Source organism: Mesoplodon bidens (genome assembly GCF_964165515.1).
Source record: "Mesoplodon bidens genome assembly, chromosome: 15".
NCBI lineage: Eukaryota > Metazoa > Chordata > Mammalia > Artiodactyla > Ziphiidae > Mesoplodon > Mesoplodon bidens.
Window position 1 is genome coordinate 72,601,802 of NC_138171.1, and position 288,358 is coordinate 72,890,159.

The following is a 288,358-nucleotide window of genomic DNA, read 5'->3' on the forward strand; positions in this document are numbered from 1 at the left end:
GCTTACTTGTATTGGTCCTGGTTTTAGAGGAAATGTTCCCCAATATTCCACCTTTAAGTATCATGTTTGCTATGAATTTTGGGGAAGATTTCCATTATTGGGTTAAGTCTGTTCAATTCCTTTTTATTTAAGTGAGTTTAAAATTTATTTTAAAAGTCATGAATGGATGTTATATTCAGAAAGGCATTGATTAGGACTTATTGTGATGATCCTATGGGATTTTCCTCTTAAACTGTTACTGTAGTGAGTTACAGCTCACTCTGTTTTTAAAAGGTGAAGTCATTCTTTCTGTGCAGTTTGGTCATGATTTACTTGTTGTTAATTCTTTATTAGATTCAATCTGGACTTTGTGTTTAGGGCTTTTGTATCAATTAAGGTTCATGAGGGAGACTCTCCTGTAATTTGCTTTTCTTTTGGATTTTCATGCCTGACTTTGGTTTCAATATTGTGATAATCTCATAAGAAGAATTAGGAATCATTTCCAATTTTTCCATTTTCTGGAAAAGTTTGTATAATGTAGAATTAAATATTCCTTGACAACTTGTACAACTTGTACCTAAAACTATCTGGAAATGGTGTTTTTTCCATAAGTAGATTTTTTTTTTTAGCTACTAATTCTATTTCTTTACTTGTTTCTACTTTAGTCAGTTTTGTTGTTACATTTTTATAGGAAATATCTATTCATCTAAGTTTTCAAATTTATTAACATAAAAATTTAAATAATTGTAATAATCATTTTAATCTTTGTTTTAGCCATAGTTCTGCCACCTTTGTAACTCTTAAAAGGATTATTTAACCTTCTCTCCTTTTCTTGGTAAGTCATCCTCTCATTATATGTTTATTTAAAAATGTCATTGGTTTCTTCTCTTTGCTTAATATTTTCTTTCTTTATACTTTGAGTTTATTTTATGTTTTCTAACTTTGAAAATGAGTGCTTAGCATCTTAATTTTCAGCTTTTTATCTTTTCTTTTCTAAGATAGGCAATTATAGCCAAGGAAATAATTCTCTTGTATTATTAAATTAGATACATCCCACAAACTTTGGAATATAGTATTCCCATTATTAATACTAAGTTTAAATTTTATTTTTCCATATAATTCCTTTTTAGACAATGAATTATTTAGAAGTGTGTTTTTAAATCTCCAAAACATTTTAGTTATCCTTTTTTTTCTTTAGCATATTTCTACTTAACTATGTCATGGCCAGAAGACATGATCTATATAATAAAGATGCTTTGAGACTTACTAAAATTGCTTTAGGGCCTGGTATGTGGTCACTTTTTGTAAATGTTCCACATGTGTTTGAGATAAAAGTTCATTTAATGGGGTTCTATATATGACAATTAGATCCAACTTATTAATTATGTTGTTTGTATGTTTTATATTATATTATAATGTTTTACATAAATTCCTGGTTAGGTAAATGACTTATCATCATTTCTTTATCCTTGATAATGTATTGTTTTAAAGCCTATATCTTGTGATGTTAATATTGTGATACTAGCCTTCTTTGATTGGTATTTACTTGGATGGACTGTTTACATCATTTAACTCTCAGTATCTCTATGTCCTTATATCTGACATATGTCTTTTTAAAAAAAGTTTTATTAGAGTATAGCTAATTTACAATGTTGTGTTAACTTCAGTTGTACAGCAAAGTGAATTTGTTATTCATATACATATATCCACTCTTTTTATATTCTTTTCCCACATAGGCTGTTACAGAATATTGAGTAGAATTTCCTGTGCTATACAGTAAGTACTTATTAGTTATCTATTTTATACATAGTAGTGTGTATATGTCAATCCTAATCTTCCAAATTATCCCACCCCCCACTTACCCACTGGTAACCATAAGTTTGTTTTCTACATCTGTAACTCTACTTCTGTTTTGTAGATAAATTCATTTTAACCCTTTTTTAAGATTCCACATATAAGTGATATCATATATTTGTCTTTCTCTGTCTGACTTACTTCACTTGGTATGATAATATCTAGGTACATCCATGTTGCTGCAAATGGCATTATTTCATTCTTTTTAATGGCTGAGTAATATTCCATTGTATATATGTACCACATATTCTTTATCCATTCCCCTGCTGATGGACATTTAGGTTGCTTCCAAGACATATGTCTTTTGTAAATAACAGATATGTATTTTTTAAATAACATATGTCTTTTGTAAATAACAGATAACATTTAGGTTGCTTCCAAAACATATGTCTTTTGTAAATAACATATGTCTTTTGTAAATCCAATCAGACAACTTTCTCTTTTAATGTGCTAGTTTAGTCCAATATTAATTATGATCACAAGTATGTTTGATTTAATTTTACTATCTTATATTCTACTTTGAATTTAAACAGATTTTTCTAAGCTGACACTTTTCTTTTGCTCTCTTGCCCTTTTTGTGATCAGTAAACTTTGTAATTTTTTCCTTTACTCTGTAAAACTTACACTCTTTTTCTTTTAATGGTTATTATTAAAATACTAACATGCATACTTAAAGTCTAAAGTTAACATTTCCATCCTCCTCTATACAATTCAAGAATCTTAGACTACTTTAACTCCAATCACCCCCACCATTGTACATTTCATTGTTTTCCAGTATTTTATTGTATTTTAATTTTAACTCCATGGTTAGATGTTATTATGAATATTTTCTATAGTTTTTATTTATAGAGACATATATTTGCTGATTTGTTTACTCACCATTCCTTCATGCATTGCAGCCTCTCTTTATGGATTATTTTCCTCTTTCCTAGAGTACACTCCTTTAGTGAATGATTTTAAGAAGTAAATAATCTCAGTTTTGATTTTCTGAAAAGTTTTACCTTCGTTCTTGAATAAAGTTCAGCCAGGTAGAGGACAAGTTAACAATTATTTTTCCCTTAATATTTTGATGATAATATACTGCTGTCTTCTAATTTGTATAGTTGTTGAAATGTCAACTTTCAGTCAAATTGTTTTTTCTATGTAGATAACTTGAAAAAATATGATTTTTTAATATTTAGTTTACTCAGCATATCAGGAAGTGTGGCTATTTCCCAAGTGAGGATGGAGGAGGAAGTACTGGAGGTTTGAAAAGAGAAGAAAATATAAGAAATAGTCATTGGGCAGAGTAAGAGCATGAATGAGTTGGGGAACTGTTGTATGTTCGCTAGCACACCAGAAGCCCATTTAGTTACTAGTGAGCATGGTTGTGTATTTTCTGCTGCCCATATTGGCAATCCAAATGTAGTTAACAGGGAATGAAGAGTTAGAACTAACAAGGGATGGGGTTCTTCTAAGTGTGTATGTTTAAAAAATGATTTTTTTTAAAAAGGGAGAATGAGAGGAATAATGGTCTTGAGGGTTTAAGGTGGTGAAGGAGAAAAGAAAGGACACAAGGTTTAAGGTGGTAAAATACACAAATTCTAGGGCCCACAAGATCTAATGGATTGTTCTCATTGGAGGTACTAGAGCCAGTGAGCTGGAAAGGTAGGAGGTAATGGGTGAAAGTGGGATGCTTAAGACAGTGAGATTGAAAACAAGATGTTTTTCTATCCCTGTGCTAATACAATTTTAAAAATTATGTTAGCTCTTTAATAAGTCTTAGTAACTTTTTAAATCATCTTTATTGGAGTATAATTGCTTTACAATGGTGTGTTAGTTTCTGCTTTATAAAAAAGTGAATCAGTTATACATATCCACATGTTCCCATTTCTCTTCCCTCCTGCTTCTCCCTCCCTCTCACCCTTCCTATCGCACCCCTCTAGGCGATCACAAACCACCTAGCTGATCTCCTTGTGCTACGCGGCCGCTTCCCACTAGCTATCCATTTTATGCTTGGTAGTGTATATATGTCCATGCCACTCTCTCACCTCATCACAGCCTACTGCTCCCCCTCGTCATATTCTCAAGTCCATGCTCTAGTAGTTCTGTGTCTCTATTCCCGTCTTACCCCTAGGTTCTTCATGAACTTTTTTTTTTCTTAGATTCCATATATATGTGTTAGCATACGGTATTTGTTTTTCTCTTTCTGACTTACTTCACTCTGTATGACAGACTCTAGGTCCATCCACCTCACCACAAATAACTCAATTTCATTTATTTTTATGGCTGAGTAATATTCCATTGTGTATATATACCACATCTTCTTTATCCATTCATCTGTTCATGGACACTTAGGTTGCTTCCATGTCCTGGCTATTGTAAATAGAGCTGCAATGAGCATTTTGGTACATTAATCTTTTTGAATTATGGTTTTCTCAGGGTATATGCCCAGGAGTGGCATTGCTGGTCGTATGGTAGTTCTATTTGCAGTTTTTAAAGGAACCTCTATACTGTCCTCCATAGTGGCTATATCAATTTACATTCCCACCAACAGTGCAAAAGTGTTCCCTTTTCTCCACACCCTCTCCAGCATTTATTGTTTGTAGATTTTTTGATTATGGCCATTCTGACTGGTGTGAGATGGTATCTCATTGCAGTTTTGATTTGCATTTCTCTAATGATTAATGATGTGGAGCATTCTTTCATGTGTTTGGTGGCAATCTGTATATCTTATTTGGAGAAATGCCTATTTAGGTCTTCTGCCTACTTTTGGATTGGGTTGTGTGCTTTTTGTTATTGAGCTGCACGAGCTGCTTGTAAATTTTGGAGATTAATCCTTTTTCAGTTGCTTCACTTGCAAATATTTTCTCCCATTCTGAGGGTTGTATTTTTGTCTTGTTTATGGTTTCCTTCACTGTGCAAAAGCTTTTAAATTTAATTAGATCCCATTTGTTTATTTTTGTTTTTATTTCCATTTCTCTAGGAGGTGGGTCAAAAAGGATCTTCCTGTGATTTATGTCATAGGGTGTTCTGCTTATGTTTTCCTTCAAGAGTTTGATAGTGTCTGGCCATATATTTAGGTCTTTAATCCATTTTGAGATTATTTTTGTGTATGGTGTTAGGGAGTGTTCTAATTTCATACTTTTACATGTACCTGTCCATTTTCCCCATCACCACTTATTGAAGAGGCTGTCTTTTCTCCACTGTATATTCTTGCCTCCTTTATCAAAGATAAGGTGACCATATGTGTGTGGGTGTGTCTCTGGACTTTCTATCCTGTTCCATTGATCTATATTTCTGTTTTGGTGCCAGTACCATACTGTCTTGATTACTGTAGCTTTGTAGTATAGTCTGAAGTCAGGGAGCCTGATTCCTCCAGCTCCATTTTTCGTTCTCAAGATTGCTTTGGCTATTCAGGGTCTTTTTTGTTCCCATACAAATTGTGAAATTTTATGTTCTAGTACTGTGAAAAATGCCAGTGGTAGTTTTATAAGGATTACATTGAATCTGTAGATTGCTTTGGGTAGTAGAGTCATTTTCACAATGTTGATTCTTCCAATGCAAGAACATGGTATATCTCTCCATCTATTTGTATCATCTTTAATTACTTTCATCAGTGTCTTATAATTTTCTGCATACAGGTCTTTTGTCTCCGTATGTAGGTTTATTCCTAAATATTTTATTCTTTTTGTTGCTATGGTAAATGGGAGTGTTTTCTTAATTTCACATTCAGATTTTCCATTATCAGTGTATAAGAATGCCAGAGATCTCTGTCCATTAATTTTGTATCCTGCTACTTTAGCAAATTCATTGATTATCTCTAGTTGTTTTCTGGTAGCATCTTTAGGATTCTGTATGTAGAGTATCATGTCATCTGTGAACAGTGACAGTTTTACTTCTTCTTTTCTGATTTGGATTCCTTTTATTTCCTTTTCTTCCCTGATTGCTGTGGCTAGAACTTCCAAAACCATGTTGAATAAGAACGGTGAGAGTGGGCAACCTTGTCTTGTTCCTGACCTTAGTGGAAATGGTTTCAGTTTTTCACCATTGAGGATGATGTTGGTTGTGGGTGTGTCATGTATGGCTTTTACTATGTTGAGGAAAGTTCCCTGTATGCCTACTTTATTACAAGAGACAAGGAAGGACACTACATAATGATGAAGGGATTGATCCAAGAAGAAGATATCAGTTGTAAATATTTATGCACCCAACATAGGAGCACATCAATACATAAGGCAAATACTAACAGCCATAAAAGGGGAAATTGACAGTAACACAATCAGAGTAGTGGACTTTAACACCCCACTTTCACCAATGGACAGATCATCCAAAATGAAAATAAATAAGGAAACACAAGCTTTAAATGATACATTAAACAAGATGGACTTAATTGATATTTATAGGACATTCCATCCAAAAACAACAGAATACACATTTTTCTCAAGTGCTCATGGAACATTCTCCTGGACAGATCATATCTCACATCACAAATCTAGCCTTGGTAAATTTAAGAAAATTGAAATCGTATCAAGTATCTTTTCTGACCACAACGTTATGAGACTAGATATCAATTACAGGAAAAGGTCTGTAATAAATACAAACACATGGAGGCTAAACAATACACCACTTAATAACCAAGTGATCACTGAAGAAAGCAAAGAGGAAATCAAAAAATACCTAGAAACAAATGACAATGGAGATACAATGACCCAAAACCTATGGGATGCAGCTAAAGCAGTTATAAGAGGGAAGTTTATAGCAATACAATCCTACCTTAAGAAACAGGAAACATCTCGAATAAACAACTTAACCTTGCACCTAAAGCAATTAGAGAAAGAAGAACAAAGGAAACCCAAAGTTAGCTGAAGGAAAGAAATCATAGAGGTCAGATCAGAAATAAATGAAAAAAAATGAAGGAAATGATAGCAAAGATCAATAAAACGAAAAGCTGGTTCTTTGAGAAGATAAACAAAATTGATAAACCATTAGCCAGACTCATCAAGAAAAAAAGAGGGAAGACTCAAATCAATAGAATTAGAAATGAAAAAGGAGAAGTAACAACTGACACTGCAGAAATACAAAAGATCATGAGAGATTACTACAAGCAGCTCTATGCCCATAAAATGGACAACCTGATAGAAATGCACAAATGCTTAGAAATGCACAACCTGTCAAGACTGAATCAGGAAGGAATAGAAAATATGAACAGAAAAATCACAAGCACTGAAACTGAAACTGTGATTAAAAATCTTCCAAGAAACAAAAGCCCAGGACCAGATGGCTTCACAGGCGAATTCTATCAAACATTTAGAGAAGAGATAACACCTATCCTTCTCAAACTCTTCCAAAATATAGCAGAGGGAGGAACACTCCCAAACTCATTCTACGAGGCCACCATCACCCTGATACCAAAACCAGACAAAGATGTCACAAAGAAAGAAAACTACAGGCCAACATCACTGATGAACATAGATGCAAAAATCCTCAACAAAATACTAGCAAACAGAATCCAACAGCACATTAAAAGGATCATACACCATGATCAAGTGGGGTTTATTCCAGGAATGCAAGGATTCTTTAATATATGCAAATCAATCAACATGATACACCATATTAACAAATTGAATTTGAAAAACCATATGATCATCTCAGTAGATGCAGAGAAATCTTTCAACAAAAGTCCCAGTAACTTTTATGATGAGTCCCCTTTCTTCTTTTCTCCTCCTCCTCCTTCTTCTTCTTCTTCAAAACTGTCTTGGCTATTCTTGTCTTGTAATCCTCCAAAATGAATTTTAGGATTAGCTTGCCAAGGTCCTTGATAAAACACTGAAATTGTGAGGTAGAAAATATATATATATATATTCATCTTTGCCCATGGTTCCTGGCCCAGAGCTCCTAAAACCCTTGTAAATTCCTAAGTGACAAGAGCATTAGGAGCATCTTTTGTTCTAATAAGATGACTTTGGGTGGACTCCTGAATAGGGCCTTGTCACTAGAAAGATCAAGCCGTAATTAGCCAGTTGGAATTTTCAATCCCACTCTCCATCTTCCAGAGAGAAGAGAGGAGCTGGAAATGGAGTTAATGATTGATCATGACTACTTGGGGTTGCCTCCATAAAATCCCAACAGTAGGGAGTTCTGAGAATTTCCAGGTTGGTGAACACATGCAGTTGGGAGGGTGATGCATCCCAACTCCATGCGGACAGAAAATCATGTGCTCAGGACCCTCCCAGACCTTGCTGTCTGTATCTGTTCATCTGTGTCCTTTATAATATTCTTTAATAAACTGATAAATGTAGATAAGTGTTTCCCTGAGTTTTGTGAGCTGCTCTAGCAAATTAACCAAACCTGAGGAGGTGGTTGTGGGAACGTCATATTTGTAGCCAAATTGGACAGAAGTTGTGGGTAACCTGGGGACCTACTAATTGTGATTGGTATTTGAAGTGAGGTGGGAGCAGTCATGTGGGACTGAGCCCCAACCCTTGGGAGCTGACACTATCTCTGGGTAGATGGTGTCGGAATTGAGTTAAATTTTAGAACACCCAGCTGGTGTTGCAGAGAATTGTTTGGTGTGGGGAAAACCACTTCCACATTTGGTGACCAGAACTGTCAGAAGGGAAGTGTTCTGTGTGAGTAGTAAAGGAGACACACAGGCGAGGGCTGGCTAGTTTTTCTAACTTAGATTTTGTTTGGAATTATCAGTTAATTTGGAAGAGAATTGACTTTTTAAAAAATATTGTCTTCCCATCTAAGGCATTCTCTTTAAATATTATTCTCCAGCCTTTGACTATATTTATTAATTTTTCCCAGTAAGGATTTTCATATGTTCTGTTAGATTTTACTATATAAAACCTTTTAACAGTTTAGGTATTTTCTTGTGTTTTCTGTGTAGGCAATTATATGTGACATGATTTTACTTCTAACTTATATCTCTTTTGCTTTTCTCATCTTATTGTACAGTTCAGAAGTCTAGGTCAGTGTTGAAGTGATGATAGCTGAAATGTTTACTTTTCCCCTGTTAAAGGTAATGTATCTAATATATCTCAATTAAGAATGGTGCTCACTGTAGATTATTGGGTAGATACCCAATTAATAAGGTCTTTGTCTGACACTCAAGTCTAAATGTATGTAGGTTTTCTTTTGGACTCTTCTGTTTCCCCAGGGTGGAACATTTAATCTCCTACTGCAGGCTAGGCCTGACAGTCAGTGATCTCCATTTCAAGACAAGAAGGGCATTTGTAATCTCATCATTAAATGATCTCCGTGTTTCAGTTGGCATGTCACGCCTGCCCTTTGCTGTTCCTGTTCTCCCGTTTGTGAGGCTCTCTGTACAAACCTCCCAGGGAGGTTTGTCTCTTGCTGGGGTCGAGAGGCCCTGCATGTTTGGAGAGGGCATCAGTTTCTTATGTAGGATTTACGAAACTTGCTGTTTTCACTGGGCTTTCAGAAGTGCTTGATGCCTCCATTTTAGGCCCTTCTGGACTTCTGCTCTGTGTCAGACATTCATGTTGCTTCTTGCCTCCTGCAGACTTGCTGCTGGGTGTCAGCTTTCTCTGCTCTGAGTCAGTTACCACTTATCCATCTGCTTTCCTTCTTCCTAAACTTTCTTGACATTTCTCATCTCTTCTGTTGCCTTTGTGGGTTTATTCCTTTATTCCTTTTGGGGGCTTTAGAGGAGAGTAAAGATAAATAATTGATTTGAATTTCTAATGTTTAACTGGAAGTCCTGATTTGTCTTTTTCATCCTTTTCTTTGATAATTTTCATGTCATCTATTCATCACGTCTCTTGTGAAGAGCATATAGCTTGATTAAAGATCTGACTAAAAACCCAAGAACCTTTATTTTTTAACTGGCAAGTTTAACTTACTCATATTTATTGTGAATATTGTTACACTTGAATTTATTTATTTCTGTCATTTTACTTCATATTTTTGTTTTTCATGGTTTTTCTTTACTTTTCTCTTTTTTCCAGTATGTGTTTTATTGAGTTTTCTTTATTCTCTGCTTTTCCTTCTCTATTAGTTTGGAAATTATAGATTCTATTCTTGTGGTTTTAAAGATTACACTTAAATTTAATTTAATTAATTTATTTATTAGTAAATCAGTAAGTAAATTATACTCTTTATTGGAGTATAATTGCTTTACAAGGGTGTGCTAGTTTCTGCTTTATAACAAAGTGAATCAGCTATACATATACATATAACCCCATATCGCCTCCTTCTCGCATACTTGATTTAACCAAATCTAAACATAATCAACCCCTTTACCCTTATGATGATCAATACAAGCCCCTTAGAAAGATTAACTCTTACTATCAACTCTTGATTATCACCCTCTGTGACTTTTCAGGATTCCTTTGTCTTATGTTTAGCTTTACATTTTTCTAAATGCCTCAATTAGTCATTGTTACTATTATTATTGTCACTATTTAACAATCCTTTGCTTACAATTACTTCTTGCATCTCACATTTTCCTTCTGGGTTCAATTAACCTATTACTGAAGATCATGTTTTAGTGGTTTTTCCAGGGCAAATCTTTGAATAATGCATTCTTTTAGACTTTAGATAACTAAAAATGCATCTGCTTCACTTTCATTTTACATCTTGATTGGCTGGTTATAGTGCTTTAAGGCCATAGTTAGCTCTTTCTAAACACTGAAGACATTTTTCACTGTCTCCTGACACCTGCTGTTACTGTGGAGAAGGCTTCTGATAGTTCCTTGTAGTTAAATTTTCCCTTCTAAGAATCTCTGTCTTTTCTGTTTTCCAGATTCATTAAAATACATGTAGGTATGGATTTATTTCTATTTTTATGCTTATAATATTTAAACAATATATCTAGGTATGATTTTTTATTAATTTTTTATGCTTACAAGTTTTTGTGCTTCTTTTTTTTGAATTTTTGAATTTTATTTTACTTATTTTTTTATACAGCAGGTTCTCATTAGTTATCCATTTAATAAATGTTAGTGTATATATGTCAGTCCCAAACTTTTGTGCTTCTTATTCTCAGGATTTATGTTTTTTCATTCAGTTCTGGAAAATTGTCAGCCATTATCTTCTCAGCTAGCACCTCTGTTCTCTCTTTCTGGAGCTCTAGTTTTATATAAGTGAAATCTTCTCATTCTGCTCTGTCTTTCCACACCTCTTATCTTTTTTTTTTTAACTTCTCAAGAATTCTTTATCTTCTCTCTTCTATGATACTAATTCTTTTTTTCCTTTATCAATTTAACTAATCTGTATTTTAACCCATCTGTTGAGATTTAAGTTAAATGTCATTGCTTCTTTCTCCAACTCTTTTACCTATTTTTCCCCCAGAGTTCTCTGTTCTTTCATTATAGTTTCCAGTTCTTCTCTTAGCTCTTTATTAGAAACATACTTATTTTTTAATCTTTCTCAGCTTATTCTGTTATTGCAAATTCTTGGTATGATACATATTCCAGTTTGACATATGTGCTGACTTCCTCTTATGAAAGATTATTTCCTCACATTTTTGAACATGAGTTTATCTTCATCAAGGTTTAAAAGTTATTTGTATGTGTGTTTGTGGGTGTTGTGTGCAGCCTACATAGGAGTTTTCCTTTGCCTCTGCCTAGGGTCCTTGATATTTTTAATTATCCAATCAGCTTGGAGTTCTGACATCACTTGAATAGTACAAACTCTAGGATTTCTCGGGTTTGACATTTTAATTTCTCATGGGAAAACTCTACTTTATTTCACACAAAATTTTGGGAAAAGACAAGCTTCTTTGATCCTTTATTAGGTCCCAAAGCTGTTTTTTTCTAGTTCCCCTTTCACAAAAGTAGAAGCCTTTTCACTATATCCTTTTATGCAGATGGTTCAGAAACACCTTGCCCCCTCTGTGCCCAAAATCATAACTTTGTCTTCTCACAGATGATAAGATCTCCCCTTCCAGCTGTGAGTGTACATGAAGGATTTTGATACAGGCCTGGTGTCAACACATGCACTCATTCCTCTTTACCTCTTGCATGTGCAGATTTCTTTTTTTCTTCTCTCTCCCTCTCTCTCTTTGTTTTTGTATTTTATCCACATGTTTTTGTGTCTATAGTGGGAGAAGGATGATTTTAGTCTGCATTTATTTTAGTTGCTAGAATTGGAAATAATAAATCAAGATAACACAGAAAATTATTTTCTACCCTACTATTTTAACTAACATGATTGAAAATCTATAAAATATCAAAGATGACAAATTTAATTATCTTGAATGTCTCAGTATTCTACTTATGGATCAGCAATGTTTGAATAAATAATAAAGAACTACATAATCATTAAATTAATTGGATAATTTTTTGCCTTTATTCAGAAAAATCTATTTTTAATCAAGATTTTCACAAAATTGATATTGAATTGACAGAATTGTCATTGGATTGATCTAAAAGATTAAAAAAAATAAGTTGAAATTGTAACTAGTATACAAAACTTTAATATTTTCACCAAATGTAAATTAAAGTAAATGTAAAAAATTTCAAAAATTAAAATTTTATTCATTTTCAAAAGTTATTTTTCTTCTAAAATATAAAAAATTACTTGTCAAAATTAGTAGCCAGGGACTTCCCTGGTGGCACAGTGGTTGAGAGTCTGCCTGCAGATGCAGGGGACACGGGTTCATGCCCCGGTCGGGGAGGATCCCACATGCCGCGGAGCGGCTGGGCCCGTGAGTCATGGCTGCTGAGCCTGCACGTCCGGAGCCTGTGCTCCGCAACGGGAGAGGCCACAACAGTGAGAGGCCCGTGTACTGCAAAAAAAAAAAAAAAAAAAAATTAGTAGCCAGAAGAAAAATTATAGCTAATGGATATCAACTTTACTTAATTTGTGAAAATGTAATTAAAATGTCATATTTTTATAAAAGTAAAACTTTTCAGAGCTACTATTCAATGACTATTTAGTTGCCAGTGTAAATTATGAGCATCAAACTTCATGTTTCATCAAGACCTGTGAATATACAAATTCAAAAGTAATATACATTAATATTACAAAATGTTCCTCACTGCCTATGCAACTGTTGGAACTACCACACTTAATTCATGAATACCACTGGACCCTCCCAATAATAGCACTGTTTTGCTGACTCATTTTCAAAATTAATGACCTCTACCTTGCTTTCTGTGATGCTTATGTAAATCAGATTGTTCCTTACCTTAAACAGGTGTGATTTGTTGTAAGTATAATTACTTAGAATAAAAATAATTTAGGGAAAAACTATTTGGAATTAAATTTTCCCTTATGTGAACATAGAAAGATCATAGAATAGAAAGATCATAAATAAAACAGAGGATTATATCACGTCTCACAGAGATAGGTAGACTGGAATAGTACAGTGACTCTCAGTCTTCAGATGAGCTTGTTAAATACGTATATTTCTAAACTTCACACGTGAAAGTTCTTTTTCAGCAGATTGCGGTGGAGCCCAGAGCTATACATTAAAAACACACTCCAAGGACAAGCAAAATAATCTATGGTGGAAAAAAATAAGAACAATAGTTGCCAATGGGATGGGGTGGGGATTGACTGTGAAGGAATCTTCTGGGTGATGGTAATGTTCTGTATATTGATAGGGGCTTGGGTTACACAGGTCCATGTCTTTGTCAAAACTCATTGACTTGTACACTTAAAATTTGTACATTTATTGTATTTAAGGTTATCTCAAAACAAAAACAACTGAAAACAATGTTGAACTCCAATTAATGGCTTGCATGCTGAAATGTTTACAGGTTAAAAACCATTGATGTCTGCAATTTACTTTTTTTTTAACATCTTTATTGGAGTATAATTGTTTTACAATGGTGTGTTAGTTTCTGCTTTATAACAAAGTGAATCAGTTATACATATACATATGTTCCCATATCTCTTCCCTCTTGCGTCTCCCTCCTTCCCACCCTCCCTATCCCACCCCTCTAGGTGGTTAACAAAGCACCGAGCTGATCTTCCTGTGCCATGCGGCTGCTTCCCACTAGCTATCTATTTTACGTTTGGTAGTGTATATATGTTCATGGCACTCTCTCGCTTTGTCACAGCTTACCCTTCACCTTCGCCATATCCTCAAGTCCATCCTCTAGTACATCAAAAATAAGATTGGTGAATGGATAGAAGGATAGATAGACAGACACATGTGACAAAGCAAGCATAGTTAAGTGTTAATTGTAGAATCTAGGGGGTAGATAAATGGGTGTTCATCAAATTCTTTTGACTTTCTTAGTGTTTGAAGTTTTTCATAATAAAATGTTGGGGAAATAAATGCTCTCCAAGCAATTTCTGTGACATGGATGTAGTGAAACGAATGTGAATTTGGGACCTGAGCAGACATGGATTTCAGTCTCAGTTCAGCTCTTATTGTGTGATCTTAGACAAGTTATGTCCTATCTCTGCCCATTGTTTTCTCATTTTTAAAATGAATTAAACAGAATTATGTGCATGAGGATTAAATAGGATTTTGCTGATGATATGATATAATGTCGATCAAACTCTTAGCACAATGCTTGGTATACAGTGATTATATTTTTGGAATGGCAGCTACTATTTTCTTTGTAAGTATAAAAATTTATTAGGAAAGCTATTTAGTATTAGCTGCAATGCTGGCGTTTACTGTGGATTTGTGTTGTATGTAGCCTTGCTGATCAGAGTTGTGAGAGGTTGTAAAGTGGGAATACAGGAAGAGAAGCAAAGAAAGTGCATCTGCAAGGTCTTTTAGGGGGCCATGGCTCCTCTGACATAGTCTTTGGTGGTTCCAAGACTAAGTTGTCTGTTTTATAGGTCACTCCATTTCTGAAAGTCAGTGGTTAATGTGATTCCCGTGAATTTTCTGGTTTATATTCTTCTTCCTTGAAAGAGTTATTCTTTGAAGATGCTCTGACTGTACTGTATATGACCAACACCACTTTAAGTCTTAGTTTTCACTTATTTTTCACTATTTTGGCAATTACCAGGTGATGTGTTATCCCCAGCAGCCAATCTCCACGTGTGCTGGCTTATTTAATCTATGTTTGCCTAAGTATTATTTAAGCCTCAAAACACTTCCGAGTTATATTTCTCTCTCCCCTTTCTGGTCTTTATTGTTCTGAGAGTTTGTAGCACACCATTTAGCACTTTATTATTTCCTGCTTGTATTGCTCAGGTTAGATGATGAACAACTTGAAAGTTGGGACTATATCTTGGAGACACTTCTTAGTTCATGTTAACCTAAATTATGCAGTTGCTTGTCACAGATTCTCTTTTCTGAGACACATTGCTCAGGTTCCTCAGCACATGCATGATTAGATCCTATAATTGTCAAAGCATAATAGGTATTTTAAAAAAATTATTTATTTACTTTTGGCTGTGTTGTGTCTTTGTTGCTGTGCACAGGCTTTCTCTAGTTGTGGTGAGCAGGGGCTACTCTTCACTGTCGTGGGCAGGTTTCTTATTGTGGTGGCTTCTCTTGTTACGGAGCACAGGCTCTAGGCACATGGGCTTCAGTAGTTGTGGCACTTGAGCTCAGTAGTTGTGGCTTTTGGGCTCTAGAGTGTAGGATCAGTAGTTGTGGTGCACGGGCTTAGTTGCTTCGTGGCATGTGGGATCTTCCCGGACCAGGGCTTGAACCCGTGTCCCCTGCATTGGCAGGCGGATTCTTAACCACTGTGCCACCAGGGAAGCCCCATAAATAGGTATTTTAAAAAAAAGGGTTGAGGGCTTCCCTGGTGGTGCAGTGGTTGAGAGTCCGCCTGCCGATTCAGGGGACACGGGTTCGTGCCCCGGTCCAGGAAGATCCCACATGTTGTGGAGTGGCTAGGCCTGTGAGCCATGGCCGCTGAGCCTGAGTGTCCGGAGACTGTGCTCTGCAACGGGAGAGACCACAACAGTGAGAGGCCCACGTATCGCAAAAACAAACAAACAAACAAACAAATAAATAAAAGGTTGAGGGCTGAGAATATCTCCTTCCCCACTTTATTAGTACTAGAAATAAAATTTATTGAATTCTCTCTCTTTCTGTTTTTCCCTCTACTTGTTTGTTCTGTGCTAAGTGAAATATATTTTTTGGTAGTACGTGTGTGAGAAATGCAAACAAAGAAGCAGCCCTTTTATGCTATAAACTACATTTGCCTTGAAGCCAGAGGAATGTGGAAACTTGCCTACATTACTGGAAAATAATTACTAGTTTTGATTTTTAAAGTTCCTACTTTTAAAATTTATTGAGATTACCTCAGGCAACATTAAACCTGAGGCTTCCAATGATGGCTTTTTATGATTTTATTGTGGTCTTTTCTATTATACCTAATAGAGGACTGACACATTCTTATTTCTTTTCACTAAGAAAGGACAATAGAATTATTTAAGGGCCAACAGGTATTTATAGAGACATATGTTTGTCTAGTTCACTTTGTTTCTTTGTTTCTTTTTTTTTCTTATTAGACATGGTTGGGATTTGAAAAGAAACAAAGCTATGGACCTTACAGTCAAGCAATTAACATAGGAGCAAAATACAACAGTTTTTCTTTAAAAAGTCAGAATTTCTCCCATATTCCCCAAAGTGTGTATTTAATTCTCTTGGCATGTTACATAGCAAACTGAAAGTATTTATGAATGTGGCTACTTCTTTTAACAAGTTCCAATAACTGCTTCCTAAACTTGTGTTTTTATATCAATTACATACAGTAAGCACTGAAATCAACCAAAGAGAACTGCGGAGGCCAACTTGAGATATTCATGTTCAATGAGGACTGAGCCTGCCAAAAATAAAATGTGGATATAATTTTATAACACCATTTTATAATTAAAGTCATAAGTGAGGTTTCCTGCTATTGTTTAAAAATGTGTCATGGTAAATTTAAATCAAAGATATGGGCAAAGAAAGGTCTGCAAAGTAACAGATGAAGGCAACTAAGATGGTACAGGAACATGGCTCAGTGCAGAAAAGAAACACATGCAAACAATTTTAGTGAAATAATTACATTTATTGTAGATGGAGTTCTGGTTTAGAAACTATAACCACTTAGAAATGGTTTTCATTCATGTCAGAGTAAGGTTAACTTGTTGGTACTGTCTGTCTATAGAACAATTTTTTTTTTTTTTACCAGCAGAGAAATTTAATGTTTTGATTTAGTGATAAGACCATGTCTTCTGACCAAATAGCCACCAAAAAAAAAAAAAAAAAAATCCCCTAAAACTGAAGAATGTGGCTCCAGCATGTGGTGTACAGTAGTTAGTGTTGCCAGATTTAGCAAATAAAAATACAGGACACTCAGTTAAATTAGAATTTCAGATCAATAAAAAATACATTTTTGGGCTTCCCTGGTGGCGCAGTGGTTGAGAGTCCGCCTGCCGATGCAGGGGACACGGGTTCGTGCCCCTATCCCGGAAGATCCCACATGCCGCGGAGCGGCTGGGCCCGCGAGCCATGGCCGCGGAGCCTGTGTGTCCGGAGCCTGTGCTCCGCAACGGGAGAGGCCGCAGCAGTGAGAGGCCCGCGTACAGCAAAAAAAAAAAAAAAAAAAAAAAAATACATTTTTTAGGATAAGTATGCCCCACGCAATATTTGGGACATGTTTATACTAAAAAGTTACTTAATGTTTATTTGAAATTCTCATTTAATTGTGGGTCCTGTATTTTATCTGACAGGTTTCACATTAGTAGAAACACACATTTTGGCAGTGGATTTTTGTATTTTTAAGCGAAGTATTTGAAGGATAAGACATTTAAGTGATCAGAGCAGAGAATAAGGCAAATTTATTTTTGTACTGTCAGCTCATTAAATTTCTAATGTTCACAGTTACATGGATGAACGATGATGTCTGTTCAGTGAAAGAGAAGATTTTTGCTTTGCTAGAGGACACAACCCGTTTAAAAGAGCTTCTCCCTGAAGGAGATACGTTGATTCACATACATGGATAGATTTAATCATTAGGACATTCCTGGCTTTCGTAAGTCATGTTCGTCTAATGTGCAGGCCGTTCCCAATATATCAATTCATTCATCTTGTCTTTAATACAAGCCATGTGTTTCTTATGGGAGTTGAAAGGACATTAATCAGAATCTCCCCCTTCAACCAGTCCAAGGGGACGCAACGTTCTTGGTTACATCTCAAATGTCAAGATACGGGGAAATGGATAATAACATTCAAAGCATATCAGTTGTAATTCATACTGTTGTTACAATTGCTGTGAAATATGTTGGGAGTGGGACGGCAACGAACCATAAAGCAACGTCTCTTCTGGAGGCTGGAGGGTTGTATCTGCTTTTCCTCAGCAGACAAAACTCCCATTGAATCCATGAGATGGCAGGAATTGGTATCCAAACTTATGTATAGCTTGATTGTCCTTTAAGAGTCAGGGAAAGATGTAGTTATCTTTGACTTGATTTCCTTGTTATACATCAGTGGTTCTCAATCTTGGCTGCAGATAGGTACCACCTGGGAGCTTTTAAAACTCCTGAGGCTTTTCACAATCTCTGGGTTGAGATCTAGGCATTGGTCCTTATCAAAACTCCCCAGGTAGTGCCAGTGTGCAGCCAGGTTGGAGAACCACTGGATCATCACAGAAAATTCTGGTTATAGACATGGAAACACTTGTTGACATTCATGGCATTTAATTTCATATAAACTTATGCTGTATTTGGCAACTTCTCTATATTTACAAAATTTTGCTTGTTCGCTGTCATCATTATTCATATCATTATGATTATCATCTCTTACGTGCTTAGAGGAAAAATGATGGCAAACAATTAAACAAAAATAAAACTTGTAATGAGATGCTAAAATTTGAAAGGGATGGAATGCACCAGGTGGTGGGCTAGGGTAATCAGAGAAGGCCTCCTCTGCCTTTAAGTGAAACTATAAAACAGTGGTTCTCAAAGTGTGGTCCCAGGACCAGCAGCCTCAGTTATCTGGAAACTTGCTCAAAATGCAAATTCTCAGGCCCCACCCCAGCACTCTTGATCAGAGACTCTGGGAATGGGGCCCAAAAACCTGCATTTTAACAAGCTCTCCATCTGATTCTGATGCATGGTCAAGTTTGAGGCTATAAATATTTCTCCTAATATTGATTTACAGCATCCCATAGGAATTGCTGTGCTCTTGTTCAGTTAAAATGGTATATACTTTCAATTTTGATCGACCTTTTAATTTAAGTGTGATAGAGAAGAATGTTTTAAATTCCAAGCTGGGCAACTTTTGGTTGCTAATTTCCAGTTTTTTTATATTGCATTTATATAATGTAGTATAGATGATTTTTAGTTTTTGGATTTACCTGAAAACTTCTTTGAGGCCATCAGACAAATTTTACAATGTTTCATGGGTTTTGGAAAAGAATATGTATCTTTTTGAGTATATTCATATCTATTAAGTGAGGCTTGCTTATTCAGTTATTTATTGTGTGCTTGATCTGTCAATCTCTATTGATGTGAAAGGCTTGCACTCTGTGTTTAGCTGACTGTTCTTCACCTTTCCAACATTTTTGTTTCATATGTTTCAAAATGATGTCCTGACATAAAAATTCATGAGTATTTTATCTTCTTGATAATTTTATTAGCATTTATAACATTTCATTAGCTTATTGTTCCCAATTAATGTTATTTTTGCCATTAATTCTATTTTGTCTGATATTTACTTTGCTTGATTTTTTGTTCATCGCTTTACTGTCATATTTCCTTTCATACATTAGGTATGTCTCTTAAAACAGCTTACAGTCTGTAGATAGTCCTGGTTTGAATCTAATTTTAGTCTCTGTTTTTAACAGCAGAAATTAGCCATTCATATTCATTGTAATTTTTGAAACATTAAAGCTGCCATATTATTTTGTGTTTACTAGTGTTTAATTTTTATTGTTTCATTTCTCTCCCTGACTTTTGATAGGACTATAAATGTTTTCTTTTTTCTCTTTCTTTTTTCTTTTTTTTCTTTCTTTTTTTTTTTTTTGTGGTACGCGGGCCTCTCACTGTTGTGGCCTCTCCCATTGTGGAGCACAGGCTCTGGATGTGCAGGCTCAATGGCCATGGCTCTGGGCCTAGCTGCTCTGCGGCCTGTGAGATCCTCCTGGATCAGGGCACGAAACCGTATCCCCTGCGTCGGCAGACGGACTCTCAACCACTGCACCACCAGGGAAGCCCTCTCTTTCTTTTTTAAACCACTAGCTGCTTTTTGGAAATAATATATCTGAAACAATTTCGAAATCTGTCTTCAAGTTCTTTGACACATTTGCAGTAAGAAGTGGAGTCTAAACCCCTTTTCTTGAATATGGGCCAGGCCTTAATGATGCACTTCTAACAAATAGAAAGTGATAGAGGCAACACAGCTTCTGTCTGTCTCTCTCTCTCTCTCTCTCTCTCAACTTCTTTCTCTCTCTCTCTCTCAGGATCCTTGTCATTGGAACCCAGACACCATGCTACAAGGAAGCTCCATTCGCATGGCGAGGCCACGTGCAGGTAACGGCAGGTGTTCTGAGTAATAGCTCCAGCTGAGGTCTCAGCAGAGACTCAGCATCAACTGACATGTGTAGGTGAGGAGCCTTCATGCCTAGTTGTGCTCAGTCATCCCCCAAACCATGAGAGAGAAAAAAGGAATGATTATTCTTGTTTTAAGTTACAGATGCTAAAGCAGTGGTAGATAACTGAAGCAACATCTTATTTTTATTTTTCTATTTGTTAATTTTATGTTTATACTGATGTCTATAAGATCAAGCATTAATCAATATTTATTATCTATAACCTGAACAAGGCAAGATCTTTAGCAAATTAACCTCTTCCTCCCTTTTGGTTTATTGGAAATCTGGGATTGTTATTATATGTTACATTATGTCCTCCCTATTTAATATTTTTATTATTAATACTGTTTAAAGTGTCCTAAGCATATTACCAGCAGTTGTTTAGATTCAACTGAAAGTTCTGTGGTTTTGTAGTATATCTTACTCACTACTATTCCAGGTGTTCCATGTCCTTCTCTTTCTTGGATTTATTGTTTCATTTCACTGAGACATATCCTTGGATCATTTTTCAGAGTAGATATTGAATATTTTGATCCCTTACCTATCTAAAGCCTTAATTTTGTCCTCACACATTGAATGATGGTTTGGCTGTGAATAGCATTTTCAGTTCTAAATAATTTTCCTTCAGAAATCTGAAAACAATGCTCCATTTACTAGCACTCCCTGTCAATGAGAAATCAGATGGCAATTCAGTATTTGTTCTTTTGTTTACAAGGTACTTTTTTACTTTTGGGATTTTCAGTTTATCTTTTAATATAAATATTTTACCAGTCTGTACCTCTACATATGACTTAAAATTATTTCTGCTTATTCTTTGATGGCCCATTTCAGACTGATGACTCACGTCCTTTAGCTCAGGACATTTTTCTCTTATTATTTCTTTGGTTATTCTTTCTGTCCCCCATTCTCTTTCTTCTCTCTTTCTTGAATTCCTACCAGATGAATGTTGGCATCCTGGAACTCTCTTCCGTATATTTTAAGTTGTATTTTTACCTTTTCAATCTAATCTCTTTCTTTCCTTCTTTCCCCCTTCCTCCCTTCCTTCTTTCCTTTCTTATTTTTTTCTCTTTCTCTCTTTCTTTTTGTGCTATTATGAAGAGATTTATCATCTAGCACCCTACTTGGGTTGATTTTTTTAGCCATATCCATTCTATTATTCAGCCCTTCTGTTCAATATATTATCTTGGAAGTCATGTTAAAAATGATAAAGAGCTCTTTGTTGTTTTCTGAATGTTTCCTTTCTTAGTAAGTAGCCTATTTTAAAGTTATGGGTCCACTGTCTTCTCATAATTAGATCTTTAGAAATTTCTCATATTATTGATTTCTGCTTATATCGTCTGTACTTTTGTATCTTCAAATATCTGGTGATAGTGACCACCTGTTCATAAAAGGAAGCTTAGACTGATTACTAAAGGTATGAGGCAAAATTACCATCTGCAGGTCTATTTCCATAGTAGGCACATTTATTTTTAATTTGCATGAACAGAAAGCAGTGAGGAGAGAGAAATCTGGATGAACCTGGAGTCTGATTTCCTTTTGATAGTTTAGCAAAGAGCTGAATCAGCAAGCCTGAGTTAGCTTAGCTGGCTGATAGCAGGCACACACTCCCGAAATTTCTTATAACAAGACCTCTTCCCTGAGCAGAAGATTCCAAAGTAACCTATTCTCATAGCCGTTCCCTTTCCCTGGCCTTATAAAAACATAGATCATTATGGGTCAGAGTCCCATAATTGGAATGTCAGCTGTGTTCACACACTTTATCCATGCCTGGCCCAAGTGTGGGTTAATGAGAGGTTCAGAGACTGTGTGCACTCTACTATTACTCTGCTTATAACTGTTTTTTCACTCGATAAACTCTATTTGGTATCTGCATTACATGATACTATGTTGTGGATCTATGGCCCATTTGTATGGCAAGTAGACTTGGGGAACCCTAAGTTGTCCAAAGCTGAGCTGGCTTTGCTCTAGGCGTGGGCGATTATTTGAGTTTCTCTACATTGCTGCCCTTTGCTTTTTTCTTCATGCTTATTGTGGAGACATGGACTTCCCTCTTTGGACCTAATTTCTACACTGGAAGTTACATCTAAAGAGGGGCCCTCACACTTTGTTGAGAAGACATTTATTGTGAGTGACCTGGAGGCAAAAGCAACAGCCAACAGCTCGGCAGCTCTGCACACAGGAGGTCAGGATGTATGTTAATTTGGTGTTTTTAATATCAACTATCTGGAGAGGGATGGAGGGAGGGAGGGAAGACTAAAAGTATTACAGTGATGAACCTTCCAGTCTACTCAGTGGCAAAGAGCAGGTGTGAATCTGCTGTTCCTTCCCTGTGTTTTGGTTCCCATATGCCACTCAGGTTGAGTGTCTCATCAAGCTGGGTGTGATTCTAACATTTAAAGCCATCTATTATTTTCTGCACAATGTATACTCTTAAAGCAGGTCACAAACTATCTGGTGCTCCAGTGAAAAGTTACGATCTGTCCCAGTGCTGGAGGAAAATCTATCAATTTGTAGTCTCCATGGTGATTGAAGATATTTTCAAGGCAATAATAACACCAGGAAATTTCTGCCTTACATAATGACCTTAAAAGCAACCTCCTTGAAAGTCTGACTCACCCACATGGGCTGGACTTTTTAAACTCCTGTAGGAATGCCCAATAACCTGTCCCCACCCCCTGCATTGTTACCTCAGAGCTTGGGGATTCTGTGGGACATTTTAGGAAAGAAGTTATTTATCCTATATAAATTACTTTGGAAGTCCTATTTTAGGTTGGAATATTTCTCTGTTCTGTCTTCTATATTAATATAACTCCATCTACTTGTGTTAGAAAAATCTTGTTTTTGAAATTATCCATTAATCCATTCTCGATGTAAAAATTTCAAACCAGAGAAAAAAAATGAGAAGAAAGGCCACCTTTGATGTCCAAACTAGAGTAGACTTGAATCCCTATCTTTTCCATCACTCTGTTGAATGTGTATTCAAATATATTTTTAAAATCTGATCTTTCCTACCCAAATATGTATAAGTATGCATAATTTTTATTTTATTCATTTTATTTTTTTAACATCTTTATTGGAGTATAATTGCTTTATAATGTTGTGTTAGTTTCTGCTGTATAACAAAGTGAATCAGCTCTATGTATACATATATCCCCATATCCTCTCCCTCTTGCATCTCGCTACCACCTTCCCTATCCCACCCCTCTAGGTGATCACAGAGCACCAAGCTGAGCTCCCTGTGCTATGCAGCTTCTTCCCATTAGCTAGCTATTCTACATTTGGTAGTGTACGTATGTCCATGCTACTCTCTCACTTCATGCTAACTTACCTTTCCTAATCCCTGTGTCATGAAGTCCATTCTCCACATTTGCGTCTTTATTACTGTCCTGTCCCTAGGTTCATCAGAACCTTTATTCTTTTTATTAGATTCCATATATATGTGTTAGCATATGGTATTTTTCTCTTTCTGACATACTTCACTCTGTATGACAGACTCTAAGTCCATCCACCTCACTCCAAATAACAGAGTTTTGTTTCTTTATATGGCTGAATAATATTCCATTGTATATATGGACCACGTCTTCTTTATCCATTTATCTGTCAGTGGACACTTAGGTTGCTTCCATGTCCTGGCTATTGTAAATAGTGCTGCAATGAACATTGTCGTACATGTCTCATTTTGAATTATGGTTTTCTCAGGGTATATGCCCAGTAGTGGCCTTGTTGGGTCATATGGTAGTTCTATTTTTAGTTTTTTAAGGAACCTCCATACTGTTCTCCATAGTGGCTATATCAATTTACATTCCCACCAACAGTGCAGGAGGGTTCACTTTTCTCCACACCCTCTCCAGCATTTAATGTTTCTAGATTTTTGATCATGGCCATTCTGACCAGTGTGAGGTGATACTTCATTGTGGTTTTGATTTGCATTTCTCTAAAGGTTAGTGATGTTGAGTGTCCTTTCATGTGTTTGTTGGCGAGCTGTATGTCTTCTTTGGAGAGATGTCTATTTAGGTCTTCTGTCCATTTTTGGATTGAGTTTTTTGTTTTTTTGATAGTGAGCTGCACAGGCTGCTTGTATATTTTGGAGATTAATCCTTTGTCTGTTGTTTCATTTGCAAATATTTTCTCCATTTCTGAGGGTTGTCTTTTCATCTTGTTTATGGTTTCCTTTTCTGTGTAACAGATTTTAAGTTTCATTAGGTCCCATTTGTTTATTTTTATTTCCATTTCTCTAGGACGTGGGTCAAAAGGATCTTGCTGTGTTTATGTCACAGAGTGTTCTGCCTATGTTTTCCTCTAAGAGTTTTATAGTGTCTGGCCTTACATTTAGGTCTGTAATTCACTTTGAGTTTATTTTGTGTATGATGTTAGGGAGTGTTCTAATTTTATTCTTTCACATGTAGATGTCCAGTTTCCCCAGCGTCACTTATTGAAGAGGCTCTCTTTTCTCCATTGTATGTTCTTGACTCCTTTGTCAATGATAAGGTGACGGTATGTGCATTGGTTTATCCGTGGGCTTTCTAGCCTGTTCCATTGATCTATATATCTGCTTTTGTGCCTGTACCATACTTTCTTCATCACTGTAGCTTTGTAGTATAGTCTGAAGTCAGGGAGCCTGATTCCTCCAGCTCCATTTTTCTTTCTCAAGGTTGCTTTGGCTGTTCAGGGTCTTTTGTATTTCCATACAAATTGCAAAATTTTTTGCTCTAGTTCTGTGAAAAATGCCACTGGTAGTTTGATAGGGATTACATTGAATCTGTAGATTACTTTAAGTAGTATAGTCATTTTCACAATATTGATTCTTCCAATCCGAGAACATGGTATACCTCTCCATCTGTTTGTATCATCTTTAATTTCTTTAATCAGTCTTATAGTTTTCTGCATACAGGTCTTTTGTCTCCTTAGGTAGGTTTATTCCTAGGTATTTTATTCTTTATATTGCAACTGTAAATGGGACTGTTTCTTTTATTTCTCTTTCAGATTTTTCATCATTAGTGTACAGGAATGCAAGAGATTTCTGTGCATTAATTTTGTACCCTGCTACTTTACCAAATTTACTGATTAGCTCTAGTAGTTTTCAGGTGGCATCTTTAGGATTCTTTATGTATAGTATCATGTCATCTGCAAACAGTGACAACTTTACTTCATCTTTTCTGATGTGGATTCCTTTTATTTCTTTTTCTTCTCTGATTGCTGTGGCTAAAACTTCCAAAACTATGTTGAATAATAGTGGTGAGAGGGGCAACCTTGTCTTGCTCCTGATCTTAGAGGAAATGGTTTCAGTTTTTCACCACTGGGAACAATGTTAGCTGTGGGTTTGTCATATATGGCCTTTATTATGTTGAGGTAGTTTCCCTCTATGCTTACTTTTTGGAGAGTTTTTATCATAAATGCATGTTGAATTTTGTTGAAAACTTTTTCTTCATCTATTGAGATTATCATATGGTTTTTATCCTTCAGTTCCTTAATATGTTGTAGCACATTGATTGATTGAAGTATATTGAAGAATCCTTGCATTCCTGGGATAACCCACTTGATCATGGTGTATGATCCTCTTAATGTGCTATTGGATTCTGTTTGCTAGTATTTTGTTGAGGATTTTTGCATTTATGTTCATCAGTGATATTGGCCTGTAGTTTTCTTTCTTTGTTATATCTTTGTCTGGTTTTGGTATCAGGGTGATGTTGGCCTCATAGAATGAGTTTGGGAGTGTTCCTCCCTCTGCTATCTTTTGGAAGAGTTTGAGAAGGGTAGGTTTAACTCTTCTCTAAATGTTTGAGAGAATTCGCCTGTGAAGCCATCTGGTCCTGGGCTTTTGTTTGTTGGAAGATTTTTAATCACAGTTTCAATTTCAGTGCTTGTGATTGGTCTGTTCATATTTTCTATTTCTTCCTGTTTCAGTCTTGGAAGGTTGTACTTTTCTAAGAATTTCTCCATTTCTTCCAGGTTGTCTATTTTACAGGCATAGAGTTTCTTTTAGTAATCTCTCATGATCCTTTGTATATCTGCAGTGTCAGTTGTTACTTCTCCTTTTTCATTTCTAATTCTGTTGATTTGAATCTTCTCCCTTTTTTTCTTGATGAGTCTGGCTAATGGTTTATCAATTTTGTTTATCTTCTCAAAGAACCAGCTTTTCGTTTTATTGATCTTTGCTATCATTTCCTTCATTTCTTTTTCATTTATTTCTGATCTGATTTTATGATTTCTTTCCTTCTGCTAACTTTGGAGTTTTTTGTTGTTGTCGTTGTTCTTTCTCTAATTGCTTTAGGGGTAAGGTTCAGTTGTTTATTTGAGATGTTTCTTGTTTCTTAAGGTAGGATTGTATTGCTAAAATGTTCCCTGTTAGAACTGCTTTTGTGCATCCCATAGGTTTTGGGTCGTCATGTTTTCACTCTCATTTGTTTCTAGGTATTTTTTGACTTCCTCTTTGATTTCTTCAGTGATTTATTGGTTAGTTAGTAGTGTATTGTTTAGCCTCCATGTGTTTGTATTTTTTACAGATTTTTTTCCTGTAAGTGATATCTAGTCTTATAACGTTGTGGTTGGAAAAGATGCTTGACATGATTTTAATTTTCTTATATTATCCAAGGCTTGATTTGTGACCCAAGATATGATCTATCCTGGAGAATGTTCCATGAGCACTTGAGAAGAAGGTGTATTTTGTTGTTTTTTGATGGAAGATCCTATAAATCTCAATTAAGTCCATCTGATCTAATGTGTCCCTTAAAGCTTGTGTTTCCTTTTTTATTTTCATTTTGTATGATCTGTCCATTGATGAAAATGTGGCGTTTTTATGTTATATTTTTATGCTATATCAATTTTTTGTTATATCTATTTTTATGTTATATCAATTACCCCTTTTATGACTGTTAGCATTTGTCTTATGTATTGAGGCACTCCTATGTTGGGTACATAAATATTTATAATTGTTATGTTTTCTTCTTGGATTGATCCCTTGATCATTATGTAGTGTCCTCCTTTGTCACTTGTAATAGTCTTTAATTTAAAGTCTATTTTGTCTGACACGAGAATTCCTACTCCAGCTTTCTTTTGATTTCCGTTTTCATGGAATATCTTTTTCCATCCCCTCACTTCCAGTCTGCATGTGTCCCTAGGTCTGAAATGGGTCTCTTGTAGACAGCGTACATACGTGTCTTGTTTTTGTATCCATTTATCCAGTCTGTGTTTTTTTTGGAGCATTTAATCAATTTACATTTAAAGTAATTATCGATATGTTTTTTCCTATTACCATTTTCTGAATTGTTTTGGGTTTTTTTTTGTGGGTCTTTTCCTTCTCTTGTGTTTCCTCCCTAGAGAAGTTCCTTTAGCATTTGTTGTAAAGCTGGTTTGGTGGTGCTGAATTCTCTTAACTTTTGCTTATCTGTAAAGGTTTTAAATTCTCCATCAAATCTGAATGAGATCTTTGCTGGGTAGAGTAGTATTGGTTGAAGGATTTTCCCTTTCATCAATTTAAATATGTCATGCTACTCCCTTCTGGCTTGCAGAGTTTTTGCTGGAAGGTCAGCTGTTAACGTTATGGGGATTCTCTTGTATGTTATTTGTTTCCTTTCCCTTGCTGTTTTTAATATTTCTTCTTTGTTTTTAATTTTTGATAGTTTGATTAATATGTGTCTTGTTGTGTTTCTCCTTGGCTTTATCCTGTATGAGGTTCTCTTTGCTTCTAGTACTTAATTGTTTATTTCTTTTCCCATGTTAGGGAAGTTTTCAACCATAATCTTTTCAAGTATTTTTTCAGTCCCTTTCTTTTTCTCTTCTTCTTCTGGCACAATAATTATTCGAATGTTGGTGCATTTAATGTTGTCCCAAAGATCTCTGAGACTGTCCTCAATTCTTTTCATTCTTTTTTCTTTATTCTGCTCTGTGGCAGTTTTTTCCACTCTTTTATCTTCCAGGTCACTTATCCATGTTTCTGCCTCAGTTATTCTGCTATTGATTCCTTCTAGAGAATTTTTCAATTCATTTATTGTGTTGTTCATCATTGTTTTTTTTTTTTTTTGCTGTTTAATTCTTCTAGGTCCTTATTAAACATTTCTTGTATTTTCTCTATTCTATTTCCAAGATTTGGGATCATCTTTACTATCATTACTCTGAATTCTTTTTCGGGTAGCCTGCGTATTTCCTCTTACTTGCTTGCTCTCGTGGGTTTTTACCTTACTCCTTCATCTGCTGCATATTTCTCTGTCTTCTCTTTCTGTTTAACTTATCTGTTTTGATTGTCCTTTTCATAGGTTGCAGGTTTGTAGTTCCCATTGTTTTTTGTGTCTGCTCCAAGTGGGTGAGATTGGGTCAGTGGTTTTGTCGGTTTCCTTGTAGAGGGGACTGGTTCCTGGTTCTGGTGGGTGGGGCTCGATGTTGTCCTTCTGGTGTGTAGGGCCACATCTGGTGGTGTGTTTTGGGGTGTCTGTGAACTTATATGACTTTAGGAAGCCTCTCTGCTAATGGGTGTGTGTGTTCTTGTCTTGCTAGTTGTTTGGCATGGGGTGTCCAGCACTGGAGCTTGCTGGCCATTGGGTGGGGTTGTGTCTTATTGTTGAGATGGAGATCTCTGGGAGAGCTTTCACCAATTGATATTACATTGGGCCAGGAGGTCTGTGGTGGTCCCATGTCCTGGACTCGGCTCTCCCACTTCAGGGGCTCAGGCTTGACACCCAGCTGAATCACCAAGACCTGCCAGCCACAAGGCTCAGAAGAAAAGGAAGAAAAATAGAAAAAAAAAGAAACAGATAGAACCCCAAACCAAATGGTAAAAGCAAAACTAAACAGACAAAATCACACAAAGGAGCATACATACACACACTCATAAAAAGAAAACAAAAAAGAAACAAAAAGAAACTGAACAGTCAGAACCCTGGGACAAATGGTATAAGCAAACCTAAAGAGACAATATCACACAAAGAAACATATACATACACACTCACAGAAGGGAAAAAAGAAAAAATATATATATAAAAGAAGAGAGCAACCAGACCAATAAACAAATCCACCAGTGGTAACAAGCACTAAAAGCTGAGCTAAGATAAAAATACAAACAGAAACAAATCAGATTCAGAAAGGAAACCCCAAGTCTACAGTTGCTCCCAAAGCCCACAGTCTCAATTTTGGGAATATTCATTGTCTATTCAGGTGTTCCACAGTTGTACGGTTCATCAAGTTGTTTGTGGGATTTAATCTGCTCCTGAGGCTGCATGGAGATATTTCCCTTTCTCTTCTTTGTTTGCACAGCTCTTGGGTTTCACCTTTGGTTTTGGCCCTGCCTCTGTGTGTAGGCTGCCCTCAAGCGTCTTTTCCCTGCCCAGGCAGGAGGGGGTTAAAGCAGCGGCTGATTAGGGCCCTCTTGCTCACTCAGGCTGGGGAGAGGGAGGGGTACAATAGTCATAATTGGAATGTGGGACAAACCTGTGGGGGCTGAGGCCAGTGTGACATTGCAACAGACTGAGGTGCACCATGTGTTTTCCTGGGGAAGTTGTCCCTGGACCTTGGGACCTTGACAGTGGTATGCTGCATAGGCTCCTTGTCGGGGGAAGTGTGGATAGTGATCTGTGCTTGCACACAGGATTCTTGGTGGCAGTGGCATCAATGTTAGTGTTTCATATCCGTCTCTGTGGTCCTAGTTGATAGCCATAGCTTGCACTCATCTCTGGAGCTCACTTAGGTGGTGCTCTGCCTTATATTGGCACACAGAGCAGGAATCCCCTCTCCTCGTGCACACTGAAACAATTGTCTCTTGCCTCTTCAGCAGATCCAGACATTTTCCCTGACTCCTTCCCAGATAGCTGTGGTGTACTAGCTCCCTTCAGGCTGTCCTCATGCAGCCAACCCCAGTCCTCTTCCTGGGGTCTGACCTCCAAAGCCTGAGCCTCGGATCCCAGCCCCCACTCCTCCTGGCAGGTGAGCAGACAAGCATCTCAGGTTGGTGAGTGTTGGTCGGCACCTATCCTCTGTGCGGGAAACCCACCACTTTGCCCCCTGCACCCCTGTTACTTCATTCTCTTCTGTGGCTCCAAATTTTCCCCCCTTCCACTCCCCATCCCTGCCAGTGAAGGGGCCTCCTTGTATGTGGAAACTTTTCCTCCTTCACAGCTCCCTCCCAGAGGTGCAGGTCCTGTCCCTATTCTTTTCTCTCTGTTTTTTCTTTTTTCTTTTGCCCTACCCAGGTATATGGGGGAGTTTCTTGTCTTTTGGGAAGTCTGAGGTCTTTTGCCAGTGTTCAGTAGGTGTTCTGTAGGAGTTGTTCCACAAGTAGACGTATTTTTGATGTATTTTGTAGGGAGGAAGGTGATCTCCACGTCTTACTCCTCCACCATCTTGAAGGTCTCTATGCGTAATTTTTAAATGTGTTTCAGCTTTCTGGTGGTCTTTTTGTTCTGTTTACAAATCATTCCAAACTCACTGTCTTGAAAAACATATATTTTATTTATTATTTTTATTTATTAAAATTTTTATTATTTATTTTTGACTGTAATGTCTTTGTTGTCGTGCGTGGCCTTTTCTCTAATTGTGGCGAGTGGGCGCTACTCTTCATTGCAGCACACAGGCCTCTCATTTTGTTGGCTTCTCTTGTTGTGGAGCATGGGCTCTAGGTGTGCAGGCTTCAGTAGTTGCAACAAGAGGGCTCAGTAGTTGTGGCACGTGGGCCCTAGAGTGCACAGGCTTCTGTAGTTGTGTTGTGTGGGCTCAGTAGTTGTGGCTCACAGGTTCTAGAGCACTGGCTCAGTAGTTGTGGCACATGGGCTTAGTTGCTCCATGGCATGTGGGATCTTTCTGTACCAGGGATCGAACCCGTGTCCCCTGCATTGACAGGCAGATTCTTAACCACTTCACCACTAGGGAAGTCCCCATACATTTTATTATATTTCATGATTCCATGGATTGGCCATGGTTAAGCAGGTCAGTTATTCTACTGGCCTTGCTGGGACTCTGTATATAAAAATGTCCACAACAATATTCCTTGTTCTAAATGCGATTCCAGAATCTTGCCACACTCTGATCAAATGGTGGAGACTGTGTCTCCTCCTCTTAAGTTAGGTAGGCCATTGTGAATTGCTCAACTAATAGAACAGAGTATAGCAGAAGAGATGTTATATAATTTCAAGGTTAGTTCATGAAAGGCAGTACAGTTTCCCATGGCTCTCTCTTGGGACACTCATACTTGGAACCCAGTCGTCATGCCCTGAAGAAGCCAGGTTATATGGAGTCTCAGTTCAGGCTGAGATTCCAGCTGATAAGCAGCACCAACCTGCCAGCATACAAGTTAGCCAGGTTGGATGTGAATCCTTTAGCTCGCAGTCAAATTTATTCCAGCTGACACCATGTGCAGCATCATGTGGTGATGCCAAGCTCTGCCCAAATTGAAGATGTATGAGTAAAGTAAATGTTATTGTTTTGAGCCACTCCAAAAGTTTTGGAGTGGTCTGTTACGCAGTCGTAGGATAACTGGAACAAGCCCTCTCATGCAGCTGCAGTCCGTTGGCGGTGTGGAGTAGGAGGTACAGTGCCTTGTACTCCTCAAGGTGGCCTCTCACTCCAAAATGGGAGCTTACACTCCTTTCATGGAAGCTCAGAGCTCCAAAAGGGAGAAAGTGGAAACTTCCAGGCCTTCTTCATGCCCGAGCTTGGAAGTCTCAGAATGTCACTTCATCCACATTTGATTGGACAAAGCAGTCAAAGGCTCAGCCCCAATTTCAGGGGAGGAGACATAAGCCCCAATTGCTGATGGGAAGAAGGAGGAACAGCATGTGCATACAGGTGGGGAGAGAATTGATGTTGGCCATCTTTGGAAAGCAGATACCACACTGTCCCTCATTAGAATATTAGGTCCACACGGGACCCAGCCTTGTTTCTCTTGTTCACCACAGGATCCCCAGCAGCTACTGCTGTACTTGGCATGTGTTGCCTGTGAAAATATTTACTGCAAAAGTAAATGGGTATATAGTGCAAAGGGAAAGTGTGTGACTTTTGTATGAGACCATTTCCTTTGACCAGAGCACTTCCTTCTCTTTCCCTTTCTGACTAACTCTCACTCATCCTCAAATACTGTATACTAACACATATATATGGAATCTTAAAAAAAAAAAAAAGGTTCTGAAGAACCTAGGGGCAGGACAGGAATAAAGAAGCAGACGTAGAGAATGGACTTGAGGACACAGGGATGGGGAAGTGTAAGCTGGGATGAAGTGAGAATGGCATGGACATATATACACTACAAAATGTAAAATAGATAGCTAGTGGGAAGCAGCTGCATAGCACAGGGAGATCAGCTCGGTGCTTTGTGACCACCTAGAGGGGTGGGATAGGGAGGGTGGGAGGGAGAGGCAAGGGGGGGATATGAGGATATATATATATGTATAGCTGATTCACTTTGTTATACAGCAGAAACTAACACACCATTGTAAAGCAATTATACTCCAATAAAGATGTTAAAAAAAAACAAACTCAATTTAAGTTCTGTTTCCTTCATGGCCCCAGGCAGGACCAGTTACTCTCTCCTCCTGGCTCCTTTGGTCCTTTGTTCGTGTCTCATTGTTGTGTTGGGCACTTCTTGGTTTCATTTTGGGAGGATCTCAAAGGGCAAAAATCTTAGTCATATCTTTGAATGATTTCCAATGTCTGGCATGTAGTATGCTCAGAAATAGAGCCATGGCTTAGAACAGACAAACACTCAAAAATGGTATCAATTACTTCTAATTCTGGGCTCCATCGCTCAACAGAGAAATGAAAACTTTGAAGTACATTTTAAGGAGAGGTTATAACTAAAGGCCTTGGAGTGGGGGTGTGGCAGGCAAAGACAGAGATCAAGAAAAGACAGAGTCAAGAAAAAAGAAGCTATTTCCAAAGAAAAACATGGAGATTAGTGAAATGTTAAAAATAATTATATGAACTTACAACAATAGGAATGTCTAACCTTTTAGACTTTATCTGTAAAATGGAGATCAAATAGTTCTTGTAAAAATTTGAGGTTGATTGAAAAGTAAATGAAATAAAATATGCATAGTGCTTGGACCAATGCCTGGAGCATAGTAAATGTTCAATAAATGCTAACTATAATAATGAAAACTCCAACAATATTTGCCATTTATTGACAGACCACGTTGTGCCAGGAACTGGTCTCAGAGATAATATGGATGCCAAACCATGGTTGCTTGTTTACTAGAGTAACTCTACATGATGCAAGAAAAGAAGGGTAGCCTTTCCAGAAACGTCAACAAGGTTGTGGCAGTTCAAGGGGCTCTCTCCTGTCATTTTTCAGCAGCACTTTCAGTGTCTAGAATCATTTCCAGTGCAGGAGGGAAGGGCAGGTGAGCATGAGATTGGCACTTTTTGCAACGTGGTGAACAGGTGGAGGAACCTGGTACTTGCTTGTCTGTCACTTAGAACAGAAAAATCCACGTCTGAAGAGAAATCTCCAGGTCTAAGATTTCTAGTTCTTGGGAATTTGAAGCTTGTTTTATGTAGCAATTCCTTTCTATCCCCAGTTATACTTTTTTTTTTTTTTTTTTTTTCTGGCCGTGCTGTGCAGCTTGTGGGATCTTAGTTCCCGACCAGGGACTGAACCCACACCGTCAGCAGTGAAAGCATGGAGTCCTAACCACTGGGCCACCAGAAACTTCTATCCAGTTATAGAACAAAAAATAAGGCTGCTATATTAAAACTAGTCTTCCTAATTATTTTTCTCTTTCTGACTTACTTCACTGTGTATGAAAGACTCTAGGTCCATCCACCTCACTACAAATAACTCAATTTCATTTCCTTTTATAGCTGAGTAATATTCCATTGTATATATGTGACACATCTTTATCCATTCATCTGTTGGTGGACATTTGTTGTTTCCATGTCCTGGTTATTGTAAATAGTGCTGCAATGAACATTGTGGTACATGTATCTTTTTGAATTGTGGTTTTCTCAGTGTATATGCCAGTTGTGGCATTGCTGGGTCATATGGTAGTTCTATTTTTAGTTTTTTAAGGAACCTCTAATTTACATTCCCATCAGCAGTGCAAGAGGGGTCCCTTTTCTCTGTACTCTCTCCAGCACTTATTGTTTATAGACTTTTTGATGATGGCCATTCTGACCAGTGTGAGGTGATATCTCATTGTAGTTTTGATTTGCATTTCTGTAATAATTAGTGATGTTGAGCATCTTTTCATGTGTTTGTTGGCCATCTGTATGTCATCTTTGGAGAAATGTCTATTTAGGTCTTTCACCCATATTTTGATTGGTTGTTTCTTTGATATTGAGCTGCATGAGCTATTTTTATATTTTGGAGATTAACCCCTTCTCAGTTGCTTTGTTTGCAAATATTTTCTCCCATTCTGAGGGTTGTCTTTTGTCTTGTTTATGGCTTCCTTTGCTGTGCAAAAGCTTTTAACTTTCATTAGGTCCCATTTGTTTATTTTTGTTTTTATTCTCATTACTCTAGGAGGTGGGTTAAAAAAAGATCTTGCTGCGATTTATGTTAAAGAGTGTTCTGCCTATGTTTTCCTCTAAGAGTTTTATACTGTCTGGCCTTACATTTAGGTCTTTAATCCATTTTGAGTTTATTTTTGTATATGGTATCAGAGAGTGTTCTAATTTAATTATTTTACATGTAGCTGTCCAGTTTCCCCAGGACCACCTATTGAAGACTCTGTCTTTGTTCCATTGTATATTCTGGCCTCCTTAGTCACAGATTAGGAGACGATAGTTGTGTGGGTTTATCTCTCGATTGCCTATCCTGTTCCATTGATCTATATTTCTGTTTTTGTGTTCGTACCATACTGTCTTGATTACTGTAGCCCTGTAGTATAGTCTGAAGTCAGGGAGCCTGATTCCTCCACCTCCATTTTTTTTCCCTCTAGATTGCCTTTGCTATTCGAGGTCTTTTGTATTTCCATACAAATTGTAAAATTTTTTGTTCTAGTTCTGTGAAAAATGCCATTGGTCATTTTGATAAGGATTACATTGAATCTGAAGTATGAATCTTTGGGTAGTATAATCATTTTCACAACATTGATTCTTCCAGTCCAAGAACATGGTATATCTCTCCATCTGTTTGTGTCATCTTTGATTTCTTTCATCATGTCTTACAGTTTTCTGCATATAGGTCTTTTGCCTCCTTAGGTAGGTTTATTCCTAGTTATTTTATTTTTGTTGCCATGGTAAATAGGAGTGTTTCCTTAATTTATCTTTCTGATCTTTTGTTGTTAGTGTATAGGATCACAAGAGATCTCTGTGTATAAATTTTGTATCCTGCGATTTCACTAAATTCACTGATTAGCTCTAGTAGTTTTCTGGTAGCATACTTAGGATTTTCTATGTATAGTCTCATGTCATCTGCAAACAGTGACAGTTTTACCTCTTCTTTGCAGTTTGGATTCCTTTTATTTCTTTTTCTTCTCTGATTGCTGTGGCTAGGACTTCCAAAACTATGTTGAATAAGCGTGGCAAGAGTGGGCACCCTTGTCATTTTCTTGATTTTAGAGGAAATGCTTTCAGTTTTTCACCACTGAGAATAATGTTTGCTATGGGTTTGTCCCATATGGCTTTTATTATGTTGAGGTAGGTTCCCTCTATGCCCATTTTCTGAAGAGGGTTTTCTTTTTTTTGTCATAAATCAGTGTTGAATTTTGTCAAAAGCTTTCTCTGCATCTATTGAGATGATCATATGGTTTTTATTCTTCAGTTTGTTAATAGGGTATATCACATTGATTGATTTGTGTATATTGAAGAATCTTTGCATCCCTGCAGTAAATCCCACTTGATTATGGTGTATGATCCTTTTAATGTGTTTTTGGATTTGGCTTGTGGTATTTATTTTTAACATCTTTATTGGAGTATAATTGCTTTACAATGGTGTGTTAGTTTCTGCTGTACAACAAAGTGAATCAGCTATACATATACATATATCCCCATATCTCCTCCCTCTTGTGTCTTCCTCACACACTCTCTATTCCACCCCTCTAGGTGGTCACAAAGCACCAAGCTTATCTCCCTGTGCTATGTGGCTGCTTCCCACTAGCTATCTATTTTACATTTGGTAGTGTATATATGTCCCTATCACTCTCTCACTTCTTTCCAGTTTACCCTTCCCCCTCCCCATGTCCTCTAGTCCATTCTCTACATCTGCATCTTTATTCCTTTCCTGCCTCTAGGTTCTTCAGAACCTTTTTTTCTTTTAGATTCCATATATATGTGTTAGTTTTGCTAGTATTTTGATGATGATTTTTGCATCTATGTTCATCAGTGATATTGGCCTGTAATTTTCTTTCTTTGTGATATCTTTGTCTGGTTTTTGTATCAGGGTCATGGTGGCCTTGTAAAATGATTTTGGGAGTGTTCTTCCCTCTGCAATTTTTTTTCTGAAGAGTTTGAGAATGATAGGTGTTAACTCTTCTCTAAATGTTTGATAGAATTTCCCTGTGAAGCCATCTGCCCCTGAACTTTTGTTTGTTGGAAGATTTTAAATCACAGTTTCAGTTTCATTACTTGTGTTTGGTCTGTCGTTATTTTCTATTTCTTCCTGGTTCAGTATTTGAAGGTTGTACCTTTCTAAGAATTTTTCCATTTCCTCCAGGTTGTCCATTTTATTGGCATATAGTTGCTTCTAGTAGTCTCTTATGATCCTTTGTATTTCTGTGGTCAGTTGTAATTTCTCCTGTTTCATTTCTAATTTCATTGACTTGAATCCTCTCCCTTTTTTTCTTGATGAATCTGGCTAAAGGTTTATCAATTTTGCTTATCGTCTCAAAGAACCAACTTTTAGTTTTATTGATCTTTGTTATTTTCTTCATTTCTATTTCATTTATTTCTGCTCTGATCTTTATGATTTCTTTCCTTCTACCTACTTTGAGTTTTATTTGTTCTTCTTTTTCTAGTTGCTTTAGGCATAAGGTTAGATTGTTTATTTGAGATTTTTCTTATTTCTTGAGGTGAGATTGAATTGCTATAAACTTCCTTCTTAGAACTGCTTTTGCTGCATCCCATAGGTTTTGGGTCATTGTGTTTTTATTGACATTTGTTTCTAGGTTCTTTGATTTCCTCAGTGATCTTCTGGTTATTTAGCAGTGCACTGTTTAGGCTCCATGTGTTTGTGTTTTTTACAGTTTTCCACCTGTAATTGATTTCTAATCTCATAGCATTGTGGTTGGAAAAAATGTTTGATATGATTTCAGTTCCCTTAAGTTTACCGAGGCTTGATTTGTGAACAAAGGTAGATCTATAGTAGAGAATGTTCTGCGTGCACTTGAGAAGAAAGTGTATTCTGCTGCTTTCAGGTGGAATGTTCTATAAATATCAATTAAGCCTATGAGGTCTAATGTGTCATTTAAGGCTTATGTTTCCTTATTAATTTTCTGTCTGGATGATGTATCCATTGGTGTAAGTGGGCTGTTAAAGTCCCCCACTATTATTGTGTTCCTGTCAATTTCCCCTTTTATGGCTGTTAACATTTGCCTTATATATTGAGGTGCTCCTGTGTTGGGTGCATACATATTTATAATTATTATGTCTTCTTCTTGGAATCATCCCTTGATCATTATGTAATGTCCTTCCCTGTCTTCTGTAACAGTCTTTATTTTAAAGTGTATTTTGTCTGATATGAGTATTGCTACTCCAGCTTTCTTTTGATTTCCATTTGCCTGGCATATCCTTTTCCATCCCCTCACTTTCAGTCTGCATGTGTCCCGAGGTCTCAAGTGGATCTCTTTTAGACAACATATATATGGGTCTTGATTTTTTATCTATTCAGCCAGTCTGTGTCTTTTGGTTGGAGCATTTAATCCATTTACATTTAAGGTAATTATCAATATATTTGTTCCTATTACCATTTTCTTAATTGTTTTGGGCTTGTTTTTGTAGGTCTTATCCTTCTCTTTTGTTTCCTGCCTAGAGAAATTCCTTTAGCATTTGTTGCAAAGCTGGTCTGGTGGTGCTGAATTCTCTTAGTTTTTGCTTTTCTGTGAAGCATTTGATTTCTCTGTTGAATCAGAATGACATTCTTACTGGCTTGAGTAATCTTGGTTGTAGTTTTTTCCCTTTCATCTCTTTGTATAAATTTTGCCGCTCCCTTCTGGCCTGCAGAGTTTCTGCTGAAAGACCAGCTGATAACCTTAGAGGAGTCCCTTGTATGTTATTTGTTGCTTTTCCCTTGCTGCTTTTAATATTCTTTCTTTATATTTATTTTTTGTTAGTTTGATTAATATGTGTCTTGGCGTGTTTCTCCTTGGGTTTATCTTGTATGGGACTGTCTGTGATTCCTGGCATTGACTATTTCCTTTTCCATGATAAGGGAGTTTTTGACTCTAATCTCTTCAAATATTTTATCAGGCCCTTTCTCTTTCTCTTCTTCTTCTTGGACCCCTATAATTCAAATGTTTGTGTGTTTAGTGTTGTCCCAGAGGTCTCTGAGACTGTCCTCAGTTCTTTTCCTTCACTTTTCTTTATTCTGCTCCACAGCAGTTATTTCCACCATTCTATCTTCCAGGTCACTTATCTGTTCTTCTGCCTCAGTTATTCTACTGTTGATTCATCCTAGTGTATTTTTAATTTTGTTTATTTTGCTGTTCATCTCTGTTTGTTCTTTAGTTCTTCTAGGTCCTTGTTAAACGATTTTTGTATTTTGTCCATTCTAATTCCAAGATGTTGGATCATCTTTACTATCATTAACTCTTATTTCTTTTTCAGATATATTTCCTATTTACTCTTCATCTATTTCATCTTGTGGGTTTTTACATTGCTCTTTCATCTGCAACATATTTCTCTGTCTTCTCATTTTGTCTAACTTACTGTGTTTGAGGTCTCCTTTCTACAGGCTTCAGGGTTGCGGTTCCTCCTACTTCTGTTGTCTGCCCCCAGTGGGTGAGGTTGGTCCAGGGTCTTGTGTAGGCTTCCTGGTGAGAGGGACTTGTGCCTGTTTTCTTGTTGGTGGAGCTTGATGTTTTCCCTCTAATTGGCAGGGCCTCATCAGATGGTGTGTTTTGGGGTGTCTGTGGGCTTAGTATGACTTTAGGCAGCCTTTCTGCTGATGGCTGAGTTTGTGTTCCTGACTTGCTTATTGTTTGGCATGGGGCCTTCAGCACTGGAACCTCCAGGCTATTGGGTGGAGCCACGTCTTTGAGTTGAGATGGAAACCTCTGGGAGAGCTCTCACTGATTGATATTCCCGGGGCCAGGAATTCTCTGGCATTCCAGTGTCCTTGACTCAATGTTCCCACCACAGAGGCTCAGGCCTGGCCTCTGGCTTGGGAACCAAGACCCTGCAAGCCACACGGCTCACCAAAAAAAAAAAAAAAAAAAAAAAGTGTGGGGGGGAAGAAAAGAAAAAGAAAGAAAAAAAAGGCAGGATGAAAACAAATGAAAACAAACTAAGAAACAAAACCGAAGACAAATAGCAAAGATAAAAACAGGCAAACAGCAATAGCAACAATGAAAAACAAATGAACAGACAAACAAAACCCCAGACCAATGCATGGTAAAAGCAAAACCAAACAAAAACCAAACAAACAAACAAACAAAAAAACAAACACAGACACATACAAAATAAGAAACAAAAACAAAAATGGAGAAAACAAAAAACAAGAGAACAACCAACGAGAAGAATCCCCAAATGAAATCAAACAATTAAAAACAAAACTAACAAAAACAAAAAAATAAAAAACAAAACAAAACCAGAGTGCAAACTGAAGGAAAAAGCAAAGCAAATGAAACAAACACACAAAAATGATGAAAAAAAGATTTAAAAATATAAGAACAAATACAACAAAGGAAAAAAAAAGATGAAAACAAAATAGAACAAAGGAAAGAAGCAAAAAGGAAAAAACACAGAACAACAAAAAAGTAACATATAAATATAAATATAAAAAAATTAAAAATACATAAAAAATTAAAAAAATACTAAAAAAACTAAAAACAAATAATAATTAAAAAACAACAGAACAGGGGCTTCCCTGGTGGTACAGTGGTTGAGAGTCCACCTCCCAATGCAGGGGACACGGGTTCGTGCCCTGGTCTGGGAAGATCCCACATGCCGTGGAGCGGCTGGGCCCGTGAGCCATGGCCACTGAGCCTGAGCATCCGGAGCCTGTGCTTGGCAACGGGAGAGGCCACAACAGTGAGAGGCCCGTGTACTGAAAAAAAACAAAAACAAAACAAAACAAAAAAACAACAGAACAAAACAAGACATAAAAAAATAGTAATAATTACATTTTCCTGGGGTCTCAGCTGTCAGTGTCCTTGCCCCCACCATGACTCACAGCCACCTGCCACCTCTCCAGCCTCTAGGTAGGTCTCTGGTCCCTCTGTGGGCACTGTGGGGGCAACTCACACTCTCACCTGGCCCAACTCCTGCAGCTAGTAGTCCCCAAAGTTCACAGCTTGTAGAGCTGGACTGGTTTCAGTTTGGGAACACTTGTTGTCCATTCAGATATTCCATAGATTCAGGGTTTACCAAGCCAATCAGGGGGATTAAATCTGTGGTTTGTGCAGCTGCATGGAAAGATTATTTTTCTTCTTTCTTAGTCGCCCCGCCCCTGTGGCTCAGCTGTGGTTTTAGCCCCACCTCTGTGTGTGGGCCACCCATAGGAGTCTGCTCCCGAGGCTACCCTGGAACACTTGGGTCTGCCCCAGTGAGGACAGGGCATGGAGGTGGCACAACTGCCTGGGTCATGGGTCCCCGGTGGTGACAGGTGTGCAGGAAAACTGGCAGCCATGGCTGCGAGAGATACGGCCCTAGTGGGAGCCTTTCTTAGCCACTGGCAGCAGGCAGGAGAAGACCAGCCCTGGTGGGGGATTTTCCTAGTTCCTGGTGGAAGACACAAGAAGGTCAGCCTGGTGGAGGCTTTTCTTGGTGCCTGGAGGCAGGTTCGAGAAGGCCAACCCTGGTGAGGGCTTTGCCTAATGCCTGGCAAGGCAGGGGGCTGACACATAGGGAGAGAGAGGCTGCAGTGGTGGCTCCACCCCCTGAGTGTTACTCAACAGTGGTGCCTTGTTTCTATGGCAGTCTGGGTTTCCTCCATAAGCATTCCAGGTCGCAAATTTCCTCCCTCCTGTCCCCTCAGGCTGTCTCCTCACAGCCAACAGCGGTCCTCTCCCTGGGTTTGCTCTTCAATAACCACATTCCAGCTCTCAGCCCCTGTGTGCACCGATGGACACACGTCCCAGTCTGGGGCATGCAGGACTGTGGCATGGACAGTCTGTGTAGGTCTCGCTCTGTCTTGTCTGTCACAGACTGGCCGTTTCTCCCTCCTCTGACAGCGTCAGATGCTCCCCTTCTCTCCCAACTGATTTCCCCATCAGTGAGAACCTCTCTTTTGCTTCAGCTCCCCCTGCCTCAGGGGTGAGATCCCATCCCACTTCCTCTCCTCTTCTTTTTCCCTTCTTTCTTCTGCCCCACCCCTTTATGCGGGGATCTTTTTTTGTCCTTTCTGGTGTCCAAGGTCTTCTGCTAGTGTTCAGCTGGTGTTCTGTGAGAACTGTTCCATCCATAGATATATTTTTTAAAATTTATTTTATTTATTTTTAATTTTTATTTATTTATTTTTTTGGCTGTGTCAGGTCTTTATTGTGGAGCACAAGCTTCTCTCTAGTTGCAGGGTGCAGTCTTCTTGCTAGTTGTGGCATGCGAGTTTTCTCTCCCTAGTTGTGGTACGTGGGCTCCAGAGTATGTGGGCTGTGTAGTTTGTGGCCCGCAGGCTCTCTCATTGAGGCACCTGAGCTATTTGTTGTGGCGCATGGGCTTCGTTGCCCTGTGGCATGTGGGGTCTTAGTTCCCCAACCAAGGATTAAACCCATGTCCTCTGCATTGGAAGGTGGATTCTTTACCACTGGACCACCAGGGAAGTCCCTGCAGATGTATTCTTGATGCATTTTTTGAGAGAGATGAACTCTACGTCCTGCTACTCCTCTGCCATCTTGATTTCTCTAAGTAACTAACATTTCTCTGCTTTGATACTAAGATTACTAGGCCCTCTGGATAGCAGTGAATTTACAAGGTATTACATGGTTTACAGAAACATTTATACTTAAGATACATTTGTTAAAAAAAAAAACTCGCCTGAATTAACTAATCTCCACAATGTTCCTGTAACGGGTCTTTTATTAATCTTTATATCTACGAGCAGTTATTGAGTGCCTTTTGCAAACCAAAACCCAATTATTTCCCCAAACCTTGATGAGACCAAGAGACTTTATATCATTAGCTGGTGAGTCGTTCAAAAAGTGTTGGCTTATTCATGACCAGAGAGTTCCATCCCTTTTGTGGCCTTGTCTGGATTTTATAAAGTGTAGCTGCTTGTTTATTTATAATGGACTTTGAGATCCTTGGACGAGATGTATTACATATGTGTGAAGGATTAGAGGGCAGTTTTTAATAACTACAGGAATAATACTGCTTTGTATTGCTAAACTGTAGATCTTTTCTTCTAAAGATTTAAAGCCCATTATAGGCATAATTTGATTGTTGCTCAATTGCAACAGTATTTTTCCTTCTCTCCCTGTCCAGGCAGATTTTTTTTTATTAAAGATGCCACAATACTTTCTCATGTTATGACCTCTTTGATAAACAGCTCAGGGTATTATAAAAGCAAAGCAGGAGATGTCTCAAATAATTAATGACAGAAGGCTTGCTGATGCTCGAGTGTTAATGTTGCCAGAAAGCTCAGCTATTTGTGGGTTTCTCAGTTCGTTTTTGTACAGATGTGTGTGAGGTTGAGTTTCAGCCATATGCCTGTAACAGCATCAGGAAACATTTTGTCATGCTACTTCCTTGGGTGATCTTTTATGACCAAAAGAAAAAAAAAGTCATATTTCTGTCTTGTGAAATTGAGCTCGAATTCTGGGTAGGTTAGCAGTAATCAGTATATGCCTGAATCACAGCTGCATGGGATGGTTTGTATTACATACCAATGGCAACTACTGCTCTAAATATGGAAATTAAATACCGTAGGTTCAGGCTGATTCAAATCTGTGAGTAGGAAACGTCTGATCTTTCCCAAGATAAGTTTAAAAGTGTGTGGAAGTTTCTCTAGGGCTACAAATCCTGTTCACATTCATATGTATTTCTTTGGGGATGGTCTCTTGAGGTCTCTTGGCAGCCATCTTCTTTAATATGGGGAGAGACTGGGATCCATAGGAATGCCAAAAAAAGAAAAAGAAAACGTCCTCAGAAGATTACCAGAGTGTGGTTGATCTAGAAACAAAATCTGACAGTTCCAAGCCTCAAAAGATGAGTATCAAACAATACTTGGCTTCCCTCCCTCCAGGCATGAGACATCCACATTTAGCCAGAGTCAGTTCGTAATTTGGAAGCTTCTTACGTTACTGACATTTTCAGATCCTGCACCAAATTTCTCATCCACTCTCCTAATCATAAGTAGTTATGTGTAGTATCCTGGTTGCAGTCTTGATGCTTCTAATATCAGTCCGTCATTCCGGATGTATTTCTTGGAGCCTCTGTAGCCATGGCACAACACTCAAATACACACAAGATGACCAGATGAAACTCACCTAATAAGCTTTCTTAATGTAGCCTGATTAGTGTACGTTACAGCTCGCTTAAAATTTTAAGGGGTGAACCTGACATGATATCTCAGAAATTATTTACTATTGCCTTGCTAGACAATCTGAGTCTATGACCTTCTAGATACCTAGCTGCCTGTGCTGTGCTCTGTCTTTACCATCTTCACCCACCCTAGAGGTCACAGGCACCTTTGGTGGACACTTTCTGTCATACCTATGACTTCTTGCAAGCACTTGTATTCTCTGTCTGAGACTTTCTTGGGCCTTAGGGCTTACTCATCCTGGCTTGGGTCAGAGCAGGGGAATCAGGATTGGCCCTCAACCATTGAGGGATGGATATGAACCCAGGCTTCCTCACTGCCTGGGTCAGCCCTGAGCAGTGTTCTGCACAGTGCCTGAGAGGGCGCCTAGTAGGACTGAGCCCTAGAGCCCTTAGCAGTCCGCTATCCTTAACACACTCCTTCTAATCCTTTCTCTCACCTTCCCAGTCCCTCCCTTGGGATTCCTGCTATCAATTCCCAAATAAACTATCTGCACCCAAGTTCTTATATCGGGATCTGGGATCTGGTGTTGAGTTAACCCAAACTAAGGCAGCACTTAATGTAGCAACCCACCAGGGAGCCCGCCTCTGCTCAGTGAGCTACTAAGTGCTTTGGCTCTACTTCTATATAACCCTTGAATTGTCTCCCTCTCTACTTCTAGAATTTAGTTCAAATCCATAGTATCTCAGTCGATCACAGTGGCATTCTAAGGGTGTCTCCATTTTAATCTCTCCCCCTATAACCAGTCTTCACAGTGCTGCCAGAGATAACATTCCAAGAGGCACACCTGATCCTGTTACTTCCCAGCCTCAAACCTCCCAATGACTCGGGCCATTCATCACCCAGCCCTTGCTTTTCCATTCCACACCCTTCTTGAGCCCCAGACTGTTGCACATGTTCTGTGGTTGCAGTGTGGGATTTACACTCCACTTTTGTCCACCTGTGAACTTCAGCACAATTTAAAGACAAAATAAACTTTACCTTATCTTTGAAACAGTCTTTGGTGATCACACTCAGTGGTGGCTTCTTCATCCCACCCCTTTACCTTGTACCTATCTCCCCGAGTGCCTTTATCTCTGTTTATTGGTGTGTGAATGTATCAGCTTTTCTCACTCCACTCCAAGTTCCTTGAGAGAACTCACCACCTATGATTCCCAGCCACTGGCTTAGCACCAAGCATGAAATCAATGCTTGATCCTGACAGGGACAAGCTGGCCATTCAGTTTGTCCTCTGGAAGTTTGCTCTGGGAAATATGGCAGGGCTGAAGGTTGGGAGGAGGTTCTTTATTTTCCTGACCCATAAGAACTGCTTAATGAAGAGAGACAAGTTGATGATGATGGGTGCATGACCCAGAAGTTTGGTGGGAGAATGTGATTAAAATAATCACTAAATATTTTATATCAAAAAAGGTTGTTCTGGTGCTTCATTGTTGAACCTACTTATTTTGCCATGTTGGATTTCTTTGCAATGGATATATTTCTTAGCCCTTGCTGAACATGTAGGAGGACATGGAGGAAACTCCATGTAAATTTGCAGGAAACTCCAGTTCTCTGGGATTTATTTCGTCCCTGTTCCCCAGATTTGTTTTGTTAAGACTTGGAGTCAATGAAGTCAAATGGAAGAAAAATTATAAAGTAAAATAAAACAATGTTTAGTTCTGTCTGATCTTGGCTTGGAAGGTACCTGGATTTCTGTTGGTTAGTTATACCTCTATGGGGGAACATGGTATGCAGCAGCCAAAATACCCAGCTCTGTCCTTCTGAGGGAGGACTTGTGGGGAGGATACTGTTTTCCTGGTGCTGGGGCTTGGGTATGGGCTTTGGCTCCCTTCCTTGTGGAAATGTCTCCATTCTAGGAGGCAAATTCCCATCTACAGTCCCAGGGAAGGGGTGTGGCAAGCAAATTTCACCAGTTTATACATGGTCTAGCATAGGGGGGTTGATTCCAGTTTTTTGAAGCTGCTCTCCTTAACTTCAGCATCATCCCCTAGAACTTCCTAGTGTCAGAGCAGTATGGTAGAATGGAGAAAGCATGGTACTTCCTAGCTGTCTCCATGGAGGCTCCATGGTTATCTGTAAGAGTTGAGAAGGAGCAGAGTTGCTAAGCAGGGTGGAGGTCAACCATGGTCACCACAGCCACGTCCTAGCTGCATTGGAACACACAGCCACACTCGTGGTGGTGGCTGGAACATGTCTCCTGGGCAGGATGGGAAGCTAGGTGTTCCCAGCCTTGCAAGGGGCTGGGAACTTCTTTTTAATTTGGTAGAGCCCTGAACTCTACCAAACTCTAGGTGTTCCCAGCCTTGCAAGGGGCTGGGAACTTATTTTTAATTTGGTAGAGCGCTGAACTCTACCAGGCTATGCCTATAGGCATACCCTGCAATACAAACAAAGTCACAGGTGTGGGTCTTCCCCAAGGAATGGAGTCAGGAGACACTGGCCAAGACCAGGCAGAGAGAGGTTGGGAAGCCACTGCCTGTGAGCAGGGTGCGGGGGTTCCAGTTCCCACGCACAGTGAGTGGCCTTGTCTCCTGCCTGAGATCCCAGCCGAGCAGCCCTCACTGACCCAGCCTGAGGTTTCGCTTCCTGGTATTGGTTTCCTCACTCTTTCCATGGGGAGCCTGTGGTGTTGTGTCACTTGTGTGTTTTCTCACCTTGCCCAGGCCTATGTGAGCTTGAAACGTGGTGAGTCCTGAGCTCCAGGCTGAGATCTTGCCCTCAACCTCTTTGTTTTCTCTCTGCCCTCAAATAGAGTCTATCTTTTAAAAACTAAAAGCAAAGATTAAAAAAAAAAACATCAATGGTAATAACACTCATGGTTATTTTGTTCTATTTTGAAAAATATCAAAGAATCAAATATTTCCATTTTAACAAAAAATAATTATAATAGTTTACATTTTTAAAACATTTTCCATGTGGCTTGGTCCTATGTTAAGCACTTTGTTTCCATAGTTTTGTTTAATCTTCATGACAGTTCTCTAAGGAAAATATGACTATGAACTCCATTTTATAGACAAGGAAACAGAAAAACAGAGAAATTAAGTCCTTCCCTAAGGTCACACCATGAAGTTGGAAAAGCTGGGCTGGCATTATTCACTCCACACTTAATAAATGTAAACAGTACAGACCCAGGCTTTTGTAGCATCAGAAAGATACTCATGGTGGAAACAGCAGTACTGCTGGGGGTACATTCTACTTGTTGCAAAGGGCAATGGAGGCAGGTGTCCTTATTTTTATGGGCCTCTTACCTTCTTACCCACATCTGTCTCTTCCTGGGATATTCTCATGCCCACTCCCTCCCACCTTAGATTTCCAAATTGTTTTCATGCCCCTTCCCTCACCTCCACTGGTCCCCCATTTCCTCTCCCACAGAACAATAGCTATCAGAATGACACCACTACCTGTAACAAATCCTTGGTTTTCTCTTCCATGGGAAAGTGTGCCCACATTTATTTTATTTATTCAGGAAAGCCCAAATAAGCAGTTACTATCTTCTAAACCTACACTTCCCAATACAGGAGCCACCATATCCATGTGGCTGCTGGGCACTAGAAATAGGGGGAGTTGAAAATGAGATGTGCTGTGAGTGTAAATTTCGAAGACTTAGTACGAGGGAAAAAAAGAATGTAAGATATCTTGCTAATACTTTGTTAAATATTGACTAGTTTGAAATGATGGCTTAGGTAAAATACATTATTAAACTTAATTTTGCTGGTATCTTTTAACATTTTCTAAGGAGGTTATTAGAACATTTAAAATTGCCAATGTGGCTTGCATTAATGTTTCATTTGGACAGCACTGCTGTAAGCCCTGTGCTCCATGTTTGGGGTAAAGAAAGGAGAGAGGCGCAGCCCCACCCTGAGGGATTTCCCAGGTGTGGGGCGTCTGGCCTCCTTTGGCCTCTGGTGCTCATGAAGGATGCAGACCCTGTGGGGGTTCCCCGTGGTGAGCTTCTGCATTTTAACAGAAGGCAGACACTTTAATCTAGTGGGAGGGAGTTCAGGCATCAGCACTGGGTTGCAGGATCAACCTGAGCTGTCGGGCCCTGGATGGCAGAGGATGTGCCTTCTTGGCAATTCCCTGGCTCCTAAAGTGGAGTCCTGAGTGATCAGTAGCTTTTCAGTGATTAAACATATTTGGGTCAGAGAGGCCTCTGTCTGGTGTCCCATGAACCTCCTCACATGGGCAGTACCTCCTATTCTTGTTCCTGATGGGTTCTTCTCTCCCCGTTGCCACCAGGTTGTCATCAGGCCTGCCAGTCCCACCTCTTTGTTCTCAAACACCCCTCCATGTCCCAGCCCTAACCAGACCTTCATCATCTCTCATTTAGATTTCATCCAGACTTCCCACCTCCAGGCTGGCACAGGGATTCTCAAACTCCAGTAGGCATCAGATTCCTCTGGAGGACTCCTTAATGCACAGCATGTGGGGCCCCACCCTCAGAACTCAGACTCACCAGGCCTGGGTTGAGTCCTGAGAATGAGAATTTCTAACTAGTTTCCAGGTAATGTAGGTGTTGATGGTCCAGGGGCCACACTTGGAAGATTGCTGCCCTAGCCTAATGATCTTCCCATAATGAAACACAAATCTGATCATGACACTTTTCATAAGACCTGCCTATAGCTGTTGAGAGCCCTCTGGATAAAGTTTAAATGCCTTAAGGCCCCCTCCAAGTGCCTTCATGGTCTGTTCCATGGGTACCACCCCAGCTCCATCGATGGGGCCTTTGCTTCCCTCATGGTACCTGCCATTCTCCTGATGGACTAGGCTCTACCTCCCCTCTGGGTGCCCTGCCTACTGCACACTTCCCCCCTTATCCTGCAGGCTGCCCTTTCCAGGCTCCTGTGACTGCCAGCTTCATGCTGGCTTAGGCCAATTGGAGGTACTTGAAGGAGGTGGGAAGGTGGTGAGAGGAAGGTCTATTCCTTTCTCTTTCTCTACTCTTTGAGCAGCATCTCCAGCAGTGGTTGTGTCTTCTCCATGGACTCAGCTTCTGCCAGATCTCTTGGTCACAGGACACTGGAAACACCACATTTTCCTGAGGTCCCTGCTGCCCTAGGGACAGATGTGTCTTCCTGCTCTCTCTAGTATCTGGCTGCTTCTCTGGCCCCATTTGGCTTCTTAGCTCTTCTATTATCAATATCCTGCATAAAGTTCTTTCTATGGTAAATGCATTAAGATTATACCACTGATGTCCAATAGAACTTTCTGTCATGATGGAAAAAGTTCTTCCTGTATCTGCCTTGTTTAATACGGCAGCCACTAGCCACATTGGCCATTCAGCACTTGAAATACAGCTAGTGCAACTAAGGAACTACAAGTTTAATTTAATTTAATTTAATGTAAATTAGATTTCAATAGTCACATGTGATTAATGGCTACTGCATGGGACAGTATAGGGTTAGACCCCACTTAATATACAGCTGTTGAAATTTAGGAATCTATCCTGAAATTGGCATGGAAATGAATAAAGAGGTTTTCTGTACTCTGTGCTGTAAAATATGGTCTTGCTATCTGCATATCAGCTTCATTACTTTTAAAACTTTTAAATCATTCTCTAAAATGTAGATCTTTTTGGGGGCTGATATTAAAAAAAAGAAGAGTAACAGGAACTAAGTAAATTAAAGCAAATTACAGAAGAATATGTGTAGTACCATCTGATTTGGTGAAAATAAAAATAAGTGGAAATGTGAGTTCTTATATGAAAATACTTGAAAAGATACACAAAACACTGTTAATGGTGAAAATAGGAGCAAGAAGGAGGTGGAGGAGAACTATTATTTTTCATTTAACACATTGTATGTCTTTCTTTACTGTTTAGTGATCTATCATCTGTATCTCTCTCTCTCTCTCTCTCTCTCATCTACCTATCATCTATCTATCTACCTATCTATCTATCTATCATCTATCTATATTTTTGCCATGAGCATGCATCACTTTTACAATGAAAGCAGCAAAGCAAACAAAACAAAACAAAACAAAACAGCAAGAAATATTATTCCATTTATGTAGAATGGAATATGTACATTTGCACTTTAGGTTTTACCAGGATTTAATCATCTTCTTGATGACTTAGTGTTGTCACTATGAATTTCATGTTATGTACTATGATGTAATATGATGTGTTTCAAGAGTAGCTGGGATTTATTTATTTTTAATTATTATTATTTTTTTTGCGGTACGCAGGCCTCTCCCTGTTGTGGCCTCTCCCGTTGCGAAGCACAGGCTCCGGATGTGCAGTCTCAGTGGCCATGGCTCAAGGGCCAAGCCGCTCCACGGCATGTGGGATCTTCCCGGACCTGGGCACAAACCCGTGTCCCCTGCATCGGCAGGTGGACTCGCAACCACTGTGCTATCAGGGAAGCCCTGGGATTTGTTTTAATCAGGTGTAGTAAGACATGCAGAAATGGAAATGACTGTCATGAAGGAAGAAATTTTTATACTCACAGATCCCTAGAAACAGGTTGCATGGCATGTCATGCAGGGCCACATGGGGAAACACGTGTTGGTCAGGAGGCAGAAGGAATGGAAAACTTGGGCAATAACATTTATTGTAGTTTCTGTGGGAAGGAATGAATGAAGCAGGGTAAATAGTTTTAGGATTGGCTAGTTGGAATAATTTCAGCACGCTCTGGGGCATAGTGCTGTCCCTGGTTGCCTGGTACCTGGCCCTGGGGTGATTAGGGCAGGTGGAGAGTGCCCTGAGTGTGAGAGCCTGATCAAGGAGGTGGTTGGGGTTTGGGCTCTGTGTTGATTAGTTTGATATGAATGACATGTTCCCAAGTGAGTTGTCTGCTGCCTCTAGGAATTGACTTGCCCTGGGAAGTCCGGCAAGGTCCTTGGTGGCAAATCACCAGAAACATAGAAAATAAAAAAGTATGATTAATACATATAATGGAGTCTTCAGCAAGGTAGGTAGGACTTAAGCTGAATTACAATCTTTGAGTTCCGTCTGCTTGTCAGGGTTCAGGGATCCTTTCTCCTGCTGTGTGTAGGCTTGTATCTGCCCCGTTTCTTCTCTACTTTATGTTTGTTAAACTTTTATATCAAATAAGAGTAAAAAGGCTCTAACTGAGAGCCTACGGTGTTTGCTTTTCTATTAGCCTTCATTATGACATCTCTGGTGGGCTATCAATTTTTGGGAAGAGAGCACCCCTCATCACTGTAAAGGTAGATTGTTTCTAAGGACATGGAATATCATCAGAAGCCAAGTGACTGCTCAGTACAGGGATTCATGATGACCTTGATATCCCAAGCCACTGCTGCTTCTCTCTGTGCCAAGCTTGGAAGTCCCTGCCATAGGCCAAGTGCATTGCTCTCAACACCCAGCTCTTTAACACATGGGGCCTATATTTCTGCCCAGGGGAAACTTGCTGCAAACAAACGGTGCCCCAAATAGGAACTGTTTATGGCATTCAGGACCTTCCTGATTCTCCAGCCAACCTCAGGAGCACCAAAGCCACATCCCTCTCCTGGGCTTTCCAGTATCTTAAAGACTTGGACGTATTATTATAAGTCCACCACCAGCTTTTCAGGACCCTGGAAAGTCCATATACTATATTTTTTCTTTGTTCCTTGTCTTAACTGTGTGCTGTATTCTTGAAGTTGTGACTTATAGATAAATACAGTTGTTATTTTATAGAACACCCATTTTTGCATGGTTTAGTGCTAAGAATGACATAGTGCTAAGCCAATGGACATAGCAGCATGATTCTAGTGGCTGCATAACTTGGGCAAGTTACTTAATCTCTCTGCACCTATTTCTTCAATTATAAAATGGGGATAATAATGGGACCTAGCTCTTAATGTAGCTGTAAAAGTTAAATAACTGAGTTTTTGTAAAGATAGTACATTTATAATTCAAGACAAATATGTGGTACTCAATATGTGAAAGCTTGCTGTAAAGAAACTAATAAAGTAAGGAATGAGTTTAGTATAGGCTGTAAAAACTTATGTGGGATGTTGAGAATTTCCTCTACTGGAAGATAAATCTCTTAAGTGGAGGCTGTCCCCTAGAGGTTCCTCTCAGGATTTCACATTGAACCGGGTATGTACTTGAATTGCTGACTCTACTGTGAGCTCAATCTGATGTCCTCATGCAGTTCTAGAGGAAGACCCAAGCTTTGATAATCTATTCCATGTAGGTACACGAACACAGGTGTCAATCCCATGCTGAGATCAAGTACATAAAGGCCCTGAACATGAAGGAGCACCTGCTCTGTGCCAGGCTTCCAGACCCTGCTCTCCTCGCTCCTGGGTATCTTAAAGCTGCCTACTGAACCCAAGCTTAATCTCCCTCCCATAATCTTAGCCTGCAGATTTATTACCTTGGAGATTTTTTTCCCCAGTGGAATAAGTATATTGCTTTCTAACTGCATAAGGGGAAAGGAGGATTGACAATATAGCCTTTCTATAGCTAATTATAGACCCTTCTAACATGGGATATTCAAGGAGATTCTTAGCAGACTTATTCATAATTGCCAAACCCTGGAAACAACATAAATACCCATCAAATAGAGAATGGAGAAAAACAAATTGTGGCATATCCAACCAATGGAACACTACTCAGCAATAAAAAGGGACAAGCTGACACACACAACAATAAAGATGGAGGTAAAAAAATATTTTATTGAATAAAAATTGCCAGGCAGAAAAGAGTGTATTGTATGATTCCATTTATATGAAAACTTTTTATAGTGAGAGAAATCAGAACAGAAGTTGCCTCTGTTGGGGGATAGCATAAAGGCAAAGGCAACTGGGGAACTTTCTGGGGTGCAGTAAATGTGCTATATCTTGACCTGAGTGATGTTTGGATGAATTAAATGGTGAAATTCATTGAACTGTAGTCTCGAGGTTTGTGCATGCTACTGTATGTAAATCATAGCTCAATAAAGTACTATTAGCATATTAAAAGCTTTTAGAACAGGGAAAATGTGTTATGAGGGAAATAAAAAAGTATGTTAAAAATGCTTTATCAAATGAGTAGCCTTTAAGAGTAAGAATTCTTATATAATGAATCTGTCTGTATTATTAGCAAGGATTTATTTCAGGGGCGTATTAGCTAAGGACCTTTTGTTCATTTCTCTCTCTTGTTTGGCTGTTGGTCTCCTGATTTCACTGTTTATTGGCACCTTAAGCAGAGCATTGGAGGAGAAATCAAAAGGGAGGAAATTTGCAATTGGAAGGCACTGCAGCATCCAGAAATGGACAGAGTTTTAGATGGGTTTACTAAAAGCAGAGCTGGAATGGGGATTCTTGAACAAGTGATTTATGGAGGGAGAAGTCTCAGGCAAACCTCCGAGAGAAGCAAGATGGGGCCCAGGAAGACGCTGGGCAAAGATGTGGGCTTGGTGGGGTCTGGCCTCAGCCAGAGTATGCTGGAGTGTGAATGGCTCCACAGGGTTGTTCTGCCAGAGGCAAGAGGCTTGGGCTTCTGCATCCCTGGGTCTGTCAGTCACTGGGGGGTTGCCCTGTGTGCATGTGTGCTCACATGTACCTATGTGTGGGGCAACCTCTGGGCATTTCCTGTACTTTTCCTGAGACAGGTGCTGCTGTGAGCTGTCAGCAGCCGACACTGACAGCAGCTGGGAGAAGAGGACACCCAGCTGGTCTAGTGGATCTGGGTGTGGCATGGACAGCTCCTGAGGCCATCACAGGCCTGGTGCAGCCGGTGTTGGGGATAAATTGGTGATGCCATTTCAGGTGTTCACAAGGCAAGGGAACTAGAGAACCTACATAGGAGGTCCACAGAGTCCCAGAGTGCTGGGAGAAGATGGAATGGGAAGTGGACTTGCTTTGGAGAAAGCGGGGTATGCTGACAACACCTGTTTGGAATTTGAAAAGCAACCTCTAAAGAGAAAGCCACATTCTGTATTCCAATTACGGGTGTTCACAATACCCTGTACTTTTTCTTCACTGTATTTATCACAATTGCAATTAAATTCTAATTATTTCTGTGCCTATTTAATGTCAACTCCACAGTACTGTAAAAGCCAGGAGGAGGCTCACAATTCCACAGAAGCACCTCTGTATTTCTCATGCCTAGCACGTAGTAGGTGCTCAATAAATATTCATGAAGGAATGAGTGAGTGCGTTTAGGAAAATGGAAGGAAGGGGTTCATAGAGGTGATACCTTAGCTCATTTGTTTTACTTTCCTGTAATACTTTGTCTGCTGCCCACACCAATCCACTCTTTAGTGACCAGTTCATTATCTACCTCTGCCAGGTATCTTCTCCCCAACTCACCATGCACAATGTCTTTTAGCACTGATGAATATGTGAAGCTTGTAAACCTTGCTTTCCCAAGTGGTTTTCTGTATTTATCTGTAATCTAACTCATTACAGAAAGGGTTTGGTTGGAATTATTTGATGGTCAATTTCGTGTCTTGCCTTTGGTTTCTAGGATGTTTCTTTTCTTATGCATTTCCTGTTACCTGCAAAGCACTTCCCCCCAAAATTATCACCTATTAAAATCCTTCAAAGACCTATTCACGGGCCATTCCTTTACTGACTGACCCAGTTGGAAATCATCTTTCTCTCCTTTGAATTGTACCACTCTGAGGACACTAACTTTTGCCTCATTGCATGGTAGTTATTCTTGTATATGTCATAGTTCCTCTCCAGTCCTGTTGACTCCTTTACAACAAAACCACATGTTGAACGTCTTAGTGCTATATGCACTGTAGATATACAATAAATGTCTTTTATACTGTTAACGTAAATGTATAGATATCAGACAGTAAATCAAGACTATATGCTGACTTACAATAATAAGGGTGGAAATTGGACAGGAGGGAAGGTGAATTCTTTAATTTTTTTGAAGTGACTCAAATTCAGTATTTAATCCTTGAAGAAGAGACAGAGGAAGAAGAGAGAAGTAAAGGAAGCAGTGGAGGAAGTATATCTGAGAATCATCTTACTGCAGACTGATTGGGATCAAGAGGGCCCCAGCACAGGACTGCGCATAGCTTCTCCATGATTTTCCTTTTTTTTCTTGTATTTAGTGGGTGATATATGCCACACTTGGGTGATAGAGACCTTCTCTTGGAACTTCCCCAGTCCCACATTTTAGGGAAATTCTTCCCAGAACTGAGTCATGTAGTCTGTGGTCAGCGAGGCCTAGCCTGCCTTACTGGATTTGGCACAAATGTTGATGATCGCTCCTTCAGCTTTGAAACACGGCTTTACAGTGCCAGCAATTCATATTAAACAAAGCCTGTTTCCTCTATAATGTGCGAGCACTTTCCTGATCACTCTTTAATCAAAACAGATGTTTTTGAAACAACCTAGAACAGGATATGGAAAATTTGGCCAATAATCAAATATGGGTTCAAAGGGAGACCCTTGATGGCTCCCTTTGAGCTGTGGGCGATGTCTAAAAAGAGCACTCTGATATGACACTTTTTCAAGTACTGCTAGAGGTTGCTGCTGAATTCTGGAAGCAGCCATCTGATGTCATGAAGATGCTCCTCATGTGAAGTGGGGGGCAGGGTGAGGTGCAGGCTTCCTCCCTGTGGAGGTGAGTCCTGTCAGTGCTGTGCTCTTCCAGGTATACCTTCCCTCTTGTAACCTTCTCATGAGTTAGGAAGCTGAGTCACTTCCTTCAGTGTATAGTTCTAGAAATACAGAGAGCAGGTGTCTTATCTCAAACCTGGTTTATAAAGGGGAAACTTAATTTAATGCTTCAAATACTAATTAAATAACTGTGCTAACTTGCTAAGGTGCTGGATCCAAAGATATATAAATAAAACAAAGTGGTGAAGCAGAGAATTTATTAGTAGAATTATAGAATTAGATGGGATTTTAGGAATTAGCTATTACAAAATCCTCATTATAATAATGGTGGGGAGGGAAAGAAGGAAAAAGAAAACTAACTTTTATTATGTTATGATTATGTGTCAGGCGTGTATATTATGTTATTTACTTCTCCCAAAAACTCTGTGTGGGAGAAGGTGGGAAGGAATATGTGAAAAAAATTTTTTTTAATTTGGGTACAATGGAGACATTGTACATTTGAGTAATTTGAATTCTCACAAAATTCCTGTAAGATAGATGATATATTTTACATTTAAGAGGAAAATGAAACTCAGACACATTAAATGCCATTACTGGGAATTGGCTGAACTGGGATTTGAACTGGGCAGTCCATAATCAATGTGTTTTCTCTCTCTTGATCCACATATTTCAGATAAGACACAAAAGTGTAGAGGGATGACATGTTTCAAACAAGCTTTCTGATCCATGGCTCAGTTGTCTTTCTCTCAATTCACAATGACTCTGTCCACAACGAGGGACTAGGAGGAAGCAGGCACGCTGGACCCCAGTTCAATTCTTCTTCCCAGATTATGTGCCCTTAGTCAGCAAATTTAATCCCATTTTTTTCCATGACAACAAATCCCGGAGACCAACAAACATCATTTCTTTTTAAGGTGTTTCCAAAGTTGCTGATGAGGTTATTTGGAATATTCTTGTTTGCTTAACCCTTTGTGGATTTATGAAAATTTAATCCATTCTTTTCTAAAGAGCTTGTGTTATCAGAAATCTGTTTCCAGCCCCCCACTATGTGTCTCTGGTCTTTCTTCTTCTTGGTGTCTACTTTGGGTCCTTCTGGTTGGAGTTGGAATAATTCCCTCATTCTCTTTTCAGAGCTGTTGGAAAAGAGGCAATAGTTATTCTCTGAAAAACACCCATTGGATATTTGGAGGTAGTTAGAGAATCCTCTTTCAGCTTTTATTAGCATGAACTTTTCCCTTACAGCTAACTCTTTAGAATGGAAAAATCAAATAAATTGAGACATGCTCTTATGGATGGTGGAGGGTGTGCAGAGCAGGGAGAGGATATGGAGGTTTCTCTATCTGTGTTTGAGCACAGGGGATCCCAAATGTGCTTGGGTGGAACCTACACTTTGGTGGAGATGAAAGCTGAAAGACTTCATGGCACTGTGTGAGTCTCAGATGGTACCCTGGTCAGTCCAAGAAAGAAGCAAATTAGTCCAATGACAACTGTTAGGGAACCAATACACTTATTTGCCATAACCAAGCATATTAATCTGGATTCTTGCCTCTAATTACAAGACAATGTGGTCAGTGGAATTAACACTGGCTTGAGACTCAGCACACCTGGCAACTAATTGTGTAACCCAGGGAAAGCCTCTTCATCTCTCTCATCTTTACTTTCTCTGGGGTGGCATAAAGAATTGGAGTAGCAATCCCCATGTGCTTACCCAGATCAGACAATCTATATTTTGGAAAACTTTCTAGGAGGGGCACAGCATTGCTGCTATCTCCCTATATCTTGGATAAGCACAAAAGGGATATGTTACTTCATATGTTGGTGGGGGAAATGACTGGTATTTTATTGGAAAATTTGCCAGAAGAAGACAACATGTTGTATTGAACCAAGAATTAGGTGGCCTGGAATTGAATTCTGGCTTTGCCATTAACTTCCTGGGTGACTTTGAGCTTAAATTTCCTCATTACATAAGTGACAATTCAAATTCAATGATCTCTCGAATGCCTACTGTTGGTGCCTCTATGTGCTAGTCATTGAGCTAAGAACAGAAACAACAGGATATGAGTCCTGATTCTGGAAGCTCACAGTTTGTTTGGAAAGGAGTAAATAAGCCATTACAGTGTTTAGGTTAAGCACTATCATAGAAGTATATTCAGATGTTATCCAAAAGAGGAGATAAAAAGTCGTATGGAGTAGGAAAAAGGACAGAGAAGACTACAGAGGTCACATTTGGTCTTAGTGCTCTCAAGATAAGAGAATTGAGGGGAAGGACATTCCAGGCAGAGGAATGAGCAAAGATAGGAAAGGACAAGGACATCTGGAGGCAATGGCCCTGGGGTGGTAACACAGGATGAGTGAAGGAGGCAAGGGGAGAGAGTGGCAGGGCTAGAACTGAAGTCACACCATTCTGCAGTGGACATCTATGCCTTGCTAAGGAATGTGAACTCTTTTCTGCATGCATTGAGGATTCACTGATAGATTTTAAGGCTGTGCTAGGACGTGATTTGTGTATTATGGAGGAGAAAATGGAGGCAAGAGAAAGAAGGAAAGCAAATTAATTAGAAGCTCTTGCAAATATCTAAGGAAGAGGCAGTGGGCGAGAACCTGAAACAAAAGCCTTAGCAGAGCAAATGAAGGAGTAAGCTTCAGGCTAGGACTTGTAGTTGGAATCAGAATGGGCTACATAATTTGTGGAGCCTGGTGCAAAACAAAGTCAAGGAGCTCTTTCTTAAAACAATAATTTCAAGATGGTGACAACAGAGCAGCAAACCAGGTGTGGGCCCTTCTAAACATGGGGCCTTGTGTGGTTGCATTGGTCTCATGCCCCTGAAGTTGACCCTGAGCAGAGGAGTCCTTACTTTGTTTCCTTCTAGGTGTGCTGTGATCATAGCTGGGAAGACTGTTTACAATTGTTTATAATTTACAAGATTATACATTTTGGGGAGAGTGTCCATTTTGCAGGTCATTTCATTCTGTGTCCTCTGCCATTTGTTTAGATTTTTATCTTATGTAATCTTCTTTTGAGTTGTCATACTAGGAGATAAGCCAGGCTGACTAGGATCTCCCACAAGTTTCCTGGAGGAAAGGTGTTCCTAAGTCATACAGCAGAGCTAGATTTTCTTATCTAGACAGCTGAGAAAGGAGAGAACAAGATAATGGAATAATTTTAAAATAGGACTTAGGATAAGGTGATATAAAACTGGGGTTATTTAATCTGGAGGAGATAGAGGAAGACTTTATTATGGTATTTGTATTAGTCAGTGATGCCATAGCAATGCTGTGTGACAAATCAAACCATCCCTAAACTCAGTTATATACAACAGCTGTTTATTCTTGTGCTCATGGGCCTGCAGGGAAACTGTGGTTTGGTTGGTCTGAAGTGGACTCAGGTGAGTTACTCTAACATGGTCTTATTTTATTTTATTTTATTTTTTGGCTGCATTGGGTCTTCGTTGCTGCATGGGGACTTTTCTCTAGTTGTGGTGAGTGGGGTCTACTCTTTGCTGCAGTGTGCAGGCTTCTCATTGCAGTGGCTTCTCCTGTTGCTCTAAGCATGCGGGCTTCAGTAATTGTGGCTCACGGGCTCCAGAGTGCACGCTCAGTAGTTGTGGTTCACAGGCTTGGTTGCTGTGCGGCACGTGGGATCTTTCTGGACCAGGGATCGAACCCGTGTCCCCTGCATTGACAGGCAGATTCTTAACCACTGCACCACCAGGGAAGTCCCCTCTACCATGGTCTTAGATCCATGCTGGGCGTTGGGTTCAGGTCTGCTCTATATGTATTTTTTTCTGAGGGCTCAGGCTAAAGCAGTGGTATCTATCCAGGGTGAGCTCTTCCCACAGCTGTCCCAGGAGTGTAGGAGGCCAAGACAAACTAGGAGCTTACCTAAGGCCTGTATTTGTGTCACATCTGTTAACATCCCATTGGACAAGGCAAGTTATATGGCAAACAAATGTCACTGGGGCAGAGGAGTAAACTTCACCCACAGAGGAAGGAGAAAGGGAATGAATATTTGCTGAATAAGCCAGACTCTCACAGGATTCAAGAATTAGCATTTTCTTTACACAGGCTGTCAAGGCTTGTTGCTGGATAGTTACACTGAGGATAATACTGAAAGGAAGGGGGCACGAAGGGCCTTGGTTATTTATACAATCCTTCCGACAGGAAGGATTGCTGTTTGGTAGAGGGCAGGTGTTTCTGAAGATTTTAAAGGTAGCTTCATTCTTCATCTGAGGAGACTGTTGGGTGGGAGCCTATTGGGAGGAAGGGCAAGGTTGAAGGTGAATTACATGATCTTTCCAGGTTCCTTCAAGTTGCAGGACTACATGGATTAATAGTGGCCTCAAGTAGCAACATCTCAGGATGTATGCAACCTTTGGTTCTCAGATGGAGGAGACACCTTCTCCCGGCTTCTCAAAAGACTTGAGGCTTACTGTCTTTTTTCTCATGAATCAAAAGAGAAGACTCTATTTTTAATTTGATAGGTGTCATTTTCCCAATCAAATAATCCAATGTTATTTTTAGGTGAAGTTTTTGTTTGTTTTTGTTTTGATTGATAGTTTCTAGTTTTTGGAAGAATTTGCTTAATGGTTTGGAGGGATTTTTTCATGGTGTATTTAACATTTTCCTTTGGGATTTAATACCCACAAACTTTTCAGAATCAAGAAAAGTTGATTTCTTCAAATCAAGAAGCAGTTTAGGTCTTTGAAAATATGCTTCTGGGTTGTAACTGACACTGCAAAAGGCCGATGTTGAAATAATGTGGGCTAAAAGTGGTACACCGACTGGTATATGTAGGAAGGATGATGGAGTTAGAAAATCTCTACTTTGCAACATTTGTAATAACATTTGCATCATTATTAATAATTAATTCAGGAAAAAATCATCAATGCATCCTAGTGGTTGAAATTTGATGAGGAATAGGATATGTTCATAGTCTCAAAGTATCTCTCCACAAATATTTATTGCTTATGAAGGGAAAAAGTTGGAAAGTACCATTTCATACCAAGTGATCAAAGTTAGCTTCGCCAACATCATGTCTGTCTTGATGTGATAAACTGAGAACAGAACACCTGTCCTGTGGTAGGAGAAGGCAAAAGAGCAATAACCCCAAATGGACAACATTCTATAAAAGAGGTGGCCTGGACTCTTTAAAAATTTCCAGGTCATGTAAGGTAAAGAAAGGCTGAAGAACTACTCCAGAATAAAGGAGACTGAAGTGAAAGGTAGGAATCTGGTTTGGATCCTGGACTGTGACAAAAAAGATAGCTGTAAAGACATTATTAGCATGATTGGTGAACTCTGAATGTTGACTGTGGATTAAATAGTAGAATTACACTAATGCCAAATTGCCTAGATTTTGATAATTGTACTGTGGTTAATGTAAGAAAATGTTCTTTTAAGAAATACACACTGGGGACTTCCTTGGTGGTCCAGTAGTTAAGACTCCCTGCTCCCAATGCAGGGGGCCAGGGTTCGATCCCCCGTCAGGGAACTAGATCCTGCATGCCACAACTAAGATTCCCACAGGCCACAACTAAAGATCCTGCACGCCGCAACTAAGCCCAGCACAGCCAAATAAATAAACATTTTTTAAAAAAGAATACACACTGATGTATTTGGGAGTAAAGGAGCATGATGTCTGCGATGTATTCTCAAATGGGTTGGAAAAAATTATATATATGGAGAGAGTGACAAAACTAATGGAACAAAATTTTTACCGTTTGCCCCATTGTGGAGCTGGGTAAAGGACACATGGGTGTATTGGTATTCTGGCAACTTCTCCGGATGGTTAAAATTATATCAAATTAAAAATTGTCCCCCAAACACCGTAAAAACACACACACACACACAAAAACCCAACTCCAAAATGTAATGGTACAAAATAGAAATGTTATTGATAGTATAATTATACAATATTGTATTACCACAAAACCAAAGCTGTACATACAGCTAAGCAGGTTTTAAACAGCTAAACCTGATTGATGAAAGCAGGGGAAAATCCCCTCTAGATTTAGCAATAAAAATCTTGTGTGCCTGGACATGACTAACTTAGAAGTTCTCAGTGTTCTTCCCAGTTTTATGTCCTAGTTCAGTTACACCTCACTGTTGAAAATGGAAAATGGAAAAAGTGTATTTCTTTTTAGCTGTGGCGAAGAGAAACTGGCTTTTACCTGAAAAGCATCTGAGACTCACAGGAAGAATAAAAGGGTAGAGAAGGAAAACATGTTTCCTACTTGGCATTTCTTAGTCTCACACTGAGAGAAGAATAGCATAATCTATTGTGGTTGAGGTTGTAGAAATTAGACAAGAAACTTTGTTGTGATGTAGGGGCGTCGATTTGAAGGGTTTGGTAGCAGTGGAAAAAGTCAAAACAAAAGAATTAATTCCATCGGAAATTGTTTCTTGGACCAGATCCTGTGGAGTGAGCCACGAGGAAGGACAAGGCAGTGGAGAGTTGGACCATTTCACCAGGAACATTCAGCTAAAGACTTGGATTCTCTCACTTCTCTCTTGCTTGGGATCCCATGTCACCTTTTCTTCAAATCCAGGCAAAACAAGATACAATGATACCACCAGGCCTCATGTTTGTGATTATTTTGCCTGTGTTTTAAAGTCAGTTCTTTCCCCAAAGTTGTGTATTCTCCAAGGACTTCCCTGATCTATCTCGCTCTCGGCAGATGTTGGCAACGGCTTTGATAGATGTTTCAAAATACTCAACAACTTACTCCTTGCCTGCTTTTATTTCCCATTCTTTGATGTGTAATGTGTAATGTATGGGCTGTATATGTTTGTTTTGCCAGTGGTGGCAACATATTAGCTAACTGTTACTAAAAGCAGTTAAATATACGAGCTTTATTTGGAAGAAAACGCTGTTTCCTTAGATCTCCGCTTTTATTTTTTAGTGCTTAAACAGGGTTGTCATCTTTGAGGAAGCAGTAGGTGGAGCTACAGGCTTTTTGTCACGAAAGAATTCTTTCAGTAGCTGCCCTTTGCTGGAATAACCTGAACAAGCACATATTTCCAAAAATAACAGAGACATTTCCAAGTATTCCAGAAATATATGCAAGACTATTTAGTCATTCATAATCACCGCTTTGCAAGTACTAGAGAGAGTCTGTAGAAAATATTTCAGAAGCAGAAAGATTCACAGAATTCTTTGTATTCTTAGACAAGAGATTCTTTTTAAAAAAATGAATTCAAGAAGGAGGGAGAGGCCCTTATTCTGCGCAATCATGTACAATTTTTTTTTTTCCAGGTGGTGAAAGGACCCAGAGGGGTAACCAGGGGCGGAAAAAAGTCTTTTCCATTTGCGTCAGAACTCTGAGGAGCTCTTCACTCCCCACTCGATGAACTTTTTTGAGGCTTTAAGCTGTGGTTTCAATTTTCTCTGAATTACAGAGGGTGGCCTGGGTTAAGTGATTCTGAGGAGGCCAGAGGGCACTTGTAACTGGTCACCTCAAGGGTCATTCCTCTCATTGGGTACCCTGATGTTCCTGACCATTTCACTGGGATAGACTTAAAAAACAGCTTTCCATCACTGTGGAAAAGGTAGATTCTTTTCACGTAAAAATCACAAGTTCTGAGAAATGCCCTAATGGTTTCATGTGTGTGTGTGTGTGTGTGTGTGTGTATATATATATATATATATATACACACACACACACACACTATATATATATATATATATATGTATCTTATTATATGTACTGTTGGTTCTCTCTCTCTCTGTAAAAAAAATATATATATATATATACACACACACATATATGTATATATATATATAATTTTTGGGAATATCTCTCTGAGAAGGTGATGAAAGAAATGGATCCTAACTCCAGAATAAACACACATAAATAAAATTTCACATATAATTTATATAAATACATCTAAGTATATATATTTACATATATGGAGATGAGAGAGAGAGAGAGATTTATGTTAAGGAATTGGCTCATGTGACTGTGGGGTTTGGCAAGTCCAGGATTCACAGGACAGGCTAGCTGGCTGGAAACTCTGGCATGATTTTTACATTACAGTCTTGGGGCAGAATATAGTCTTCTCTGGGAAACCTCAGTCTTTACTCTTAAAGTCTTCAATTGATTGGATGAGACCCACCCACATATTGAAGGGTCATCTGCTTTACTCAAAGTCTACTGGTTATGAATGTTAGTCACATGTACAAACACCTTGACAGCAACATCTAGACTAGTGTTTGACAAATGAATTGGGCACCATAGCCTGGCCATATTGATAGATGAAAATAACTAGTACAGGTCCCATTGCTGTGATCTGATCTCAGGAGCTCCACAAAGAAATGATGAAAAATACTTTCAAGCACACCATTGCCCTAGGTGTTGTGTGAAGAGAAGGCCACTGGATGCTTGTGATGGCAATGCTAGGCTGCTAGCTCCATCCTCTCCCTAGGGACAGTAAATTATGACACAAAATAGTGATGAGACAGAAAGGGAGACATTGCTAGGATTTGATGGATAAAAGGTTGCAAACGCCAGGCTTTTCTGCCTCCAGCTCTTCCAGATGCTGTGGTGATGGTGACTTGTAGATAGGGGGAGAGTAGCCCTGATGCCTTGTGACAGTGGAACAGACTTAGCAACTGTGGAAGCCAGCTGCTTCCTTTATGTTGTGTTCTTCACAACAAATACAACAAACCTCTGATTTATAGATGAGGAAAAAGGCTCAGAAAAGTTCATTGATTCATCGAATGCTGAGCAGCTCTGTATGCTGGGCAGTGCTCTGGGTGCTGGGAATAAACACCAGTGTGATTAAAACAGACACATTTCTCTCATGCATCGAACATTCTAATGGGTGTGACAGAAAATAAAACAAGTAAGTAGATGAATAAAAAGTGCAAGTTGTGGTAAATGATGAGAAGGAAGCTAACAAGTGGACTGAGATAGCATTTACTGGGGAGATGGTGGGAAACCTACTTTAGATGTTTCATAAGGAAGTCTTCTATGAGGTGGTGACATGTAATCTGAGACTTAAACCTAATGGATGGGCTAAACCCTCCACTGATAAGGGCTAGAGCTGGGATGCATACACAGGTGTTTTGGACTCCAATCTATTAATCTTTAGCTTAGCTTAGAAGTTGTGTCAGCCAAAAAAGACCTGGCATTCCTTTTCAAAATTGAGGGAGAATTGTGAATGTGTACTCAAGAGCAGGTATGCACATACAAATGAATATATGTTTCTGAATCCCCAGAAGGAAATGTTAGGTCATCTTAGTCAACCCCAGCTAGATTGTTTCCATCACTCCTGTTCGGCACACCTTCCTCTCTGTAGCCTGGATTTTTCATGCTGTACCTGACATATTCTTTCTTTTGCTTTGTTCCTGGTTCAGGTGGACAGACACTCTGGTTGTTGCCTTTTGTATAAGAGATGCTTGTCATGCTCTCACTTGGATTAATATATCATGTTTTTTTAACGAACCTATCCTTCTGGATTTTATTCTCTGATTATTTAATTACCTTCTAGGCTCTACATAGGTTGTGTGAATTGTCCTTGGGACAACCCCAGAACATTCACATGGAGACATTATAGATTGATATGATCACAGTGACACAATGACATTGATGTGATCATGATCACAATGACAAACAACATATTGGCAGGTGGTAGTAAAGAATCTAGAATGGTCTAGGGGATGCTTTCTCTACTTTGCACAAAGCAGCCTTACTAGGTAGATGTGGCTGCATGTCTGTCTGTCTTACTTATCAATCTTCTTTCTTTCCAATCCAAAGACGCTTAAGAAGATAAAAAGTGAGTTTATGAATCTTTTTCTCCCCTTAGCACTGTGAAGGTATAGGGAGCATATCTTACAGAAAGGCATTGTCCATTTTCCTTCTTTTACTGCTAATGACACTGGTTTTTCATTTGGTGTCCAGAACCTTTTGAAATTATATGTGACATATTGTATATGGTGGTTTAGTAGTTATTTGTGTTACCCATTCTAGGCAATAAGCTTACTATTATTAATAATAACATGAACAAATGACACGTGGAAAGTACTCTCACCAGAGGGAGAGATCGGTACATTAAACTGAAAGAGAGATGTCAGGTCAGAGAGTCAGTGATGGGAAGAGAAGGCATTGGACAGGTGGTTGCTGTAGGTGCTTCTTAAAAATTCAAACTTTATGTAGAGTTGAGTGAGCCAGGGACTTTCCAGGTCTCTAAAAGCCCAAGTAGAAAATTTTAGCTAGGATAAAATTTTAATCTGAGGGTGGGATTATAAGAAATTTTGAATCCTGGGAATGTGGTTTAGTCAAATCACAGCTGTTCCACTTATTAGCTTTTTAACTTTGGTCAAGTTATTAACCTCCTCACGCCTCAGTTCCTGCATCTATAAAAGGGTGATAATAATAGTTCTTATCTCAGAAGGTTGTTGTGAGGATTAAATGACATAATTCACATAAAGCATTTGGTACATTACCTGGCACTTAATAAATAGTAGCTATTCATGTTACATGTTTCTGTAATGGTTGAAGTTTTTGAAATAAGTATGTATTATTTTTATAATCCTAAAAATGAAGATTAGAAAATAAAAAAGTTAAGTCTAGATTGCTTTAAATTTGTTTTTCATATTTTTTATTCTAGAAGAGAGTGTTTTTCATCTTGAAGCATTCTTCATATTGCAGAGGAAATAATTCTGAACAATTATTTGAAATAGTAAAGGTAGTAAGCCTAAAAAAAGAGTTAAGTTGTTTTTAAAAATTGAATAGATTAGTTTTGTGGTTTGTAAGTTATACTAAGATCAAGTTTTTTGTGAAAACTTCAAAATGTGAAGTTCAAATTATATTTAGGGAACTGTGAACCATCTCATTTGTTTAGAGAAACATGCTCATTGAAAGAGGACTTGCAGATAAAGCTGGAAAGAGAAGTTGAGCTGGAAGGGCTTTGCTTGCTTAAGTGGAGAGGTGTGAATTCTTGTCGAGCCACTGGAAAGCCAGCAAAGGTTTTGGAGGAGGGTGATTCAACCAGAGTGTGGGGATGTCTGCTTTCACTGCATGTATAAGTTGAATTGGATGAGGTGATGTCAAAGCCAGCACGGACAGTTGCAACTGATTAGGCAAGAGGAAAGCAGAGTTTGAGTGAGGAGCCTCTGAAAAGTTATAGCTGACACTTGGGAAAACTTTGGACGGGGGTCAAAGGAGAGGAAAACATGGAATTTGCTGTCATTAACAGAGAGTGAATTCTAGCCAGGCTGAGAGTGGCTTTGGAGATACTGTGTTCATTAGGACATGCTTGAGAGAACGAACACCCAGGTAGAGGCCCTAGACCACTGGAAAGAGCTCAGAAGGGACATCAAGGCTGGTGATAGAGCTTGATGTCTTCAGAGAGGTGCTGTTTGAAGTCATAGGATGGAATGGATTTTCTAAAACCTTGGGAAATGCTACATTCGGAGAGGAAGGAGGTGGACAAGGAATCAGTGGAGATTGAGGAGGAGCAGTGGGAGAAATAAGAAAGAAAGGTGGGGAAGAGTCACAGAGGACAGGCCGGAGGGCATTTCTCCAATGAATGGGTAACCTGACAATGACCAGCTCATTAGTCATAGCCAAGAGAACAATTTCAATGGAGAGGTTAGGGAATAAGGCAGCTGAAATAAGTAGAGAGAGTGGATGTGATGAAGAGCAGCCAGGAAACAAGACAACTAATGGTGCAGGGAGTAAGGGAATTAAGCTTCAGGTAAGGCTGGATCAAAGAAATGCTGGGATTAGGGAAAGGAAACAAATTACCAGGAAGAGAGGATAATTAGTAGAGCAATATTCCAGATTCTAAGGTGCCCATAACTGCAAAATAATATTGCCTTTCTCAAGTGTTTGAGACCTATCTCCTATTTATCTTGTTATATCTTTCTGTCACTGCTTATCTCAAATTTACTGTCTTTTCACTCTGACCTATTATCATGTTCTCCATGAAACCTCCTACAGATATTTTCCATGTATATTTAATACCTCTTTTTTTTTTTTTTTTCTTTTTGCGGTATGCGGGCCTCTCACAGTTGTGGCCTCTCCCATTGCGGAGCACAGGCTCCGGATGCGCAGGCCCAGCGGCCATGGCTCACGGGCCCAGCCGCTCCGCGGCATATGGGATCCTCCCAGACCGGGGCACGAACCCGTATCCCCTGCATCGGCAGGCGGACTCTCAACCACTGCGCCACCAGGGAGGCCCTAATACCTCTTTTTTTCTGAACATCTATTGCATGAGTTGGTTTTCATTTACTTTCATTACTTTCTCAAATGTTTCAGTTGTGTTTTTTTTCAACCTAATTTCTACCTCCCTAAATATTAAAAACGTTTCTGATAATTTTAAATCATCCACACTCCTGGACACATATCCATCATGCCTATATTGACTGACAAATTATTTAGAATGTTTACATCTTGACTGCTTCAAAATTTGGAGGGATGATCTGACACTCCAATTTGACCTTATTCTTGTTTCTAGGACTGACAATAGATTGACCTTTCAATTATTTTTCCAATAAGCATGTCATTTCAAATGATATACAGCATTTAACATTACCTTTCACATGCAGTTGGTGATCACTAAATGTCTATTGATTGGTTGAAATGGTCATTTTTGTTTAGATGAATGGGCTTGATTTTATAATATGCATCTTGCAATGGCTGACACATTCCTAGATTTAATCACTTAAAATAATTTCAGCTAGTAAAATCTTGAATTTGTTCCTAAGCCTTTGCAGCAAGTTGGCAACTTGAATTTTCTTCTTGTTTTTTAAAAGTAGGCATATGCAGCAGGCTTTACTAAGGCTTGCTACCATCTGGTTCTCCTTTCCTCCCTGGGCATACAGTAGACTATGTTTCCAGCCCCTTTGCAATAAGGCAGGGCCATGTAACTTGCTCTGGCCAATAAAATATAGGCATAAGTGAAGTATATTGCTTTCAGACCCTCTAAATTCTCCTGTTTCTCTTTTCCTCTTTCTGATCATGGATACACCTTCATGTTATGATGACTTTGCCTCATAAATCAAAGCAGAATGGTTGGCTGAGGCATCATATGGAAGATGATTGTCCTGGAAGGTCACCTGGACTTGAGTTTTATTTTGTTTGAATGATAAAGTTTTTGGTGTGAAAAGCCACTGGGAATTTTTTTTGGTTTTGTTATTGCAGCATGACCTACCTTATCTTGACTATTACTATTAAAAGCTAATGATGTGCAAAATAGATTTGTAGGCAATGGGGAACTGTCCAGGAATTAGGAAGTTGTTAAACAGCAAGCAATGGTTGTGTAAGTACAATCCCCTCTCTCAAGGAGCTTTACCTCCCCCAGGAGAAATAAAGTAAATACTGTAACTAAATGCAAATACAGAAGAATGAGGTAAAACACACAACTAACTCTAACAACCTAAAGGTCTACCTGCTTGTTGAGGATATGTGCTTATAAGTGTTTATTTAACACAACGGTGAAGAGCTTAAGGTAAGGGGTGGGTATGTTTTTGTAGACACTTGAGTCAGGTTTTCTGGAAGGGTTTCCTGAAAAAATCTGCTCTAAGTTGAGGGGAAGGGATGTAACCTGAAAAAAATAATTTCATGACATAGTTTTAAGGCAGTAGAAGACAAAATATGTACTATCTTTCTATATAAAGAAAAAATCACGTCATTAGGATATAAAAAAGAATGATTGAAGATAATTGGACTGGAGGAAGAAATAAAGATAGAAAAATTGTCTAGCAGGGATAAGAGGGATGAGCAGTTTGCCTGGTGGCCAAGGCAAAGAGAGAAATACCATCAGTCATCAAGAATGACAGTGTCCATAATATAAGAAACAAGCCAGTTGTTTGGAAAAGAAGAGCCATTCCTGGCCACTAGGTCTGATGGAAATTCCTAACATGGTTCTGCAAAATTAGGGGAGTGTGATTTAGGGACTGTAAAGTGGAAGAAAAACATCTCAGCAGTACAAGCGGCTAGAAGAATCTGAGAGCTACCATCCAAACAAAAATAAACCATAAAAGCTGAGAAATCATGCATATGCCTTATTCTTTAACCTGAAAATCACCATGTGAGGGAATCCATGATTTAATATTTCAAGTATATCATGAGAAGTACAAGAAAATTTGGGGGAGGTAGTTTCTAGATACTGCATTGGCTATACAAAGCCATGTGGTGTTTTCTTTGGGAAAAAGTGTTTGAGTTTTATGACTGTTTCACTGTGGGTTTGTATGAATATATTGAGTAACTTTTGGTAACTTTGAAAGAGTTCCATTGCAATACCTGATACTTTTGCTTTAAAAACTCTCTAACCTTAAGAAAGATATGCCAGTAGTAATCAAAGTATTTTTCATTAAGAACTAATAGACAGCTGTGGTAGATATTCCCAAAGGATTGACAGTTCACAGAGATGGTGAGATAATTTTATAGTTGGACCAAATGACCAGAGAGCTCTTTTATAGCTACTTAAATAAGTTAATATTGATTTTATGATGTTTTTTCTATTATTTTATAAGGAAAAGTAGTGAGAATATGAGGTGTTGGAGTCTGTTGCCCACTTTTACGAACTGGCCTGCTTGCTTATTTTATTAACCATTTCCTGCTTTCCAAGGCAACTGGATAGACTGTTCATGGGCTGAGCACTAGGTCAGGAAACAAGTTTTCTTTTTCTTTTCTTTTTTTCGAAAAAAAAAAAAAGAGACAAAAAAATCTAACAGACTTGAGACCCTAGCATCTATTTCTACATAATTTTGTCTTGAATTTGGATTATTTTGTTTATCTGTTAACAGAGCCAGATCTAAACGCTAATTGGGGGTCTCTCAGGCAAGTCTCAAGCCATTTCTATAAAGTCATTTTTTGCCTGTATTGTACCCAGAACATTCTCAGTTATTGCTCTCAGAATGTTGCCTAAACACATGACCCACAAAAATCTGTGACTGTGGCCTAGTTAACGCTGCTGCGTAAATCTCCTTTTATGTATATCCTTGGGGAAAACTATGACCTGATTTAGCCATTGGCTTAACTACCTTTACTTCCATAATTTTCTTAAGAGTCTCCTTTTAAAAATTTTTCTGTTTTAGTTATACATCTCTTGAAATCAGGTTCCAATCCCCTGAAAACATGAGGCAATTGGCACCATTATTGCTTAGATTCCTGTGGCCCAGGTATCAATTTCCTCCAGATTTCAAGATCTCAGGCCATGGTATCAGTTAATCTAATTTGTACTATATCCTTTAACAGGGTTTCCCACAGATGGTCTTGGCCTGACAGATGTTTGGGTGAGACAAGGGCAGGCCTCTGAAATGGAGGGTAAGGGTCTTGGTCTTCTGAAATTCACTTTATTCTTAGGAACTGAGCTTCAGTGAAGGTAGATGGACCCAGACTGCTTTGCTGTCTAATATTGGGCATTCCTAAAACATTTTTTCTTTTTCATTTAGAACTTGAAAGTTCTTAAAAAAAAATCATCTCCGTTGGGAAATTTTAGCTAAAGAAATTTTATTTTTAGGTTTTGCATTCAACATGTCTTTTTTTGGCAAAGCAAATAACATTTCATCAGTCAGGAGGGCATAGCGTTTACCCTTGGATGTTCAGTGATTGCATTTCCAACTGTAAGGCTGATGCCATGTGGGGCATATTTCAGATGGAGGGAGTGGAATGTGGCATCTTGGTATGACATCAACAGGCCCACCCTCCCCAACCTCCTTTGTGAGACTGAGACCAGACTATAGAAGGAGACCCATGTACTCCATGTAGGAATATTTAAAAGTTAGAAATCAAGCTAACAAATCATTAAAGATAAATATAATTTTGCTTCCTGTCTTGAGGTTTAAATTTAGGATTCTTAAAATCCTGGATTCTCTGTTTAATTGTGCTACTTGGGGAGAGTTGACCTTAGCCCTGGGCCTCAGGCTTCAGCCTGCAGCTCTTTTCTCCCCACCTCCAGCTCCGGCACCAGCAGAGGTCTCTCACATGCATGCTAATGTATATGCTACAGAAACAGCTGCCCTGTGGCCATATCTTGGGCCTAGAGGGGCATGTAAAGGTCACATATTCTGCCCTCAGGAGGATGGGCTTGGGGAACTGGCCAGTGAAGACCCTGGAAGGGGGCTCAGGAGATTCTCGGGCCATGGGTCCCGGGTGTAGTTTAGAAAGAAGGTATATTAGATTGCTAAGACATCTTTAACAAAGTACCACAAACTGGGTAGCGTTAACAACAACAATGTATTATCTCAGAGTTCTGGAGGCTAGAGGTCTGAGGTCAAGGTGTCAGCAAGGTTTGGTTTTATCTGAGGACTGTGAGAGAGAATCTATTCCATCCCTCACCCCTGGCTTCTGGGGGTTTGCTGGAAATCTTTGGCATTTCTTAGCTTGTAGATACATCACCTTGATCTCTGCCTTCATCTTCACATGGCATTCTCTCTGTGCTCGTGTCCGTGTCCAAATATCCCTTTTACAAGAACACCAGTCACATTTGATTAGGGCCCACCCTAATGACCTCATACTAATTTGATTATATCCTAACTTGAGAAAACTCTATTTCCAAATAAGATCACATTCTCGGGTGTGGGGGGTAAGGACTTCAACGTGTGAATTTTGGGGGGAAGTTTTTCAATCTATGACAGAGGGCAAGTGTGGACTCCTGTGGGCACTTCCTCTTGGCCTCATGGATTCTATCGTATTGATAAAGTTGTTGCCGGGCAGGATGTAGCATGGACCCCTCTAAGGGAAATGCTAGGCATAATTTCTTTCTTTATCACCAATATCTCTGCAGTCTTTGACATGGAGGATCTAATAGTTTAAAAAGCAATAGAAAGGGCATGAACTTTAACTTTCTCTGAATTTCCCCAGTTAACCAAATTAATGAAGCCTCTTCCCTTACCTCTGGACAGTCCTTCCAATCTATTCCATCCTATCAGTTCATTCCCTCTTCACCCCTAATTCCCATGACAACTTTTCACCCAGGTCATTTTATAGATTATGTGTTTCTGCTTTATTCCAACCAAAAGTGTTGGTCTTTAGCACAGTATCGGAGTGTTGCAAGTCTTCAGTAAAATTGTGTTGGTTCTCTAGGCCTCTGACCTTTGTTGATTGCACATTTAGTGCATTAGCTTTGATTCTGGACAGTATATTTCTAGTTTTGAGGGCAGTCAGGCCTTCGATGCTGTGTATGTGGGTTATTTCTAAGCCTGCATTTTAAAAATAATCCATGGCGGGAAGGAGGGGTATTCAGTTCTGTGACTAAAAACAATCTCCTGGGAGCCAAAGAAACACACAGATAATGTTTATTCTCCATGCTAAAAATAGGTGGGCTGGTATTTTTAGTCATTCCCCAAAATATGGTGTCTGGACCCAAATTCAGCTGTGGGTGCCAGTCTTTATGGGATCGAATGAGATGGGTCATGTGGGGAGGAGCCACTGGGGTCAGATGTTAGGAAAAAACCTTTCTAGGAGAGAAGCTGGGCCTTGCTACCAATTTAAGGTGTCCAGCTAATGAGGGTGTAGTTCAATTTCAAACATTTTTAGAGTTAAAAAAAAACAAAAACAAAAACAAAAACAAAGCAACCTCAAGGAATTATCGAAAGCATAAAGAACAGCAGTTGTTACATCCCAGGTTGTAAAAAGGAGCTACTTCTTCCCCTCAGATGAGGGCAAAAAGTGGTCTGGATTCACAACAAAATTAATTTGTTTGCTCGGGTATAAATTTAAAACTACTTACCTGAATTTTTTTTTCTTCTGTAATTTGCCAGATTTAATTCAGTCCCAATGGATTGCTTTTTACCACCTTACTATAAAATCTGATTCAGTTTCACAGTTTTTTTCCCCCTCTAATTCACAGCTAAATGTATGCTTTAAGAAAACACCAGGGCTATAGCTGGTGTTTTTGTCATGTTTCTTGTATAGACTTTCTGGGACCCTAGGTGTGGGAGAGGGAAGGGGGGTTTTCATGGGCATTTAAATAGTTTAAGAAATTTTTCCAAATCAACATGGTTGTTCCCCCCACCCCCACTTCTGAACAATCCAAGTTTAAGAGATCATTTCTTTACCAGATCTTAGATCTACTGAATTACTGCTGGGGTTGAGATCAGTTGTGAGGTTTGGAAAGGAGTGGAAAGAACCATGCTTGGTGAAAAAGTGCTAAGGGTTAGATGTGTCACACTTAAAAATAAAAACAGAATTTGAGTTATTCCTGTATTGTATGACAAAACCATCTTTCTTGCTTCACCAGCCTAAGACCAGGAATAAAAAAGCTGGGGGCTGCCTCCAAATCATAGGCTGTGTGTGGGATTCAAATTAAACCCATCCCACAGCAGAAGCTTCTGGAAGATGTTTAATGTGACTTTGAAGTAGCAGAATGAGCAGCATTGATTTCACTCAGTGTCCAACAAGAACATGTGGTATCATTGTGCTGGGGTGGATGTGAGGGCATTGGGGTGCAACAGAGACATTCTCATTGCATGAGTTAGGATGGAGCAACTTGTCTGTGCATCTTATTTCAAGCCTTCTTGAAGGTTCTTCTTGTGACACGAGTGAGTTTAATGTCACACTATACTCCTTATATAGAAATTAGAAAATCAAATCCTTACCTGCATAACTATGCCATCTCTGCACAGGTTACAGTTTGGTAACACTGGGTTGGGGTGGGGGTGGGTAGAATTTATTGCCAAAGGACCATCTGACTGAAAAAAAGAAAGAAAGAAATGCCATATATGGCATGACATCTATGCCATGTCATCTGCCAAGTAGATGTGATTTTTAAAGATTTTTAATGATTTTTAAAGTCCTCTAACTCCATCCCCAGGTAATTCCCCTGTCTGTAGTGAAGCCCTTCAGATCTCTCATGATGAGAATTATGGACATTTTGAGGGGCAGTTGTACTGTATTTTCCAGACTAATTTTTTTTAAAGTACACTGTTCATATTACAACCATTCTGAGATGAATGACCATAATTTTGGAGCTATTATTTTCTTTTAAAACAATGTAAAATTTCTTTTCTTTTTGATTTCATGAAACTAAATGTCTCAGAATCACCAAACTCTAGTGTAAAGATGGGGACACTGAAGGCAAGTCACACAGGAAGTTGGTGGCAAAGGTGGGAACCTACATATTGTAGTTATTTTTCAAGCTCTTTGGTGAACCCTGACATTATCTGTTTAGCAATTTTCTATTCCTTGTAATTAAAGTATAAAGAGTTGTGCTTTCTCTCTGCTTGATATTCTCCACACAATCTTCTGGGAAGAGACTGAGGATTTTTCTGGACTCCTGGGGCTTGTCTGGTTACCTCTCCTGACAGACCTGGACACAGCCCTGTGTGTGTCTGTCGCTCTCAGCAGGGCAGCAAATGGCAGGGTCCTGCTGTGATTTCACAGTCCTGCCTTTCTTCTCGGGCATCCAGGCTGGGATATATATACACCATTACCACATCATTCATGGCTTCCTGTCAGCAAGCCAAGAATCACATCACCTTATCCCACACTCACATTAGCACGAATAATTTAAATCAACATTTCTGTTGGGCTGCATTGGGGGATACTGTTGTTTGGGAAGTCGGGTGCATCTACAGGGCTGGCTGACAGTGGTAGGGTTTCTTACTCTTGGTGGGCTCAAGTGCCTGTCTAAATACAGCCCCTTCACAACTGCCTTGTTGTCTCAACCCAGCAGGCAGTGATTCTGGCTCACTACATCACAGCCTTTCGTGTCAACAAAGCCTTGTCTTTGCAGTTTTCCTGGTGTTAGCCGGAGGGTGTATGTCTCTGTCTATGAGTGTGTTTGCTAGGAAAGTTTTCCTCCCTAATGGAGGAAAGGGAGAACAGAAACAAGCCACAGAATTCTCTAGAAATGCCCAGGAATCATTCAGATTTCATCGTGAGGTTACGTGCTCTTCTTCCTCCGTGAATCTCTTGAGACCTCCTGATGTCTCATAGAATCAACTACCTCTGACTCGGATGACCAGCTAGAAGTCAATCCAAATCTAAACACTCTTCCAGGTTCCTTGGCGCCTTTCAACAAGAGCAACAATGCCTGCACACTGAGCTTCTCTCCTCTCCTGGCAATGGGAGTAAAATGGAAAGGACCATCAAGATCTCTTCATTTCCGGTGCTTCCATCCTTACATTTTTTCAGATTTGGGACGTGACTTTTAAAAAAGACAATGCCAAGTGCCATGATAGGCATATTAGTAATATATGTGTGAGACAAAGAATGAATATTTTGGGGAAACTTACAGGGTAGAATAGAATAGAGACTTCACATTAGAAAATCCTTTCTGAAGATGAAGGTAGAATCATCAGACATTCAATTGATTGACATACTATTCTTCCTGTCTTTATACAGTTATGATTATTTAAGTCAGTGCACAAGCTATTGGTCCCAATTCTTCATTTCCCTGTGGTAATACTTTACAGGACATCCTTGCCATGGTCTCATGGTGGGCAGAGTGGATTACCCAATGCCCTGATTTTGCACTTGGCCATTTTGCTTGTTTGGTCAATGGGATGTTAAGTAATGTGAGGCTTAAGATGTGATTGAGCTGATGGCCTTCCTTTTGCACTTCTGCTGAAAACATCTCTATCTCCCTACCCCATAATCTGTTGGTCCCAAGAGGATGAGAAACATGGAGTATATCTAAAAACTTTGGCCTGAAGCCAAGCCTAGTTGAGCCCAGCCTAGGTCAGCCAAACCCAAGCCAATGGCCAGATCCGTGGGCAAGAAATAAATGACTATTATATGCCATTGAGATTTTGTATTTTTTTGTTACATAGCAACAGCTGACTTTTATATAATACATTACAATTACTACCAACTTTCACTTCACAACAATTTTATTAGACTTTGTGGTTGGTTGTTACATAGTAACAGCTGACTGATACATGCCACTACTAACATTATTACTAACTTCCATTTCAAAACAACCCAGTGAGCCTGCTTTATAAAAAGAGAGGTTGCCGGTGATCCTGGAGCTAATCCAGTGCCCCTGTTCTATTGCTGAGGAAATTAAGGCTCAGAGATGGTCACTGGCTGATATAACACAATCTGAAAAGGTCCAACAGGAATCCTCTGACTGAAACACAAGTGTGGCCTATCTATTCTCAAGCTTCAGGTTAAGAGGGTAGGACTCTGACTGATGCTGTAAGAAATTCTAAACCATGTTTTTGCCACCAATTATATAGCTACTTTCTATTTACATGACATAAAGCTCACCCATATTTGAAACCAGATCATAAGTTAAAGATCTATGAATGAGAGGTTGTAGTCAATTCATCTCATGTATAAGCATATTTCCAGACTCCGGGCTACATCTAGCAGTAACCTTAATGACAAATTGGAACAGGTCAAAGTAACCACAACCAAAGCTCTCAAGGAAACATTAGAAGAAAAAAAAAGTGGAAGCAACGTATGTGTCCATCAGTGGATGAATGGATAAACAAAATGTGGTATACACATACAATGGAATATTTTTCAGACTTAATAAGGAAGGAAATTCTGACACACGTTACAGCATGGATGGACCTGGAGGACATCTGGCTAAGTGAAATAAGTGAGATACAAAAAGGCAAATAGCGTATGATTCCATTTATATGGAGTATCTAGAGTAGTCAAATTCATAGAAACAGGAAGAATGGTGGTTTCCAGGGGAACATAGGAAGCAGAAAATGAGCTGTTATTTAATGGGTATGGAGCTTAATTTTGCAAGATGAAAAAGTTCTGGAGATTGGTTGCACAAAAATATTAATATACTGAATACTACTGAACTTAGAAATGGTTAATTAGTAAATTTTATGTTAGTTTTTAAACCACAATTTAAAAAAAAAATCTTTGTTTTTGATCACTGGGAGAAGACCCACAGATCCCTCTTCACTGCAGAGCTGGCCAACTTTGGCTTTGTTTGTGTCTTTAGTTCCTGTTTCAGATTGTAACCACCTTAACCCCCCATCCTCTTATGCTTAAACTCTCCTACCAGTAGTCTGATGATCAGTAACCCTAATAGGTACCAGGCTTAAGTCCCTTGTTAAAACCCACATGGAGTTATTTTCTCTTTTTATTTTCTAATTTATCTATATTGAAGTTTTGTTTATTCACAATATGTACGTGTCATATACAAGATTAAATATTTTCTTTCTTTGTTATTCTCTCTTCTAGTTTTGTTACTATATGATTTTCTGTTTTGGCTCATAGTGTACTAATTTTTCCTCCTATGGAGTTCCTGCATTTAAGTAGGAAACCCTTGTTTTGTTTCCATTTATTCAACAAGCATATACTGAAGACCTACTTTATGTACTTTATGTACTGATAAATAGTGATACTGTTGATGACTGCAGAATCACATAAGATGAACAAAAATGGATTAAGTTACTTTCGGTTTAGCCATGGTTAGTATTATATATATTTTTACTCCAATCTAAATGTTTGACTAGAACACAATTCTCCATTCATGTCAGAGACACTTTACAAATCTAAGGACAAAGACAGCTATAGATAAAAGTGGGCAGTGTCAATGCCAAACACCCTCCTCCTTTAGATTCAACACAAGTTGTAAACGTTTACACACATCAATGCCATCTGTAAGCATCTCTCTTCCTAAGCCTTCCCCACCATAGACACAGCTGCTAAAAAGTTATGGGCTCTGACTCTGTCACCATAATGTTCCCATACTTAATCCTTATTGCTTCTTTGATCCTCCCATGGGAGCTGCACCTGTGCTAAGATCTTCTCTCCCCCCCCCCTCTCTCTCTGTGTGTGTGTGTGTCCATGCCTTAATTCTGTTTCAGGAAGTTTTTCTCACATGCTGGTTAACACACTCTTCAACCTCCTTCACTTTAAACTCTTTCTTTCCTTGTCTGGTAAGATCTGGGGCATTTCACACAAGCCAGTGTCTGTCAGTCTCTTTCTCTCTTTCGTTCTGGATGCATTTAAAAAAAGCATCCCAGGTGATTCTGTTGCATGTGGTCTGAGGACCATTCTTAGAGAAAAGCATACATTTTTGGTATTAAGCATATGTGAGTTTCAGTACTGGTTCTGCCACTTCATAGCTCAGTTATACTGAGAAACGAAGCCCTCATATCCATATCTATAAAATGGGGTTCATGAGAGTACCAGGTTGATTTACGTTTGTCTTGTTTCTGCCTTTAGATTTTGTAAATCATCTCTGGTAGATGGGATTTCGTGAGCAAAATGAGGGATTGGCTGAAGATAGGAGCACAATTAGTTTATCAGTAGTATCCGCCAGAAAGCAAAGCTATGGAACAAGATATGATGGCCATTTGGTGGCTTGGTGGCGGCAGTCTGCAGAAGTTCTCTTCTGATGACTGCAATTTCTCAGTGAAGAAGGAAGCAAAGTCAAACAGAATGAAGATGGGTAGGAGGCACTGGGAGTGTGAGGACAGAGGAGAGGCTGTGAAATACGCTTTGTATTCGTTTCCTACTGCTGCCATAACAAACTACCACAAATTAAATGATGTAAACAACAAAAATTTACTCTCACAGTTCTGGAGACTAGAAGTCCAAGATCAAGATGTTGGCAGGGCTGGGTCCTTCTGAGGGCTGTGAGGGGGCATCTGTTCTGTGCCTCTCTCTTAGCTTCTGGTGGTTGACTGGCAACTCCACTTTCTGCCTTGATCTCCCTGTGTGCATGCCTGTTCCCCATGTCCAAATTTCCCCTTTTTACAAGGACACCAGTCAAACTAGATAATAGCTTACCCTAACTACCTCACTTTAACTTGATTACTTCTGTAAAGACCTTATTTCCAAATAAGGTCATATTTTGAGGTACTGGCTGTTAGAATTTCAAAATATCATTTTGGGGGGACACAATACAACCCTTAAGAGGCATACAGGAGAGAGGGTAACAAATGGATCCGATATGCATGACTTGATTGTACACAGCATGCAGACAAGAGTCCAATTGACATCGGTGGTCATGAACTTAAAAGGAGACCAACCAGTGAGGTGTTTTTTCTTCAGCTATGTTCATCTGCACAGAAAAACTTTAGAGTTCATTTTCTTTTTTCTCATTTTGTTTAATTGTTGGTCATTTTGCAGGGAGCACATTTGCAAATGTCTACTATTTTGATTACATTGTTTTTAATTGGTGAGCTGTCATGCAACCATTTTTTAAAAAGATTTATTTATTGTTTATTTATTTAATTTATTTTTGGCTGTGTCAGGTCTTAGCTGCAGCATGCAGGATCTTTGTTGAGGCATCTGGGATCTTTTGTTGCTGCGCACGAGCTTCTCTCTAGTTGTGATGTGCTGTTTTTCTCTTCTCTAGTTGTGGTGTGTGGGCTCCAGGGTGCGTGGCCTCTGTAGTTGTGGCATGCAGGCTCTCTAGTTGAGGCGCACAAGCTCAGTAGTTTTGGCACACAGGCTTAGTTACTCCACAGCATGTGGGATCTTAGTTCCCTGACCAGGGATCGAGCCCATGTCCCCTGCATTGTAAGGCAGATTATTTACCACTGGATCACCAGGGAAGTCCCCACGCAACAATTTTTAACATTGATGATATTAGAAAATGACTTAAAAATTAAGCATCTGTTTTTTTGTACTGAAAGCAGCAAAATAATTTGTTGGTGTCCTTTTGGATCAGGAGGATGCAGTCTCGGGGGGAATTCATGACTCGTTCTCACCCAATAGTAAGACAGTGAAAATTTAAACAGACAAGCAAACAAACAAAAAATAACTTCTTAATGGGAAATTTCCAACACGTACAACAGTAGAGAGGATAGTACAATGAACCTCTATGTAAATACCATCCGGCTTGAACAATGATCAACTCATGGCTAATCTTGTTTTATCTATATCCTTACACATTTCTCCCATAATATTTTGAAGCAAACACCAGACATCAAATCTTTTCATGTAGAAGTATTTCAGTATCTCTAAAGGATTTTAAAAAGTCCACAATACTTAAAAACTAACAAAATTTCTTCCTATCATTAAATATCCAATATGCAATATTCTCATAATTGTTTTTATAGTTTTTGGAGACAAGATTTAAAAATAAGGACCATTGTGATTTGCCCAAATGTCACAAATTTCTCTTAATCTGAAAGTTTCTCTTCCTCATGTCTCTCTTTTTTTCCTTAAAATTTATTTATTGAAGAAGACATTGTCTTGTGGAGTTCCTGTCTGGATTGTGTTGACTGGATCCTATGGTGTGGTTTATCAGGTTCTTATGTCCTTGTATTTCTTAAAATTGATAGTTATGTCTACAGGCTTAATCAACACTAGTCTGATTTTTTTTTTTATCATGACATTTCATGGGAAGTGATGATTCTCTCAGGTGGCACAAAATAACTGGTTGTCTCTTCTTTTGTGATATTGGCTGCCAGTGATGCTTAATGACCAGATCCATTAATTTATTGGGGTTGCCAAAACAATAGTATTGTATCATTCATTTTTCATTAGTTAGCTGGAATTGATCCACAGCTGCTATTTGGATATTTGCTGCTATAATTCATATAGGAAAGGCAGGATAAGTACTTGTTTCTTTTCTTTCTTTCTTTCTTTCTTTCTTTCTTTCTTTCTTTCTTTCTTTCTTTCTTTAACAGTTTTAATGGAGTATAATTGCTTTACAGTGGTGTGTTAGTTTCTGCTTTATAACAAAGTGAATCAGCTATACATATAAATATATCCCCATATCTCTTCGCTCTTGTGTCTCCCTCCCACCCTCCATATCCCACCCCTCTAGGTGGTCATAAAGCACCGAGCTGATCTCCCTGTGCTAAGCAGCTGCTTCCCACTAGCTATCTATTTTACATTTGGTAGTATATATAAGTCCATGCCATTCTCTCACTTATTCCCAGCTTACCCTTCCCCCTCCCCGTATCCTCAAGTCCATTCTCTATGTCTGCATCCTTATTCCTGTCCTGTGACTGGGTTCTTCAGAAATATTTTGTTTTTCATTTTTTTAGATTCCATATATATGTGTTAGCATAAGGTATTTGTTTTTCTCTTTCTGACTTCACTCTGTATGACAGTCTACTGGTCCATCCACATCACTACAAATAACTCAATTTCATTTCTTTTTATGGCTGAGTAATATTCCATTGTATATATGGGCCACATCTTCTTCCTCCATTCATCTGTCAGTGGACACTTAGGTTGCTTCCATGCCCTGGATATTGTAAATAGAGCTGCAATGAACACTGTGGTACATGACTCTTTTTGAATTATGGTTTTCTCAGGGTATATGCCCAGTAGTGGCATTGCTGGGTAGTATGGTAGTTCTATTTTTAGTTTCTTAAGGAACCTCCATACTGTTCTCCATAGTGGCTGTATCAATTTACATTCCCACCAACAGTGCAAGAGGGTTCCCTTTTTTTCCACACCCTCTCCAGCATTTTTTGCTTGTAGATTTTTTGATGATGGCCATTCTGACTGGTGTGACGTGATACCTCATTGTAGTTTTGATTTACATTTCTCTAATGATTAGTGATGTTGAGCATCATTTCATGTGTTTGGTGGCAATCTGTATGTCTTCTTTGGAGAAATGTCTATTGGTCTTCTGCCTATTTGTGGAATGGGTTGTGTTTTTGATATTGAGCTGCATGTGCTGCTTGTATAATTTGGAGATTAATCCTTTACCAGTTGCTTAATTAGCAGATATTTTCTTCCATTCTTAGGGTTATCTTTTCATCTTGTTTATGGTTTCCTTTGCTGTGCAAAAGCTTTTAAGTTTCCTTAGGTCCCATTTGTTTATTTTTGTTTTTATTTCCATTTCTGTAGGAGGTGGGTCAAAAAGGATCTTGCTGTGATGTATGTCATAGAGTGTTCTTCTTAAGTTTTCCTCTAACATTTTTATAGTGTCTGGCCTTAAATTTAGGTCTTTAATCCATTTTGAGTTTATTTTTGTATACAGTGTTAGGGAGTATCGTAATTTCATTCTTTTGCATATAGCTGTCCATTTTTCACAGCAACACTTATTCAAGAGGCTGTCTTTTCTCCATTGTATATTCTTACCTCTTTTATCAAAGATAAGGTGACCGTATGTGTGTGTGCTTATCTTTGAGCTTTCTATCCTGTTCCATTGATCTGTATTTCTTTTTCTGTGCCAGTACTATACTCTTTTGATTACTGTAGCTTTGTAGTATAGTCTGAAGTCAGGGAGCCTGATTCCTCCAGCTCCATGTTTCGTTCTCAAGATTGCCTTGGTCTTCTGGGGTCTTTTGTGTTTCCGTACAAATTGTGAAATTTTTTGTTCTAGTTCTGTGAAAAATGCCAGTGGTAGTTTGATAGGGATTTCATTGAATCTGTAGATTACTTTAAGTAGTATAGTCATTTTCTCAAGGTTGATTCTTCCAGTCCAAGAACATGGTATATCTTTCCATCTGTTTTTATCATCTTTAATTTCTTTCATCAGTGTCTTATAGTTTTCTGCATAAATGTCTTTTGTATCCTTAGGCAAGTTTATTCCTAGATATTTTTTTCTTTTCATTGCAGTGGTAAATGGGAGTGTTTCCTTTATTTCTCTTTCAGATATTTCATCATTAGTGTATAGGAATGCAAGAGATTTCTGTGCATTAATTTTCTATCCTGCTACTTTAGCAAATTCATTGACTAGCTCTAGTAGTTTTCTGGTAGCATCTTTAGGGTTCTCTATGTATAGTATCATGGCATCTGCAAACAGTGACACCTTTACTTCATCTTTTCCATTGTGGATTCCTTTTATTTCTTTTTCTTCTATGATTGCTGTGACTAAAACTTCCAAAACTATGTTGAACAATAGTGGTGAGAGTGGACAATCTTGTCTTGTTCCTGATCTTAGAGGAAATGGTTTCAGTTTTACATCATTGAGAATGATGTTGGCTGTGGGTTTGTCATATATGGCCTTTATTATGTTGAGGTAACTTCCCTCTCTGCCTAGTTTCTAGAGGGTTTTTACCATAAGTGGGTGTTGAATTTTGTCAAAAGCTTTTTCTGCATCTATTGAGATGATCATATGGTTTTTCTCCTTCAATTTGTTTATATGGTACATCACATTGATGGATTTGTGTATGCTGAAGAATCCTTGCATTCCTGGGATAAACTCCACTTGATCATGGTGTATGATCCTTTTGATGTTATGTAACATTCTGTTCACTAGTATTTTGTTGAGGATGTTTGCATCTCTGTTTATCAGTGATACTGGCCTGTAGTTTCTTTTCTTTGGGACATCTTTGTCTGATTTTGGTATCAGGGTGAAAGTGGCCTCATAGAATGAGTTTGGGAATGTTCCTCTCTCTGCTATATTTTGGAAGTGTTTGAGAAGGATTGGTGTTAGCTCTTCTCTAAATGTTTGGTAGAATTCGCCTGTGAAGCCATCTGGTCCTGGGCTTTTGTTTGCTGGAAGATTTTTTATCACAATTTCAATTTCAGTGCTTGTGATTGGTCTGTTTATATTTTCTATTTCTTCCTGGTTCAGTCTTGGAAGGTTGTGCTTTTCTAAGAATTTGTCCACTTCTTCCAGGTTGTCCATGTTATTGGCAGATAATTGCTTGTAGTAATGTTTTATGATCCTTTGTATTTCTGCAGTGTCAGTTGTTACTTCTCCTTTATTCTGTTGATTTGAGTCTTCTCCCTTTTTTTCTTGATGGGTCTGACTAATGGTTTATCAATTTTGTTAATATCCTCAAAGAACCAGCTTTTAGTTTTATTGATCTTTCCCTATTGTTTCCTTCATTTTTTTTTCCATTTATTTCTGATCTGATGTTTATGATTTCTTTCCTTCTGCTAACTTTGGGGGTTTGGGGTTATTCTTTCTCTAATTGCTTTAGGTGTAATGTTAGGTTGTTTATTTGAGCTGTTTCTTGTTTCCTGAGGTCGGATTGTATTGCCATAAATTTCCTTCATAGAACTGCTTTTGCTGCATCTCATAGGTTTTAGGTGGTCATCTTTTCATTGTCATTTCTTTCTAGGTGTTTTTAGATTTCCACTTTGATTTCTTCAGTGGTATCTTGGCTAGTAAGTAGTATATTGTTTAGCTTCCATGTGTTTGTATTTTGTACAGTTTTTTTCCTCTCTAATTGATATCTATTCTCATAGCATTGTGGTCAGAAAAATACTTGACACAATTTCAATTTTCTTAATTTTATCAAGGCTTGATTTACAGCCCTAGATATGATCTATGCTGGAGAATATTCCATGAGCACTTGAGAAGAAAGTGTACTCTGTTGTTTTTGGATGGAATGTCCTATAAATATCAATTAAGTCCATCTTGTTTAATGTATCACTTAAATCTTGTGTTTCCTTATTTATTTTCATTTTGAATGGTCTGTCCTTTGGTTAAAATGGGGTGTTAAAGTCCCCTACTATTATTACATTACTGTAAATTTCCCCTTTTATGGCTGTTCACATTTTCCTTATGTATTGAGGTGCTCCTATGTTGGGTGCATAAATATTTACAATTATTATATCTTCTTCTTGGATTGATCCCTTGATCATTATGTAGTGTCCTTCTTTGTCGCTTGTAATAGTCTTTATTTTAAAGTCTATTTTGTCTGATATGAGAATTGTTACTCCAGCTTTCTTTTGATTTCCATTTGCATTGAATATCTTATTCCATCCCCTCACTTTCAGTCTGTATGTGTCCCTAGGTCTGAAGTGGGTCTCTTGTAGACAACATATATATGGGTCTTGTTTTTGTATCCATTCAGCCAGTCTGTGTCTTTCAGTTGGAGCATTTAATCCATTTACATTTAAGGTAATTATCAATATGTATGTTCTTATTACCATTTTCCTAATTGTTTTGGGTTTGTTATTGTAGGTCTTTTCCTTCTCTTGTGCTTCCTACCTAGAGAAGTTCCTTTAGCATTTTTGTCAAGCTGGTTTGGTGGTGCTGAATTCTCTAAGCTTTTGCTTGCCTGTAAAGTTTTTAATTTTTCCAACGAATCTGAATGAGATCCTTGCTGGGTAGCGTAATCTTGGTTGTAGGTTTTTCCTTTTCATCACTTTAAGTATGTCCTGCCAGTCCCTTCTGGCTTGCAGAGTTTCTGTGAAAGATCAGCTGTTAACCTTATGGGGATTCCCTTGTATGTTATTTGTTGTTTTTCCCTTGCTGCTTTTAATATTTTTTCTTTGTATTTACTCTTTGGTAGTTTGATTAATGTGTGTCTTGACATGTTTCCTCTTGGATTTAGCCTGTATGGGACTCTCTGTGATTCTTGGACTTGATTAACTATTTCCTTTCCCATATTAGAGAAGTGTTCAACTATATTTTCTCAGTCCCTTTCTTTTTCTCTTCTTCTTCTGGGACCCCTATAATTCGAATGTTGGTGTGCTTAATGTTGTCCCAGAGATCTCTGAGGCTGTCCTCAATTCTTTTCCTTGTTTTTTCTCTTTTCTGCTCTGTAGTAGTTATTTCCACTATTTTATCTTCCAGGTCTCTTTTCCGTTCTTCTGCCTCTGTTGTTCTGCTATTGATTCCTTCTAGAGAATTTAAAATTTCATTCAGTGTGTTGTTCATCATTGTTTGTTTGACCTTTAGTTCTTCTAGGTCCTTGTTAAACGTTTCTTGTATTTCCTCCATTCAATTTCAAATTTTGGATCATCTTTAGTAACATTACTCTGAATTCTTTTTCAGGTCGACTCCTTATTTCCTCTTCATTTGTTTGGTCTGGTGGGTTTTTACCATGCTCCTTCATCTGCTGCATATTTCTCTGTCTTCTCATTTTTCTTCACTTACTGTGTTTGGGGTCTCCTTTCACAGGCTACAGGTTTGTAATTCTTGTTGTTTTTGGTGTCTGCCCCCAGTGGCTAAGGCTTGTTCAGTGAGTTGTGTAGGCTTCCTGGTGGAGGGGACTAGTGCCTGTGTTCTGGTTGTTGAGGCTGGATCTTGTCTTTCTGGTGGGCAGGTCCACATCTGGTGGTGTGTTTTGGGGTATCTGTGACCCTATTATGATTTTAGGCAGCCTCTCTTCTAATGGGTGGGGTTGTGTTCCCCGCTTGCTAGTTGTTTTGCATAGTGTGTCTAGCACTGTAGCTTGCTGGTCGTTGAGTGGAGCTGGGTCTTAACGTTGAGACAGAGATCTCTGGGAGATCTTTCACCATTTGATATTACATGGAACTGGGAGGTCTCTGGTGGACCAATGTCCTGAACTCGGCTCTCCCACCTCAGAGGCACAGGCCTTAAACCCAGCCAGAACAGCAAGACCCTGTCAGCCACACAGCTCAGAAGAAAAGGGAGAAAAAAGGTAAAAAGCAAACAAACAAAAAGAAATAAAATAAAATAATTAAAATTAAAAATAATTATTAAAAAATTAAAATGTAATAGAAAAAAGAAAGAAGAGAGCAACCAAAGCAAAGAACAAATCCACCAATGATAACAAGCACTAAAACTCTATTCTAAAAACAAGAAAATGAAACAGACTGACAGAACCCTATGACTAATGGTAAAAGCAAATCTATACAGACAAAATCACACAGAAGCATACACATACACATTCACAAAAAGAGAAAAAGGAAATATATATATATATTTTTGCTCCCGAAGTCCACCACCTCCATTTTGGGATGATTCATTGTCTATTCAGATATTCCACAGATGCAGGATACATCAAGTTGATTGTGGAGATTTAATCCACTGCTCCTGCAGCTGCTGGGAGATATTTCCCTTTCTTTTCTTTGTTTGCACAGTTCCTGGGGTTCAGCTTTGGATTTGGCCCTGCCTCTGCTTGTAGGTTGCCTGAGGGTGTCTGTTCTTCACTCAGACAGGACGGGGTTATAGGAGCAGATGATTCGGGGGCTCTGGCTCACTCAGGCTGGGGGGAAGGAGGCGTACGGAATGTGGGGCAAGCCTGGGGTGGCAAAGGCCAGTGTGATATTGCAACAGCCTGAGGTGTGCCATGTGTTCTCCGAGGGAAGTTGTCCCTGGATCACGGGACCATGGCAGAGGCAGGCTGCACAATTTTCTGGGAGGGGAGGTGTGGATAGTGACCTGTGCTTGCACACAGGCTTCTTGGTGGCTGCAGCAGCAGCCTTATCATCTCATGCCTGTTTCTGGTTTGTGTGCTGATAGCCGTGGGTCGTTCCCATCTCTGGAGCTCGTTTAGGCGGTGCTCTGAATCCCCTCTCCTCATGCACCCCGAAACAATGGTCTCTTGCCTCTTAGGCGTTTCCAGACATTTTCCAGGACCTCCTCCCGGCTAGCTGTGGCGCACTAGCCCCCTTCAGGCTGTGTTCACGCAGTCAACCCCAGTCCTCTCCCTGAGCTCTGACCTCCTAAGCAGGAGCCTCAGCTTCCAACCCCCACCCATCCCAGGGGGTGAGCAGAAAAGCCTCTCAATCTGGTGAGTTCTGGTCGGCACCAATCATCTGTGCGGGAATCTCTCCTCTTTACCCTCTGCACCCCTGTTGCTGCGCTCTCCTCCGTGGCTCTGAAGCTTCCCCCCTGCCAACCCCCACCAACATCTCTGCCAGTGAAGGGGCTTCTTACTGTGTGGAAACTTTTCGTTCTTCAAAGCTCCCTCCCACTGGTGCAGGTCCCGTCCCTATTCTTTTGTCTCTGTTTTTCCTTTTGCACTACCCAGGTATATGGGGAGTTTATTGCCTTTTGGGAGGTCTGAGGTCTTCTGCCAGCGTTCAGTAGGTGTTCTGTAGTTGTCCCATATGTAGGTGTATCTGATGTATTTGTGGGGAGGAAGGTGATCCCCACATCTTACTCTTCCACCACCTTGAAGGTCTGCCACATTTTCCTTTATTTTTGTTTGTCTTTTCCTTTATTTAGCCTTCTCCAATGGTGGCCAATTAGTCTAAGTATTTTAAATACTCACTTATTCAAACACTTTTGTTTCAATCTACTATAGTTACTATCCTTATTGTTACTCAAATTTTTCCATCTTTGGTCGGAAAACACTTCTTCAGGTTGGCTCTTGAGTGCTTTTCATATTATGTTGATAGTCTCTGATTGTTCTTTCTTACTTTCTGGAATGGTCTGCTTTTCCTTAAGCAGGGTATCCTGAACACTACCTCCGTAAGAGAGAGAACACACTGAGTTTCTGAGACAACAAACCTGAATTTAAACTTCAGGCTGCCCAGTGCATGCTCCATTGTCTCTCTTCATTATAATGTCGTTTATTTTTAAAATAAATTTATTTATTTATTTATTTATATCTTCATTGTGTCTTTGTTGTTGGGTCTTCGCTGCTGTGTGTGGGCTTTCTCTAGTTGTGGCAAGTGGGGGCTACTCTTCATTGTGGTGTGAAGGCTTCTCATTGTGGTGGCTTCTCTTGTTGCAGGGCATGGGCTCTAAGTGCATGGGCTTCAGTAGTTATGGCATGTGGGCTCAGTAGTTGTGGCACATGGGCTTAGTTGCTCCATGACCTGTGGGATCTTCTCAGACCAGGGATTGAACCCGTGTCCCCTACACTGCAGGCAGATTCCTAACCACTGAGCCACCAGGGAAATCCCCTCTTCATTATATTTGAACAAATTGTATGTTCAAGTATGTTCCCATTCAGGGAAGAGCAATCAACAAAACATAGCTGTGTTACATGCATATAATATGAACTCTGTGCATAGACTGTCAATTAAGAAGAGGGCAGTAACCAATCAGCATGGACAATTCCTTGTTCAACTGTCCTTACCTCTGGGATGTCTTGTTCTGCTGGCCCTGTCAAATGATTCTTTTTTTTTTCACATTTCTATGTCCTCCAGGGTTTATTCCTAACTCACCACGTGGTTCCAATTTTTGTTTTACTTGGTCATTGCCTCACTAGACTCAGATCCTGGAAGGCTGGGGCTGTCATTTTTATTTCTACACTTCAGTAAATGACACAGTACTTTGAGAATGTCAGGCACAGATAAAAGTTTGAATAAAAGAATGCCATTGTTACCTGTTTAAACAATACAGGGTTAATAAAAAATAAGTCATGGAATTTTTTTATTGATTGACTGATTCTCCTTCCAAAAGTGAATTGGTGAATTAAGGAAATTCTGTAGGTCAAGGCTATGCCATTGAAATATAATGTAAGCCATATATGTAATTTAAATTTTTCTAGTAGTCACTTTAAAAAAGTAAAAAGAAACAGGTAAAATTAATCTCAACTATATATTTTATTTTAGTATGTCACAGATATTATCATTTCAATATGTAATATATGTTAAAATTATTAATAAGATATTGGGTTGGCCAAAAATTTTATTCAGTTGTTTCTGTTAACATGCAACAGAAAACCCCCAATGAACTTTTTGGCCAACCCAATATTTTACATTCTCTTTGTCACACTAAATCTATGAAGTTGGTCTGAATTTTCCAGTTAGAGTACCTTTCATTTTGGGTCCTAAATTTATATCAGAAATAAGTGATATGTAGTTTGAGTTTATAAAAATTTATGGTTGAAAAAGTATCAATAGATTCACATACCAAGTTATTCTAAACATACTTAAAAGTTTTCCAATAATTCAGTCTATTGTAAGTTTAAAATTTTAATTTAAGTAAATTAAATGGAAATAAATTAAAAACAGTTTCTCAGTCATTCCAGTCATATTTCAAGTCTTAATAGCTATGTGTGTTAGTTAGTACTTTTTAGGTAATATGAATCCTAAGTCATGAGGTTTGTGGACAAAGATGGTTCCTTGCCATAGAATTAATCAACCAGTTTTTTTCTTTGTTTAGTAGTGTTGCTGTATTCAGGGAATTATATTAACCATATTTGTCCATTAAACTTGCAGACATAGTCCATGCATAAAGAAAATCTTCCCCCCCCACTTTTTTTCTCAGAAAAGTGGGTCAAATACTTGATTTTACTCATGGGGCTGAATTTAGGCACTTTGCCTTATACAAGTGATACACTATTTTTGTTTTAAGCTGTCCTGTGGGGACCTGAATGTTTTTTCAGCTTGCAGCTGCACTATTGTTAGGTCAACAATTAGCCTAGTCTTCTGAGTTGTATAACAAATATACCAGCTCCCAGGAAATGAATGGTGCCAGGACAAACAATGCCAATTTAGGTGGAATCTCATTTAATGTGTCCTGCTCTGTATTTGTGATAAGATAGGGCTATAAAATAATGTGGCAACTTAAATATCATATTTTTCAAAAACGTTTTTAAAGAAGAGAATAAAGGAATTTGAATGCTTCTCTTTCATATTTACTGAGAAAAGGTCTAAACTGGAAAGATAGAAAGGTCTTAAGAACTGAATCCTGTGAGTGTAATTGAGTTTAAGCATTAATCAAAATCTACCACTCTTCATAATTCCAGATGTCCACAAGTAGGACAAAGCAAGGAAGTCACAGACTATTTAAAATAAAGAGGCCAATATATGAAATGCACATAGCTAACATCATACTCAATGGTGGAAAACTGAAAGCTTTTCCTCTAAAATCAGGAGTAAGACAAGGATGTCCACTCTTGCCACTTCTATCCAACACAGTACTGGAAGTACCAGCCAGAGCAATTAGGGAAGAAAAAGAAATAAGATGCATTTGAATTGGAAAGAAAGAAGTAAATTTATTTCTGTTCACAGATGACACTACCTTACATTTAGAAACCCTAAGGATTCTAAAAAGAAAAAAAAATACTGTTAGAACTAATAAATGTTTTCATCAAAATTGCAGGATACATAATCAAAATACAAAAATCAGTTGCATTTTTATAATAACTAAAAATGAATTTTCTGAAAAGGAAATTAAGAAAACAATCCCATTTACAATAGCATCAAACACAATAAAATACACAGGGATATACTTAATTATGAAGGTGAAAATCTTGTACACTGAAAACTATAAAGCAGTACTTAAAGAAACTAATGAAGACACAAGTAAATGAAAAGACATCTCATGTTCATGGATTGGAAGACTTAATGTTGTTAAAATATCCATACTACCCACAATGATCTACAGATTGAATGCAATTTCTATCAAAATCCCAATGACTTTTTTTTTTTACAGAAATAGAAAAAACAATCCTCAAATTCAAATGGAATCACAAAAGACCTCAAATAACCAAAGCAATCTTGAGACAAAAGAAAAAGCTGGATACCTCACCCTCTGATTTCAAAACATTACAAAGCTACATAATCAAAACAGTATGGTACTGGCATAAAGACACACAAAGGTCCACTCAGGTTCAAGGGAGGGGAAAGAATCTCTGCCTTTTAGTGGACATAAAAGTCTCTTTATTTTCTAGGCAGGGATACCGTATGCTTTCAAGAGGCTAATTTTGGTTTACTCCCCAGTACAACTCTTATTTCTGGAGAGTGGGGTGAAGGGATTTGTGAGGAGAAAATACATTGATTTCTCACTCTAATAAGCCTACAAGAAAAAAGTTAATTTCTCCATTAAGTAATCCTGCCACTTTGACTAAATGAATTAACACCATGTCTTGGTGGAAGTAAAGTGATGTGATTAAAAGTATATGTTCCAGTAATCTATTGCAAAGTAACAAACTACACCAAAACTTAGTGGAATAACATCTATTTTATGATATCTTATGATTTTGTGGGTCAGGAATTGGGGTGGACACAGCAGAGTAATTCTTTGGCTCCATGGGTTATTGACTAGAATAATTCAGGGGAATCCAGCCACTGTCTGGGTTTGCTTGGAAGGTCCAAGATGACTCTGTTCACACACCTGTGCCTTGACAGGGATGTTTGGAGGGCTGGACTCAGCAGGGTTCCTCTCTCTTTCCACATGGTCTCAGGGCCTCTCCACAGGATGCCTCCAATAAATGATGTGAAGACATGGCAACTCATTACTTCCATAGTCTACTGGCTAAAGCAGTCTTGGGATGCACTCAGAATCCAGGAGACTAAGAAATAAACTCTACTTCTAGATGGGGAAAGGCAAGGCCACATTTCAGAAGAGCATGTGGAATGGGAGACATTATTGCGGGCATTTTTGGAAAATAAAATCTGCCATTATAGGCAACAGAAAGGTCATGAAGTAGAAAGATGAAAAACTGTGCCTTAAATAGTAGGATTGTTGACTACAGACTCTAAGTACTATGCTTGTTTGACTTAAAGTGCTTAGGTGGTTTGCTAAATTAAAGAAATTAAGCCTTCTTAGTTCCTTATTTTTAGTCTGATCATATTGTGTACCTTTGGCTCATTTATCGATTGGCATTTATGTTTTGACTGGAAAATCTCACTTTGTTTTTAGGGCTCCAAGGTACAGAATTTGACTCAGTGGTTTACCTAAAATTTTAGCTCACTTTGTTTAGTTTTGACGTGATGGGTTTCATTCATCCATCCACCCAGTCATCCTCCAATCCATCCATCCATTGATTCAGTATTGATTTAGTGTCTACTATGTACCAGACACTGTTTTCAGTGCTGGAGTTACAGCATTGAGCAACACAGACAAAATTCCTGGGCTTATGGAATTTACGTCCTCCATTATTTCTCAATTGGAAAGTATCTCAGAACAAGGCACAGGGACAGTTATGACTAATGAGAATTGGGAATAGAAAAAGAATGTCTGTAAGACTCTAATGGTATGAGAAGAAATACTTTCCTCTTAACCAGCACATAAACATATTGGAGGAAGCCTGTTTCTTTCAGCACACGTGCGGAAAATAAAATCTATTGGTGAATGTTTAGGAAAACTCTTCTGGAAGCCTGGAATGACTTTAAATTTACCAGGGGGCTGTAAATGAAGTTCATTGGGTCAGACCATGAAGTCCCAAGGACCTATTATTATTATTATCATCAGTCTCAGTGACTTTAGATCCTTTTCATTCTCCTGGCTGCTGGGCGCTTATGAGCTGTGGAATGCTTCTGATTTTATGCTATACTAACTTCAGAAAAGTATAAAAGAGGAAGGTAAAGATGATTCATAATTTCACTCTCCAAAGATTATCTCCACAAATATTTTGAAATATTTTCTCAGTGTTTTTGTAAATAGCCATACCCACAGCCAAAGCCATGGGTCTAAGAAATTTGGGATCCCACACAATAAACCATTACGCCCTTTTCATTTTTACCGTAAAAATGTACTCTTCCCTACTACTAAACATCTCTGGAGCGGTAAGTTTGTAATGGCTGTGTAAGATTACATTGTACTAATACTAATCCCTATTTTTGGATATTTACATAGTTTCTTTTGTTATTAATACCATTGTAATAAACATCTGTGTGTATTGATGTGTGTGTACATCTCTGACTTTTTCCTTAAGATAAACTCTTAAAACTGGAATTTCTTGGTCAAAGATACAACATTTTTAGGGCAAGCAGCTCTGTCTCCTCCAGGCAAATAAAAAAGGGGAATTTGAATCCACTATATTAGGCCTGAAATGGCATCTGATGGTTGTGTAGATAAGAGAGTTCTCTTTTTTGTTTCCAGAGGTAACATTATAATAACTGTCTTATACAATTTCTTAATGCGGGGAAACCCAAATGATAGCCTTCTCGAGGCTGTTTTTGAGATTAGTTCAGGAGCAAAATCCTCAATGTACCACCAGTGGTTTTTTTTTTTTTTTTAATGGTTTGCTTTTTACTTCCCAAGTCAAAGCAAGACAAGCAGACACATAAATTGGAGGCTGGATCCATTACTTACAGCTGCTCCTGATAAAAGAGGAGCAGCTCCAAGTGCCTTCGTGCTGGCAGCTGCCTTCTTGATGGCTATCATCTCTTCCCCTGTATCATCTCAGGTTTCTCATTTTGTCCAAAGTGCAGAGCCAAGAGGGCGTCTGGTCTCAAGCCTGGGACCTGCTCACCTTATCACTCTGGCATTGCATCCCACGAAGAAGGGGGCCTTTCTGTTTCCTCCCCCGCCCCTACCCTTTTAGCAGTTTACAGCAAGTTGCTCTCTTGTATACAGAAAAAGCAGGCCCTCAGCAGGATCTGACTGTGCTGTTTGGAACTGTTTACAGCTTATTTTGGACTCTCCAGGCAGGGCCATAAATACACAGTTAATCTGCCTGATAGCAAGAACAGCCACCTTGGCCCCAAGAGATTAACCACATGTGAAACACAGAAACCCCATCTTTCCTGCACCAGCCAGCTGTGTGCAAGGCCGGCCCTCTGTGGATTGGATGGGGGGACTGAGGCTCTAACTGTCCCTCTGCCATTTCCTTTCTCTGCACAGTCTTTCCAACACCTGGTGCCATCTGTGATCCTTCCTGGCCCTTGGAAAAGATCTATCAGTTGCTTAAGCCATTGGTTGTCTCTTTTAATTTAAATTTGGAATTTAATCCCTATCATTATGACTTGAAAAGCCTTGTCACCTCTTATTTGGTCATTTAGGGCTGCATTGTTCAATAAGGTCACTGCTAACCACATGTGGCTATTGAAACTTAGATGAATTAAAATGCACTACAGTGGGCTTCCCTGGTGGAGCAGTGGTTAAGAATCTGCTTGCCAATGCAGGGGACACGGGTTCGAGCCCTGATCTGGGAAGACCTCACATGCCGTGGAGCAACTAAGCCTGTGCTCCATGACTACTGAGCCTGTGCTCTAGAGCCCGCGAGCCACAACTACTGAAACCTGCGAGCCACAACTACTGAAGCCTGCGTGCCTAGAGCCCATGTTCCACAACAAGAGAAGCCACCGCAATGAGAAGCCCATGCACTGCAAGGAAGAGTAGCCCCCGCTCACCACAACTAGAGAGAAAGCCCGCAAGCAGCAACGAAGACCCAACACAACCAAAAATAAATAAAATAAAATAAATTAATTAAAAAAAATAAAATGTCTTCTTAAAAAAAATAAATGCACTAAAGTAAAAAATTCAGTTTCTCAGTCACACTAACCACATGTCAAGTGCTCATTATCTTACAGTATTGGATAATGCAGATATAGAACACTTTCGTCATCACAAAAAGCTCTATTGGTCAGATCTGATTTATGACATTTGTACTGGAAAAGGCAGAGCGAGGAAAATGGCCTCCTCACTTCATATTTTGGAATTTTAGTCAGCCTGTACATGGAAAAAATGTTATAAAAGTAGCTGAAAGGTATTAAACTTTCACTACATGCCAGGCAATATGCTTAGAGCCTTATATGCTCTACTTCATTAAAACATCAAAATAAGCCTATAAGATAGGGACTATTATTGTGCCCATTTTACAGATGGCAATAAGAAAGGTGGAGAAATTCTCCCAAGATCATTCAGCTAGATTTTAAGCTTGTCCTGCCTTCCTCCCAGTTAACCTGCTCTCCACCCCAGTGAGGGGCCTCATGGCTGGGCTGGCCACCCTGGGCTCCAGGAGTTTGGGGATTTCTGAAGCTCTGTGACTCCTCTGGAGTGAGGGTTTGAGGCTGGAAGGCTGCTCTGGCTTAGAGTCAGGTGCCTCCAGCTATTCACTCCCTAGATCCAGCTAAACCTGGAAGACTTCTAGAAACCCTATCCTTCCAGTTTTCTGGCCCTGTGAGTGGACAGAATCTGGGAATTCATTGAGTGTCATCTTGATAGGGGGATTGCAGAAGATTCCTGAGTTTTTCCAGCTTAAGATAAGAAGTGACTTGGAGACTAAATGATTTGGCCTGTTCCAGCTGCCCTGAATACCCTCAAGTGTCAGGGTTGTTCTCTGGGTGGGTGGTGACACAGAGGGGGCACAAGGACTGTGAAAGGAAGGGAGGGATAAGGAGGCCCTAGGATAGTCCCTTAGAGGATTCTATGCTGTGTCCCCAGGACATTTCCCTATTACCAGCTACTTTCTCACACAAGGTTCTTGCCATTGTCCCACCTCCTTCTTCCTCCCTTCTGTGTGTGGACATGAAGTTTTCTCTCCATATTGGATGTGAGCCAGCACCCTAGCACTTTGTGAGTCGAGTGTCAGGACAAGGTGCGACTTGATTCTCCCAGAAATCTCCCTTGTTCTAGAGATAGCTGGGGGGCCAGGGAGCTCTGAAGGAGCAAAGTTCAATTCCCTCCACTCCCATCACACTCGAATCTCAGAAGGTGCAAGCTTCACGTTCCCCGGTGGTGACAGATCAGAGGGGGGGCCAGACCTGACAACACAGCTGCTGCTGGAGGGGCTGAGAGTTGGGCTGATTAGGCTAAGCTGCGTGGCGATGGCCGGATCTGGCCTTCTGAAGGGAGCACCCTGATCCTGCCTCTCCAGCAGCAAAACCTATGGTGGAACACAGAGCTCCTTGCACTGTGCACCTAAAGGCTTGACTGGTGGAAAACTCTTTGTGGACTTTTCTGTTATTGTTGTTTGTGTGCATTATAAACTCTTTTAATCAAACTCTGGGCTCTTGGAGAGTAGAGAGTGTACCTTAGTCTTTGTATTCATCAAGTACTGGGTTACCTTTACTCTATGGCCATGATCAATAAACAGGAGACTCTAGAGGGAGGCCATGACAAGATGGTCACCATATTTTGTTCAGTAAAAAAGGAACATATCAACTAGTTTATATTGTTCCACCCACTTTTAGGGGAAAAATTCTATATAACCTGCCTTCCTGTATTCCTTCCTTTTCATCTAACTTGTTTATTCTCTCTTTTAATCCATACAAAGAAAAAAAACATGAATGTTATCCACAAAATATTAACTTCTGATTATCTATGGGTGTTGGGATTGCATCTCAGTCAAACAACAACTCCATGTAACTTAAGTAAATATGGAGTGTCCTGGAAGCTGTAGGGCAGGTCACAGACTTGAGAAAAAGCCCAACATGTGGGTATTGGAAGGTCAGTATCAAAGGAGGCTTCCAGACATGGGTAGTTGGAAACAAAGGAGAGCACCCTGGTGCTGGAGTCCATCAGCTGCAAGCATTTTTCAATCCTAACATGTCTCCCTTAAAGATTTAAAATCCTGGGAAAGGAGAATCTGATTGACCTAGATTGGGTCACATGACCATACTTGGCCTACACTGATGGGAAGGGAAATGGGTGTTGCTAACAAGGAAAGGGGGAGAGGTGCTGGGAAGGCAAAACCCACAGATAATCACTGCAGATATGGTCACTTTTCTTTTTTTTTCATCTGTGTTTTCTAAATTTTTTGCAAAAGGCATTAAAAGATTTAAAAATGTATTTATATATATTTTATAATAAGAAAATCTTTAAAAATTTATTTTCATAGTTAAAAAAAATATGACAGAGCAACACTGCAAGAGTATGCTGGTACACTAGAAAAGATTCAGAGGTGAACATTTGAGAAGGGACAGAAAACCATGCAAAATGTGTTTTTGGGAGGAGAGTGGGATGTTTTAATCAGGGGACAAGGAGACTCAGGTGCACATGTGAGTGCCTTCCACCACTTGAGGGAGCAGTGTCAAGATGTGGCAAGGCTCCAGAGGTGAGGGTGTGCTTCTGAGGGTCTTTGCTGCGCTGTTCAGAGATAGGAAAGGTGGACTCAAGAGCTCACGTATGACCTCACCAAGCGGTCCGTGGAGGGGCTCAAAAACTCATGCCATGGTTGGTGTAACTGGATGAGAGGATTCTGGCATCCCTTTTGACTCTTATTCCTTGGGTTTCATGACTCACCATCAGCATGCATTTATAGGGGAAGCAGGAAGGCCAATTTGCTGAAAGTCAGTTGAACAAAACCCAATCTCTGGATGACTGGAAAGAAGTATAAGAAAAATATAGCTGTAACATTCTACATATTCAAAAGAATGTCCAAGAATATGTTAAAGATTCCTATCTTTCAAGACCCTATTATCTGCCCTGTCTTTGGTCCACAGTCTCTATTTATCCCTTATCTCCGAGCTACAGTAGTGTAGAGAAGGAACAGAGACAAAGTGAACATTCTTTAAAATGATAACCTGGAGACAAAATTAAAATTTGTCAAATACAACTCTCTCTCTCTCTCATATATATATATATATATATATATATATATATATATATATATATATATATATATATATATATGTATGAGATGAGCTCAGAGAATTGCTCATTTGGTGAATTGGTATTCAGGGAATTTGCTTGTGATGAACCGAACTTCCATTTTGGGGCTACAGGTATGGGGATTTGAACAGAAGTTTTACAATTTCCTCAGCCTCAGAGAGCTGATCTACACTAGCGCATTGGGGACACACCAGCTTTCAGAGCTGTCTCTGAGTATCTCAGTCCTAGGGAAGGTGAGGACTTTTCTGCGTTCAGCAGGCTTTCAGGTGCGCTGGGTATTCTGGATGGTTCTGAGGGGGGTCCCTCATTGCTTATCCAAATTAGAGCTGCTTTGAAAGGATTTTGGGGGGAGAGTTGTACCCCAGTGAGGAGGACTCCTGAATGAGTCAGGGCTGTTCTGAACCATTCCTGGGGCTCTTGTGTGAACACTGTGCTGAGCCTTTTAGATTCACCTGCATGGATGAAGCACTTAACTCCTGCAGCTGCTGGAAACATGGCCTTAATACAGCCATCAGCAGTCAGAATTCTTTAGAAATTGGCTCAGCTGAACAGAGCTGCTTTGTCCAAGGCCACACCCCTTCCCAGGTGACCTATGTCCAAAGACTGAAATAGAGGTAGAAAGGCCTTATCCCCTTGCTCCAGCTTGACAACTTCAAATCTGTTTAGGATCCTTCTGGTCCTTCTGGACCATCCTAGTGGCTCTGAAATTCTTCCTGCTGTATCATCTGCCTCACCCAGGATATATTGTAGTAAATTATTACACTTTGATGCACACATGATATCCTTTTAAACTATTTGTGTGTTCTCAAGGCTAGGAGCTGTTTCCAACATTCATTTGTGTGTGCCCAGGTGGTTTGTACATAGTAGGTGCTCAAGAAATAGGGGCCAATTATTTTATTATTATTGAAGTTGATGTTCGCTAGCATTTCTGTTTTTTTGGGGGGTGGCTTACTATATACCGCTTACTGAGCAAAGAGCTTTGTGCACAGTATTTCCGTTAATCTCAAATATATCCACAGCATATGTGATATTATTATCACAATTTTAGAGCTAAGAAAACTGAAGCTTAGAGAAGTGCAGTAACATGACCAACATCATAGATGGTAATTGGTGACTTTGGAATAATTATCCTATCTTCCTTACATACACTTAGTTTTTTCAGAGCTCTTCAGTATTTAACTTTTCTTATACCTATGTGAGTGAACCATGTTACAGATGATAGAATTGAAGTTAATAACATGTAAATACCAGTAAAATCACATAAGGTTTGGTGAAGGTCACAGCAGGGCATGGAGTTATGTTTCCCAGTCTGTCTGGAATTTGGTGGCCTTTCCAATAAGCACACTGACAATGCAGTCCTGGTGTGGGTGCTGGTCCCCATGCATGCTCTGCTGGTAGTTGAGTAGACTTGAGATGCACTGAGCAGTCTTATGGCTCTAGGAATACTTGCAGGCTTCCAAACTCCCATAATATTTTATAGTTTCAGGGAAAACCCCAAACGATGCCATGGCACACTGATGTATCATCCAGGGCAAAGTGGAGATAGGAAAATGATTCCTGTGAGAAATATTAATGATTCTGAAAACACAGGTGATCTTCTTATTTATGACCAAGAAAAGACAAAAAAAGCATTCTATTAAAACAACTGGAGATATGGTTAATAAAAATTAACAATAATCTTCGTATTTTGCTCTGCTAATATTGGACAAGGACCACAGATCTGTCAGGGGAACCTCATATGCATTTTCACAAACCCACAAAAGTATGCCACCAACACCCCCCACCATAAAAAAAGTATGCTCACACCCACCATGTCTGAAATTTCACATCAATACCCCTCTGAAGATTTACAGAAATTGTGTCTGATTTCTTAGTAATTCTTCTAGAGGCTACATCACTACCCTTCAAGTATGTTTACTGCTTAAAAATAAATAGCGTAGACAGGAAACTGATGTGGGATAAACATGATCCTTATGTTTTACTCCAGCATTTCAGAAGAGTCAATATCCTAATGTGACTTCATGCTGCACACTGCCAGTAGTTTAGTTTGGCTATTCCTTTCTCTGCTTCTTGAAGAAGAATGGAAATAGGATGGACAGAATATGGGTATTAAGTACTAGACTTTTGAACTTGATCAGTGACCAGCTAGCCTGCCTTGATAAACAACGTACATTTTTGTCATCAAAAGCCTGGATGATACAGATGAGCTTATCTTCACATTAGGGAAGTATATACAACATGAGGAAAGGGCCAGATTTTAGCAGCTGCTTGATTTAGCTTTAAGTTCTGGTCAACCAAGAGTAGCTGGGAATTTCCTCCATTTCTTAATAGGGCAGGAGGTGTCCACATCACAGAAAGGCCCATCAACTGACAAGGTCTTTCAAGGTCACATCTTCCTCTCACCACTAATTAGATGTTACTCATCTTGTTGGACAGCTGTTCATTATAATCATGCTTCAGTCATGCGGAATATTGATGCTTACAATGTCTCAGGATGTCATGTAAATAAATGAGTCTGTTAAAGACTATAGTTCTATTGGTCTGGAAATGGGGGTGTCCTTAACAATGATTGTTTATTTCTTTATTCCTTCTATACCATCCTCCACACCCTCTCTCCCTTCGTCTTTTGGTGTGTCTTCTTTAGGTGCATGAGGCAAAACTGTTCAAAGGCCATCTTTGTCCTTGAGTAGCACAGATTCTGTGGGGAAATGGACAGTTCATCTCTCAGGGTCTCACCAGAAAATGTCTTGAGTATTTAAAACAGAGGGACTTTAATGACATAAGGAATAGCAATAGCACAGAATTGGGGTCACAGGTTATAGAAAAGCTGTGAAGCCAAAAAGGGGTCAATGAAGCCACCAGACATTAGCAACAGCAAGAATACCTCACCATCTCTTGGCTAGAGGGAGATGGAGAAGGAGGAGCGAGGGTTATCCTGGAGAGATCACCTCTTAGAAGCTAGAACCTCAAGTGAGTCTATTCAGTGGAAACAGGAATCGCAGTGGGATACTGTGCTGGAGATACTGTCCAAGGCAGAGAGGAAAGACTCTGACTTCTCCCTTTGTCTTCCTTTCAATCTCCTGTCTCTGCTTCCCTCTGAAAAAACCCAGTAAGGCTTCTATTATGGATACTGCTTACTTGCTGTGATAACTCTGGTCTTATTTCCCCTCTGATCCAGTTCTCAGCCCTCCTTTTCTCTGTTCTGAGTCTCAGGAACTGACAGAGCCTGGGAAACAGAGCCTGCAGGAGCCAGCCCCTGAGATTTAGTTCCAAGAAGGGGAGAGCTGAAGCCTGCATGGGAGGGCCAAGAGTGTTAGGGTCATCATAGCAGGTAATCAATACCCATACTAGAATCCAGACTAGGTGTTTTTTCTTTAATTCTCCATCCTGCTACTTCTTGCTTGCCTTTAGAATCCAGTTCAGTTTCACTCTTCTGGAAAGCTTTCCTTTGACCCTACTAGTCTGAGGTCCACCTCTTTTGTGTTCCCATAATGTCCTGGGCACACTTTTATTAGGGCATGAATCATATTAAATTTTAATTGACAGTTTACTGCTTTGTCTTTCTCCATCTGCCTCAAATCTTCTTGGTGGCAGGGACCATTTCTTATCCATCCTTCTATCCTCAGTCTCAAGCACACCTCTTCAGTAAGAGGTCAATAAACAAATGATGAAATGCCTAAATCTTGTGAACAGAGATGTGTAAGACTTCAACAGATATCTTTACGTGCTAGTCACTTGCTTTGTAAAATACAAAAATTGTGCATGTGAAAAGTGGTCTGATTAGCTTTTGTCCTTGGTTTTATTTTTGAGCCAAACCTAAGCTCTATAGGTTAGGAGCTGGATGTACCTTATCATTCCTTTTGGATGCTAAATGTGTGTCTTTGGCAGACAGAAACTGTTGACAGATTGCTGGAAAGGCAACCAGAGATGACAGAAGTGTGAAATAAATGGTCTTGGGAGCTGAAAATGGATCTTCTGAATGCTCCTTTCTCTTATACTGATGGCTATCTGCCAGAATAATATGTCAATCTGTCATTTCGTCTTTCCTCCCTTCACTCCACTATAAATGGAGCATTACTACTATAGACAAGACAACAGAAAATAGTTTTTATTTAATCACTGGAATGAGAGAGTGCATGATCTTCATGTTTGAGAAGAACAGGCTCTATCCCATTTGTTCTTTTTATTTTCAACAATCATTCCCATTCTCTACTGAGTTTGATTTAATGACTTTTTTTGTAAGTCAAATGACACCCTCTCTGGCCAAAGTATCTCGGCTTCTGTCTTCCTCTTGGGTGCATGGGAAATGGGTTGACATAATTTATCATAAAAATTCCTTTCAAGCCTTTGTAGCATTTGTCTATTCACAAAGTAAGTAACAATTTATGTCATGAATTTATGTTTGTTTTTTAATTTAATTAAAAAATTGGTGGAATCCATAATGCATTCAAAGGTATAGAGTTTTAAGGCCAGAAAAATTTAAATTTCATTTCAGTATATATGATGAAACATCTATAAATATATTTCATTATATTTCAGATTTCAAATATATTTTCATTCATTCTTATCTAACAATCACCTAGTTTTCTCTCCCAAATCAACTACTATTGCTCACTCCTTGTGTATCTTTGTAAAGTTATTTCATGCTTATAAGAGCAAAGTACCCACCCCCACCTGCACTGCCCCCAACACACACACACACAAACAACATTTGCTACAAAAGGAACACATTGAACCTGCTGTTTTGCACTTTCCTCTTACATTTTTGCTTAACACTACATAACCCATAAATCTGAGCATACCAGGGAAGTTCCTCTTTTACCTAAATTTCCTAAATAGGCCTATTTATGATGCTTGAAAGTTACATTTTTATTGGATAATGGATTTTTTTTTCATTTATAAAATCTGCAACACTGAAGAGACAATACCTTAAACTTTCCTAGGCATTTAAAACTTAGTATGAATTAGTTAGTCTAACTTTCTAATCTGCTAGAGATGTTAGGGAGAGAGGGATTGATGAGAACATAAGAGGTTTGGGATTTTGGGGGAGAAAGATTGCTGTGACTAGGAAGAGAGGTGCTGAGAGGAAATTTTTCCTGCTTCTTTAATTTGTAGAGTGCTCTTCTGAAATGTAAACAACTCAGAGGAGGTTAAGTCATGAAAGGGAGAGGGCCAAGGAGAGCAATACTTGAACAATATGGAAACACCAAAGTGATTGTCAAAGACAAACATAATCTAACCCTGGGAGATAAGTGTTGTTTTATCAATGCTGTTAAGACTAGCTGTGAAAATATATTAATAGGGATGACTTCAAGGAATTTATTTAAAGGATCACAGATGTGCTCAACTGCTCAGCTATAAGGATGCTTGTTCATCACAGCATTGTGATGAAATAGTGAAAAAAATGTAAATGACATCACTGTTCAACAATGGGAAATTGGTTATAAAAATGATGATATGTCCATATAATGAATGATCTGTCAGAGAATTGTTTTTTAAAATCTGTATTGGAGTATAATTGCTTTACAATGTTGTGTTAGTTTCTGCTGTATAACAAAGTGAATCAGCTCTATGTATACATATATCCCCATATCCTCTCCCACAGGCATCTCCCTACCACTCTCCCTATCCTATCACTCTAGGTGGTCATAAAGCAACGAGCTGATCTCTCTGTGCTATGCAGCTGCTTCCCACTAGCTATCTATTTTACATTTGGTAGTGTATATATGTCAATGCTACTCTCTCACCTTGTCCCAGCTTACCATCCCTAATCCCCAAATCCTCAAATCTATTCTCTATGTCTGTTTCTTTATTCCTGTCCTGCTCCTAGGTTCTTCAGAACCTTTTTTTTTTTTTTTTTTAGATTCCATATACATGTGTTAGCATACGGTATATGTTTTTCTCTTTCTGACTTACTTCACTCTGTATGACAGTCTCTAAGTCCATCCATCTCACTCCAAATAACTCAGTTTAGTTTCCTTTTATGGCTGAGTAATATTCCATTGTATATATGTGCCACATCTTCTTTATCCATTCATGTGTCAGTGGACACCTGGCTATTGTAAATAGTGCTGCAACGAACAATGTGGTACACCTCTCTTTTTGAATTATGGTTTTCTCATGGTATATGCCCAGTAGTCGCATTGCTGAGTCATATGGTAGTTCTATTTTTAGTTTTTTAAGGAACCTCCATACTGTTCTACATAGTGGCTGTATCAATTTACATTCCCACCAATAGCCCAAGAGGGTTGCCTTTACTCCCCACCCTCTCCAGCATTTTTGTTTATAGAAATTTTGATGATGGTCATTCTGACAAGTGTGAGGTCATATTTCACTGTAGTTTTGATTTGCATTTCTCTAATGATCAGTGATGTTGAGCATCGTTTCATGTGTTTGTTAGCAATCTGTATATCTTCTTTGGAGAAGTGTCTATTTAGGTCTTCAGCCAAGTTTTGGATTGGGTTGTTTGTTTTTTTGATATTGCTTGTAAATTTTGGAGATTAATCCTTTGTCAGTTGCTTCATTGGCAAATATTTTCTCCCTTTCTGAGGGTTGTCTTTTTGTCTTGTTTATGGATTCCTTTGCTGTGAAAAAGCTTCTAAGTTTCATTAGGTCCTGTTTGTTTATTTTGGTTTTTATTTCCATTTCTCTAGGAGGTGGGTCAAAAAAGATCTTGCTGTCATTTATGTCATAGAGTGTTCTACCTATGTTTTCCTCTAAGAGTTTTATAGTGCCTGGCCTTACATTTAGGTCTTTAATCCATTTGGAGTTTATTTTTGTATATGGTGTTAGGGAGTGTTGTAATTTCATTCTTTTACATGTAGCTGTCCATTTTCTCCATCACCACTTATTGAAGAGGCTGTCTTTTCTCCATTGTATATGCTTTCTTCCTTTATCAAATATAAGGTGACCATATGTGTGTGGGTTTGTCTCTGGGCTTTCTATCCTGTTCCGTTGATCTATATTTCTGTTTTTGTGCCAGTTCCAATACTCTCTTGATTACTGTAGCTTTGTAGTATAGTCGGAAGTCAGGGAGCCTGATTCCTCCAGGTCCATTTTTTCTTCTCAAGATTGCTTTGGCTATTTGGGGTCTTTTGTGTTTCCATACAAATTGTGAAATTTTTTGTTCTAGTTCTGTGAAAAATGCCATGGGTAGTTTGACAGGGATTGCATTGAATCTGTAGACTACTTTAAGTAGTATAGTCATTTTCTCAATGTTGATTCTTCCACTCCAAGAACATGGTATATCTTTCTGTCTGTTTGTGTCAGCTTTAATTTCTTTGATCAGTTTCTTATAGCTTTCTGCATACAGGTCTCTTGTCACCTTAGGTAGGTTTATTCCTAGGTATTTCATTCTTTGGTTGCAATGGTAAATAGGAGTGTTTCCTTAATTTCTCTTTCAGATTTTTCATCATTAGTGTAAAGGAATGCAAGAGATTTCTGTGCATTAATTTTCTATCCTGCTACTTTAGCAAATTCATTGATTAAATTCAGTCATTTTCTGGTGGCATCTTTAGGATTCTCTATGTATAGTATCATGTCATCTGCAAACAGTGACAGTTTTACGTTTTTTTTTTTTCTGATTTGGATTCCTTTTATTTCTTTTTCTTCTCTGATTGTCTGGCTAATACTTCCAAAACTATGTTGAATAATAGTGGTGAGAGTGGGCAAACTTTCTTTATTTCTGACCTTACTAGAAATGGTTTCAGTTTTACACCACTGAGAATGAAGTTGGCTGTGGCTTATCATATATGGCCTTTATTATGTTGAGGTAGTTTCCCTCTGTGCCTACTTTTTGGTGGGTTTTTATCATAAATGGGCTTTGAATTTTGTCCAAAGCTTTTTCTGCATCTATTGAGATGATCATATGGTTTTTATCCTTCAATTTGTTAATATGGTGTATTACATTGATTGATTTGTGTATATTGAAGAATACTTGCATTGTTGGGATAAACCTCACTTGATCATGTTGCATGATCCTTTTAATGTTATGTAGGATTTTGTTTGCTAGTATTTTGCTGAGGATTTTTGCATCTATGTTCATCAGTAACATTGGCCTGTAGTTTTCTTTTCTTGTGACATCTTTGTCTGGGTTTGGATTCAGGGTGATATGGGCCTTGTAGAATGAGTTTGGAAATGTTCCTCCCTCTGCTATATTTTGGAAGAGTTTGAGAATGATAGGTGTAGCTCTTCTCTAAATGTTTCATAGAAGTCACCTGTGAAGCCATTTGATCTTGGGCTTTTGTTTGATGAAAGATATTTTTTTTCTCTTTTTAACTTCTTTATTAGAGTATAATTGCTTTACAATGGTGTGTCAGTTTCTGCATTATAATGAAGTGAAGCCATTATCCATATACACATGTCCCCATATCTCTTCCCTCTTGCATCTTCCTCCCTCCCACCCTCCCTATCCCACCCCTCTTGGTCGTCAAAAAGCACGTAACTGATCTCCCTGTGCTACGCAGCTGCTTCCCACTAGCTATCTATTTTACATTTGGTAGTGTATATATGTCCATGCCACTCTCTCACTTTGTCCCAGCTTACTCTTCTCCCTCCCCTTATCATCATGTCCCTTCTCTAGTAGGTCTGCATCTTTATTCCCATCTCGCCCCAAGGTTCTTGTGACCATTTTCTTTCTTTCTTTTTTTTTTTTGGATTCCATATATATGTGTTATCATAGGGTATTTGTTTTTCTCTTTCTGACATATTTCACTCTGTATGACAGTCTCTAGGTGCCTCCACCTTATTACAAATAACTCAGTTTCATTCCTTTTTATGGCTGGGTAATATTCCATTGTATATATATGCCACATCTTCTTTATCTATTCATCTGTTGATGTAAACTTAGGTTGCTTTCATGTTCTGACTATTGTTAATAGGGTTGCAATGAACATTTTGGTACATGCCTCTTTTTGAATTATGGTTTTCTCAGGGTATATGCCCAGTATTGGGATTGCTGGGTCATATGGTAGTTTTATTTTTCATTTTTTAAGGAACCTCCATACTGTTCTCCATAGTGGCTGTATCAATTTACATTCTCACCAACAGTGCAAGAGGGTTCCCTTTCCTCCACAACCTCTCCAGCATTTATTGTTTCTAGATTTTTTGATGATGGCCATTCTGACCGGTATGAGATGATATCTCATTGTAGTTTTGATTTGCATTTCTCTAATGATTAATGATGTTGAGCATTCTTTCATGTTTTGTTGGCAATCTGTATATCTTCTTTGGAGAAATGTCTATTTCAGTCTTCTGCCCATTTTTGGATTGGGTTTTTTGCTGTTTTGATATTGAGCTGCTTGTGTTGCTTGTAAGTTTTGGAGATTAATCCTTTGTCAGTTGCTTCATTTGCAAATATTTTCTCCCATTCTGAGGGTTGTATTTTTGTCTTGTTTATGATTTCCTTTGCTGTGCAAAAGCTTTTAAGTTTCATTAGGTCCCATTTATTTATTTTTGTTTTTATTTCCGTTTCTCTGGGAGTTGGGTCAAAAAGGATCTTGCTGTGATTTATGTCATAGAGTGTTCTGTCTATGTTTTCCTCTAGGAGTTTGATGGTGTCTGTTCTTATATTTATGTCTTTAAACCATTTTGAGTTTATTTTTGTGTATGGTGTTAGGGAGTGTTCTAATTTTATTCTTTTACATGTAACTGTCCAGTTTTCACAGCACCACTTATTGAGGAGGCTGTCTTTTCTCCACTGTATATTCTTGCCTCCTTTATCAAAGATAAGGTCACCATATGGGCATGGGTTTATCTCTGAGCTTTCTATCCTGTTCCATTGATCTATATTTCTGTTTTTGTGCCAGTTCCATACTCTCTTGATTACTGTAGCTTTGTAGTAAAGTCTGCAATCAGAGAGCCTGATTCCTCCAGCTCCATTTTTCATTCTCAAGATTGCTTTGGCTATTTGGGGTCTTCTGCATTTCCATAAAAATTGTGAAATATTTTGTTCTAGTTCTTGTGAAAAATGCCATGGCTAGTTTGACAGGGATTGCACTGAATCTGTAGATTGCTTTGGGTAGTAGAATCATTTTCACAATGTTGATTCTTCCAATCCAAGAACATGGTATATCTCTCCATCTATTTGTATCATCTTTAATTTCTTTCATCAGTGTCTTATAATTTTCTGCATACAGGTCTTTTGTCTCCTTAGGTAGGTTTATTCCTAGATATTTTATTCTTTTTGTTGCAGTGGTAAATGGGAGTGCTTTCTTAATTTCACTTTCATATTTTTCATCCTTAGTGTATAGGAATGCAAAAGATTTCTGTGCATTAATTTTTTATCCTACTACTTTACCAAATTCATTGATTAGCTCTAGTAGTTTTCTGGTAGCATCTTTAGGATTCTCTATGTATAGTATCATGTCACCTGCAAACAGTAACAATTTTACTTCTTCTTTTCTGATTTGGATTTCTTTTATTTCCTTTTCTTCTCTGAATGCTGAGGATAAAACTTCTAAAGCTATGTTGAATAATAGTGGTGATAGTGGGCAACCCTGTCTTGTTCCTGATCTTAGTGGAAATGGTTTCAGTTTTTCACCATTGAGGATGATGTTGGCTGTGGGTTTGTCATATATGGCCTTTTTTCTGTTGAGGAAAGTTCTCTCTTTTCCTACTTTCTGGAGCGTTTTTTTCATAAATGGGTGTTGAATTTTGTTGAAAGCTATCTATACATGTATTGAGATGATCATATGGTTTTTCTCCTTCAAATTTTTAATATGGCGTATCATGTTGATTGATTTGCATATACTGAAGAATCCTTGCATTCCTCCGATAAACCCCACTTGATCATAGTGTATGATCCTTTTAATGTGCTATTGTATTCTGTTTGCTAGTATTTTGTTGAGGATTTTTTCATCTATGTACATCAGTGGTATTGGCCTGTAGTTTTCTTTCTTTGTGACATCTTTGTCTGGTTTTGGTATCAGAGTGATGGTGGCCTGGTAGAATGAGTTTGGGAGTGTTCCTCCCTCTGCTATATTTTGGAAGATATTGAGAGAAGGATCAGTGTTAACTCTTCTCTAAATGTTTGATAGAATTTGCCTGAGAAGCCATCTGGTCCTGGGCTTTTGTTTGTTGGAAGATTTTTAATCACAGTTTCAATTTCAGTGCTTGTGATTGGTCTGTTCATATTTTCTATTTCTTCCTGGTTTAGTCTCAGAACATTGTTCATTTCTAAGAATTTGTCCATTTCTTCCAGGTTGTTTATTTTATTGTCATAGAGTTGCTTGGAGTAATATCTCATGATATTTTGTATTTCTGCAGTGTCAGTTGTTACTTCTCCTTTTTCATTTCAATTCTGTTGATTTGAGTCTTCTCCCTTTTTTTCTTGATGAGTCTGACTAATGGTTAATCAATTTTGTTGATCTTTTCAAAGAACCAGCATTTAGTTTTAATGATCTTTGCTATCATTTCCTTCATTTCTCTTTCATTTATTTCTGACCTGATTTTTATTATTTCTTTCCTTCTTCTAACTTTAGTTTTTTTCTGTTATTCTTTTTCTGATTGCTTTACATGTAAGGTTAAGTTGTTTATTTGGGATGTTTCTTGTTTCTTGATGTAGGATTGTATTGCTATAATATTGCCTCTTACAACTGCTTTTGCTGCAGCCCATAGGTTTCGGGTTGTAGTGTTTTCATTGTCATTTGTTTCTAGGTATTTTTAGATTTCTGCTTTGATTTCTTCAGTGATCTCCTGGTTATTTAGTAGTGTATTGCTTAGTCTCCATGTGTTTGTATGTTTTACAGTTTTTTCCCCTGTAATTGATATCTAGCTTCATAGTGTTGTGGTTGGAAAAGATACCTGATATGATTTCAACTTTCTTAAATTTACCAAGGGTTGATTTGTGACCCAAGCTATGACCTATCCTGGAGAATGTTCCATGAGCACTTGAGAAGAAAGTGTTCTCTGTTGTTTTTGGATGGAATGTCCTATAAATATCAATTAAGTCCATCTTGTTTAATGTGTCATTTAAAGCTGTGTTTCCTTATTTGTTTTCATTTTGGCTGACCTGTCCATTGGTGAAAGTGGGATGTTAAAGTCCCCTACAATGATTGTGTTACTGTTGATTTCCCCTTTTATGGCTGTTAGCATTTGCCTTATGTATGTTGGGTGCATAAATATATACAATTGTTGTATCTTGGATTGACCCCTTGATAATTATGTAGTGTCCTTCTTTGTCTCTTGTAATAGTCTTATTTCAAGGTCTATTTTGTCTGATATGAGAATTGCTACTCTAGCTTTCTTTTGATTTACATTTTCATGGAATATCTTTTTCCATCCCCTCACTTTCAGTGTGTAGGTGTCCTTAGGTCTGAAGTGGGTCTCTTGTAGACAGCATATATATGGGATTTGTTTTTGTAGCCATTCAACCAGTCTATGTCTTTTGCTTGGAGCATTTATTCCATTCACATTTAAAGTAATTATCAATATGTATGTTCCTATTACCATTTTCTTAATTGTTTTAGGTCTGTTTTTGTAGGTCTTTTCCTCTGTTGTGTCTTCTGCCTAGAGAAGTTCCTTTAGCATTTGTTGTAAACCTGGTTTGATGGTGCTGAATCCTATTAGCTTTTGCTTGTCTGTAAAATTTTAATTTCTCCATAAAATCTGAATGAGATCCTTGCTGGGTAGAGTAATCCTGGTTGTAGGTTTTTCCCTTTCATCACCTTAAGTATGTCCTGCCACTCCCTTCTGGCTTGCAGAATTTCTGCAGAAAGATCAGCTGTTAACGTTATGGGGATTCCCTTGTATATTATTTGTTTCTTTCCCTTACAGCTTTTAATATTTTTTCTTTGTATTTCTTTTTTGATAGTTTGATTAATATGTGTCTTGGCATGTTTCTCCTTGGATTTATCCTGTATGGGACGCTCTACATTTCCTGGACTTGATTGACTACTTCGTTTCCCATGTTAGGGAAATTTTCAACTATAATCTCTTCAAATATTTTCTCAGTCCCTTTCTTTTTCTCTTCTTCTTCTGGGACCCCTATAATTCAAATGTTGGTGGGTTTAATATTGTCCCAGATGTCTCTGAGACTGTCCCCAATTCTTTTTATTCTTTTTTCTTTATTCTGCTCTGAAGTAGTTATTTCCCGTATTCTATCCTCCAGGTCCCTAACACTTCTGCCTCAGTTATTCTGCTATTGATTCCTTCTAGAGAATTTTTAATTTCATTTATTGTGTTGTTCTTCATTGTTTGTTTGCTCTTTAGTTCTTCTAGGTCCTCATTAAATGTTTCTTGTATTTTCTCCTTCCTATTTCCAAGATTTTGGATTATCTTTACTATTATTTCTGTGAATACTTTTTCAGGTAGACTGCCTATTTTCTCTTCATTTGTTTCGTCTGGTGGGTTTTTACTTTGCTCAGTGGCTTGTGTAGGCTTCCTGGTGGAGGGGACTGGTGCCTGTGTTCTGGTGGTTCAGTCTGGATCTTGTCTTTCTAGTGGGCACGGCTGCATCCAGTGGTGTGTTTTGGGGTGTCTGTGAACTTAGTATGATTTTAGGCAGCCTCTCTGCTAATGGATGGGGTTGTTTTCCTGTCTTGCTATTTGTTTGGCATGGGGCATCCAGCACTGAAGCTTGCTGGCTGTTTTGTGGAGCGGGGTCTTAGCATTGAGATGCAGATCTCTGGAAGATCTCTTTCCAATTGATATTACCTGGGACTGGGAGGTCTCTGGTAGTCTAGTGTCCTAAACTTGGCTGTCCCACTTCAGAAGCTCAGGCCTGACATCCGGCTGGAGCACCAAGACTCCATCAGCCACAAAGTTTGAACCAGGAACTAACTATATCTGTGGATTTCAGTAGTAAAAAGCAGTCAAAAATGTCTGGCTTCCTGAAGTTTATACTGGTTATTAAAGGAATTCCAGTGTCTCCTTTCTTTTTCTTCTCCTTTCAAATAACAATCTGGTGCTCCTAAAGCCAGGCCTCCTGCAGCAGCAACTTCTTCCAATGTCACCTTGTCAGAGAATTTTTAATCACATGGAAAGATTTTGAAATATAATGTGAAGTAGAAAAAATTAGCATATTGAATATTACTCAATTTTGGTGAAATGTATTCACTATCAATATATTTATGATGATACGAGTTTAGAAAAAATCATAGAGTTATGTAAAATAAATCTAGGTGGTAGGACTTTGGGTGATTTTAATTTCCTTTTTTGCTTGGCTATAGTTTCTAAATTTTCTACATTATACATATTCTTTTCTCAACAATAATTTTGAAAAATGTAGGAACAATTAGCTGAGATGCATGCCAAGTGGTTTAAGTTGTTAGTTTCTGTCCTAATTCTACTTCCATTTTGCTATATATCCTGCTTAAAATTATTTACAGAAATATAATGAGAAATATGTTTGATTATCCAAATGATAAGCCTTCTACATGCTTGTGAAACAAGAATGAAGTCCAATCTTTACTCTTGAACTTCTTTTCTGAGAATTCTACTCAGTACCATTTTTTTTTCTCTTTTTTCCAACTTGGAAAACACTATTTTGTCTCACAGAGGGTAAATGACATCTAAAATTGTGGTCAGTACCTGTTATGAGTCACACGATGCTCGCTGATTTTTGTAAATCACACATGAGATCAGCCAGCTTGATTCCATTCCCACTTTATTTTTTTTTGAGATTGAGCTCTTCTATCAGAGCTTGGATGGTGGTATATGTGTTCTTTTGAGAGATATAAGTATTTTCGAAAGAGGCTGTTTTTACTGTTGCAAGGCATGTTTGTGTGTGTGGGGTGGCAGGGTCCCTAAGTTTATGTTTGATTCTGTCAGTCCACATAACAAGGAGGGCAGCTCTGTATGCCTTTGTAGCCATGAGATGTTTGAGAGCTTAGATGACAGAGGTGACTGTCCTGCAAGCACAGTCCTTTAGTTTAGGTCTTCACATAATACTGTTAAGGGAGCATGAAGAAAAATCATTTCCTCTGCCACACAGGCAAACAAACTAAATACAAATGCATAAAACTTTCAACAAAGCAAAGAAAACAGAAACAAAAAAATATACAAGTAAGTTTCATGAAAAGTGGATATCCACTCAGTGCAACAAATGTTTTTGAAAATTTTCCAGTTATTTATTGTCACTATAATGCTACAAAACAAAAAATAACCAAACTTTAGTACTGTATAATAATGCATATTTATTTTCCTCTTGAGTCTATGGGACAGCTGGGTGGTTTTGTCTGGGTGTGCCCATGCATCTGTAGTCAGTTGGCAGTTCAATTTTGCTCCATGTGGCCTCTTATCCTCCAGGAGGTTAGTCTGGGCTTATTTTTATAGTTGAAGCAGGGGTCCAAGAGATAACAGAAGTGTGCAGGTTCTCTTTAGACCTACACTTGGAACCCACACAATGTCATTTTTGGCATATTCTATTGGCTACAGAAAATCACATCACAAAGCAAGTTCAGATTCAAGAGTTGGGTAAATAAACTCTGCCTCTTGATGGGAGTTGGTGCAAGGACATATTGAAAAGGGCATGCATCAGGAAGGGGTAGAGAATTGATGCCCATTTTTAGCAATCAATATGTACAGGGATTTTGAAAAATAAAACTTCCCACCTGTTGATAACACTGATGAATCCAGGCTCTTCTTAATTAATAGATTGGCCATTTGGCTATAAGATTTCCATGGTTTTTCACTTCATGTTTCAGAAAGCTGAAGTCTACATCAATGAATTTTGTTCATGTTATATATTTGTAGTCCTACAAAAAATAAGAGGAAGTAATGTCCTAATTTCCCAAACATAACTTTGTGCTTGGTTAAAAACAGTGATGATGTGTGAAGTTAAAATGGTTTTAGCTCTTTCTCTCTAACATTGAGAAATGTGCACAATAATAGAATTAAATAATAGGAAAGGATCTGAGATTCCAAATTGCCCAATTTCATCAATGAAAACACTGCACTAGGACCCAGAGATATGTGACCATATACATGACTTTATTTTTAAAAAATATGACATCCAAAAGCATAAAATAAAAGCTCCTAAAAATATAAGAGAAAAGAGATTTAAAACAAGATTATGGTGATATACTTACAGGTAAAGTAAAACTACAAGTGAGCAAAGGCATAAAAGGTCTGAAGTTTATAGTCAAAAGCTTAATTGTTTTTGTCAATTATCTCTAAGCTTTCTTTGTGTTCTACTTCAATATTTTCTGCTTTTTATCTTTATTATTTCCTTCCTTTTTCTTTATATTTACTCTATTTTTCTCTGTCCAGCTTCTTTAACAGAATTTTTAGCTCATTAATTCCCAGTCTTTCTTGTTTCTACAAATATGCATCTAAGGATATAAATTTTCTTCACATTTTTTTAATATGTCCCACCACTTTGTGCCATGTTTTGGATGATTTTTTTCACATCTATATTCTGATTCACTAAGTCTTTGTTCAGCTATGTCTAGTTTACTGTATAACCATTTCATTTTCTAGTATTTTAGTTTTAAACTTTAGAATTTCTTTTGGGCCTTTTAAAGTGATATCCTAAAACAAATGACATAGTGGGTAGTCTCATCTAGTGTATGTAATTCTTGAATTGAGTTTGGAAACTGTGGTCCTGGTTTGACTTTGTTAGTTTTCTGATGAGAACTGCTTAATATAGTGAATAGCCAAATCTAGAATTAGAGTCAGCCTAGACCAGAAGGATACTGGACTGCACCCTTGGATTTAAAAGCTGTTTGTAGTTTTTTTGCTGCAATGACAGTCTCTGTTGTGATTAACTATAAAACTAGGTCTCACAACTTAGAAGTCTCTTGGCATTATTATTAACTTTTAAATGTTTTATTCTAGGTTTTATTTTTTTAATAATAATATTTTTAATTTTTTTAATTTAAAAATTTTTATTTATTTTTATTTATTTTTTTAAGTTTAATTTTAATTTTTTCTGCTTTATAACAAATTTAATCAGTTATACATATACATATGTTCCCATATCCCCTCCCTTTTGCGTCTCCCTCCCACCCTCCCTATCCCACCCCTCCAGGCAGCACCGAGCTGATCTCCCTGTGCTATGCTGCTGCTTCCCACTAGCTATCTACCTTACGTTTGGTAGTGTATATATGTCCATGCCGCTCTTTCGCTTTGTCACAGCTTACCCTTCCCCCTCCCCATATCCTCAAGTCCATTCTCTAGTAGGTCTGTGTCTTTATTCCTGTCTTGCCCCTATGTTCTTCATGACTTTTTTTTTTCTTAAATTCCATATATATGTGTCAGCATACAGTATTTGTCTTTCTCTTTCTGACTTACTTCACTCTGTATGATAGACTCTAGGTCCATCCACCTCATTACAAATAGCTCAATTTCGTTTCCTTTTATGGCTGAGTAATATTCCATTGTATATATGTGCCACATCTTCTTTACCCATTCATCCGATGATGGACACTTAGGTTGTTTCCATCTCCGGGCTATTGTAAATAGGGCTGCTATGAACATTTTGGTACATGACTCTTTTTGAATTATGGTTTTCTCAGGGTATATGCCCAGTAGTGGGATTGCTGGGTCATATGGTAGTTCTATTTGTAGTTTTCTAAAGAACCTCCATACTGTTCTCCATAGTGGCTGTACCAATTCACATTCCCACCAGCAGTGCAAGAGTGTTCCCTTTTTTCCACACCCTCTCCAGCATTTATTGTTTCTAGATTTTTTGATGATGGCCATTCTGACTGGTGTGAGATGGTATCTCATTGTAGTTTTGATTTGCATTTCTCTAATGAGTAAAGATGTTGAGCATCCTTTCATGTGTTTGTTGGCAGTCTGTATATCTTCTGTGGAGAAAGGTCTATTTAGGTCTTCTGCCCATTTTTGGATTGGGTTGAATAATAATATTTTAGAAGTTGTACATTCTTTTTCTTCTCACATAGTGGTTTCTACTGAGCTAGACAGTATAGATGTAGACCCATAAACCTTAAAATCTGATGAGATCAGTCTCACAGCTATTATAAACCTCTGTTCCATGGAATTTCACCATTCACCTGTTGATAACACAACATGCCCCCATAAGAATGGAGAAATAATTACTTTCATGTTAATTATCTGTGGGCTACAAAATATAGGATAAGGACAGAATGAAAGGTGAAACTTATAGCAACTAGAATGTCTATTGTGGAGTGGGCAAAAAGTCCTGTTCTTACTTTATAAATTCTATTATTTCCTATATGTCTTTAAACATTTAAAAACATATTTATTTTAAAGACCCTTTAAGATTTAGTTTTATGTGCTCTAGTTCTTCCCTGGTGGATTCTCCATTTGTTCCATTTGCTGATTATCTCTAGTGATGGTGTGTTTCCTTTGTGTGCTTTATTCTTTTTATGAATGAGCTCATTTTTGGTGAAGAATATTTTACTCAAGACCTCTCTGATTGACCTAATTTTCACAGGCATCCCTAAGGTGGTTTCACTATTGTTTCTGCTGTAGTTCTGTTGCATTTACTGACTTCAAGTTAGTTTGTATACTAGTGTTTATACTTAGATTTTATTTTATTTATTTATTTATTTATTTTTTCGGTACGTGGGCCTCTCACTGCTGTGGCCTCCCCCATTGTGGAGCACAGGCTCTGGACGCGCAGGCCCAGCAGCCATGGCTCACAGGCCCAGCCGCTCCATGGCATGTGGGATCTTCCCGGACCTGGGCACGAACCCGTGTACCCTGCAACGGCAGGCGGACTCTCAAACACTGCACCACTAGGGAAGCCCTTTATGTACCATTTAGCTTTGCATATATGTGCAATATGGCTAAGGGCTTCAAAACTCTCTTTGGCAACTCCCCCACCTCCCACAGCCTGGACCATAACCATAGGTAGTGTCTGAGTTTTATTGGGCTCTGTTTAAGGATGGTGTATCTTTCCTGGATCCTGGTTTTATAACTAAACCCTAATGCATCTTTTCCACCTGCACGTTTTCAAAGACCACATGGTTTCACTTTTGCTCAGCCCCGTGGCTTTGGATATGATTTTTCTTCTCATTTATGGCACCTGAATTTTTCACTCTCCTGTTTTTAGGCTCAGATATGTTTTTATTTTTTAAAACATATTTTAAATATCTGGAGTAAGATGAGGTTTTGGTATCAAATCCTTGTGCTAATTGCATAGAAATTCTATTGATGGAATATTTACAGAGAATGTTTTTGGTCAAAACTACAATATATAAGTAATATTAATAGTGGTGGAGATAAAGTGGGTAAAGGGCTAGGGAATTGAGGGTTTATTTTAGAGGGCCATCATAGACAACACTTCTGAAAAGGTAATATTTGAACAGAGGCCTGAATCAAGTGAGTGAGATATGCAAAGATCTCAGGGAAGGGCGTTCCAAGGCAGAAGATAGCACATGCAAATAACCTGGGTCCAAACAAGCTTGCTTTGCTTGGAGAGCAGCAAGATATTCTAGTGCCTAGTTAATGCTAGGCAATTAGCAAAAAGAGTGGATAGAACATATACTAGAAGCTAAGATTCATGCATAGTGCAGAATTATTCAATAGCTAGCAGAGTTGGTGAAGATATATGGAGAGCCACGGCAATTGGGGGAAGCCATTAAGCAGGTAAGGCTTTTATTTTCAATGGTGTGTGTGACTGACTAAGATACAAAGTGTTTTATATCCATCATATCAAGTATACATTAATGTTTGTATTCATAGTATTTGCTTTGGTTTGGGCTTACAGATGGGCAATGAAAGTCTTCTCTCAAAGTGTAGCACATGTGAGAACCATGCAGTTTGATTGAAATGTTGTAGTGCAATATAAAACAGTACTCAGGTTGCCAGTAGATGGAACCATAGATTTTAGAAATTCAGATTGAGATTTCCTTCTTAGTAAACAATGATAATATGACAGCTTTAAGAAAGCATAACTTAAAAAAAAAAACAACAACAACACTTTCCTGGACACATATCAGTTGACTAAAGAGCAGCAACAAAAGGAAATGTGTAACAAGGCAATTCAACTTTTGAAGTTATCTCTTTAAAGGTAAGACTTGGGAAAAAACATTAAAAAATTTTGTACCTATAATGTAATGCAAATGTTAAGGTCTAGAAAATAACTCTTTACGAATCTGTCAAATAATATGTGTGATTCAGGTAGTGAAGTTGGAAGATAGTATTTAGCAATTTAAGTGCAACATTATTATGGGTCACATCACTTATTTTTAAAATTTTTATTTAAGTCCTTCTTTGCTTGACTGAAGAGTAGGCCGATGGCTTATGTGTCTGTTATAGTTTTCATGCTTAATTTTGTATTATCTCAAACCTTACATGATCAATACAGTTTAAAAGAAGTGAGTTATAGAAGAGGCTGGTATGTCAAACAATCTGATTTCAATGGAGATTGTGTCTTTTAGTGTCTGAGGTTTTGAAAGATGATGTGTGAGGAGGGGTTGGTTGCCTCCAAGTCCAGTCCATAAATATCTGGTCAAGATTTGGGAAAGCTGATTAAATGTGATATTGCTGACCAAGTATTTCTAACTGCAACATTGTCAATTGAGTCACATGTTTCCCAACTGGCCTCTGGAGTATCCTCCCTTATTTAAAGTCATGACTTTTTACCAGCTCTGTTATTCATCCACCCTCTGCCCCCCCATTACCTGAATATGATTCCTAGTCTTCTGCCCTTCAACGGCAGGTGGAGACATGTCATCTCTTACATTCTCTTTGCCCAAATGGTGATATGAAAAGTCACCTGGAACCTGGCTCTTTTGGTTTCAAGGGAGACCACATCCTTGAAAAATAACTGAGTTAGTAATAACAGTAAGAAGGATAAATGTTTAGAAGGCAACTGTGTTTAAACAAGAAAACGAAAAGCTTTTTCCTACTTTCTTCTCCACTGTGATCTCTACATTCTTTCTCTATTTTTCTCCCTATAAAGCACAGTTGATTTTCATTCATGGTACCTATGTTCTAGAAGACTCTCTATGAACTCTGAATTAGCAAATACTGAACCATTACTCTGGGGAGGAATATAGGGTTAGGTTCCTGTGACCTCCTGGTCATATTTTCAGCAACCCATTATTACATAACCTTGTTTTATATGCATTTTTGTTTAAAGACATTTGTTTAATATACAGAATTGATCCATTAACATTGAGCTCATGGCTGACAGCACTAAACTCATGCTAGAATGAGGTTTAACTGACACATGTATTTTCTCCAGAAGGCACATCACAGCCTTCTTGCGATTAGGAATACAAGACAGCACTTCAGCGCTATGCTTGGGGGCCATCTTAAACAGGGAAATCTCCAACAGGAAGCACAAAACTGTGAAAAACATGGCACACTAAATAAACTGAGAAAAGAACACTTGTTTACAGTATTTGAGCTGAAACAAGAAGGTTGATTTTTTTTAATTTTATCTGGGAATATATGGGTTGGATAACTCAAATATTTTGCTGTTCTGCACATGTTAGCACAGGACTGTGAAAATGCTGTGAGTACTGATTTGGGAGTTACAGATAAATTCTAGTGAGTAGGTGAATTTGCAAGTATAGAATCTGTGAATAATGACGATCAACTGTACCCTTATCGTTGGTAAATCACTGCTAAACATCTCAGTATTCTTGCCTCTAAATTGTCACTGTGAATTTTTGGTTTTATATAACTATAATGACAACTCTCTGTCCCACTCACCTGTAAAACAAATGAGGCATTTGAGACATTGATAGATTAGGAACAGGTTTTACAGCATGTTCATGAACAAAGCCAGGACTAGAACCCAGATCTCAAGATGTGTGGTCCAGTGATTGTTCAGTCAGGTCACATGACTTCGAAGGCTTCCAGTATGTGGGAGTTTCCTTTCTTCTCTATCAAGGGTGTGTCCTGAGCCTGATTTTCATTGTCTGGGTGCTCTGGTAGAAGAAAAGGGAAGCAGTAATTTGAGGAGCATCCAGAAAACCCCCATTCACCTTCTGACTTTAGTGTATGAATCCCTTTGTAGATTAAAATGTAGATTGTGCCCATTAAAAATTCAAATGGGTATGACGTTGAGCAAAATTAAGAACATGAGAATTAATGAATATATCATATGAGTTAGTTCCGGGGTAATTAAATTGAGGCCAGGTGAAGCTGATTGAGAGGTGGCCCTTAGTAAGACAGGCGGGAGGTGGGGAAACTCTTCAAGAGACTAACAACCTGGAAGAGAGCATGGCAACTCCTACACGGTCTTCTTCCCTGGCTGTTAACTCAATGAGACAAAAGTGGAAGCCACTAGAAAAACTGTCTTATCAAAGCTCAGGAATTCTGTCTTGTAACTTAACATCTACTTGAAGAAATAACCCCCTCTGGGATTTCCTTTCCAGTTTGGCAGCATCTACGCACATAATAGTTCTATTTGATTCTTATCCTTTTCTCTTTTGTGAGGATCTCCCTCTTCTGCCCCTGGCTATGGGCTTCTTGGTTTGGGATGTAAACCCTGTTTTATCTTGTTTGGATATTGGTAACCTCACTGCATGGAATTTCTTTTCTACGTTTTGGATAAAAGCTCACCTCTTATATGGAAGCAAATTTTTATAGTTAGAGTGTTATTATTTCTCTAAATTTTCTCAAAAGCCAGTCTCCTACTGAGATTATTCAAGATGTGTGTGTGTGTGTGTGTGTGTGTGTGTGTGTGTGTCATACATTTAAAACATGCTTCCTAAATTTCTCTAAAAGGAAGTACTGAACATTACCAGTAAATGTGCTGTGCTGTGCCCCAACAGCTATTGGTTTACCTGGAACAGTCCTGGTTTACGCCTATTGTCCCAGCATAATTATTCATAACACCTCCTCTCACTTATGGCTGACAAATTATATGGTTATGCTATAGATAATACCAATGTAAGAAATAAAAAAAAGGAAGTACAAATAAAGTTGGCATTTCCAAACCCTCCTAGATCAGGTTTACACGCAATATCTATTAGTGTTTAATTGGCTGTAGTTTGTGTCATCCTAAATTATAAAAATTATCTTTGTTTCCTTTAGAACTTCTTTGATTTCTAAGACTAATTGTGTTATAAGACTGCGAGACCTTTTAGTACTTGGTGACTTATTCTATGCTTTAAATATATATTTTTAACTTCAAAAGTAGCATGTTTATTGCAGAAATTTTAGAAAATGTAAACAAGCTAAAAGGAGAAAATAAAAACCACCTATCATCTTTTCACTTGAATAATCACTGTTAACATTTATATTATGTCTTCCATGTTCTTTTCGTCTAGAAATCATATGTCAGACATATTGTATCACATAACCATATGTATCTTATAATTAGAAAAACAGAATTTTCGGGGTCTGCTGATTTTTAACTTGCTTTTCCACTAACAATATATTATGATTGTTTTTCCATGTTATTAAATATTCTCCTACAAGAGGAAATTGAACAGAGTGTTGAACAGTATTAATTTGAATTTGCCATAATTTACTTACCTAAGTGAAATCTTAGACTTTTTGAGATCCTTCCTAAAAGAAGGTAGAACAATGGGGCAAGAGCTTAAATTAATGTTGGCTGGACTTTAGATGGTTATAAGGAAGAGCTTTCATGCTGGGATTGCACTGGGGGACAGTCCTAGATGGTTGCATTGTTTACTTGCCTGAAGGTAAGAGGCCTAATGAAATGATTTCTTGAGATTCATTTCCCTCCCTCATTTGTTATTTCTGTGACAGTTTAATACTTATAGGTAGGAAACTGATGTCCGATTATTTTTATTTAAGATCACCTCTATTATTATGCTTCTTAATAGCAGCAGTACATGTTTTGTGCATCCTTAATGACTTAGTACAAATTTAATTAAATGCTCCCTTTATTAACTATATATCTCAAATTGTGAAATTGTTGGCATTCACTAACCTTTCACTAAGTGATAGATTACACAAATATCAGAATTAATTATTTTCGGCAATGAGAAGATTGCTTCATTTTCATCATTTTTGTTTGGCTTCTAGTTATTTTACTATAGTTTATTATTTTAATGTTATTAAAATAATACAAAAATAGTAAACTTAAAAATTCACTATAAATAAAAAATAATACACCCTGTATATTCAAATCCAGGTCCAACAACCAGCAACTTTCCCATGGTACTTGTTTCATCTAGCCTCTTTTATGTCATGAATATTTGATGCTATTGAGGCACATTTACAGATAATAAAATGCACAAATCTTAGTGTATAGCTTGATGAATTTTGACAAATGGAGCCACCACAGCAATCAAGGTTTAGGACATTTCCATAACCCCAGAAAGTTCCCTGGTGCTCCTTCTCAGTTAACTTCTACCTGTCCCTCCCCCTCTAACCCCCGCCCCCCCAACCCACATGAAACAGGCAACCACTATTCTGAACTATCACTATGGATAAAGTATGTCTGTTTTTAAACTTCACATAAATAGAATCATGTATGTAGTGTGTGCTCTTTGTACCTTGCTTCTCTTTGCTTAGCATGTGTTATTTTTGTTTGCTTTTTTTTGGTTTAGATTTATTCATGTTGCTGGGTGTATCAATAGTCTGTTTATTTTTTTATTACTGAGTAGCATTCCGTTGTGTGGATATATCACAGTTTTTTGCCCATTCCTCAGCTAATGGCTATTTGAGCTCTTTTCAGTATGGGGCTATTTTATAATAAGCTGCTCTGAAAAATCATGTACAGCTTGTTTTGTGGACTTAAGCTTTATCTCTCCTGGGTGTCATCTCCTTTGTTGGCACTATTTTTTTCTTATATAATTTCTTTCATTTTTGCTTAAAGAGATTCTAAGGAGTGGTTGGAGGACAAATTTTTGGCAGGTAGGCATTTACCGAAACAACTTACTGGAGTTACTTTTTATATCAGAAAGCACTTTGTATTGAGATGATAGATTATTCTAATAATATTCTAAGATCAAAACTTAGGATTTGGGCTTCCCTGGTGGCGCAGTGCTTGAGAGTCGCCTGCTGATGCAGGGGACACGGGTTCATGCCCTGGTCCGGGAGGATCCCACATGCTGCGGAGCGGCTAAGCCTGTGAGCCATGGCCGCTGAGCCTGCGCGTCTGGAGCCTGTGCTCCACAACGGGAGAGGCCACAACAGTGAGAGGCCCGTGTACCGCAAAAACAAAAAAACAAACAAACAAAACCTTAGGATTTTGTGTCAGCAAATTACTTTTGGAGGTTTATGAATGAAATGCCCCCTGTGAACATCTTCTTAGCTGAATTGTCTTTAAGAGAATTACCAAACGGCTCAAGTGTTAAACATGAGTACGATTAAAAAATAACCCTATCATAGTAATTTCTTACTTGTTTTTCTTCTTCCCAGTGGTGGAACCCAAGATTTGAAAGTGTGAAGAAATTACTGTTATAAGTCAATCATGGGGCCAATAGGTGTTCTTCTGAGGATTTTCTTTTGCCAGTGATTTTTTCTGGGTTTCATTTAGCTAGACTATCTATTGTTTCTACATTCTATAAACTTTTGTATCAAAGATAAATGAATCTGTTTCAAGGGAATGAGAAACAATTCAAGCAAAAAAGTGTCTGAGCTTTCTGTTTTGAAGTTTAAGAGGAATTATGTATACTTCATCTTTTTCCTGTATCTAGACTTTACTGGATATGGAAACACGAGGCCACCACAGGTGGGTTAATAATGACATTTCTAGTTATGCTTAAATTGCATGGTAATTTTTAATCATTTACTGGTTTGGTAAAGTGTTCTTTATTTTTTTTTTTCTTAAAGCAGATTCCCCAAATTCATTAAAGGATGGGAAACTCTATATAAGTACACAGAGTCTCTATTTGTGGATCACTATTCAAAGCACCAACAAAGTTTAGTGTAAATTTATGTACAGATATTGGTCTTTCTCAAGTTTTTCTTATCCATGATTTTTATTTTAGCTTAGTGAACTTTCAAATAAATAACTATCTTAAATATTTGAAAAACGGTCTCTATTTTGTTTTATTTATTTATTTTTAATCAGGAGGTAACTTAGTTGGTCCTTGTTTCCTTGTTCTTCTTTCATGAAGGCTTCTTTCTCCATACATCACTCTCAAAGTTTTCCTCTTTCCATCTTTTCCAGGGGCCTTTCTTAAAATTTGGATGTTAATTAGGAAGTTTAAACATCTGTCTCTCTGAGAAATATTTCTATTTCATCAGGGGTCAACATTTTTAGTCAAAGGAACCCCAGGGATGAAAACCTCAGGATGATGAAGATGATCTGTTTAGCAAGTGTCCAGTAAACACTTAGTTAATTTTAGTTAGTGTGTGGGAGTGTCACTGTCTGGTTTTACTTTTTAAATTAGACCAAGTAGATGACAATTGTGACCACAGGCCACAGGCAGCCCTGCAGGCAACCTTGCATCAGAGACCCAAATGTTAATCACTATTCTCTTTTTCATCATTACTTATGTACATATATTAAAAATATGAATATGTGTGGAGGTCATCTTGTGGATATTAACAATAAATAATAAAAGATAAACACATAATATAATTTAAGAAAGTGATACTGTGAAGAAAACTAAATCAAGGAAAGGGGGCAAAAAGTTTGAGATGAGGAGTCAGGGATCTCTCTGGGAAGGTGGCATTGAGCCCCTGCTGAATGCAGTGAGGAAGCAGGCTTGTAGAAGTGAGTAGCATACTCTTCTGAAGTGTGAATGCACAGTGTGCAGAGGGAGCACACCCAAGTGAAATGTGGGAATTAGTATGAATTTCTGGTATAAGAATAAATGAAAACAAAGGCTCTGAGACAAAAACAAGTTTTCAGAATTTCTGGGTTTTTAAAAATTACTTCTAGAATACATTCCTGTATTTATATGCCAATACCTGTAACTACAGAAATATATGGTTTTGCTTGTTTGTTTTAACATAAAAGGTTTTCCTATCAATATTGTTCTGCAACTTGTTTTACTCATATATATATTGTGGATGTTACCATGTTAAGATTAATGCATAAAGATCTACCTCACTCTTTTTTAGCTACCACATAATATTTGATAGAATAAATATACTATAATTTATGCATCCATTCCTGTATTTTAAGTTTGTGTCAGTCACAATGCTTGTAATAGATAACTAATTGATAAGCTTTCCAGATTAAAATACAGGAAACACGATTAAATTTGAATTTAAAATAAACAATGAATTTTTTTAGTATAAGTATGTTTCAAATACTTATGTGTTTATATGAAATTCAAAATTAACTGGGCATTCTGTATTTCTATTTGCAAATCCAGCAACCCTACCATTGGATTGTTACCAGCTTAAACAATAAAAGAAAAAAATGTTTTGACTTAAAAAAAATTGAAGTATAGTTGATTTACAGTGTTTCAGGTTTTCAGCAAAGTGATTTATCTATATATGTATATATATAATTTTTATAGATTTTATATATTTATATATAAATAATATATTATTACATATTACTATTACAAGATATTGAATACTGTTCCCTGTGCTGTCCAGTAGGTCGTTGTTGTTTATCTGTTTTATATATAGTAGTGTGTATCTGTTAATCCCAAATTCCTAATTTATCCCTGCCCCCTTCCCCTTTGGTAACTATAAGTTTGTAAAAGGAAAATTTTAACTCGCATAATTAAAAAGTGCTAAAGCAGCGCAGGTTTCAGGCCCAGTCTGATGAGAAATTCAGCTCTTTTAATTTGAAAATCTCTCAGCAATGCTGTCTTCTGTGTGTTGGCTATATTTTCAGGCCGAACTCTCTTGTGCTAGCAAGATAGTTTCAGTGGTTTCAAGCCCCATATCTGGAAACCATGTCATTTAGAGGAAGAGAGGATGTCTGTGTCCTAGACTTCCCTGAGAACATCCTGAGATTCACTCCACTTAGACTGGGTTAGGTCACATGCCAACCTGTCAACTAAGTACTGTGACTGGGGAGATGGAGTATTCTGAATGGCTTAGGTTAGGGTTTGCCCTCCACACCTAGCACTATGGGCAGGATGAACTTACTCTGAATCACATGAAACCCCAAAGGAAAGGGAGAGTTAGGGATTTTGGATAGGCAACCAAGAGGTTTTCACTGTGGTCTATCCCTTTGGTTACCCAATATCTATTTGTACCCTTCTTCTCATATATATTGATATTTTCAAAGTTCTTAAGACTACATAAAATGAACTCAACCCATTCCTGAAGTAAACAACACAAAATCTGTTCCAATAACTACATCATCCTCCAAACCAGGATCTCTACTTGATAAGCAGAGTTCAATATCAAGCTCATATCCAGCTTTTCATGGTTTGGAGACCAGTAACTCACGGTGAGACATGTGTCCTAATGCAGCCAGTATACAGCCAGTAGATAGTGATGTAGAGAGAACAGCATAATTATGGTAAAAACTCCCACTGAGAAAAAAGAAGGATGGGAAACAATGAAGTGGCATTGCATATATTCTCACCTGCTTTTAAGGAATAGTATGGATTCCTTTCCTGGCATTGGAGTGACTACCTTGGTCAGTCAATAAGGCAGGCCATAATCCTCTCTGAAAGACTCTGCTACCCCTTGTCTTCTTTGGTGTCTAGTCCTGTCTTTTGGGAGGATGTCTCTAAGCCATTATTATCTCTAACCATAGCTCATATGGATTTCTGGAGGCTGTAACATTTCAGTAGCCCAGTTCTACTTGCTGCCTTTGGCTTAAGGACTAAAAATGCCCTAAGACAGAAGTGGAGACAGGAGCCAAACTCCCAGTGTGAATCTGGGAGAGTGGTGAGGCTTCTTCAATTAGGTAAAGAAGCTTAAATATAAAATGCCACAGATCACTCCCAGAGTAATTTTTATGGCAGCCCTAGGAAACTACTATAAGTTTTATACTTTTATGTAATACAATAAATAATAATATTTTATTAATATGACATCTTCATTGAACATAAAAATTTCTCATTGAATTCTCTGTAAATTCATTAACTCATCAAGATGTATACTTCTAAAAATTTCATTTTCAATTGATATAACTGAAAGCATCATCGATTGTTCTTGGCATATGCAAGATTGTAAATAAGTTTTGATAATTTCTCATTTTGAGGAGGATATTTTGTTGATGCAATGGTCACTGAACCTGTTAAGAGTATTTTAATGCTGTGAAAACACCGGGATAACTTCTGGTAAATTACCTCAAAGTATAAATTTTGGTGCACCTATTAACTAATGATTCTGAAGGAACATTTTTTTCTAAATAGGTTTAATCCCTTGTACAAATCAGTTTTGTGTAACTCTGAATTTAGTTTTAAATGTAAATTTATACAATGGCATTTTAACGTTTCCTCTGTTATTTCCTGGACTTGTGGAGGCTGAGCAAGAGACCGAAAGTGGTTTCATGATTTGTACATAATTCAAGATGACTTCTTAAGCACTCTATCATTGTATCTTCAATTTCAAGAAAAAAATTATTTAAAAAATTGTCTTCATGTTTAAAAATTTGTTGTCTGAAGCTTCGTATGAAAATTGTGCTTTTTCCCCCATTAAATGTGACAATCTTTACATTTAATTTCTATTTTTAAGCCCGTGGATATTTGTTTTAAAAGATTGCTGAAATTTTCAGCACGTGCTGCACCCTCATGTGTGTGCATAGTTGTCCGGACTATTTCCTCTGCTCACAAGCACACTCTAATGTTCCATCACATACAAAACACAAGTTCAAAGAAAAAAATTAAAAAAAAATATGAATTTCATTAGGGTGATAACAGAGCATTAACTAAGTGCAGGGCCCTTCCGCAGGTGGGACCCTGTGTGACTGGGTCCTTAAAGCTGGCCCTCGGGGAGGCTTCAGACACACTCCATTTGTCATCTTGGCTCTCTTAAGGAAAGCCACCCTCGCACTGCGTTTGCATCTGAATTGACTGATCCTAGTCTGTATTTTACAACTGGACACAAGCCAGGCTCAATGGCAGGAAGGAATAATCTAGTACAGTGTTGCCTTGATTCTATGGCTAGGGCCAAACAGATTTTTAAATCTCTTATTAAGAATCAGAAGTCTCCTTACATAGCTGCCTTTCTAACTTGGAATGTGAAGTTTACGTTATTCAGGAAATGCTGATGAATGTGCATAAATAAAGCTCACCCTTTATTTCTAATCATCCGGTCTTTGAAAATATAAACCATCTTCAACTTCCCAATTATACCTCCTGAATCAGTTTCTGTATGATCTATGTCACTTCTTGGTGACTTATTTTTTTTTCTGTCATTTTCTGCATCTGTATATCTTGTGTTTAGGCGTCAGGAGGCCATATTTTATTTGGGTATCTAAATGTATCAACAAGCTCATAACAATGGTTGAAATTCTTAAGTTCAGAGATTCAGATCTAGATGCTTACCTGAAAACTTACCTAGTACAGTTTGGACTCATTTTGGAAGAGAAGTTTTATAACACTTCTTCCTTCTAGATAGGAAACAATGACTAGAACATCTTGTTAGGTATTTTCTTAACATTATGGGGTTTTTTTAGTGATGAAAGACGATAAGAATATGCAATCTATATTATTTAATCTTCAAAACTCTTAACATTACATGCTGTAGTGCAATATTACAATTACTAGTTATAAAATGTAACCACATAATATTTACATTATAACTGGAGGGCTAGATATCAACAAGTTAACAAATTACCCAGATATTCTTTATGCATAATCATAGATCTTTGAGAGTTTAATTATGCCTTTTGTTTGATTCGAGATGGTTGTATGTAGAAATATTTGGTAAGCTTGAGTTTCTGCCAAACCAAAGAGATTCAAAGTTACTTGAGATATATAAGAGACTTTTGTTTACTAAGTGTCTGATATTAAGGCAGAACCCACTGCTAATCATAGGTTTGGGACAGGAATATAAACAGAAACATAACTCATGCGTGTGCCCATTCTTTCTCCCAGCTCTGGACATTAGTCAAACTTCAGTTTAGCATTATCAAAAATACAGAGCACACTGTCCTGAAAATCCCACTTAAAACAGGGCTTACATTGGTTTAAGCTTTATTTATTATCTTTTAAGAAACTTTTGATATAGTTAATATTATTACTGAGAACTTGGGAAAATGGAATGAAATTTAACTTTTTTTTGTGGTGAGGAAGGAGGCAAAATCTATTAGATTAAAAAAATCTAATGGGGAATATCCACTTTTCTGTTCGATTGGTATTTTTGCACTTCTTCTTTAGAAATTATTGTTTTGGACAAAAAAAGTATCCCTGTCTTTATGTGCATTTCTCATTTCTCACATGGCTCACAATTTAAAATTATTTTCTTTTAAATATTGTTTTTTACATTAAAAATGATTAAACATATATTGGTCTTTGAAAGTGAACAAAGCACTGAGCCTTTCATCTCTGGGGACTTTGGTTTATATCTGTCTCAGTTTAAGCGGAAACAAGTTTGATCTTGTCACCTGCACCACTCCAAGGTTTTAGGGTGAGCAGTAATTATAAAGACTGAAACCACTCCAAAATATGTTAGCATTTCATTCTGCTCCATGAAGAATAGGTATAAAATACTTAATTGTGCAACCAAGGAAGATTAGTATTTTTATTGAAAATTATTATATCATAGCCTTAATCAGAAGAAAAATGATGAACTTCTGTTACAAGCTATTTTGGAAAATGAAATCAGAGTATTAAGTATGACACTTTTCACAACATTGTGAAGGAGAGACTGTTGCCTGGTGATCTGAGAGATCTCTCTACTCCTTGGGAGAGCAATTCTCTATCCCTCAGGTCCCAAGCCCCACAGGAAGTCTTTTCTTTATCACTTATCAAATCCCACTCTAGTAAGCTGCTGACCCTCATTCCCCTGGAGTTTCATATTGAAGATTCCAGTTTAAGGTCACATCCAGCCTTAGAATCTTCCCATTTTAATAGGATTAATAGACTGAAGCTGAAGAATGAAGCCAGGGAGTGGGAAGGTTTGGTAGACAGAAGGAGTGAGCTCCATTGTCCTCAGGGGATCCTTTGAATCCTATTGAAGTTCATATAGGGACTTAGTATTTTTGTGTGTGGACACAGAAGGGACCAAGGACAGCAAAGGGTCATTTCCACCATCTCAACTCATTCTCCCATCTTCCTCCTCAAAGGGCACAGAGCATCCGTGGGAACAGTAGCAGCTTTGTTGCTTCTTAGCTCTAGTAACTTGCAGGATGAGTTGCTGTCTTTTTCTTGGGCTCAGGTATCTGTAGCCTCCTGAAGTGTCCTTGACCTACAAGGTCCTCAGGATTGCCTGGGCACTTAGCATTGTCCAGTTTGCTCCCATTTCCTCCATGTAACTGTAGCAAGTTTCTCTCAAGATCTCTGCAGCCAACAGGCATCTAGCTTCTTGGGGAAACTTCAGCTTCTTTGCTGGAGCCCTGAGTAGTTCCCCTGCATGAGTCAGGTACAGACTTGGAGAGTGTGGGAGATCCTGCTGGTCTCAATGTCACTTCATGTGGGTAGTTTACAAAATTTAAAACCTAAGTTTTTTCATGAACTCGATTTTATCCCTCCACCATGCAACTGAGGGAGAATACCACATATGTGATAAAAAATGCTCCAATTTTAATTCTGGAGGTTTCTTTAAATGCCCTAATTTCAGTCCTGCTTTGTCATCTCAAAAGGAATCTAATCTCTTTGCTGCCCCGTGGTCTCCAGGTGCATTTACGTGTGCTGATAGTAGATGAGAGAAATGGAAATGAGGGCAGAGGCCTCCACTGGAGAAGCTGCCCTGGCCCCTGAATGACCTGATATCCTATCTATTCAGAACATCAGGCTTCAAGACAGTGACTCTTCATTACTAGAAACTCATGAAGCTAAGAATGACATTTATTGGCAATGGGAAATAGAGCTGTCACATGGACCAGGATGCTAGAGATTTACGTGGCTCCTCGTTCTGTTCATTTTCCATAGGCAATCACTGCTGTACAGACTGGAAATGCTCACATTCACAGGATGAGTTCCCTCTCTTTGTAACTGACTGACTTGGGAATTTGAAGGTTGTCTTGGGAGCAGATCATCAGAACAAGGGGAGTTAAAAGAACAAAAGATTAATAGCATTGGGGTAAAGCACAAGTATACAAGTAGTCAGATAGAATCAAATCTGTTGGCTTCATGCTGCATCCATTTCTCCCTGAGGAGTAAATTTACCATTGGGATTAGAAACACACCAACTGCAATGGCTAGATCTTCTCTTGGATTGTGCTTTGTTGGGCACTGACAATAAACGTTCCTGTCTAATTTGTCCCTATTTTGATCGACATATTCATTCATTCTTTGAATGTGTTAATGTGTCCATCTGGTTATAGTCAAGTCTGTTGGCCTGAAAACCAATCAGGTAACTTGATATAACTGAGCACTGTCTCATGGTATACTGCTCTTATGTTTATCTCCAAAGAAGACCAGTTATTTCTAAGTTCTTGGAGACACCTTACTTTAGCACCCATGTAACAGAAAACACTTGGAAGCAAAAAATAAGGCAGATTTTCAATTTCAATAAATATTTCTTAATTACCTACCATGTTTGATGCAGTACATTAGCCATGATTTTTAGCATAATTATTTTATAGTAAGTACTTTAGCTGTTTCTAAAAAGAAAAACAAAAAACAAAGAAACAAACCAAAAAACAATACCTTTATATTAATTCCTTTGATGAATTAAACTAGAATATTTCCTGGAGGGTTTCCCAAGTTTGGATTTTTGGCCACCAGAAGATATGCTCTCAAGCATCATCTTAAATATTTTAAAAAGTAAATTTAAAATCTAAAACAGCTTGCTCACATGACTTGGGAAAGTCATTTGAATGAGATCATTTATGAGCCATTTATTGGTGTGCAATTCTATGAAATTTATGGTGGCCAATTATAATCATGAAAAAAAGCCAAAATACCTTTCTAGTTATATTTTTTATAACATTTTCATTTTGGTCTTTAGCTCTTTTAGTAGTTAGTCAAATTGTGCTTACTAGAGAGTGATCAAAGGATATTTGAGACTAGATTTTGGTTTCCACACTCTATTGAATATAAAATTGCTGGTTTGGGTTTTAAAATCCTTTAAGTAATTTGAAAATATTCCTTATGTATTATTTTGTAAAAAAAGCAGTTTTCACAACAGCATGTAATAATATGACTCCAATTTTATAGTATATCTGTGTGTATATGTATGTGTATATATCTAGTTGGGAAAAGGCAGAAAGCTATTAAATAAAATATAAATCAGTAATTTTATTTCCAGCTGGTGGGGAATATGAGTGAATATTTTAGTAACTACCCCTCCACCCCAAGTTTCATGTATAAAAATTTATTTTAAAATATAACTGGAATGTTCTGTTTATGCTAGGATGGCAATAAGTTAAAAAAATACTCTAAGAGATTTATTCTTTATTCTAAAATAGCAGTGTATTCAGCTGGTCTCATTAAAAAAATTAATTTGGGGTGCTTGCTTTTTTTCCAGGGGCTTCTCTCTTTGTGACTGATTAATTTAAAGATATTAATGCAAAAGGCACTTTTCTCCTCCAGCTTTTGAGCTAGCCACCAAGATATTTTATTTTATTTTTTGTTAATACAGAAAACAAATTAAAGATATTTCTTTCTCCCATTTCACTTGTCCAGTGACATCACTGATTAAAATCTCCATTCCTTGAAGGAGAAATTTTGAATTACTACTAACTAGAATAATTCATCTGCTGGAGAAATTGTTGAGGGGCCAACCTCCTTTTTAGATTCTAGCTAGCTTGCTAGATAAAGTTGTCATTACATTTAACTTAGTCTTTAATTATAAGCAGATGGATGAATTATTTTAATTGCTGCTATATATCTTAACAGTAGTTCATACATTGACACAAAGTGAAGAACATCAAACAAAAATTAAATGCTAGGGCAAGAAAACAGCCAACCTTCAAGGGAAGCAATTGATCACAACCTGTCATCTTTGAAGGCCAGAAGAATGCAAAATAAACACTTGGGATTAGTGTACTAAATATGGCTCATCAGTCTTCAGCTCTGCCCTCTGATAATTCATCTATCTCATTTATTTTAATGCTTTATCATGTATCCACCCAGCTCTGTAATTAACCTTTCAGGTATTCCCTTTTTCTTCCTGCCTTTGAAATTGTGTGTGGTGAGATTCTGCAAGAAGAGGATATTATTACCAGCCCGTACAAAAGAAGTGACTCTTGCAATGATTCTGTTTTATAGCTTACGTGTTGGAATTCTTGCTAAAACTTAGGGGGCATGTTAAATCTGGTTTAAAGAGAAAATCTTAGCAAATTTATTATGTTCTTTTAAATGGAGAGTTTAGTTTGGCTATAGGTAAACTGTTTGATTTTATAGGAGGAGTCTGGATCTAGGTTCATTAAACACAAAATGCTGGTTTGAGTTATTAAAAATAAAAAGTACCAAAGTTAGCTTCTGAATTAAAGTCGTTACATACTAGCATTTTATTGATTTGTTTCTGAGTGAAGTGTTTATTTTTCCTTTACTAAAAAGAATACTATTAATAACGTGTTTCCTCCCATAGCAATGAGTATACTGAGATTATATAGTAAATTATGTTTGGGATTTATACTCTGCCATAAATTTTGCTGTAGAACTGGAGTTTTCCCACAGACCTATTATAGGATAAGGATTTATTAATTTATTCATCAGTCTCAGAATATTAACAATGCTGAATCATTTTGATTACTTATTACCAAGCATTGAAAACCTAAAACAATGCATGCAATCCAAATAGGTGCACTGTTTTTTTACCTTGATGTTGTAAATTTGAGATGGTTTCTAGTATTTTGGGTGTGGACATAATGTCAAAATACTGAGTTATCATAAGCTTCTTTACAATCCCAAGAGTGTGGGATTTTTTATTTTTAACTTCACTTTAGTATGATTCATTCACTTTGTAGGTTATCTAAGGCAAAGATTTAACTCTGACTTACTGTTGTAATGTCTCTAGGCTAGCTCCCTTTGCTGAGTGTTGAAGAAGAGTTCCGGTGGGCTTGAACCTTTCTTGGAAATAACTGAATACCAAGGTGCTTTGGAATTTCCTGTGACAAATCCATGTTCCAAAGTTAGAGTGGATTTTTGTTTTAAAGATTCTCTGATGTGTTAGTTCATTTATGCAATTGCTCCTTTTTGTGGTGAGAGTTGACTACTTTGGAAGAAAATGTTCCAAATATGGGGCTATCAACAATGGTATATGGGTTTTAGACCAACAGACTGGAGGATTTTGCACACAAATGTTGAGAAATACTTGTCAGCAGAGAATCAGGTAAACTTATATACAGTTTGTTTGTATATGATCCTAAAGCAAATATTTCTGGATTTGGAAGCTTATATGATGCATCTAGCAAGCTCATTTTCCTTCTTTGTTACAAATAAAAAATATTAGTGGGAAACTACTAGTGTCTTCAGTAATTATAACAGCTCTATTACTAGTTTCTGTGTAACCCTCAGAAAATCTGTTAACCTCTTGCAACCTACATTTCCTCAGTTATAGAATGAAAATGAAATAAGATAAAGTGCATGGGATACAGTATGACTTGATCAACTTGCTTCTCTCCCTCTCACCCTCTCTCCCTTCCTTCCTTCCTTTTACCTTTCTTATATGTGTATTGATGAAGAGAAAACCAATCCCTGATGGCCGGGAGCTAGTCTGGGATTCACAACGAGGCCTTGATATTCTCAAGCTTTAATAATTTTACAGAACATAAACATCAGACAAAGCCACTCTGGGATCCTGATGGAGCATGTCAAATCAAGGCAACTCCATAACACACCAGAGCACAGACAAAAACCACATCTCTAAAATGGCTCACTCTGGTCTCCTCCTCCTGATACCTGTGCTTATGTAACCTCCTTCCAAATGTGGCAGAGCTGCTCCCTGTGACCACCAGCACATGACAGCGACAATGGCATGTGATTTTCATGGCTAGGTGATACAAAAATCATTGAGGTTTCTGTTCTGGTCTCTTAGATTGCTTGCTCTGGGGGATACAAGTCACCATGTTGTCATGAAACTCAAGCAGTCCTGTGGAGGGGCCTATGTGGGAAGGAACTGAGGCCTCACGCTAACAGTGACACTAATATGTCAGCCCTGTGAGTGGGCCATCTTGGAAGTAGATCCTGCAAGATAGGGGACCTGGCAAGACTTCAAGACTTCAGATGACAACAGCCCTGACAGACATTTGGACTGTAACCTCATTAGAGACTACAAGCCAGAACCACCCAGCCAAGCTGCCTCCAAATTTCTGACACACAGAAATTGTGAAAGATAATAAATATTTATTGTTTTAAGCCACTAACTTTTGAGGAAATTTGTTGCTCAACAATAGGAAAGTAATACTCCTCACCGGAAATTCATGCCTTCCTGGAGATGCAGAGCAGTCTGATGTGGCTCTCCCCAGTTCAGTGGTGTTCCCACATAAACAGAGAGTGCTGAGCTGGTAGATGTTTAACAATTGGCTCTCCCCAAAACAAACAAACAATGCCCTGATTTTTAGTATCTGCCTGTTTCTATGGTGTAAATATTCCCACCATGGCCAACTTCAAGCTACCAATGTGACATCACTGAACATGGAATTGGGAAGAGAAGAATAGGAGCATATAACTATATAAAATTTCTACAGATACAATATATGTCAATAACCATAAGAGCATAGATATTAGTAAAATGTAGTAAAATAATTAGGAGAGATGAGGTTTGAATATTTATTACTTTTACTTTTAATATAGTTTATTTTGTTGCAAGCTTACATAATTTAAATTTCAAAGGTGGTTATATATAATAATCAGCTCACAAAATTCCTGAATATATAACAACTGGCTCTTGTGGCTTCAGCGCACCACTATCAAAGTGATTTTTTGAGTGACAATATTTATTTGAGTTCTTGTCTGGTTGAATCACCATTTGGGTAGTGATAAACCACATCTGTAGTAAATTTCATTCACATCTATAACAAATTGTGATTGGGGCACCTTGATGGAATAATTTTAGCCATTCATGACACACAGTTGTTTGCAGTCATTATCCTGGAAGGAGCTGGACCTGTTATTTGCCTCTAGTTTAAATTCTAAATATTGGAAGTACCAACAATTGTCCAGCATGGCATGCAGCTGTATGACTTTCACATTTTAGGGGCACACAAGTCTTTTACTATATGTTTTGGACACTCTTTTTACTGCTACATCTGTCCTGCTTTGTGGGGTCATTATTGACTTCCACTTTTCTGCTTCTAGATCTAGCTTCTAGGAGACCGAACAATTTACTGATTATGAATATGGGCTTCAAAATTACGATTGTTTCCTGGTTCCTCAAAGTAATAGCTGTGTAAGCTTGGGCACATTACTTAGCCTCTCGGATATTCAACTTCTTTATCCATAAACAGGGTTGTTATGGGGACTCCATGAGATTGTGTCTGTAATATGTTTAGCATAGTACCTGATGCACATAATGTATAATACTATTAGCCATTATATATTCAAAATAACTGGCTAATTCACTGAAACAATCTCAGGCTGACATGAGCTGTAGTGTTCAGAAGTTCCTTTGGATCATTTTACATTATAAGTTGCTTCTTAAAATCCTCATTCTGTTCTAAAAGTATCTTCCCAAAATGCTCAGTCTGAGAGCAGGTGGTGAAAGGAGGAGGGGGCAGGCAGAGTAACCCCATGGTGGCCCAAGAAACTTCCAATCTCTGATCAGGGAATGCACTGGAAAGGGACGCACCTCCTGGGCAGGACTAGGGTCATCCTCTTAATGGTAAAAGGGGCAGAGTCTTCTCTTTCTGGAAACATGAAGATGGAGAATCATTGTTTGGTGGTTACTTTCCCTGTGTCCTCCCTGTGTTTCTCTTAAATAACATTAAAAGCAAGACCCATCAAGCCAAGGACTGCAGGGTCTTCTGTCTTTGTTAGAGCTTCTTCTTAACCTGATTGGGGTGGGGGGGGAAGAGGTATTTATTCTGAACTATAACAGGTTCCTTGGTTTAGGTGATACCCCCCTAACCCATGCCCTCTGGGTTTTCCAGTGCTAGTCATGGAAAAGTGGCACCATGTGTCAACAGTTATCCAAATTTTCCTCCCATTCACTCCCCTGAGTGACTCTGAGCTGGATCAAACATGGATGTGAATCTCAGCTCCACTCCTTACCTTGGACAAATCTCTTAGCTTCTCAAAGCCTCTGTTTATTAGTCTGTAAAAATACTGTTAGGAATGATTTTACTTCTCAGGATTTTCATGAGGGTTAAATGATGTGAAAAGTTGCTGCATATAAAGTACTTAGTAAAGCCTGATATTTTTCACAGATTAATCACACATATGCAGGAAACACTCCTCAACATGGATTTTTCTATTTCAGCTATTTTCTATTCATTTCACCAATCCGTTCAAATTTTTTCCTTGCAAATATACATTCTAAATAACTTAATAGATTGCACTGTTGCCTGCAATATTCTGCTTAATTCTCTAGAGTGTCAAGCAGTGCCAAAAGCCAGCAGAATGTATTTTTTCAAACATACGACTACAGGGGACAATGATGTTGTACCTCGCATTATGCCAAGAAAATTTAAAAAAATAGAAAGAAAGAAAGAAAAAAGAATAACGCCATTCATGCTCCAGAAGGTGATGAAAGACAGAGGAGAGTGGTGACACAAAGCTGATGGCAGTGGCACACGTCTTCTGATGATGCCAGAAGAACTGACAAGCCGACTGGACAAGAGAGACACTCTGGGCCAACCTGGCAGCTACTTGAATACCTTGTTTCTTATCTGTCTCCTTGGAGGGGAAGCTCAGAGGAAGCCTTTGACGATCTGATGCCTGGGCTCAAACTAATCTTTGTCATGTTGGTGCCACATCACAGCACTGCCCACCCTTGACCCTCCTACCCTCCCTCTCCATTTAATCCTAAAAATATAATTGTTACCATGAATTTATTCCCTCCCTCCCACACATACTTTGACGAATCAATCAGTTGATGGCTATAGATACAAATCAGGCTTGCTAACTAATTGGAAACCTTCCAGAGACATATCAGCAATGGTGATTTGGAAAATAATATGCCATGGAGTGTTGTCATAAGGCTAGTGTTTTTTGTTTTCTTCCGTGTAGCAGCCTGGTTTCTCCTCCTCTGGATAACTTTTTTTCCATATGAGATATCTCTATAATTATGAAGGCTGGACCCCTTAAGCTTTGTTAATTACTTACCAATTGACGAGTAATTTTATTGAGCATCTCTGGATTTCCAGGTTGAGCCAGAACGGGCATAAGGATAAAGAAGGTACAGTCCCTGTGGTCACAGGGTTCACAAGAGGACAGACTATTAAACAGACTGGTTTAATACTGTCTGCTGAGAAATGTGATCAAACTTTGCAGAAGGACTGTGGCTGTATGTGGAGCAGGAGAGTCAGGCACTGCTGCTGAGAGGGGCTGATTCACAATCTGGGTTTTGAAGAGTGTGATTATTACTCATCCCTCTCTTCACTACTCCCCAGAGCCATTCTCCTCCCTTCTTTGTCCAGGAAGCTGACCTCTGCTGTGGTGGATACTGTAATATGCCACCCAGATTCCCATTTCAGGAATGAAGGTCTTATTCCCTCAGTTGCTGGAAGACAAGCTTCAGGCGTTAGCCCTTTTAGGGGATTGCATCTCCTGGAGAAAACTGCCTCCTGTGTCCAATGACTGATCATTACCAAGATACAAAACCCAGCCCCACCTTGCTCCATCTTGAGAGAAACTTGTAGGATCATTCTAGCTCCAGAGCTCACCTGGGCTCACCTGAATCACAGCCCGCCTTATCCTCTGTCCAGTCCTGTTTCCTTCCCTTCCTTTGCACAGATGATCATACTAGGAATACTCCCTAGTAAATTTCCTTCTTGGTACTTCCTATCTCTGGTGAACCTGACCCTTGACATCTGTGGACTGCAGTGCTCAAGTTTCTGAGCTGGCTGGATGCTTGATGGGTTCAGCCAGTGGCATGTGATCAGAGGTGGGAGGAAAAGGAGGTGTTTACTCCATGCCTCCTCCCTGCTTCCATGCTGTTCTCTGCCAGTAGCTGGTCCCTTGGGACGATGGCTTCTGCCCAGGCAGACCCTCCTCCCTGGTGATGGCCCTCACTGTTTCCTCCCTTTCCTCCTTCAGGCCTAAGAGTGGTAATGTTTCCCTCTGCTGCTAGTCTCCAGAGGCCTCAACATCCCTAGGTGGTTTCTTTAATCCTACTTCTTAACCCAAAGAGATCCTTTGGTTCAATCTTCAGTTGAAGCAGTAGTGTGCTGGTAAATGTTTAACAGCTGGATCTCTGGAAAAAAACAAAAAGCTCTGATTTATAGCTTTTGACAATTTCTGTGGAGTATATATGTCTACCACAGCCCAACATGATGCTATTAAACACAGAATTGGAAAAAGATGCTAAATAGTTCCACTATACAGTAGTCCCTCCTTATTCGAGATTTAGGGCTTTCTTCAGTTACAATTACCCTTGGTCAACTGCAGTCCAAAAATATCAAATGGAAAATTCCAAAAATAAACAATTCATAAGTTTTAAATTGGATGCTGTTCTGAGTAGTGTGATGAAATCCCATGCCCTCCTGCTCCATCCCACCTGGGATGAGAATCATCCCTTTGTCCAGTGTCTCCTGCCCATTAGTCGCTTAGTACAGTGGTCCCCAAACTTTTGGGCACCTGGGACTGCTTTCATGGAAGACAACTTTTCCATGGACCGGCGGTGGGGGGGATGGATTCAGGATGATTCAAGCACATTGCATTTATTGTGAACTTTATTTCTATTATTATTATATTATAATATATAATGAAATAATTATACAACTCACCATAATGAAGAATCATTGGGAGCCCTGAGCTTGTTTTCCTGCAACTAGATGGTCCCATATGGGGGTGATGGGAGACGGTGATGCCCGAAATGTGTTCTTATGTCCAGTCTACTCTGTAATCTCATTTTGGATGCTGTCACTGCAGAAAACCGTGCTTCAAAAAGCTGAATGATGGAAATGGAAGCAGGCTTTCAGTGCTTTTGTGGCAATCTCAGGATATTCTTCCTTGACTTTAATCTAGAATGTCTGGAGATTTAAAGTTGTCTCAAAAATACTTTTAAGGCCACTGTAATTTGTGATCTCAAGCAGTTTTTTTTTAAATTAATTTATTTTTTTTTATTAGTCTCTGCTTTACAACAAAGTGAATCAGTCATACATATACATCTGTTCCCACATCCCCTCCCTCCTGTGTCTCCCTCCCTCCATCCTCTTCTAGCATGGACAAAGTCGATCTACCTGGCTTATACACAAATGGGTCATGGATCCATTCCTTCCCAGTGTAGGGGTCTTTTGTGGTTAAGAATTAATGTTCAAACTCTTTTGAAAGCTGAGATATGTGATAATGCACCAGTTGGGAGAAAGAAGGCTCTGGCTCAGTCTCTTTCAAAATTCTCTGCTAATGTTTGAAACATCAAAAATCCCAAAGTTCATTCATTGCCCCCATAATTCCAGTTTGGCTTTGAATGCAGCCACTTTATCTGCCAACTTGAACACAGTTGTTGTTCTCCCCTGAGGTGACAGATTGAGTTTGCTGAGCAGGTTGAATATGTCACACAAGTAAGCAAGTTTTGTGACCAGTTCTGTGTCACTGAAATATGTTGTCAGTGGTGACTGTTTTCCTAAAAGAAATCTCTGGAGCAGCTCTCGTAACTCAAAAACTCTGGCCAGTGACCTACCTTTAGAAAGCCATCTTGCTTCTGTGTGTAAGAGAAGACATGTGCTCTGCGTCCATCTCCTCACAGAGTTGTGTGAACAGACGTGAGTTAAGGGCATGTACTTTAATGTGGTTGATAATTTTAATCACATCCTGCAAAACGTTGTTAAGTTCAGGTGATATTTTTCAGCTAGCCAGCATTTCTCTATGGATGACACAGTGCACACATTCAGAAGTGACCTCTTTGACCTGAGTAGTAAAACCAGAAAGCTGTCCAGTCAGAGCAGCCACTCTGTCTGTGAATATACCGACACAAAATGACCAATTCAGTTTTCCTAATATGTAATCATTCAAAGAATTGAATAGTTCTGCAGCTGTGGTGTTGGTTGGCAACAAAAGTGCACATAACATATCCTCATGCACATCCTCCTGAAAAATATATCGCACAAAAATGAGCATTGTTGCCTTGTTATCAACATCAGTGGACTCGTCAACCTGGATTGCATACCACGGTGACTCATTAATCCTCTTTATCAGTTGTGCCTCAATATTCTCTGTTATTTCATCAGTTCATCCAGTTATGGTGCCAACTGAAGGAGGAACACGTGCCATCTTTTGACCTGCAGCCTCTCCTAAAATTCATGACAAATGTCCTAAGCAGCAGGCAGGATCAACTCTTCACCAACAGTAAAGGGCTTCTTAGCTTTAGCAATGCGGTTAGCCACTAGGAATGATGCTCTCAGTGCAGACACATTTGATGAAGTGGTGACCTTCAATAATTGCTTCTGTTCTGTGTGTTCACATTTTTTTCTGTTGAAAAACTCCAAAGGCTTATTCTTTAATGCAGAGTGCTTTGTCTCCATGTGACAAAGCAGTTTTGAAAGTTTCCTGGCTTTGTTGGCTAGCCGGTTCCACATATTATACAAGGTGGTCTTTGAGAATGTGAATGACCTGTTGCAATGAATCTGTAATTTAAGTAGGACTCTTGGTATTTTCTTTCAAATGCAGCTTTCTTTTTCTTGGCAGTCTTAGAGTCTTCTGCTATCTCATAATTGGGTCTTTCCTCCTTTTCAAAGAATCTCTCTAGTGATATTTGTTTTCTACTCGTTTTGGCTAGGGTTAGCTTGTGGGCTTACCAAAACTGTGACTGAGACAAGTGCGCAGTGCAGGAAAGAGGCATGGACAGAAGTGGTAAATAAAATAATGGGCGGGCTATGTGTGGACTAAAATAAGTGTCGGATTCTGACTTAAAGCCTACCACCAGATGCGGCTGTACAATTGTAGTACATCAACTCACTTGCCACTATAAATCCTGCCACCAGATGCAGCTTAATTTTCACTTGCCACTTACTGATAGTTTTTAAATTTTTTTTGTGGTACGCGGGCCTCTCACTGTTGTGGCCTCTCCCGTTGCGGAGCACAGGCTCTGGACGCGCAGGCCCCGCAGCCATGGCTCACGGGCCCAGCCCCTCCGCGGCATGTGGGATCCTCCCAGACCGGGGCACGAACCCGTGTCCCCTGAATCGGCAGGTGGACTCTCAACCACTGCGCCACCAGGGAAGCCCACTGATAGGGTTTTGATACGAGTCTGCAAGCCATTGATTTATTATGGCTTCTGTGCAGTCACACCTCTCTGCTAATGATAATCTGTATTTGCAGCCGCTCCCCAGTGCTAGCGTCACCGCCTCAGCTCCATCTCAGATCATCAGCCATGAGATTCTCATAAGAAGCGTGCAACCTAGATCCCTTGCATGCGCAGTTCACAGTAGGGTTCACACTCCTACGAGAATCTAATGCTTCCACTGATCTGACAGGAGGCGGAGCTCAGGCAGTAATGTGAGTGATGAGGAGTGTCTGTAAATACAGATGAAGCTTCGCTTGCTCGCCCACCGCTTACCTGCTGCTGTGCAGCCCAGTTCCTAACAGGCCATGGACCGGTCGTGGTCCGTGGCCTGGGGGTTGGGGACACTTGACTTAGTAGTCTTCTTGGTTATCAGATTGCATGTCACGCTATCACAGTGCCTGTGTTCAAGTGACACTTATTTTATAATAATGGTCCCAAGGCACAAGAGAAGTGATGCTGGCAGTTCAGATATGCCAAAGAGAAGCTGTAAAATGCATCTTTTAAAGTGAAAAGGTGAAAGTTCTTGACTTAATAAGGAAAGAAAAAAGTCACATGCTGAGGCTGTTAACATCTATAGTAAGAACAAATCTTCTATATGTGAAATTGAGAAGAAGGAAACAAAATTCGTGCCAGTTTTTCTGTTCCACCTCGAAGGCAAATGTTATGGCCACACTGTCTGATGACTACTTAGTTAAGTTAGAAGAGGCATTAAATTTGTACAGAGGATATTTTGAGAAAGACAGAGAGAAAGACCAGATTCACATAACTTTTATGACAGTATATTGTTATAATTGTTCTATTTAATAATTATTCTTTTAAATCTATTACTGTGCCTAATTTATAAATTAAACTTTCATAGGTATGCATGTATAGGAAAAAAAAACCATAGTATATGTAGTGTTCAATACAACTGGCAGTTGCAGACATCCATTGGATGTCTTGATATATATCCCCCATGGATGACGGGGTACAACTGTACAGATATGGTAGATGTAAATAATCTCAAGATTGTACGCAATAGTAAAATAATGAGGAAGGCATAGGTTTTGAATATTTATTGTCTTTGTTTTTAATATAATTCAAGTAATTGTAGATAAGTTAACTGAAAATAGTGACTGTGTTTAACACCAAGCTTGTAAAATTCTTAAGAATTAATCATGTTCTCCTGTGAGTCAGTATAAATTGGCTCCAGCATACTATTGAATTGAGGTATCTGAGTAGAATTTTGTGCTATGTTGGGACTCTGCTTGATACAGCTAAGTAGCAGTTAACCAGGCAAGTTATATGTGAGGCTGAGAAATGAGTGGTAAAGGGTGGGGTTGAAGCTGAAGTGTGAGTAAGTGAAAGGGCAATTAGGAAGTGTCTTAGACCAGTGTATGAGTGTGCACCAAGGTGTGTCCACTAACCAGAGTCCAAATTTCCTAAACAGTGTGAACCAAAAATTGTCATGAATCTCCTGCCTTTAGTGACATCTCTGTCCCTTCGTGACTTTTGGCTACTTAGCTACATCATGAGCATAAGAAAGGAAGGGCCGGGCTTCCCTGGTGGCGCAGTGGTTGAGAGTCCGCCTGCCGCTGCAGGGGACGTGGGTTCGTGCCCCGGTCCGGGAAGATCCCACATGCCGCAGAGCGGCTGGGCCCGTGAGCCATGGCCGCTGAGGCTGTGCATCCAGAGCCTGTGCTCCACAATGGGAGAGGCCACAACAGTGAGAGGCCCATGTACCACAAAAAATATATATATATAATAAAATAAAATAAATAAATAAATAAAAGAAAGGAAGGGCAATCTGGAGATAGGGTCTCAGAGAGGGGATTTGTTTTTTCAAATGATCTTTGCCAAATTTCCAGGGGAATGAGGCCAAGGACTCAAGAGTGAGCTCTGCGTCTCGGGGATGTGGGTGTGGCTGGGGGGGTACTTGAGTTGGAAAGAAGAGAATGGAATCCTGTTGGTTAGGAAAGGTCAAAAGACATTGAGAGAAAATGGAAGACATTGAGCAGACAGGAGTGAACTTGTAATAAGGTTTTTTTTCCCTTTTAAAGCAAGTTCTCATCTAATTTTTTGTTACTACACTTACCCTGAAAATATGGAGAGAACCATCAGTGTTTTGGCAAATCTATTTCCAACAGGACCAGCCCAAAGAATGCAGAAGTGGGGAGAGAACTGATTTTGAAATATTATTACTGCCCACATTTTCTGGTAGGCTTGAGATCACATTTTGACACATGTCTTGGCCGTGTGTTGTACATTGGAAGATGTATTCGCAGAGCATCCATAACTGTCTTCTAGATAATGATGAAGAGCCTCTTGAGGCTGCCTGTTCCAAGTCTGATATCAACTGTGCCAACATTCCAAAAGGAAACGAAACTTCTACACCCCTTCTGTGCTGAAAAAGTTGTCTGGGTGGTTTTCAATCTGTGAAGTGTCTTCTATATAGTTGAGAAGGAATTGTGGTTTCCCCTACCTGGTCAGGGATGCCGTTTCTTCAGAACTTGTAGGTGGACAGAGCTCTGGTCCTTGCCCCAGACATTCTAGGACCAAGAATCCTGTGCTGAATGAATTCAACAGGTAACTCATGATTAGGAGCTAACTAGAAACATTTCATTAACAAGTGAGTTGTTGTAGCCTAACTAATGATGGGTATGTGTTAGGATCACATTAGACACTGTCACATAAAAACAGAAACACTGTTTCTATGATTTTCTCTGAATGAAACCTGAATATCATTTTAGTCCCTGGAGTCCACACAATTTTAAAAAGTTCTACTCTTTGAATCAGTTAAAACAATTCCTTTGGGGGAAGGCTTTTGTCACATACATCTGGTCGTGAGGCAACTTTGCATTTTGAAATCCTTCTTCCCTTCTAGGGAAGCAAAAATGGAGTGACAGTGAATGGAATTGCAATCGTTTTTTCTGACACATGGTTTTTATAATCAAGAATGTTTGATTATGTTCTGTATTGTGTGTGGCATTTCATAACATGTATCTTCTTTGTGTTTCCTCTTCAATTTCCAATACAACTTCTTCACAATACAAATAGCAGCAACTACTATGATTTGCGTGGAGTTTTACAACTTGTGTAATCTTTTTTTTTTTTTTTAATATTTATTTATTTGGCTGCGCCGGGTCTTAGTTGTGGCATGTGGGATCTTTAGTTGCAGTATGCATGTGGCATCTAGTTCCCCAACCCGGGCCCCCTTCATTGGGAGTGTGGAGTCTTAACCACTGGATCACCAGGGAAGTCCCCAACTTGTATAGTCTTATACTCACACTATTTCAGGGAATTCTCACCATGACCTGGCAAAGTGTTTCTGTTAGCTATCAAATTTTATGCTGAGGGTCCTGCATTAGAGTGTTTTAGCACCTTGCTCATTAAACAGCTTGGAAATGATATAGGTGACTTTCTGCCACCATATCCTTCACATGCCTACTTATAAATCCTACCAGACACATAGGTATGGACTGTCCCCTCCCACTCATTCAGGCTGACCATATCTGTGGGCTGTTTTAATGGAGGTGAAGCTCTGTACCTGTCTCTGCCTCCATTTTCATGGTTGAAGACATTGGTGCTTTGTGACCAATAAAGACACTCTAGATGCTGAGAGGAAGGAGGGACCCCTTTACCTAAATGCAACGCCATTTAAGGTTTCTGGCTCCATCTTTCTCAGCTATATCAGGGAAATGAATTTCTTTGAAAGTGTGTCCATGAACCATATCAGACAACCCTGTATTTGTTAGTTTCTCCCAGTCCTTGCAAACAGTCTGATAGGCAAGAGCTCAACTTGGGTTTAACAATAATCCTGACACATGTCCCTGTGGCTGCTGTGTTGAGCCAGGGCTGGGAAGGCACTAGGTTCTCCATGGTCCTGGGAGGGAAAAAGTTGAGCTGATAAATTACCCACTGAAAAAAGCTGGGAAGTGGGAGGTCATGGAGCAAACAGCAAGTAGGAGGAAGGAGGCTTACCTTTATTGAGCACTGTCTGAATACCAAGCATGGTGTTTTACCGAATCATTTCATTTAATACTCAACATTATTTTATGAAATAATTGCTATCATTATCTTCAATTTGCAGGTGACAAAACTGAGAATGGAGAGATTAATAAACTTGCCCAACAGCTAGGAAGGGGGGTGGGGAGCAAAGATTTGACATCATCTGCTCACAACAGCACTACACTCCTCTGTCCCTCAGGTTATACTCCAGTTCAGAATCATAGTACAAAGAGATACAGTGTGAAGACCTAGCAGGCTCTTCAGGGCCTTCCAATGGAGTGATCTCAAATCTGCCCAGCCTTTGCATGTTTCTGCCTTCCTTCAGTGCTTTGGTCCAGTCATGGTGGCTGCCATGTAATTTATAGAACTCTGTGATCTCTCTTCCTGTGAGCCTGTTTCTTCCACAGTCTTTCCTCTCCTTCATTCTCTTGGATAATCTTGCTCATCCTCTGTGTCTCAGCTGCACACAGGAAGCCTACCAGATCCCCCCAAGTCTGGACTAGGAGCTCAGGACACCCAGAGCATCTGTATGTTCCCCAGTGGAGCACACACTATAATTTGTACTCGCCTCTTTCCTTTATGACAGGATCAGCTTCATAAAAGCAAGGACTGCCTGCTTTGTTTGCTGTTGTATCTACAACATCCTGAGTTGAAGCATGTTCAGTAAAAACTCACTGCACGGTAGGTGAGGATCCGTTTGCCCCCTGGCCTTGGTGCTATGCCATTTCCTTTGCCTCACCTTCTCTTTGTCTGGTTAATTCTTATTTTGCTTTTGTCTCTGTTAGGTGTTCCCTCCTTCTAACCCAAGTTGGATTAGCTGATCCTCTTGGTGTTTTGTGGTGTCCAGTTCTCTCAAGCTCATCCTTCATCACATGTTGTCATCATTGCTTCTCACTAATTCTGGACTGAAAACTCCTTGAGGACAGAGTTTATATTCTAATGATTACAGTTTTCCTATTAAGCAATACACTGCTTAGTGCAGTGTGATTACAATTTAGAGGATGAATAGATACATTATTTTGGACACAACTAAATAAGGGACTGTGATACTAGCAAGACTCATTTATCTAACAAATGTTGATTCCATGCCAAGTCTGTGCCAGGCATACACCATGTAATGAAGATACAATAATGAACAAAACAGACATGTTCTCTGCTCTTGTCTTAGAACACAATGGTAGTGGTGGGAGTTGCTGGAAGGAAGTTCAGCTGAACTTAACTGATGAGCAGTCCTGTTGTAGTGATAAGCAGCCTTTGTAAAGCATTGTATAGAATACCATCATTTCCTTCTTGGATTAGTGTTGAGGACTAAGGAGGTGCATACATTTTGTATCTTACAATTTCTGCAGATCTCCTAGTTTTGATGTATCTTTTACTATTGTTGCATAGTCCTCTCTAAATATCAGATAGTACTCCGTGACCTAAGCTGAAGCACAACATGCAGCTCATTCTGCAGGTTTGTCTTCTTTCAAATGTTTACTTTCATAGCAGCCTCCTTCTGGCATGGTTTGGGTATTATCTTGCCTGAGTCAGCAGGATGGAAGTTATGACTTTGTAAAGCTCCTATCTCCTCAATGCCTTTTTCTGATTGTTCCAAATAAGTGTGAAGTTTGCACTTTTTGAAGAACTAAGCAGGATGTGATGATGAAGAACATTAGCAGACCTAGTTTGCCTGACAAAGATGTTTTAAAATTGCCCATTCTTGGGCAAGTATTGTTTCTGGGCCCCTGCTAGAATTAGTGTAAGAATCCTTAAATCTGCCTTTGTCATTTATAGAAATTCATGTCTCTCAGTATCAATACCAGTTGGAAACGTCTGGGTGGGAACTTCTGCTGATGTCTGTTCTACTTGCCCTTTCTTTACCTCCCCAAATCTCCTTCTCCCCATGAACATTTATGCCTTCTCCCTTTGGGGTTTATGTTCCTCTTTCCCTGTGGTTTACATACATTTAAAGGAAAGGAAGAAATGGTTTTTCTATCTTTCACACCACCTGAGGGACCCTTTTGAGTTCCTTTTCTCATACCACATTTTAGATCAATCTCTCCTGATTTTAGATGGACAATGGAGAATTATACAAAGAGCCTCAAACCTAATTCCAGCCTATTCATTCAGGCTGAAACACAAATAACATGCCATCTGCGGCACTAACCAGTGACCGGAGGGCATTTTTGAGAGTGAGCACAATTTTCCTCCTTAGCTCAGGATTTCCTGGTCATGAAATATTCAGAATGCATGGAATAAAAAGAACAGAAGAGAAAAGCCAAAGTGGACATTCAAAATTCTTTTTTTGAGGTAAAAATTTACATATAGTGTAATGAAAAGATTTGTGTATAATTATTTTTTGCTTTTTAAAAAGTTGTTATTTTATTGAAGTACAGTTGATTTACAATCTGTCAGGTGTACAGCAAAATGATTGTTCTATATGTATATATTTGTGTGAGTATATATCCTTTTCAGATTCTTTTCCATTATAGGTTATTACAAGATTTTGAATATAGTTCCCTGTGCTATACAGTAGGTCCTTGTTGGTTATCTATTTTATATATAGTGATTTGTATCTGTTAATCCCAAATTCCTAATTTATCCCTCCCTCTCTTTCCCCTTTGGTAACAATAAGTTTGTTTTCTATGTCTGTGACTCTATTTCTGTTTTGTAAATAAGTTCATTTGCATCAATTTTTTAGATTCCACATATAAGTGATATCATATGATATTTGTCTTTGTCTGACTTACTTCACTTAGTATGATAATCTCTAGGTCTATCCATGTTGCTGCAAATGGCATTATTTCATTCTTTTTTATGGCTGAGTAATATTGCATTATATGCATGTATGTATATATATATATACACACACACACACACACACCCCACATCTTTAGCCATTCATCTGTCAATGGACATTTAAGTTGCTTCCATGTCTTGGCTATTGTAAATTGTGCTGCTATGAACATTGGGGTGCATCTATCTTTTTAAATTAGAGTTCTCATCTTTTCCAGATATATGCCCAGGAGTGGGATTCCTGGATCACATGGTATCTCTATTTTTAGTTTTTAAGGAACCTCTATACTGTTTTTCATAGTGGCTGCACCAATTTATATTCCCACCAACAGTGTAGGAGAGTTCCCTTTTCTCCACACCCTCTTCAGCATTTATTACTTGTAGACTTTTTGATGATGGCCATTCTGACTGGTGTGAGGTGATATCTCATTGTAGTTTTGATTTGCATTTCTCTAATAATTAGTGATATTGAACATCTTTCCATGTGCCTGTTGGCCATCTGTATGTCTTCTTTGGAGAAATGTCTATTTGGGTCTTTGACCCATTTTTTGATTGGGTTTTTTGGCTTTTTTTTGATATTGAGCTGTATGAGCTATTTGTATATTTGGAAATTAATCCCTTGTTGGTCACATTGTTTGCAAATATGTTTTTCACATTCTATAGGTTGTCTATTTGCTTTGTTTATGATTTGCTTTGCTGTGCAAAAGTAAGTGTATAATTTGATAGACTGTAGCAAATATATACATCCGTGTAACCAACACCCCAATCACAATATAGAACATTTCCATGATCCCAGAAAGTTCACTGGTTCCCCTATCTAGACAATTCCCAGTCCCCATAGGCAACCACCATTCTGTTTTCTATTGTCATATATTAGTTTTGCTTGTTCTTAAATTTCATGATAGTGGAATCATACAGAATATGCTATTGTCTATTGTCTCTGGCTTCTTTCACTCAACATAGTGTTTTTAAGATTAATTCATGTTGTTATATTTTTCTATAGTTTTTGTTGGTCCATCTTTGAGTTGATGGACATTTGGGCTGCTTCCGATTTGTGCTGATTATGAATAAAGCTGCTATGGATATTTTTGTATAAGTCTTTTTGTGGATAAATGTTTTCCTTTATCTTGGATAAATATCTAGGAGTGAAATTGTGAGGTTGCAGGATAGATCTATGTTTAAGCTTATAAGAAAGTAAAGTTTTTCAAAATTCTTGAATTGTTTTGCACTCCCATGGGAAGTGCATGACAGTTCCAGTTGCTCCACATCCTCACCAAACTATAGTATTATTTTTTTAAATCTTAGCCTTTCTAACATGTGTACAGTGGTACATCTGACAGTGACTTTAATATGAATTTCCTAGTGATGCTGAGCACTTTTTCATGTGCTTATTGGCCATTCATATATCATCTTTTATGCAGTGTCTATTCAGGCTTTTGGTGCTCATTTAAAAAATTAAGTAGTTTGCCATTTTATTATTAATTTGTAGAAGTTTGTTATATATTCTGGGTACAATTTCTCCCAGTCTATGGCTTTTTTCATTTTCTTAATGGTGTATTTAGATAAGCATACATTATTAATTTTGAAATCCAATGAGGAAATTTTTATAATTAGAGGTTTGTGTCTTAAGATTTCTTTGTATTAAATTTAAGACATTCTTTAACATTTTCTATAGAGAAGATATTGTAATTGTAATTTTTATATGTAGACTTATGACACATCTTGAATTAATTTTTGTGTATAGTATGAGGTAGGGATTGAGGTTCATAATTTTTCCACCCATTTACCAAATTGTGAGCATCATCAGTTGAAAGGCAATTCTTTTCCCCCATTGAATTACTAAGATGGGCATTTATTATTCACTCCCTGGAGAAGCAAATTTTCATTTGTCAGTAATCTTTCAAGAAAGAACACCTCAGTTTATCATCTTTTGTTTTCAAGATACTTGAAGGTCTTTATATGCCACCATTTTTACATTTGCATGGTAATCAGGTAAAGTAATGAAGTAATGAAGAAGTCAGTCGAGGCCATCTTGTCCTTTGACATTTAAATAAAATTGGCTTGTTCCTCAATTCCCAAGAGACATTAGAACTTCCATGGCTCACCACCACATATATTTCCCTTCCTACAGCTTTTGCATTAATTTCTTTCTGTGTATTCCTGTACTTATTATCCGTGCTCCTATCTGAAGTCAAACTCTGCACTTAAAACACCAAATCCTACTTCATTGTTTTTGAAAGTTTCCCAACTTTTTCCTGACACATCATTTACTGAATCATTTTCATTAGCATATAATTACACTATTTTTTCCATCCTAAGAAAAACCATTCTCTTGTTTTCACTCCTCCCACTGAATACTTTCTTTGTTCCTCTTTGCAGAAAATTATTGTAAGGGCTGCCTACATTTGAAGTCTGCAATTCCTCTCCTCCTGTTCTTAAATATACTCCAATCAGGTATACTCTTTCACTATTCCACAGAAACTGTTGTTGCCAAGGTCAGAAATGAAAAACAAAGTCACCAATGACAGCAATTGCTAAAAACCAATGGTTAAGTTTTTAGTCTTCATCTTACTAGACCTATCATATCAGTATAATTTGACACCATTCTTCACTTGATCGTCAGGACACTCTGACCTGATGTTTTATCTCCTACTTTGTTGTTTTCCATTTCAGTCTCCTTTGCTGGTTCTTCCTTATATCTCCGAAGTCTTAAGGTTGTAGTATCCTGGGCTTAGTCCTCATTTGTCTTCTCTAGTTGCATTCACATCCTTGTGGATTGTATAGTCATATGACTTTAAATACCTTCTACATGCCGAAGACTTATGAGTGCCTCTTTCAATAATACCTCTGACTCCCCCACCCCCCACTCCCCAAATGAAAAACTTGCTTCATGTAACCATGTTTCTCTGTTTTTATGTGGTCTCACCACCCACCTTGGACTTTGTTATGAACTGAATATTTGTTTCCCTCCCTCCCAAAATTCCTGTTTTGAAGTCCTGACTCCCAATGTGATGGTATTTGGTGCTGAGGCCTTTGGGAGGTAATAGGTTTAGATGAAGTCATGAGGCTGGGTCCCATGATGGAATTACTGCCCTTATAAGAATAGGAAGAGACCACAGCACCCTCTCTCCCAGCCATATGAGGGCACAGGGAGAAGGTGTCCTTCTACAACCCAGGAAGAGAGCCCTCACCAAGAACCAAATCTGCCAGCACCTTGGTCTTAGACTTCCCAGCCTCCCGAAATGTGAGAAGTAAATGTCTGTTGTTTACATCACTCAGTTTATGGTCTTTTGTTATTGCAGCCTGAACTGACTAAAACAGACTTCCTCCAGAATTTCATCTCTTCTGTCTTTATTAGGAAACAAAGTTAGCTTTCTACTCATTGATCATCATTGCCCACTGTAGCTTAGAACCTTCATATAATATCACCTCAGCAGGCCAAGGTCTGACTGTCTGTTATGTGAAAATACTTCCTTCATCTGTAAACATATGGATTTGATAACAGTCATTAGGAAAGTGTGGCCTGGCAAGGCTGAGCACATTCTATCCTGATGAATAATTTATATAAGGTAGCACTAAGGGACGGCGGTTAAATCATGAGCCATTCCTATGTCTTGAGAAGGTTCACATGTTAATTATATGTAAAATGCCTGTCAGATAACAGGAGGCAGCCTGTCTCTCAGCATTCCAAGTGAAAAAAGGAAAGACAGTAATTGGGTAGTATAGCTGTCAATCTTCCTGAGTGAAAAAGGGAGATAAACCACTGTGCAGGGACCCTTAGTTTGGGTGCTCCCAGACATGAATCTTTAAGCAAGGAAGTGAGGGCAAGTGGCTTATTTGAAAGGTGATCCCAGGAAGCACTTTTGTTCAACATTTTAAGTTGTTTCCAAATTTTTACAACTACAATTAATTCTAAACCTACATATATGTTCACATGTGTGAGTATTGTAGTAATATACATTTCTGGAAGTGGGCTTTGTTGGCTAAATGTATGCACAATTAAATTTTTGAGAGAAGCCACAAAGTGTTTTCTATTCTTACCTTAAAAGTGTTTGAGGGCCCATTTCTTCACCCCCAATTCAATACTGTATATTGCTAATCTCTTAATTTTTTAATTTTTATTTTTTGCTAACTAAGGAGTTAAAAAAGTAATCATTTTAATTTGTGTTTTCCTACTGCAAGTGAACACATCTTTTTATGTTTATTGAGTAAGGTTATATCTCCTTTTGTGAACTGCCTATTCACATTCTTTGTTAATTTTTATATTGACTTGTTTTTCTTTTATAAATTGGTGTATAGGAGTTGTTCATATATTCTGGATATTAATCCTTTGTTTGCAATATATGTAACAATATTTTATCCCTAAGGCCATACTGCTTTATTCATTTCTAAATTTAGCACCTGGATCACTGTCTCCCTCTCCACTATTTCCCTCATTATTAATCTTGGCAGCTCCAATATTGACATAGGGGATTCCTTCTAACACCCTGCCTCCTCAATTCCTTGATCTCTCTCTTACACAATGGTCTTTTTCCTTCATCCTGCCTCAGCCACCCATCACGGTCATTACATAGACCTTGTCATCCACAGCAAGCCCTTCTGAAATCTCACTTTTGAATCTCCCATACGCTGGGTACAGCTTTTACCCTCCCATCTCACCTTTCCTTAGGGCTCTTTTTATCTGCCATTATTCATCATTTATTACTCACTGTTTCAGGTTCTTACTTCTCTTTTTATGTAACTTAGATCTTGTGGTATGGAATTATAATCATTCTCAGGAAAACATCCCTGATGCTCTGATCTCTCTCCTCCATCATACTCTTCTGCAAAACTCCGCCCTAGTTAAGCCCAATTATCTATTCATTTCCTTCTTATACTCAAGCAGCTGAACATGGCTGGTGAAAATCAAATGCTGTTGTCGTTTGTACTCACTTCAGCCCATGACCACGAATCTCAAATGGCACTCAATTCTTCCAGGCAATTCTACTATACACCCCTGGTACATTAATTTTTAACTATCAGGAATGAATATTTCAAACTTCTTTTAAACATCCCTTCCTCATTGCATCTTAACTTGTGAAATTGTCTCATATTGTAGAGAAATTAGATGCATTATAATGAGAATGACACCGTCTAAGTATGAAATTTGCAAATCTATTTGCTTCTCTACTCATATGCCCTGATGTGTAAGATATTCCTGCTCCCATCTTAGACTAGGCCTCTCTTCCATACTCCTGCTTCCTCAAACAACTTGATTCTAATTTTATTCTAATTCTCTCCTTCATTATAAATTTGTCCAATTCTATTATTGTAAGTCATTTGGGTTATTCCCAATTTTTTTCATCAAGAACAATAATACTATGAACTTCCATTATATTATATGTAATATAATATAAAATAGCACACTTATGCAAAAGTGTGTCAGGCAGGATAAATAGCTAGAAATGGAACTGCTGGGGGTAGCAGAATTTGCTAGTGCTCAACAATACAGGGATCCCCTGCATTTTGAAAGTTTGCTTTATGTCACTTCACTTTTATGAAAGACTTACATTAGTGTTCTCATTAATCAAAATAAATCTGAAGAGGATTTTAGATTTTACAAAAAAAAGACAAAAATGGAAAATAGTACACTCAGCATCTATTCTGCAGCAGAGCCCTTACAGAGGCAGCGCACAACCAGAGCAGCTAGAGGGACACCGCAAAGCTCCTTCCTGGGAACTGTACTCGGCATCTCAGCATCAAGCCACCATAGTTTTGCACTGTGTCCATGAGCACCTGTGCTTTATCTTTATTTATTGTGAGCATTTGTTAGCAAGATGAGTCCTAAGGTAACTGAAGAAGAAGGCTTATGCCACTTCGGCTTAAAAAGGCTTCATAGGAACAGTCTACCTGGATAGCAAGGGAGACCTGTATCTGTGTTCTTTGGTTCTTCTGGTGTGTGGATTGTATTATTTCAGATTCTCTTGCAGTTAGATAAGGCAAAGGTCTTAGTTCTGGCTCATGGGTGTAAACGAGTGATGTCTGCTACTTCTAGGCCTGCCCTATGAAGATCTCCTGGCAGCAATCCTTACTTTCTTTCCCCATGTGACTGTGTGGATTAGTTACCACCACTTACCCTTCCCCCCTTGTTGTTCGCATGATTGTCTTGTGAACAAAATATTAACTTTTACTATATCAAGTTTATCACAAAGTTATAACAAAGTTAACTCACCCTGAACGATACACTGGGTCATGGAGAATAAAATGTTGAATTTGGCTAGGTAATGACAAACTGTTTTTCAAAGGGAGTTCTATGAGTTTACACTCAGCCAGAAGTTTATTAGATTTTCTTTTGCTCCATGTCCTTTTCAGTACTTGGAATTTTTCAAGTTAAAAAATTTTGTCAATTTTATGAATTTTAAATTGTGTCTCAGTTTGCTTCTAGCTTTTATTTTTCTAATTACTAGTAAGTTTGATCAACTTTCTACATATTTATGTGGTTCATATTTCCTCTCCTATTGTTTGAGTCATTTTTCTATTGTTACCTTATCTTGTATTCGTTTGTAGAAATTCTTCATATAGCATGAAAACCAATCGTTTGTCAATTGTATGTGCTGCAAATGTCTTTTCTCAGTTCATGCCCTTTCTTTTCCCTCTCTTTATGGTGTCTTTTGTTGACTAAAACTCTTTATAAAAGTATTTGAATATATCAATATTTTCTCTCATGGGTTGTGTATTTTTGCATCTTGTTTAAGAAGTTATATTCTATCATGAGGTCATACAGATACTCTCCTGAATGTTTTTTTTAGTAGATCTTTATTGGAGTAAAATTTCTTCACGGTATTGTGTTAGTTTCTGTTGCACAAAAAAACCGTATCAACCATATGCATATACATGTCCCCGTATCCCCTCCTTCTTGAGCCTCCCTCCCCTCCTCTCTATCCCACCCCTGAATGTTTTTTATTTTGCCTTTTACATTTAGGTCTATAATCTATCTGAGATTTTTTTTTTTTTTTTTGGTACAGGTTTAGGTTGGGAGGCAACTTTTTCTTTTCCTAATGGATAGTCAATTTTCTTAGCATTAGGATCTTCAGTGAAATTGCCTTATTTCTTGTATTATTCTTGCCTGGTTTTCTACTTGATGTTTAGGATGGGATAATCACATAAAATAAATCAGTATATGTGCCCTCCTTTTCTGTTCTTTTTTTTTTTTTTTGCGGTACGCGGGCGTCTCACTGTTGTGGCCTCTCCCGTTGTGAAGCACAGGCTCCGGACGCGCAGGCTCAGTGGCCATGGCTCACGGGCCTAGCTGCTCCGCAGCATGTGTATCTTCCCAGACTGGGGCACGAACCCATGTCCCCTAGCATCGGCAGGTGGACTCTCAACCACTGCACCACCAGGGAAGCCCCCTTTTCTGTTCTTTAGAACAGGAATACACATCACCTGTTTCTGTAGATAAAGTTTTATTGGAGCACAGCCATGCTGATTCTTTACATATTGTCTGTTACTTCTTTCACGATGATGGTGGAATTGACAGTTGTGATAAAGACGGCATGGCCTGCAAAACCTAAAGTATTTACTCTTTGGCCCTTTAAAGAAACGGCTAGCACATGGTCAGATTCCATACATGTTCCTTATGTGCTTGGAAAATTGTATATTCTATTTTTGAGAACAATGTTTTCTCTATATTCATAATGGATGAATGAAACAATAATTATTACTAATTATTATTAATATGAAACACTTGGACAGCAATAATTACTTTTTTTGTAGCTCTAGCATTTACTGAGGGAGGTATATTAAAATATTTTACAATGATGGTGGATTTTTCATTTTTTCCTTAAGGTTCTGTCTGTCTGCTGACTCATATTGTAGATTTTGGACTCATCAGCCTCCAGAAATGCATATTGCATGTGCCAGTTCCTTATCCTACACACACACACACACACACACACACACACCCTATTGGTTCAGTTTCCCTGGAGAACCTTGCCTAATACACTCCTCAGCTTTTTTTTTTTTTTAACTCTGAATGCTGTTATTGATTCACACTCTTTAAAATCTCCTTTTTGATAATGTAAAAGGGAAGGTAGACATATATTCTCATTTCCACATGGATTCAATCTTTCCTATATCTTTTGTTACTTTTATTAACAATATCAATTAGTTTTCATATCCATTTCTTGCTCAGGTGTGTAAGTAACTTTATTTATAGTACTTTGTATATTTCTTGTTTCATTAATTTTGCTTCTGATTTTACAGTCATACTCTCAGAGGATTATTTCGTATTCTCGTATGGGACCTTAGAATTGTGCTCACTTGACTCCAAATTTTGTGATTATTGGAAAACATCTGGGCATAGAGAAGGTTCCAGGGTCAACTGTAATTTAATTGTTTTAAAACTCAGTTAAGCTCTCAAACTCTCTAAGATATACCTATTACATAGCTTTTAATAATTTAGTACCTATATATTCTTTTAAAAATTTATTTATTTATTTACTTATTTTTCGCTGTGTTGGGTCTTAGTTGCTGCGCTCGGGCTTTCTCTAGTTGTGGCAAGAGGGGGCTATTCTTCATTGTGGTGCACGAGCTTCATTGCAGTGGCTTCTCTTGTTGCAGAGTACGAGCTCTAGGCATGCAGGTTTCAGTAGTTGTGACTTGTGGGCTCTAGAGCACAGGCTCAGTAGTTGTGGCTCAGGGGCTTTGTTGCTCCGCAGCATGTAGTATCTTCCCAGACCAGGAATCGAATCTGTGTCCCCTGCATTGGCAGGTGGATTCTTAACCACTGCACCACCAGGGAAGTCCCCCTATATTTTCTATAAATAACATGGGTTTTGAATTTAAACAGTCCTAAATTTGAGTCTTGCATGTGCCACTTTTGAAATCTGTGTGATCTTGAACAAGTTGCTCAGTTGTTTTGAATGCAATTCCTTCATCTTTTACATGGGATAAATAATAGTTATTTTACAGGGTTGACAAAATAATCAAATAAAGCAGTTGATTAGGCACCTAGTAGAGTACTTAGAACATAATAGAGTTTAAGTAATTTGTACCTAATATTGTTATTACTATTACCATAATTATTTTCATTCATTTATTCATTCTTCAATTCAATAGATGTTTATTGAAAATCTATTACATATCAGGCACTATCCTAAGTACTTAGAAAACATCAGTGACCTATACAAGATCTGTGCTTTCATGGAATTTATGTTGAAGTGGATTTATTGCTATAGAATGGGATTGTGTATGATAAGATACTTTGCAAGCTATTGTGTCAGTAACGAACCATCTAAAACTTGTGTCTCCAAATGAGATAAACAGTCTGCAGATTGACTGGGTGGTTCTTCTGGTCTTGGCAGGACTTGCCCACACATTGGGAGATTTGCAGGTTGTGTATGATCTAGGATGGTTTCAGCAGTTACAACAACTCAGACCCTCCCTATGTGTCTTACCCTCCATTTTAGCCCTGGGATGTTCTAATAGTAATGGCAGAGGAGTAAGAGCAATTGTGGACACATGGAAGTGCTTTTTCAAGCCTTTGCAACATGTCTGTCAACATCCCTTTGGCCACATCAAGATCCTTGGCGAACCCAGCATCAGAGTTGGAGGGCACTGCAAGGTTACAAAGGGCATGGGTATAGGGAAGGATGAAGAATTGGGACCATTAATGCAACAAATCTACCCCACCTGTAAAGCATAATTGGTGTACTGACTATTTGTCGGTGTGGACACACACATAAGAAATTATTTCCCAATACTACTAGATGAAATTATAAAGAAGTAGTATGTGACACTTATTTCTACATGTATGGCTATTCTGCCATAAGTGCAGTATTGTAAACAAAATTTAAAAGAAATATACTAGCTCAATATTATTCAATCCCATGCAGCATGGTTAGCTAGGGTACAAGAAATATTTATTTAAAGAAAACTACTTAATTCAAAAGGCTTAGAAAACTTGACAATAGGTAGAGCTTATGGGCTATCAAAAATATTTGAAGTTGTAAGAACAAAGTATGGAAGATCAAAGGGCATAGGTTAGCTCAGGCAGCAGTAGTTTGGACAGGCAGGTAGGAGAAAGGTGTGCACTGTTTCCAGAGGTCAAGTCCAAGTGATGGGTCAAGAAGTTCAAGATAGGCAGGAGAATCTCTTAGGTGATCTGACTGCCAGGAGCTTTTGATATCACCTTGATAATGAATCATGTCTCAGACCCAGACAGCAGAGTGGGATGTTTAGAACCTAAGCCATGGGGTCAAGAAAACACTTGCCTGGGAAGAGAGACCATATGAAGACTGTGGAGGGTAGATCCAGACAACATCTTTTAGTGGGGGTTCTTTCATCTTTTCACTCATAAATGTAACTCTCAACTCACTTCTTTAATGACTACCATGTGCATACATTAGCTTCTTCCTCCTTGTTTATCCACCAGTGATCCATGCATAATCTGCTGCCCACATTCCTAAAGTTTTATTGATGTTATTGCCCCCCCCCGGCATTTATCTCCAGAATGGAAGCTTTAATGGTGCACCTCTGCACATGTGTGCCTCCAGTGACTTCATTTGACATTTTGGTTAGTGGCCAGGAACAGTACTGATTCACATCTAACCTTCTGTTCTCTTGATAGCCAATATATTGAAATAAGAACTAGAGGAGTGGGATAGGGAGGGTGGGAGGGAGACTCAAGAGGGAGGGGATATAGGGATATAAGTATACGTATAGCTGATTCACTTTGTTATACAGCAGAAACTAACACAACAATATAAAGCAATTATATTCCAATAAATGTGTTTAAAAAAATCTACTCCTCTGTTGTCTCTCAACATTCATAATTTTTCTTAATAACAATTGTTTGTACCTCAGAGAGAATGGTAAAACAAACATTTTACCCACAAAGTGTTGCAGATAGATCATTCCCTCTGCTCTCCCACCTCCAAGAATGAAAAGCTCTTTATGTGCATGGAGATGGTTTCTCTGCTTTCTGTTGACCAGACAATGGCCAAACCAAGATGGAAGTCGCAAATAAGAGGAATCATTTTGTTGCGTCCATCCTAGGGGAGGCCTGCATCACACAGAAGAGGGACAGGTTTTGGTCCTCACTTGGAATTTCCATAGCTAAGCTAATGATGATTGAGGTTAAATGTGAGGTTACCAGTACATAATGGGTCACACAAGGCTGGACTGTAGTGACCAGACTTGAGGTAGAAATACGGAACAGCTGGAAAAACCCCAGACTAGAAGCCAATATCTTAGGGTAAAAATGCTAATGTGATTACACACTTATTTGCTATTGGTCGAATTGTGTCTACCCAACCCCCAAATTCACATGTTGGAACCCTAACCTCCAATACCTCAGAATATGACCTTATTTGGAAATAGAATTGTTGAAGATGTAATTAGTTAAGATGAGGTCATACTGGAGTAGGATGGGTCCCTAATCCAAATGACTGATGTACTTAAAAAAGAAAAGGAAATTTGGTGATAGATGCATGCATAGGGAGCATGCCACATGAAGACTGGGGTTTGGCTACCACAAGCCAAGAAACATCTGGGGCTCCCAGAAGCTGGACAAGGGCGAGGAAGGATCCTTCCTCTACAGGTTTCCGAGGGAGCATGGCCCTGCCAACACCTTGATGTGGGACTTGTAGCCTCCAGAGCTGTAAGACAATACATTTCTGTTGTTTAAGCCACTCACTTTGTGGTACTTCATTATGGCAGCCCTAGGAAACTACCACATTACCCAAAAGCTGCTGACATTTGGGTAATACATGCTATGGCGTTACCCAAACACAGGAGTGTTTGTCACTTGATGGACAAAGACTGTGATTCATTTTGGTCAGAGCATCTGTTCTATGCTGTTTGGAGACTCCCCAGGCATGAAAAAGTGGATACTGTTTGTGTCCTGTCCAATCTTCTTTACTAGGCTGGAAGCTATTTCCCAGCCACTGTGTGTGTTGTTGGTTTTTTCAGAGGATTGCCCTCAGCTAAACAGGACCCCCTTTATCAGGGAAGCTACTCCCCCCATCCCCTTTTGCTTGCAGCCATAACAGGGTCTAACTCTGGGATGTCATTTGTGCTGCTGGGCTCCCCATGGGGTCGGGATGAGGCTAGACTCCACCTGAGCCCATAGCCTTGCTCAGTTCTGTGACAGTCCTGCTCCCCTCACTCCCCTTCTGAGAGCACACTCTCTCTAAATCCCTGTCACGGCTCTCCTCCTGGTGAATTTGACCTTAGACCTCAGGCCGCACAGTCCTCTTTCTTGGAGAAATTGGGAAGAGCAGGGCCAACCTGTTTCCTATAGGAGATTAAAAGGAAGGAAGACATGGTGCAGGACAAGGCCCAGTTGAATGAGGTCAAGTGTTAAGGCATGGCACCCTCAGTCTTTGAGGTGGTGAAGTTAACGTGTGCACCAATTCTTTTTCATTGGCTGCTCTTATAAGTGTCGTCAGCCAACAAGCTTGTCTGTCTCTGTGGTCGTTATGGGTATATTGACCTTGTTCCCACAGACAACTTCTCATTGATTCCATCTCGAACTTTCCAAACAAGGGCCCGGTGTGTGAGAAGACTTGTGAAAGACACCCTTTCCCAATTAGGTGAGTGATGGGAGCAGCTTGGTCAGGCTTTGCTCCTCAGAAGTGTCCTTGTCTGCCCTATTATTATGGCTTTGGCACTTACCAGCGAGACCCATTCAACTTGACAAAGAAACCATTGGTGACCTCCTTACCTCAAGCGAACCCTCTGGGTGACTCAGACACATTGCGTGCATAGGTTAAAAGAAAGATGGACTATTTGGGATTTGACAAAGGCAGTAAGAGGTCCTAAAGATGGAAGATAGAAGAACAGAGAAATCAGAGGACAAAATCTGGGCAAGAACGATCTGGAAGATATGTTTCCTTGGCATATTTTCTTTTCAGAGATTCCTTTTTATCTGTTGTCTTGCCTATCCACTGTTAAATGGGCCTGATTAAGTGAAAACTCATAAATTTAACTTTAATTTTTAAATAAGTAATATGAGGTTATAGCTCAAAATTCTGAGTTCAAAATATTAACATGGTGAACAGTTAGTCTCATTCTTATCCTGTCCCCAGTCACTCAGTTCCTCTTCTTAGATGGAAGCTTTCTTATAGTTTCATAAGTATCCTTCCAGTGACAAGATATTTCATGCATTTGTAAGTGTGTATGTGTGTGTATGCACGTGCATGCGCTCATTTCCACCCACACGATAGCATCTTTTATGTCCTGTCCTGCTTCTTGCTTTATGTGCTGAACATTACCTCTTGGAGTACATTCAACTTTAGTAAAAAAAAGGCCTACCTATTGTTTTTACAGTTGAATATTATTCCACAGTATGGATATTTTTAAATTGCTCTAAATTTTGGATTGCAATTAATATCCTTGTTGTTGTATTGTCTCACATATATGTGAGTATACCAAAGAACAACAGGCCTAGAACTAGAATTGCTGGATCAAAAAATATGTGCACCTTAACTGGTGACTTATTATGCTAGACTGCTTTCCATGAAAGTGGTACCAACTTAAAGTCTTGTCGGAGCTGTAAGTGCATGCTTGTTTATCTACACCAAGGGTAGACAAGCTATGGCTACCTGTTTTTGTAAATAAAATTTTGTTGGAACACAACAATGCCCAAATTCTTGTCTATAACAAATAAGCTGAAATAACTTTGAGAGTCGCTGGACTCACAGTGAGATCCTAGCTTTCCCTTATTACTGACAACACACTATAAATCTTTGAGAGCTTGCAAGTGATACAAAGATGGCAGAGGTCTCTTTGATTATATTTCTTTTCTTCCTAGTGAATTCCACAGGAGCCACCTGTCTCTTCTCCTGGCTTTCACTGTCTTAGGTTGCCACCCTGTCCTGCTTTTCCCAAAATAATTCATGTGTTGCATTCTTTCCTCTTTAATAATGAATAACACTTAAATATTTTGTTCTGTTACACTTATTTCTCATCAAGCCCATTTTATAGATGGGTAAATAAAATACACAGAGGTTGGTGGCTTGCTCAGTGCCACAGAGCCAGTGAGAGGTAGAGCTGGCTTTAGACTCAATTAGTCTGACCCCAGAGTCCGTGGTCTTCAGAATGATAATGTATCCAGTGCTGGCTCTTTTTATGCCCTGCAGGCCCAGAAGCCCTATCTCAGTGAACTTATGCCCCACCAGGGAGCATGTGCACTGCAAGCTGGTTGGTCCAGAGATGGTCAAAAGTCTTAATCTCACCAACAAGATAGGTCACTCCATTTCCCTTTGAAGAGGAGTGAAAGGGTGTAGAGGTAGATAGCCAGGTTCTCAATATCTCCCCCAAACCTGAAGTTCCTATTTTATTAACCAATGTCAAAATGCAGAGATGGGGAGAAAAAGGTTTCTTCTAACCTACCCACATAAAGAGAATTAGATAAGGAAGTATGTGAGTTTGTTCTCTGAAAAGAGGGTAATGACAAAGTCTTTTCTTACATAATACCACCCAGAATTCTTGGTGTTTTCACAGAGATGGCTAAAAGAATTTATAATTTTCTATATATTTTATTTTGCTCTAACACCCTCTTTATTCTGCTAGATTTTTCAACACGCCTTCTGCCTAACTTCTATTAGAATTTGTCATGTGTTTGCATCTCATGCATCCATCATTTGAGCCAATATGGCTTTGGATTTTCAGAGAGGACGGCTCAGCTTTGTTGGCATTCCAGAAAATATTTTCAGAAAAAAAGGAGGAACTCCTTGCTGAAGTCACAATTTGCTGACTTGTATCTGTGGAATGACACTCTCTCTGCTGCTTTGGCTTATAATTACCTGGGGGTGATAGTTTCATTCAAATGACCTGCCTCTTCCATGAGCTCATCCTGGCAGTACAAAGTGAGACATCCCAGAGAAACAGTCACAGATAATTGCTATGGGAACCTGAAGGCAAATCACATGCTCCTGTGTAATTAAGCTCTGTTTTGACTTGGCATTGAACCATGTTCGCTCCTTGTGGATGCACCCAGCTCAGGTAGGTGCAGTCACCACTGCTCTGTGGTTGACAGTGTTGTTCTTTGGGGTTTGGCTGACAATGCCCTTAAAATGATAATACCTTGAGTGTTGACCAGTTATCCCAAATGTTTTTCAATATCTGTGGTTAAGGGTGTATTCTTATTGTAATGTGCATTCAGGCAAGGAATGCTGACCTTTTATTTCTCTTCCCTTCAGAATTTTGAAAATTTCAGGTATGATGTATGTAGTACTTTGCCTCCAGAATTTTCATATTTAGATTCAAATAACATTTGTTGAGCCCTCACTGTGCATCAAGTTCTGCGCTAGGTGTTTTATATTTGCATTCTCATTTAATCTTTACAACAAATTTGTGATAAGATATTGTTGTTTCCATTTTATTGATGAATAAATAGACCAAATGAGGATCAGTGACTTGCCCAAAGCCAAACCATTTGAGGTGGAGAGGGGACTGAAAACCAGGTCTCCTCCATGTTTTCCTGCTCTTCCACATGACCTGTGAGTAAGGTAACTACTGGAGCATAGTCATAGCTCATTCAAGGTTTTCCAACTTTCCTTTTTAGATTTTTACAAGGAAAATCAATGCTATTTTTGTTGGTTTGTGTTAACTTGAGGCCATGATGGAGTTAGTAGTGAAGTACTGAATGAATTTTTAGTGGAAATACTCAGGGTTCAAGACTCCCCAAGAAGAGTGATCTGCAGTTGCTTGGTGAGATTTCTCAGCTAACAAACATCATGGCATCCTCATGACTCTTTGGGGATTATTAAGTAACAAGACCTGCCTGCCAACTCAACTGTCCACTCAGACATTTGTACTGGTTCCCCTTGATTACTGAATCAAATCTGATCTCTGCCATCTTGAGTTGAAGATCCTTCAGTTCTATTTCTGGTCACTGCACTGTGGTTGCCCTCCATTCAGAACAGGTGTAATCCCTACTTCCTCTGCAGACCCTCCTCCCCATTCCTTCCTTCATTCGAGCTCTTAATGTTCCTCTCTGCTCATCTGTATCCTCCCCACCCTTCCAGGTCCAACCCAAGTCCTATTTGCTCTGGGAAGCCTCACTCAGAGATACTCCTTTCTCTAATACTTGGTTTTCTAATAATGACTTTGAAATTTGAGACCTGTGGGGAGTTCATTCCAGAAGCTGTGAAGAGGAGACACAGGAAGTCCTTGCTCTTCACTCCAGCTACCACTAGAGCATTCCTTCTTTTACTCCATTTGATATATAGGGATTCTGCTTCAAAAGAGCATCACATTCTCCATTTTGCTAGTGCTTAAGGCCAGAAATTGGGGTGTGTTAGCATCAGATTTTTAGACTGGAGTGCTGGCTCAGGTCAAAAACACCCTACAGGATTTTTTTTTTTGTTTTTTGTTTTTGTTTGTTTTGCTTTGGAGGAAGAGAGAGATGGCTTTATTTTTCCACCAGGCAGAAGGGAAGACCCAGCAGGTTAGTGCCTCAAGAACTGTGCCCCCCCCCCCCCACGTCCTGGGGAATTAGAGGGGGTCTCGCAGGTGGAACTCGCAGTTCAGGGTAAGTGACAAGGATCAAAGTGGTGAAGGTCCTGAATTATTCTTCTTGCAATATTTTAAACCAGTCACTGCTGGTGTCAGGCAGCCTGACAATCGGGTCCGTTCATCTCTGGGTCATTGGCCTGCGACCTCCTTTCTCAATTATATGTGGAATCTACTAAAGTCCAATGTACAAACACAACAGAATCTTGATGGTCAGGAACTTTCCTCGAAAACTGGGAGCCCAAGGTTCAAGCCAGGTATTTCTGGGTCCAAGTTTTGCCTCTGTAGAAATAGCCGGTCACTCTGTCCAGCCAATGGGCCAACCGACCAGGCTGGAAGTGCCCCCATCGCAGCTGAAAGCAGACCTCTACCCGCTCTGTGAGGGGAGGCAATTTGAGCTAGAGTCAGAGGCTCCGGACAACCAACTGCTCTTCTCAGGGGTCATCCTTGGGGTTCTGCCCACCCCACCTCAGAGCCTGGAGGTATCATCTGTTTTAGGGTACTCACTCCCTGAAAGCACGTTAGCTACCTGGGAAGCTACCTGAGTTTTGGAGACCATGGAAACAGAACCAAAAGTCACTTCATCCAGCAGTGTTTCTGCCGAGGTAAATCCACACACTCTATATCAGTGGTTCATTCTTGTGTGTGTGTGTGTGTGTGTGTGTGTGTAAGAATTTGCATTTCTTTTTTTTTTTTTTTTTGCTGTACACGGGCCTCTCACTGCTGTGGCCTCTCCCGCTGCAGAGCACAGGCTCCGGACGCACAGGCTCCGCGGCCATGGCTCGCGGGCCCAGCTGCTCCGCGGCATGTGGGATCTTCCGGGATCGGGGCACGAACCCGCGTCCCCTGCATCGGCAGGCGGACTCTCAACCACTGTGCCACCAGGGAAGCCCAGAATTTGCTTTTCTAACAATTCCCTAGATGATGCTGATGCTGCTCGTCTGGGGTCACAATTTTAGAACCACTGTTTTCAATCATTGTAGAAGATAACAGTGCTAATGTGTACAAAGCCAGTGTCATCCACCATCCTCATTGACCCTGACAGATTTGGACTATTTTTCATTCATGTGGTCTAAAACTTACTTATTTATACTTCCATGGCCTTTCTCCAAACCTCCATATGAATAAATATAATTGATTAGTTTCTCTCAACTATGTTACAATGCTGTCTTAGACCTGTATCCTTAAAATTACTCTCAGTCCATCTATCTTCCTAAGAGTTTGGGGTGCTCTCAAACCCTTTTGTCACGCATTTTTAGACCAGCTCTTGTTCTCTGACACTCTTTCCACAGAATTGCACATACCTTGAGAGCTAAATCACACATTGTGGGCAGATTTTACTAGTTTTTGTGGGAAGCCATATTTCTTTTGGAGGAGAGAACTCCGCATTGATTTCCTTCACATTTTCTTTGATTCCATTTTCCCACCATACGCAGTAAATGTGAAAAACAGTGCTTTTCTTCTGCCTATTTTTGTCATGAGGTAATAAAGTGAAAGGCACTCATTTGTAATTAACCACCAATAGAGATTTCCTGCTTAAAAGTTCAACAAGAGCATGAGTCACAGAGTCATAGACATATGAATATAAGCTGTGACCCATGTCCTGGGAGTAATTGGACCCAGGCTAATGAGGATCAAGGAGCTGGTGTGTACAGCTTAAGTTCAATCATTGATGTTTTTTGCTTTTTCCCTATTATCTTTGGGGTTTCCTGGGGAACTGGCTCAGAGCCCCAGGGAGTCCAGGAAGCCTTGAAGTGTGGGATCCATTATGGGAGTGGTGGACATGGGAGACTGGAGTAGATATAGCTGGCTGCTATACTTGAAAATGAGATCAAATACTTAAAATATTACAGAAGGTTTTATTTTTCAGTTTAATGGTTTTGAAAGTCCTCCTCAAACCAGGGTAAAATATTTATCATATACTCACCTTGGTATGTGGTTTTGGATGACATTATAAGGACTTAAGTTTTGGTAGATATGCTAAGGCAGGTAACTAGGACCTCTAGACCCTCTATTTCCCAATGGATTACCTTAGTTTAATAGGCATTGTGATAGTGGATTGGAAGGTGGAGATTGGTTGGTATCACAGCAGCCTTTTAGTTAAGATGTTCCAGTGTACAGAAGTTTGCTCCAATCCTGGGCAATTAACTAGCTATGGTTATTCCATCACCCATCACTTCTTTGTGCCACCTGATGTCAAAAGGCTCTTCCTCTTATTTTGTTCATCATGATTAGTGCACGTAGTATCCTCTTTCTTACTTCCTTCCTCTGTTCTTTTCCTCTCTCTTTTGCCTGTCATATGGCAAAGACAGTCAAGTGAAGCCAGCTGGGTGGGTGACAGGGGAGTGCTAGAAAAACTAATCAAGTTAGGGTGGTTTTTTTTTTTTTTTTTTTTTTAAATTAATTTATTTATTTATTTTTGCTGTGTTGCGTCTTCGTTTCTGTGCGAGGGCTTTCTCTAGTTGTGGCAAGCAGGGGCCACTCTTCATCGCGGTGCGCGGGCCTCTCACTATCGCGGCCTCTTGTTGCAGAGCACAGGCTCCAGACGCGCAGGCTCAGTAGTCGTGGCTCACGGGCCCAGTCGCTCCGCGGCATGTGGGATCCTCCCAGACCAGGGCTCGAACCCGTGTCCCCTGCATTAGCAGGCAGACTCCCAACCACTGCGCCACCAGGGAAGCCCTAGGGTGGTTTTTATTGTGTCATCTTAGCTTGGCTGGAATTACATTGCCCAGAATTCTCTTCCTTGTATAGTTCTGGGTTAAAATAGGCCACAATACATTTTGTGAAAGTTTAGAAGGTGGGAGTGAAGCAACAGCCATATTCTTTTTATACTTGGAAATTCCACATATAGCACAAGGCTGTGCTGTCACTCACACATGCCATCATTTTCCGCAGACTTATCCTGATAGATAGTCCCGCAGCTCCTGTTGGTCCTGCTGGGTTCTCCTTCAGATGCTCTGCCTCTTGGGCCAGGTGAGAATCTAGTTCCATAGTAAATAATATCACCTCCTCCTGCAGGACACTCCATCATCGAAGGTGGTAGACTCGAAGAGGTGAGAGAACAGCATCAATTCTAATCTGTCCTCGAGGATTCCAGCTCATCCCTGAAGGTTCCAGTTGTCCTTTTTTTCCCCACTTGGTGTCCATGTTTCCCTTCTGACTGCTGACTTTAGGCCTCCACACCAAACACAGAAGGCACAGCCTCCTGTAGGATGTTTAACTCCCACCATTGTGGTAATGTTGAATCCCTGTAATAAATCCCTTATTAGCTGTCTCCAGTGCTTCTATTTCTTTGATTAAATCCTGGCTTATATACAGTTCATGATTCTTAGGTGGGGGACTATTTGTTGGAATCAATCTACAGGGAATTTGGCCAATGGATTTTGAGATTGTCAAGCACCCAGTGGCCATTGGTGACAGCTGATTTAGGACGTTCAGGTATTTGGAACTGAATAAGCAGCTAGACCTTAGCAGCTGATTCCACTAAGGGACACTTTATGCAAACTAACTTTGAGAGTCCTGCTGAGCCACTCTGAAAATTGGCCTTTAGACTCAGGAAATTTTAAGCAATGGAGGAATACAACTTCTTCAACATCTTGGGTCTGGAAACTTCCAAAAGGCAGATGCTGTCTGCAAAGTTGTTTTGTGTTTTTCTTCTTGTGCGTTTCCTCTTTCCTTTTTGTTCTGTTGATGTAAAGGAAGATAGACAAGAAGAGAAAAGGAGAAAACTTTCCCTATTACCTTTCTTCCTTTCCCTCTTCACATTATCCATCAATACATGGTCCCAAATCACAGGCGTGTGACCATAATATGGTATTATTTCAGTGTAAGGAAACTTGACAGCCTTGGAGGAAAGAATTCAACTCTTAATGTTTATGGAATTCCATCTTGTACTTGGGCAGTAGCTTTAGGACAGCAGTGTTTCTGACCTCCCCTTGGACCTCCTCTCTCTACTTAGTCTCATGCTTCTGGGTCTTTCTAAAGAAGCAACCAGGAAAAGGAAATTTTATTTTAAAGCCAATTTTCCCCTTTGAATTCCTTGTTTGGGGAAAAAAGCATTTTTTTTGAGCCGTGTTTTAGAATTATATGTCTTTAACCCAACTTTCATAATTCAGAAAAACCCAATAAAAAAAAAGGCTCCAGGGCCTTCTATACTAAAAGGAAATTTAATTCTTAGCAGAAGCTTATTTTTAAATTTAGGTTATGACAAACCACCTCAAATCACTGGAAATTGTATGAAGCAAACCACTGAAACCTATGTTATATTATCCTGCCTCATTGCCTTATTTCTTTTCTTGGAACCACCATGGACAAAACTGAGAAGAAAGTATGGGGTTTCTTGTTCTCTCTGCTTCTGGACCCCACTTTAGGCAGGGGACCCTATTGCCTTCGTCTTTTTTTAAAATTAATTAATTAATTTTTGGCTGCATTGGGTCTTCGCTGCTGAACGTGGGCTTTCTCTAGTTGTGATGAGCAGGGACTACTCTTCCTTGCGGTGCATGTGCTTCTCATTGCGGTGGCTTCTCTTGTTGTGGAGCACGGGCTCTAGGCATGTGGGTTCAGTAGTTGTGGCTCGTGGACACTATAGCACAGCTCAGTAATTGTGGCACCTGGGCTTAGTTGCTCTGTAGCATGTGGGATCTTCTCGAACCAGTGTCCCCTGCATTGGCAGGCGGATTCTTAACCACTGTGCCACCAGGGATGACTTGCCTTAGTCTTTTTTTTTTAACATCTTTATTGGAGTATAATTGCTTTACAATGGTGTGTTAGTTTCTGCTTTATAACAAAGTGAAACAGCTATACATATACATACATCCCCGTATCTTCTCCCTCTTGCTTCTCCCTCCCACCCTCCTTATCCCACCCCTCTAGGTGGTCACAAAGCACCGACCTTGCCTTAGTCTTTTATCATGCCTTTTTGCATGGCTCAGTTAATTATTAATTCATACTAAATTAAGAAAGAGAGACCACCACCTCTCTGGGCAGGGAGGTAAGTGGGTGGAGGGAGTTTAAATTTAAGAGTTTAAGTTTTAAGATGAGTACTTCAGGTTTCACCTGAATGTTTGGGGACATGTCTTTTTGGAGATTCAGGTCTTTTTTTCTACCACTAAAATATCATTCCCAGTAGATATATAACATCATCACTTAAAGAGCTCTTCTGTCTTCTTTCTTTAATTTTTCAGTTGCACAGGTATAAAGTCTCAATGATAGAAGTAGGATGATCATTGACGCTGAGTGTGTGATAATCTCAGACTTGGAGGTAATGAGATAGGATATCTATTGTGAATGAACTATACATCCCAAATATAGTGCATGAGGCACTTTGTCTTTCCTCCATGCAGCAGTGTTAAATTTTCAAATTCTTTGACCTTTCTCTCATTAAAGGATAGAATCTATTTCCCCTCCCCTTGAATTTGGGTGGGCTTGTGACTTCTTTGACCAAAGGGGTACTACAGAAGTAATGATATGTTACTTCTAATGTCAGATCACAAAAGGCCATAAAACTTCAATTTTGGTTGTTGGGAACACTCTCTTGAAGTCCTGCTGCTCTGAGGCCATCATACTATAAGGAAGCCCAAGTCATATGAATATGTATATGGTGTTATTTAAACCTCATCTGGGATAATGGAGGTGGGTCCAGGTCACTTTCTAGAGTATTGGCTAAAAACCCTGTTGAGTGAATTACTTCACCTCTTGGATTGCTCAGAAATTTGAGGCCAAAATGAGAACAGTTTTTTGAACTTAAGAAAAAAAATTTCTCTATCATTAAAAAAAATATATTCTGGAATACGTAGAGCAGGAGGGAATTGGTTAGATGCAAGAAGATATCTGGACAGTATGGTGACAGTGGAATTGGGTTGGCTCTAATTTGAATTTGGAGAAAGAGGACCAGAGGCAGGTTTTGGGCATTTTCTACATGCCCTTTTGCCCTGCAATATTGTTTAAGCAACAAAAATAGCAGTTCAGTTTCAGTGACTTAATGAAACTACAGACTTACTAGAGTTTCCTTTGTTGCTGCTATCAAAGACAAAGCCATGTATTAAATCACTTTTTAAAAAGTCACCTTTTCATTATACAATTGGAAAGATGAGGGTAGATTGTACAGTGTTTCTCTGAACACCCTCAACCAAGTATCTGACTTGCTAATGTGTTATGATTACTTATGAGAAGGAAGTTGAGTTATAGCTTCCACTCAAAGAAGTACAAATAACTCAAGCTTATCTTCTCTGGGTGTGGCCTTACCATACAATCTCTTGTGTCATGAGAGGGTTCTCATTCAAATGACTATTGATATGGAAAAGAGTTTGAGAATTCCTGTGACCTACGAGTTACCTTTGCCAACGTTGTACATTTTGGTCTTATTGATTATATCTTATTGCTCACTCCAGATATTTTGCATCTAGGTGTTAATGAAGCTAAAAGAGGGAAAGAAATATGCACTCTGTCCACTAATACACCTCTGTCCAAGGGTAACTTAAATTCTGACTTCCTTTATAATACATTGGTTTAGCCTAGTTTTGAACTTAACATAAACAGAATCATTTAGTGCGTCTGTGTCTGGCATTTCCCACTCAACATAATATCTCTGAGATTTATCCACAGTGTTGTATATTTTAGTAGTCTACTATTCACTATATAAGTAAACTTGAAATTGAATGAGTTCCAAAATTGAATATAAGTTCCGAATTTGAGTTCCAAAATTGACTATAAGTTCCAAAATTGAATATGAATTTCTTGAAATCAGGGATCTTGCATTATGTTTTATCCTCAGAGTTCAAAATAAATATTTGTTGAATGAGTCAACATAGCATTTCTCTTTTATTCTTTCTTCTTGACCTCCATCTATGTCAGTAACACAAAAAAGAGCACATTTCTGCCTACCTGCACTGTCCAAGGTAGTAGCTTATAGAGTTGGTTGCTAAAAGACAATATAAGAAGGTTCTGGCAGCCAGAGTATTTTTAGTGACTAAGTAGGAAGCTTGCTGACTTTAGACCTGTTAATTTTTTATTTTTAACAATAGTAAAATCATCTGAGCAATCTGGTTCTAAACACTTTGGTCTAAGTAGAAGTTATGTTAATAGTAAAATAGTACCTGAATTCTGAAAGTCTGATTTTGAAAACATCAGGTCTACCCCTTACTTTCAGACCTAGTCCACAGAGAAAGCCTTTTGCTACATTTTTCTACTATTTTGTCTGCTATTTAGTACTGTGTTTTACTATATATTTATTTATATTTTTCTAGTTTTATTGAAATATAATTGACATATAACATTGTATTAGTTTAAGGGGTACAACATAATGATTTGATATATGTTTATATTAGGAAATGATTATCACAGTAAATTCAGTTAACATCCATCACCTCATGTAGTTATATATTTTTTTTTCTTTGATGAAAGCTTTTAAGATCTACTCTGAGCAACTTTCACATACACTATACAATACAGTATCATTAACTATAGTCACAGGCTATACATTATGTCCCAGAACTTTCTTATACTTAAAAGGTTGTACCTTTAACCACTTTCACCCCTTTCCTCCATCCCCGTCTTCACCTCTGGTAATTATGGATTTGTTCTCTATTTCTCTAATTTTGGTTTATTTAGGTTCCACATATAAGTGAGATCATACAGTAATTGTCTTTCTTTGTCTGACTCACCTCACTTAGAATAATGACCTCAAAATCCACCCATGTTATAGAAAATGGCAGGATATCATTCTTCTTTTTAAAGACTGAATAATATTCCATTATATATTTATATCTCATAACTTCTTTGTCCATTCATCTGTTGATGGACACTTAGGTTGTTTCCATGTCTTGACTATTGTAATACTGCTGCAATGAACATGGGGGTGCAGACTTCCCATCAAGATAGATAGTGAAAATTTTCCTTTAGCTATATATCCACAAGTGGAATCACTGGATCATATGGTAACTCTAGTTTTAATTTTTTGAGGAACCTCCATACTGTTTTTCATAGTGGCTGCAACAATTTACGTTTCTGCTTACAGTGCACTAGGGTCTCCTTTTCTACACATCCCTGCCCACATTTGTTATCTCTTGTCTTTTTAATGACAGCTATTCTAACAGGTGTGAGGGGATATCTCACTGTGATTTTGATTTGCATTCCCTGATGATTAGTGATGTTTAGCACCTTTTCATGTACCTGTTGGTCATTTGTATATCTTCTTTGGAAAAATGTCTATTCAGTTTTTCTTCCCATTTTTAAATTGGATTGTTTGGTTTTTTTGCTATTGAGTTGTATGAGTTCTTTATATATTTTGGATATTAACCCCTTATGAGGCATATGATTTGCAAATATTTTCTCCCATTCCATAGGTTGCCTTTTCATTTCATTGATGGTTTCTAATGCCATATTTTAAAATTACATACTCTGGATCTTTTAATTTTAGGCTCTTGACTACCTGTTTTGGAGGTTGAGGATTTTTCTCTGCAATACCATCATCTCCATTTCACTGGTCAGGATCCTTCTAGTTTAGTTATATAATGGTTGGTTTAAATTTGTTGAATCAATTATTTACTATGTTATTATTTACTACTGAGGTAATACATTTATGGTGTTTACATTTCCTGTATTTTTTTTGGACAATAATGTCCATCAAAGTGTTAAATATATATATATATTTTTTTCTTTATTTCCCCCAGCTTTATTGAGATATAAATGACAGGTAACATTGTATAAGTTTAAGATGTATAATGCAATGATTTGATATATGCATATATTGTGAAATGATTATCACAATAAAGTCAGTTAACACATCTATCACCTCACATAGTTACCATTTGTGTGCATTGAGAACTTTTAAGATCTGCTCTCTCAGCAACTTCCAAGTAGACAGTACAATATTGTTAACTACAGGCACCATGTTGTACATTAGATCTTTTCTTTCACGTAAAACTTTTCTTCATGGACTTAATAGTGATCTTTCTTACTCCTTTTTCATTTTCTTAGTTATATAAAAGCACCTATAGCTATTCTTCTCAAATGCCCTAACAACAGTTATTACCCAGCAATAATTTTCTCTCTTTCTTAATTTATCACTACATTTTTGTGAAGAACACTTCCTGTTATCTTTCTTAAAAAGGTGTATGGGGAAAATATTATGAAATCTTGAATGTTGCAAAATATCTTTATCTGCATTCTTGTTTGAGAGTTTGAATAATAGAATAAGCAACTACTCATGTGATTAAACCTGTGTGTTAATCATATCATTTAAATAAATCATAATGTTGTTTCACTATGAATTTTCCTTCGAATTTTGAAAGCATTACTCCAGTGTCTTCTAATATGTATTGAACTGTGAAGAGATCCAATGCCATTCTGACTCCTATTTTTTTGGAATGAGATCTATATTTTTCTCCCTGAAGCTTTTAGGATATTCCCATTATTTATGGTATTCTGAATCTTCATAAGAGTTCTTCAAAAGGGTCTTTTTATCACTTATTTTGCTGGCTACTCAGTCATTCTTTTTGCCTGTAGGCACATGCTCTCAAGTTCTAGGAAATTTTCTCGTATTATTTATTTGATAAAATCTCTTCTTTTTGTTTATTTCTCCCCCTCTTCCCCCCACCCCGCCCCCGGAACTGCTATTGATCTGAAATTGAATGTAGTGAATATTGAGAGTTATTCAAATATTTATTTCATTCCATAAAATCAATCTCAACCAATCATAGTCAATTTACCTTCCTTACAAGTCAATATTTCAGGGATGAGCAGTCTAGGCTAGTTTGGGATACTAATAAATGAAGAGAGGTTTCTAAAGTGTTCTGGGAGAGATAAAACAGGTTCTCCCTATGGCTTGCTATGAACAAATAAATATTTTGTTTTAGTTGCTGCTTATAGTCAACTTATGGCATCAGAGGAACCAGACATAGGATCATGATGGAGCTCTGGACTACAGAATTAAGAGGGTGAGAAAAACTGGGACCTTAAGGATAGGGGGAAAAATATCTCAGTCAGTAAAAACTGGAGCCTATCCTCTTTCTCGTCTACCTCTTAGATAAAAACTATCCTTATATTTAAAGCCGCTTTGAAATGGTTTTCTCGTACTTGAAACCAAAAGCATCCTATATATATTGGATCTCCTAGATAAACTTCTCCAAATTTAGTGTACACCCAAATCACCTGGGGATCTTATTAAAATGCAGATTCCAACTTAATAGATCTGGAATGGAGCCTGAGGATCTTTATATCTGACAAGGTACCAAGAGATGTCAATACTTCTGGTCTGTGGAACACACCTTGAGTAGCAAGGTTCTAGACTGATCTTATTTTCTTATATACTCTCTCATTTCTTCTTATATCTTTGATTTTAAAAAATGCTTTCTGGGATATTTCCTTGTTACAATGTGCTTTTATTTTATTTTTCAATTATTATTAATAAATCAAGATATCTTTCTTGTTTGTCATCATTCCTTTCTTATAACATCCTATTCTTCTTTCATATATATGATATTTTCCTATCCCTCTGAAGATAGTAAGGATGGCTTTTTAAGGGGGTAACTTTCTTCTATATCCTGAAACACTTCTGTCTTTTTCTTTCAGTTTATTTTTTAGAATCTCTCACATTAGAAGATTTTCTTAATCTTCTGTTGATCCTTGAATGTCTACCCATGTTTAAGTGAAGCTCTAACAAGTTGATTGGTAGCTTTGTAGGTGAGGAGTAGAGGCAGAATTGTTGGCTTATGAAATCCTTTAAGGTAATCAATGAGCTAGCTTTTCCATCAGGAGATCCCTTGTTACCTCTATGCAAAGTATTTTTCCTGGGGGCTGTTCAGCTTTTCCAAATAAGAATTTCTGTCCTGAAACTGGGAGTAGTGTTGCTGGTGTAAACCCTTGGCTGCTGGTGTTCTATAAGCAGAGGAGAAGAAGGGGGTGAAGGGACACACAGCTCAGCATGGAGACATTTGCTTTCATGCCATTATTTTCAAGCCTAGTTCCTCTTTCCCTTTTTCCTCTCAGGCTTCTGTTTATTCAGAACATCACACATTGTTCCTCGAGGGGATGTAGGAGCACGTAGTTGCCTTGAACGAAAAAGGGGAACAGGGCTTCCCTGGTGGTGCAGTGGTTGAGAATCCGCCTGCTGGTGCAGGGGACACGGGTTCGTGCCCCGGTCTGGGAAGATCCCACATGCCACGGAGCGGCTAGGCCCGTGAGCCATAGCTGCTGAGCCTGCGCGTCCGGAGCCTGTGTTCCGCAACGGGAGAGGCCACAACAGTGAGAGGCCCGCATACTGCAAAAAAAAAAAAAAAAAAAAAAAAAAGAGGATCAGGTATTTGAGAAATTTCCAACTTTCTATGAACAAGTAACCCATACATCCTGCGTCTGGACCTGAATCTGAACTCAGACTTCCATGTCACAAAACCTCTTAGGGTTCAGCACGGGCAAATGGCCTCATTTCTCTCTGCTATCCCTTTTTTGCAGGCAATTAGATTGTGATTTTCTCAGTTCTGTGAAGTCACTTATAATCTTTCATCTGTTTCTGTTTTTCTATTCCTCATTTGCTTAGTCAAACTTTGTAACCTTGTATAAGTCAAAGTAGGGAAATGCTTATTTATCTGCTCTGAAAAGGTAATAATGAGTTCCACCCAAGGACATTTAAAAATAATTGAGCTCTATCCCATTAAATATTAAAATATTATTTCAACTTTTTAAATTTATGTCATTCGAACTTGTAGCATTTCATAAAGCACAGTATCTTCTAAGCATTATGGAGTAGTATGCTAAAATTATGAAGCCTGACAAATTTGAGGAGTGAGAAAATGTAGCTTGGGGGATAGGGTGGCTGAATTATAAAAGGTGAACAGGAAACAAGAATTCTGGAATCAGAATGTGAAGGGTTGACTATGCCATCAAAAGAAATTTGGGTTCCATTTTTATAGGAATTTGACATATAGGCAATGGGGGTCACCTTGAATTTCTAAATAAGGAATCTATACGATCGGAAATGTTCTTAGATACATTTGGTAGCAGTCTCGAGGAGAGATAGATGGTAAAGATAGCCATCAGATGACTCTAATTGTGTTGATAAGATGTGAGAGTCTGAACTAAGTGGTGATGGAGAGACAGAGACAAATTCCAACATTTTCGTGGCTGAATTATTAGGAGTAGGAAACTGGATTTGGGGACAAAGGGAGGGTAGCAGATGTATACATGCCTCTTACAATATATCCTTGCCTTACTTCTGATTTCAACTGCAGCTGTGGTAGATGGTTCCTATGTACACTGTAAGTGCAGGGAACACCCAAGCCAGGTCCCACTCCCAGCAACCCTTAACCAGTGGGAAATGAGAATTTGTAAAAATGCTGTAGCCTCTCAAACTTCAGTGGGAAAGTCTGGAAACTTATTTCACACAGTTCCTCAGAACCATGGAATTGCGGAGTGCAATTTTATGGAATTGCACTCCAATTGTCCACAGTAAGAACCCCCTCCATAACACTCCATTTTATTTGTTCCTTCTCCTTCCCTGCTTCACACTCTACTCTCTCACTCCTGCCTCCTAGGGTCACCTTGTAAATAAACTTCGTGCTCAAATACTGGCCCCAGCTTCTGCTTTTGGAGAGAGCTTGTTGAAAACAGGGAGATTTGAAAGCTAGCTCTAGCATGCATGTCTGCATGAGTAGGGAGGCCAAGACCTACCTAGGAAATGGTGGAGGAAGAGCAATGGCCACTGGATTTGGTTCAGAATGCATTACATTTAAGGTGCATTGGAATATTCAGCTGAAGAGATATGGTGAGGAGAAGTGGGGACTTTGTGAGTCATCAGCATAAAGGTGGAGGAAGAGAATGAACTCAAGCAAGTGAATAGATGGTTCAAGGAATGAATCAAAAACAAGAAATGAGGGCCTCCCTGGTGGCGCAGTGGTTGAGAGTCCGCCTGCCGATGCAGGGGATACGGGTTCGTGCCCCGGTCTGGGAGGATCCCATATGCCGCGGAGCGGCTGGGCCCGTGAGCCATGGCCGCTGGGCCTGCGCATCCGGAGCCTGTGCTCCGCAACGGGAGAGGCCACAACAGTGAGAGGCCCGCATACCGCAAAAAGAAAAAAAAAAAAAAAAAAAAAACAAGAAATGTGGACAGAACCTTGGGGAACACCAACATTTAGGGATGGGCAGAGGTAAAAACTGGAATGTGTTCACTGTAATTTTGCTAGCCTTTTGTGAGTGGCACATAGTAATACTCAGTAAATATCTGTCCAGGGATTGAACTGGAGAAGCAGACTGAGATGGATTGAGCAGAGGCTGGAGAATCCGGACATCCAATGATATATGGAGGAAGGAGTGTAGAAATGAGAACATGTCAAATGTCACTTCAGGTTCATCTGGGGCATTGGCTGAATGAAGTCACTGGGCGACTTTGTGGTCCTCAGTGAGAGAAGCAAGAGGGACAAGTGCAAACAGCAGTTGTCAAGGGGCTGTGGAATCAATGTGCCTTGAGGAACTTAGAGGTGGAGATTTTGATTTTTTTTAATTATGATTTTAAAACTAATGTAGGGTGGTTGAAGAAATTTGGAAAATGTAGAAGAGTATAAAGTAGGATATAATAACTACTCAAGATCCCTTCATTCCTCTATTATTCCTTCCATAATAAACACTGTTAACAGACAGTGGTATTAACTTGAATCACATGAAAGACTTTGAAGGTCAAAAATAGTTGAATATTGACACTTTCTTAAGGTTCAGAATATATTTCTTTGCAGATAAATGACTACTCTTTTAAGAGGTGGAGAAGGGGGGAAAACATGTAGGAGTAGCTCATGGGGTTTGAACTTAGGTAAAGGTTTAAAGTTCTAAAATTTAATAACTTTTTAAGGACAGGAGCATCTTAAAATATATTTGTAAGCTAAGAGGTAGGTGGAAGGAAGGTTGACAAAAACTGATGAGAGTTGTTTACTGAGGTTGGAAACATGAAAATTGTCTTCCATCTGTTGATCTGGTGGGTACTTTCCTCCAGCAGTGCTGGGAAATTAGAGGCTGCTGGATGGGGATTTCAGGGTGGCAGCTCCTGGAAAAACAGACCCAGCTTCTTTGCTGTGGTTGCAGGGACACAGTGAGCTTTTCCATTTGGGACCTTACCCTGTACTTGAACCCAAACAGCTTGGACACAGAACATGCTGAGGCTCCTATCAGGGCAGGGATCGCAGTTCAGGCCATACTCTGGGTTGTTATGTAAACAGGCTGTTTGAAGCAACTTGAGCCTCAACCTCAAGGTAGGAAACAAGATGCTTTTGTTTATTTTTGGAGTGGAATTTTGTGGCCCAATCTGCAGAGAGTTTCCTTCATCATCTGGAAGACCATTGGAGCACAGAGAAGCCAGAAGTGGAGTCTCCCTCTAGACGTTTCTAGGGAGCCAACCAGGTTTTAGACATTGAAGCTCAGCCACTGTAGACTCCTAGAACAAAGTAAGCAGCAAAAGACCACGTGGGAGAATTATTGTTCTTAATTTACCTTTATTTTTTTTAAATAGGAGGAGAATAGGTGCTTATCAAGCCTTCATTATAGTTAAAAAAAAAAACAAAGACTAAGCTCTAATTAGACTGTCTTATAAACAAATGAGATACAAAGTATATGAACACCAAAAACAACTACCACTGAAGAAAACCAAAATCTCTTAGAGAAACCTCCCACCCTCTCTGCTTATAACACATGGGTTCTTCAGTCACAAATTTCAGCCTCTTTCTTCTCAGAAGCTGGAAGCTGATGAGCAGCTGAGCTCTGTGTCCACAGGCTAGTCCCAAGAGGAATCACCTCCCACAGCAGACAAGAAACATTACCCCAGGGGTACAACAACACTAGAATCTTGCCTTGTTACTACCCTTAGGGTACACTGTATCATGGAATCTTTTTAATGAGGTCCTTTTGACACTGTACTGAATTAAGCCCCTTTGGTAGAAACATTTTCATGAGTTTTGTTTGAAAGTAACTAGGTTAGAAGTTTAGGGTTAGAGGAGCTTCAGTTGTTTCTGTATTTTTAATCAAGATCAAGCCAAGCTGCTTTACAATGTATTCTTCAATTTCAGGCATTGATACCTCTCCCATTCTGTCCCTTCCTCTTCCTGGGTCTGTACATTAACCTGTGAAGTTAATAAAAACACTAGCTAATGTGAACCTAGTCTTACTGTGTTCCAGGTACTGGCTATTAGTTTTATACACGTGATCACCTTTTGACATCAGCAACCTTGTAAATCAGTTTGATTATTAGTCCTGCTTTACCCTTCAGGACAACAAAGTTTAGAGAGGTTGAATGTCTTCCTTAGAATCACGCAGTTGGGAAGAATCAGAACCACTTTAAACACAGGCATTGTGATCTCATTGCCAGGCTGCTCTTGCTAACGTGGCCAATTTCTGTAAGAACAGTTACGGGAAGCAGTACCCAGGGCAGGGTATCTCGTAGACCCCATATAAGGGCAGTTCCATGAGAACTAACAGGTTGCTACTTCATTGTAGGATTTCAATGACAGATATTTCCAACAATTCTGGGAGTGAGCATCCCCAAAATCTTGTTAGAAATAGAAAGGGCATGATGCTTAAAGGTACAAGGAATATATAGTGGTTTAACTGTTTGAAATGACAAATAAAATAGGCTCTTACTATCTGTTTATATTACAGAGTTTGGAATAACTAATTGTGGCCTCAAAATTTGGGACACTCTTCCTCTGTGTATCACCCTGGATACACTGGAAGGAAAACACCAACATAATGCCTATTACTCAGAATTATGTTTCTAATCACCTGATCACCTCGTTTAAAAGCTGGTTCAGAAAGGAAAAATAAAGGCAATTAGTTTAGAGCCCAAATAGAAAATCTGACACTTTTCTAATTTATATTCATGACCATTTCTCCCTACTGAAACTTCCTAATCAATATATGTTTGGAGAAATTCCAACCTGCCCCAGAATAACCATATTTTTAAAAATTTAGATCTTTCTTTATTCTGGAGCAGTTGTGTGGGTAGTAGACTCTGAGCCAGGGTCCTCATGTTCTAGTCCCTGTCCTGCTCTCCTTACTCACTTTAGGTAAACTATTTAACCTAGACCTATTCTGGCTTGGATTAAATCAGGGATTTTAAAATGCAGAGCCAATGGACTGAGTGAATTCATGAGTGAGATTCATAATATATATATAGATTTTAAAAAATTCCTTCAAGTTCTATGCAAGATCTTAAATGCAGTTTGGAGGAAAAAGAGTCCATAGCTTTCCATGAATTTTCAAAGACTCTGTGATCCCAAAGGGGGTTAGGAACCTCTGACTCGAATGATCTCTACAAGTCCTTCCTCAGTCAAATTTTTTTCTAATTGTAGTTTTTTAGCAAGTTCTCATAAAGTATGTATTTGGATTCTTTAAAGATTGCAACAGTCTCTTTAAGAGTTGACTTTGTAAACCCCGGAAACAGGTGTGAACTACTGTGGGGTGACTCATAGCTTAACCTTCACTTTTTGTTCTGTCCTGGGTCCGGATGGATGAATCACTTGACTAGAGCATCTAGAGGCTCACTGTAGGGAGCTGGCTTTGAGACATTGCCTCTTTGTTTGGTATTAGATGCCCCTTCTGGATCTGTAAAGAGGTAGATTTGGAAGTGAGATGCAAAGACAATCTTAGTAAAGGCCAAACACCAAAAAGTTAAAGAGAATGGCCAACAAATATAAAAACCAACTTACCAAATTAAAACAAAATGAATGAACAAAAATAGTAGCTGTCCTATGTCTTAGCCTCTTATTCTATTTGTTGTTGCTGTTTTGTTTCTTCTGTCCCTTTACCAGTATTCAGTCAGTTCTTCTCCTAGTTTGTACACCCACAAGGGTACATAGATGTGATGTATATGTTAGGTGACTTGGTGTCAAGAAACACTCAGAAATTGGATTTCAGGGCTCATCTATCTGAAGACTGTAATGACTGAAACAAAGAATCCTGGGTTAAGAGGTAGTGTAGAGCAACACTACTAGCTCAGTGGAAGTGAGAACATCTTGTTTCCAACAGATCCCTCCAGGAGCTCCAGATTAATTTATGCAGACCAGGGGTAACAGAGGAGGCCTAGTGATGAGACAATGTGTCTGAATTTTATCTATCTGATCTATTAAGTCTGGCAGCTGTCTGCAACCACTACAGCTGATAAAGTGGGCTCATCTGTAGTCATGGAATCTCCGTGAAGAAGTTATAATATATGACAATCCAGGAATTAGCTATCCAGGCAATTAGTTTAGAGCCCAAATATACCTGCAGGGCTTATGTTTTATCTGTTGCAAGTTTATACTTGGGCTTTGGAAATTGTTGAAATATACATGTTTACATTCTCCATTCAAGTGGATTCCATTATTTATGCCATATTTATAAAGAACTCTTGACCATGTTTGTTTCCCAGTCCACTCAGGATAAGTGGTAGGTACTTAATTAATATTTCCTACAGTAGGAGCTCCTCACATCAGAGATGGTTGTTGGGTGAGCCTGAACTGTTTCCTGTTCTCCTGATGGAGTTGATTCATTCAGTACATAAAGTATTCAAATGTTTTCTTGTTTTTCTCAGCTCTGTAATTCTATGATATGCCCAGTAACATCTATATATTTTTTATTTTTCCTGGTTGAAACACTTCAAGAAGTGTCAGGCAATGATGTGTATTAGCCCACTTATCACAAGTTTTGTGTGTTTGTGAGTATGTATATGATTGTATATTTTGGTAAATATGCATTAGGCAGAAGAAGCCTGTGGCTTTTCTTTTACAAAGTAAAAGTGAGGTATAAGTTCTGTACAGTTGGAAGTAATGATAAACTTTAGAAATTATGAAACATGGATCTCCCTTTGGCTTTGGAATGAACTATATTTTAAGTAAGATTTTGACTGGTGGATTTTGATAAAATATTTTGAGATGCATTGCTTACCTGAAAGATGACTGAATCCAGTAGATAAAGAAAACTGACCAATAATGTGAAGCTTCTGCTATGTCAAAATGAAAATCCTTTGGCATTTTCAATAGTGTTATATGATGATAGGTAGTCTAGACACACATCAAAGGAAAATTGTAGGTGGTTAATATCTGTACACAAACTTTCAATTCCCTGGATCTGTGTAATCTCCAAGAAATGGGTTGAGAGCAGAAAAGAAGGAGGATTAACTGAATTGTAGAAGGGGTGACTGTCTCTGTCACTTGTCCTTCCTTCCTGCATAGGAATTCTAGTAAACTAGACAGGATTGTGTGGAGAGAAAAAGCAATACATATGAAAATCTGTGGGGTAGGCATCAGGAACTACCAGTAAACATTTATTCTACAGGTGGAGATTTCCCTGATAAAATAAACATCTCTTCAAAAGATTTAATCCCTTTGTGAAATAATACTGTGTGAAATAATACTAATTAAAGTCCCTCAGCACATGAGTACACACCATTTGTGAGGTTGCCACACACAAGCACTTATGTATGGAAAAGAATGTATCGTACAAAACTGTTTCTTTGATGAGTATCATGTTTGGAACCCTAATTGTGTCCATTTAGGAAGCTAGTTTGACCAATAGTCATTCTTCATAGTACTTTAGTTTATCTTCCAGAAACCCATAGTGTTTACTTTTCTAGTAAACTTATTATTATTGAAATATAAGATACATACAGAAAAGAGTACTCAGCCTAATTGTACATCTTCATAAATTTCAACAAAGTAAGCCTTCCTCTGAAAACAGTACCCATTATCAAGATAAAAACCATTACCGTTTTTGTGAGTTTTCCTCATGTCCACACCAGCCATTAACTCAAGAAAGGTGATCAATATGTGACATCCATCCACCCACATAGATTAGTTTTGCTTCACTTTGAACTTCACAGACATGGAACCTCTTATATTTGGCTTCCTATCGTATTTGTGAGATTCATTTATGATGTTGCATATATCAGTAGTGCATACTTTTTCATTGCTGTGTAGTATTCCATTGTATCAATACACCCCAAATTATCCATTCTACTGCTGATGAATGCCTGAGTTGTTTCCAATTTTTGACTAGTAACATTCTTGTACATGTGTTTTGTTAGACACAGTACTCATTTCTGTTGAGTATATACCTAGGAATGGAATTTTTAGACCAGGGACTATGCACATATTCAACTTTAGTAAATAAGCACAAGAGTTTTTGAAAGTGATTGAAAATTTGAAATTTACAGTTCCTCCTGCAGTGTATAAGGGTTCCTCTTGCTCCACATTATCACTAACACTGGATAATGTTAGTTATACTGGTGGGTATGAAATAATACCTTACTGTGGCTTTAATTTGCACTTCTCTGATCAATGATGCCTAGGAAACCTTTATATGAATATTGGTCATTTGGATATTCTTTCTTATGAAATGTCTGTTCAAGTCTATTACCCATTTTAGAAATTGTATTGTCACTCTTTTCCTTATTGATTGGTAAGTTTTTTTGTATATTATGAAGAAGTCCTTCTCCTGTAAATGTACTGAAAATATCTTTAACTCAATGCCTTCCTTTTTCCCATCTTAATGTTATCTTTTGGTGATGCAAGTTCTTAATTTTAATAAAATCCAATTTACCAACATTTAACCCCATTGTTTGAGCTTTTTGTGCTCACTCCAAGGGAATAAAGATATTCTTCTTCCAGTTTTCATAAACTTTATTGTTTTACTTTCACATTTAGTCTATGATCTACATAATATCTGGTGGTGTAAGTCTTCCAACTTTGCTCTTCTTCAGAATTTCTTTGGCTATTTTTGGTATTTTGCATTTCCATCTCCATTTTAGAATCAGTATGTCAAGTTCCACACAAAAAAACCTGCTGAGAATTATTATGATTGGAATTGTACTGACTATAGATAATTTGGAGAGAATTTATATCTTACAATATTGAGTCTTCTAATTCATGAACAAGGTCTATTCCTTCCTTTATGTGGGTATTTAATTTCACTCAACATTATTTTGTGGTTATCTGAGACTTTGCATTATAACAATATATCCATGATTTATTACTATTTAACATAAATTGTATATTTATATTAATTATAGATAATATAAATTCATATTTTTACCACTTCCCAGAACACTTTTTACCCCATGTTTTATATTATGGTTTTCTTTTATTATGCTAGATTTATTGCAATATACCTTACATGAAGTCACCCTTGTAGGTGAACAGTTCTGTGAGTTTGACAGATACAGTCATTTAACCAACAACTATCAAGGTATAGAATGTTGACATAACCACAAATATCTTGAGTATTTCTTTGTGCTTCCTTATAATCAATATTCTTACCCTAGCCCCACATGGATACTGATGTGATTTTTGTTTTTAATAGTTTTTTTTGTTTTCCAGAAGGTCACCTGGACAAAATCATACAATTACACAAGTTATAATTTGTGTATGGCTTTTTTCACATGGTGTAATGCTTTTGAGATTCATACATTTTGTTGCATGTATCAATAGTTAATTATTTTTAATGACTGAGGAGTATTCCATTATGTGGAGCTACTACAACTTGTTTATCCATTCACTGTTTGATGGACACTGTTTAAAATTTTGGGTGATTATGAATAAAGCTGCTATAAACATTGTGCAGAGGTCTTTGTATAGAAATAGGTTCTCATTTCTCTTGCATAATACATATCTGATAAAGATTTTGTGCCCAGAATAAATAAAGCTCTCTTATCAGTCAATGATAAGAAAATGAGCAATTCAATTTAAAAATGGGAAAACGTTTTGAGCATACATTTCAAAGAAAATACATAAGTTACTCAATATTATTAGTCATTAGAAAAACATGAATTAAAATCCTGAGATACTGTTTTACAGTATTTTAATGGCTAAAATTAAAAAAATTAAAATTACAAAAACAATTTCTTATGAGAGATGTGCAGGAATTGGAACTCTCATTCACTGATGATGGAAATGCAAAATTGTACAACCAGTTTGTTTTTTATCCATTTTAATGAACTGATATCACAAGATATTATTGTTTTATATAGTAATATTAATAAAATTTTACTTATGCACATATCTACAACTTCCATTGCTCCTCTCTACTTCTCATTTTTTCCTGCATTTCTGCCAGGGGTTATTTTCCTTCTGCTTAACAACTCTCTGTAGTACTTCTCTTAGTACAAGGCTTCCAGTGATAAAGTCTCTGTTTTTGGTTGTCTGGAAATGTATTTATTTTGCCTTCACTTTTATAGGATATTTTCTGCATATGTAAATCCAGGCTTGCAATTTTCTCTTCAAACTTCAAATAATTAATTCCACTGTCTTCTGGCTTCCATTGTTTCTGTTAAGAAGTCAGTCATAAATCTCATTGTTTACATGACTTTCATGACCCCAGACTTCTGAAATTCTTGAAAAAAAAAGTTTTATTCATACCTTAAATAATCCTCATATTTCCTCATATAAAAAGGAGGAATATGCTCAATATGTGTTTCAAATTTATGACAGAACATTTGGTGGGTTCATTCACCCATAAATATCTTCATGGCTTCAAAAGCATGTTAATCTTAGTTTCACAAAATCCCTGGGAAATAGGGGGTAGTTGGTTTTCTAAATGAGGAAGATGTGGAGTATAGGGCTTGTCTGAGGTCACCCAGGGAGAAGAGCTGGACAATTGAGAGTAGAATCTGACAATGGGATCTTATTTTTCAGATGCTAAATCTTTCCCTCTTACAGAATATAGTAATGACCAAGCCTCTATTCTTGCCATAGTGTTACAGAAATTAATCTTTCATTATTATGTATTCTGGGTTCCACATGGGGAACTTAACAGACATGGGTTAAATGCAGGTAGACTGCCTTCATGAATACAGAAGGACCACGAGAGAGAGAGGATGGAAACCCTTTGACTGAATGATGCAGCTGTTGACAACCTCTGTCTAGTTTATTTGTACTTTGGAGTTCTGGCATTAATTATGTAAACTAGCTTCAATGAACAAGTGTTTCTTGTTCTAAATTATTTTTACTAGGAAAAAAATGAAAAGGTGCTACAGAAACAGGGAGAGAGAAAATTAATCAAAACCAATTTGCTTTGCTTAACAAAGAATGTTGTTTATGGTGATGGATCAAATTGTCCTATATGCAAATTTGGGAACCACTTACTCTGGTGCTTATTGTCTTATATACCTCCCTAAAAGTCTGATCATTTAGGATGTGAAGTTAAATTTTTAGAACTGAAAAGACTCTTATTTCCTTCTCTTGTCATTTGGGTGTGTTTAGTGGAATTGCAATGAAAGATGAAATAATAGGATATTCTACGTGTATTTTGTTTAACTGGTTTCAGCCAACATTGTACACTCATCTCCACTTCTGTGTCAATTCTTTCTATTGGCACACTCATGAGCTACCAGTCTTTCTTTAGTAGTGTTTTGTATCAGATGGGGTTCAGCTCTCAATGTCAGTCCAGAAACCCCATTTGGGAAAGAACAAATGAAATCTTTGCCAAGCATGTATACTCTTGGCACTGCTTCCTAGATCCAAACTGCTCACTGCATTTGAACATTATTATTGCAAAGAAGTTATTTAATTTTTTTCTCTTTCTTCTGTTTTTTTTTTATTGTTGTTGTTGTCAGCTGAAATTCTTGCTATCAACTGCTTCAAAGAATGTGAATCTGATGCTTGGGCAAGCCCAATCCATTTATGGGGAGTTGAGTCATATCTATGTCTTAAATACTTTCTAATATTTCTTGTAGCTTCTCAGAGCCCATAGCCATTGCAGAGAGGCAAGCTGGAGGGCACATACTTGTATATCAGGGGGGGATTTTGTTTCTAAGTAGCTTTCATAGGGGTTCAAAAATTACTTTGAACAGAACATTAAAGTAGAATATAAATTACTCATCTAGAAATGTAAAAAATCTACACCCTAAATTAGGAAATCTTTTCAGCAAAAAATAAGATATATTTTATAGTTTTATGGTCATGAGATATTAGAGAAAAAATATGTATGTATATGTATACATATATACACATATACATCATATTGGTGAAAAGTTTCAAATAATTTAAAGAGTTCCTTTATTATTCATTCATACTCTGGTTTGATCATGGTGAATCTCAGGCCCACCACCTTATCCAGGGCTTCTGTAAATGGAAGTTGCCATGTATATATTTGGGATTAGCTCAGTTTTTTTCTAGGCTACATGGATTTGGCTTCTATTCCTGGAGAGTTTCTCTTCACCTAGTCCAACTTGGGCAATTAAAGTACTCTAAACAAACTTGGGAATATCTTCAACAAACCAACTAAAGGAGGAGGGTTGTGGGTATGTATGTATTAGGAAGAGAAGTGTATCGCATGAATACCTAAAGTATGCTAAACAAAGTTTTAAAAATGTGCAGAGAATAACATGAAGTTCATGATCCTTTAAAAGCATTCTTATAATTATAGATTTTGTAACCAGAGAGACCTGGGTTAGAAGTCACCTTTCAATGTACAATGTGCATGATTCTAGACAAGTTGTTTCACTTCTTTGAGTGACAAGCCTTTGTTTCCATATCAGAAAACTGTTTGCCATAATAGCTACATGAAGAAGATGAGGACAAAAACACAATGGAGAAAATAAAGAAGTAAAGTAAATCTAGAGAAGAGGTAGAAGGAAGAGATTAGAAGCAAGATAAAAATTGGAAGATGGAAGAGGTGAGGTAGAAAAAAGATTGTGACAATTAGGGATACTATATGAAGAACACTATAGCTGGCATGGAGGAGATACTTAATAAATTGACGTTGCTGTTACTGTTATTGTAATTATGTTGCCATATGTAGTCATAGATTAGAGCACATAATTTGATCTGACATGTGACTGCAACTATGGGGTATTTGGCACTAAACTATTTAACTATTTTCAAATTATTCTTGCAACATTTAAATGTTAACATTTAAAGAGACATTGCTTAGGCTTCTTACCTACATTTAAAAAACTCCAAGTTTACCTAAATAAATAAGCAAAAAAACCACAATACTTATAGTATAAGAATAAGAGCAGTATCATGGACAATCAAAGCCAAGGTACTTTTATATCTTTACCTTTTGTGTGTGTGTGTCTTTTAAAATGTTTTCTGAATACTTTGACATGATGAGAATCTTCTAGAGATTGTTTCATCCTCTGATTTTTAAACAATTTTCTTTAGATAGAAGATGTTTTCCTTGTTAAGATTTCTGTAATTCTATGCCATGATGGCATGGTATAATTAAGTTTAAAAAAGCAAGTAAACAATTAGGAGGGAATTCAGGTTGTGTTTAAGAAAAAAAATGAGTGAGAAAGACATTTGTGAGGAAGAAAACAATTAATAAAGTGGCTGAAGTGCCCCAGGGAAATATTAGCTTAAAATGACTTCTTGTGCAGCCAGTAGAAAGAGGCAATTGGGCGGAGTTGAGGAAGATGGCGGAAGAGTAAGATGTGGAGATCACCTTCCTCCCCACAGATACATCAGAAATACATCTACACGTAGAACTGCTCTGGTAGAACACCCACTGAATGCAGGCAGAAGGCCTCAGACCTCCCAAAAGGCAAGAAACTCCTCCATGTACCTGGGTAGGGCAAAAGAAAAAAGAAAAAACAGAGACAAAATAATAGGGACTGGACCCTCACCAGTGGCAGGGAGCTGTGAAGGAGGAAATGTTTCCACACACTAGATGCCCCTTGCGGGCAGAGACTGCAGGTGGCAGAGCGGGACTGGGGGGAAGCTTCACAGCCTCAGAGGAGAGCGCAGCAACAGGGGTGTGGAGGGCAAAGCGGAGAGATTCCCGCACAGAGGATCAGTGCCGAACAACACTCACCAGTCCGAGAGGTTGTCTGCACACCCGCTGGGCCGGGCGGGGGCTGGGAGCTGAGGCTCAGGCTTCGGTGGGATCGCAGGGAGAGGACTGGGGTTGGCGATGCGAACACAGCCTGAAGGGGTTAGTGCACCATGGCTAGCCAGGAGGGAGTCCGGGAAAAAGTCTGGACCTGCCGAAGAGGAAGGAGACATTTTCTTCCCTCTTTGTTTCCTGGTGTGCGAGGAGAGGGGATTCAGAGCCCTGCTTAAAGGAGCTCCAGATATGGGCGTGAGCTGCAGCTAACAGCGCGGACCACAGAGACAGGCATGAGACGCTAAGGCTGCTGCTGCCACAACCAAGAAACCTGTGTGCAGGCACAGGTCACTATCCACACCTCCCTTTCTGGGAGGCTGTGCAGCCCGCCACTGCCAGGGTCCCGTGATCCAGGGACAACTTCCCTGGGAGAATGCACGGTGTGCCTCAGGCTGCTGCAATGTCACGCTGGCCTCTGCTGCCACAGGCTCGCCCCGTATCCATACCCCTCCCTCCCCCGGCCTGAGTGAGCCAGAGCACCCGAATCAGCTGCTCCATTACCCTTTCCTGTCTGAGCGAAGAACAGACGCCCTCAGGCGACCTACACTCAGAGGCATGGCCAAATCCAAAGCTGAACCCTGGGAGCTGTATGAACAAAGAAGAGAAAGGGAAATTTCTCCCAGCGGCCTCAGGAGCAGCAGATTAAATCTCCACAATCAACTTGATGTACCCTGCATCTGTGGAATACCTGAATAGACAACGAATCATCCCAAATTGAGGAGGTGGAATTTGAGAGCAAGATATATTATTTTTCCCATTTTCCTCTTTTTGTGAGTGTGTATGTGTATGCTACTGTGGGAGATATTGTCAGTAAAGCTTTGCTTTCACCATTTGTCCAAGGTTCTGTCCGTCCTTTTTTTCTTAATAATTATTTTTATTTTTAAAACTTTATTTTATTATATCTTACTTTATTTTATTTTATTTTATTTTATCCTCTTCCTTTCTACTTTTTCTCCCTTTTTTTCAGAGCGGTGTGGATGAAAATCTCTTGGTCCTCCAGCCAGGAGTCAGTGCTGTGCCTCTGAGGTGGGAGAGCCAAATTCAGGACACTGGTCCACAAGAGACCCCCAGGCTCCAAGTAATATCAAATGGCAAAAATCTCCAAGAGATCTCCATCTCAACACCAAAACCCAGCTTCACTTAACGACCAGCAAGCTACAGTGCTGTACACCCTATACCAAACAACAAGCTAGACAGAAACACAACACCACCCACTAGCAGAGAGGCTGCCTAAAATCATAATATGGCCACAGACACCACAAAACACAACAGAAGACGTGGACCTGCCCACCAGAAAGAGAAGATACAGCCTCATCCACCAGAACACAGGAAATAGTCCCCTCCACCAGGAAGACTACACAACCCACTGAACCAACTTTAGCCACTGGGACAGACACAAAAAACAACGAGAATTATGAACCTGCCGCCTGCAGAAAGGAGACCCCAAGCACAGTAAGAAAAGCAAAATGAGAAGACAGAAAAACACACAGCAGATGAGGAGCAAAGTAAAAACCCACCAGACCTAACAAATGAAGAGGAAATAGGCAGTCTACCTGAAAAAGAATTCAGAACAATGATAGTAAAAATGATCCAAAATCTTGGAAATAGAATAGAGAAAATGCAAGAAACATTTAACAAGGATCTAGAAGAACTAAAGAAGAAACAAGCAATGATGAACAACACAATAAATGAAATTAAAAATAGTCTAGAAGGGATCAATAGCAGAATAACTGAGGCAGAAGAACCGATAAGATATCTGGAAGACAAAATAGTGGAAATAGCTACTGCAGAGCAGAATAAAGAAAAAGAATGAAAAGAACTGAGGACAGTCTCAGAGACCTCTGGGACAACATTAAATGCACCAACATTCGAATTATAGGGGTCCAAGAAGAAGAAGAGAAAAAGAAAGGGATGGAGAAAATATTTGAAGAGATTATAGTTGAAAACTTCCCCAACATGGGAGAGGAAAGAGTTAATCAAGTCCAGGGAGCACAGAGAGTCCCATACAGGATAGATCCAAGGAGAAACATGCCAAGACACATATTAAACAAACTATCAAAAATTGAATACAAAGAAAACATATTAAAAGCAGCAAGGGAAAAATAACACACAGGGGAATCCTCATAAGGTTAACAGCCGAACTTTCAGCAGAAACTCTGCAAGCCAGAAGGGACTTCAGCAATGGACAGATCATCCAAATAGAAAATAAATAAGGAAACATAAGCTTTAAATGATACAGTAAACAAGATGGACTTAATTGATATTTATAGGACATTCTATCCAAAAACAACAGAATACACACTTTTCTCAAGTGCTCATGGAACATTCGCCAGGATAGATCATATCTTGGGTCACAAATCAACCCTTGGTAAATTTAAGAAAATTGAAATCATATCAAGTAAGTTTTCCGATCACAACGCCATGAGACTGGATATCAATTACAGGAAAAGATCTGTAAAAAATACAAATGCATGGAGGCTAAAAACTACACTACTTAATAACGAGGTGATCACTGAAGAAATCAAAGAGGAAATCAAAAAAATACCTAGAAACAAACGACAATGGAGACACGACGACCCAAAATCTATGGGATGCAGCAAAAGCAGTACTAACAGGGAAGTTTATAGCAATACAATCCTACCTTAATAAACAAGAAACATCTCAAATAAACAACCTAAACTTGCACTTAAAGCAATTAGAGAAAGAAGAAAAAAAAAAACCCCAAAGTTAGCAGAAGGAAAGAAATCATAAAGATCAGATCAGAGGTAAATGAAAAAGAAACGAAAGAAACAATAGCAAAGATCAATAGAACTAAAACCTGGTTCTTTGAGAAGATAAAAAATTTGATAAACCATTAGCCAGACTCATCAAGAGAAAAAGGGAGAAGACTCAAATCAATAGAATTAGAAATGAAAAAGGAGAAGTAACAACTGACACTGCAGAAATACAAAATATCATGAGATATTACTACAAGCAACTCTATGACAATAAAATAGACAACCTGGAAGAAATGGACAAATTCTTAGAAATGCACAAACTGCCAAGACTGAACCAGGAAGAAATAGAAAATATGAACAGACCAATCACAAGCACTGAAATTGAAACTGTGATTAAAAATCTTCCACCAAACTAAAGCTCAGGACCAGATGGCTTCACAGGTGAATTCTATCAAACATTTAGAGAAGAGCTAACACCTGTCCTTCTCAAACTCTTCCAAAATATAACAGAGGGAGGAACACTCCCAAACTCATTCTACAAAGCCACCATCACCCTGATACCAAAATCAGACAAAGATAACACAAAGAAAGAGAACTACAGGCCAATATCACTGATGAACATAGATGCAAAAATCCTCAACAAAATACTAGCAAACAGAATCCAACAGCACATTAAAAGGATCATACACCATGATCAAGTGAGGTTTATTCCAGGAATGCAAGGATTCTTCAGTATACGCAAATCAAGCAACGTGATACACCATATTAACAAACTGAAGGAGAAAATCCATATGATCAATAGATGCAGAGAATGGTTTCAACAAAATTCAACACCCATTTATGATAAAAGCCCTCCAGAAAGTAGGCATAGGGGGATCTTTCCTCAACATAATAAAGGCCATGTATGACAAACCCAAGGCCAATATCATCCTCAATGGTGAAAAACTGAAACCATTTCCACTAAGATCAGGAATAAGACAAGGTTACTCACTCTCACCACTCTTATTCAACATAGTTTTGGAAGTTTTATTCACAGCAATTAGAGAAGAAAATGAATTAAAGGAATCCAAATTGGAAAAGAAGAAGTAAAGCTGTCACTGTTTGCAGATGACATGATACTATACATAGAGAATCCTAAAGATGCTACCAGAAAACTACTAGAGCTAATCAATGAATTTGGTAAAGTAGCAGGATACAAAATTAATGCACAGAAATCTTATGCATTCTTATACACTAATGATGAAAAATCTGAAAGTGAAATTAAGAAAACACTCCCATTTACCACCGCAACCAAAAGAATAAAATATCTAGGAATAAACCTACCTAAGGAGACAAAAGACCTGTATGCAGAAAATTATGACACTGATGAAAGAAATTAAAGATGATACAAATAGATGGAGAGATATACCATGTTCTTGGGTTGGAAGAATCAACATTGTGAAAATGACTCTACTAACGAAAGCCATCTACAGATTCAATGCAATCCCTATCAAACTACCACTGGCATTTTCCACAGACCTAGAACAAAAATGTACACATGGAATTTGTATGGAAACACAAAAGACTGTGAAGAGCCAAAGCAATCTTGAGAACGAAAAATGGAGCTGGAGGAAGCAGGCTCCCTGACTTCAGACTATACAACAAAGCTACAGTAATCAAGACAGTATAGTACTGGCACAAAAACAGAAATATAGATCAATGGAACAGGATAGAAAAGCCAGAGATAAACCCACACACATATGGTCACTGTATCTTTGATAAAGGAGGCAAGAATATACAGTGGAGAAAAGACATCCTCTTCAATAAGTCGTGCTGGGAAAACTGGACAGCTACATGTAAAAGAATGAAATTAGAACACTCCCTAACACCATACACAAAAATAAACTCAAAATGGATTAAAGACCTAAATGTAAGGCCAGACACTATCAAGCTCTTTGAGGAAAACATAGGCAGAACACTCTATGACATAATCACAGCAAGGTTCTTTTTGACCCACCTCCTAAAGAAATGGAAATAAAAACAAAAATAAACAAATGCGACCTAATGAAACTTAAAAGCTTTTCCACAGCAAAGGAAACCATAAACAAGACCAAAAGACAACCCTCAGAATGGGAGAAAATATTTGCAAATGAAGCAACTGACAAAGGATTAATCTCCAAAATTTACAAGAAGCCCATGCAGCTCAATGACAAAAAAACAAACAACACAATCCAAAAATGGGCAGAAGACCTAAATAGACATTTCTCCAAAGAAGATATACAGATTGCCAACAAACACATGAAATAATGCTCAACATCATTAATCATTAGAGAAATGCAAATCAAAACTACAATGAGATATCACCTCACCCTGGTCAGAATGGCCATCATCAAAAAATCTATAAACAATAAGTGCTGGAGAGACTGTGGAGAAAAGGGAGCACTCTTACAGTGTTGGTGGGAATGTGAATTGGTACAGCCACTATGGAGAACGGTATGGAGGTTCCTTAAAAAACTAAAATAGAACTACCATACGACCCAGCAATCCCACTACTGGGCATATACCCTGAGAAAACCATAATTCAAAAAGAGTCATGTACCAAAATGTTCATTGCAGCTCTATTTACAATAGTCAGGACATGGAAGCAAGTAAGTGTCCATCAACAGATGAATGGATAAAGAAGATGTGGCACATATATACAATGGAATATTACTCAGCCATTAAAAAAAACAAAATTGAGTTATTTGTAGTGAGGTGGATGGACGTAGAGTCTGTCATACAGAGTGAAGTAAGTCAGAGAAAGTCAAATACCGTATGCTAACACATATATATGAAATCTAAAAAAAAAAAAAAGGGTCATGAAGTACCTAAGGGTATGATGGGAGTAAAGACACAGACCTACTACATCATGGACTTGAGGATATGGGGAGGGGGATGGGTAAGCTGTGACAAAATGAGAGTGTCATGGACATATATACACTACCAAACGTAAAATAGATAGCTAGTGGGAAGCAACCGCATAGCACAGGGAGATCAGTTAGGTAGTTTGTGACCACCTAGAGGGGTGGGATAGGGAGGGTGGGAGGGAGGAAAATGCAAGAGGGAAGAGATATAGGAACATATGTATATGTATAACTGATTCACTTTGTTTTAAAGCAGAAAGTAACACACCATTGTAAAGCAATTATACTCCAATAAAGATGTTATAAAAAAACAAAAAATAACAACAACAACAACAACAAAAAAAAACAGGCAATTGATGCAGTAGACAGACTTTACAGGGAACATTAAAAGGCCCAGATGGCTCAAGTTTACATGTTTACAGAGTTGTTGGAAAAGGCAGTTCTGCGAGTGCCCTCAGTTAACTAGAAGAATTTTAGTTCTGAGGACAAGAACAAAGTTGAAAAGAGGTGGGACAGGAAGAAAAAGAAGAAGAGAAAGGATACAAGTGAAAGTAAGATGAAAAGATGGTGAGGTTGAAATGATAAGGAGAAGATGAGAAAGTAAAATAAATATAGCAAAGAGAAGGAGGGGTGAAAGAAGATGAAAATGGGATTTGGAAATAACAATAAAAAACAAGAAAAGACTGGTAAAGATGTTTTGGTTTTCTAGTAACTAATGTCTCAGTTTTAATTTTTTATGCTATATTGGAAGTAAATAGTTTGAGGAAAAAGGGAAAGGAAGTATTTTAAGAAAGTTCAACTCTGCACTATTCCATTGCCTTACAACAGTGACTTTTATGTTGTAGTTAGAATAGCTTTGGCATTCATCTACAATGTGGTTTGCTATGGTTCTGTGACAAAAACATTAACAAATGCCATCCCCTAAATAAGGTGTTTATGAAGAGTGATATTAGATTGTTTACATAATGGCATATCTGGCCAATGGTTGGGTTAAAATTAATTCTCAAAGAATGAAGTGAGCAATCATAAACTTTGAGTAGTTAGAAAAATAATTCTGGTGTTTACAAACCTAATAATGACATAAATCAGCTTAATCATCTGAATTAAGGGCAGGGTTCCCCAATAATGACACTATTGACATTTAGACTAGATAATTCTCTCTGGGGGGAGGGCTGTCTTCTGCACTGTAAAATGTACTGTACCCTTGACCTCTACCCACTAGATGCTAGTAGCAAAACTTTTCTTACCCCCCACCAGAGTTGTGACAATCAAAAATGTCTTCAGATATTGCTAAATATCCTCAGTGAGCAAAATTGCCTCCAGTGGAGAACCACTGCATTAGAGGCATTGACAGAAGTTTACCAATTCAATATATCAAGAAAAAAAGTTGGATAGATTTAAATTAAGATACCATACATCTGTGCTCCCTCATTTGAGATTTTTCTAAACTATTTTCATAAGTGTTATTCCTTTCTTAATTCATGCATATTCCTTGACAGAAAATCAGGGCAGATGATATTATACCTCTTTTCCCAAGGAAAACTGAGATTCAGACGAAAAATGGGTTGTCCAAATCACACAATGTCTTAGTTTGGGTTCTCCCAGAAGAAGACCTTGAGACAATTATCTTCGTGTAAGTAGTTTATTTGAGAGATGTTCCCAGGAAACCTCAGCTGAAGAAGTAAATAAAGAAAGATAGGCAAACAATAAATTAATTCATCATTGCATTGAACTGGAGTTTAATCCTGCTGAGAAACTCTGAGGACCGTTGTAAGATGCACCTCAATTTATCTCATCTGAGGGACAAAGTACTGAAGTATTTATATACCAATTCATACCAGTAATTAACTAGGGGCTGACCCTGGGATGAGGATGTGGTAGACACAATAATGACCCTCCCAGCAATGTCCACTTCTTAATCCCTGGAACATGTGAAGATGTTACCTTACATGGAAAAATAGACCTTCCATGGATGATTAAGTTGTGGATCTCAACATGTGGAGATTATCCTGAGTTATCCAGGTTGGCTCAGTGTAGTCCCAAGGGTCTTTATACATGAAAGAAGGAGGCAGGAAAATTAGAGTCAGAGAAGAAGATGTGATAATGGTGTCAGAGTCAGAGTCAGAGTACTGCAATGTGAGAAAGACTTATCTGTTTATTACTGGCTTTGAAGATAAAAGGGGGCCATGACAGAAATAGAGACACAAATGTAGAAAACAAATGTATGGACACCAAGGGGGAAAGGGGTGGTGGTGGTAAAAATTGGGAGATTGAGATTCACGTATATACACTAATATGTATAAAATAGATAACTAATGAGAACCTGCTGTATAGCACAGTGAACTCCACTTCGCTGTACAGTAAAAACTAACACAACATTGTAATACAACTATACCCCAATAAACACAAAAACAAAAAAATGAGATGGGAGTGACATGTGGAAACTTGCAGTACACAGGTCATACAAGGACTAGCAACTTGCACCTCCTCCCCTGGAAGCCCAGCCACCTGCTGTAGGGAAGTCCAGGCTGGGTTACTGAATGATTTCAGACAACAGGAAGAGAGTCCTGGAAGAAGAGAGGCCACGTCGGTCATTCCACATGAATAAACCCAGCTGACACTCCATGGAGAAGAAGTGCCCAGCAAATCCTGCCTGAATTCTTGACTCACAGAGTTGTAGAAAAGAACAAATTGCTGTTGTGTTAAGCCACTAAGTTTGGGGTGGTTGGTTAAGCAGCAATAAATAATGACTACAGTGGGGATAAAGAGGAGGACACAGTGCTGAGCTGCTTGCCACATAAGAGACAGCATGAGTAAAATGAGAATGCCTGTACAGAGTATTTGGGGGTGCCCTAAATTGAGTATATCAATCTGGCTAGAGAGCTGTTTCAGATTAGCAATTGAAGAATGTAGATCAATAAACTGGGCCCAGGTAACTTTAATGTGGGAGGGAGATCTTCAAGACTCTTCATCAATGCCCTCTACAGCATTGCTGTCAGCACCCTGTCAGCAGAACCCTGCCCTTTTGCTTCAGTGTGCACCAGGTCAACATCCAACCACCAGCACCAGCATTTCATTGCCTAAGTGTTTTGTTGTTGTTTGGCCCCTGAAGCCCTTCTGCCTATGCAAACAGGACAGAAATGCTGTGGAAAGAATGCCTGTGAGACTAATGACTGATGGGAGTTGGTGTATAAATATCCCAGCTCAGGGGGACTCACCCTAAGGCAGGTGTTCTACACTGGGTCCCAGAGGTCCCTTTGTAGAATTAAATCCTAGTTGCCCAAAATGGTAACTTGGTTCATAATGCACTTTAATGGCTTCCTTCCCTTCCCTGTCATTTAACCTTACTTCCTACTGGTATTTCCTTCCTACTCTAGGTCATGAGATCACCTCCCAATAAACTGCTTTCCTTTGGAGAACTCCGTCTCCCATAAAGGGGTGGTGGTGGTGGTGGCATGAGCCAAGGAATGTGGGAAGAATGTGGAAAAAGCAAGAAAATGAATTCTTCCTTAAAGCCTCCAGAAAGGAATTGAGCTCTATAAACACCTAGATGTTAGCCCAGTGAGACCCATTTCAGACTTCTGGCCTCCAGAATTATGTATTAAGTATGCATTTGCTAAGCCACTAAATTTGTGGTAACTTGTTACAGAAACAATAGAAAACTAATACAGATTTTGGAACCAGAATTGGGATGCTGCTATAAAAAATATGTAGACGTGGCTTTGAAATTGAGCAGTGGGCAGAAGCTGGAGGAATTTTGAGTAGAAAAGTAGAAAAAGCCTAGATTGCTTTGAACAGTTTTAGTTAGAAATATGGATGTTAATTTGTCTGTTAGTGAGGACTTGAAAGAAGTGATAAGCATGGTTGAGAAAATGCATATAATTTCAGAAAATACCTAAAGTGTCATAGGCTATTTACAGAAATACAGATGTTAAAGGTTTTGCTGGAAAGGGTTCAGATTGAAATGAGGAACATGTTTTTGGAAACTGGAAGAAAGAAAATCCTTGTTGTTATAGTGACAGAAAACTTAGCTGAATTGTGTTCTGAAGCTATGCAGAAAGCAAATTTGTAAATGATGAATTTGGAGAATTAGCTGAAGAGATTCCCAAGAAAAATGTTGAAGGTGCAACCTGGTTTCTTTTTGCTGCTCATGGTAAAGTACAAGAGGAAGAAGATAGGTGGAAAGAAAAGATGTTAAGCAAAAAAGGACTAGGATTAGAGATTTGGGAAATTCTCAGCCTATGTAGATTGCAAAAAATGCTGCCATTAGAAGAGTCACTGACAAGAAAGTGTGCTCTGGAGAGAAAGCCAAGCATGTGGCTAAACAGCCTTATGTTAGTGCCTTAAAAAGATGAAAAGTTCAGAGCATTCAGTCACACAGAGGGCTCTTTGAAAAGATTAGACATGTGACTCATGAATTACCTCAGGTGTCTCAGCAGGAGCTGGGAATAGAGGTGAGATTATCCCAGAAAGATATGTAGTGGAGCTACTTTTCTAATGGAATGAATCTTACTGACATATACAGGAGATCCACAAGATTCTTCAGAATTTTATACCAGCAGAAATACTGCCAGCTTGGAATAAAATGTGCAGAGAGAGGACAAAATGAAAGAAAACACTTGGACCTGCACAATTCTGTAGGCAATTAATAAAGGCTAATAAATTTACACATCTGAAAAACTGTGCTACCTTTCATGTAAAAGGAAGAATGATTCAGAGTGCAGGCCCATAGGGGATTATTCTCAGGCCTTCAAAAAGAAAGCCTAGCTGGCTTTTGAAACAGCTTGGCATCAATGACTCTTTTTTTTCTTACATGTTCTCCGTTTTTGAACGGGAATGTGTATAGTTGTTATTCTATGCCTGTTCCACCATTGCATGTTGGGAGCAGATAACTTGTTTTGTAGTTTCACAGGTCCACAGATGGGGAAAACTTTTGCCCTAAGATATATCATACTCAGAGTGTCACCAATATCTCATTTAGATGATGAGATTTCGAACTTCAGAGCTGATGAGGTTTAGGTGAGATTTTTGAACTTTAAGTTGCTGCTTTAAGTTTTAAGTTGATTGAGACCTTGGGGATATTGTGATGAAGTGACTTCATTCAGCATGTGAAAAGATGTGAATCTTTTCCAGGACAGAGTGTGGACTGTGGTAGGCAGAAAAATGGTCCCTCAAAGACATTCATATCCTACTTCCTGGAACCTGTAAACATGTTACCTTACATGGAAAGAGGGCCTCTGCAGGTGAATTAAAACCATTGAGATAGGGATATTTTCCTGGATTATCTGAGTGGGCCCAGTGTAGTCACAAGGGTCCTTATAAGTGAAAGAAGGATGTAGGTGAGTCAGAGTCAGAGAAGGACATGTGACAGTGGAGTAGGAGTCAGAGTGATGCCATGTGAGAAAGTCAGATGATGAGATGCTGGCTTTGAAGATAGAAGGGAGCCATGAGCCAATGAATATGGGAAGCCTCTAGAAGATGAAAAGACAAGAAAATGGATTCTTCCCTAGAGCCTCCAGAAAGGAATGCAGCTCCGTCAACACCTTGATTTTAGCCCAGTAAGACCCATTTCAGACTTCAATATGTATTTTTAAGCCACTAAATATGTGGTAATTTATTATGTATGCAATAGGAAACTAATAGAGGGGTAATTATTTATTTAGTACTTCTGTCCTGTAGTATGCTCAGTTAGAGAGATGTGCAAGTCCTGGTAGTCACAAGTTGGGCTGGCACAGTGCAGTGGAAGGGGCCACAAGGTATGGAGATGGGCTCCAAATCTGCCTACGACACAACCTGTAGTGGCAGAACTAAGGCTTGAATTTACAGTTTTTGACTCCCAATTCAGCCTATTATATTATACCATCAATGTTAAATAAAGCCACACAATCACTATTCTAAGTAAAAAGCTTAGTTTTTCAAACTACATTTCAGTCAGTGTCCATTGATGAAAACTTCTTCTCTACCTGGTTGTTCAGTGGAAAAATTTAATATGGAAACTGACTACAAAGGTATTGGGAGAACTGAAAATGCAGAGGAAGTTGAAACAGCTCAAAGATTAGCAACATCAGAAAGCTTCTGCCACCTTAAGTCTGGAGCAACAAAGGCAGGAGTGGTGTTCTCAGAACCCAAGGGATGGGCTCACACAACAGGAGCTAGGATGATGCATGTACAGCTCTATATATTTCTGAATTGTTGTATCAAATAATTTGCCACTGATGACCTACTCTAATGGAGGAGAGCAATGATATGGTTAATGTAAACATTTTAAGAACAGGTTACTATGTGATTAATATTTTTAGTAGTTATTTTAACTCCTTAATTAGGTTGAAGAACATTGGAAACATGGAAAGGAGCATCTTTGCATTCTTGGAAGTTCAGCGCCCTGAATAATTACTGTCCATTTTTACTAAGCTAGTGGTTTTCTTTAAGGAATCTAAGATGACAACTGAGGTTGTTTCTCTTCCCATCCAAGACTGTTTGCTCACTTTAGCTACATTCCCATAGGGGCAGATAGATCTTGGAGAAAAATATCTTCAGTAAGGTTTGTTTCTATCAGCATCTCAGCAGGAAACAGTACCATCAAATGGAGAGTTGAGGAGAGTTTAATGAAAAGACTATTTACAAATTTATAGGAGGTTGAGGAAAACCAACAGGGGATGACAAAGCACATGGGGATATTAACATCAGGGAGTTATTATCACCCCTTAGATAAATGGAGCAAGGGGAGGTAGAATCTACCAGAAGAAGAAGGGTCTGTGGCTGTAGATGTGGCTTTCCTGTGGGAGAGGGGCCACCCAAACCAATGCGTGACCTATGAGGGAGGAATGCAGTCACTGCCAACCAAAGCCTGAGTGAGGGAGCTGACAGGAAACACCCTGATTCCACTCTCTGCTCTCCCTCCTTTCCTCCCTTCCTCCTTCGTCTCTCCAGGCATCTCCTGCTTATTTAGTGCTTCTCTTTGGCCAAACCCAACTGGAAACCAGTGGGCAAAGGAGCCCATTGTGGCAGGCCTCAAAGGAGTGGAAAAGGGTCTGGAGGGGCAAAAGAAGAAGATCCAGGTGATAATTACCTCAAGAAACACTCGAGGTAATTAATTAATTAATTAATACAACTAATTGCTGTTAATTGTATTAACAACAATTCCTCTAACAATCAAAATAATTTTGAATTTGTGATCCTTCAGACACAAATCAGAACTCACATATTTTGAACAAAGAGAAAAATTTGCTATGTAATTGAAAGCATAAATATAATTGCTTTGGGGTGGGAAGTTGTCACAACCTTCCTGATATAAACAGATGAAAGCACTCTGAAGGCTTTTACATGCAAATAATGGATTTGGTGGTTTAAATAACTTTTTATCCATATTTTTAAAAAAGCAAACATACCCCCAAAGTGCTGTCAATCCTTCTTTCCTTATCCGGAGATGAATGTAATTCACCTTGCTTTAAAAAAATATTCTTTGAATGCACTTTTTACTATCCAGTTGGCTTTCCCAAACCCAGTCTGACAGGCAGGGATTGTCTATGGTCACATGCTTGTCTCTGGTATGTCTATTCTGGACATGACAACAGCCATTACATAAGCAAAACATGGAGGGTCTCATATCTCACTTGATCTTGTATATTATTTCTTTTCCTTTGTGTTAGCTCTTCTGCACCTGTGTTTGAGTTAACTCTTGGCTCTGAGGACATTTGGGGGATGATTAGAATATTTAAAAATCAGTGAGTAAATGGATCTCATAATTAGTTGATTGCCTGTGTAGCCAGACAGAAGAGCTTGTTGTATTGGTACAGGAGCTCAAAGGAAGCCCCCCTTTTGAGAAGCTAATAAACTTCCACCTTTTCAGGTCTGACCTGGTCATTTGGTATTAGAGACCATGGGGTCATGCGCAGGACAAAAAGCCTCCTCTAGAACCTTTGTTGGAAGTATTTTGTTTTGAAAGAGCAAGTATTAAGCTGGAGGATTTAGTCACTGAGTGAAGACTTGGGAATGGATTGGACAGGATTGAGGGGGTGGCATTTTATTTTATCTATTGGGATTGAACCTCTCCCTTCAGCCAGAATAACAAGGAGGAGGAAGGATGAGAAGAGGAAGGGTGTAGAGAGAAGGACAGAGAGAGAGCCAGAAATTCTAATACAGATGAAGTTAAAGAAATAAACATTTTTGTTTATTCCTTCATCCTTTCCCATCACTGTCTCTCTTTTTTGGTGCTCCTGTTGCTTCCTGAATTTCCCCTATCACAGTGCTAACAAAATGTACTGTGATTGCTTAATTTTCTTCTAGACCAGCACTTCCAATAATTCTTTCTGTAATGATGGAAATGTTCTGTATCTGCACTGAGGTTATTGAGTAGTTAGAAATGTGGCTAGTGTGACTGAGGGGCTGACATTTAAATTTTACTTAATTTTAATTAATTTAAATTAAACAGTCACATGTGGCTAGTTGCTACAATATTGAACCTCAGAGATCTAGACTATCTGCTCTGTGAGGATAGGGACCACATAGGTTATCACAGTGTGCCTGAATAATAATAGGCAATCAAGAAATCTTTGTTGTCATAGGAAGGAAAGAAGGAGGGAAAGAAGGAAGGAAGGAAGGGAGGGAGGAAGGAAGGGAGGGAGGAAGGAAGGGAGGGAGGGAGGAAGGAAGGGAGGGAGGAAGGAAGGAAGGGAGGGAGGAAGGAAGGGAGGGAGGAAGGAAAGAAGGAAGAGAGGGAGGAAGGGTGGAAGGGAGGAAGGGAGGGAGGGAGGAAGGAAGGAAGGGAGGAAGGAAGGGAGGGAGGAAGGGAGGGAGGGAGGAAGGAAGGAGGGAAGGGAGGGAGGAAGGAAGGAAGGGAGGAAGGAAGGGAGGGAGGAAAGGTGGAAGGGAGGAAGGAAGGGAGGGAGGAAGGGTGGAAGGGAGGAAGGAAGGGAGGGAGGGAGGGAAGGAAGGAGGGAAGGAAGGAAGGAAGGAAGAGAGGGAGGAAGGAAGGAAGAGAGGGAGGAAGGGTGGAGTGATTTTACAAGTGGACAAGTGAAGGTTGGGACTGTGAAGGATGCTGAACACCAAGACCATGTACCTCTTGGGCTGGAAAAGTTATTTTCTGCTCTATAACAATAACTTCAAAGCGCTAACTCCGATTTGAGATTTTGAAGGGCAGAATCTCAGTCTAAAAATTTATTAATGTTTTTCTTCTCCAGGATCTCCATTGTATCTTCTCTGAGTTTTTGGATGTGATACAGTGAGTGCTTTTTGAGGAGAATTATCATCTAGAACTCTGAGGGGATGTCATAGTTACTCCCAGCAGTTTGGTGGCTTGGTCAGGGTGTCCCATGAGAAGAAAAAACACCTGGGATGAGGTGGTGGCCCTGCCTGTCATAAGCTGTGTGACATTAAGCTCTTAACTTCCCATGTGTCAGTTCTACCTTTGTAAGATTGTCAGGTTAAATGAGCTGATTCCTAAGCTTAGGGCTGACACTGTACATAGGTATCAGGTACTTTAAAAAAAGCAGAGCCATTTAATATAACTTTATTTCTAAAAAGCATGTTTTTAGTTATCCACTTGCCAGTGTGAAGAATTTTCCAGTCTGATACAGCTTTAGGTTGGGTATCACAAACTGACAAACTGAGGAGGATGCAATGACTTGGAAAAAAACATCTGTGATGATCCAAACTTGCAGTAACATTTCTTTTTTAAAGGGCACTGAAACTATTTTAGAAGCATTGGCTTGACTATGTAAATAAACACTGACTCATTTAAGTTATTGTAACTACTGAATTCAATATTTACAATGCTAAATTTAAAGGCATTCATTACTAATGTGTAGCCTCAAAAGGAGTATGAGTCATTTATATCTCTTTAAAAAGACAAAATGTCTTCTTTAAAAGATAAGAAAATCTACTAATTAAATTTTATAGCCAAATCAATACATTTTTAAAACTTAGAAGAAACATGTGCACAATAAACAAAATTTGGACGTGAGAAAAAAGAGAACATTTCATCAATTGTTTCCCGTCACTGTTACCTAGACTATGGTTAATATTTTCATGTATTTTTTTCTGTTCATGTTTTTTTATCATCTTAATTATGCCATATATACTATATGTATATGTTGCTTAGATTTTAATGATAGATTGTGGAATGTTTCAGACCTCCAAGAAAGTATAGTAAGTTATAACACACATCATGTATTTGCCACCCAGATTTCAGAGATAGGTTTGACATATTTGTTTCAAGCCTTTTTGCTTTTAAATAATAAGACAGTAGTGATATAGCACCAAACTCATTCTATTTCTTCCTCTCTTCCCCTCCTAAAATTGTTTTCTATTCCTTTTCCATGTTTTCCTACTTTTTCTTACAAACATATAATTCCACAAACAATTTATAGTATTGTCTTATGGGTTAAAAATATGCATAAATATTGTCATCTGCAACCTGCATTTTTCATTCATTATAAAGTTTTGAAATGTGTCCATGTTGGTACATATACATCTAGTTCATCTATTTTAACTGCTATATGGCATTCCATTTATGAATTGCCCACAGCAACTTAACCTATTTAACTGTAATATGTTAGTTGCTTCCATAATTTTTACTATTATGACAACTTTGTAACAAACATCTTTTACACATTTTTTTATGCCTGAGAATTTTTTTGAGGGTAGATATAGAGTTTGATAGATTGTATGGTAGGAATGTCTTCAAATGTATTAGATATTACCAAATTACTCTTCCAAGTAACTGAACCAATTTACACCCCAGTCTCATTTCATCTTATTTTCACTGAGGATTCTTAGTTTTGGACTTTTAAACTTGGTTAATTTGATGAGTATAAAGTAGCATCTTATCATTTTTGTAATTTGTACTTTACTATTTCACTGATTTCTGGTGAGGTTGAAGAATCTTTGAAGCAGGACATAGATGGGCCACAGGCTGAGCAGCTGGAGTTTGTCCCCTGTGGGGGATTGATACTCCAAGATGAGGGTAGGAGAAGCTGAGCTCTGCCCAGATAAGAGACAAGAGACCACATAATGTCTCTCATTCTCCAAGTCAAGGAGACCTTCCCAACTAAAAAGCTCCTTGGAGGTCAAAAAGGGGAGTGATGTCAACCTACCCACAGGTTTCTTCACTGGAATCCACCTTGACTAAGAAACATGCACGTACACAGGGGAGGATCCTGAGATGTACCAAATATGGACACAGAACCAGGCAAATCAAAATGAATGGCCAAAGGAAACCTGGAAGAAATGCCCCATATAAGTGATTTCAACTGCCACAAGGGCGCGACTCTCTCTCTGAGTCTACCTGTGTGTCTATCCACATGTACTCTTTTTCCTCCTAATAAATGCTTTTCTTGTTTCACTACTTTTCTGTCTTTGTGGGAATTCTTTTCTGCAAAGCCAAAGGTCCAGCTCTGTGTCACTGACCACTGGTTTGAGGGCTAGGATTCAGTGATCTCACTGCTGCAGACCAAACTCAATCTCTGGCTGGGAACTGAAACCCTGCTTCTAGTGGCTGCAGGCCGAGGCCACCCGAGATCACATTTGGTGCCGAAACCCGGGAATTCAAGGTAAACAGTGGGCTTCTCCCAGCTGTGGCTTGAGGCCCCTGACTTTAGCTCTTGCCCTCTTTCTCTTGCTCTCCTCTTCGCTTTCTTTTCAAGACCCACAGGGCATAAACTCGGTTCGCCTACTGCATTATGGCTCCCCATCAAAATTGGGGTGGCATGGGTATTTCCCAGGCCATGCAGATTCAAATAATGTTTGGGTAACAGCTGACGCTGTCCTGTGGGACCTGGTGGAAATGTGATTTCCGATGTGAAGGAGCCCCAGGCGTCTCTCTCTCTCTCTGCCCCCCGCCCCCTCCTCCCCCCCCCGTAAGGAACCCTCCACTATGCTTTTCCTTCCCACCTTACTCACACAGCAAGGTCTCTTTCTCACTTCATATCCCTGTGACGTTTTAGGGAAGGATTTCCGGGACATCATTCTTAAACTGAGTCTCCGCCACTGCCAAACTCACAGTTGCCTGTGTCAGACAAAATTATTAGACGATTCCCAATTCTATTTTAGCTACCAGACAGATAGGGCAAAGGTTTTTGGGTTCTTCTGCTGTCTAGTCTCTCACCTCACTCAATGCCCCAAATTTTACTATGAAAGTTTCTCTGCCTCCTGACCCTCAAGCCTTGAACTCCGTGCTGTCTTCCATAGCACCCAACTCCAATTTCTCCAAGGGTTCTTTTTTGCATCAATCCGACCCCCTCTACTCCAGGCTTTGGCAGCCTACACACTGCTACGGACAGCCTATTGGGCTGGCCACTCCCCAGAAACCTGAATTATAAACTTTGTAGTTGGGCCTCCCTGGTGGCGCAGTGGTTGAGAGTCCGCCTGCCGATGCAGGGGATACGGGTTCGTGCCCCGGTCTGGGAGGATCCCATATGCCGCGGAGCAGCTGGGCCCGTGAGCCATGGCCTCTGGGCCTGCGCGTCCGGAGCCTGTGCTCCGCAACGGGAGAGGCCACAACAGTGAGAGGCCCACATACCGCAAAAAGAAAAAAAAAAAAAAAAAAAAAAAAAACTTTGTAGTTGCTCAGTTGCAAGGAATACACCCCAGCATAGGAAGACTTATCATAGGACATAAGCTCTATAGACAATAGATCCCTCCTAAGGCATGTCCTGGCAACCAGTCTGCCCTGGTTCAAATATCCTCCCTTGGCCCCATGCGGGGACACCTTGTGAAAGGTACCAAGGAATACCAGAGATGGCTGGTCAGGAATCGATGGGAGAGTACAGGACACTTGAGACCCCATCAGGTTAGAAAAGAATTTGGGGGACGCCCTGACACCTTCAGGTTAAAGCCTCCTGGTAACTGTTTCTGGGCTGCTGGATTCCATTTCTAGGAGAGCTCTCTTTTTCTTGGTTTTAGGTTACCAACATGGGAGGATCCCCCTCCAAGCCAGAAGAAATACCTCTGGAGTACTCCTTAAGAATTGGAAATTTTTTTAAATAGAAGGGCTAAGAAAGGAAAAACTTGTTTTACTGTAACAGTGCCTGGCCTTTGTATAAGTTGGTGAACAGAGAAAAATGGCCTGAAAACTGGTCTCTAAATTAAAATATCATTCTGCAATTGGATCTTTATTGCCACAGGATGGGAAAGGGGACTGAGGTTCCCTATATTCAGGCTTTCATGGTCCTTTACCAAAAGTCTGCCCTATATGGCTCTTGTAGTCAAAAACCTTGGGAACCAGAAAACTCTCCTGACATTTTAGATGATTCCCTTCTAAGCTCTCCCATCTCTCAGGGGGGAAACCAAGCTCCCCCTACTCCTGACAGTATCTACTTCTCTGGATCCACCCACTTCTCCAGAGTCACCTACCTTTCCCAGTCCCTCTGACCAATCCCAAACTCCACTTCCATATGTCCTTCCATACCCTCCATTACCCCAAGAAAGAGAGACTAGTCCCTCTTGGGTAACTCACAGGGGAGCTTCCTATCACCTAGGATTAGGAAAATTATGCCTTCTTAGGGAAGTGGCAAATGGTAAAGAGACAATCAGAGTACATGTGCCCTTCTCTTTAACCAACTTAGCCCAATGCAAACAGAGACCAGGCTGATGTTCTGAAGACCCTAGTAAGTTTGTTGAAGGTTTCATGCCCTAACTCTGGTCTATGATCTAACTTGCAATGATGTCCAAGTAGTCCTATCTACTTGTACTCCTGAGGAAAAACAGAGAATTTGGACAGCAGCCCAGGGGCACGCTAACCAGTTTGCTAGAGACCAACCCAAACATTATGCTGTGGGTGGAGACAGAGTCCCAAATCAGAAACCCCCTTGGAATTATAATTCCCAGGAGGGAACAGAAACCAGGAAGCACATGATTCAATGTATGTTAGAAAGAATGAGAAAGTGTATCAAAAAGTCAGTTAACTATGAAAACTTTAAAGAAAAGACCCAAGAAGAAAAAGAAAATCCAGCCCTCTTTCATGGTGGGCGTGTGGAGAATTTAGAAAGTATATCAGAATAGATTCCTCCACTTCCAGAGGTCAGTCTCTGCTGGGGCAACAGTTTATCAGCCAGTCCACCCCTGATATTAGGCAGAAACTCCAAAAGTTAAAGTTAGGCCCACAAACCCCCATACCCCAACTCTTAGATATGGCTTTTGGGTTATTTAATAATTGTGATCAAACTGAGGAGGAAGAGAGAACTCAATGTGAAAAAAGACAGGCCAGGGCTCATGCAAAACTGATAGCCATTGCTGTTAGTCATGGCTTGCAACCTCAGGACAACCCAAGGGGGCCAAGAAAGTTCAACTATCCATTTAGAGGTAAGACCAACAAGGGGGAATGCTTCAAATGCAAGTCAACAGGCCACTGGGCCTGAGATTGCCAGAAAGAGCCCCCGGGGCCGTGCCCCGCCTGCAAACAAACAGGTCATTGGAAGAGGGACTGCCCTCAGTCCCGAAGGAAAAGGGGAGCTCCTGCTCCTGAGATGGCCATGCTGGACGACTGAGGTGGCCCAGGGATTCTGGCACACCCTCGCCCCCCAATGAGATGTCTATCTCCATCAAGGAGCCCTGGATGGTCCTTGATGTGGCAGGTAAAAAGACTGATTTTTTAATTGATATGGGAGCAATTTACTCTCTCTTAATTTTTCGTGCTGGACCTCTTTCCTCTAAAAACTGTATTGTGACTGGTGTCGATGGAAAGCCTCACACCCATTACTTTACTGGGCCTCTCACTTGCCAATTTGAGCAGTGGTTGATTTCACATGCCTTTTTAATTGTACCTGAGTGTCCCACCCCACTACTGCAGAGAGACTTTCTGAGCTCCCTTGGGGCCATACTATGGTTAGGAGACCCTGAGCAGCCCCTTATCTTGACTCTAACTAAGACAGACCAGCCAGAAGAACAAGGTCCTATTCCCAGTCATATTCTACAGACAGTGGACCCTTCAGTATGCGACAAAGAAATCACTTGAAGGGCCATAAATGCCAACCTGTAAGAATTAACCTCAGGTCAGAAGCTGCCTACCCTAACAAGAGACAATACCCCATAAAGTTGGGAGCGAAGAAGGGTTTACAACCCATCGCAGATAAATTCTTAAAACATGGCCTTTTGGTGCCCTGCCAGTCTCCATGAAATACTTCTATTTTGCCAGTTGTTAAGCAAATGGGGAATATGGGATGGTACAAGACCTTAGAGCAGTAAATGTCGCAGTGGTCACTATACATCCCCTTGTGGCCAATCCTTATAACATTAGACCAAATCCCTGAGGACACCAAATGGTTTACGGTGCTCAACCTCAAGGTTGCCTTTTTTTTCATCCCAGTTCATTCCTCATCACAATATCTGTTTGCCTTCCAGTGGACTAACCCCAATTCAGGCCAAATGCAACAGTATACCTGGACAGTATTGCCTTAGGGGTTTTGGGACAGCCCACACTTGTTCGCCTAGGCCCTAGAAAAGGAACTACAGAAAATACACCTAAAAGAAGGTGGTATTCTACAGTATGTAGATGACATATTAATATGTAGTCCCACCATGAAGGCCTCAGATCAGAATACCATTGAAGTCCTTAATTTCCTTGGGGCCCTGGGTTAAGGTCTCTCAGACAAAGGCACAGATCTCAAAGTAATGAGTTAAATATCTGGGATATATTATAAACCCTGGAAGTAGACCGTTATCTCCAGATAGAAAACAAGCTATATTAGGCCCAGTCACTCCACAGACAAAAAAAAAGCAAGCTATATTAGGCCCAGTCACTCCACAGACAAAGAAAACAAGCTATATTAGGCCCAATCACTCCACAGACAAAGAAAACAAGCTATATTAGGCCCAGTCACTCCACAGACAAAGAGACATCTCCATACCTTTTTGGGCATGGCAGGATTTTGTAGAATTTGGATTCCAGGATTTGGGCTAATGTCTAAGCCTCTATATGAAGCCACTAAAGGCCCAGATACAGAATCATTACTTTGGAATGGAGAATAGGAAAAGTCTTTTAATGATATCAAGCAGGCCCTCACCAGATCCCCTGGTCCGAGTCTCCGCAATTTGAAAAAGCCATTCATCTTGTAAGTGGCTGAAAAGCAGGCGACAGCTCTGGGGGTCCTTATACAGAAGCTAGAGGAAGTTCCTCAGACTATAGGCTATTTTCCCAAGCAACTAGATTCTATGGCCTGAGGTTGGCCTGGCTGCCTCCTGACAGTAGCTGTCACTGCTTTATTAGTGGAAGATACTGACAAGCTTACCTTTGGACAGCCTCTGGAAGTCCAGACCCCTCATCAAGGGAAAGGGATTCTAAAGATAAAAAGCCACCATTGGCTAACTCGAGGTTACCTTATTAAGTACCAGGCTTTACTCCTTGACTGCCTAGAGTTAACCCTCCAAACTTGCCACACCCTCAACCCAGCTACATTAATGCTTGCCAAAAGCCCAGAGCTAACCCATTCTTACCTCAAGACTCTTGACCAGGTCTATGACTGTAGCTCTGATCTAACAGATCAGACCATAGAAAACCCTGAGGAAGAATGGTTTACTCATGGCAATAGTTTGGAGATGGAGTCAGGAGGGCAGGGTACGCTATCATGAGCGCTCAGAGCACCATAGAAGCAAAATCTTCACCGCCTAACACCTCAGCTCAAAAGGCTGAACTGATAGCTCTAACCTGAGACTTAATGGTAGGGAAAGGAAAGATTGTAAATATATACACAGACTCAAACTATGCCTTCCTTGTTTTACATGACCAAACAGCTATCTGGAAAGAGAGTGGATATATATATCTATATATATATATATATATATATTGTTGTTTGTTTGTTTGTTTGTTTGTGGTATGTGGGCTCTCACTGTTGTGGCCTCTCCTGCTGCAGAGCACAGGCTCTGGACACGCAGGCTCAGTGGCCATGGCTCACGGGCCCAGCCACTCTGCGGCATGTGGGGTCTTCCTGGACTGGGGCACGAACCCGTGTCCCCTGCATTGGCAGGCGGACTCTCAACCACTGCGTCACTGGGGAAGCCCGAGAGAGGACTTTTAAATACAAGAAATTCCCCTATAAAATATGGGGCTGAGATTTTACATCTCATAGGAGCAGTTCAAAAACCAAAACAGGTAGCAGTCATCCACTGCTGCAGGCACCAAAAGGGAAGTTCTCAAATCTCCCAAGGAAACAACAGGGTAGATTGGAAAGTGAAGAAAACAGCCCCGATGCCCGTAACTGAAATGGCATTAATCCCATCCCTTACTCCTTCTAACATTATACCCAGGTACTCAACTTCTGAAGAGAACTGGGCATGAGACAGAGGGGGAACCAAGGGAACAGATGTCTGTCTGGTGGCAAATAGATCAGAATTGCTCATACCGCTCTCTGACCACTGGAAAATTATTAAAGGGCAACATGATTCTCTCCGTCTGGGGAGAGATGCAGTGTCTACAATTGTTTTCTGACTTTTTACAGGGAAAGGGCTCCTGGAGACAATTAAAAGTGTTACCTGAGCCTGTGCCCTTTGTGTCACCCGTAATCCTAGAGGCAGCTTCAAGTCTCCCCCTCTTGTTAGCCCAGTCCAGCAATGTGGGACTTACCCAGGAGAGGACAGGCAACTAGATTTCACTCAAATGCCCTCTTTTCAGGGTTTCAAGTATTTACTAGTCTTTATAGATACCTTTGCTGGATGGGTAGAGTCTTCTCCACTAGAACAGAGAAGGCAGCTGAAGTGGCTAAGGTGCTCCTAAATAAATTATTCCTAGATTCGGGTTACCCCATCATCTTTAGAGTGACAATGGACCTTCGTTTTTATCAAAGGTCACTCATCAGCTTTCGCAGGTTTTAGGAATTAAATACCACCTCCATTCATCGTGGAGACCTCAGGCTTCAGGAAAAGTAGAACAGGCTAATCATACTCTAAAGAAAACCTTGGGCAAACTCTGTCAGGAAACGTCAGAGTCATGGTATTGCCTGTTGCCAATAGACGTTTTAAGGGTTAGGACAGCCCCTAAAACAAGCACTAAATTAAGCCTTTTTGAAATGATATACAGAAGGCCATTCATTATTCTGGATATGCTAACTGACCTAGAAACCCAGGCTCATCTTAAATACATTATAAACCTAGACCAGGTCCAGAAGGCTGTATAAGAATATGGCAACAGAGTACAGCCCTTTCCAGATGACATTCCCAGTCACTCTGTTGTAAACCCTGGAGACTAGTTACTTTTAAAGACCTGGAAAAATGAGTCCCCTGGTGACCAGCTACTCCCCAAATGGAAGGGTCCTTATCAAGTCCTGCTGAGAACCCCTGTGGCAGTTAAACTCCAGGAAGTAACTAGTTGGGTTCATTTGTCCAGGATTAAACCTGTCTCCACTGATATGTTACAGGAACCTGAAGACTCACATTCCAGCTATTCCTGTGAATCCACCTCTTCCTCTGAGTCTCCACAGGACCTGGAGGACCCAGGACAAACTGAAAATTCCACGTGGACAAGTGAGCCTCTCCAGGACCTTATTCAAGAAGGACAAAGAGACTTCTTGGGCCCAAGGCTAAGTACCCATAGCCCTTCTCTTCTTTTTTTGCCTTCCAGTACTTCAACTGACTTACAGAATATCTGATATGCTTTGGCAGATTTAAATAGTTATTGTCCTCTTTGCTCTTATCTTTGCTCTTGGAATTTACTAAACTTCTCTGCCCATGCTGGGTGATTTAAATATGACTCTGACTGGTGCAACTATGAGGCTACTAATTGCCTTAGCTTTTCTATGCCTATTTCCCTTACCCACAGGTTGGACAGACAACTCTCTGGTTCTCATTGCACAAACTCTTTCTTCCTCCACTCGGTTGACAAAATGCTGGATCTGCTTACCCCAAGTTAAGTCCATCATGGGCCATAGCGACCCCCTTGTCCATCCTGTAAGGAATTTTAGTCAAGTTTTTGAGGGAAAATGGTCTTCTACCAGAGATCTAAGGCTCAGAATGGTAATGTGCAGAGTCAGAATTGTTCATTTTCCTACTGAAGAAAATTATAATGTCTCTTGCTTAACCCTCCCCTTAACAACAGAAGGATAATATGAAGTCAAACTGGGAGGACGAAAGAAGAACTGACATTAAAGCACCCCAGCATTTTATAACGCACTCCCCTGCCAAGCCAGAACTCCAGTTACCTATTTGTGTTCAAACTCTAACTTGCTACCCAATGGAAGAAGGGTCCACACAGGAGAAGCAGATATCAGGATGGGTGTGGATGGAATGTGTTGGGTTTGTAGCTGGAGAACATTTCCATAACAATAGAATTGGATACCTAGGCTTTAAAACCTTGGGTGAGTTAGTCTATTGTGTACCACCAGGATTTTTCACCTGCCAGGTAGATAAAAAACCATGGGCCACTAATTGTCTACACAGTAACTCCATGCCCACACAGTGTACTCTGGGAACCTTGATTACTCCTTTCTCAATCCACTCCTTAAATGAATCCAAGCACTTGGCTGGTTCATTAAAACTGTTCACTTGATTAACTCGAGATTTACGTAGTGGTATCCCAGATGGAGACACCTATTCCTTTGGGTATACCTTGTTACTATGGTGGGGAGTATCCACCAACCAATATGTCCTTTGAAACTTGTCTCACACTTACTGCCGTAGCTAACAGTACCGCTAACTCTCTTACTAATTTACAGAAGTCTCTAGATTCACTAGCCAAGGCAGTACCTGACAACTGACTGGCCCTGGATTATCTGTTGGCAGAACAAGGAGGCACATGTGCAGTTGCCAACACTTCTTCTTGTGCATATAGTAACACCTCTTCCCAGGTAGAGACTGACATTGAGAAAATTCGACAACAAGCCACCTGGTTTCAGCAGACAATTAACCATCAATCCTTGCTATATGGGTGGGGAAATTGAATATGGTTCTCTAATTGTTCTCCTGGATCCCACGAGAACAGGGTATTAAAAACTTTCTGAAGGGAGGTTTCCATTTTCTTATAACCTTCCTCTTTTCAGCCATACTGATTTATGTCATATTTTGCTTAGTGCTCTGTTGTCTTCCATATTGTTACAAATCTGCAACTAAGACCTTTCAGTCCCAGAAGGAGGCCTGAGACCTACAGGTTCAGACCTTCCATTTTAAGAATAGAGAAATATACTAAATTTTAAGCCTGAGATTAACAAAAATATGCTGAACTCGTATAACCAGATTCTTACCCTTGCTTGAGTCTCTTATCATAATAGTCTTTTACTAGTCTTTAGTCTTGCTTCTCTAATTCTTTAGTTTGTTTTCTCTAGGGCATCACAGGACAATGGCGATGCAGGGACTCCAGCCACTCCCCACAGCAGATCCTGCCTAAATAACAACAGAAGTCACCCTGGGGCCACTTAATGAGACAGGGCAAGAGTTCAGTGACCCCATCTAGGTAGGGTCTACGATCCCCTTGCCAGCCTGAAGAAGCTACAGAAGACAGACCTTGGCCCTTCATCATCCCAATAAAGATTTCTTGGGGCCTATGTCTCTCAGGTGGGATTTGAGGCAGGAGGTAGATAGGCCCCAGGCTGAGAAGCTGGAGTTTGTCCCCTGTGGACTGATACTCCAAGATGAAGATAGGAGAGGCTGAACCCTGCCCAGATAAGAGATAAGAGACCACATATTTCTCATTCTTGAAGTCAAGGAGACCTTCCCAACTAAAAAGCTACTTGGAGGTCAAAAAAGGGGAGTGATGTCAACCTACCCATAACCTTCTTCACTGGAATCCATCTTGGCTAAGAGATGTGCAAGTACACAAGGGAGGATCCTGAGATAAACCAAATATGGACTCAGAACCAGGCAAATCAAAATGATTGGCCAAAGGAGACCTGGAAGAAATGCCCCATATAAGTGATTTAAACCATCACAAGGGCACGACTCTCTCTCTGAGTCCACCTGCATGTCTATCCACATGTACTCTTTTTCCACCTAATAAGCACTTTACTTGTTTCACTACTTTCCATCTTTGTGGGAATTATTTTCTGCAAAGCCGAAGGGCCAGGACCTTGTCACTGACCACTGGTCTAGTGGCTAGGATTCAGCACTCTCACTGCTGTGACCCGACCTCAATCTCTGGCTGGGAACCAAAATGCTGCTTCAAGTCGCTGCAGGCCAAGGCCACCTGAGATCATCTTCATCTTCATGTTGATAATTTGGATTTCTTCTTCCATGAAATGCCTTCAAATCATTTGTGCTTGGCTGTCTTTTTTTTTTTTTCTTTTCCTCGTTGATCTGAAGCTGTCTTTGGACCAATTTATTGTAATTTTATGAATAATGTATACTTTAATTTTATTTATTCATCCAAGTGATCTTCATTCCCTGTTTAGAGACAATGTATTAATATGAACATGATGAAAATTTCATCAAAACCTTGTTTCTAAGGTGCCTGAGGGATCATATTTCATAGGTATGAAATATAAACTGTGAAAAGTACATTAAAAATATTAAGAGAAGAACCTACACAGCTATTAAAGTCTTAGGAACAATCCTATGTATTATTATAAAAGGCCAACTGATGTCACCATGTCACCATTTTACCTCCCTAGAATGTCTTTTTTGGAAATAGAACCGATAATTAAAAACACATTTCTACTAATATTTTTTTCTTCAGTTTGAGGTTCTCTTTGGTCTCACAGACCACAAAATCGAGCCTCTAGAGAAGTATAGATGGTTGTATAGAATTCTTACATGGAAAACAAATCCTCTTATCAATTAGGCAGTTTACAAATGTATGGATGTTTGTGATTAAATTCCTTTTATATGTTCGAGATATCTGAAAATCAAAGCTAATGAACCACTGGTTATAGCTGTCCATTCTTCTTGCTGTCTCTTCTCCCAATCGGTTTAACTTGCTTTTCGTCTCAGCAGCCCATAATACACACTCTCCTGGTTTCTTCCAGGGAGGCAGAGCTGGGTGATGGAAAGAAGCAATGTTCTGTTGAGGCAAATGCACCTGGAGTTCTTGTAATCATTCAGACCTGGAATAAACTCTCACTCTGTGACTATCTAAATGGGCTTGTGACCTCCCAGATTCTGCTTTCTCCATCCATAAAATGATGGTATGAGAATTATCATGATTATCCTCTAGCTCTATTTCAGGGTCTGTTATGAGACAGCCACCATATTAGCTCTGTCACATAGGATGTCTCATTTCACTAATGCTCCTAGAGCAATCAGTAAGGAATGGGAAAAAGTCTGGACAAGATTTAAGTGGTGGCACTCATGTAGGCAAGAGTCTGGTCAGACACTTGAAATCAAAAGGTATGCTGAGATGGACAAGCAACTCAGGAGAAATCCCATGATGAAAAGTGAAGCCAAACACTTTTGCAGAGGTAAGAAGTCCCTTTACCTCTGTAATACTTAAGGCACAGTTGTGGTTTTGAGAGAGGTGTGAAGCACCAAGAAGTTACAGCTCAAATACCACTAAGGGTAGCATTGTGGTTTGCTTGAAGGAGTTAAACTCCTTTTAATGGGAAGAAAATTCTTTTCTGGAACTGGTCTTTCCATGACAATGAGACGTAACTGAGATTTCATTATGTAGAAAGTTTTCAACTGTTTTCAGCTTTCAAGGAGGGCATTGTTCGCAGTAGCTGAGTGCTCCAAAGAGTTCAGGGTTTAATAAGCTCAAGCATAAACACCTCTTTAAAAAATTTACCCATTGTATATGGAAGTCATTCTAAAAATTACATTTTGTTACTCTGTCTTCTTAAATACAACATACTTATATAATTTAAACTTTTCTTCTTGAATCAAGAGAATCATTATACATTTTAGTTTTTATATCATGTCATAATATAGTGATGCTCTTGGGGTCTATTAACATATAACGGTCTGTTTGCACTAGTTTGCTTGAATCTTGTGTCTACCTTTAAAGTTTTATTCTGTTTTCTCTCTTACTTTTATTTGTCTTCTGATGTGCTGTCAGACACGTTACAAAAGTTTATAAAGCAAAAGTAATTAGGCTTTGAGTAAAGGTGACAGGAACTCTTTAAAGTTCAAAAACTTTACTCACAATGTGCTGAGTGCCTAATATGTGACAGGTACTGTGCTAAGTGCTCAGGATATAAAGATGAATAAAACCTCTTCTTCCAAGGATCCCACATGCTGGTGAATTATAAACTTTCCTATGGCTAAGAGGCTTGTAATTTCTTCTATAAACTTTGAGACACCTGTTTCCATTATTGTCAAGCATTCTTTCTGAAATTTCTGATTCTCAGCTATGTTTTCACCAGTTAAAGTTGGTGAATATCTAAATTCCCAAGAGTTTCCAAATTCCTTTCACATATTAGTGGTTGTTGCATCATAAGGTGAGCAGAGAAAATGCTGAGAGGAGTTGGTGGCCATACAGCATTTGAAAGACACTATAAGATTTTCTACAGGCATGATGTTTAAATGTTTTACATTTATAATAGAGTTTTGGACAAAATGGTTTTGTGAAGTCGAATTTTAAACTTTATCTTCTGTTCCAGAAAAAAGATATAATAAACAATATTACTAATATACTAAAAAGATATAGGCACTCTGAAACAGAGAGAGAGCAGGGAAACTGGCAAGATGAGACTGAAGTGACATGCTCACTGTGTACCTGGTCTGGGAAGAGGCCAGTGTGGCTGGGAATTTGACCCATGAGAGCAAATAGTTGTAGCACCAACTTGTGTTTGGGGACTGAGTTAATCTCCTTACATGAAACTAGAGGTGACATTGGTGTTCCTCTGTCATTAAAAAAAAAAAAGGCTCAAAAGAGCCAGGATCAGTGCTTATATTTCAGGTTTTTGTAAAGCTGTTGGGGTAAACATTTTGCTGTTCAGAAAATGTATCATTTTGTAGGATAAGCGTCCCCAGATGCCAGTAGATGACTTAGATCTGGATGTACTAGTCCTGGGGGACTGGAGGGACACAAGTCAAAACCATTAACCAGAGAGACAGAAACAAAGTAATATCACCAACTCATGGTTTTCCTGGGGCTTTCCCAGTTTTAGTACTGAAATTAACTATCAGTCCAGGGCAAATCAAAATGATCAGTAACCTTACCTACTCCCACACTTAAAATAAACCTGAAAATTAAATGCACTGAAAACTAAAAAGAACTTGAGAATAACCAGTATCAAGAAAGATAGCCAACAAAATAAACACTCAGAACACAAATGAACTTATGATAAAAAGCAAAATGACTTTATAATAAATAAGTTTAAGGACAGTTAACAAAAATTGTAAGACAAAAACAGTCAGCTATGTATGAAGACAGGTTGATATGAGGAAAAATACGTTAGAAAGCCTGAATATGAAAGAAATGTATAGTCGTTGAAATTTAAAAATCCTCTACCTGCTTATTTACAATAAAAGGAGAATTTATGAATTGGATCATGTTACTGAAGAATTCACTCATAATGCTGCATGGATTGATACAGATAGTAAAATCTTGAAAGAGAAATTAGGACAATGGAAGATAGATTGAGAGAAAATTAACATATATAATTTTTATAAGAAGAGAAGAGAGGGATGGTTGAGAGGAAATATTAAAATGGATTAGGGCTGAAAGTTTCATTACTGCCAGAAAGACATGAGTCTTCTGATGGAAAGTGCACACAAAATGCTGGTCAGATTAAATGGAATAAATTCAGAAAGATTAATTGAAGTGAAGTTGCAGAACATCAAAAGTAAACTGAAAAATATGAAGTTACCAGAGAGAATAAAGACAGATTACCTTCTATGGAATGACAATTAGAGTGATGACAGACATCTAGTTTCAGAAATAGATGCTTAAAAGCAATGGAGCAGTATTATCAAAATGCAAACAGAGGGCTTCCCTGGTGGCGCAGTGGTTGGGAGTTTACCTGCCAATGCAGGGGACACAGGTTCATGCCCTGGTCTGGGAGCATCCCACATGCCGTGGAGCGGCTGGGCCCTTGAGCCATGGCCACTGCACCTGTGCATCCGGAGCCTGTGCTCCACGGTGGGAGGGGCCGTGGCAGTGAGGAGCCCGCATACTGTAAAAAAAAAAAAAAGAAAAAAAGAAAAGAAATGCAAACAGAAAGAAGATAGAATTCTATGTCAAGAGAAATTGTCATTGAAAGTATTAAATGAGCATATTTCCAGATGTGTCTTTCACTAACAATACTTAGAAGCATTTTTTAAAAGCAACTGTGATAAGGAAATTTATAAACTATACTGGTAAATATTATTGACCATAAAAAAAGTAGTCACTAATTTCATTAAAGTGGAACTAAAGTTCTGGATAAAAGTGACAAGGAAGAAGGGAAGGGGTAATACAGAGAGAGCTACTCAGTTGATTAAACCTAATATACTCAAAAAAATAGTCTTGCCATCTCAACTAGCTACTTGCTTTTACTTTCATTCAGACAAGTGCCTTGAAATGTAAATGTTTGACCATTTACACTTTCTCTTAAGAAAAAGATATTTGAAAGGAAACAGACCCTTTATTAGCTGATTCCTCATCTGGATGGATTGCTAGGAGGAAAGGTGGGGAGATGAGGATCGGGGAAAAGGATGGGAAGATGGCAAGTATGAAAGGTTCTGAACAACATTTAAACTTGCTGAGGTCTTTACAATATGATATGAGGGTTCTATTTCATAAAATATTCTTAGAAGTCTTGGTTTACAAATATTAAAATATTAGAACATATTTTAGTATCAAAATTAAATAATTTAGCTTATTTATTATTTGGAATTATCCAAACATTTTGTTTTGTTTTGCTTTTTCCAATATGGATACTTGAGAATTGACTGTAATACTTTCCTCCAAAGAACTCAAGAATGGAGAGCTTATGTCACTGTTTGCAGATGACATGATACTATACATAGAGAATTCTAAAGATGCTACCAGAAAACTACTAGAACTAATCAATGAATTTGGTAAAGTAGCAGGATACAAAATTAATGCACAGAAATCTCTTGCATTCCTATACAAATGATGAAAAATCTGAAAGTGAAATTAAGAAAACACTTCCATTTACCACTGCAACAAAAAGAATAAAATATCTAAGAATAAACCTACCTAAGGAGACAAAAGACCTGTATGTAGAAAATTATAAGACACTGATGAAAGAAATTAAAGATGATACAAATAGATGGAGAGATATACCATGTTCTTGGATTGGAAGAATCAACATTGTGAAAATGATTCTACTACCCAAAGCAATCTACAGAGTCAATGCAATCCCTATCAAACTACCACTGGCATTTTTCACAGAACTAGAAAAAAAGATTTCACAATTTGTATGGAAATGCAGAAGACCCCAAATAGACAAAGCAATCTTGGGAAAGAAAAACAGAGCTAGAGGAATCAGGCTTCCTGACTTCAGACTATACTACAAAGCTACAGTAATCAAGACAGTATGGTACTGGCACAGAAACAGAAATATAGATCAATGGGAAAGGATAGAATGCCCAGAGATAAACGCATGCACGTATGGTGACCTTATCTTTGATAAAGGAGGCAAGAATATACAATGGAGAAAAGACAACCTCTTCAATAATTGGTGCTAGGAAAACTGGACAGCTATATGTGAAAGAATAAAATTAGAAAACTCCCTAACACCATACATAAAAATAAACTCAAAATGGATTAAAGACCTAAATATAAGGCCAGACACCATCAAACTCTTAGAGGAAAGCATAGGCAGAACACTCTATGACATAAATAACAGCAAGGTCCTTTTTGACCCACCTCCTAGAGAAATTAAAATAAAATCAAAAATAAACAAATGGGACCTAATGAAACTTAAAAGCTTTTGCACAGCAAAGGAAACCAGAAACAAGACAAAAAGACAACCCTCATAATAGGAGAAAATATTTGCAAATGAAGCAACTGACAAAGGATTAATCTGCAAAACATACAAGCAACTCATGGAGCTCAATATCAAAAACAAAAACAAAAAAACAAAAACCAACCCAATCCAAAAATGGACAGGAGCCCTAAATAGACATTTCTCCAAAGAAGATATACAGATTGCCAACAAACACATGAAAAAATGCTCAACATCATTAATCATTAGAGAAATGCAAATCAAAACTACAATGAGATATCATCTCACACTAGTCAGTATTGCCATCATCAAAAAATCTACAAACAATAAATGCTGGAGAGAGTGTGGAGAAAAGGGAACACTATTACACTGTTGGCGGGAATGTAAATTGATACAGCCACTATGGAGAACCGTATGGAGGTTCCTTAAAAAACTAAATATAGAACTACCATACGACCCAGCAATCCCACTACTGGGCATATACCCTGAGAAAACCATAATTCAAAAAGAGACATGTAGCACAATGTTCATTGCAGCTCTATTTACAATAACCAGGAGATGTAAGCAACGTAAGTGTCCATCAAGAGGTGAATGGATAAGGAAGATGTGACACGTATATACAATGGAATATTATCCATAAAAAGGAACGAAACTGAGTTATTTATAGTGAGGTGGATGGACCTAGAGTCTGTCATACAGAGTGAAGTAAGTCAGAAAGAGAAAAACAAATACCTTATGTTAACACGTATATATTGAATCTCAAAAAAAAAAAAAAGAAAATGGTCAGAAGATCCTAGGGGCAAGATGGGAATAAAGATGTAGACCTACTAGAGAATGGACTTGAGGATAGGAGGAGGGGGAAAGGTAAGCTGGGACAAAGTGAGAGAGTGGCATGGACATATATACACTACCAAACGTAAAATAGATAGCTAGTGGGAAGCAGCCGCATAGCACAGGGAGATCAGCTTGGTGCTTTGTGACCACCTAAAGGGGTGAGACAGGGAGGGTTGGGGGGAGGGAGAGGCAATAGGGAAGAGATACGGGGACATATGTATATGTATAACTGATTCACTTTTTTATAAATCAGAAACTGACACACCGTTGTAAAGCAATTATACTCTAATAAAGATGTTTAAAAAAAAAGAATGGAAAGCTTAGAGAGAGATGTCAGCATTGTGTATTCATGTTCAAGGATGGCTCAAACATGACTTCATGTATTTTGATGTCATCTCCATCTTTAAGCTTCCAAAAACTTCTATTTCAATTAAGTGAATATAGAGCTTACATTTTTGTCTTTTCTTTTTTTGCCATGTATATACAGTTGAATACTGATATAGTCTTGTATTCTTTTTTGCACTGTTTCTTAATCTCTAATTACCAAAAGGAATATGTTTCTTACAAAATAGGTTTCAGACCACAGAGCTTGGGTTTTAACAATTTTTATTTTTAATGAGGAGAGAGCAGTAGGTCTGTGAAAAACTACTAAGGAAAAAGGAAGAGACCAAATAAGACAACATTTTAAAGGAATAATTGCCTTTGCATGGCAGTTTTGAACCTACATTGTTAAGTGGTTTCTGGCATGATACATGATTTTCCTATATTATATCCTAAATATTTACCAGAAGAATTAAAGACACATGTTAAGAAGTCAAGGCAAACCTATGAGAATGTAATAGGGTTTGTTCATTTATTCATTTATTCATCATGGGTATATATATATATATATATACATATATATATATATATATATATATATATATATATATATATATATACACACACACACATCTATACATATATAGTATATACATACACACTCATTAAATAAAATATATATATATATACACAAATCTATATGTATATGGTATATACATACACACTCATTAAATAAACACATATATATACACACATCTATACATATATAGTATACACATACATACTCATTAAATAAATATATATATATATGCACACACACACCTGTATATATAAGATAAATACATACACACTCATTAAATGAATGTATATATAATATATATATACACACACACATCTATACATATATAGTATATACATACACACTCATGAAATAAATGTGTATATATGTGTATATATGTACATTTATATATATACAAACATACACACAGAGATCTCTCTCTCTCTCTCTCCTGATGGTACTATGTTGTCCTAACTTTGGTGGGAGATAAAAGAGGTAATTCAAAATCTATGATATCAAAAGCTTATTTTCTCTACTATAGTAGGAGAGAAAAAGATCTATCAACATACTGCTGTTTAAGCAAAATAATAATAATGTATTATGATGATGTAATACAAGAGATGACACAGGCAGTACAATGACCCAGAGCCAAAACAACAAAGTAAATAAGAACTTTTGAAAGTTATTGAAACAATGGGAGTTAGAAATATTTGAAGAAGTTATGAAGGAAGAAAAGGAAATATCAATGGGATAATTGGTGAGAGTAGGTGTGCTGAAGCCAAAATGGCTTTAGTGTGGTTGGGAGGTGAGTGGATGAACCTGGTTGCAGCAGTTGGGAGTGGTGGGGAATATTATTAGAAAGGTAAGTTGAGCATACTGTCAAAAGCCTTAAATGTTGGCTAACAAGTATCTTTGAAAATTAGCTTAAGCAGGAAAGTGACGCAATAAGGTTATGTTTAATTGGCAACTGATTATAGAATGAAATAACAGGGGAATGTCTAGAAGTAAGATCAACTGCAAATCATCCAAACAAGATCTTACAAGATCTTACCACAGCAGGTACAGAAGAAAAGAGATACACAGAGAGAGTTAAGAAGAGAACAGTTGATGGATCTGAATTATTACTATTGCCCATTACAAATGGGCAAAAAAAAAAAAAAAAAAAAAAGTAGAGAGAACCATAAGTAACTATGTGGAGTTCGCAAACCTGGGCAAGCTGTTTTTAGCAAGGACAGATAATTAGTTTGACTCAGTAAACTACAGTATCCATTTCCAAACATTAGTGGGAAATACTTATTTGAAACTTAAGAAGTTTACCTAGTTCACTTGTAAATACCTCTTACGGAGTTGTATGCCAAACAAGTGTGCTTTGGGTAGGTTGAGTCAGAATCTCAGGATTTGTAAACTGGTCCTTAGAAATCTGGGAAGCATTATTCTGCTTTAGAGTACCTTAACAAAGAAGAATTTTGTTGTGTATTTGCATGTTTCTTCCAAAGCACCCCTGTTCAATAGATCTTGAAATGACCAAAATGTTCTTTATCTGTTGTTCAATATGGTCTCCGCTATAATCCTGTGTGGCTTTAAAATGTGTTTTATTTTATTTTATTGTGGTAAAAACACTTAACATGAGAGTTACTCTCTTAACAAAAATTTAAGTGTACAATATATTACTGTTGTATATGTGTAGAAGGTTGTGCAGCAGATCTCTAGAACTTGCATAACTATGACTTTAAGGCGTTGATTAGAAACAACCATTTCTTAGCCCCTGGCAACCACCAGTCCACTCGCTGGATGCCTCGTATAAGTGGAATCATGCAATATTTGTCCTTCTGTGATTGGATTATTTCACTTAGCATAATGTCTTCAAAGCTCAACTACGTTGTCACATATTGTAGAATTTCCTTCTTTTTTAAGACTGAATACTATTCCATTGGGTGTATATATTCTCTTTATCTATGCATCTGCTGATGGACATTTTAGGTTATTTCATATTTTGGCTATTGTGAATAATGCTGTAATAAACATGGGAGTGCTAATATTGGTACTGATTTCATGGATATGACATTAAAAACACAGGCAACAAAAGCAAAAATAGACAAGTGGAATAAATGTCAAACTAAAAAGCTTCAGCACAGCAAAGAAAACAACTTACATAGTGATAAGGCAACCTGTGGGATGAGAGAACATATTTGCAAGCCATATATCAGATAAGGGGTTTATTTTCAACATACATAAAGAAATCCTACACCTCAATAGCAGAAAAGTAATAACTCAATTAAAAAATAGGTGAAGGTGTTGAGTAGACATTTCTCCAAAGAAGACATAGAAATGGTCAAGAGGTATATGAAAAAACGCTCAACATCATTAATCATCAGGAAAATGTTAATCAAACCACAATGAAACATCAATACATAACTGTTAGGATGGCTGTTATCAGAAAAACAAAAGACAATAAGTATAGGTGAGGATGTGGAGAATTTGGAACGCTTGTATTACTGTTGGTGAGAATGGTGTACCCAGTATGGAAAAGAGAATGGAGCTTCCTCAAATATTTAAAAATAGAACTACCATATGAGCAGCAATCCCATTTCTGGGTATTCCCTCATGTGGCTAGGGCAACTGAGGAACTAAATTTTAAATTTTAATTAATATAAATTAACTTAAACTTTAAATAGTCTTACATGACTAGTGGCTGCCATATTGGATAATGCAACACTAAAGATTCTCTAGGGCAGCATACTTGGCAATATGTGGCTAATTAGTTCAGGGAAAATGTTTGCTTTAGCATATGTGATCAAAATCTTCACTGTCTCTGTTAACAAAAGTTGTCTTTTGTGAAAAAATTGTTCATTCATTGAGTCAATAAATATTTATTTATTACCTATTCTCTTCTAGGATTAGTGTTAGCCACAGTGGTGAAAACAGTCATGGTCCTGCCCTCATATGACTGGCAATGAATGATGTAACTAAAACAGTTACACAATTGCAAACTGAGATGGGCACAATAAAGCAGGGCAAAGCTTCTGCAAAGATTGTAATGCTATTCTGACTTAGATTGGGAATGGTGGGGAGGTGGTGGAAAAAGTCTTCCTTAAAAGACAACATTTCATCTGAAACCTTCACTATGAGTAGGGAATGGCTAAGGAAAATGTAAAGGTAGGAGTGTTCTAGCAGAGGGCAGCCTTGGTATGTCCAAAAGCTTGCTGTGCTAAGCAACTGGAAAAAGAGCTTTAGGACATATATAACTCGTACCTAGAGAATGAAAGTTGAGTCTAGCATAGGCTAAAATGTGTGAGCTATTTCTTAAAAATGTGAAGCTTTGTACTGTGTGGGGGTAACCACTTTTAGACATACAGCTTCCTCTTGTAGTATTCTTTCCCTTCTTGCTATTAAAACATGAAAGTTACAAGTAATATCTTGAATAATTGTTCCCAGGTCTTCACTGCCTGTCTGTCTGTTATAGAATTATATGTCCAAGCCCTTTGTCATGGGACATTGTACTATTTTTCTCTAGAGTAGGTGGAATATTTATTTACTCCATTGTTACAGTACTTCTTGGTGTTAAAGGGATGGGAGTCCACGTGATGTGATCAGAGAATATAAATGTGCTTTCATTATTTGGCTTTGTCTCTTACACTTCTGTCATCTTCCTTGATGAGATCCTGTCCCATAAAGCTGCTGGTTAACCATGAAGTGAGACTTAAACCCAACTGGAAGCCTAGGCTAAATACTGCCAAACCAAAGATGAACTCAGATCAGCCATCCTACAGACATGAGAGTGAAACAAAAGAGATGTTTTTTATAAGCCACTGAGTTTTGGGGTTATTGTTATGTAGCATAATTGCAGTAGAAATCTAATACAGAGAGATGTTCTTTATTTTCTCTGGTTGATTGGTTAATTATATACTAAAATATTCTCAACGGGTCCTTGAATTTTCATTTTTTTTTCTTTGCTAAAGGAATTTTAAGTATGGTAAGCAGAACTTGGGACTGAGTGTATTTGTGAAGGTTGGTTGAAGAAATGAGACTCTCACACCAGCTTTGCTTAGATGACATTAATGGTTATTCTGATTTAATTATTTTAGAATGACAAGTATAATAATGAAGCAGCCTAACATAGGTGACATGTCTTTCCTATCCCACAATATTTCTCATTTATTTAACAAAACCAGGAAATACACTGAGGGCATATGAGAGATAAAGCTCTTCTCAAATAAGTCTCACAGCCTACGAGGGGAGATGGACAACTAAAACAAGCCATTAAGATAAAGAGCGATGGATATCACTCTTACAATTGTGTGAGGGAGCTCTGAGAATAACTTAGCAGTCATTTCTCCCTGCCATTTTCTTTTCTTAAATAAATCCATGTAACTGAAAGTTACAGGAATGTTTGCTATTATTTTTTCTAATTATATTCTCCCTGAACGAAATTTGGCCCCTTCCTTCAGCTCTCAGAAGCTTCACAGTCTCAGCCTCCATTTCCCTACTTTTGCACACACACGTATTTTTAAGTTGGCTGAAACACTTGATGTTTAATTTGAGCTTAATTATTTTTATACCTTAATTTCCCTTAACTCAAGTCCCATAGTGAGGTTTTAGGTTTTCTACCTCTAGTTATTGTTTCTGACAAAGAAATATGGAATCCATCTTCTTCATTTAAAAAGGCATTATTATGATTGTATTCCATTGAGTGGACAGTTCTTTAATTCTCTGACATAATTGGTCAAGAGTTTGCCTCTTCCTCTTTCACATAAAGTTTGTGAGTCTTTGTTAATTTCCTTCTCTTGTGTCAGCTATTTATAGATTATTCTTTAGGTTTTAGGCATTTGAGCAAAGAGGTTTTTTTAAAAAGTATTTTCTAAATGCTTTATAAACCTTGATATAAATTCTGTTGAAAGGAAATGAAACAAATACCTTGTAATAGCCTACTGAATTGTAAGCTGATGACGGAAGAATGGAAATTTGTAAAGCAAAGTAATTCCTTAACTATTTTTAGTTTTTAACAAGATCTCCTTAGGAGATCTCTATTATCTTCAGAATTGGGTGGAGCATGGAGAACTTCAGAAGTTAGGAAGAAATATCAAAGGCTTGGATCAACTTTGTATGTGAAATCATCTGATTTCTCTGTCTTCTTTAATCACGATGTCGGTAGATGTTATCAAGGAATGGCCTAGAGAGGCTAGAATGGGCCTATTCATACTCGTAAGTAGTATAGAGTTATATGTTGCTTTTTAAAACATTCTGATAATCTCTGTCTTTTAACTGAGAGTTTATCTCATTCACAAAGTGATTAGCAATATGATTTTATTAAATATCTACTATTTTGCTACTTTTTAATTTCTTTTCTCTTGTGTTGAGCATTTTTATGATTACATTTTGACTCTATTAACATGCATTTTAAATTAATCTGGGTCTATTTTCAAATAATATTAAGTCACTTCATATGTAGTGTGAGGACCTAACAATAGTATATTCTCAAATCCTTCTCCCATTCTTCATGCCATTATTGTCATATATTTTACTTTACATATGTGAAAAATGCATATGACATTCTTACTATTTTTGCATTAGGAAGTTTCCTTTTATAGTAATTACAAATAAGAAAAAGGCAATTTTACTTTCATTTATTCAATTTCCAGTGTTTTCCCTTTCTTTATTTAGACCAGGATTTTGACTGATATCATATTCCTTCTGCCTGAAAAACTTCCTGTAATATTTTTCATAGAGTAGGTTTGATAGCAATGAATTCCCTTAGTTTTTGTTTGTCTGAGAATTTCTTTCTCCTTTAGTTTTTGAAATGTTTTTTTTTTTTTTGCTGGGTATAGAATTCTGGCTTGACAGGCTTTTTCTCTTCCAAAACTTTAAAGATGTTGCTCCATTGTCTTCTTGCCTGCTTGGTTTCTAATAAAAAAATTTATCCTTATTCCTCTGTAGATAATAATTCCTCTGTCATTTTCCTCTGGCTGCCTTTAAGATTTTCTATTTATATTTAGTTTTTAGAAATTTGAATATGATTTGCCTAACTCAGTGTGTGTGTGTGTGCATGCACTATTATTTATCTTGCTTAGAGTTCTTTGAAATTATTGGATCTGTGTTTGGTGTTTTATATTAGTTTTGGAAAATTCTCAAGTGTAATTTACTCAATATTTTTTAACTTAAAATTTCCAGTGAGCTCGGATTAGTATTGCTCCCAAGTATCTGATAGAAGTAATCACAAATATCTTCTGAAATAAAGTCACTTATCAGATCCACCAAATAGATACTTCTCAATATAAAGGCCCTAGGAACATGAATTTCACATCAAAAATTACCAAATGCATGAGGGAAAAAGCCACCATGAAGGAGGTCAGAGGAGTAACTACAGTATCAGAAGTTTAAATAGAAACATGACAATAGTCAGATATAGACTTAACATAAATATTTAATATGTTTGATGTGGTATGAATATTTATGACGCCCCCCAAAATTCAGATGTTGAAACCCAAGGTGATGGTATTAGGGGGTGGAGCCATTGAGAGGTGATTAGGTCATGGAGGAGCCCTCATGAATGGGATTAGTACCCTCAGAGAGATAGCTCATTCTTTGCGTGATGTGAAGATATAATAGAAAGACAGCTCTCTAAGAAACAGGCTCTTACCAACACAAAATTGGCTGATGCCAGGATCTTAAACTTCCTAGACCCCAAAACTGTGAAAAATAAATGTGTGTTGTTTTAAGCTACCCAGTTTATGGTATTTTTGTTATAGCAACCTGAACAAACCAAGACAATGTTTAAACAAATAAGAGAGGGTGTTATAAATATAATTAAAGAATAAGAACAAGAGCAAGAGACTATCAAAATGATCAGGAAAAATTTTCAACTAAACTCAATTGAAAAATAGAGTAATATGGAAACGTAATTGTTAAAAAAGTCATGCATTGTAGAAAAAATTTATAAGCTAGAATCTAAAAATGAATAAATTACATGCACACACGATATATATATATATATATCACATATAATATATAGAAAATATATAAATATGTATATTGATATGATTAGAAAGAAAGAAAATATCTGACATACTTACAAATGGACTTCTGGAAGAAAAGAATGTGAAGAATGGAGGAAAGACAACATTTAAAGAGATAATGGCTAAGTATTTTCCAGAATAGTTGTATGGCATGAATCCTCAGTTTCAAGAAGTCTGATGAATCTCAAACAGGATAAATAAAAAGCAAGATATTCTTAGCTAAGTTGCTGTAAAACTGTAGGACCAAAGACAAAAAACATTATTTTAAAAGCAGCCAGAGAAAAAGGAGAAATTTCTTACAAATGGCAAAAATAAGATTAAAACCTGACATCTTGACAACAGCAATATAAAACAGAAGATAAACAATAGCTTCAACTTTCTGTGAGAGAACTACTGTCAACTTAAAATTCATTATCCTCTAAGCCTACCTCTCAAGGACAAAGGAAAATATATTAACATAGATTAATGAATTTCTTAAGGAATTTCTAATATACGTATTTCAAAAAAGAAAGAAAGAAAGAAAGAAAAAGTGATCTCAAATGGAAACAACTGAGATGCAAGAAATTATAAGCCAAAAATATGGTATGCATGTTAATCTAAATAAGCATTTACTATATAAAGGAAAAATAATATCTCAATTATAATCAAGAGAGAAATGATCTAAGGCTTTGCTTTTATATTGATTTAACTTTTGTGTTGAGTTAAAGTCCCTTATTGAAGCTCTTTAGGGCAACCACTAAAGTGAAAAAGCAAGAGAGGAAAAAAGTAGAATTGGGAAGGTAAGAAAACAGAGAGGAAAGAGAAAACATAAATCACAAAATAACCTAGTAGTAATGAATCCAAATAGATTAGTAAGCATTTCAAAAGTAATAAACTGTATAAAAAACAGAATCTAACAATACATTACTTGTATATGACACAATTAAAATGTAAAGGTATTTGGGTGGAAAAAGATCTACTAGGCAAATATTAAGCAAAATCAGCTAAGCAAGTATTATAACAGAAGAAAAGTAAATAAATGACATAAAAGTTGGAAAGGAAAACCAAAATCTATCACTATTCACTATCCATAGATGATATGGTTGTTTACAAGAAAATCCAAAATAAACAATAGGAAATGATTAGAATTAATAAGAACTTAACAAAGGTGTTGGGTATCAAATTGATATATAAAAGTAATTTGCATTTCTACATGTTTGCGGAAAATAGAAAATGAAATTCAAAAAGGTGACTTATCATAGTAATTCTTTCTGTCTAACTAGCAACTATCTATCTATCCGTGTATCTATGTACCTATCTATCTATCTATCTACCTAAGTCTTTCACCTATCTACAACATCTAGAACTAAATCTAAATTTAACGTGGAACATTTTGAAGAAAATTATCAAATTTTAGTGAAAGACATTAAAGAAGAATGAAATAAGAAATACTATGTTTTTGGAAAGGCATATTTAATGTTTTTAAGATGTCAGATCTCTTCAAAATTATCTGCAGATCCTGTACACTTCCAATGAAAACACAAAAACATATTTTGTGAAACTTTTCAAGTTATTTCTAAATTTTATATGGACGAGAAAGGGGCCAAAAGTAGCCAAGAGACTCCTGAAGAATATAAATAAGGTTAGTGTGGGTGGGGTGGCAAATGGCCCTTCAATGTATCAAGATTTATTATAGAACTGCATAATTTATTCAGAGGGGTATGGTATAAGGATAAACAAGGAGAAGAAAGTGAAAAGAATGGAGAACAATTCATATAAAGTCCTATACAAAACAGAGATGGCAATGGAGGAAATCAGTGGGGAAAGGATCAATTATTCATTGAATGCTGCTGAGGCAATTGGTTATCCATAAGGAAAACAAAATGAAATTGTATCCTTAACCTCACACCATGGACAGCTTTCTTGTTTTATGCTTCCTAATGCTTCTGAGGGGTTTTCTCCTGTCACAATGACTACCGGGGTAACAGGACAGGGGCTTTCTCTAGTGATTCATGGTGGAAAAGCCCTAAATAAAGAAACTTACAAAAGCTACCAGTGGGCAGTAATCTGATTCAGCTCTTCAGCAATTCAGCAGTAGGTTGTCACATAAAGAGCATATACAAATAAATGCTAGATTCAATTCCCTGGTGATTCTAACTAACATTTTGGAATCCTAGTCACTTCTAAGTACATTTCCTTTACTTTATGAAAAGGTTAAGTGCTAATGTGGTTGCTGGTTTGCCAAGTGAAATCTGCAACTCTTACAAGTACAGATGTAAAGTGTAATTAAATTCTTAATGTAGAACCATACAATTCATTCCTTTGAAAATAATACTTGGCTACAAAGCCATCCTACATTCTTTTACTAATAAGTATTGACTGGAGTTGGAGGAGGGATTTTTTTTCTGACCTGGTTGATGATTTCAAGTGACAGGTTTTATGTTTTGTTGGGGGCTGACTTTTTCTCAGAGAAGATAAAAAATGTTAACTTGTCTAAGTTATGCAGCAGAGCTCACAAACTCTTCTTGCTAATAGAACAAATCATTTCTGGTGAATAGAGGAGATAATTTCACAGAGAAGGTAGAAACACTCAAAGGGAGGAAGGGCCACATTCCTGATCTTGGTAAGTGTGGGATAAGTCCCATCCTTCTGTGTTCCACCTGGCTAAGATTAGGGAATTTTAATAAGAGATCTAGATAAGAGTTAAGTAATGGACAGGGGTAGTCATTTTAGGAACTAAAAAAAAATTTGTACAAATAAAGTATACAGTGCATATCACAAAAATTCTATGTAACTTTTCATATAAGCCTAATAAACTTGTTACACAAATATATTTTCTCAGCCACTTGTATCTATGATATCTTACTGCATCACATCTTAGGGATACCTGCAACAGAATTTTCTGGGATTTTTTTTTCATGTAGATTTTAGTCGTAATTAGAAAGCTTTGCCCTGCAGCCAATTATAGACAAATCCACCCATGTTTATTTCCAGAACATGAATGATTTCATTTTTTTACATTAAATTCTCCATGTAAGAGTAGTTTATTCTTAAGCATGGTGTGAAGTAGGGATTTAATTTTCTCTTTTTCTCAGATGGCAAACTAGTTGTCCCAGCACCATTTATCAAAAGTTTATCTTTGCCCTAGTGATTTAAGATGTCATCCTCATCATGTATTAAAATTCTATGGTTATTTCATCTATTTCTGGACAATCTATTCTATTCTATTTTATTGTTCTCCTCCATTGTTTATGGTGTTCCCCTAAAAAATGCACAAAAAATGCCCCATTCAAGAATCTTTGTGAGAGGGCTGGAATTCTGCGTTTTAAATGAGTTCCACAGGTGATTTTTATGACCACATAGTTGTTCCTTTCCAACTTCTTCAGGAATTTTAACAAACTTCCTTATCATGTCAAAAAAGTAAGTTGTCAGTAAGTACAAAAGGACAGGTTGTGATCAACAATTATGGTATGGGCGGAATGGTGGTCCTCAGTCCTCCTAACAGTTCACTTACAGGCTTTATTTAGAAAACATGTGCATCATTTCAAACAAAATAGTATGAGTTCTGGTACAAGATGGTGGACTACATGCAAATATTCTTGCCTCTTTCCCCAGAGCTATTAAAATGGCAGTGAAAAATTAAAGGAATAAGTTCATAAAGTTGCTGAGAGTAGGTGGGGAAGGATATAGGAAGACGTAAGGAAACCAAAGTTTTGATTAATTTCTTGGAGACAGAATATCATGTGGTATCTATTTTGTTATCTTTTGCTGCATTATGAATTAACCCAAACTTTAGTGGATTAAAACCACAACAAACATTTATTATCAAACATGTTTCTGTGGGTCAGGAACTTGACAGCAGCTTGGATGGGTGGCTTTGGCTTAGGGTCTTTCATGAAGCTACAGACAAGGTGTCAACTGGAAACTAATGGAGCTGGAAGGTTTACTTCTAAGATGGCTCGTTCATGTGGCTGGCAAGCTGATTCTAGCTATTGGCAGGTCTCAGTTCCTCCCCAAAAGCTCTGGAAAAAAAATCAACTTACTTGACATTGTACTCCAGGAATGATAAAGTTGATGAATAATGAAAACTGAGACAGGGAGAGGGAAAGCAGTGTAGTGGAAATAAAAATGTTGTTGAAAAATGAATATTATCAAAAAAACAAGTAAATAAATTATAACAACAACTGAAAGGTTTAGGAGAGACAAATGTCATATCCGTAGAATGAAATGCTACTCATCAGTAAAAAGGAAATGGCTGCTAACACATGCTACATTAAAGGATGGACCACAAAAACATTATGTGGTATCATTAAAAAAATGAGATAAATGAACTTCTTTACAAAACAGAAACAGACTCACAGATTTCAAAAACAAACTTATGGTTACCAAAGGGGAAACATGGTGGGGAGGGATAAATTAGGAGCTTGGGATTAACATACACACACTAATATATATAAAGTAGATAATCAACAAGGACCTACAGTATAACACAGGGAATTCTACTCAGTATTCTGTAATAACATATATGAGTAAAGAATCTGAAAAAGAATGAATATATGTATATGTATAACTGAATCACTTTGCTGTACACCTGACTAACACAACATTGTAAATCAACTCCAATAAAATTAAAAAAAAAAAAAACCAACATTATGCGGAATGAAAGAAGCAGGCACAATTATCACATTGTATGATTTTGTTTATACGGAACTTCCAGAAAGGACAACAATAAAATTAGAGACCACAGTGAATTAGTGGCTGCCTGAGGCTGAAGTGGGACCAGGTATTAACTGTAAACAGGCATGAGGGATCCTATTGTGGAGAAGAAAGTTTCTAAGACTGACCTATGGTGAAGGTTGCACCACTTGGTAAAATTACTAAAAATTATTGAATTGTACACTTGAAATGGATGAATTTATGATATATAAAATATACCTCAATAAAGTTAAAAATATGCTGAGTGTAAAAAAGATAACTGTACACAATACTTTCATAGTACTTTAATAATAATAGTAGTACAGATTAAGTAAATATAAAATACCAACTGTCCTAAGAAGAGAGAATTTGAGTGATGGTGTGATTTGTGGCACTGTTTGAAACACACTTTTAAAATATATTACTTATTTTTCTTCACTACAAAGGTAATACATGTCCATTGTGAAAATTTTAGATAATTTAGATATGTACAATGAAGGGCATACAATTTTTAAAAAAGTATAGTTAATTTACAGTGCTGTGTTAGTTTCAAGTTTACGGCCAAGTGATTCAATTATATATATATATATAATACATAATGAAATTATATATATTATCTCATATATAAATATATTAGATTCTTTTTGATTATAGATTATTACAAGATATTGAATGTAGTTCCCTGTGCTATACAGTAGTTCCTTGTTGTTTACTTATTTTATATATGGTAGTGTGTATATGTTAATCCCAAACTCACCCCACCACATTATCCCCTTTGGTAACCATAAGTTTGTTTTCTAAGTCTGTGAGACTATTTCTGTTTTGTAAATAATTTCATTTGTATCCTTTTTTTAGATCCCACATATGAGTGATATCATATAATATTTGTCATTCTCTGTCTGGCTCACTTCACTTAGTATTATAATCTCTAGTTCCAACCATGTTGCTGCAAATTGCATTATTTCATTCTTTTTTAAGACTGAATAATATTCCATTGTGTGTGTGTGTGTGTGTGTGCACGTGCACGTATGTATATATATCACATCTTCTTTAACCATTAATCTGTCGATTGACATTTAGATGCTTCCATCTCTTGGCTATTGTAAACAGTGCTGCTATGAACTTTGAGGTGTATGTATCTTTAAAATCACAGTTTTGTCTGGATATAAAGGCATACAATTTACCTATATTGTCCCTACTCAGGATAACCATTACTAACATTTAGCATATATATATATCCAGTTTCTTTTTTCTATTTTAAAGCAGAATATAAAAGTGTAGAAACTTTTGTAATTTTCACAAAGCTAATTGAAACCTTTCACTTTTTGTGTATCTTGAGGAAATCATTAAGAATTACATAATTTTATATACCAAGATGCTAATTAAATAAAAATGATGGTTGAACCTGAACTTTGAAAGCATGGATGTGTTGAAAGGAATAAAAAATGGCTGGTTCAACAGAGTGTCACAGCAAATTTAATTGGAAACTCTGAGTTGGATAACTGGATTTTCCTCCAAAATTTTAACACTAGAATGAATCCAATGCAATCATTTTACAGATTGGGAAACTGAGGCACAGAAACCTTGAGAATTTTCACAAGCAGGTAGGATCAGAGTAAAAGTTCATGTCTCATCACTCTCTGTCCACATTCTTAACTTTGAACTTGTGGTAGGACCAGAGCTGTAGGAAAAATGTGAAGGCCACTCAATGGAATTTCCTGCCATTCTTGCTCAAAGATGTCTCACTGTGGGCATATTCAATATTTATAGATGTTGTTGTTTGTGTAGTCTAAAGTCAGACCTTTGCAGAGATAGGGTCACTTTAACTTACAGTGTCTTTTCCTCTTATTGTAGGTTGTCTGTCTGGGTAAACCAAGCTATCTTCTTTGCCTTTCCGTATTGGCCTTGTTTTAGAATCAATGCCAGTGCGATCAGGTTGGGGAGAACTGTTAGTAAGCCTCTAGAAGTCATGAAAATGACATAATAACTTTTCTTCAGGGGTGAGATAGCCTGAGATTGCTATTTGAGAAAATAATGATACTTGTCATATATTTCCTCTAAATAAATCTGGCTTTAATACCAAAAGTCCCTGTTTTCTTCACTTCTGTTTATTTTCAGTCACTCAAACTGACGCTTGCTGTCAATATCTCCTCACTATAAGTGTAAGCAGAAGTATTTAAAGAAAGCGGTATTGTTTTATTTTGGGGTTAGCAATTTTCCAGGGCTCACTGGCAGAAGTGCTTAGCTCTAAAGAATCACATGTGTTTGCTTTGTTCTAAATATAGGCTAAACAGAATGCAGTAGAGCCTGAAGGCTTCAGACTCCATACTCTGGAATATTAAAAAAAAAAAAAAATCTAAGGAAGTAATACCTCCTTCCCAGAACTAAACAAATAAGCAAGTTTCTGCTAAATGCAGCAAACTGATGGATATCATATTTTCTTCTCAAATCTTTTGGTTGTTTTTGAAAACATTTTTTTTTCTTTAAAACGGTAAAACCAAAGTTAGCCTCCAACGGTACAGTCACTCATTGCTGTATTGGTAAATGGCAACCAGTGTGTGGTCTTGCAGGACCACGGGAAGGGCTGCAGTGTAATGGATGTGACCATTTTGAAAAAGCACATTATTAGAATTTTTTTCCTTTGAACTCTGCCCTTTATAATATTTTGTGCATGGATCTGGCGTAAGGCCAAAGAGCAAGTCTTTTGCCTTTGGTTTATGTTGCCAGTGAGATGGGGAAGTGCATATGTAACATGTGGCATTAATATTTTTAAGTTTTGTTTTACATTGTTTCTCAAACTAGAAACTGTAGATCTTTGTGGCCTATAGACATATTTTCAGAGATATACAAGTTCTCTATTATATATATATTTTCAAATTTTAAGGATATTATAAGTTAACAAAAACGTATTCAAAAAACCTAGAGGGGTGGGATAGGGAGGGTGGGAGGGGGGGAGATGCAAGAGGGAAGAAATATGGGGACATATGTTTATGTATAACTGATTCACTTTGTTATAAAGCAGAAACTAACACACCATTGTAAAGCAATTATACTCCAATAAAGATATTAAAAAAAAATGAAGCCTGATAGATAGTCACCCTCTGTGATAGTTGCTAACACTGCTGTAACAAAGTCCCTTACACTGGGCAACTTAAGCAATAGAACTTTATTGTCTCCCAGCTATGGAGCCTTGAAGTCCAAGATCAAGGTGCTGGCAGTGTTGGTCCCTTCTGAGGGCTGTGAGACAATCTGTTTCATGCTTCCTTCCTCGCTTCTGGAGGTTTGCTGACAATCTTTGTCACTTTGCTTGCAGATGACAAAGATCCCTGCCTTCATCTTCACATGGCATGGTCCTTGTGTGTGTGTCTGTCTCTGAGTCCAAATTTCTCTTCTTCATAAGGACATCAGTCATATCGAATTAGAGTTTACTCTCATGACCTCATCTTAACTTGATCATCTGCAAAGACTCTATTTCCAAATATGGTCACATTCATGGTTACTGGGGGTTAGGATTACAACACCTTTTGGGGGGTACAGAATTCAACCCATAGTATCTTCTAAATAATTATTGCCTATTTGAGTTTATAATCGGCATAAAGGAAAGGGGTGCTATTATAATTGTTCCATTCTCAAGAGAAAAAAATGCAGAGATGACTTAATTTGTAGATAATATATTGATGCCAAGAGAAGGGCAGACAGTATCATGTCAAGACACCCTACAGGAAAGTTTTCACAGAAGCTGTAATAAAGAACAGTGACAGGATATGTCAAAACAGACATAATGAATCTGAAGAAACCTTCACCATAAAAGTTGTATTTGTGAACTCTCAGAGTAGCAGTTCATGTGCATTTCTAAATAGAATATGACTTAAGACTTAGTCTTGAATCCATGTAACTGAAAGCTAATTTGGGCATAGCATTATAAAAGAGTTTATGTTTTTCTTTTTTTTTTAAAATAAATTTGTTTATTTATTTATTTATTTTTTGGCTGCGTTTGATTTTCATTGCTGCGCGTGGGCTTTCTCTACTTGCAGCGAGCGGGGGCTACTCTTTGTTGAAGTGCGTGGGCTTCTCATTGTGGGGGCTTCTCTTGTTGTGGAGCACGGGATCTAGGTGCACAGGTTTCAGTAGTTGTGGCACGTGGGCTCAGTAGTTGTGGCTTGTGAGCTCTAGAGCGCAAGCTGAGTAGTTGTGGTGCACGGGCTTAGTTTCTCTGTGGCAAGTGGGATCTTCCGGGACCAGGGCTCAAACCCATGTACCCTGCATTGGCAGGCGGATTCTTTTTTTTTTTGTTATTTATTTGTTTATTTTTTGGTACGCGGGCCTCTCACTGCCGTGGCCTCTCCCGTTGCAGAGCACAGGCTCAGCGGCCATGGCCCACGGGCACAGCCGCTCCGCGGCATGCGGGATCCCCCCGGACCAGGGCCCAAACCCGCATCCCCTGCATTCGCAGGCAGACTCCCAACCACTGCGCCACCAGGGAAGCCCGCGGCAGACGGATTCTTAACCACTGCGCCACCAGGGAATGCCTATGTTTTTCTTAAAGGGAAAGTTAGATACAGAGAAAAAAATTCAAATTCTACACTTTAATAATCATAGTAACAATGATAATAGCTGTCATTTATTATCAAAGACCTTATTTACATCAGGCATTGCATAAAATGTTAACCCTTCTCAACATTAGCCTAAGTTTTTATAGTAGCCACTTGACAAATAAAAAATCTGCTGGGATTGGTATTTTACCCTTTACTACCTAAACCCAAAGTTTGTACTCTTTTCACTATATTTTTATACTTTTAAATATCACTTAAAGCTCATGTAAGGAAGATGAACATTTTTCAGCAAGTGTATCCTAGATTTTGGCTTTCAGATCAGGAGCTCTTTTTCTCTTTAAATCACATGTCACCACTCTTATACATACAACATCAAAGGACAGATATATAAGGTGACCTCTGGGTCCATGAATCTAATTGGAAATATAAACTTGATGTCTGGCCCAGGGATCAACTAGGCCTGTGGGTCTTAATAAGGTGTTGCTCCCTTAGGGTTGATTCCACTGAGAAGCTCAAGGAAGGCTTACCCTAATGAGATTAAATTCATAATAATTCATGAATTTAACAAAAAAACACAATAATGTTGATATCATCACCCCCACCCCCACCTTGGAAGAGAGAGATCAAGGGCAGTCTCTAGTCCCTAATCCTGAAATTATTAGCTGGGAGTTTGTTTCCAGATCTTTAATGGAAAGTTACGTTTCCTTTCAAAGTTTTCAAGGTTCTCCACCATGACAGCATTGTTCCTTGGGCACATGGATGAACTTCCCTAATTAAGGAGGGCCTTGAAATTTATTTAGCTAGAATTGTCTCCTGGGAGACTTTAAAATAATGAAATCAGACAGAAAAACTGGTCACTTTTAAAGAAGCTAATTTCTGTGAAGATTAGACATTTACTATTGTTTATTGAACTATCCGGTTCCTTCTTCTCTCATTCTAAACTTGTGCTATAAAATATTCCAAATTTTAAGGAAGGCTAGATGTAAATCAGGGATGAAATTGTAGTTAGGAGTATAACCAGCTTGTTTCCATTTGGGGATAGTCTCTGATTGGAAAATGGGTTTAGCAGTGTCATTTCAAAGATTTTATTTCATTTTTTTGCCTTGACAAGTAAGTGCAAAGATCAGAAATTGCATATGCAATACAGTATTTCAAATGCACCACCTGGAAAGTACACCAAAACTGTTTCACATTGTGGTTGGTAGTGTATAGGAACAAGCATATTGAAGGAAATAGTTTACTGTAACTAAATAATTGTCTTACCTTATCAATGTTCCCAGGATAGGAAATCTAGCAAGAAGTCTTGATCATGTCAAAAATATGCTTGCCTCAAATAAAAATATCATACAGCCTATCAAAAGAATGGAATATTGAGTTGTAATTCTTCCTTTCCTCCCTCCCTTCATCTCCCCTCAACCTCTGCCCTCTCTCTTTTAGTTTGTTTGTTATTTATTTTAGGATTGAATACAATTACTTAATTACTTATTTTATGATAATTTGGTATAATCTTGTTTTTTTTTAATAGAATATCTGTTGAGTTTGAAGTTTCAAAGTCAGAGAAGCAAATCTTTCTTGGTTTTGTTTTTGAAAAGTTCCTTTTGCTGGCTGTGTATACCAGATCAAATACACATTTGACACGCAAGGTGATAAATGCATTTCAACCCTTTACAACCCCAAAGAAACTTGACTATCCAAGCAAGGAAAGCAAATTTGACTGAAGATTTAATATCCCAACATGGTTTGTCAATTCTTATGCATTGAAGTCAAGTCAAAGCAAGTTGTCATTATTTTATGTATATTAACAAATGTGAATTTTGCTGATACAATAGGTAGCTGGGCCCCTGAGAAAATCTTGTGATGTTGTGTGTGTGTGTGTGTGTGTGTGTGTGTGCTGTGATAAAGAGGAAGAGACACTAGAAGTCCTTCTATGTGTGGTGATTGCTGATCTTAGGACAGAGAGGGCAGGCACACTTCATCTTCCTGGTCCTCATCCGAAGTCACCAAGGGATGGATTGAGTGCAATCACTGACCAGGGGTAGAGCTTTTCCTGAATCCAGAAGGTACTGAAGGTCTGGGTTTGCACGGGAAGGGTTCCCTTTGGCTCCCTTTTATGTTGAGTGGTGTGGAGGTTAGATTTACGAGGGGTGCTCACCTTGAGAATATTTACAGTGCTCTGAATATTGACCACAATTTCCTTAGGCTTTCTTCTTCTTATCAGTGGCTGGTTTGATCTTCCCTATCTAATCTTTAGTTATCATCAACATGGGGTGGTTGAGGGAACATCCTTGAGTCTCTGACAAGAGGCTTCATATTCCACAGGTTAAGAAAATTGAATCAACAGTGGAAGCAGCAGGGCTGAGGTTGAATTCAGAAACCAAGTGAAGGAGAGACCTCAGCAGAGACCAGAGAAATGTAAAGACTTAGACACCCCACAGGCAACTTAGATCATACTCAAGCAGAAGCGAAGGAGAAAGAGGGGAGAGAGAAAACCCCAAGCCTGAGTCAATATTTACTCCAAAGGGACCAATTTTTAATCTGCAAGTTACTAAGCTTCTTTACATTGGCAAAATCAAGAATTTTCCACATTGACTAGTTTCCTAAGGCTGCCATAACAAAGTACTGCAAATTGAGTGGCTTCAAACAACAGAATTTTATTCTCTCATAGTTTGGGAAGCTAGAAGTCCAAAATCAAGGTGTCAGCAGGTCATGCTGTCTATGAAGGCTCTAGGGGAGGATACGTCCTTGCATCTTCCCAGCTTCTGATGGTTACCAGCAGTCCTTGGCATTCCTTAGCTGGTAGACACATCACTCCAGTCTCTGCCACCATAGTCATATGACATTTCCCCTGTTTGTCTATGTCTCTGTTTTCTCTTCTTATAAGGATCCCAGCCATTGGATTGGTCCCACCCTAATTCAGTATAAACTCAAATTAACTTGATTACATCTGCAAAGACCTTATTTCCAAATGTCACATTATGAGGTTTCAGGCAAACATGAACTTTGCACTAAGTACAGCTAGTAATGAGGGCTCATGAGTAAGTATAATTTAGGTATAAATGAATAAAGAATGTTAAACCTTGTACATCTGAGTGTTAGTTTAGGACCTGGAGACATGGGTGTCCTTACCTTTGCATAAGATAAATCTGCCTCCAGAGGAATGACATGGAATGATGATGGACAACTGGAGAATGAAAGTCAACCTAAAAAGAGAATGGACTTGAAAGACAACAAACCTTGGGTCCAAATAGTCTCCTTTGGGCAAGTTAGTGAACTTTCTTGAGGCTTAAGTCTTCTCATGTGTAAAATGGGGATAAAAATGTCTAGCAGGGCAGTTTTGAATATTAAATGATATCTCTGTTCAGTAGCCACCCCATATTTGGTGTATGGTGGTTTGGGGATGGCTCTAAGTAAATATTCATCTAATTCCCTTCTTTAATTCATGCTCTCTTAGAATATTTCATTATTTACCCTTTCCTCATGAATTACACTGAGATTTATGAAATACTTTTAACGTGAGCTCCTTTTTTTCCTCTGAGAAAGTAATACAAATTAAGTAAATATTTGGGAAATAAGATTGGTAATGGAGTTGCAGGGATTATGTTAAATCTCATTTCTCATTTTTCCAGGTTATGATAAAAGGGATGTAGCAAATAGGTATCAATACTGGTTCTGCTTTACTTTCTGACATGCTTCTGGATGACTTTGAAATCCACAGAAAATCTATAGGTTGAAAATAAGAGAGACAGGAGAAGAAATTGATGAGAATTCAGAAAAAGTGAACTAGAATTTCAAAAGAATGTATTTGATCAAACACCAACAATTTAATTTATTTGCAAAGTGTTCTAAGGCACCTTATGGTGACATTTATCATATTGCTTACAATGACCTCTTTTCTAAGTCTCTCTTTCCTATTGGAGTTTAGTCTTCATTCATTCAACAATTTTTTACTAAGTGCCTACCATGGTTAGGCCTGGTGGAGTACAGTGGAATTCAAAAATTCTTTAAGACAGATGCAGGCCTGCTAGTGTGCAGCTGATGCCCTTAAAGGTTTCCATGGGAACTCATGCTCAAAGCTCATGAAACCCAATTTGAGGAAGCCCAACACATTCCTATCTTCTACTGCAAATTATGTCTGTATTGTCACCTCAAAGAAGCCGTGATCTCTACTAACAGACCAATTTGGGAATTTCTACAGGAGCTCATCTGGTATTTCTTTGTATCTCTTGTAGAAACTTATAACTCCATCTTACAGTGGTTATTAACTGAGAGTTCTATGTCTCCTACCTCACAGAAAAAAATACTTTGTCTCTATGGAGTGGAAATGGTATCCCGAACTCAGCAACAATGATAGCAGCTAACATTGACTGTGTACTTTGCAGCTTTCAAATAGTACAACCATGCCATCATTTCCTCCTGAAAACAACCCTGTGTGAATCATATAAATGTTCATAAATGTGGAGACTGGTCTGGATAAGTTATGGGAACCACCCAACGTGGCTTAACTAATAAAGGGGTGAACACGGGCTACAATCTTTAGCTTCCAGTTTCACTGATCCTTATTTTCATCATAGTATGTTTCTCACATTTTCATATGGCTAACTCTTTATAACCTCAATTTAAAAATCGTCTTTATTATTATTTTATTTCATTTTTATATATTGTTCAATATGTGCCTATTTGGTAAACTCAAATGTCTCAGAAATATATAAATTAAAAAGACCTCTTCTCTCCTAGAATTCTACCCCTCCTGTCCCATTTTTGCTCAAACCTAGATAGTCAATACTAATAATTTGGTAAATATCCCTTAGAATATTTTGTAAATCCCTTTATATGTTACAGATACATACATGCAGAAGTTTTTATGAGAATGCTCTATATTTTTTCATATTATATTTTTCCATCGATTTTCCTTTATACTTTTTACCTTTTGGACTTTATTCCAGATCAATATATGCAGACCTAGTTTTTTTCCTCTTTACAAATTAAAAAAAATTAATTTTTATTTATTTTACATATTTCTTGTTTTGAGCATGACAGTGGTATGTGTGTGTGCATGTTTCCGGCGCTGTTCATAGTTTTTCCTTTTGAGATGTGAAGAAATGTATTTTTAGTCTTCTATATTGAAGCCAAAAATTCAAATCTATTTTTAAAAGAAAATTTTAGAGATGGCAAAGCCTTTAAGGATGGTAACATGAATTATTCTATCTTTGTGTAAGTATCTTTTTGATAAATAAATAAATATATATATATATTTACAATAAGTAGATCAGACTATACAGCAATACATCCAAAAATTATCTTTAGTTAATCTTCTTAATTCCAAGAGTTCTAGCAGAGAAGGACCAGGGAAAGAGCATTGGTTTTTGATTATTACAAGAAGTAATTGTTCTTTCATTTTAAATAAACTGGTTTTAATAATTTACTAATCTATATCTAGAAATTATATATGGACTCTAAGACAATCTAGGCTTTGTTGCCATAATTTTGCCTGTGGTAATACAATAATACAAAATCAAAAATTAATGGTAAAAGCAGATTAAGTCCCATACTAGAAAATGCTGTTAGAAATATCAAACTTTTACAAATGTTGAAGGACAAATTATGTTAGAAGCATAAAATAAACAGTTACAGAGAGAAGTTCATAAGCAGTAACGTCCTTGAACTAGAAACTTGGAATAATAATATTGGTACAAATACATATATCAGGATGCCTTCGATGGTCTGGGCAAATTTTATTTTGGTGTATTCATGTGCATATATATTTATAGGAGAATTTTTCTCATCAAATAATCCAAATTTGAATTGAAATTCACTTGTGCTTTACTACCAGATTGAAATAGCTTCAAGCCAAGGATTTCTATTTTCGCCATTTTGAAACCTCCTTTCAGGAAGAGAGAAGCAAGTGTATGTCTCTAGAATATCATTAGTTTACAGCCTTATTGCACACTAGAATTACCTGGGGAAATTTTACGACCCCTCCCCCCATGCCCCAGTAAGTAAAGTACCTCATTGTGAGTCAAAGCCAAAGAACATAGTTCACATATGAATCACCAATCATCCTGGAGTGGGGGGAGGGGTGTTAAAACTATTGATGCCAGGATCCTACTACCAGAGATGCTGATGTAATGGACCTGGAGTGTGGTCTGGGCCTCAGGGTTCTTAAAAGCTCCCAGCATAATGGATACAGGTTTTTAAGGGATTTAGAAATATTTTTTTCAGCATATTATTTGAGAGATAGTTTACTACACTAAAATACACGTTGAAGATAGACTTAGCTTCAAGTATAGACCCTATAGTTACTAGTTGTAAAATTTGGGTAACAATCTCCTGGTGCTTCAGTTTTTCCCACTGTAAAATAATTTGGTAAACATTCGCTTAGTATCTGCCATACGCTGTGAATTCATGGCCTAACTCAAAAGAGCCTCCTTAAACCCTTACACATTTTATATATGTGTATTATACACATTTCACACAGCTGCAGCATTGCCTAGGAACTCGTTAGAGAAGCAAATGCTTGGGCTGAACCCCAGAACTACTGAAAGAGAAACTCCCCCAAATCAGTTTTCATAAAGCCTTTTAGATGATTCTGTTGTATCCTCGCGTTTAAGAACCTCCTGTACAATGAGGTGTCACCTTACACCAGTCAGAATGGCCATCGTCAAAAAATCTACAAACAATAAATCCTCGAGAGAGTGTGGAGAAAAGGGAACCCTCTTGCACTGTTGTTGGGAATATAAATTGATACAGCCACTATGGAGAACAATATAGAGGTTCCTTAAAAAATGAAAAATAGAACTACCATATGACCCAGCAATCCCATTACTGGGCATATACCCTGAGAAAACCATAATTCAGAAAGAGTCATGTACCACAATGTTCATTGCAGCTCTATTTACAATAACAAGGATATGGAAGCAACCTAAGTGTCCATCGACAGATGAATGGATAAAGATGTGGCACATATATACAATGGAATATTACTCAGCCATAAAAAGAAACAAAATTGAGTTATTTGTAGTGAGGTGGATGGACCTAGAGACTGTCATACAGAGTGAAGTAAGTCAGAAAGAGAAAAACAAATACTGTACGTTAACACACACACACACACACACACACACACATATATATATAATCTAAAGAAAAAAAAGGTTCTGAAGAACCTAGGGGCAGGACAGGAATAAAGACATAGACGTAGAGAATGGACTTGAGGACATGGGGAGTGGGAAGGGTAAGCTGGGATGAAGTGAGAGAGTGGCATGGACATATATACACTACCAAATGTAAAATAGATAGCTAGTGGGATGGAGCCGTATAGTCCAGGGAGATCAGCTCAGTGCTTTGTGTCCACTGAGAGGGGTGGGATAGGGAGGGTGGGAGCGAGATACAAGAGGGAGGAGATATGGGAATATATGTATATATATAGCTGATTCACTTTGTTATAAAGCAGAAACTAACACACCGTTGTAAAGCAATTATACTCCAATAAAGATGTTAAAAAAAAAAAGAACCTCCTGCAGTACATTATACTGTGATAGTCTCTACCTTGTAGGAGCACTGTGAGGATTAAAAGATAATTCATATGAAGTATTTAGTGCTATGTGTAACTCATAATAAGTGGCCAATTGCTAGCTATTAGTTGTTATTCTGTTATTTTAGATTATCTGAATCATAACTATATCTCCTCTTACAAAGATGCAACTAAGATGTCTCTCTTTAGCTTGACACTTAAAATATCAATATATATGTATGTATGTGTGTGTGTGTGTGTGTGTGTGTGTGTGTGTGTATATATATATATATATATATATATATATATATATATATGTCATGCATTTAACTCTCCATCTTTTTCTTTCTCAAACTTTGACTGTAATTCACTTTCTTCCCTGACTGTAGTTGCATTTCCTCCCCTCAAAATCACATGTCACATTACCTTGGGTAGATGTCCATTTGGGATTCTTCACTTAACCTTGACCAGCACTTTGTTCACAGTCAAATCATCTCCCTTTGCCTCTCTGACCTGCAGAGCAAAAGTCAGTATCATCCTCCCTGCTGAAATAGTCAACATGGCACTAACTGATATGAACACGAATAGTAATTCCTGTCAGGTAACCCAAATTATTTTCCCTTGGAAAAAGCAGATTTTGCTGTGCCATTTTCATTTCAACAAGCATGGCTTTGTGCTGAGAGAAATGCCTTTTCCATGGAAACCATTAAAACCATTGGAGGTAAAAATTCACCTCATTTAACTTTTAACTCAGCAAAATATGTTTGCACGGTTTTGTTCATCACAAAAAAAGAAAATTACATAAAGGCAGTGACCATGGCTATAGGCTTACATTCTGAGCTCTTATTTTCCTAATAGAGTTCTTTAAAAAAATCCATGACAAATTTCATTCTAGGTGTGTTCAGAGTACTATTCTCAAAGTGATGTTGGAAGTCTCTGGAATTAAACAAGAAAGGGAAATAGACAAACAAAATTAAACCAGCTCCTGGGTGATCACTGAAATATTACGTTTCTTCTGATAACAGATTTTCTTCTCTCTTTTTGATATACAGTTTTTCCATCCATGAAGTAAGACTATTAGTTTTCACTGTTGTTGTTTGCATCTATGGTAAACAATTTAATTTTGTTCAACAAACCTTAGTATTCTGCAGAGAAAAGTGTTAGTAGGTATCCTCCAGTGTTATTTGTTGACGAGACATGGGGCTGTAATGTCTATGTGGCTGAATTAGGTAGAGTGGGTGGGAATGGGGCCTCTAGACCTTTCAACAGAGAGGAACGATGTAGAAGAGGGAGGCTGGAAGAAAGGAAGTAGAGAACTTGGTCCAAAATGTAATGCTTTAGCTTATCTTGTTAAAACAAATGGGGGCTTCCCTGGTGGCGCAGTGGTTGAGACTCTGCCTGCTAATGCAGGGGACACAGGTTCGAGCCCTGGTCTGGGAGGATCCCACCTGCTGCGGAGCAACTAGGCCTGTTAGCCACAACTACTGAGCCTGCACGTCTGGAGCCTGTGCTCCGCAACAAGAGAGGCCGCGATAGTGAGAGGCCCATGCACCACGATGAAGAGTGACCCCCGCTTGCCACAACTAGAGAAAGCCCTCGCAGAGAAAGGAAGATGCAACTGAGCAAAAATAAGTAAATTAATTAATAAACTCCTACCCCAACATCTTCTTAAAACAAACAAACAAACAAACAAATGGAATAGACCATGCTGTTTGGGGAGAGAATTATTGAAAATTGGTGGTAAAAATGTTCCCACGAACACCATTTCAGGTAAACATCTTTCTCATTGAACAACTACTCAGTTGTCAGATGAGGTGCGTTCTAAATATAAAGTGTGTGATTTGATGGATATAGCAACTCAGAAGCATGGCTCCTGTGAGAAGCTGGGTCGGAAGAAATGAACTCCATTTTTGTCGTGGTCCATTTGGGCTGTTATAACAAAATACCACAGACTGGGTAGATTATAAACAACAGAAATTTATTTCTCACAGTTCTGGAGGCTGGGAAATCCAAGATAAGGGCGCCAGTGTGGTGGTGTTTTGTAAGAGCTCTAATCCTGGTATGCAGCTGGTGCCTTCTTGCTGTGTCTTAACATGGTAGAAGGGGCTAGGGATTTCTTTAGATCCTCTTCTATAAGGACACTAATCCCATTCATGAGGGCTCCACTCTTATGGCTTAAGCACCTCCCAAAGGCCCCACCTCCTGATTCCATCATCTTTGAGGATTAGGATTTCAACATATGAATTTTGGGGGAACACATTCAGATCATAGCAATATTTAATATAGTTTTCCCCCATGAATACTCATAAAGGATAATGTCAAGATTGAATGAGGTGTTCCATCTGGATGCACTCTATAATATCCTCATCTTATGGCTAGATGCCTTTGTCTTGACTGCCTGCAGCAATGATGAACTTCAAATAACTTAGATCATTTGGGGATGATTTAATAGTTACAAAAGTTTTTATTTTGAACCTAGATCAGTCTTATCATGTATTCTATGAATATTTATAGTTCTTTCTTCTGAAACCAGTTGAAACGAATCTAATCTTTCATTCCCATGACAACCCTTGAATTATTTGAAGATCATTTTATCCCAAGGCCTCTTTTCATTTGACTAAAATTTCAAAGCTCCCACTCACCAACCCCCCCCACTACTCTTCATTACTCTTATGGTGACTGTGCAATAGACATGCTTCTGTTTCTTTTTAAGAACCAAACTCCATACTAAAAATGTGATCAGAGAGGTGGATCAGTGTACCTTGTGTGATGCTAATATTAGAACCAATATTCTTAGAAGGAGCAGTTGTTACCTGGCCAAAGTAATCTGCCCATTCTTATAAGTGAAGAGGCTGAAGGTTCCTGTATGCCAGCTGTCTGCAGACTTATCTTCATCAGTTTCAGTTACACTAAAGTATCCATCACAAAGATGAGCAAGCCGCTGTACTTCTTGCATCCTTTTTGGGAAATATCTGGCTTTCTCTTTATGGTAAGAGAGTCTTAGGATTTCTTTTGGAAGGTGTGTTCCTTTCTCATTGAATATGGTTTCTCCTATGTTCCTCCAAACATGACCCACCTGTTATTGGCCTTTCTCTGGGAACACTTTGAAGTTCACATATTTCAATATACTTTAAATGTACATTTAATTAAGCATATGGTTTATTTTGAGACAGCTGACATTCACTTTTCTTGTCCTGTCTTTTGTGGCTTGTGTGACAAAAACATCTGCCCTAACAATGGAAGAAACCATTGATCGCATCATCAACACCCTCTTATACACAAGTTTGTTCCTGGAAGTTCATCTGTGTACCATAGCCTAGTGTGATGCTGCTGTTCCTGCCTCATCAACACGGACTTCATGACCCTCTTTAATGCATGCTACCCTTCTCTCCATCTCACCCAATTCTAACAATGGAAGAAACCATAAAGTAATACTTCTTTATTAAGTTACTAGCACAATAACGTAATCCTCTTGGCAGCCATCTCCATGGAGGTTGGCTGGCTGCAGTGACACTTCAGCTTCTCTGAGTATTGTTTCCTCACTCCTTTCTAGAAGAGTCTCAGTGAAAAGTGATTTCTCTTGGACTTGTGTTTTACTAATGATATATTTAATAAGGGAAAGGGAGGAAAACAAAGGGCATCAATGATCACACATATCGACATCTGGCAGAGCATTGAAGGGAAAACTGACCACAGCTGTCTTTGACAGTTAATGTTATTAAAATGTTCAACATGGAATTTCTACTTTAAATAAGAAACACTTGAAAGAAATGGTCAGAATTAACAGAAGCTTAAATTGAAACCACGTTGGTTGGTAGGTAATAGAATGCTAGAGACAAGCATTGCCTTTAATGTAAAAGCATTCTTTACCCCCAAATTATCCATGTGGCCCTGTTTGTGCCACTGGAATTTGATCAGGTTTGGCTTTTTCAGGAAACCAGGAGGTAAGAAGAACCCACTTAATCTCCCTTAAAGTGATTCATTCCTTGTCCAAGCCTTTGGGCAGCTCAGTTTATTAAAACGTTCTGAAGTTCAGGTTGGTTAACTCAGTGCTATGCCATCCATATGCCTGCCTTTTGGACGTTGCTACATCTAACATCTGATTGGCCTGAACCTGGAAGTAATGAAGCCACCATACAATGGGAGACCTTGCTAAGCACCCATTGTTTGGCCCATAAATTTTTAGCTGAAGCTCAGAAGGCTCCCATCTGGCAGTTCCTCTTCTGCATTTGTCACATCATTATACTTTAACTTACCCACTGAAATAGAGTGGCTGGTTGTAATTCTCTTAATGAACCCAGGAGACTCTATGCCACTCACAAATAAAACTGCAGTGTGTCATTGTGTCACTTTAAAAGATCTTACATTGGGACTTGCCTAGTGGTCCAGTGGTAAAGAATCCATGTTACAATGCAAGGGATGCAGGTTCAATCCCTGGTCCGGGAACTAAGCTCCCACATGTCGCAGGGCAACAAAGCCCACGTGCCACAACTACTGAGTTGGTGTGCCTCAACTAGAGAGCCCATGTGCCACAAACTACAGAGCCCATGCTCCCTGGAGCCTGCGTGCCACAACTAGAGAAGAGAAAACTCGCACGCCACAACTAGAGAGAAGCCTGCGCGCCACATTGAAAAGATCCTGCATGCCACAATTAAGACCTGACGCAGCCAAAAATAATAAATAAAATAAATAAAAAATGTCTTTAAAAAATAAATAAAATAAAATAAAATAAAAGACCTTACACTGGCTTACAGTTCTTCTGTTCTCTGTTCTTTGTGGGTCTTTGTTAATCAACTCAACAAATATGTATATATTTCCCAGGATATTTTCATGAATTAGGATTTGAGTATTACAAAAATCCATTCTGCATCACGGCCATCAGGAATTTGAGAGAGCTATTAGAGGAGATAGATACTCAAGAAGCAAAAATCTACTGAAGGGTTCTTAAGAGACAGCATCTCCTGAAATAAATCAAACCATCTAGGTTAATGTTAATACTTCCAGAAAAAAAAATGTAGATTCCATAAAGCTGTTACTCCCGAGATGTTTCTTTCATTTGCTGCTCAGTGTCTGATGCATAGTGTCTTGCCCATTTCTCCTAAGATTCTATCCACCAGCAGCTCTACCCAGCAGGTGCCCCATGTCTATGTCAATGTCTATTCCTTCAATAAATCCTTGATGGGAAAAATGAAAGTGTGTTCGACTCCATATTATCTATTATCCCTAAGCTATTTCAAGAGACTTTTAACAGACTTTCCCCATTCTACAGCATATATACAGTTCTTGCAGAGTGGACTTCAAATGTTAACCTTTTCATTGTTGTACTCATTATTCAAAAACTTTTAATGCTGCCAACATGTAGGATAATTTGAAATGTCATTAGTCTCATAACATTTATGTCCACCCAAAATACCAGCTCAGCTTATTCTCTTCTCTTATTACCTACAAAGTTCCCAATCAAATAGTTTTTTCCAGCCAAAGTGTCCCTTGGTCATTTTGAATATGAATTGTCTGAATGTCTATATTCCCATTCTGCTTCACCCAGAGTTGTCTGCCCAGGAAAATCCTCCTGATTCTTCAAGAGCCATCTGGAGCCCAACTTTCTCCATGGAACCTTTTCTTATATGTCCACCTAGAACAGATAAGGAACTTCTCTTGACAGGTGTGTGGACAGCATGCTAACAGCAGCCTCAGGTGAGAAAAATCCTGTGTCAAGTCAATGCTTTTTTCTCATCTCTTAGTACCTTAGTACCTTGTTGAACTTAAATCATTGGGTTGGAAGGTCACCATCACTCACCTCTGATATTTCTCTGGATCCACTTTAATGCCCTCTGATTATAAACCAAATGTGTCCTGTGATTGATTTCCTGTTAACCTATGTGTCCTGGATTTTTTGAATCTCTACATCCTTTTGTAAAGCTAGTCATGAAATTATTCTGCTAAAACTTCTCCAGTTCAATAAAACATAACAGAAGAGTGTAAAATATCTCCCTTCCCTGCTCACTGAACACTTATTCCTGTGGCATGAACTGGTTCTAGCAGGTGAAGATAAAAACAAAGCCCTGAGTGGCAAAACATACCACTCTTGCCTACCTTGGTAGTGAATGTTCCTTTTTTAAAAAAATATAAATTTATTTATTTAATTTATTTATTTTTGACTGCTTTGGGTTTTCATTGTTGTTTGTGGGCTTTCTCTAGTTGCAGAGAACGGGGGCTACTCTTTGTTGCAGTGAGCAGGCTTCTCATTGTGGTGGCTTCTCTTGTTGCGGAGCACGGGCTCTAGGTGCACAGGTTTCAGTAGCTGTGGTGTGCAGGCTCAGTAGTTGTGGTGCACAGGCTTAGTTTTTCTGTGGCATGTGGTACCTTCCCAGACCAGGGCTCAAACCCGTGTCCCCTGCACTGGCAGGTGGGTTCTTAACCACCGTGCCACCAGGGAAGCCCTGAATATTTCTTTTAATTCAACTTGATGGGAATCCTTGTTCAGCTGACAGTTGACAACAGTTGTTCTCAAACTGTAGTCTGCAGAATAGGAATATCAGTCTTACCTGGGACTTGTTAGAAATGCAAATTCACACCTCAGATCTACTGAATCAAAAATTCTGGGTGTGGGATTCAGCAATAATGTTTTAACAGTCCCCTTACTAAGGTGATTCTGATGTCCACTAAAGTTTGAGAATTCTGGTCTAAATGAAGACTAGCAGTCTCCTGCTAGCAGGTTAGCAATTAATTTCTAATTAAGTAGTTATTAATTGGAGTAGGCAGCTCTTATATACTTGAACAGAGCTTCCTTCTTTGGGCAGTGGGAGAACTTCTTATGTAATTTTCAACAGGTACTTGGCAATTTCATAATGGAGGTAACAGACAACCTAAATGGTTGAAGCTGACAATGAGAAAAAGCCCTGTTTTCAAATACACAACTATGATCTGGTAAGAGTGTAACAGGTTTGCCAGACACAAAATCAGTATATTAACAACAATTACAATAAAAAGAGAAATAAATTAGACAATATATTTAGCATATAAAGTAACTATGACAAGATCTAACAAAAGATGTGAAAGATTTTGGTGGATAAAGCTATCAAAATTAATTCAGAGTCACTAAAGACTAAATAAAGAGATATATCATATTCATGGATTGGGCGACTGAATAGGTAAATGCATAAATTCCTTCCAAATTAATCTAAAAATTCACTGTAGTAGATATAATGCAAAAGGCACAATTCATGAAAGGAATAATTGATAAGACGGACTTCATTAAAATTTTTAAAAACTGCTTTCTGAAAGACAATGTCAAGAGAATGAGAAGACAAGCCACAGACTGGGAGAAAATATTTACAAAAGACACATTTGATAAAGGACTGTTCTTCAAAATATACAAAGAACTCTTAAAACTCAGCAATAAGAAAACAGCAACCTGATTAAAAAATGGGCCAAAGTCCTTAACAAACACCTCATCAAAGATTTACAGGTGACAAGTAAGCATATGAAAATATGCTTCACATCATATGTCATCAGAGAAATACAAATTAAAACAATTATATACCACTACATACCTATCAGAATGGCCAAAATCTGGAACACTGACAACACCAAATGCTGTCAAGGATGTGAAGAAATAGGAACTCTCATTCATTGCTGGTATGAGTGCAAAATGGTACAGTCACTTTGGAAGACAGTTTAGCAGTTTTTTACAAAACTAAATGAACTTTTATTGTACATTCCAGCAATCCTGCTCCTTCGTATTTACCCCCAAAAGTTGAAAATTTAGCTTCCCTGGTGGCACAGCGGTTGAGAGTCTGCCTGCCGATGCAGGGGACACGGGTTCGTGCCCTGGTCCAGGAAGATCTCACATGCCGCAGAGCGGCTGGGCCCGTGAGCCATGGCCACTGACCCTGTGCGTCCGGAACCTGTGTTCCAAAACGAGAGGGGTCACAACAGTGAGAGGCCCGCATACCGCAAAAAACAAAAACAAAACAAAACAAAAAAAACAGTTGGGCATCATCTAAATTAGCCCAAAGTTGGCACACCCTATGACCTAGCCATTCTTTTGCTTAGGCATTCATGCTAGAGAAATTTTGCATGTTTACCTCAGAGGATAATATAAATATTCATGACAGCAATGTTTGAATTGCACTCTCCACCAAAGAAAGCTATTCTAAATGTCCATTAATAGTAAAGTGGATAAATCAACTTTATTGATGTACTGGAAAACTCTAGAACATGAAAGTGAATAAATTCTAGCTACTTAGAACAAAATAGATAAAACTTTCGAACATAATATTGAATAAAGAGGTAAATGATGAGGAATACAGAATAATTCAGGAGAATAAAGCCTCCAAAGTCTTCAAATAAAAGTTTGACAAATAATTTTATATGCCTATTTATACTCATTTTGAGTATAAAAATGAAAAAATGGTTTGGAATATGCAAGGACTTATGATTCTCTTTATCATTACAAAGAGTTCTGGATAATGAAAAGTTTGGAATATAGTTCTCCATACTGGATTGAGGGTACTGTCAGATATCCATAAGAAAATACCTAGTTCTTCCTACCTTAATTTTGGGTTACCCGTATGCAAACATTCTAAAAAGTAGAACTACGTGCCCTATTGTTAGTTTCTAGAGCCCAACATCTCATGTCAGGAAATTTAGGTTCTTCCAACTGAGAATAATGCAATGTTGTAACAGCAGGTCCCTCAGAACATGAATGATATCTAGAATGTTTTAGATATTCTAATTGTTGATGCTTGATTTCCCAATTTTTGTGGTGATAGTCTTTCTACAGACCTCCTTCAAAAATACTGGTAATTCTAATAAATCTTTGTGACTAGAGAGGTATTTAATGCCTCAATATTTGTTTCCTGACATACTAGAATTCCCATTTAAAGTTGAGAATGGCAGAACCGCCCAGTCACTGATCCCCTTTTGTCTCAAGAAAACCCTCACCTAGCCCTTATTCCTTTGCATATGTTTTTTTTTCCTAGGAAATTAAGATGTACCTGGATATTTGTTCTTCTGGGTGGTATCTGGTTTATATACAGAGAACAAGAGCAAAAATGGACTAGTTTACTCTAGAGTACTTAGGAATGATGGCCCAGGAGAATTAGTGTGAGCTAAATTTAATATTCAAAAAAGACAAAGATCTACCCAAGGAAACCAAGCTCAGTCAACACATCTAAGAGGCGTGAGCAAATATGGAATTAGGAGGTGAAACTCAGAGCCAAGTGGAAGCCAAAAAGCTAGGAACAAATCTGGGAGTAAAATGAAGAAAGGTCCAAATGAGTTTGTGCTTTCATTGGAGAGCAGCCATGTGGAATCATGACCTTTGGTATTGTCATAAAGGTACAGGACAGAGAAAGCTTACAGGAAAGTGATCTTGGTGGGATATAATTATTCCAATGGGAATAGCAGAAAGTTATTGCAAGAATCTAGGGTAGTGATGATGGTACTGAGATGGAGAACCAAGGGCCTCTGTGGGGAAAAGTGGTTTGACTTCAGCAACAGTTTGAGGGAAGAGGTGACAGGATTCACTGATGTACGTGAGAGGGGAGTCAAGGAGGTCTTCACTAGCTGAGATGGGAAAGACTGAAGGAAGGATTTTTGAACTGTGGGGTTGAAATTAGGAGTTTGGTTTTGGATATAAGTTTAAGATATCTGAAAAACATCCAAGTGGAGATGTTACTTTCAGCAGGAGGCTCAACAAACAACAGCTGTTGTAGGTGTTTCTTTTCATCCCCTCAACGTTCATCGGTGTTAATACCTGGAAGCTGGGACCTGATAACATCTGTCTCAGATGGCAGGATTCTGACCCACCAGATGGCACTCACACTTGTGTTTCCCTTTCTACATAAGCTCTCTAATATGCAGTCTAGTTGGTCTCACTCTCTTCTGTTGACTTTACCTGTCATCCTGTGACATCCAAACTGAAGCAGGGACTGGATTAGGAAGTTCAGAGAAATTCTATCTCCATTGCCAATTCTGTGGGGTCATTCATTCACTAAACAGGTTTACTAAGCACCTACCTGGAGAGTCAAAATCAAGCCTCCATTACCCATTACCCATATATTGGTGTGTCTTCCTTCTGTTTCACCCTCCTTACTTCCTTATTCCTCTTTAAGGGATCCTTATCTCAGGCTCTGCTTTCAGAGGAACATACATTATGCCATTCAAGCAACAGTCAGCAATGAATTAGAATAAACTGTTGAAGCCATAATGGATGTCCTCTTCACATGGACAGGTGAGGACATGGGAGAATGTTGTTTGGAGGCCTCCATATTGAGATCTGCAGGAAGAGAAGAAAGAGAAAGACAGCTGTGGACAGCACCGGGTACTATCAGGTGGGCTCTCATTCAGGTCCTCTGCTGGTCTGACACACCTTATTTTCTGACTTTGGAATGGAAATACACACTGGGGTAGTTGGGCCTTGGACCTTGGTAGATGTCAGAGTGGAGCCCTAAGGTTCTTTCCTGGAAGCTCACATTGTTGCCCCTGGGTCTTAACCCTCCTGCAAGGCTCTAGATTTACAGCTGCACATGCACAGGTCACTCCTCTGTTCTGGCCTCCAACAGTCGCACCCCTGCAGATATTTTGGTCCAAGCCCTTTGCTTGCACCTGGCTGGGCCCCTGGGTTGAGACATCACTGCACTGTGACTCTGAGTGGTGTGGAGGTGAAGTGTTTTCACGAATTGGTGTTTGGTTGATAGATGGCATGAGTCAGACTCTTTAAGGAGAAGTATGGGATAAGGCTCCTCTGGCACCTAGGGCAACAGGTGTTTCTAACCCCACAACTCCCCTGCAGGCCCCTATAGATCTCCTAAGATACTGTGGAACTGGTTTCTTCTGGGAAGAGTTGTCATGGCAGCAGCTCTTTGGGCCTGAAACCCCCAGCCCCGATGCTCAGTGCATCCCAACCCACCCTTTCCCTAACCTCCATCAGAACCCGTGCTTACACACCACACATGGCCAAAGCCACAGTTACACACCCTATGGGCTCCTGTTTGCCTTCTTGGGAAGCTTCACTTCACCTACACACACATCAGGCCTGGACCTGGACCTGGCAGTCCTGTGTTCAAAGAGAAGATTCCCTGATGGAGGGGTTTGGGTGAAGGGACCAGCTCTCCTATGGCTGGGTGCTGGCAGTTGGGATCCATCAAAGGAGAGAACAATGTGCTGAGGCTGTTCTTCAGGGGAAAGGCTCCAGGAGCAGGCAGCGATGGTCTCAGGGACAAGTTCGAGACACTTCAAAGCTGCTGAGAGAAATACCTGACCAGGTGGATGTGGGTGAGTGCCTGGGTCTTTTTGTGAGAGCAGGTTTGTATGTATGTTTTCATGTGTTTCTTTCTTTTCTAAATCTCACTTCGTGGAGTACACTAAACTGAGTAGCCCTAGCTTTCTGGATGGCAGTGTTCAGAATGTGTAGTCCAAGTGCCTTAGGACCAGCTGTAGCCTGTGTAGTCCTTAGTATACAGTAGACCCCCTGACCCGTGGTTTTGCTTTCTGAGGTTTCAGTTACCCAAAGTCAACCAAGGTCTGATAATATTAAATGGAAGATTCCAGAAATAAACAATTCATAAGTTTTAAATTGCCCATCATTCTGAGTAGCATGATGAAATCTCACACCATCCTGCTCTGTTCTGCCCGGGACCTGAAACATCCCTTCGTCCCCATATCCCGCTCGTTAGTCACTTAGTAGTCATCCTGGTTACCAGATCGACTGTCATAGTATCACAGTGCTGGTGTGATACTTATTTTACTTAATAACAGCCCCAAAGCTCAAGAGTAGTGGTGGATATGTCTTTTTGGATATGTGAAAGAGAAAAGTGAAAAGGTGAAAGTTCTTGACTTAATAAGGAAAGGAAAAAAGTTGTGTGCTGAGGTTGATAAGATCTACTGTAAGAACAAATCTGTCTGTGGAATTGTGAAGAAGGAAAAAGAAATTCATGCTAGTTTTGCTGTTGCACCCTAAACTGTGAAAGTTATGGACACAGTGCATGATAAGTGCTTAGTTAAGGCAGAAAAGGCATTAAGTTTGTGCAATGAGATATTTTGAAAGAGAGATCACATTCACATAACTTTTATTACAGTATGTTGTTATAATTGTTCTAGTTTATTCTTAGTTGTTGTTAATCTCTTACTGTGCTTAATTTAAAAATTAAAATTTAGCATAGGTCTGTATGCATAGGAAATGACATAGTATATGTAGGGTTCAGGCATCCATTGGGGGTCTTGGAACATATACTCAACAATAAGGGGGGACTACTGAAGATTGGGTTCTGAGAGTAGGGCTGGATTTTCTCTGGGACTCAAGTCTTGTTGAGAAGGCCATTTCTTTCAATGGGAAAGGAGCCCAGGTCTAGTTGTGAGAAAGTCTACTGGGCCATAGTTGCATAGTTTGGGAAGAGGGGGCTTCAGGCCTTTGTTTTAGAACATTGATGAATGTTGTGCCTGTAAAATGTGGGCATCCTGCAGACAGTGGAGACCGAGTTTCAGTGGGCCTTTCTCTTGTGTGTCAGAATGGAGGGCCACCCATCCCCTGCCAGTCATGGATCTATGTTTGCAGAGCTGGCTGCCCTGCTCCTTTAGCTATCGGAGGCACTAGGTGGGTGAGGGTGTCATGTGATCTTTATTTTCTTTCTTTCTTTTCCTACCTCACTTCTCCACCCCCAGCCGTGTTTCCAGAGATTACTTCTCAACTAATCTAATTTACTTGCACTTGAATCCTTTTCTCAGATCCCATTGCTTTGGGAAATCCAACTTCAGACAGTCCTCAATAAATGAATGAATAAATGCCCAAGGATTTACACCCAAAGAGTACTGTCTGGAAGACACACAGGAGGTTACTGCTTTGATTTATAGTGTCGTAGCCCACCTCCACTCCTCCAACAGACACACATGACATATTCCATCGGTATATTTTTTATTTAATTCTATCTCTCACAGGGAAGAGATATAATAACATATGTTTAAATAATTATCACAGTAAGAAGTCACTACATACTTGTTAATTCAAGCATTTGAATAATTGTTAGAAGATATTTTTGATGCAGCCCGTAGCTCTGCTGGCCAGGAGTGATGATGGAGACGGTCTATGGGTGACGTTCCACCAAGAAAAGGAAATAGAATTCATCATTACAGGCAGAATATTTGACCCTTCCATAAACAAAGAGCAAGGTCCTAAACAAAAGGAAAATATGAAGTGATACAGAAGAAGAAATTTGTTTACCATGATTCCAAACACAATGGAATTTATTTTTATCAAAGTGAAACCATGGGTAAGTCAACATGGGTGGGCAAAGCCCCCTGCATGAGGAACTACATTCCCAACCAGGATAGTATGAACCAGAGGAATTTGAATACTTTTTGATTCTTGTAGAAGTTACTCAATGTTTCTCAAAGAGTCTGGGTTACGCTTTACTCTTCTTTCTGAAATTCAACTTTCTTTTTTGTTTTGTTTTGCTTAATTTTTTATTTTTTAAACTTTTAAATTTCCTATTAACATCTTTATTGGAGTATAATTGCTTTACATTGTTGTGTTAGTTGCTGCTGTACATCAAAGTGAATCAGCTATACATATACTTATATACCATATCCCTTCCCTCTTGCGTCTCCCTTCCACCCTCCCTATCCCACCCCTCTGGTGGTCACACAGCACTGAGCTGATCTCTCTGTGCTATGTGGTTGCTTCCCATTAACTATCTATTTGACATTTGGTAGTGTATATATGTCAAGGCCACTCTCTCACTTCAGCTTAGCTTACCCTTTCCCCGCCCTGTGTCTTCAAGTCCATTCTCTACGTCTATGTCTTTAATCCTGTCCTGACCCTGGGTTCTTCAGAACCTTTCTTTTTTATTATATATATATATGTGTGTGTGTGTGTGTGTGTGTGTGTGTTAGCATACAGTATTTGTTTTTCTCTTTCTGACTTACTTCACTCTGAATGACAGACTCTAGGTCCATCAACCTCACTAAAAGTAACTCAATTTTGTTTCTTTTTATGGCTGAGTAATATTCCATTGTATATATGTGCCACATCTTTATCCATTCATCTGTCAATGGACACTTAGGTTGCTTCCATTTCCTGGCTATTGTAAATAGTGCTGCAGTGAACATTGTGGTACATGACTCTTTTGAAATTATGGTTTTCTCAGGGTATATGCCCAGTAGTGGGAATGCTAGGTCATTAGGTAGCTTTATTTTTAGTTTTTTAAGGAACTTCCATATTGTTGTCCATAGTGGCTGTATCAATTTACATTCCCACCAACATTTCAAGAGTGTACCCTTTTCTCCACACTGTCTCCAGCATTTATTGTTTGTAGATTTTTGGATAATGGCCATTCTGACTGGTGTGAGGTGATAACTAATTATAGTTTTGGTTTGCATTTCTCTAATGATTACTGATGTTGAGCATCCTTTCATGTGTTTGTTGGCAATCTGTATATTTTCTCTGGAGAAATGTCTGTTTAGGTCTTCTGCCCATTTTTGGATTGGGTTGTTTGTTTTTCTGATATTGTGCTATGAGCTGCTTGTAAATTTCAGAGATTAATCCTTTGTCAGTTACTTCATCTGCAAATATTTTCTCCCATTCTGAGGGTTGTCTTTTCATCTTGTTTATGTTTTCCTTTGTTATGCAAAAGTTTTTAAGTTTCATTATGTCCCATTTGTTTATTTTTGTTTTTATTTCCATTTCTCTAGGACATGGGTCAAAAAGGATCTTGCTGTGATGTATGTCATAGAGTGTTCTTCCTATGTTTTTCTCTAACAGTTTTATAGCATCTGGCCTTACATTTAGGTCTGTAATCCATTTTGAGTCTATTTTTGTGTATGGTGTTAGAGTGTTCTAATTTCATTCTTTCACATGTAGGCATCCAGTTTTCCCAGCATCACTTATTGAAGATGTTGTCTTTTCTTCATTGCATATTCTTGCCTCCTTTATCAAATATAAGGTGACCATGTGTGCATGGGTTTACCTCTGGGCTTTCTATCCTGTTCCATTGATCTATATTTCTGTTTTTGTGCCAGTACCATACTGTCTTGATTACTGTAGCTTTGTAGTATAGTCTGAAGTACAGGAGTCTGATTCCTCCAGCTCCATTTTTCTTTCTCAAGATTGCTTTTGGTATTCGGGTTCTTTTGTGTTCCCATACAAACTGTGAAATTTTTTGTTCTGGTTCTGTGAAAAATACCATTGGTAGTTTGATTGGGATTTCATTGACTCTGTAGATTGCTCTAGGTAGTATAGTCATTTTCACAATGTTGATTCTTCCAATCCAAGCACAAGGTATATCTCTCCATCTGTTTGTATCATCTTTAAGTTCTTTCATCAGTGTCTTATAGTTTTCTGCATACAAGTCTTTTGTCTCCTTAGGTAAGTTTATTCCTAGGTATTTTATTCTTTTTGTTGCAATGGTAAATGAGAGTGCTTCCTTAATTTCTCTTTCAGATTTTTCTTGATTAGAGTATAGGAATGTAAGAGGTTTCTGGCATTAACTTTGTATCCTGCTACTTTACCAAATTCATTGATTAGCTCCGGTAGTTGTCTGGTAACATGTTTAGGATTCCTTATGTATAGTATCATGTCATCTGCAAACAGTGACAGTTTTATTTCCTTTCCAATTCGGATTCCTTTTATTTCTTTTTCTCCTCTGATTTCCTGTGCCTAAAACTTCCAAAACTATGTTGAATAATAGTGGTGAGAGTGGACAATCTTATCTTGTTCCTGATCTTAGAGGAAACGGTTTCAGTTTTTCACCATTGAATACAATGTTGGCTGTGGGTTTGTCATATATGGCTTTTATTATGTTGAGGTAAGTTCTCTCTACGCCTACTTTCTGGAGAGTTTTTATCAAAAATGGGTGTTGAATTTTGTCAAAGCCTTTTCCTGCATCTTTGGAGATTATCATATGGTTTTGATCCTTCAGTTTGCTTATATGGTTTATCACATTGATTGATTTGCCTATATTGAAGAATCCTTGCATTCCTGGGATAAACCCCACTCAATCATGGTGTGTGATCCTTTTAATGCGCTGCTGGATTCTGTCCCCTAGTATTTTGTTGAGGATTTTTGCATCTATGTTCATCAGTGATAGTGGCCTGTAGTTTTCTTTTTGTGTAACATCTTTGTCTGGTTTTGGTATCACGGTGATTGTGGCCTCCTAGAATAAGTTTGGGAGTGTTCCTCCCTCTGCTATATTTTCAAAGGGTTTGAGAAGGATAGGCATTATCACTTCTGTAAATGTTTGAGAGAATTCGCCTGTGAAGCCAGCTGATCCTCAGCTTTTGTTTTTTGGAGGATTTTTAATCACTGTCTCAGTTTCAGTGCTTGTGATTTGTCTGTTTATATTTTCTATTTCTTCCTGGTTCAGTCTTGGAAGGTTGTACTTTTCTAAGAACTTGTCCATTTCTTCCAGGTTGTCCATTTTATTGGCATATATTTGCTTGTAGTAATCTCACATTATCCTTTATATTTCTGCAGTGTCAGTTGTTACTTCTCCTTTTTCATGTTTAATTGTGTTGATTTGAGTCTTCTCCCTTTTTTTCTTGATGAGTCTGGCTAATGGTTTATCAATTTTGTTTATCTTCTCAAAGAACCAGCTTCTAGTTTTATTGATCTTTGCCATTGTTTCCTTCATTTCTTTTTCATTTATTTCTGATCTGATATTTATGATTTCTTTCTTTCTGCTAACTTTAGGGTTTTTTAGTTCTTATTTCTCTAATTGCTTTAGGTGTAAGTTTATGTTGTTTACTTGAGAGTTTTCTTGTTTCTTGAGGTACGATTTTGTTGCTATAAACTTCCCTCTTAGAACTCCTTTTGCTGCATCCCATAGGTTTTAGGCTGTAGTGTTTTCATTGCCTCTTGTTTCTAGGTATTTTTTGATCTTCTCTTTGATTTTTTCAGTGATCTCTTGGTTATTTAGTAGCATATTGTTTAGCCTCTATGAGTTTATATTTTTTACAGTTTTTTTTCCTGTAATTGATATTGAGTCTCCTAGCATTATGGCTGGAAAAGTTACTTGATATGATTTCAATTTTCTTAAATTTACCAAGGCTGATTTGTGACCCAGGTTATGATCTATCCTGGAGAATGTTCCATGAGCACATGAGAAGAAAGTGTATTCTGTTGATTTTGGATGGAATGTCCTATAAATATCAATTAAGTCCATCTTCTTTAATGTGTCATATAAAGCTTTTGTTTCTTTATTTTCATTTTGGTTGATCTGTCCATTGGTGAAAGTGGGGTGTTAAAGTCCCGTATTATGATTGTGTTACTGTTAATTTCCCCTTTTATTGATGTTAACATTTGCCTTATGTATTGAGGTGTTCTTATGTGGGGTGCATAAATATTTACAACTGTATGTCTTTTTCTTGAATTGATCCCTTGACCACTATGTAGTGTCCTTCTTTGTCTCTTGTAGTAGTCATTATTTTAAAGTCTATTTTGTCTGGTATGAGAACTGCTAATCTAGCTTACTTCTGATTTCCATTTGCATGGGTTATCTTTTTCCATCTGCTCACTTTCAGTCTGTATGCATCCCTAGGTCTGAAGTGGGTCTCTTGTAGACAGCATATATATGGGTCTTGTTTTTGTATCTATTCACCCAGTCTATGACTTTTGGTTGGAGCATTTAATCCACTTATATTTAAGGTAAATATTGATATGTATATTCCTATTACCATTTTCTTAATTGTTTTGGGTTTGTTTTTGTAGGTGTTTTCCTTCTGTTGTGTTTCTTGCCTAGAGAAGTTCCTTTAGCATTTGTTGTAAAGCTGGTTTGGTGGTGCTGAATTCTTTTAGCCTTTGCTTGTCTGTAAAGGTTTTAATTTCTCCATCCAATCTGAATGAGATCCTTGCTGGGTAGAGTAATCTTGGTTGTAGGTTTTTCCCTTTCATCACTTTAAATATGTCCTGCCATTCCCTTCTTGCTTGCAGAGTTTCTGCTGAAAGATCAACTAATAACCCTTTGGGGATTCCATTGTATGTTATTTGTTGTTTTTCCCTTGCTGCTTTTAATATTTTTTCTTTGTATTTAATTTTTGATAGTTTGCTTAATATGTGTCTTGGCATGTTTCTCCTTGGATTTACCCTGTATGTAATGCTCTGCATTTCCTTGACTTGATTGACTATTTTCTTTCCCATATTAGTGAAGTTTTCAACTATAATCTCTTCAAATATATTCTCAGTCCCTTTCTTTTTCTCTTCTTCTTCTGGGGCCCCTATAATTCAAATGTTGTGTGTTTAATGTTGTCCCAGATGTCTCTGAGACTGTCCTCAATTCTTTTCATGATTTTTTTTTATTCAGCTCTGAAGTAATATTTCCACTATCTTATATTCCAGGTCACTTATCTGTTCTTCTGCCTCAGTTATTCTGCTATTATTTCATTCTAGATAATTTTTAATTTCATTTATTGTGTTGTTCATTGTTGTTTGCTTGCTCTTTAGTTCTTCTAGGTCCTTGTTAAACTTTTCTGTATTGTCTCCATTCTATTTCCAAGATTTTGGATCATCTTTATTATCATTACCCTGAATTCTTTTTCAGGTAGACTGCCTATTTCCTCTTCATTTGTTTGTTTTGGTGGGTTTTTACCTTGCTCCTTCATCTGCTTCATATTTCTCTGTCTTCTCATTTTGTTTAACTTACTGTGTTTGGGGACTCCTTTTCACAGGCTGCAGATTCGTAGTTCCTTTTTTTTTTGTTGTGTACCCCCAGTGGGTAAGGTTACTACAGGGGGTTGTGTCAGCTTCATTGTAGAAGGTACTGATGCCTGTTTTCTGGTAGATGAGGCTGGATCTTGTCTTTCTGGTGGGCAGGACCACGTCCAGTGTTGTGTTTTGGGGTGTCTGTGAACTTAGTATGATTTTAGGCAGCCTCTCTGCTAATGGGTGTGGTTGTGTTCCTGTCTTACTAGTTGTTTCACAAGGGGTGTTCAGCACTGGAGCTTGCTGTTCTTTGAATGGAGCTGGGTCTTAGTGTTGAGACAGAGCTCTCTGGGAAAGCTCTTATGAATTGATATTATGTGGGGCCAGGAGGTCTCTGGTGGTCCAATGTCCTGATCTCCGCTCTCTCACCTCAGAGGCTCAGGCCTGACACCCAGCTGGAACACCAAGACAGTATCAGCCGCATGGCAGTGAATATGGTGGTTTCCATTATGAAGTCGGATTATGAGGGTCCACAATAGCCGTTAAGCTAGAACAGGCTGACTTGGGAGCACTTTGTCTGAGGCTGTCTCCAGCAGCTGGTGGCTGAAAGAATAGGTTTCTGCATGTGCTGCCAGAATCTTAAACTTTTATATAGAGTTCTTCACTGTGTTCAGTCATGAATTTGGTACAGATGGTCTCAAGAACACCTTACTCTCTCAAGGTTGTGTCCTTGAAACAGCTCCAAAGACTGAGGGTATACAACCTGCATGAAGACGAGACCACCCAAGGAGGACTGCAAGCTGTGATTCTTGCCACGAACCTTGCTGCTGCCATCGTGGAATCTGGCTTCCCCTGCCTCTCTGTCTGAAGCAAGGTTCTGGAGCAACACCTCAGTTTATGCGGTGGACTGCAGGCAGGACATGGCAGCCAAAATACTTTCTTTTTGAGATTATATAATATCAAATCGAATTTCCAAGAACTCAGATTTAAACTTCAGAGCCAACTTTCTATAAAGTCACCTGCTGTTCTATTATTAGCATGACCAACGCCTGGGCTATAAATGATCCCCAGCATTTTGTCTCCTAGACAGAGAAGGCTGTGGGGTCTTTTGAGTCAGTCTCTTATTTCCTTCATGTTTAGAGGGGTGGTTAAAAAGCCAATATCTGCAGTGGACAGTGGGCCAGAGGTGGACTGGACAAGAGTGTGTATGTTTCTAGTGCCTTGTAGGTGTGTAGGAGCAAGGAAGAAGTGTTTCTGACTTTTTAGGAGAAACCAAGAATCTAGATTTTCGTGTGAAATTCCCCCATATTTAATGTGACTAATTGCAGCATTTTAAAATCTTTGTGTGAGAAATAAAAAACCTCCATCCTGTAGCTCAGTTTCACACTTTGGTCACCAGTTTCCAACCTCCATTTTAGAGACTCATACTTTGACATCATAAGAAAGGACTACTTTATAATGGAAGCACCATCAGAAATCTTCTGCTGACCCCATGTGTCATAGCCTTGGTATATAAAGGGTAGTCTCTGGCCAGCTGTATCAGCATCGCCTTGGAGCTCCTTCCCAGGCCCCACCCAGACCCACTAAGTCAGGACTTGCTTTATAAAAAGTTCCCTAGGTGATTTATATGTACATTAATATTTGAGATGCATTGCTTGAGTTTGCCTTTTGTGGAAGCAAAAAAAATCAGACTAAATACAGCTCTGATTTAAGTCTACTTATATGGAGAGGAAAAAGAATATTGCAGAAGTCAAATAGACACCTACAACAGTAATAGCTAGCAAAAAAATGTTAAAGTGGCCTGTTGAAGAAGTATATATTCTCTGTTTTGGTATATACAGTTAATTAGTTGAGGAATACAGTTACGTAAGGCATATCTTTTCACTATTTTTAGCAAAAGTCTGTGTATTTCCTGTAATGATAGATTTTTATTGGATTATTCAGTCAATTATGCATATTAAGAATCTGTTATACACATGCTGCTATCCTGAACATTGTACCCAGGAATGGATAAGGCACAGTTTCATCCTCAATGCACTTAATATCTAAATGACAAAATAAAACAAGTGTGGCCAGAGGCATATTGTTGAGTGGAAATTCAGTATGAAGAGGTAGAGTTTGCTAAATGTCCAATAATTCATCTGCATCACAATCATTCATCACAATGTTGTATTCACATTTTTATTTGAGTGTTTATTTGTAGATGTCTGTCTACCCTTCTCCATTGAAAGCCCCTTGTTTGCAGGGACTAATATTTGTTGAATGATATGCCCACTGCTTACTTCCACATTTGCATAAGCTCTCTGCCCAGGGAAGGAGAATGTAAAAGAAATATTATAGGAAACAACATGCTTGATTCATTTCCTATAATATGTAAATATCTTTCTCTGGAGAGAACATACATGAAGTCAAATTAACTGAATTTTTAAACCATCTTTATTGAGATACAATACACATACCATACAATTAACTCATTTAAAGTATGGTTTTTGGTATATTCAGAGCTGTGCATCTATCACTACAAATAATTTTTAAATCTTTTCATTACCCACCAAAGAAACCCCATACCTCTTAGCTTTCACTCCCTGTCCTTCCCCAATTCCCTTACCCTTTACTCCAGCCTTGGCAATCACTACTCTACTTCTGAACTCTATAGAGTTGCTTATCCTGGATGTTTAATCTAAATGGGGTCATACAACATGTGGTCCTTTGTGACTGGATTTTTTTCATTTAGCACAGTATTTTAAAATGGAACTAAATTTTATTTTCATTCTACATTTCCTTGATATAGAAAAACTAAACGTTGGCTAAGGAAGATGTTAGATTATAGAACTATGCATGACTCCAAATCTGAGCTACATCAAGCTTTTGTTTATCAACTTAGAAACACACACATTCCTTCTGTTTCTCTTTCATTTGTCTTGGACCAAGTTTTTACTGGATGCTTGGTGGGACTTATGTGAGAACTGGCTAGTTCTAGGAAAAATTATGAAATGAATGAAGCTTACTTTTCATATCTCTTCTTTATACTTTTATCTTTCTCCTCCTCTTAGGTGTCTGACATTTTCATGGTACATCTTTATTCATCATAAATTGATTTTGCCATAATTAATGGCAAAATTAAAAATTTTTATCAATAATATTTTAATTTCCATAGATGCCTTCAATTTTCCTATCTAAGAGGAGAAACTGTGAATTTTTTGGAAGACAGAGAAAGGCACAGCTATTTTTGGTTAAGGTCAATTTCTTATATATTTGTTGAGAGACTACCATATGCTAAGTGTTGGGCAAGTTTATATCAGAGAGATGAAGTAATTTGCCCAAAGACAGCTATTAAGTGGTAAAATCAGAATTTTTAAAAAAAGAATTGTTGATTTACAATATTGTGTTAGTTTCAGGTGTACAACAAAGTGATTCAGATATATATAGATATAGATATATTCTTTTTTCAGATTCTTTTCTATTATAAGTTATTACAAGATATTGAATATAGTTCTCAGTGCTATACAGTAAATCTGTGTTGTCTATTGGTAAAAGCAGAATTTGAGTGCAGTTTTTCCTGGTTGAAGAGTCTCAGTGCTTAATTATTTTGGTATACAGCCACTCCTTAATGCTCTTTAGTCACCCTATAGTCTGAAGCCTACAACAGTTCCACCTCTTCCATCCTAAAACATACACAGGAAATATAATTTGGTATTTATTCTGTCTCTTGTCTCTTTCAAGAGAATGTTATCCATGCTATCAGTTGTGGTTCCTACTGGTCATTTTAAAAGTATGAACATTGTTTTTATGTTCTGCAATTTCATGAAATTCATTTATTGGTTCTAATAGATTTTTGGTGTTGTTTTTAGGGTTTTCCATATATAAGATTATGTCATTTGCAAACAAAGACAAGTTACTTCTTCCTTTCTGACTTGGACGCCTTGTATTTCTTTTTCTTGCCTGATTACTTTTGCTAGGAATTGAATAGAATAGAAGTGGTGACAGCAGGCACTCTTATCTTTTTCCTGATTTTAGAAACAGTTTTCAAAATCTTTCAGCTTTTCACCATTGAGTATGATGTTAGCTGTGGGCTTGTCACGTATGGCCTTTAGTATGTTGGAACCATTTATTTTGTACCTAATCTGTTGAGATTCTTTATCATAAAATGATGTTAAATTTTGTCAAATGATTTCTCTGCATCTATTGATATGACCATATAATTTTTATCCTTTATCTGTTAAAGTAAATCACATTTATTGATTTGTGTATGTTGAACCATCCTTGCATCCCAGGAATAAATCCCACTTGATGATGGCATGTGATCCTTTTAATGTGCTGTTAAATTCAGTTTGCTATTACTCTGTTAAGGATCTTTGCATCAATGTTCATAAATGATATTGGCCTGTAATTCTCATTTCTTGTAGTATCTTTGTCTTGATATGAAGGTAATTCTGGCCTTATTAAGTGAGTTTTGAAGTGTTCCATACTTTTCAATTTTGGAGAAGAGTTTGAGACAGATCAGTGTTAATTCTTTAAATGTTTGATAGAATTCACCAGTGAAACCATTTAATAAATTTGTAGTATACAAAGTCAACATACAAAAAAAAATCAGTTGTGTTTCTATACACTAATAATTAACTGCCCAAAAAAGAAATTAATAAAATCCTATTTACAGTATCATAAAAAACACTTAAAAATAGCTTTAACCAAGTAAGTAAAATATTTGTACACTGAAAACTATGAACATTGATAAAAGAAATTGAAGAAGGCACAAATGAATGGAAGGATATCCTGTGTCATGGATTAGAAGAACTAATATTGTTAAAATGTCCATACCACACAAAGCTGTGCAAAGATTCAATGTAATTCCTATCAAAATTCTAATGGTATTCTTCACAGAAATAGAAAAATAATCCTAAGATTCACAAGGAATCAAAATAGCCAAAGCAATCTTGAGCAAGAAGAACAAAGCCAGAGGCATAACACTACTTGATTTTAAAATATGCTACAAATCTATACTAATCAAAACAGTATGGTATTGGCATAAAAACAGACTTATAGACCAATGGAATAGTATAAAGGGTCCAGAAATAAGTTTACACATTTATATTCAATTTATCTTCCACATAGGTGCCCAGAACAAACAGTGGGGTAAAGATATTCTCTTCAGTAAATGGTGTTGGGAAACATGGATACTCACATGCAGAGAAATGAAAGGGACTCTCTATCTCACACCAGATGCAAAAATCAACTCAAAATGGATTAAAGATTTAAAACCAGAGACTATAAAACTACTAGAAGAGAACATAAAGAAATAACTTCTTGACATTGGTCTGGGCAAGGATTTCTTGGCTATGACCCTCAAAAGCACAGGTAATAAAAACAAAAATAGAACAGACCTCAGGTCTAAACTCTCAGCATTGGTTCCATGTGCTATGCCATAGACCAAGGAATAAGAAGCTCTCTTTCCAAAGGGAAAAATTCTTAAAGACCACCCAAATCCTCAAGTTTGCTTCACATATGTATCAGCATTGATTTTGCTTTGTCAAGTGGCTACCTGTCTCTATGACTGCTCTGGACCATGTACTTAATACTTATTCTCAAGCCAAAGTTGATAGAATATTTTATTGTTTTCTGATGTTGTGGTTTAACATTTTCCTCCTCTATCATCTGAATATCTAATGTGTTTTTCTTAGATGTTAGCACCTGGATGGTTGAAAAAGTGTCCAGCAGCTTCAGTTTGTCCCACATATATTTCGAAGCGAGAGTGTTTTTAAGCATGATGATAATGATCCTGATCTGCCATGCCACCCCCTGGGTCTGATTCACAAAGACAAACTCACTTGGCTGTGACATCCCACCAGATTTATAATGTGGGGTAAAGGAAGAAAGAGATTGGAGACCAGCTATTGGACTATGACTTTTACTCCTCTCTCAGCTCATCTTATCAATGTCACTTCTTGGAAAATTCTGTCTTGATTGTCTTTCATGTGTGTCCTGATGAAAAATATTTGAGGTCCCTTGCACTGGAGGCTTTTTGCTATGACCCATTGGTGTTTAGCTGGGAAGTATCCAAAGAAACTTATGGATTTGGGAAATTCCTTTTATAGGAGACGTAAAAGCAGTAAAAGCATAGCTGGACAGCAAATCCTAATGTTTTATTTAACCCATCTCCAGACACATATAATTTCCTATTATTTTAGCCTTTATGCCCTCATAGTCTCTCTCCATACCCATTGTTAGTATCCTGGTTCTTACTCAATGCATTAAGTCTCCATTCTCATCATGTGTAATATTTTGAATCTAATCCATCTTGAAAATTGCTTGAATGATTTTATAAATCCAAATTGAATTCCCTGCATGAGTGAATGAAGGAATATAATGCAAAGAATGATTTCTTCTTAGAAATTCTAAATTGTTATAATGTAACCTCCAAAAATATACCATAGATCTTAAAATAATTTTAATAGAATTTATATTTTCTATATTTTGTTACTTTCTGTGCATATGTAATAATTTTTAAATTGAAAATGATAACCCAAGTGGCTGTGAAGAATAGGTGATGATGAAGGAAAGGATTCAATGATGATTTGCTTTTTTACATTATCAATAATTTGTGGCTTTTTTAAAAGTCTTGCTAGAAAGTGAGTATATGCCCCATGGACTCCACTGTAAATGTGCTCCATTCTTCTCCCAGCTGGGCCTTTGGCCTGGGTGATAACTCCCCATGCCATAGGGAAGAAGCCTTGTTTTATTTCTGTCATGCAGTAATGGGAGATGTGAGCCTTGAGGTTACAAATGAAACTGCTCTCTGTATGTGGTGTGTGTCTTGTGTGTATTGTTACTCAGTGAATCTTTCATTTCTTAAGTCACAGACCTCAATCTGCATCCTACTCCTCTCCCCTTCAGCTCAGAAGTGGTGTTATTCCGCACTTACTCCTAAGCTTTCTCTCGAGCATTGGGGTACCTGCTAAACCCCTTTTTCCCAAATGAAACCTGAGTGTCCAAAGGTAGGAAACCTCACACATTGTCTTATGAACTGGGCAAGAAAGGAACAGGTGAACTGACTCTGCAGTAAAATGACTCTATTATAATTTGAGATGGTGAGAGAAGAAAGTAGCATGAATTTGGGTTCAGGTTCAACTGTAGGGGCAAATACCTGTCCACCAGGCAGTAAGTAGAGTAGTCATTTTTTCTCTCTGACATGAGATTTGATTCTACCAACTACACTGACATTCATTTATTTTTGTTCTCAGAATATGGTTGGATTCGAATGGACGTGAAAATAAGGTAATTAGTAATTTGAAGAAACCTTCAGTTTAGTCCAAACACAGCAAAAGACAGGTCATGCTCCAATTATAAAATCAGATCTTTATTGCTTAGCCTGAATTTTCCTGTTGAGTGTGTGGGAACGTGTACATAACAAAACTCCCTTCACATGGGAGGGAAGGAGTTGAGAAGTCCAAGTAGAACTCTGAAAGCTGCTGTTTCTACTCTGCAGCAGCCATTTTTTTCATTCAACAATAAATATTTATATCTCACATTTGAGGGTTTGTTGTGGGGAATATCTGCTTTTTTTCTTATTTTTATTTAAATATAATTGAATTACAATATTTTATTAGTTTCAGGTGCACAACATAGTGATTTGATATTTCTGTACATTACAAAATAATCACCATAATAAGTTCAGTTACCATCTCTCACCATACAAAGTTATTACAAGATTATTGACTATATTGCCTATGCTGTATGTTATACACCAATTTTTATTTATTTTAGAACTGGGAGTTTGTACCTCTTAATTTCCCTCACCTATTTCATTCATTCCCCACCACTAGTTTGTTCTCTGTATCTATGCATCTGTTTCTTTTTTGTTATCTTTGTTTGTTTGTTTTGTTTTTTAGGTTCCATATATAAGTGAAAGTAAATGGTCTTTGTCTTTCTCTGGCTGACTTATTTCACTTAGCATAATGCCCTCTAGGTCCATCTATGTTGTTGCAAATGGCAAGATTTCATTCTTTTTATGGCTGAGTAATATTCCATTGTACATATGTACCACATCTTTCTTTTCCAACCATCTATCGATGGACTTTTAGGTTGCTTCAATATCTTGGCTATTGTAAATAATGTTACAAATAATGTTGTAAATAATTAGCATAGGGGTGCATATATCTTTTTGAATTAGTGTTTGCATTTATTTTCCTTTGGGAAAATACCCAGAAATAGAATTGCTGGATTGTATGATCACTGTATTTTTAATTTTTTGAGGAACCTCCATATTGTTTTTCATAGTGGCTGTACCAATTCACATGCCCACCAACAGTACACAGATGTTCCCTTTTCTCCACATTCTCACCCACACTTGTTGTCTTTTTGATGACAGCCATTCTGACAGGCATGAGGTGATATCTCATTGGGGTTTTGATTTACATTTCTCTGATGATTAGTAATGTTGACCATCTTTTCATGTGTCTGTTGGCCATCTGTATGTCTTCATTAAAAAAAAATGACTATTCATGTTTTCTGCCTACTTTTTAAAATTGGGTTGCTTGGTGTTTTTTATGTTGAGTTGTATGAGTTCTTTGTATATTTTGGATATTAACCCCTTACTGGATATATCAATTGCAAATATCTCCTCCCATTCAGTAGGATGACTTTTCGTTTTGTTGATAGTTTCCTTCACTGTGCAAAGTTTGATGCAATTTTAGTTTGGTGTAATTCCATTTGTTTACTTTTGTTTTTGCTTTCCTTGACTGAGGAGACATATCCAAAAAAAAAAATATTGCTAAGACCGATGTCAAAGACCATATTGCCTAAGTTTTCTTCTAGGAGCTTTATGGTTTCACATCTTATATTTAAGTTTTTAATCCATTTTGAGTTTATTTTTGTATATGGTCTAAGAAAGTAGCCCAGTTTGATTCTTTTGTATGTAACTGTCCAGATATCCCAGGACCACTTATTGAAGAGTCTGTCTTTTCCCCACTGTATATTCTTGCTTCCTTTGTCATAGGTTATTGCCCATATAAGCATGTGTTCATTTCTGAGCTCTCTATGTGGTTCCATTGATCTATGTGTCTGTTTTTGTGTCAGTACCATATTGTTTTGTTGACTATAGCTTTGTAATATAGTTCAAAATCAGGGAGTGTGATACCTCCAGCTTTGGTCTCCTTTCTCAAGATTGTTTTGGCTATTCTGGATCTTTTGTGGTTCCATACAAATTTCAGAATTATTTGTTCTAGTTCTGTGAAAAATACCATTGGTATTTTCATATGGATTTCATTAAATCTGTAGATTGTTTTGGGGAGTATGGTCATTTTAACAATATTAATTCTTCTAATTCATGAACATGGGATATCTTTCCATTGCTTTGCATTGTTTTCAATTCCTTTTATCAATTTCTTATAGTTTTCCTAGTATAGGTCTTTTACCTCCTGGATTAGATTTATTTCTAGGTATTTTATTCATTTTGATACAGTTATAAATGGGATTGTTTTTTAATTTCTCTTTCTGATGGTTCATTGTTAGTCCATAAATATGTAACAGATTTATGTATGTTAATTTTATGTCTTGTAACTTTACTGAATTTATTTATTAGTTATAATAGTGTTTTGGTGGTGTCTTTAGGATTTTCTATATATAGTATCATGTTATCTGCAAACAGTGACAGTTTTACTTCTTCCTTTTCAATGCAGATTCCTTTAATTTCTTTTCCTTGTCTGCTTGCTGTGGTAAGGACTTCCAATACTATGTTAAATAGAAGTGGTGAGAGTGGGCATCCTTGTCTGATTTTAGAGGAATATTGGTTGTAGGTTTGTCGTATATGGCCTTTATTATGTTGAGACATTTTCCCTCTTTATCCACTTTGTTGAGAGTTTTTATCATAAATAGATACTGAGTTTTGCCAAAAGATTTTTTCTGCAGCCATTGAGATGATCATATCATTTTTGTTCTTCAGTTTGATAATGGGGTGTATTATATTGATTGATTTGTGGATATTGAACCATCCTTGCATCCTTGGGATAATCCCCTTTGATCATGGTGTATGATCATTTTATATATTGTTGACTTCAGTTTGCTAATAATTTGTTGAGCATTTTGGTGTCTATGTTAATCAGAAATATTGGCCTATAATTTTTTGTGCTTGTGTGTGGTGTCTTTGGTTTTCATATCAAGCTGATGCTGGCCTCATAGAATGAGTTTAGAAGCATTCCTTCCTCTTCAATTTTTTTGGAATAGTTTGAGAAAAATAGGTGTTAATTCTTTTATATTTGCTTGGTAGAATTCACCTATGAACCCACCTTGTCCTGGATTTTGTTTGTTGGGAGCTTATTTTTTTTCATTGATTCAATTTCATTACTCATAGTTGGTGTGTTCATATTTTCTATTTCTTCCTGATTCAGCTTTGGGAGATTGTACATTTCTAAGAATTTATCCATTTCTTCTGGGTTGTCCATTTTATTGGTGTATAATTGTTCATAGTAATCTCTTATGATCCTTTGTATTTATGTGGTATCAATTGTAACTTATCTTCCATTTCCAATTTTAATTATTTGGGCCCTCTCTCTTTTTTTCTTGATGAGTATGGCTAAACGTTTATTGATTTTGTTTATTTTTTCAAAGACCATGCTCTTAGTTTCATTGATTTTTTTTCTATTTTTAAGTCTATTTTTCAATTATTTCTGCTCTGATCTTTAGATTTCTTTTACTAACTTTGTGTTTTGTATTAGAAAAAAATGTATTTTTCTAATACATTTAGGTGTAAGGTTAGATTGGGGTTATTTGAGATTTTTTTCTTGCTTCCTGAGGTAGACTTGTATTGTTTTAACTTCCCTCCTAGAACTGTTTTGCTGAGTCCCATAGATTTTGTGTTATTGTGTTTCCATTTTCCTTTGCCTCTAGGTATTTTTTGATTTCCTCTTTGATACCTTCAGTGACCCATTGATTGTTTAGTAGTATGATGTTTAGACTTTATGCATTTTTGTTTTTTGCAGCTTTTTCCCCCTCATAGTTGAGTCCTAGTCTCATAGTGTTATGGTTGGAAAAGATGTTTGATATGATTTCTTTCTTCTTAAATTTATTGAGACTTGTTTTGTGGTCTAACATGTGATCTATCCTGGAGAATGATCCATATACACCTAAAAAGAATGTGTATTCATCTGTTTTTGGATGGACTGTCCCATATATATCTATTAAGTTAATCTAATCTAATGTGTTCTTTAAGGCCACTGTTTTCTTATAGATTTTCTATGTGGATGATCTGTCTACTGATGTATGTGGGGTGTTAAATTCCTCTCTTATTGTGTTACTGTCAACTTGCCACTTTATATTTTTAATATTTGCTTTACATATTTATGTGTTCCTATGTTGGTTGCATGCATATTTTCAATTGTTATATCTTTTTGTTGAATTGATCCTTTTATCATTATGTAATATCCTTCTTTATTTCTTGTCATAGTCTTTGTTTTAAAGTCTTTATTGTCTGATATAAGTATTGTTATCTCAGTTTTCTTTTTGTTTCCATTTGCATGGAGTACCTTTTTCCATCCCCTCATTCAACTCTGTATGTCTTTAGATTTGAAATGAGCCTCTTGTAGGCAGCATACATATGGGTCTTATTTTTGCATCCATTCAGCAGCTCTATGTATTTTTACTGGATCATTATTCCAGTTACATTTAAAGTGATTACTGATAGTATGTACTTATTGCCATTTTGTTCACTGTTTTCAGGTTGTTTTTTAGTTCTTTTTTGTCCCTTTCTTCTTCTTTTGCTTTCTTCCCTTGTGATTTTATGACTATGTTTAGATTTGTTTAGATTCCCTTCTCTCTTTTTTTTGTGTGTGTGTGTATCTATTATAAGCCCTTGTGTGTGTATCTATTATAGGTTTTTGGATTGTGTTTACCATATATAATTATTTGTAGGTCAATGATCTATTAAGTTTGAACTCATCTAATAACATTTTTTATCCCCCCCCCAACGTTTAATGTTTTCGACATAATATTTTACATCTTTTAGTTTTGTATATCCCTTAGTTACTTATTGAGGCTATAGATGATTTTACTACTTTTGTCTTTTAACCTTCCTATTAGCTTTGTAAGTGGTTAATCTACCATCTTTACTGTATGTTTGCCTTTACCATTGGGAGTTTTTTTTGTAATTTTCATATTTCTAGTTGTGGTCTTTTCTGCTTAGAGAAGTCCCTTTAACACTTCTCGAAAAGCCTATTTAGTGGAGCTGAACTCTTTTAGCTTTTACTTGTCTATAAAACTCTTTAACTCTCTTTCAAATCTGAATGATAGCCTTGCCAGATAGAGTATCCTTGGTTGTAGGTTTTTTCCCTTTCATCACTTTGAATACATCATGTTACTCCTGTCTGGTCTGTAAAGTTCCTGCTGAAAAAACAGCTTAGAGTCTTATGGAAGTTCCTTTATAGGTAATTAGTTGTTTCCTTTTGTTGCTTTTAAGATTCTCTTTTCATCTTTAATTTTGACTTTTTAATTACAGTGTGTCTTGACGTGGACCTATTTTGGTTCATCTTGTTTGGGACTCCCTGCACTTCCTGGACCTGGATATCTGTTTCTTTTAGGGAACTTTTCAGCTTTTATTTCTTCAAATAAGTTCTCCAATACTTTATCTCTCTTTTCTCCTTTTGGGACCCTATATTGAGAATGTTAGTATGCTTGATATTGTCCCAGATGTCTCTTAAACTATCTTTATTTTTTTTAATTCTTTTTTTCTCTATTCAGCTTGGGTGATTTCTACTACTCTGTCTTCCAGTTTACTCATATGTTCTTCTATATCATCTAATCTACAGTTAATTCCTTCTGGAGTATTTCATATTTCATTTATTTTGTTTTTCAGCTCTGTTTGATTCTTCTTTATATTTTCTAACTCTTTGTTAATCTTCTTATTGTGTTCATTCATCTCCTAAGTTTGTTGAGCATCTTTATAATCATTACCTTGACTCTTTATTGGGTAGATTACTTTTCTCCATTTTGCTTAGTTTTTTGGAACATATTCATATGTCTGCTCATTTTGTTTAATCCTCTATGTTTAATTCTAGGTATTAAGAAGATTGGTTTTGTTTTCTGATCTTGGAGAAGTGGGCTTATGTAGGAGACTTTCTATGGGTCTCTGCATAACTCCTCTCAGGTCACCAGAGCTATTTGTTCTAGATTGCTCCCTATGTGAGCTGTGTGAGTCCTTCTATTGTGGTGGGATTAACTACTGTAGGCAGATTTGTAGATGGGACTGGCCCTCAGTGCAGTTGGCTGCCAGTACCTGCCTTGTGTGATGGCTGCCAGGGGCCCCAGGTGGCTGGTTGTAAGACTGGGGTAGGTGAAGGCCCAGGCCTAGTGCCAGCCCATTGGTAGGCAGGTAAGCCCCCAGAATTAATAAGCTAGAGAGAGGGCACTGAATTGGTACTTGCCAGCACCAGTGTCCTTGTGATAAAATGAGTTCTGAAAAATGTGTACTGCCAGCATTTGTGTCCCCAGGTGGAGTCTCAGTTGCTCCTGCTTCTCCAGAAGGCTATCTAAGACCAGCAAGTGCATCTCCCCTAGGCTCCTCTCCAATTATTGCTTTTGCATTGGGTCTGAGTGTGTGAGATTTTGTGCATGCCCTTTAAGGGGAAAGTCTCTGTTTCCTACAGCTCTTCAGCTCTCTCATACATATTCTTTATATCTCTAGCTGTGGAAAATCTTTTCTGCTAGTCTTCGAGTTGTTCTCATAGTTGCTCTGTAAATGGTTGTAATCTTGGTGTGCCCATGGTAGGAGATGAGCTCAGAGTTTTTCTACTTTGTCACATTAACACCTCTGAGACTATCTCTATAGCTGCCAACATTAGATAATAAAATATGAGGTATCACTTTTTATCCAGATATAGGTCTTATCTATAAGTTCATCTATCTTATATTTCTTTTGAATCCCCTACCTCAGCTAGGGTGAAATATGTATAGTGGTAGAAATAGAAAAATACTAATTGTACTTGGTTTCAGGAGGACAGTTGGAGAGGGAAGGAGAGGGAAAGAGAGAGACAGAGACAGACAGATAGAGAGACAGAGAGAGAGAGAGCAGTTCATGTAATATATGTTATTTGAACTAAATGTGTTTATCATAAGAAAAATAGTAATTAAGGTGAAACTTGGATGTTACTGAAAAAGTTACTGAACCTCAGAAAAACATTTTTAATAACAGATAGTTATTCCTAAAATAATAGAAGAAATAAATATGAAAATAATTCAGGGGATGAAGTTTATAAAAATTTTAATCTAGGGGCTTCCCTGGTGGTGCAGTGTTTGGGAGTCCGCCTGCCAATGTGGGGGCTGCGGGTTTGGGCCCTGGTCCAGGAGAATCCCGCGTGCCACCGAGCAGCTGGGCCCGTGTGCCACAGATACTGAGCCTGGGCTCTGGAGCCCATGATCTACAACTACTGAGCCTGTGTGCCGTGGCTGCTGAGGCCTGTGTGCCTGGAGCCCGTGCTCCATGATGAGGGAGCATCATGCTGAGGGTCCCATACGCCACAGCAGGGGCTGGCCCCTGCTCGCCACAACTGGAGAAAAGCCCTCATGCAGCAATGAAGACCCAACTCAGCCAGAAGTATACAAATTAATTAATTAATTAAAAATTTTAATCTAATTTTTCAGTTTGAGATTCTACCCATACCTACCATGAAATTTTTTTTAATTATCATAATTGTACTTCTTCTAATTCCACTCCGCTTTCTCCTCCAGATTCTGGTGAATTATGTCATTTTTAAGGTCAAGTTTTTTAACATTAATCTTCTTCTCTTTAACTAATTTTCTACCCCACTTTTTTTGTTGCTATTGTTATGCCTCAAATTCATAGGCTGTAAATTGACTTTAGAATAATACAAAACTCATATAGAAGTTCATGAGGGTAAAATGAGTTATCTCAAGTAAATCACGTAGGAACAGTGCCTGGCACTGTTAGCCATTTTACTTTCTCTGTTATAGATGACCAATATTGTATATGAGGTGTGGCCAAGTGTTATAATAGAATCATTATCAGAGCAATCTATCAAATTTTATACTTCTTGGACTTAAATCACTTTCTCTCCAAGTAAGCACTCAATCTTTCTTTACAAAGTATGTTTGAACCCACTAGGATCCTTTAGAAAGTTGATTAAGAGTCTAGGCCATTGTGGATGACCAGCATTTCTTTGTTTACTTGAGCCAGTGTTGATGATCCCCTACCCTGTTGGAAGTGTATCTATATACTACATCTATTCCATATTTTCTAATTTTCTTGAGTATATCAAAAACCATGGCTGGTACCTCTTTTTTTAAGGTGAGAAGTTCTGATTCATGTTTTCATTCATTCAACAAACTCTTATTAAGCATATACTATGTTAAAAAAACAAACAAAAAGACAAGCAAAACTTTAAAACAATATAGGAACTATCATGAAGAAGAAGATTTTGCCCTCTCCTTCAAGGATGTTAAAAAAGAATGGAGAAGATAGCCTTGCAGATAACTCACTGGAATGCAAGGTAGAATGGAGTACTGTAGCTCTCTCAGGAAGATAAAAGCTATAAAAGTTGGAAATAGAAGGAGCAATCTGGGAGAAGATTGAACCAAGAACTGGGGAGACCTTTGGGAACAAAATCATGTGTAGGTGACTGGGGATCATCAACCAGTCCTGAAAGAATGTCCAGATAATGTGCAATAACTGATTTTCTATGGTTAAATTTAATGAAGTCTCTAGAGATACAGGATTATCAAGTAAATAGAGCATAGAGATCGGTTGGCAAGGAGAAGGTCATTGTATGGGGGTCTAAGCAGGCAAACTATCTGCTTACATCAAGGAGGTGTAGTGGTACTTCTTTAAAAGAGCTATCCACAGAGTGGTTTCAGGTCTCTGTGTCATGAGAAAAACAGGAAAATCAAGCATGGGTCCCAAGACAGGGACCCAAGAAGATGGCTTGATTGTAGGCACAAAACAGAAGATCAACTGTTAAAACTGAAGCAGCAACTTTTACCTGGAATTTAATTCCAGGAATTTATAGAGTATCTTAAATTCTCATGAAGGACCCCAAATATGCAGCATTACTAAGCCTGCAGCTTGGAATCTAGTCAGTCTCAGCCAGAAGAAGAAGGAGTGCTAGAGAGCAGGGCCTGGCAGTGTCATTATAATGAGTCTCTTGTTTCTAGTTCCTTATTAGCTCCTATATTCACTATCTGGCAGGTAGGTTGTACTTTTGGATTAAGTTTTTCTTTTGAATTTTATCTGAATTTTCTTTGCTCAGGTTTCCAAATTGCTCTGGGTGACATCTGCCTGTCACCAGTAAAACCAAAAGGATAGCAGGGTAGATTGCCTTGCACAGGGCAGACAGATAATTGCAGCTTTAATTTTGTTTTGTTTTTGGAAGGATCCAGGTGTCTAACCTCTTTATCTTACAAAAGAACTTTAATAAATGTGGGAGTGTTGGCAGACAAGATGGACCAGTGGGCAGCCCGCCCATCAGATGTGTTAACATTCTGCTATTGAAATAGTACTTCCCATGGAAGCATCACACATCAGGAATTCTCTGCTGGTCCAAGCACCACAGCAGCTTCCAAACTAGGAGCACAATTAGAAACATGGAGACATCTAAGAGCCAAGAGATACATTTCACCCTGGAAATTCGAATCTCAACAGAGAGTGTTTGTGCCATGTGAACATAAATTATTCCCCCCAAAAGCTTTTCTTGTTGTGAAACCAAATTCTCTGGAGCTGGAATCTGTTGGCTAGTTGGTAGGTATGTCTCTAATTTTGAAGAATTGACCACTTTAGAAATTGTGCTCATATAGAATATAAGTGGGATTTTCTAGAATCTTCCCTTTCAAAACCTACCTGCTTTGCTGTACATATGCACAGAATAGCGTTAGATGTGGGAAAAGCAGGACTTAATCAAAAGTTCAGTAGACCGGACTTAATCAAAAGTTCAGTAGACTGAGGCTTGGGTCCAGGCTGAAAAGCAGCCTCAAGAGACTGTCTGGGGACAGTCTATCAGCACCTGGAAGTACTAGTGGGTTCAAGAAAATTGATGATGTGAGAACCAGGGCACCTGGCAGGAGGTGAAGTCTGAAGTCTCAGACGGTAGACAGAGCCTGGAATAAGGAGATGTGGTAGGTTACTTTCCACAGGACTGGATGGAGTATGTGGTTGAAACTATGTTTCTGAGAAACCCTGGGAGTTGGTAAAATATGAGAGACACCTATCAGCTCAGGGACGCAGGTAGAGGTGCTTGAGAAAATTCTATTTACTACAATTGTGAAATAAGATGAGAGGGGTTAGATCAGAAAGGAATAAAGCCCAGTGACCAGAATTGATTGCAGTTAGGAACCCAAGGATCTCAATATAAGAGTTCTTACATCCTTAGATCTGAGAGCAATGTTATTTCAGGTGTTCTTCTGGTAATCAGGTATATGGCAGATACTAATTTTTTAACAGGCAAGACGGAACTGCTAAAAAAGACATCTTGAACTTGGAGTATGCAGCTAGATCCAAAATGAGACTCTTAATCCATGGATTCTTGCTGAACAACCTTGATTCTTGGATTGTAGTAAGTATGTCTATTTCCAGGACATTGGAAACAAATTGGCTCAGACATACTACCTTGAGAAGTTGAAAGGTTATGGGGTAAGTAGCCTCTGGGAGACTTACCTTAGTGAAGAACTATCTTGGATTAGGGAGATGTCTCTTCTCCTGGCCTCCTGTCTTCTAGAATAAACAAGCGAAAGTTCATTTAACAGAGTGGAATGGTTGACTGTAGGCCTTGTCTAGAAGGGATAGCTGCATCTAACCCTAAACAAGTCAGAGGATTGGCTGAAATTAGACACAACTGGAGAAGGAGAAGTTTCTAGAACTTGGGCTTCAATAAGGGAATCTTAGTGTAGTCCCAGTGAGAACAAAAGAATAGGAATCCAAGGGTGTAGAGGACCGATTGGAGCAGAGCAAGTATTGACTGGTTTGGAGGAGACGGTCAGGCTTCAGAGGGGAATGCCACTGGATTTCAACCCTCAGGGGAAACTGAAGGAAACCTGGAGAAAATGAGAACAAAGCAAGGCTAAGTCTCCATTTTCTAAGGAAGCACATCTCAGAAGGCTTCCTGATTCTAGCAATATCCACCTGCTGGGTGTCTAGCACACAGTATTGCATTTGTTGTGTATCTGTTATATTAGCCTATATGTTTGTCAAACGTTTATCTGTTCAGGCAGGGAGGATATAGCCTTCTTTAATAGCAAGGACAGGGAACAGATAGGATTTTGTACAATTTTTTTGGAACTAGATTACAGCTGGGATTCTTCTTTTTTATTAACATCTTTATTGGAGTATAGTTACTTTACAATGGTGTGTTAGTTTCTGCCTTATAACAAAGAGTATCAGCTATACATACATATATATATCTCCCCATATCTCCTTCCTCTTGCATCTCCTCCCACACTCGTTATCAAACCAATCTAGGTGGTCACAAAGCAACGAGCTGATCTCCCTTTCCTATGTGGCTGCTTCCCACTAGCTATCTATTTTACATTAGGGAGTGTACATATGTCCATGCCATTCTCTCACTTAGTCCCAGCTTACCCATCCAATTCCCTGTGTCCTCAAGTTCATTCTCTACATCTGTGTCTTAATTCCTGTCCTGCCCCTAGGTTCTTCAGAACCTTTTTTTTTTTAAGATTCCATATATATGTGTTAGCATACGGCATTTGTTTTTCTCTTTCTAACTTACTTCACTCTGTATGAAGGACCCTAAGTCCATCCACCTCACTACAAACAACTCAATTTCATTTTTTTATGACTGAGTAATATTCTATTGTATATATGTGCCACATCTTCTTTATCCATTCATCTGTCGATGGACACATAGGTTGCTTCCATGTCCTGGCTATTGTAAATAGAGCTGCAATAAACATTGTGGTAAATGACTCTTTTTGAATTATGGCTTTCTCAGGGTATGTGCCCAGTAGTGGGATTGTTGGGTCATATGGTAGTTCTATTTTTAAGTTTTTAAGGAACCTCCATGCTGTTGTCATAGTGGCTGTATCAATTTACATTCCCACCAACAGTGCAAGAGAGTCCCCTTTTCTCCACACACTCTTCAGCATTTATTCTTTGTAGATTTTTTGATGATGGTCATTTTGACTGGTGTGAGGTAATACCTCATTTTAGTTTTGATTTGCACTTCTCTAATGAGTAGTGATGTTGAGCACCCTTTCATGTGTTTGTTGGCAATCTGTATATGTTCTTTGGAGTAATGTCTTTTTAGGTCTTCTGCCCATTTTTGGATTGGGTTGTTTGTTTTTTTGCTATTGTGCTGCATGAGCTGCTTGTAAATCTTGGAGATTAATCCTCTGTCAGTTGCTTCATTTCCAAATATTTTCTCCCATTCTGAGGGTTGTCTTTTTGTCTTGTTCATGGTTTCCATTGCTGTGCAAAAGTTTTTAAGTTTCATTGGGTCTCTTTTCTTTATTTTTGTTTTTATTTCCATTACTCTAGGATGTGGGTCAATAAGGATATTGCTGTGATGTATGTCATAGAGAGTTCTGCCTATGTTTTCCTCTAAGAGTTTTATAGTGTCTGGCCTTACATTTTGGTCTTTAATCCATTTTGAGTTTACTTTTGTGGGTGGTGTTAGATTGTTCTGATTTCATTCTTTTACATGTAGGGGTCCAGTTTTCCCAGCACCACTTATTGAAGAGGTTTTCTTTTCTCCATTGCATATTCTTGCCTCTTTTATCAAATACAAGGTGATGATAAGTGTGTGGGTTTACCTCTGGCCTTTCTATCCTGTTCCATTTATCTACATTTCTGTTTTTGTGCCAGTACCATACTGTCTTGATTACTGTAGCTTTGTAGTATAGTCTGAGGTACGGGAGCCTGATTCCTCCAGCTCCGTTTTTCTCTCTCAAGTTTGCTTTGGCTATTTGGGGTCTTTTGTGTTTCCATACAAATTGTGAATTTTTTTTGTTCTAGCTCTGTGAAAAATGTCATTGGTTGTTTGATTGAGATTGCATTGATTCTTTGGGTATTATAGTCATTTTCACAATGTTGATTTTTCCACTCCAAGCACATGGTATATCTCTCCATTTGTTTGTATCATCTTTAATTACCTTCATCAGTGCCTTATAGTTTTCTGCATACAGGTCCTTTTTCTACTTAGGTAAGTTTATTCCCAGGTATTTTATTCTCTTTGTTGCAATGGTAAATGGGAGTGTTTCCATAATTTCTCTTTCAGATTTTTCATGATTAGTATACAGGAATGCAAGAGACTTCTGTGCATTAATTTTGTATCCTGTTATTCTACCAAATTCATTGATTAGCTCTAGTAGCTTTCTGGTAGCATCTTTAGGATTCGCTGTGTATAGTATCATGTCATCTGCAAACAGTGACAGCTTTACTTTTTCTTTTCCAATTTGGGTTCCTTTAATTTCTTTTTCTTCTCTGATTGCTGTGGCTAAAACTTCCAAAACTATGTTGAATAATAGTGGTGAGAGTGGACAACGTTATCTTGTGCCTGATCTTAGAGGAAATGGTTTCAGTTTTTCACCACTGAGAATGAAGTTGGCTGTGGGTTTGTCATATATTGCCTTCATTATGTTGAGGAAAGTTCCCCCTACGCCTACTTTCTGGAGGGTTTTTATCATAAATCAGTGTTGAATATTGTTGAAAGCTTTTTCTGCATCTGAGATGATCACATGGCTTTTCTCCTTCAATTTTTTAATATGGTTTATCACATGAATGATTTGCCTATATTGAAGAATCCTTGCATTCTTGGGATAAACTGCACTTGATCATGGTGTATGATCCTTTTAATGTGCTGCTGGATTCTGTTTCCTAGTATTTTGTTGAGAATTTTTACATCTATGTTCATCAGTGATATTGACCTGTAGTTTCCTTTCTTTATGACATCTTTGTATGGTTTTGGTATCAGGGTGATGGTGGCCTCGTAGAATGAATTTGGGAGTGTTCCTCTGCTATATTTTGGAAGAATTTGAGAAGGATAGGTGTTAGCTCTTCTCTAAATGTTTGATAGAATTCACCTGTGAAGCTGTCTGTTCCTGAGCTTTTGTTTGTTTAAAGATTTTTAATCACAGTCTCAATTTCAATGCTTGTGATTGGTCTGTTTATATATTCTCTTTCTTCCTGGTTCAGTCTTGGAGGGTTGTGGTTTTCTAAGAATTTGTCTACTTCTTCCAGGTTGTCCATTTTAATATCATATAGTTGCTTGTAGTACTCTTTCTCTAATGGTCCTTTGTATTTCTGCAGTGTCAGTTGTTAGTTCTACTTTTTTCTGTTGATTTGAGTCTTCTCCCTTTTTTTCTTGATGAGTCTGGTTAATGGTTTATCAATTTTGTTTATCTTCTCAAAGAACCAGTTTTTAGTTTTATTGATCTTTGCTATCATTTCCTTAATTTCTTTTTCTTTTAGTTCTGATCTGATCTTTATGATTTTTTTTCCTTCTGCTAACTTTAGGGTTTCTTCGTTCTTATTTCTCTAATTGCTTTAGGTGTAAATTTAGGTTATTTGAGAGTTTTCTTGTTTCTTATGGTAGGATTGTTTTGCTTTAAACTTCCCTATTAGAACTGCTTTTGCTGCATCCCATAGGTTTTGGGTCATTGTGTTTTCATTGTCATTTTCTTCTAGGT